Source organism: Medicago sativa, chromosome 8 (assembly GCF_051527215.1).
Source record: "Medicago sativa cultivar Bolivia chromosome 8, Bolivia_mono, whole genome shotgun sequence".
Taxonomy (NCBI): domain Eukaryota; kingdom Viridiplantae; phylum Streptophyta; class Magnoliopsida; order Fabales; family Fabaceae; genus Medicago; species Medicago sativa.
In genome coordinates this window covers 56,114,240-56,396,345 of record NC_140756.1, presented here as the reverse complement: position 1 = coordinate 56,396,345, position 282,106 = coordinate 56,114,240, and the positions used below count along the sequence as shown (strand labels likewise).

General features: G+C 34.6%; 13 protein-coding genes, 6 long non-coding RNA genes and 6 pseudogenes across 44 annotated transcripts; 15 read left to right on the top strand and 10 right to left on the bottom strand.

Annotated features, from left to right (window-relative positions):
* Nucleotides 1-7,421: 7,421 nt before the first annotated feature.
* On the top strand, nucleotides 7,422-10,402 carry LOC146899746 (WAT1-related protein At4g08290-like; annotated as a pseudogene). The gene is made up of 7 exons (XR_015021968.1): nucleotides 7,422-7,615; nucleotides 7,731-7,793; nucleotides 7,916-8,032; nucleotides 8,335-8,581; nucleotides 8,993-9,154; nucleotides 9,421-9,572; nucleotides 10,013-10,402. The product of XR_015021968.1 is annotated as a WAT1-related protein At4g08290-like (transcript).
* A 5,076-nt stretch (nucleotides 10,403-15,478) lies between these two features.
* LOC146899745 (uncharacterized) lies at nucleotides 15,479-17,482 on the bottom strand. The gene is made up of 2 exons (XR_015022172.1): nucleotides 17,296-17,482; nucleotides 15,479-15,933 (listed from the first exon to the last, which is right to left on the bottom strand). It is a non-coding gene; the product is annotated as an uncharacterized LOC146899745 (long non-coding RNA).
* Nucleotides 17,483-34,707: 17,225 nt separating this feature from the next.
* Nucleotides 34,708-47,139, top strand: LOC146899744 (GPN-loop GTPase QQT1). Of its 6 annotated transcripts, XM_085733037.1 has the most exons (15): nucleotides 37,779-37,920; nucleotides 38,121-38,190; nucleotides 40,474-40,567; nucleotides 41,810-41,857; nucleotides 42,049-42,166; nucleotides 42,286-42,330; nucleotides 42,442-42,521; nucleotides 43,615-43,689; nucleotides 43,819-43,922; nucleotides 43,998-44,154; nucleotides 44,257-44,344; nucleotides 45,076-45,148; nucleotides 45,230-45,361; nucleotides 46,747-46,853; nucleotides 46,929-47,139. In XM_085733037.1, the coding sequence occupies exons 5-14, from the start codon at nucleotides 42,075-42,077 to the stop codon at nucleotides 46,801-46,803; spliced, it is 903 nt and encodes a 300-aa protein (XP_085589163.1). In that variant the 5' UTR covers nucleotides 37,779-37,920; nucleotides 38,121-38,190; nucleotides 40,474-40,567; nucleotides 41,810-41,857; nucleotides 42,049-42,074; the 3' UTR covers nucleotides 46,804-46,853; nucleotides 46,929-47,139. The 6 variants fall into 6 exon arrangements, with proteins under 6 accessions (XP_085589166.1, XP_085589163.1, XP_085589165.1 ...); XM_085733039.1 differs by lacking the exon at nucleotides 40,474-40,567 and having other exon boundaries at nucleotides 42,055-42,166; XM_085733036.1 differs by lacking the exon at nucleotides 40,474-40,567.
* A 44,918-nt stretch (nucleotides 47,140-92,057) lies between these two features.
* LOC146899743 (uncharacterized) lies at nucleotides 92,058-93,549 on the top strand. Its single transcript, XR_015023611.1, has 2 exons — nucleotides 92,058-92,469; nucleotides 93,340-93,549. It is a non-coding gene; the product is annotated as an uncharacterized LOC146899743 (long non-coding RNA).
* A 4,538-nt stretch (nucleotides 93,550-98,087) lies between these two features.
* LOC146899742 (F-box/kelch-repeat protein At3g23880-like) lies at nucleotides 98,088-98,835 on the top strand. The gene is made up of 2 exons (XM_085736846.1): nucleotides 98,088-98,237; nucleotides 98,347-98,835. The coding sequence occupies exons 1-2, from the start codon at nucleotides 98,088-98,090 to the stop codon at nucleotides 98,833-98,835; spliced, it is 639 nt and encodes a 212-aa protein (XP_085592972.1).
* A 1,328-nt stretch (nucleotides 98,836-100,163) lies between these two features.
* On the top strand, nucleotides 100,164-102,262 carry LOC146899741 (uncharacterized). The gene is made up of 3 exons (XR_015023469.1): nucleotides 100,164-100,229; nucleotides 100,495-100,652; nucleotides 101,940-102,262. It is a non-coding gene; the product is annotated as an uncharacterized LOC146899741 (long non-coding RNA).
* A 5,751-nt stretch (nucleotides 102,263-108,013) lies between these two features.
* Nucleotides 108,014-110,108, top strand: LOC146899740 (uncharacterized). Its single transcript, XR_015022577.1, has 3 exons — nucleotides 108,014-108,078; nucleotides 108,344-108,499; nucleotides 109,786-110,108. It is a non-coding gene; the product is annotated as an uncharacterized LOC146899740 (long non-coding RNA).
* Nucleotides 110,109-114,759: 4,651 nt separating this feature from the next.
* LOC146899739 (cinnamoyl-CoA reductase CAD2-like) lies at nucleotides 114,760-123,292 on the bottom strand. 3 transcript variants are annotated; one of them, XM_085737497.1, is made up of 7 exons: nucleotides 123,035-123,292; nucleotides 121,606-121,806; nucleotides 121,334-121,503; nucleotides 119,284-119,475; nucleotides 117,450-117,612; nucleotides 115,722-115,905; nucleotides 114,760-115,069 (listed from the first exon to the last, which is right to left on the bottom strand). In XM_085737497.1, the coding sequence occupies exons 2-7, from the start codon at nucleotides 121,721-121,723 to the stop codon at nucleotides 114,925-114,927; spliced, it is 972 nt and encodes a 323-aa protein (XP_085593623.1). In that variant the 5' UTR covers nucleotides 121,724-121,806; nucleotides 123,035-123,292; the 3' UTR covers nucleotides 114,760-114,924. The 3 variants fall into 3 exon arrangements, with proteins under 3 accessions (XP_085593623.1, XP_085593625.1, XP_085593624.1); XM_085737499.1 differs by having other exon boundaries at nucleotides 121,606-121,799; XM_085737498.1 differs by lacking the exon at nucleotides 123,035-123,292 and adding an exon at nucleotides 122,193-122,590.
* Nucleotides 123,293-126,491: 3,199 nt separating this feature from the next.
* Nucleotides 126,492-127,034, top strand: LOC146899738 (uncharacterized). Its single transcript, XM_085736845.1, has one exon. It carries the CDS (start codon nucleotides 126,492-126,494, stop codon nucleotides 127,032-127,034), a length of 543 nt encoding a protein of 180 aa, XP_085592971.1.
* Nucleotides 127,035-132,307: 5,273 nt separating this feature from the next.
* On the bottom strand, nucleotides 132,308-137,939 carry LOC146899737 (leucine--tRNA ligase, cytoplasmic pseudogene; annotated as a pseudogene). The gene is made up of 5 exons (XR_015022508.1): nucleotides 137,495-137,939; nucleotides 135,829-137,293; nucleotides 134,322-134,922; nucleotides 133,550-133,876; nucleotides 132,308-133,206 (listed from the first exon to the last, which is right to left on the bottom strand). The product of XR_015022508.1 is annotated as a leucine--tRNA ligase, cytoplasmic pseudogene (transcript).
* Nucleotides 137,940-137,989: 50 nt separating this feature from the next.
* Nucleotides 137,990-140,442, bottom strand: LOC146899736 (coronatine-insensitive protein 1 pseudogene; annotated as a pseudogene).
* A 370-nt stretch (nucleotides 140,443-140,812) lies between these two features.
* LOC146899735 (small ribosomal subunit protein eS7z pseudogene) lies at nucleotides 140,813-141,224 on the top strand (annotated as a pseudogene).
* A 9,420-nt stretch (nucleotides 141,225-150,644) lies between these two features.
* On the top strand, nucleotides 150,645-154,063 carry LOC146899734 (uncharacterized). The gene is made up of 6 exons (XR_015023376.1): nucleotides 150,645-150,739; nucleotides 150,971-151,995; nucleotides 152,120-152,149; nucleotides 152,283-152,560; nucleotides 152,647-152,804; nucleotides 153,073-154,063. It is a non-coding gene; the product is annotated as an uncharacterized LOC146899734 (long non-coding RNA).
* LOC146899733 (26S proteasome regulatory subunit RPN13-like) lies at nucleotides 151,019-164,777 on the bottom strand. 13 transcript variants are annotated; one of them, XM_085737487.1, is made up of 9 exons: nucleotides 163,971-164,116; nucleotides 162,892-163,010; nucleotides 162,778-162,801; nucleotides 160,429-160,627; nucleotides 160,208-160,300; nucleotides 159,358-159,509; nucleotides 159,117-159,164; nucleotides 158,746-159,033; nucleotides 151,019-151,410 (listed from the first exon to the last, which is right to left on the bottom strand). In XM_085737487.1, the coding sequence occupies exons 6-8, from the start codon at nucleotides 159,440-159,442 to the stop codon at nucleotides 158,774-158,776; spliced, it is 393 nt and encodes a 130-aa protein (XP_085593613.1). In that variant the 5' UTR covers nucleotides 159,443-159,509; nucleotides 160,208-160,300; nucleotides 160,429-160,627; nucleotides 162,778-162,801; nucleotides 162,892-163,010; nucleotides 163,971-164,116; the 3' UTR covers nucleotides 151,019-151,410; nucleotides 158,746-158,773. The 13 variants fall into 13 exon arrangements, with proteins under 13 accessions (XP_085593613.1, XP_085593615.1, XP_085593609.1 ...); XM_085737489.1 differs by lacking the exons at nucleotides 151,019-151,410; nucleotides 159,117-159,164 and adding an exon at nucleotides 164,684-164,777 and having other exon boundaries at nucleotides 158,488-159,033; XM_085737483.1 differs by lacking the exon at nucleotides 151,019-151,410 and having other exon boundaries at nucleotides 158,488-159,033.
* Nucleotides 164,778-165,061: 284 nt separating this feature from the next.
* LOC146899732 (uncharacterized) lies at nucleotides 165,062-167,287 on the bottom strand. The gene is made up of 4 exons (XR_015023377.1): nucleotides 166,980-167,287; nucleotides 166,644-166,750; nucleotides 166,151-166,245; nucleotides 165,062-165,356 (listed from the first exon to the last, which is right to left on the bottom strand). It is a non-coding gene; the product is annotated as an uncharacterized LOC146899732 (long non-coding RNA).
* A 5,140-nt stretch (nucleotides 167,288-172,427) lies between these two features.
* On the bottom strand, nucleotides 172,428-177,485 carry LOC146899731 (serine/threonine-protein phosphatase PP2A catalytic subunit-like). The gene is made up of 6 exons (XM_085737482.1): nucleotides 177,028-177,485; nucleotides 175,399-175,513; nucleotides 174,373-174,481; nucleotides 174,220-174,297; nucleotides 173,070-173,261; nucleotides 172,428-172,970 (listed from the first exon to the last, which is right to left on the bottom strand). Exons 1-6 carry the CDS (start codon nucleotides 177,278-177,280, stop codon nucleotides 172,797-172,799), a joined length of 921 nt encoding a protein of 306 aa, XP_085593608.1. The 5' UTR covers nucleotides 177,281-177,485; the 3' UTR covers nucleotides 172,428-172,796.
* Nucleotides 177,486-179,331: 1,846 nt separating this feature from the next.
* Nucleotides 179,332-179,989, top strand: LOC146899730 (uncharacterized). The gene is made up of 2 exons (XM_085736844.1): nucleotides 179,332-179,666; nucleotides 179,797-179,989. Exons 1-2 carry the CDS (start codon nucleotides 179,332-179,334, stop codon nucleotides 179,987-179,989), a joined length of 528 nt encoding a protein of 175 aa, XP_085592970.1.
* A 1,477-nt stretch (nucleotides 179,990-181,466) lies between these two features.
* Nucleotides 181,467-182,881, top strand: LOC146899729 (uncharacterized). The gene is made up of 4 exons (XM_085736843.1): nucleotides 181,467-181,615; nucleotides 181,721-181,987; nucleotides 182,128-182,249; nucleotides 182,358-182,881. Exons 1-4 carry the CDS (start codon nucleotides 181,467-181,469, stop codon nucleotides 182,879-182,881), a joined length of 1,062 nt encoding a protein of 353 aa, XP_085592969.1.
* A 3,479-nt stretch (nucleotides 182,882-186,360) lies between these two features.
* Nucleotides 186,361-191,375, top strand: LOC146899728 (cinnamoyl-CoA reductase CAD2-like). 2 transcript variants are annotated; one of them, XM_085737478.1, is made up of 7 exons: nucleotides 186,361-186,497; nucleotides 187,483-187,619; nucleotides 187,722-187,891; nucleotides 188,667-188,858; nucleotides 189,176-189,338; nucleotides 189,766-189,949; nucleotides 191,106-191,375. In XM_085737478.1, the coding sequence occupies exons 2-7, from the start codon at nucleotides 187,502-187,504 to the stop codon at nucleotides 191,248-191,250; spliced, it is 972 nt and encodes a 323-aa protein (XP_085593604.1). In that variant the 5' UTR covers nucleotides 186,361-186,497; nucleotides 187,483-187,501; the 3' UTR covers nucleotides 191,251-191,375. The 2 variants fall into 2 exon arrangements, with proteins under 2 accessions (XP_085593604.1, XP_085593605.1); XM_085737479.1 differs by having other exon boundaries at nucleotides 186,407-186,497; nucleotides 187,355-187,619.
* A 2,954-nt stretch (nucleotides 191,376-194,329) lies between these two features.
* LOC146899727 (phenylacetaldehyde reductase-like) lies at nucleotides 194,330-196,601 on the top strand (annotated as a pseudogene). The gene is made up of 5 exons (XR_015023374.1): nucleotides 194,330-194,648; nucleotides 194,750-194,942; nucleotides 195,014-195,179; nucleotides 195,565-195,748; nucleotides 196,242-196,601. The product of XR_015023374.1 is annotated as a phenylacetaldehyde reductase-like (transcript).
* A 2,189-nt stretch (nucleotides 196,602-198,790) lies between these two features.
* On the bottom strand, nucleotides 198,791-203,264 carry LOC146899726 (uncharacterized). Of its 2 annotated transcripts, XM_085735187.1 has the most exons (7): nucleotides 202,527-202,864; nucleotides 200,862-201,364; nucleotides 200,654-200,771; nucleotides 200,262-200,540; nucleotides 200,073-200,174; nucleotides 199,454-199,580; nucleotides 198,791-199,343 (listed from the first exon to the last, which is right to left on the bottom strand). In XM_085735187.1, exons 2-7 carry the CDS (start codon nucleotides 201,359-201,361, stop codon nucleotides 199,321-199,323), a joined length of 1,149 nt encoding a protein of 382 aa, XP_085591313.1. In that variant the 5' UTR covers nucleotides 201,362-201,364; nucleotides 202,527-202,864; the 3' UTR covers nucleotides 198,791-199,320. The 2 variants fall into 2 exon arrangements, with proteins under 2 accessions (XP_085591313.1, XP_085591312.1); XM_085735186.1 differs by having other exon boundaries at nucleotides 198,791-199,580; nucleotides 202,527-203,264.
* Nucleotides 203,265-208,987: 5,723 nt separating this feature from the next.
* On the top strand, nucleotides 208,988-214,475 carry LOC146899725 (cytochrome P450 714C2-like; annotated as a pseudogene). Its single transcript, XR_015023375.1, has 5 exons — nucleotides 208,988-209,332; nucleotides 211,259-211,516; nucleotides 211,606-211,840; nucleotides 211,929-212,346; nucleotides 213,919-214,475. The product of XR_015023375.1 is annotated as a cytochrome P450 714C2-like (transcript).
* A 7,894-nt stretch (nucleotides 214,476-222,369) lies between these two features.
* On the top strand, nucleotides 222,370-224,399 carry LOC146899724 (cinnamoyl-CoA reductase CAD2-like). The gene is made up of 6 exons (XM_085737480.1): nucleotides 222,370-222,555; nucleotides 222,658-222,827; nucleotides 222,906-223,097; nucleotides 223,183-223,348; nucleotides 223,449-223,632; nucleotides 224,154-224,399. Exons 1-6 carry the CDS (start codon nucleotides 222,438-222,440, stop codon nucleotides 224,290-224,292), a joined length of 969 nt encoding a protein of 322 aa, XP_085593606.1. The 5' UTR covers nucleotides 222,370-222,437; the 3' UTR covers nucleotides 224,293-224,399.
* A 33,442-nt stretch (nucleotides 224,400-257,841) lies between these two features.
* Nucleotides 257,842-260,749, bottom strand: LOC146899723 (coronatine-insensitive protein 1-like). The gene is made up of 4 exons (XM_085737477.1): nucleotides 260,683-260,749; nucleotides 260,098-260,566; nucleotides 259,113-259,605; nucleotides 257,842-258,872 (listed from the first exon to the last, which is right to left on the bottom strand). Exons 2-4 carry the CDS (start codon nucleotides 260,562-260,564, stop codon nucleotides 257,919-257,921), a joined length of 1,914 nt encoding a protein of 637 aa, XP_085593603.1. The 5' UTR covers nucleotides 260,565-260,566; nucleotides 260,683-260,749; the 3' UTR covers nucleotides 257,842-257,918.
* Nucleotides 260,750-265,731: 4,982 nt separating this feature from the next.
* Nucleotides 265,732-268,374, bottom strand: LOC146899722 (uncharacterized). The gene is made up of 2 exons (XM_085736842.1): nucleotides 267,577-268,374; nucleotides 265,732-267,513 (listed from the first exon to the last, which is right to left on the bottom strand). Exons 1-2 carry the CDS (start codon nucleotides 268,372-268,374, stop codon nucleotides 265,732-265,734), a joined length of 2,580 nt encoding a protein of 859 aa, XP_085592968.1.
* Between the last annotated feature and the right edge of the window lie 13,732 nt (nucleotides 268,375-282,106).

The following is a 282,106-nucleotide window of genomic DNA, read 5'->3' as shown; positions in this document are numbered from 1 at the left end:
CACATGACAATAAGCTTTAGTGGGATGATTAGTGATAAATAAAACAACCATTAAAAGTCCAATTTTCTTCATTTTAATATGTAATTTACGTTTTTATTTTTGGGTGGATATTTAGATGATCTTTTGTATTCTCAAGCTTCTCTAAATGCTTCAAAGTATTGCTCTAAGTAGAAAACATGCACTTATCAATGTAGTTGATAAATGCATGGTAGTGAGAATTTATTTCTAGTTTTTCAAGCCTGGGCTATAAATAAGAAACTCATGTACTTCTCAAATCACAATTTAATGAATTAATCAATTTGAGAGTTTTCTATTTTGTGAGAACTTTTTCTTTGTTCTTGAGTCAAGAACTTTTATAGTGTTGGTTCTATCGGCAGGTCGCGGTTTGGGTCGCACTTTTTGATAACTTTGGCTCTACCGGCATGTCAAGAAAAAAAAACACGTACACACACAATTTTAGGTTAATTATATTTCTTGTCCTCGTAAATATTTCAACTTTTTATTTTAGTTCTCTTAAAATTATTCGACAAATTTCAGTCCTTCAGACGTTTTCCGTTCACATTTTTGGTCCCCATGTTCAAATGGGTGTAATAGCGAATGATGTAGTAGTGCCACATTGTAAGTTTTTAATGATCATGCACTGACTAGACTTTTTTTCTCTGCAACATCCTAAATATATTCAAATTAAAATAAAAGAAAATACAAGATACTTGGGGCATATACCTAACCCAGTCAAACCACGTAATTAGCCCAAATGGGTGTACAAACAATCCAAATACAACAAAGTGGTTCAAAAAACTCGTTCAAGCACGAACAATACGGAATCGAAGACTAATACAAATATTGAGATGATCAACGCGTTGGAGGCGAACCTGAATTCTTGAAACCTGGAAATCTCAACAAATCTAAATAAATCAGAAAATCTAAGAAAGAGAACACCCACCATCCAAAGCAATAATTGTTTAAAACGAACCAATCCATCCACCCGCAAGGAGGGTGACATATCTGAAACACCCAATCTCGACTCCACCTCACGAATGAAACCAACTAAGCTGACAACGGCGCTCTACTATAATCTTAAGCTTTCAAAAAGAAACAACTTCAAACAGAGGAGGGAGGAGGATCCCATATCCAACAAAAAAATGTGCCGCCAAAAACCGTTGACATCGACAACTTAAAAGGGTTCAATCCTCTCCCTAAAAAAAGGATAAAAACTTCGAGACAAACAACATGGATTTACACTCACCATGATAACTAATCGTGATAGAGCAGACCATTTAAGGAGAAGAGGTGATGGCGCCGAGGGAGAGTGCACGACCCACTTGCTGTTACATCGAATCGGAATGATTTGGATATGTTAGAGAAGATAAAAGATGGTGTTAGTGGACAGTGGTGGTGAGGTGAATGAAGTTTGGATACTGAAAGGGAGGAAGATATGGTACTTTTGTTGAAGTCGGGTGGTGGTGGTGAGAAGAGAACTTTTCTTCTCTTAGGAGATTACACAAGTGAAGTCAAGACCAAAATCCAGTGCACTGACTAGACATGCCACGTAGGATATTGTGCTATATTTTTACTAAAATAACTGAAAATAATTAATTTGGTGAATTTCCAGGATCATCCTTATCCCTAATTTTCCATATTTCTACATCTCACCATGGTGTTCACCATCTCATCTCCATATTCAATGCATCTCTTACAATTCTGCAATATAATTTTGTTTAAACTCGATATCTGGTCTAAGGACCGACTAATTTGAGGGGCTCAATCCCCCTGTCTACTTGCAATGGTCTCCAAAATTTGAATTAAGAGCTAAAAACACACAGACAACATATCCATTTACAATTGGGGTGAGTGGAAGTTGCAAGTCCGACAATGGAAGGTGGAGACATGGATTCACTATTTGGATGAATGTATTGTTCAACCCTTCTACCCAAATTGACCAGTAGCGGAGGAGAATCAACCGGACAACAATCATGGTGATGATTCTGAATTTGATACAATAACAACCACATGAAAACAACATTTTACCCTTCAATTGTAGTGTTGGCTCCCGATAGGGACACTATCAACGTCCTTTTAGAATCAGCTTAATCCACACTACATTAATTTATAATCTTTCTTTCGAAAAATACTAGATTCGGCCTAACCATGGCTACTCGTTAGTAGGACCCATAAATTTTATAGTCGTGTCTATAGTTTTTTTTTTAAATAAACTTTTTTAAGAAGTCATTATTACCTCTTTTTACTTAAGTCAACAAAAATTACTCACTTCATCTCTTTCATTCCCTGAGAAAACAAAAACATCCACACTCTCTAGAAACCTTTTTGCCCTCTCTCATCTGTTCCATTCGAAAACTCAGAATTATTCGTTCGCTTTAACACCCAGAAACCCTCCTTCATTGTCAATCTCCCCGTTTCAGGTAACAAACGACTCAATGATTCTCCTTTCAATTTCCTTTCGATTATCCCCCTTTACCATTTTCTTATTTATTTAATTCATCTATGTTTGTTAATCCTAAAATCTAGTGTTGAACTTGAATGAGCTTGTGGGTTGTGACTAATTTTTCTTAAAGATAAATAAAAACTTCAACTTTGATTTAACCTTTTTTGTGACTAAGCTATGCATTTGATTGAATTTGGTGTTTAATTTCATGTTAGAGAAGTGAAAGTGCTTATTATTTGGTTTGGATTTTTGAATTGTTGATTGGTTCATTTTAGCACCGACATCTATAACATGTTTTTATAACCATTTGCAATTTTTAAAATGAACCTTGTATGAAGAAAGTGTTTTTGAGACATGAAGTAACATTTACACTTTCATTATCATAAATTGTCACTCGTGTTTATCGTGTTGGTGATTCTGATTATGGTTATGATGCATCTAAATTGTTTCTAGAGTTTTTGTTTTTTATTCAATTATTAGTGATTAGTGAATGCATAGCACACACCTACGAGGAATGCAAATTTTACCATTTTGAAATACCTTCATTATTTGTATAGTGATAAACACCTCCCTTCATGTTATACAAATTCTGAATTCCACGGCATTCAACTTTACTATTATTTACTTAAAGGATTCCTTTTATGCAATAAGACCCCTTTTGCTTCCAACCTGCCAAAACAAATGATTTTAAATGATTTACAAATAAATCAAACTTTTTTTGATTAAACCAAACTAGCTATCAAAATTGACACAGGGAGAATCGAACTTGAGACTTTGAGAGAATCACACTCCAAGATCCCAAGCCAACACCACCAGACCAACCTAAGTTAATTATTTAAAGATTTGGCACATTGAGACATGTTTTTTCTCATAAAAAGTAGCCAGCAATAATGGTATATATATAATAATCGACTGTGACATCAATTCTGTAACCCACCACTTTGTTAAGAGAAATAAAATAAAATACAATAAAATAAAAAGGAATACGATAAAACCGAACGATACTACCTATATTCTCACACCTTACCATATCACTCCCCTCATTCTAGAAAATACCAAGACCCACCCAACATTCTTTCTCTGTCTCTCCCGTAAACTGATGGTTCGGTTCAGTTTGGTTAATAGGCAAGTAAACGGTTAACCGAACCATAACTTTGGTTCAGATCGGTTAGTTTCAAACCTTAAACGGTTCGGTTCGGTTCGGTTAATATGGTTAACCGAACCATGCCCACCCCTAAGAGTGTAGGGAAAAAGCTTATATATGTCTATAAGTTGTCTTGTGTAAAAGATAGTTTGACATTATTATATTTTGCTATAAAAATTGCTTATACTTAAAAGCTTATGGACTTGTTTGAGCTTATATAATAACACAAGTTTTGTGAGACTTTTTGGAAAAACTTATGGAAACAGCTTATGACATAGTTCATAAGGTGTTTTCCAAGATAGCTTATAAAAATAGATTATAACTTAAGCAAAAATAATTTAATTTCTTTTATTTGTCTATAGAAATAGCTTATACATAAGCAGTCATCGTGATAAACGTTGGTGCTATAAGTAAGCTGCAAAGTAAGCTGTTTATCCAAACAGGGGCTATGTCATAAACGATTAAGTTGTTTGTCCATACATGACGGGGAGATATAAAACCTGATAATGTGTTTATAAGTGAAAGATATTTCACATCTAACAATCAGTTTTGTTGGATTGAGTGCGGTCCAAACCAATTTTCTAGAGTCTATTCATCTGGAGTTTTTTTTTTTTCTTCATTGAATTCTGAATTACTATTATCTCTAGAAAGTTTCAATGCCATACTTGCCATTGTTAGTTTTATATTAAAAGAAAGCATTGTAATTTTATGAATTGCTGATCTTTTGGCAGAAATACAAGCTTTGAGTGAATGCTCTGAAAACAGAAAGAAAAATAAACAGGAAGACAGAGTTCAAAAGCAATGAAGTTTTAAGTTAGTTATGAGGTTCTCTACTTTCTTCCTAGCCATTGTTCATGGTGGCACATTTTTGTACACATACACTACCATTTCCACCCATTAGCATGAATATTTTTTGGTATAATTCAATTGAAAGTGATTGAAATTGAACTTGGTTGGAATGAGAAGTCTGTACAGAGATCTATAAATAAATAGTGTTTCCAATAGGATATAGATATACCAATGATTAGTTTTGAGGTTAGAGCAGTAAACCTCTATTGTCTTGATTTTGCTTTAAATAATTTGAATTGCATAATTCTAACTATTTGATGATAATGTGTTCTGAGAATAATTTACCAAGCTCTCAGCATGTTCTTCTCTTGACTTGAGTACAATGTACCATGGGTATTGGGTACTTGTTAAATGGTGACATACATACATACCCATACCAGGTACTATATCCCGTATCAATGAGCATACGGAATTCGTCAGTAATCCCTTTTTTCTCATTATTTCATTTTGTAGTCTTCTCGCATATTAATATAATATTAATTATGTATTTACGTTTTGTTTATATATTTGATTAAACAAAAATCTAATACAATTTTGACTTTTTAAATTTTTACTGTTGTTTTGTTGTGAATTGAGCAATTTAATTTATGTTATTTAAAACTCGAGCTTTTATTGATGTATCCGCACCTTTTTATTTTATTTTATTTTTAAACTAGGTATATAACCCGTGCAATTTGAACATATTATTTTTAATTTATTGAAAATAAAATATTTGGTGGATCACTATTAAATTATTCTTTGATTAAAAAAATGACTATTAAAATATTTTTAAACTTATTATTCTCTCGTAAAGTGAATATAGAAATAGAGTAGATAAACATTACTTTTGATATAAATAATATGTCATTCAACTCTATTTAGAAATCAATAGAATTGCATATAGTAATCTACTTAGGAAAAATTTATACAATAAAAGTTTGAATTCATTGCAAATAAGGTTAACACAATTCATTAAAAAAATGATTCAACTAAAATAAATTTAAACCATTGCAGTTGACTTGAATGAATCGAAAAATTTATAAATGTAGGTGGTTAAAGGCAAAATATGGTCTCATCTACACTAATCATAGTCCCGAATAATGTAGAGATTGTGCTCATATTAGATTTCATATGTTTATAAAATTTAACATTTTTATTTTAATAAAAAAGTTGTTGTGTATTTAGCACCAAACATGTAAGATTGTCTTAAAAAACTGATAAGATTTATCAACATAGCTTGTGTCCTCGTAAGCTTAGTATGGACAATGCATGATATATGCAAGGTCTGGGGTTCAAATCTCGGTCACCACAAAAAAAAACATAGCTTGTGAGATTAATAAGTGTTAAAAAAATGTAAAAGATAAGCTTATAACCCACTTATTTCTAAAATCGGCTAAAACTAATATAACAAAGTTTGAGATTAATTCCATGCAACAGATAACATGCTAAGATCGTTTTTGTGAGACAATTGATCACTTCTTTATAACAAAGTTTGAGATTAAATTTCATGCACCAGATAACATGCTAAGATCGTTTTTGTGAGACAATTGATGACTTCTTTATTTTCTTCCTCTACATAGTGTAAATAAATATATAGACCAAAACAAAGTAGTAATTGAACGACATAGGAAAAAAAAACAATTGTGGAAAATGATTTGAAGCATATAATCACCGAACGACACATGAAGTATGATTACTAAATGTCAAATTTAGAAAAATTAGTCACTGAACTCGGTCTGTGTATCATACCGAAAAACAAAATTATATTATGAGTTATATCTTGTAATTGAAGTTATTGGTAGAACAAAGGTGCATACTACTTGAATTAGAAATAAATAAATTATGCTCTAAACAATCTGAATAAGCACTATCAGCAACATATTCTACAATAAGTGGGTCTTAAAATAAACAGGAGTCTCATGCTGTTCTTATTTTGAAAAGCAACAAAAAACTTGTACCAAACTTACTCAATCCTTTGAAATGCTTTTCTTACAACATCAAGTTGCAAAGCAAATTAGACTTATTTTTGGAAGGGATTAATGCACCATATTTTCGGCTACCAAGAAAAAACGGAAGCAAATACATTTATGATACAGAAGTAATGTAAATATCAATATTTGGTATGAACAGATTTTATTTGAGCAAATGTGAAGCAAGTGTTACATGATAATGTTGACATTTATTATTTTCTCACAAATGTATGGATGCTGAAAAATGAAACAATTGAACGGAGAAGGTTGGAAAGTTTTTGTAACTTAAACTTGCCTACAACTTTATTAAATTAGATATAAACTAAGAAGGTATGGATTAAGCCTCTTTAGAGATACCACAACATCACAATTATAACTTAAGAACGATTCAAGCGTGCTAAAGAAATCAAGTTTTTTTAGAGGTAGCACATTATCACAATGCCTGCTCAAGAATAACCCAAGCTTACTTTAGAATATAGTAAATAACCCAAGCTTACTTTAGAATATAGTAAAGAAAGATTACAATCTAGTATATATAGATAGAAGGTAGATAGATGGTAGAATACAGTGAGAGTGATAGAATTATAGTTGTAGAAATTTAGAACGATAATTAAAATAGTGGAGCTGTTACGAAGTTGAGCAAGAACAGCATGGATATCAACCATTAATTAATTTGGAAGAATAATTATAAATATAACCTAGAGAAAACCAAAGAGTCACATATCATCATACGAAACTTTCCTCCAAATGTTAAAAAAAAAAAAAATCCTTCAAAACACATCATTAAGCCTAAAAAAAAAAAAATTTAACCTAAGTGACAATTTTATAATGCGCATTTTGTGGCGCATCTTGTGGCATGCACATCTTTTGTGATTACTGGATAGTTTCTCTTATACAACTAGTTAACTACAAAATAGGAAAGAGAATAGGAACAAACACAAGTAATCAAAAACATATATAAATAATGCCAGCGAGTCATTCAACAACACATAGAAATTTACCTCACGACACATAAATAGAAATTTATATAGATAAGATGGCTGACTTAACATTTATTGAGAAAATCAATGCTTGGTTCAGAAGTTCTACATCATACAAGTTGGTTCCGCAGTAATGTTTGTGGTTACTATGGCGGCCCTTAATAAGGGCATCAGTCAGTATGTTCTTGTCCTTTTATCGTAATGCAATTGCAACAGTTGTTCTTGCTCCCTTCGCCTTTTTCCTTGAAAGGTATTATTCCATATTCTCTTCTTCATGAATTCATGTTACAAATCAAATAGGTTACCTATGGACTCTGTTTATTAACCATATTTGCGTATTAATTAATTTCTTCATCTTTGATCAGGGAAATTAGGCCCAAGATGACCGTTCAGATATTTTCACTAATAATGGCAGGCGCTTTTGTTGAGTACGTAATATTAAATTAATGTTTACTTACTCAAAATAAAAAAAAAAAACTAAATTAATGTTTAATTAAATTTGATTTTTCACTCATTTAAACTTTTGTAATCTAAGTCTACTTATTTATAGGGTAATACTTGGTCTGTGCTTCTCGTTCTGGGGGATGAAGCTGACAACAGCGTCATTTGCATCTGCTGTGACGAATTCCATTCCTTCTATCACCTTTGTGTTATCAATACTTTTTCGGTAAATTAATTCTTTTATATACATTTGATTGTTTTCAAGAAAAATTTAGAGAATTTTCAATATTGTCAAAGCTGTAATGTAAGAAATTTCGAATACCACCTAATTATGAATTTGAAAATTCTTTGTCACACTGTACAATGTAAATCTCAAATTGGCACTTATAATTTTTCAAAAATTTTAAAATTGGTCCCTATGTATTTTAAAAAAAAAAAATTCGTAAATTGGTCACTGTAATTTTATATTTGGCAAATCGGTCCCTATTTTGATAAATATAAGACATATTTTTTATTATGCTTGTGCAGATTGGAAGGAATGAAAATTAAGGAGATAGGATGTCAAGCCAAAGTGATTGGCACAGTGGTGAGTCTTGGTGGTGCATTACTAATGGCACTATACAAAGGTCCTGTTGTTCAAATTTCTGGGTCATCAGCAGCTACTCAGATGCACCAACCTGAAAATGTGAACGATCCAACTGGTGCACACTGGCTCCTTGGTGCAGTTTTTGTCCTCATCAGCTGTATTGGCGTCTCTGCATTTTATATTTTACAAGTAAGTTCATTCTCTAAATCTAATATGCTACGGTTTGACAATACCATAAAATCGGCCCTGCCGTAGATGATCCAATTTGAGTAGTTGCACCTCATATTTTAATTTTACATTATTTCACTTTTTTAAATAAATTGTACTCTAGCAGACAATCAATACTACTAACATAGTGATATAATTGATGTCGATTTGACAAAAACAGGATAAATATATGTGATGACTTTTGAGGCATACACATTTGTTTTTTTTTCTAGTTTTTGTTAAGTTGAGACCAATAAAATCATGTATTGGATCAGAAGACGAGGAGAACCACTAACTTCTAGTTTTAACAAATGATGTCTATAGTCGTTAAAGTTTCAAACTATTTTCAAATAAAGTTTCGACCCCGACTAAACAATCAGTTATCAATTGCAGGTCATAATATTGAGAAAGTATCCCGCAGAGATGTCACTAGCCACATGGGTTTGCTTTATTGGTGCACTTCAATGCGGTGTTTTAACTTTTATCATGGAGCGTAAACACCCTGAAGCTTGGTCTTTGGGCCTGGACTCAAGACTTTTTGCTTCAGTATATTCGGTTAGTAAACATTGCTCATTAGGCACCTATCAAGGGCCGAACGGTAGTTAGCTATCGTTCGACAACGAATTTGAGGTGTTTGTGAACAATTGTTATCTGCCTAAAGAGCAATGACCTATAAATAATGGGTCAATGAGCCAATCTAAACTCAAAGACCCAACTCAATTTATTTTTTATTTGTTTTAAGAAGTTAGGTCCAGGTTACAACATTAAACAAGTATTCTAGTTTTGTTTCTGACATTTTTTTCTTCTAACATTTTACACAGGGAATAGTACCATCGGCTATTCAATATTATGTGCAAGGCTATGTAATTAAAACTACAGGGCCTGTTTTTGTTACTGCTTTTACTCCTTTGCGTATGATTATAGTCACAACCTTGGCTTGTATTTTCCTCTCGGAGAAACTCCACCTTGGAAGGTATATTATATCAACCCAGAGTGTATTTCTAACACTCTTCTAAATTTATTGCAAACTAAATAATCAATTTATTCTCTAAAATCAAACACGTTAAACTCTATGATATATGACATTGACCGAACTTTCAACATAATATATAAAACTGAAAATCTTTGATCGCATCAACATTAGTCTTTTTGGATCGGTAAATTTCTACTTTAAATATATTTTTCCGAAAAGATTAATGAGATCAATGCTTTTCAATTTGAAGAATTATTCTGAAGTTTCTTTAATCTATGAGAAACAATGACTACTTTTTTAAAGACTAAATTGATAATTATGCACACTTCTCATTCTCACAACTTGTTTCTTTTCTAAAGTTTCATTCATTAAAATCAAACATTTTTGGTTAAAAATGTCAAACTCATATTTACCACTTTGATTTGTTTTATGTACATCAGTATTGTTGGAGCAGTGGTAGTGGTTACAGGACTATACATTGTTGTATGGGGCAAATCAACAGAACAAAAAGCAATGATGTCAGATGAGTCCCCACAAGAAATCTCCCAACAAGGACAACAACTATCGATTACTGTCTCCCAACAACATCAACAACCTCAGTCGGTCATAATTGAAGATCAAACAAGCACAGAGAAGCAGTGAGCACAGAAAGGGAAGCATTTGTAACACGATCGACTCTTCTATATATATGTGATGTATTAAACTATTTATTATGTATGAAAACTAGAAACATGTATTTTTGCAAACAACTAGAGTTGATAGAGAAAATATCACATGGATGTAACTGTAATCAGAATTTAAAGGTCAATAAAATCTGTCACTATTCTAGTGCTAAATTATATTATGTTGAGTGACTAAATTATATTATGTTGAGTGACTATTCTTTAGGTATTTCGTCGCATAAATCTGTCACTAAAATGTATACTTGTAGTACTGGAAAAAAAATATATTTAGTCAGATATATTTAGTCTTGATATTTTTTTTTTGTTTACATGAAAGAAGAAAAAAAGAAACAAGAGAAAAGCAACGAAAAGGCTAAAAACTAAGTCTTAATAAAAGACATTCCTATAACATCCACTAAGATTGAGGAAATACATGATGATGGATGATGCTTCATCACAAAATACTCAGACTGATTAGCAACCACTTTAACAAGTATATCCGCGCAAAAGTTTCTTTTTTGAAAAATATGATGATGAAAATATCCCACTCCTTAACCAAATACACACGAATGAGCTCCAAGAGGTTCATATAGTGGTGAAACCTTGGCACTTCCTTTAACACTAAATGCACTAGATCAAGAGTGACAAACAAACAAATCAGTTTCTTATAACCAATCTCCCAGCAAAGCTTAATCTCAATCACAAGGGCGTGTATTTCTGCATGCAAAATATTGGACAAACCTACACTACCATAAAAGAAAATTGAATGATTCCCTCAAAATTCCTAACCAATCCACCATAGTCTGCTTTACCTAGGTTTGTTAAATTAGTGTCATCCACATTTAAAACTATTGTATCATTATCACCATTCTACCAACATACTTCATGAATGGGTCTAACTAAAGCCTTGAAACAATATTGCCGAATGCTCCAATAAAACTATTGTATCATTATCACCAGTCTACCAACATACTTCAACAATAGTTGGGACTATCAATTCAATACCATATATCAAACACCAACTTGTTGCTATTTGGTCTTAATCTAATCAACAAAATAAACTATATATATTTAATAAATTATATATATTTAAATTATTTAATTTAGAACAAGTAACATGCATTTAAACGATTTTTTGTTGTATTTATTTCATTTATGTCAATTTTCTGAAATTTTAATAAATTCCCAATTTCCTACAAAAAGACAACATATTTTGTCAAAAAAAGATAGAACAAAATGGGATAAGCCCAACCTTAAAGCATTAACGCATAAACAAACAAAAAAGAGAATTGTTGTTCCCACTTAAGAGAATGCTAAGAAACACTACAAAATGACCAAAATACCCCCATCAGTAGTTAACTACTGTAACGCCCTAAGCCCCTCAAGCAATAAAACATGCAAATAAATAATTATCCCGAAAGAGTTTAGATGTTACGTCTACATTTTTCAAGAATCAAGCATAAACGGTTTTCATAAAAATTTCGCAACGGAAGACAAACATACAAAATTATCTCAACAGCATAAACCAACTTCAAATAACCATGTCATAGGTCTCATAACTCATCACCAAATATCTATCTCAATTTCTAATAATAATGAGTAACAAGTCTCAACAAGATACAAAAACAACATAAGTCCCCTAAACTAGACCCCGAATAAAAAGAAAGGAGGTAGCTCCACGCTATCCTCAAGCAACTCAAAATCAAAGAAAAGAAAAGCAACTCAATCCTGCAAGCCGTCTACCCATTCACTCAAATAGGCAGGCGGTCAACCAAACGGCCACTGACGATTAGATTATATTACACAAATAATATATAATCAAACGAAGGCATTCAAGTATTTCAAGCATAACATATGTACATACCTATCACTCCTAGAATATTAACTCCACATGAATATTATCTTCAATTCAATACAAATCATGTTATCATACTTATATCATAGCATATCAAGGATATTCATTCTTTAATCAAATCATCGTCAAAAGCTCATCACTTAACAACATCAATCAATACATGAATTTCTCACCTCATTCTTTATTTAGCTTAATTATCAAACTACACCAAACTCATCATTTAGGAAATGTAATCATACGTGCAACTTCACTCATTTTACATAAAGTACATATTTCACATAATGCATATAATACATCTAATTCACATCAATCATATAGATCGCATAAAATTTTGCCTAATCAACTCAACAAATACAATTCATCATTTCAAAAGCATAGGCAAGGAAATTATCATCAACAGAGAAATCACCAAGTAAAATACATATGATTCACACTTCATTACTATCACCAAAATAACCATCATCAATGAAAACCGCCACGTGTACAAGCATGACCAAAAATAATAAACATCATCATGTACACATCTCCACACAAATTGACATTATTAACCAATCACATAAATCACCATGTGACATAACTCACCAATCACAATTTCATATAATTCACCAAATTTAACGAATGCACATAATCACCAAATCACATAGTCAAGTATGACATATTGATAAATGCCAAGAAGTGTTAAATTCATGATATATTTTAAGCACTTTTTGTTGCTTGCTTTGCAAGTAATTAAAGGAAAAGCCGAGAAATAAGCGTTAAATGCCTTATTACGCTTTACTTATCATTACTCTATCCTTTTGTGCAGAAATTAGCCTCAAGACAGAGCTTAAAGACCAAAACCATGAAAAAACACTATTTGGGCAGAAGCTGATCCAGGAGAGATGCAGCTCGCACTCAAACTCGCAACTGCGAGTAGCAGATGCGAGCAACTCGCAACTGCGAGCTCCCTTACTCGCAACTGCGAGTTAGGGCGGTTTGACCTCCTCATTTATGACGTGGCAGCTTATCATTGGTCCAGAGAAGCAACTCGCATCTGCGAGTGATGTAACTCGCATCTTCGAGTTCAGGCAGGGCAGAGGCTATAAAACACCCACTTGCTATTCCTTGAATTTATTATGTTGGGATTTTCTTAGATATTTTTAGGATCCTTTTCTCTTAGTTTTTCATAGCTTTTAGCTTGTAATTTTATAAAGAGAAATAGGGTAGATCATATAGAGTGAGAGTGGTTTTGGAAGTTGGATCTTTATTCCTTTGTTGAGACATCACAAGTGTAATGGTTCCTTCCTTTTCAATCCATCCTTGCAAGGCTTCCATGATGATGTGTAGCTAAATACCCTTTGTTGGGATGAGAGGTACTTGATCCTTGCTAAACATGTAATCTTTTGATCTTGCAATATATGGTTCTAGCAATTTATATTCAATATTGTTGTTATTCTTGTGTTAATGCTTTCAATGAGATTCAAGATGCTTTGGACACAAACTCTTGAATCTAGAGCTAGAGTAGCAATATATCTTAGGTTAACTTACTTGACATCTTTGTTAATTGATAGAAGTTTGGCAAGTGCACCAAATACTATCGAAGTAGTAAAAATATCGATCCCACGAGGACTGTTTTTAACTTCAATAATTCAATTGCGTTATATAATTAGGATGTGTAAAGTTTATTTTTAGTTTGCCGCTAGGCAGAAGATTTGGTTTGATTTTACGAAATCAAATAAAAGAAATTAGATTTGATTAAGAAAATATGAGAGAAAGATGAGATCAGATCCGTCGAATCCTCTAAGTTCCCCTAATTTGTCTACTGCACCTATTTGTTATGAATCCTTTTCTAATTTACGATGATTAACAAAATAGCCCTAATCAATCCCTTGAGTTAGGACCCTCTTCTTAAACTACAGCCCCTAATTCCTTAGGTGGTCTAATAATTCTTGAAGGTTTTACCGAACGTTAACCTACTATCACTAACAAACGATTATCTATTCCTAGACTAACCCTGTTTATTAGAACAATTCAATTAGGTCTAAGTTGAAAGCCATGGTCAGTGGTCATTCATTCTCACGAAATCAAGTTATATGTGATCAAGATATAAAAAGCATTAAGAACAATTGAATTGAATAAACTAGAATTGAATTCATAAACAAAATAGAGTTTCACAGCAACATGTGTCAATTAGGGTTACAAAGATTCATCTCGGATCTAATCTCTAAGAGATTTAGCTACTCATAATCGAGTTTACAAATAGCATAATCAATGAAATAATTAAAACATACATGAATTGGTAAAAGGATGAAGAAATCGCCCTTCTAACCGTCTTCGATGTCTCAAATCGCACTTTGCTCTTCAAAATCGTAACCCTTGTTCTTCAGATTGAGTGCAGTATTTATAAAAGTCATGGGCCTGACCCATCAAAATCGCGCCGCGCCATGTATATAGGCGTGCCGCGATTTCCCTCAAACAGGGAGGATGTAATTTTGCTTCAAAAATCGCAGCACGGTTTGAAATTGGCGTGGCGCGATTTCCTTCGAACAGACTTCAATATTTAAGCTTTTTGCACTCCAGAACAGTATAAATTGCATGAGAACTCTATCAAAATGTCACAATAAGTCCTAAAAATTACGTAATGACAGCATGTCATCACAACCCCAAACTTAAACCATTCCTTGTCCTCAAGGAATTTGCTTGCAACAGTGACAAACGACAGTAAAATAACAGTTACCTGACAAAACGATAGTACCCAAAAGTTCATTCTCCTTCTAGCTAAAGATGAGCTAGTTTGACTTGTTCGCATCCACCAATTCACAACTCCACGCATTCAAATTGAAATAGGGTTCTACCAGTCGACATGCAGGTCTACATATTACCATACGCTTGAAAAGTTTCTAAACATCAATCAAAGTCAATATCATTACACACTTTTGAGGTCTTTAGGGTTATAACGGGGCTTAGGTGAAAGGTGGGATATATTTGGATAAGTAGGCTACACAAAATTTGAGTTAGGCATTCCTACGGAAGTTAAAGCACAAAATTCACACTACACCATTTATCCTTTATAACAACAATCGAAAAATGTTGCTAGAACTATGAAAAACGTTGCCTAAAGGTATAAGGGACGTTTTCCAGGTGTCTCCTATACGAGCGTCGCCTATAGTCTATGGGGACGTTTTTTCATGATCTTTGGGCACCCTATTTCAAAACGTCGCCTAAGCCCTAGGAAAAGGGGACGATTTTCAATGTCACCTAAGGCAACGATTCTCGGCTGTTGCCATACTTGACAACAGTTCATAAACGTTGCCTTAACTAATATAAATAAAATAAAAATTACACTGTAGGTCATACGTTAAAATTGATAAAATTTGATAAAAAAAATTGGATCATTCTCATTTCTATAATTTATACCATACAAATACCAATTTATAGACTTTTTTTTGTCGGCAAATAAATTTGATTGATATTAATCCAAGCTCAAGACGGACAAAAATTAGTACAAAAGTTACAAACCCAACACATGCTAAGTACAACTGAGAAACCATTATACCATATACAAATTAAACTTCTAAAAAAAAGACTAAAACTCCAAAAGCAAAAACCTAACACTTCTATATACTAAAACTTTCAGGCTTGGATAAAATAGATCAAAGAACAATAACACATCAGTAGGACTTGGAGGCACCAGAGCAAGTTAAACGGACACGCCAGCCACGCATCAGCATCATAACAATTAAGCTACCAACTGAAACCAACAACTTAGTACAAGGAAAACCATAGCTGCCATCAACAAGCAACACACCAACTGCACTGAAGTTTGCAACACAAACACGTCAACAAATCTTGCCTTACTTACTTCCTGCACAACAAAGGAATCGGATAAGAAAAATTCGCGTACATATGTTTAGTGGAATCAAATGAATCAAAATTTGACATATACTTATGTCACCCTGTCGGTATGTACCTGTCATGGAGCCTAGTTATTCAATATGCCAAAACTATTAAATTATAGAATTAGAGTCAAGTCATTTCATGATAAAAGTAACTAATTCTTAAGAAACTTTATTTCAATGCCTTGTTAAGAAATTGAGCTACCGTTTTATGCAAAATCATGTCATCCAACATCTCAGTAGACTAAGCACACTTATATTCTTCTCCTTGGATTTTTTATCCTTAAAAAGTACATATATAAACGGAGGTAGAAAACAAAACACTGTCAAATAATTTCATTAAGACATAATTAATAAAAAAATCCTGCACTTTCAACAATTTAATGCCTAGATAATCTTATTGAAATGGACATGAATTTAGTAGGAACCAAAATCTCTATTAAAAGAATTAGTGAAAAAGCAATACCTGAACTCAACAATGCAGAGAAGCAAGAAAGCATCAACTCTCGATACGTCGAAAGAACATACCAACTCAAAGAAGCAAAAATGCAAAAACGATGCAAATACCGCAAACATAGAGCATGTTGAAAACAGAGTTGCTACTGTTTGTTGAAAGAAGCTAATTAACTTGAAGCTAAATGCTTTGTGGAAAGCAGTGTTGCTACTCGAAAGTACTTTGTTTAAGAGCATGTGTGGACAAATAAATTACATCAACCAATGGACAAATAAATTACATTATCCATTTAGAAAACAAGTTCAAGGGTGTTTAAGATGAGTGTCTCTATATAACATGAATTAGATAAAATAAGGGCAGCATCAAATTAGTAAATGAAATCCATTCAACATATAACAACAACATCCAATAATTGATTTCAAGGAAACATAAAAGCTACAAAATGCTGCTTTAGTTAGAATCGATTTCAAGATTCAGAATCAATTCCATAGCTGAGATCCAAACAACCTCAATCTCAGTCAAATCACGGTAGATGGCTGCAAACGTGTGTTTGCTGTTGGTGGCCGTGAAACCAAACATGGACTACATTACACCAAAGCAGAAAATCCACTTAAAAGCTAAAAGAGGTTTCAAGAAATCATCATAACCCTTATGAATAGAATGTTAATTAAGGTCTGAAACTCTAAATACACCTTTTTACAGATCTAAGAGGCTAAGATTACTTCACCAATTACTATTAAAAACATAACATCAGCTTGCTAATCTAAGAGGCTAAGAGTGAAAAAACGATTCAAACGTACAACCCATTTAAAACATAACACCAATTTATAAATCTAAGACACTAAGAATCAAAAAGATTGTGAGATGTTGAGCATACCCTGATATTCGAAGGAATTGGGAAATCAGAATGGATTTAAGGCGGACGTGAAATTGAAGGGATATGAGGCGCAAAGAGAGAAATTGAAGGCAGTTGGGCGTGAACCTGAAGGGGATTGAGCCTCGCTTCATAGAAAGACATGGAACTGAGTTTCTTGTGTTCTGTACGTGATTTTCATTTTGATAGATCTGAAGTGATTTTCTTATCTTTTAATAATTGTACCAATATGTATTATAATATTATAATATTATATTATAGATAACTATCAAAAAACTATATAATGTTCCTTCAAAAAAAACTATATAATGTTTATGTTTTGCGTCAAAAATATAATGATAATGTCTAAGGTTTTTTTTACAATAGTCTAATGTCTATGTTTATTAATAATATTTTTTTTTGAAGGAATGTTTATTAATAATATTAATTATTGTTATACTATTCGTCTACGTTTGTCCGCTCTTTTTATCGAGTTATTAGTTTTTAGGAAAATAGGAGACGGAAAAATTAATTTAGGAAAATGGGGTATCAAAAGTTGGAAAATATGGGATGATATCATGGAGTTCAGATCCGCTCCAGTGCAAATTTGCTCCAGTTTTGCGGGTCCCTTCACAGTTGCGTGACACGTGGCGACTTAAAAATCAACAGTTGAGATTTTAAAAAATAAAATCAACATTCCACTGTTTCTTGATATTCTGATTTTTCTTCTCCTACTCTTTTAATTCACCGCCGCTACGTCTCTCACGACTACCTGGTTCAGACGTGCCCCGGTTCACTCCTGCTCATCATCACCACTGGTTCAACTGGTTCAAATTTAATCAACACCTTCACCGGTTCAAACACCAACCGTGTCTCTACCAAAACACTTTCCTTCTCCGTCACCGGCACTGACACCAACGTCAATTTCTGTCCGCCATGCACCATCGAGATTTGTTCAACAACAATCACACAGCATGACACTCGATTTCACGAAGCCAAACAATGTCGTTTTGAGCTCAAACACGAAAAAATCCATGGTTAAGCTTGAATTCTCGAAGGATACGGCAACGTTTAGCGTTTTGTTAGGTTCATCGTTTATGTCATCTGTTATTACCGGTGATGGAAGCGTTAACGGGAAACAAGGATCTTTGATTTTTATCAATCCGACGGTGAACACTCCGATGACGTTTCAGGGTCGAATAAGTGCCACTGTGTTAAGAGAAGAACAACATAGGAAGAGGATTCGTGCGACATGTGGATGGGTATCGTTGAGAAGATGAAGGAACAATAGAATGTTAATTTTATTATTTTTGATATCAACTGTTGATTTTTGTAATTGCCACGTGTCAGCAATCTAAAAGAAAACTGGAAAACTGGAGCATATATGGACTGGAGGAGATCTGAACTCAATATCATGATTAGGTTTACGTGAAGTGAATGAAATTGGGAAAGTTGTGTACCTGTGTTTCTATAATATTAACCATAAAATATACTCATATATTATATTATCATTATGTGTAAGATATATTTTATTTTTATTTTTATTTTATTAATTTTTTTTATCAAATTTTATTAATTCTACCGATAAAATATACCTCTATATTATATATATTTTTGAAAGAATACTCTTATATAATATAATATTATATTATATTATATTATTATTATTATTATGATTATTATTATTATTATTATTATTATTATTATTATTATTATTATTATTATTATTATTATTATTATTATTATTATTATGTGTTAGATACATAATTTTAAAAATTGGACCGGATGTCGACTTGGTAAGGACACTAGGTCACGGAGTCAATGATTCAACCATTGGGTCATTGGTTAAAACGCGGTCAAAGGTGTGTTGACCAGGCCAGATTGAAGGGAAATTTTTATTTTTTTTAATGCAATTTGATGTTGGTGAAATTTTTATGCAACAATCTAAAATTGTCCCCAAAAGTATCTAAGGGGACAATTATTGGTTGTCACCAAATAAATAATAGTGTGACGCTCCAAAATCGTCCCCAAAAGTATCTAAGGGGACAATTAATGGTTGCCAGCAAAGAAATAATAGTGTAACGCTCCAAAATCGTCCCCAAAAGTATTTTAGGGGACGTTTATCAGGGGTTGCAAAAATATTTTTGACAACAGTCATAAATCGTTCCCTTAGAGACTTTTAGGGGACAATTTTTACATGTCCCCTAAAAAAGTGTTGCCAAAGACAACAAATGGTGTAGTGTCAATCCTTCAATCATTCACCTTGTGGAAATACAATCAATGCAAAGGTACTAGAGAACATTTTTAACATTTAGGGACAATCGAGTTTGAAGTTACTCGGATTTTCAATGTTTTGTCCCTTTTTCGTCATTCAATTTTTTTTTTTTTTTGATACACCATTTTTGTGTGTATTTTGCATGACAATTTCATATTTTATTCATTTTTGTTCTCTTATTCTCTAGTACCCCCCACCCCAAACTTAGTTGGTTGCAAATTCCAATAGCAACCCCAAACTTAATCTTTAGCAACATTCTACCATGCCTTAACTCAGAAAATACATTAAGGGACAAGTCCTAAAAGTCTCTAGGCTTGTAATGTAGTTTGTCACCGAACAAAAAGTTCTAATCCTACCGGCTCACAATTGGTTAAGAAAGGATAAATTCAACAAATTAAAACAGGGTAGGCTCCAAAAAGGCTCACAGGACCAAGCACTTTTGCCTCAGTGTGTAATTGACAAAGACCAATCAATAATAGAGAAACAATGCAAGTTCTAGAAATGTAGTTGCATGGAAAACTAATCTAAATATAAGTAAATTGAAAAACAAATTTGGCAATGAACCTTATGGCTGAGATTTCTGGGAGTATGTGACTACCTAGCAACGCCGTACACTTCGCCTTTGAATCAAGTCACCCCTCCTTAAGAACTTTTGGAATACCGTTTCATCAAACAACTGTTACTAAACTGGAATAGGTCACATGAAACAAAACAAATTCATTAATTAAACAAGTGCAGGAGCAATTACAATAGGGAAATAAGTTCAATGGACTTCGACATAAAAAAGAAATAAAGAAAATACATCAAAAGAAAAATGACTGAAAATAAAATACAAAGCAGAAAATGCTAATCCATCAGTAGATCAGCCCATGTTCACATCATCATCCGAGTGTCCAGCCCCCGGTGTCCTCAATCCTTCAAAGATGCCATCCCCTTGATCTTGCTCGGTGGTATTGAAATCATCAGTGATTTCCCTCCTCATGCGCAGACCATACTCTTCTTGATGTGTAAAATATTGCTCCATGCGCTCACGGGAGCCTCCAAACCTCTCATAAGACCCACTAATCGGACCCATATGCAATTGAGCCTCCGCAGCAAACGCAGCTGAGAACCTAGGACGGTTCACCCACAGCTGGTCCGAAGTCTCCGTCATACCAAATCTCTCCCTCCTCAGTTTCTCAACCCAACACTCCTCCGGCGGTTGAACATTCAGCCATTCATTAAGGGCTTCAGGGCTGAAATCAATTATCTTTCCCCGAACAAAAGATTGAAAGGGTGTATTGGAAACCCGTGCATTTGCAAAGAATTCGACGATCACGGTTTTGTTGTTCGCTTCACCGATCATCTCATTCAACTTCGTCCACCCTTTCCTTCGTAATTCAGCCTCAAAGAACGGATACTTAACAAGCGTTGTGAAGTCAAACTTTCTCTCCCCCACAACTTCAAAACTTTTCATGGATTGGTGGAACTCTTGGGCTTGGTCATTGATGAAATGAATGGCATTTTTGGGTGGTTCGGATGCGGCACGAGGGCGTTTGGCTTTTCTTGTGGATGGCTTGGGGTTGGTGGTTTTCTTTGAGCGGGAGTTTTGTGGGTTGGAGGCCATTTGTGGTTAAGGAAGATGGTGAAAGGAAAGTTTTGTGAAGTTTGGGAAAATTGTGAAGGACTGTGAATGATAATGGTTTGGATTGATGAATTTGTGGTTGGATTGTGGTTTGATGATGTTTAGGAAGTGATAAAGTAGATGAAGATGGAAGAAATTCGTGAATGGGAAGTCTAGGGAAAGCTTGGTAAAGAAAAGTAGGAAGAATGGAATGAAAATGATGATGAATAGTGAGGTTTTTATAGGCTGAGGAAAAAAATCGCGCTGCGGCCATATACAGGCGCGGCGCGATTTTGTAGAAACGGGGAGTTCTCTCATGCCAAAACTTGTTTTCTTGAAAAATGCCTGAGTCTTATTGAATTTTTGAAAAACTTTTGAAGAGAGATTCATGCAAGACATCAGTACCTTGCATGATTTTCTTGATAGGAGGTACTAGAACAATTTTTCGAAAACTTTCCTGCCTCATATTAAAAAGAAAAGAAAAATATTTTTGTGTTTTTATTTTTGAAAGCAATAAAATCATACCTGAAAATTAAACAGTGGGTTGCCTCCCACCCAGCGCTTTCTTTTACGTCATTGAGCTTGACGCTTCAACCACTGTTAGGGTGGCAAATATGTCAGAAAGAATATATCATCCTTCTTCTTCCTCTTGTTTGGTAGGAATTCCATGAATTTGTAGCAAAGAAGTAGATGCTCCCATGCTCTCACTGTTAAACCTTTAGAGTTTAAGCTCTCCCACCATAGAGAAGGACGTGCATCCATCTGCACACGAGTGATTTCCTCAACCTCCGTTGGTTCAGACTTTGGGAATATATCAACACTCCTCACTTTGGGTTTTTCTTCCACCTCAACCTTGTGACACTCACTCTTCATCTGAACCAGCTTTCTCTGAGACTCATGTGCTTTCTCAACAAGATCACCACACTGAACATCAAACTTCTCAAATGAAACTTGATTTGACACCAAGAAATCATCTAAAATATTCTGAAGTTGAGTATTGTAATCGATGTTGATCATCTCTTTCTTCCCTTCACCATCACTACCTGGTTGATTTGCCTCATGATGATCACAACTCGAGATTTTGTTGTCCAAAATTTTGATCTTAAAAGATAGCATATATTTTTCATACTGCAACTTAGCAATCTCTTCTGTGTCATAGAGGAGTACCCTGTCTATCATAGCTGCAAAACTTGGATAAACTTTTCAGTAGCACAGTACAATGAGAAGAAAACAAAGAGCATAATATTTTTTTTTAAAATATATATATACAAAAATATAAAAGACAGAAATCCTAAATAATAACGTAATTGCCTTGTTGAAATAATTCAACAGTCCCCGGCAACGGCGCCAAAAACTTGATAGAAGTTTGGCAAGTGCACCAAATACTATCGAAGTAGTAAAAATATCGATCCCACGAGGACTGTTTTTAACTTCAATAATTCAATTGCGTTATATAATTAGGATGTGTAAAGTTTATTTTTAGTTTGCCACTAGGCAGAAGATTTGGTTTGATTTTACGAAATTAAATAAAAGAAATTAGATTTGATTAAGAAAATATGAGAGAAAGATGAGATCAGATTCGTCGAATCCTCTAAGTTTCCCTAATTGGTCTACTGCACCTATTTGTTATGAATCCTTTTCTAATTTACGATGATTAACAAAATAGCCCTAATCAATCCCTTGAGTTAGGACCCTCTTCTTAAACTACAGCCCCTAATTCCTTAGGTGGTCTAATAATTCTTGAAGGTTTTACCGAACGTTAACCTATTATCACTAACAAGCGATTATCTATTCCTAGACTAACCCTGTTTATTAGAACAATTCAATTAGGTCTAAGTCGAAAGTCATGGTCAGTGGTCATTCATTCTCACGAAATCAAGTTATATGTGATCAAGATATAAAAAGCATTAAGAACAATTGAATTGAATAAACTAGAATTGAATTCATAAACAAAATAGAGTTTCACAGCAACATGTGTCAATTAGGGTTACAAAGATTCATCTCGGATCTAATCTCTAAGAGATTTAGCTACTCATAATCGAGTTTACAAATAGCATAATCAATGAAATAATTAAAACATACATGAATTGGTAAAAGGATGAAGAAATCGCCCTTCTAACCGTCTCCGATGTCTCAAAATCGCACTTTGCTCTCCAAAATCGTAACCCTTGTTCTTCAGATTGAGTGCAGTATTTATAGAAGTCATGGGCCTGACCCATCAAAATCGCGCCGCGCCATGTATATAGGCGTGCCGCGATTTCCCTCAAACAGGGAGGATGTAATTTTGCTTCAAAAATCGCAGCACAGCTTGAAATTGGCGTGGCGCGATTTCCTTCGAACAGACTTCAATATTTAAGCTTTTTGCACTCCACAACAGTATAAATTGCATGAGAACTCTATCAAAATGTCACAATAAGTCCTAAAAATTACGTAATGACAGCATGTCATCATTAATCTTGTGATAATCACCATAATCAAGAGTTAAATGCTTTCGGATACTTAATCAGGCTGGACACGGTCGATTAGGTTATTTGATCGACTTTGTTATCGTTTAAGGGATTTGGACACGAATGTTTAAACGATACCTTAGAGTTAATTATATCACTTTGGACACGAAGGATAGTTTAGAATTGATTGTGATAATGTTGTTTACAAAGCTAGAATTCGTATGGATCATTAGGTTACGTGTGACGCTTGGTTAAGGAACTCTACTCCTAACAAGTTTCAATCCTTATTTATCTCAACTTTTACTTTTTGCAATTAGTTTAGCTAGTTACATTTCAATTCAAACAAACAAGTACTCTTAATACTTGGAATGATAATTGATGTTAAACTGTCCTTGATAATGCACTATTCCCTGTGGAGACGATACACAAATACTTATCTTGTTTGATGCTAAAAACGACTTTCATCAAAATGGCGCCGTTGCCGGGGAATGGTGTTTAGTTATCATAGATAGAACGATTGATTTATCATTTTAAGCATTCGTACATAATCCGTAAATAGTTTTCATTTCATGATAGTTGTTTGTACTAACCCCTTGTTGATAAACAAAGAAAAGTTTCTTGTTAGTTGTTTCCGTTTTAGGATCATCACCTAGCCACAATCATGGCTGATCATGGTTATAGCAACTTCTATACTCCACCCGAGTATGAATCCTATCAACAATATCCTCAACATTCTTATGAAGATGAAAGATATTCGGTGATAGAAAATACTTTGAATATCTTCATGCAACAATCCATGATAAACATGCAAGATACCAACCAAAGATTGAAGACTTTATCACTTCAAATTGGGTTGATTCAAGCACAAATCATGGATAACCAAGCCAACAATCAATCCACTCTTAGAGAACAAGAAAAAATCCAAACATGTTTGAGAGAGTCGGAGAGATTGTTGTTGAAGTTGTTGTTCAAAATGAGGAAGTTACAACTGTTGATATTGAAGAAGTTATGGTGGTTGAGAAAAAGGAACGGTTACTAATCAAGGAAGATTTAATGGAAGCAAGAGGGAAGAAAGTGAACAAGGTAGAAATCGATCGGGTAATTGATGAAATTTGCACCTTGTTCAATAAACCAAAGCTAGGGAGGTCATGGACTCCAAATCATTTGTTCCTAAAGTTCATGGAATTCCTACCAAAACGTAGGGTTTCGAAAGATGATGTGCTATCCATTTTATTTTGGCCACCCTAACGGAAAAGGCGTCGAGCTAACGACGTTAAACAAGCGCTTGTTGGGAGGCAACCCAATTTTGTAAGTCCATTTAGTGTTTTAATGCATAATTAGATATTAAAGTCATGTGCATGCATTACACCATCCAAAAACAGAATCCAAACAGAGAGCAAAAGTTTGAACCATAAGTACTCGCAACTGCGAGTAAAATAGCTCGCAACTGCGAGCTAATGGCCTTTGACCATGTTGACTGCCAATTCACTCGCATCTGCGAGTAAATCTTCTCGCATCTGCGAGTAGTAGCAGTTTTTGGGCAGTTACGAAAATCAATGCCACTAACTCTCCTCACTCCTTCATTATCTCCTTCATTTTTCGGTTTTGTTTCTCTCACCACAAAAATTCCAAAACTTTCTTCTCTCAACACACACCTTTGGTAACATAAACCCCAAGCTTCAAAGATTCAATCCAAGTCAATTCCATTGCATTTTTCATCTCTGCATTTAGATTGCTACACTAACAGGTTTGTGTGTGATTCCTTGCTTCTGTCTTTCTTTTAATTTCATGTTTCAAACCCTAGGATAGAAGAGTTCTGTTGATTCTTAATCTGCGAAAATGATACCCATTTGTTTGAGATGAGCATAAATCATGCAAAGATTCATTTTCATTGCACTTGCATCCACATTTTTTTTTATTACCCTTTTGTAAAAAGAAATTTTCAAATAAAATTAGGGTTCATGTGGACAAATTCGAAATTCAAGCTTAATGCATGATTGTTCTCATCTCTTTATCAATACTAGGGTAAAAAATGCTTAACTTAGGGTTAGAGAACCAGGCCACTGAGAAAAATTTGAAAAAGATGCGTTTTGGCCAAATTCTGGGCAACTCGCAACTGCGAGTGAATCAACTCGCATCTGCGAGTGTCTTCATAAACTCGCAACTGCGAGTGCATCTGCTCGCAACTGCGAGTTGCAGCAGAACTGGCTGCATGTTTCTGTGATTTTCAACTTTTTGATCCTGCAACTGTTTTATTATGTTCCATACTGGTATTAATTGTATATTCTATGTTGTATGGTATTTTTCTGGTTGTTTTGCAGGCATGGCACCTAAAAGAGTTAATACGGGTAAGAGAAAGCAAGGCGAAACATCCGCAACCCAACCCCCACCCCAAAACCAGTCTTATGATAGGGAGAAATTCCTGTCTAGGTACCACCAAAATAGGTACAATACACTGCTAAAACAGACCTTGTGGACTGAGAGAGTTGTTCAAATCAAACCCGATGGACCATATGGCAATTATCACCAGCTTTTCCTTGAACAAGGATGGACCAGGCTCCTAAACCCCATAACCAAAATCAACGAAGAGTTGGTGCGTGAGTTCTATGCCAATGCCCTTTCTCAAAACCCCCCAAACCGATCCATTCACCTTTGAAACTTTTGTGAGGGGTAGGACAATCAAGTTTGATCGTAATGCCATAAACAAATTCCTAGGAGATCCTTTCGACCTAGATGTTGAGGCTGAGGATGGGATTGATGATTTCCATAAGAAACAAAACCTAGGTCACTTTCTCCTTGATAATATCCACGATGAGATAAAAAAATTCATAATGCTAGAGGGGGAAACCTATGACAAAAGTGATGCGGGTAGAGAAAACATTGCCCAATATAAACTGATGAAACCACCAGCCAAACTGATGTTTCGATTCATCCTCCATAATGTCAAGCCTAATAGTCATATGCTCGATTGTACCATTGATGTCTGCCCATTAATTTTTTTCATTCTCAAAGGCATCAAGGTAGATATCGCCCGAACTATTGCTTGGCAACTTAGAAAGGTTGTGCTTCAAGGCTATGGTGAGCCAAAAACTCGCCTATCTTTTCCTGGTTTGATCATGGGTTTGATCAAAGACACCCACATGAGGATGCCCTCTGATTATCATGAAATAATCAAAAACCCCATTGATGATGCCTTCATTACCCGTTACATCATGGGTCAATCTAAAAAGGGTAAGGGTAAGCAAGCTTCATCTTCTAGGGCACCTCCCTCACAATCCGAGCCTCAAGATGCACCTTTTCCATTCCCACCAGCAGCTGGTTTTGATTTTGCTAGCTATGTTCAATGGCAACATGAGAATAATGTGCTTAATTATAATATGATGTCAGCCATTCATCGGGAAAACATGTACTTTCAGCAATCTCAATACATTATGCAGCAGCAGCATGGATACCCTCCAGAGATCATGGACCAGTTCATGGCACCTCCAGCTTTTCAAGAGTATGTGAATTGGCCTGAGGACACGCCAAAACCCTATGGAGGGGGTAATTTCTTTGCAGGTCAGGAGGATGCAAACATGGAGGAGGATATTGGTGGTGTAGGTGATGGTGATGACCGTGATGATCCGGATAGAGTTCCGAGTGCTACTTCAACTCATGATGGCTCGGATGATGATATGCAGTCTTGAGGAGGAAGAAAAGATTTGAAAGCTCATCCTTTTTGAATGATATTTTATCAAGCTTTCAATCAATTCTTGTTGTCTTCCTTATTTTTATTCTGTTTTCTCTTTTGTTAGCTTTGAACAATATTTTGTTGGTTATTTTTATTTTAGCACATGTACTCGTACTTTGTTACTTATTCAGTACTTTGTTTAAGTATTTTGGATATTGATGTATGGTAACTTTTATTTCGTTTTAATTAGTATTATGATGTTCGTATTTATATTAGTATTGTTTAATTTTATTTTGTAGTAAAATAATGTGTTAGCATTTTTCAAGTACTTCATTTGGTTGTAATTTAAAAATTGTGGAAGTTTCTTGCGTATCACTCTTGCTTAATTTCAAATCTCAGATGATTGATAACAATTCATAGTTGTGATTAAAGCGCAAAGCCAAGGTACAAGTTTCCAGTTTTTCTAGGTTTTTACTTGAATATGGAACGAGTACTTTGTGCAAATTTCATTTCATTTAGTTTTTTGCAATAATTTATTTATTTTTGAACCACTTAGTTCTAGCCTAAAAGTGAGGAAACCTCAAGTGTTTGTACATATGCAAGGAGACCGGAATTCATTGTTTAACTCGATTTTGTTATTTTAAATCCAATAATTGTTTTAAATTGTGTGAAGGCATGGAAGTGATCAAGGCACATTTTTGTTTATGAGCGAAACTTACTTGACCACAAATAGCCTACCTTGTGAGAAGAGCGAGTACTTGCTAACCCAATTGAGCCAAATAAATTGGAGTCATCAATTATGAACTGTCAATTCATAAGCACAATGCTTGATGAAGTTGCCTTTAATTTTTTCAAAATTCAGTTCATCTTTGACGCACTTTAGGACTCTGATATGTTTTTAATTGTTGAACCCTAAAATTTCATTGTTATTTGTCCCTTTTGCCTTAGAGTAGAGGAACATTCAATTAGGGTATTTGTTGATTCAAGTTGGGGAGAGAAGGTAGATGTAAATCTTATGTCAAGTATAATGGTGTAATTTTATCTTTGATCAAGACAACATGTTGTTGTAAATACAAAAAGAAAAGAAAAACAATGTGTACATGAAAAGAAAAAGAAAAAGAGAAAAAGAAAGAAAAATCCAAAAAGAAAATAAGTTGTCAAGATCAAAGTTTTTCATGTTTAAGCACCAAGGGTTTGTAATGATTGGTAGATAAGATTGTGAATTTTAATGGTTGATACAAGGAATGTTCCTCTTTGATAGGTTTTTTGATTTCAATTGCCCCACATATGACATTTCTTTTGTAGCCAAGCCAAGTTATAACCCTCAAAGACCTTTTGATCCATGTTTTTGTGCCTTTTGAAACGATATTTGGATGGACACATAACTTGATTGGAATGTTAACTTGATTGCCGGATGTGTGTTCATAACCCTCATTCATTTGATTTCAATTGTTTATCTACTTTCATAGAAGTGTGTTAGGTGTGGTTCGTAAATAAATATATTATTGTTTTGAAATATTTGACATGAACTTTGTACTTAGGACTCATCTCATGTTAGTAGTAGAATTTTAGATTAGTTGGAAACTTAGACTTGCCCGCGCATTCACTTTTAAATCATTCATCTCAAGATGTTTTTTTAAGCCTGTTGTACTTGTGTCTTGTCATTTACTTGTTTAATTTTCAATCTTTTGTTTGAGGACAAACAAAGAGTTAAGTTGGGGAGAGTTTGATAAATGCCAAGAAGTGTTAAATTCATGATATATTTTAAGCACTTTTTGTTGCTTGCTTTGCAAGTAATTAAAGGAAAAGCCGAGAAATAAGCGTTAAATGCCTTATTACGCTTTACTTATCATTACTCTATCCTTTTGTGCAGAAATTAGCCTCAAGACAGAGCTTAAAGACCAAAACCATGAAAAAACACTATTTGGGCAGAAGCTGATCCAGGAGAGATGCAGCTCGCACTCAAACTCGCAACTGCGAGTAGCAGATGCGAGCAACTCGCAACTGCGAGCTCCCTTACTCGCAACTGCGAGTTAGGGCGGTTTGACCTCCTCATTTATGACGTGGCAGCTTATCGTTGGTCCAGAGAAGCAACTCGCATCTGCGAGTGATGTAACTCGCATCTGCGAGTTCAGGCAGGACAGAGGCTATAAAACACCCACTTGTTATTCCTTGAATTTATTATGTTGGGATTTTCTTAGATATTTTTAGGATCCTTTTCTCTTAGTTTTTCATAGCTTTTAGCTTGTAATTTTATAAAGAGAAATAGGGTAGATCATATAGAGTGAGAGTGGTTTTGGAAGTTGGATCTTTATTCCTTTGTTGAGACATCACAAGTGTAATGGTTCCTTCCTTTTCAATCCATCCTTGCAAGGCTTCCATGATGATGTGTAGCTAAATACCCTTTGTTGGGATGAGAGGTACTTGATCCTTGCTAAACATGTAATCTTTTGATCTTGCAATATATGGTTCTAGCAATTTATATTCAATATTGTTGTTATTCTTGTGTTAATGCTTTCAATGAGATTCAAGATGCTTTGGACACAAACTCTTGAATCTAGAGCTAGAGTAGCAATATATCTTAGGTTAACTTACTTGACATCTTTGTTAATCTTGTGATAATCACCATAATCAAGAGTTAAATGCTTTCGGATACTTAATCAGGCTGGACACGGTCGATTAGGTTATTTGATCGACTTTGTTATCGTTTAAGGGATTTGGACACGAATGTTTAAACGATACCTTAGAGTTAATTATATCACTTTGGACACGAAGGATAGTTTAGAATTGATTGTGATAATGTTGTTTACAAAGCTAGAATTCGTATGGATCATTAGGTTACGTGTGACGCTTGGTTAAGGAACTCTACTCCTAACAAGTTTCAATCCTTATTTATCTCAACTTTTACTTTTTGCAATTAGTTTAGCTAGTTACATTTCAATTCAAACAAACAAGTACTCTTAATACTTGGAATGATAATTGATGTTAAACTGTCCTTGATAACGCACTATTCCCTGTGGAGACGATACACAAATACTTATCTTGTTTGATGCTAAAAACGACTTTCATCACATATTTCAACGATCTCAAATGCATGCAATGTTCTAGACTCTTCTAGATGCATGTAACACACATACTAAACGTATCTAGAAAGTTTAGCATGTGCATTATCTTTAGTACTGGATACATTAAAATTTACAACATAAATTCATCGAATGAATATATTATACAACAATACACGTTCGTACAATATCAATACAACACATCTCGTCTAAAACATAGTTAATACATCCTTAAAATCCATAACATCATGCAGCGGGTACGACTCATGTCTTAACATAACATATTCATGACACGATCCTAAACCAGACGATTAGGGAAACCTAAGATCGTCATCGGCATAACATTTTTTCCTTGTTCTATTTCATATCTTGTACTTGACTAATAGCATCTCGTGCTCTTGATCATTAACATAGTCGTACATGAGTTCATTCATACATAATCATAATCATAGTCATCTTGGTTAGCGCTGAACAAACATTATTATCTGAGTTCATTTTACGGAAAGCCCCGGGGTGGAGTAGTCCCAAGTACAATCTCATACCTCCCTCAGTGTCGTGCGGGTCTACCTTGCGGAGCGTGCCTCGTTCCCATCATGAGAACCCCTTGTATCCCCCTGGTGTGGATAACAAGAGCCACGAACACCTACATCTTGATTACTCAGTGACATGCGGGCCTACCTTGCGCAGCGTGTCCCGTTCCCATCATGAGAACGCCTTGTATCCCCCTGACGTGGATAGCAAGAGACATGACACCTACATTATTCATTTTAGTCTTGGTCTTTATCATTCATGAAAGGTTAAACCTATTCATGCTTTCTTATTTACCTCGGATCCTTAATCGATCCGATTAGCGGTAAACTTCATACTTATGCCTTGGAGAGTTTAACTTATCAATCTACGACTTATCATGCCACTGAAATGGGAATAAAGCTGCCCATGAAATTGATCGTTGGGCTGCTCTTGAACCCGATAGACTCTGGACTAATAACTTCCCTAGGCCCATATTCACTCATATCCAAAATGATATGATATTGTAACCCTTTCTCGTCTTTTAATGATATTTCCTATTTCAAATATATATATATATATATATATATATATATATATATATATATATATATATATATAGAGGATGTATATTATGAGAATGATTATCTTATATGAGAATGGTGAGAATGATTATCAACCATTAGATTAAAAATAAATGGTTGAGATTAAAAAGTTATATATGTACCTCATCTTATTACATCAATTCTCATAAACTCATTTCCCTTCTCATCTTCTTCTCCCCACAATCATAGCTAAACGAAATTAAATTAATATTTCAATCTAATTAAATCATCTTCTTCTCCTGCACTCCATCGTTTCTATCTCCCTAGCTAGCCTTGGGTTAAATCCAGTTTGATGAATTTGGAATTTTTAATATTTTACAGATCTCAATTTGAACAAGTAAATTAATAAAAAAATCAAATAGACTCTTCCTTTGTGTTTCAAGTGAATTTTCAATTTTCTTCATTACAGCAAAAAGAAATCTTCATCGACATCAATTCATCCTCTTACTTGTTCAATTAATTTCTTTTTTTATTTAATTTGTGGGAATGGTTAGGAATTTGATTTTGATGGCAAAAACATGGGTATGGAGGACAAAGAACGAGAATGGAATCAACCGTTGGTGGAATGACCGTGAACAATGGTGGAAGGTGGAAACAACGAGCTTCACGTCGGGGATTGAAATGAGTGAAATTAGATTAGGAAATGACATGGTAATATTTCTCAAAAATTTCAATTTTATGGTAGTGGAATAGACATGCTCGAGATTGAAATGGAGATCCAAACATTCATACCCAAAGTAGATAAAAGGGAAAACTAACTTCAGTTTTGTAATTCTAATTATATTCAATGATGTAGAGAATTTGAAGTGCAATTGTAGAACACACAGAGAACAATTGATGATGGTGGGTTGGAGAAGATGGAGAGTGGAATTGGTTCATGATGATAGAATGTGATGAGACACATGTGAGACTTTTTAATCTCAACCATTTATTTTTGATCTAATGATTGATAATCATTCTCACCATTCTCATATAAGATAGTCATTCTCATAATAAACATCCTCTATATATATATATATATATATATAAAGCTTAGGTAGCAGCTAACTCCCTATTTTCTAGTAATAATAACCGATATAAAGCGTGGGTTAGTGCTTTAAGACTAACTTTTGGTGAGATGTACATGGTAGTAGTAGCTTGCAGCAAAATTTTAGGGATAAGCATGACTAAATCTACACTTCAAGAAGTGTTACTATTGTTTTTAGTCTTTTTCTTTTACCAAAAGATACTAATATCTGGCCCTATAAATTAGCACAGTAAAGTGTTGCATATATGTTGAAGGTTTCCTTATTTCTCTAACAAACTCCCACGTTTTCCATGGCTCACTTAAAATTGGATCAATATGGTCATACATTCTTATTTATCTAAAAGGATCAGAACTAGTAATATTTTAAATAAAACGAAAATAAATTTATATAATAATATCATATCATATATTATAATAATAGGCAATATAAGGAAAATAAATATACATAAACCCATGAAAATAGAGTTTATGAAAATTAGGGATGTTACAGAAGTCAAGATCAAAATCCTGACTGGACATGTCAAGTAGGATATTGTGCTATATTTTTACTAAATTAACTGAAAAATAATTAATTTAGTGAATTTCCAGGATCATCCTTATCCCTAATTTTCCATATTTCTACATCTCACCATGGTGTTTCACCATCTCATATCCATATTCAATGCATCTCTTACAATTCTGTAATATAATTTTGTTTAAACTCGATATCTGGTCTAAGGACCGACTAATTTGAGGGGGGTTCAATCCCCCTGTCCACTTGCAATGGTCTCCAAAATTGGAATTAAGAGCTAAAAACACACATGCAACATATTCATTTACAATTGGGGTGAGTGGAAGTTGCAAGTCCGACAATGGAAGGTGGAGACATGGATTCACTATTTGGATGAATGTATTGTTCAACCCTTCTACCCAAATTCAGTGGCGTAGCCAGGACCCTAGGCCAGGGGGTGCAAGCTATTTAATAGCTACAAGATATAATCAATTGAAGTTGTCAATCACCTTCAGTAAAAAAACAAGAAAAAAAAACTTCGCGAGTTTAACTCAATTAGTAAGAATATTGCATTATATATGTAGAGGTTGAAGTCTGAATTCCGAACATCTCACTTATTCACCTTACAAAAGTGAATTTCTATACACTTGACTACTTGAGAAAACAACAAACAAACTAATACACGAAATAAAATACTCTTAAGATTATAATTATAAACCTCTTGCACTTTTTTTTCTCTCCCTTTTAAAAGGGACATGCTAACTAATACTCTTAGGCACTAGTTAAGAAAACAAATAAAAGGAAATTTTGCATTGAAAAATTATACTTTTTACACTTTTATGAGTTTGGCTACACAAATTCTAAGATATTTTTACTATATGTGCTACCTTAATTAGTGTTCTAAGAACATTGGTTCACATTTTCCCTTTTTATAGAGAACTCAGGAGAAAGAAAAAAAAAATGAAGAAAAAGAACTAAAAATTTCAACTGAAAAATACAAAGAGCTAAAAAATTACACGACCTACAAGCTTGTGTCCACTCCACGTGAACCAAAAGTGAATGAATGAATATGACAAACAGTAACTATAGCAGCGTATGGCAGGCAGGCAAGGTGCAAGATCATTGCCAAGAGGATTTCAATATATTTTAAGGGGTTCAATTAGTACATTTTACTAGTATATTATAGTAAAAGTAAGAAAATCGAATAGCATCATGTGCAATTTTTCTAGTTTTAGGGGGTTCACCTGCACCCCCTCACTACAATGTAGGTTCGCCCCTGCCCAAATTGACCCAGTAGTAGAGGAGAATCAACCGGACAACAATCATGGTGATGATTCTGAATTTGATACAATAACAACCACATGAAAACAACATTTAACCTTCAATTGTAATGTTGGCTCCCGATAGGGACACTATCAACGTCCATTTAGAATCAGCTTAATCTACACTACGTTAATTTATAAACTTTCTTTTGAAAAATTCTAGATTCGGCCTAACCGAAACTACTCGTTAGTAGGACCCATAAATTATAGAGTCGTCTATAGTCTTTTTTAAATCATTTTTTAAGAAGTCATTATTACCTCTTTTTACTTAAGTCAACAAAAAATTACTCACTTTTTTTGTTCATCTCTTTCATTCGGTAAGAAAAAAACCTCCACACTCTCTAGAAACCTTTTTGCCCTCTCTCATCTGTTCCATTCGAAAACTCAGAATTATTCGTTCGCTTTAACACCCAGAAACCCTCCTTCATTGTCAATCTCTCCTTTTCAGGTAACGAACGACTCAATGATTCTCATATCAATTTCCTTTCGATTACCCCTTTACCATTTTCTTATTTATTTAATTCATCAATGTTTGTTAATCCTAAAATCTAGTTTTGAACTTGAATGAGCTTGTGGGTTGTGACTAATTTTTCTTAAAGATAAATAAAAACTTCAACTTTGATTTAACCTTTTTTGTGACTAAGCTATGCATTTGATTGAATTTGGTGTTTAATTTCATGTTAGAGAAGTGAAAGTGCTTATTATTTGGTTTGGATTTATTAATTGTTGATTGGTTCATTTTAGCACCGACATCTATAACATTTATAACCATTTGCAATTTTTAAAAGGGATAATAGTCACTTTAGTCCCTGAAATTGTAATGAGTGGTCAAAATAGTCCTTTAATGTATCAAAAGTTCAAAGTAGTCCCTAATTGTGCATTTTGTTAGTCAAATTAGTCCTTAACGTTAAAATATTTCATTAATATTGTCATATTAGTCCTCCAATATACTTACTTATTGTCATATTAGTCCTTATAAGTACATGTTTATTGTCATTTTAGTCCCTATATGAAAAGAGTTATTGTGAACATTGAGAGGTTATTTTAGTGTCAAGGACTATTTTGACTAACATAATGCACAATCAGGGACTATTTTGAAATTTTGATACAATGAAGGATTAAAATGACTAATCATTACATATTCAGGGACTAAAGTAACTATTATCCCATTTTTAAAATGAACCTTGTATGAAGAAAGTGTTTTTGAGACATGAAGTTACATTTACACTTTCATTCTCATAAATTGTCACTCGTGTTTATCGTGTTGGTGATTCTGATTATGGTTATGATGCATCTAAATTGTTGTTTCTAGAGTTTTTTGTTTTTATTCAATTATTAGTGATTAGTGAATGCATAGCACACACCTACGAGGAATGCAAATTGTACCATTTTGAAATACCTTCATTATTTGTATAGTGATAAACACCTCCCTTCATGTTATACAAATTCTGAATTCCACGGCATTCAACTTTACTATTATTTACTTAAAGATTCCTTTTAGGCTTAATGATGTGTTTCGTCCTTGTAATTAGGCGTCATTTAAAAATTGGTCCCTGTAATCGCTAATCCTGGCAAATTAGCCTTGCAATGTTTAATCATTTAAAATTTCGTCTCTTGCCCCACTTAATGACTGTCACGTCATCAAATTAGCAAAATGGCATGGAAATGGACAAAAATACCCTCATCATCTTTCTCCTTCGTTTGAACAAATGCATATGGTGCACTGTTCATCTTCATCAATTTTTTAGAAACAAACCATGAATCCAGAAATTGAGGAAGTTCAAGCTTCCCTTTCATAGCTGATTCATTCTTTTTCTTCTCTGAGAAATCACAAAAAAACCGATTGAACGACTACCAAAACAAACACCAAAGGCTACAAAGAAACAAAACCAAAATTAACAGAAGCCACCCCACAAAAACGCAGCACCAAAACCTCTACAATAGTTATTTTGGTATATGCAAAAAGAGAAGACCACACCTACGTGCTTGATCAACACAAAACCAGTTGGTCCCTAACACCCGAAAATGCATACACTCGAAAATGCATACACCTTCTCTGAGCACACCAGAAGCCACTGATTCTGCAGCGCTAACCACATTCAATCACCAACCGACTTCAACATGTTCTAGAAATCGTGATGCCCACACTTTTGAAAGAATGGATTCCTTGTCAAAAACTTTCAATAAATTCATATTTTACGTAAATGCCCGGATTCAATTTCTTTACTTTGTTTTGGTTTCACTAACGGCAACACCAGTAGACAAAATTTTTGAGATTACAACGCTAGCCCTATTGAAGATTGCGATTGTGATTGGGATGATTGAGGAATTGGATCGGGTGGATTAGGGATTGGGTTGGGAGGTGAAGGTTCTAAATTGGTTTGAGGATTGGGTTGTAGGGTTGCGAGAGAAGATGAATCCGCCATTGTTGAAGATGAATGAGTTTGGGGAAAGTGGAAATTTCTTGAAGAGGGTTAAGAAATTTGAAGAAGGAACAAGAAGAAAATAAGTGATGTGAAAGGGGTATGAGAAGAAGATGAAGATCCAGTAAGAAGAAGAGGGAATGAGAAGAAGATGAAGACAGGGGTAAAACTGTCATTTCACATGTGGGTTAGCCAATCAACAGCGCCACGTCATCAAATTAATGATGTGGCAGTCATTGAGTGGGGAGAGGGACGAAATTTTAAATGATTAAACTTTGAAAGGTAATTTGCCAGAATTAGCAATTACAGGGACCAATTTTTAAATGATGCCTAATTGCAAGGATGAAACACATCATTAAGCCTTCCTTTTATGCAATAAGACCTCTTTTGCATCCAACCTGCCAAAACAAATGATTTTAAATGATTTACAAATCAAACTTTTTTTGAAGAAACTAAACTAGCCCTACCAAAATTGACACGGGGAGAATCAAACTTGAGACTTTGAGAGAATCACACTCCAAGATCCCAAGACAACACCACCAGACCAACCTAAGTTAATTATTTAAAGATTTGGCACGTTGAGACATGTTTTTTCTCATAAAAAGTAGCCAGCAATAGAGTGGTATATAATAATCGACTGTGACATCAATTCTGTAGCACACCACTTTGTTAATAGAAATAAAAAAATAAAAAAATGGAATACGATAAAACCGAACGATACTACCTATATTCTCACACCTTACCATATCACTCCCCTCATTCTAGAAAAATACCAAGACCCACCCAACATTCTTTCTCTGTCTCTCCCGTAAACTAACTACTACTCCATTTGGGTGAAGATCCTCTCCATTTATTATCCTCTCCATTTCTACCATTTGGAAAGATAAAGACACATAAAAAAGTCAAAAGTAATTAATCATGGTGGGACCCACTTTATGGTAGGACCCACTACCTATTTTATGTGTCTATCTCTCTCCAAATTGCATACTTCCATTTATTTTCTAAATGGAGAGGATCTTCACCCACTCCATTTTCCCTCAAACCCACCTTTCCTCCATTCTTTATTTCTTCATCATATTATCACTCTCATCTTTCTTTTAGCCATTCCTCTAATTTTCTTCATCGATTGTGATGTGACTTCAAGTTTTAGAAAAATATTTGAGTGAGAAGTAAAAGTACCCACTCATGGAAAGTGTTCTCTTTGGTTGTGTTCTTGAGGTAACAAATTTATGATTCATGAAATATCTAGCTTAGATGAGTAGTGACACTAGTATAGAAAGTAAAAAATTATTGATTTTCATGAATCCCTTTCAACCCTAAGTCTAGCAAATTGGGGGTTTTGCCAAATTCTTTTATATATGGGTAGTGTGATCGTAAATAGGTATTAATAAGAGTTGAATGCATTGTATGATGGTCAGATGTGGTGAAAATTGCTCCAGTGATCGTTTCGGAAGGCATTGCTAAGAACGGAGTTGACTCGTCATAGTTGTATTATCTTTTTATGCTTAAGTGTTTGTTAAAATGGGAACACACCCTTTGAACACTTTTCTTGTCATTGATACTTATGTTTAAAGTCATCAATACTATTATGGTCTCTATTTGGAATTATCTATGACTTATTGAGCAAATGATTTGTAATTGAGATTTGATGGCATATACTATGGCATGAGTTTTGAGATGTTGAGAAATATGATTTTGATATATATGTTTTTAAAAGATTTTGATATTAATATGTAATTCATTTGGATTGGAATTGGATTTGGATTTACTAATGAATTATAAAGTAGTGGATTTAAGAATTGAAATTTGATTTCATGTATCTTGGCACTAGTTTTTCATACGTTGTAAAGCATGGTTTGAAATATGCGTTTTTGGAAAGATTTGATATAAATATATACGCGATTTGTATTTGAGTTTGGATTTACTTATGATTATAAGTAGTGGATTTTCGATTGAGTTTGATGATACATATTTTGACATAAGTTTCGTTATGTTGCGAAATATGGTTTTAGACATGTGTTTTAAAGGAATCGAAGTAGGATCAGTGGTGTCACTTTTTTGGTAGGCTTCCTTGATGAATGTCTCTATTGTTTATGTATACGTTGAGTCCAAGTATCTGCAGCTATTTGGAGTTTAGAAATGTCTCATTTTGAGTTGTACAAATATGTTAAAATGTCACTTTGAAATTCTGGTTGATGAGAATGATTTATGAACAGGATTTACATCTTGGTAATGTTGAAAATATAGGGGTTACTGTGTCGAAATTTCAGTAAACATGATTTTGAATCGTAAGTTAGCTTGAAAATTGTTTATTAATTCTTTGGTCATCAGGCTTGCCGAACTATGAGGTATTAGTTTGTGCGCCGGTCACGATTAGTGTCCTTGGGTCGTGACAAATTCAACGGGTTGTGGTGTTGCTAGGATAGTCTTTAGTTTATACTGAAATCATAACTTGAATCGAAATTTTTCATACACAAAATATTAAAAAATATTTTCATTTCATGTTAGAGAAGTGAAAGTGCTTATTATTTTGATTTGGATTTACAAATTGTTGATTGGTTCATTTTAGCACCGACATGTATAACATCATGTTTTGATAATCATTTGCAATTTCAAAATGAACCTTGTATGAAGAAAGTGTTTTTGAGACATATAGTTACATTTACACTTTCATTCTCATAAATTGTTAGTGTCGTGTTCATGATTCTGATTATGGTTATGATGAGTGCAGCTTCCCTCCTTTTAAAATGTCACCATTTACCCCTGTTCACTTCATGGATCGATGACATGTGGCAAAAATAAAACCCGAGATTAAAAGACTAACAAAATACATCTGTTCATTGAAAATGAAAACCTACGCGCTTCCTCTTCTTTTTCCGCAACAACATACCACGGTCCTTCCTCTTCTTCCTCTCATCGCTGCCCATCCCTCTCCCACTCACTGGCACCTCCACCTCGGCCACTCTCCGTCCATCCAGTGGCGGCGCTCTCCACCTTTGCACAACTCACCGTCAATCTTGTCATCACAAACTTCACCGTCAACGCTCCTTCGACCTACAAACCACCTATTTACTGCTCATCTGAATTAAAGTATAAGAAACTACAAATTAAGGATCGTTCTGAATCAAAGTCTGAAAAATTTCAAAAAGGGCCATTTAGGATCGTTCTGTTATTAACATTGAAATTACAAAATTAAAAACCAAGATACCAAGAAAGGAAGGTTCTGTTCTAAGAAGGTGGTGAGTGTCGCTGCTGCATGGACGGAAAAGGGCGGACCTGGCGGTGCCAGCTGGAGGAAGAGTGAGAGGCAGTGGCAACGATGATGGTGAGAGGAAGAAGAGGGAGCGCATACTGTTGTGTAAACGGGAGGAGAGGAAACGTGCGTGGGGTTTTCTTCATTAAACAAATTGTTTTTTTTAACCATTTAATCTCAGCCTTTGATTTTATTTTTGCCATGTGTCAACCATCTATGAAGTGAACAGGTGTAAATGGAGGGAAGCTGCACTCGGTTATGATGCATCTAAATTGTTTATAAAGTTTTCGTTTTTATTCAATTATTAGTGATTCATTCCACTGTATATTAGTGAATGCATAGCACACACATAGGAGGAATGCAAATTCTACCATTTTGAAATACCTTAATTATTTGTATAGTGTAAGCCAAGATACTAATAAATTATTTTATGAACTGTGTATAGACCATAATTTTGCTTGGGTGCTGATATATGTGTTCATTATTAATTTTGATGGTATTGATTATTCATTGTTCAGCTATTAACTCGCTGGTGTAATCTGGTATGCAATGATAAATGTGTATTCTTTCAAATATTGATCATATTTTCCGGGTTGTGGAATCAAACACATGGTAATCCATCTTTATGTTCTAATATCTTAATGAGCTGATATTGTTTAATAAGATTGAGTTTTGAATGAAAACACTTTATTTTTTAATCTAGTGTATACTTCTACTATTAGTAAGTAGAAAAAAAATCAGAATTATTTCATGTAGACTCGATTGTTTACCAATTCACATTCAGCTGATGTGAATGTGTTCATTAAACAGGATGTACATTGTATGCTTTAGCCATCTGTTTCTGCTGCATAATCTGTTTTTATGTTTCCTCTTATGCAGTGTTAAGAATTCAAGATCCTAACTTATTTTTAATTATTTCTGAACAAGTTTCTGATTTATTTTGTACTTCAGCGAATTGTTTGAGTTTGTATACTGATTGTATATACACTTAAACCATACTGCCTGTAAAGTACTTCAGCAAATCCTTTTGTGATTAAGCGTTGCATTTGATTTATTTTGGTGTTTCATTTCATGTTAGAGAAGTGAAAGTGCTTATTATTTGGTTTGGACTTTAAATTGTTGATTGGTTCATTTTAGCACAGATATGGATATCATGTTTTGATGTTTTGATAATCATTTGCAATTTTAAAAATGAAGTTTGACTGAAGAAGTGGTTATGTGTAAAATAAATAAAGTTTGTATGTTTGAAAACATCCAACCAAACACGGATGTAGTTTGTTTTAGCAGTGACAAGATGGTATATGCTTTGTTTTTAGTGTAATTGAGAACCAAGCAATGGATTTGTAACATCCTTCTTATTCAATAATCCTCCATACCACCATATACCAACAACAACGGTTCACACCCCTCATCATTGGAATTTTATGGGTTTTGTTTTCTGGGAATTTGAAGGTGGTGAATACTGATAAATATGTTTTTTTTTTTAATAAAACACAAATTACATTAAATACATTTTTCAGGTTTTTTTAATAATTTTTTATTAAAAATAGCTCAGTATCCTATGTGGCATGTCCAATCAATGTAGTCATTAAAAATAGCCAGTGTGGCATTGCCACATCATCTGCCATTTGCCCCATTTAACAGTTTGGACCAAAAGTGTGGATGGAATATTTTGTGGTGACCAAAAGTCGACGAAAAATTTTAGAGGTCGAAATGAAAAGTTGGGATATTTGTAGAGATAAAAAACATATTTAACCCGAAAGTTTCTCTAAATCATATTTTGCCCCCTTTTGTCTGTATCACCATGTTAATGCTGATTAATAACTCATTCTCTTTTATCTCTTCATCTCCAAGGTCACTTCGCTTGCTTTGTTTCGTTTCTGCTGAGTCCACCAACCGAAGGTTAGTGCCTCACTTTTCCTCTTCGTCTCAAAAACCCTAAAACGCCAAATTTTTGTCTTTCCTCAACATGAATTTCAATAAGTTTTTAGCAAGTTTTTGTGACGAAACCCTTTGTTTCCATTCGATTGATTCAATTTTCTGATACTTCACAATATAAAAGCAAGGTTTAATTTTTAATTTATTATTATTAGTACTAGATTTTAAGGAAGGAAGAAAAATGGTGTTTGGGCAAGTAGTAATTGGTCCTCCTGGCTCTGGCAAAACAACTTACTGTAATGGCATGTCTCAGTTTCTCAGTCTTATTGGAAGGTAAAGCTTCACAGTTCACACTTTACAATATATTATCTTTTTAATTAAATTTAGTGTTTTTCCAATTTCTACTAATTTAGGTATTTAATTTGCTAATGTTTTCTACTTTTCAAATGCAGGAAGGTTGCTGTTGTCAATTTGGATCCTGCTAATGATTCGTTACCGTATCCTTCCATTAACCTCTTTGAAATATTGTTGTTATTCTTAAAGGTCTCTCTCTCTTTTAGATGTATAGTTAAGTTAATTGATATGGTTAACCTTAATAATAAATATAGATATGAATGTGCTGTTAACATTGAGGATCTTGTGAAACTTAGCGATGTCATGATAGAACATTCTCTTGGTCCTAACGGAGGTAAGTCTATTCCTTTTTGGTTGTTTTAAGTATTTATTCATTTTAAAATATGTGCTTGTTTAATGTCATAACCAAGAGGAGGTCGGATTGAGAGTACATCAAATCAATAGAGGTAGAGGAAGAACTAGAAAAACTATTGGGTGGGGGGGATGGGGTGGGGTGGGGGGGTTGGGTTGGGTAGTTCATAGGGGATAAAGAGTTGGAGGTCCTGAGTTTAAACCCGGACGAAAGAGTAAATATTAATCTAACAACTAATTACTACCATTTACCATTAAAAAAAAACTATTTGAGAAATTATTAAGAAGGATCTAGAGATTAATGAGATGGACAGGGGTATGATATATGATAGAACATTATGATGCCGTTTGATCCATGTAGCCGATCCCACTTAGTGGGATAAGGCTTGGTTGTTGAATGTCATAACCAATAGTTCTGTGTGATTACACATTTGAAGTGTAGGCATGGGTGATGGTATATAGCATCGGCCTTTCAGATTGTAAGCGTGTTCAATGTCTCATTTGACACTTACAATGTAGTTATATTCAATCATATTTAATTTCTTAAATTATTACTTTTGTTGCGTCTATGTTTCAGTGTTAATGGTGTGGCTAGTGTCTGTATCTGTGTTAGTGTTTCAGAGGTGATGGACATCAGTTTCATAATTTAGAGCGTATCTGAGAAATATATGAAGTTACTCAATATGCAAATTAACTGTTATATTGAATGGGACAACACTACCTTAATACCTTTTATTAGAGCCCTGTTTTGATTAACAACTTAACTACGCGCTTATAGCATAAGCTTTTTTATTATAAATGTTTATGTATATGCTAATTCTATAACAATCGATAAAATATAGTCAAACTGTTCTCAAATAAGCTATAAACTATTTTTATAAGCTGTCATGGAGAACTTATGGGAATAAGCTAAAAACAGCTTATGAAACATGTCGTTAACTGCTTCCATAAGTTCTTCCAAAAATCTCACAAGTACTTATGCCAGATAAGCTCAAATAAACTAATCTAAACAGACCCTAGGTATTTGTGTCTTACTGTATTCGTATTCTGAAATTTCACTTGTGTTGTACAAGCAGGTCTTGTATACTGTATGGATTATCTAGAGAAAAATATTGACTGGTTGGAAGCAAAATTGAAACCTCTTCTGAAAGGTTATTACATAATTATACTTTATTTTGTTGATTTACAGCCTAAATTATCCTTAAATGCACTCACAAACTACTATTATTCCTATTCAGCTAAACTACTCTAGCGTTCTGACAATATTATTCACATTTCAGATCATTATCTACTCTTTGATTTTCCTGGCCAAGTGGAACTATTTTTTCTTCATTCAAATGCCAAGAATGTCATCATGAAACTCATAAAGAAATTAACTTTAAGGGTATAGTTCTGTCTTCAACTCTTCCTAGTGTCGAACCATTATTTCAAGAACTAATTTGTATTTTCATTTATGCAGTTAACGGCAGTGCATTTGGTTGATGCTCACCTTTGTAGTGACCCTGGGAAGTACATCAGTGCATTGCTTCTAACCTTATCCACAATGCTACATATGGAACTACCCCACATAAATGTCTTGTCAAAAATTGATTTAATTGAGAGCTACGGAAAGCTAGGTGCTGTAATTACTTTTGCAAGCTAGGGTTAAATGCATTTTTTTAAGCTGGTTATTATAGTTGACAAATTTGTATATTCATTTTACCATTTCATTGTTGCAGCCTTCAACCTTGATTTTTATACAGATGTGCAAGACTTGTCATATTTGCAACACAGTCTTGATAAAGATCCTCACTCTGCTAAGTACAGGTGTGCTTTGTTGTGTGGAAATTCTTTACTTACTGACGCTTCTAAGTGTAACAGTTTTTCTGAGTGTGACAGTAATGTAGTGTTTTGTACTCGTTAGAACTTTTTAACTGTTTCCTTTATTAAAATGTAGTTTCCTAAGTTTTATTTTCTTATTTGTCTTGTCTATGCTGAGGGGTAACCTTGGCGCAACTGGTAAAGTTGTTGTCATGTGACTGAAAGGTCACGGGTTCAAGTCCTGGAAACAGTCTCTTGTGTAAGACAGGGTAAGGCTGCGTACAATACACCAAATGGTGGGACCCCTTCCCAGACCCTGCATATGCGGGAGCTCTAGTGCACCGGGTTGCCCTTTGCCCTTTTATTTGTCTTGTCTATGCTGGCCATTTCATGCCATATTAAATTGTTGCTGTGAACAGCGTCATACTTGATGAGAGATACTAATGTAAAATATGGAATAGATATTAGATGACAATACTCCACGATTTGGTTAATATTTTATTCTCTCTTTCTCTCTATGCGGTGCTCCTTTTATATTAGCAGCTTATAATGAAATCAAATATATGCTGGAATCGAGTCATGTTTTAATTTTCCTCGTTTGCAAATGGTGGTTAAGTTTGGTTTAAATGGGTCAGATGAAAGTTATTTTTCTGTCATGTTATCTATATCATCCTTAAGATACACAGTTTTTTTTATTGAGCAAGTTGTTTTAGAAGAATTATGTTTTATATTTGCAGAAAGCTCACAAAGGAATTGTGTGATGTTGTTGAACACTACAGTCTTGTGAATTTTACAACATTAGATATTCAGGTACGCCAGATATGCCTAATTTTTTCTTTTGTTCGTATAAAATGTTCAGTAGAAATTCTAAGTTGGATTATCCTTTTACAGGACAAAGAGAGTGTAGGGAATTTAGTGAAGCTGATAGACAAAACCAATGGGTACATATTTGCCGGCATAGATGCAAGTGCAGTTGAGTTTAGCAAGATTGCTATGGGAGCTCCTGATTGGGATTATTATAGATATCCTTTTTTTCTTCTCATGCAACTATTCTGACAGTAAATAACATCATTTACTCAGCAATTGCATAATAGAATTACCATTCTGCACTTGTAATCTGAATAGGTTCTTTCTTTGAATGCTTATACTGTTTTTGAACTGTTTTTTTACCCCTCTAGTATCAAAAGTGATGATGGTATTGTATTATAAGCACAATAGTATCAAAAGTGATGATGGTATTGTATTATAAGCACAATAGTTGCCTCCTACACTGCTATGGACTCCAAACTCATCCTATTAGTTGGCGGAAATGACTGATTGTAACTCGAAGGGTTTATGTAAAAGCTCTTTAGAAAATATTCTTGTTGGCGGAACAATGATAAGTTGAGACCCTTAATTAGAGGAGAGTTAGGGGAAATGTATTGGCCAATAATAGTCTTCTAAGGGGTTAGTATGTGACTGTTCTAAACATGCTAACTACTTAACAGGCAGTAAGTTAGTAACTAATGTTATAGTTAGTTTACTGTAAGAATAAAAAGGGTCAAGGCTAAGGAGGAAAGGGTATAAGAAATATAATGAGAAAATTGTGAGACATGAACCTCTTAAACCATCCAGGAAGGCTTTTCATTCTTTGTATACCATAGGCCCAAAATGCAAGTTTATAGGAGGAGAGAAGGGGCGTGACTCGTGGTGAGAATAGTAGAAGGAATAAATGGGCCCAAGAAACAAAAGGACCAAGAGGGGCATGTCAGATCCTATAAAAGTGAAGCTTTGTATTGTATGTGGTTATGGCCTACACCTACATATACAAAAGGACCAAGAGGGTTCTTAGGCTTGACGAGCTACCATAGGTACTTCGCTCATGGTAATGATGATTACCAGACTCGTGAATCAGTTGTTAAAAGATGGCTTTGTATGGAATAAGGACATGCAAGTATCATTTGTGGATGGTGCATTTCTGCACTAAACGTATATTTTTCCTTGTAAACATGTCACAAGTATGTTTTTTTCCTAACTATTGTTTGAATGTCACTGAAGTCATTATTAGTCCTATTTGAAAGAAGTCATGGCTATGTGCAATTATTTAGTACTATTTACTGCCTAAGCATCTTTTCAATTTAACAAGGAGCTGTGACTAGTTCCGGTAGGCAGGTACATTTAGTCCTTATTTTTCTACTGAATGTTATAAGGCCACCCTTTGAGGATATATAGATATATAATAGTCCTTTGTGAATAACAATAAGATTTAAATTGCATTTTGGAGCTGTTTAGCTGATAATGCTATAGGTTTTAGTTAGTGTTCTGACTATCACAAGTTTCTCCACTGTGTTGCTTATTTTTTTTTTGGCCACTCTCCTGGACACTAAGTTTTTAGAAATGATGAGTTTCCCTTAACTCAGCAATCTACAGTTGCAGCAGTGCAAGAGAAATACATGAAGGATGATGAAAATATTGATGATGATTGATGTGGAATTGCTTATTATTTTTGGCAGCAGTATAAGGGAACGACCACTTGGTAATTTACTTCATTTCTTATCAAGTTGCTTTTGTGTTTTGTAACATTACTAATAGCATGTGATTCGCATTTCAGACATGGACTATCGTCGTGACAGCATCTGGTTTTCTCATCCTTACGGAACCAAAGAGTTTGAGAACATGGTGGAAGCAGCAGAGCTTTCAGTTGTTTCATGATATTATTAGTACCTAATTCTAGGCTCGTACAACAAAATGCGTACGAGGCTTGACTAACTTTGTATAGAATCCCTACCTCTTTTTAGTATTGAACGATATTTTTGTTGTTATTTGAAGTTTTGAATTTTTGCATATGGTGTAGTTTTCCATAAAAAATATGAAGTCGAAAAAAAAAAAAAAACCTCAACGTCAGGTATAAACTGAGAACAATCGTTTTTAATCAAATTATGAATTTGATTATCATGAATAGCAAAGGAATCCTTATCAGTAAAAATTATCCCTACATTTCAAATTTAATGGTAAACATGCATGTGAAGGAATCCTTATAGGAAGGACGATATCAACCTATATGAGACATTCTACATAAATATAGATGGGTATATATAACAATTAAGTAAACATTCCATCCAAAAAGTATTCTTGTTATGATGAAATTCCAGTCATATAACCAACCATATCTACAGTGAACTAGATTGAGTTAGAACACGAGCCATGCAGAAATTTACCCTCTTAGATCAAATAAAACAAACCAATTAAAAAGCCATTATCACTATAGTGAGCGTAGAACTCCTTGGATATTGTCAGAGTTTTGCTATATAAAGGAATTATATCACTTTTGGACAGTTTGGTGTCAGCATTCAGAGCAATGCTAAAGGAATGAAGGGTGGTCGGTCCTATAAGGTTTGGAAACAACAAAGAAAGAATAAATCTCATATTCATTTTTTTTCAACTAATTTCCCAATAAAAAAAAATCAACATCTTGCTTCAAAACTGATGTATGTATCTTCTCTCCCTATATAAAAAAATAAAAACATAAAGAAACCTTAGATTAGTACCAAATATAGCAAAAAAGTACTAAGCCGTTAAAAAAAATATAAGGCTAATTTAATATAATGTAAAAATTATCTTACCTTTTCGTCAACCAAGACAAACTCTATTGTTTTTAGATGGAAAAACATGCCACAAACATATAATTCTACATTTGATATTGAAGGCCAAGTTGAATATCACGCACACTAAAATGAGAGAAAGCCATTTCAATATGCTGTCATAGTTCTGATTCTATATAAATCTACCACGAGTAATTTAAATGTATATTGCATAGTTAGCTTCAATGATAGAAAGACAATACAAAAGAAGATACATGATAACTACACAGATAGCCACAACTATATTCAGTAGACGTCCATCTCCTACGTAGTAGTCATACTGATAGCATCTATCCTAGATTGGATCAATGTGAAATAATAATAGATTATTTATAATTGTTATATTATGAAGTAAATAAAATAATATGACTTGACATTAATAAAATTCCGAAGTATTTGTAAAAAGTAATTGTCATTTTGCAAAAAGTAATAGTCATTTTGGTCTTTAAAAGTACGACGCGTAATCACAATATTTAAAATAATTCTTGGTGATTGAGTGTGCTCCTTCTCAAGGTCTCATGTTCGATTATCTCTAGCGTCAATTTAAGTGGACTAATTAAATTTCTTAAAAAAAAAAAAACTTGGTTAGTTTAAGTAGTCTCTCAATTTAAACATTAACTATTTTTATATGAGGATAAATATGATATTAGAGAAGTCCTCAGTTATGGACTATTTTGAAATTTTTATGCTTTAAAGGACTATTAGGATTATTCATTACACATTAAAAACAAAAATGACTAATACCCCTATTTGTATATTGTATTACTATTATGTATGTGTTTGGAGGGATTAGATTATAGACAAAATAAAATAAAAAATTCATAATTTTTTTTTGAAGTGTTTTTGTAGTAAATAATAAGAAATGTATATATATGAGTAATGTAAATTATTAGTTTCACATACCCCCTAGAAATCCTCATTAAATTCATAATCAAAGATATAGAGTGTTGCAGCTCTCATTCTGAAGAAATGAAATTCGATGCATTCAAGAAGGATAGTGAAGAACTGTGGGGAAGCATTGCAACATCCGGTTTTTGACTAGGAAATCTACCATAAGAAAAAATTTCATGTGTTCCGAGATCCTAATATGGAACTTGTTGGTCTTATAGCAGCTTCATCACCAAAATTGCATAAAGATGCAATGTCCCACTCTGGAGGCTGTAGATTCAAACAAATGAGCTGTTGATTGCAAGAATAAGAGTATACTGACTGCGTCTATTAAGGACGAAGAAAAAGAAGAATGAATTGATCTTAAAAAGGAGCCTTATCTGAATAGTCCACTAAGCGAGGAAAGAAAGAGGAAGTTATAACATCAAAAAGAAGATGTCACAATCCAAAGCTGCAACATCCAAAGAAAAAGAAAAAGAAGTGGTTGTAACTTAAGAAATCAAGGTTGCATCTTTACAAATACAAGTTATAATCTCCAACTTCAAACCCGACGGAGGAAGACACCCCAACCCCTGTGACATTGAAAGAGAACATCAAATCCTACACATATTTCAAATATGCAAAGACCTAAAAGATGTAGAGAGTTGCAGCGCTGATATGGAAGTTTTGCTTACTACCTTTGTCTTTTTAATTTATGTGTTTAGTGTTTTAGTTTGTTTTTGCAATTTCTTTTTCTATTTTTAGTTTTAGTCTTTGAATTAATATTCTAGTTATAGCCACAACTCTCAAATCTAAACCTTGAATTTGAAGGTGTTTACACCATTCAATTTTAAGACTTTGTGCGCCACCTGTTTCTATTTTTAATTTGATTCCCTAGGTATGTCACATTCCCTAAGGCTTTGTCAGGCCTTAAGACTTTGTCATAGAAAAATTAAATAGTTATCATAAAATAACCAAGTAAAAGACTTGAATTAAATTGATCCAACAAACAAATAGAGGTTCATCTTAGATTCCTATTCAATTAGGATTTAGTTACTAATGGTAACTGGTGTCTCCCAAAACACTATGAGTATTTTAAGATGGAAAGACTTAATGCAAGTATACATTGTCCAAGTTATAGTATCAAAAAATATCGATCCCACAAGAACTGGGGAGCTATAGTTCTCTATAGCTTTCCAGCAGAAAACTTGTTTGCAAGAAAATAAAATAAATCATTTGTCACAACAATAAAAATAAAATTTAAAGATTGGAAAAACAATTAAAAAGATTTAGAAATTTTCAAGGTAAAAAGTGTGGTTTAAACTAAGCTCAGTTATGACAAAGCTTTACTACAATTTATAGAGCTATAACTTTCCACGGCTTCCTAGCCACCTGGTGGCCACTGGGAGTGTTATGCACTCAGCCTTCGTATTAAGCCCGTCAAGATTACCTCACGGTGTACAATAACACAAAAATTAATATGCAACATTGGTAGGTTAAAACCTCAACATTTCCTACCGAAGTGTTATTATGTCGAGCCTTTGGCTTATGACAAGAGTCCTAGTTAGTTCTTAGCGCATGAAGCCTCCTCCAAGATCTAGTATTCGTGCAAAGTAGTCTCTCTTAATCCCTTCACCTCACAATTCTTAGGGGAAAATTCATGTCAAACAAACATGTTCCATTTCTATACCCTGTCGGGATCAAGGAACTATAACATTAGAAGTAAAAGTGATCAATTCTCACTTCTAAAGATTTTGAGTTAAATCAGTTTATTTGAAAAAAGCATGAAGCTATAGCTTATGTATCGTAACTAAAGAATAACATAACCTCACCATATATAAACCACAAGAAGGGGTTTAGCTCATGGTGAGCTAAACCTCGGTGATAAAGATTAAATAAAAACTAGACCTTGCACCCGTGCTGCCGCACGGGTCATACAAATAGCATATGTGTAAATCATAAAAGCAAAACTTAATAGTAGGTATCAAACATTGAACATAAAGTTTAAAAGTCGGTTAATACAATTGGGGCATCAAGATAAATCTCATGATAAATTACGGAAAACTTCTTTGTAAACAACGTTTGAGGTACAGTTGAAGCTGTATTTTGGCTTGCACATCTCCACCGTCAAGTCTGGTCAGCAACCAAGTGCAGTGGTCAGATAAAAGTTAGTACACTAAAATCAGGAAATTAGTTATAAAACAGAATAATCACAAAATTAGACACGTTTTTATTACTTAGATTTGAATTCAATGGCCTCTGGCAAGTCACCATCCATCATCAGTTTAGTCCAGAAAAAGGCATTGGAAACGCCCATGATTCCACAATATTTTTTTAGTTTGCATTGTTGGATCAAAACAACGACATGTGATGATGGATCATGAGCAGCCATGAATGAATTCATCCTCTCAGCATAGTTAGCCCACAGTGTGCAATGAACCCTCCTACTCCTATAACCATAAAATTTTGGGTTACTACTTAACAAAATTTACTTAAGGAATATGACTACCATAAAATTGGGATCTTTTTAGTTACCAAAACATTCTCAATTTCGTATGTAGATCCCCCTTCTACATTCGACCTAATCTTTGGCACCAGATGTTTTTTAGAAGACGCTTGTATCTTCCCAAGCTATTGATTTAAAAACAAATAAAAGTAATACGTAAGACTATAAAATTGGTATGTATAAGACTACAAAGAAGGCCATATCGTTTACCAACCTTGTCATCAGGCAATTAACTAAAAAGACTACAAAGAAGGCCATATCTGTTCTCATTCAAATCCCACTAATAAACTAAAAAGTTAGAAGTTATTTAATACTTGAAACCGCAAATCCAATGAATGAGAAAGACTCTTCACATTGAGAGTGAACATTCCCAATAATTGGAATTAAAAGAAAAACGTGCAATTTATATTCCCCAACAATAATTGCCACTAAAACATGTATCTTTTCAATGGATCATGGGAAACTGATCTTTAGCAATTCCAACATTCACACACGTGCTGCATGCATCTGTGTTAGTAAGGGACCAGTCACAAACTCCTTCAATTGCTCAAATTTTTTTTTTCTTTCAAAAATCTGTATTTTTTTTTAAGCTACCACTGTTAAATAATTATATACTATATAGAAATAATGTTTCATTGTTAACCGATTATTATCATTATATATACTTAATTTCTGTAGAAATTCCTCATGGCAAAATGAATTCCTACAAACCTTCATAAAAAAAAAAAAAAAATCATGGGGGGCTGTCAAGCAAACAAATAATTTCCACTCCATATATTACTTTATATATAGTTCAATTTTCGTATGAATCCATAAGGATCATAAGACAATTTTTTATTAATTTATCTTTGATATGATCATTTTTCTCTACAACAATGGCCTTTGGAACTATATATTTTAATAATGAAGATTGGGATATCCATAAAACTTTTAATTACCGTGAACAACATTAAAATGATTGATGCACAACAGTGTTTATGTTACAAAAGTAATTTAGCAGCACGTGCTTAATTTGGCTTAATAACTTGGGATAATGTAAACATCTGACTATATAAAATTTGTTTGTCCAGCTGCAACCTACTAACATTCATGCATGAACAGTTAAATGAGACTAAATTTACGAAGTTGCACTACGTAAAGTTGCAATGTCTCAGTTGATTATTTTTTCCTGAAACTTGTATTGTATGCTTACAATTCATGTTCATATACAGTTATGGTTTTATCATTAAGGAAAGAAACTCATAAGAATTGATAACAAAGATTATAATTTTATTTATAAAGAGCATCATAGTACAAAGAAAACGGAAAAGAGCTGAATAAAACAGCTTGCTGTACTGGAATAAACTTATCCATATAAGGATATACTTAATTGTTCATCAAAACAGAAAACAGAAAGAACATAATTAACAACCATTGAAAATTACATCAGAACTGATTACTAAATCTCTTAGATCGAACATAAAACTTAATTTCAACGACGAATCACACAGAAGTAGAGTGTCGAATTCATTCCAACTGAAGGTGCACCAACCACCACACGTGCTCCCTCCAAGATTGTTATGAAACATGGCATCCATGGATGAAGGAGAGAAAAGCTTAACAAACTCTTTGTATTGATGGAAATGAAATATTACAATATGAGAAAGTTACAATAAAAGAGTACATCAAGGCCTATTTATAGGCATCCACTAACTAGTAACTAATACTTCTTATCACTAGCTCTAACTAACTATCTTTATTCTTAATAGTCTCCCTCAAACTCAAGGTAAGAGAACTCTTAGCTTGAGTTTGGATTACAAAGTTAACACCAAACAGAGGAAATTAAAATGCAGAAGTATTTGACAACCAAAAAGATAGTAGTTGATGTGCATAATAAGATGACTGATACAAAGCTGCATACCATAAGAGAAGACTTCCAATCAAACCACTTGTTTCCTCCAACAGAAACATCTTGCAAAATCTGCACTCCAACTACTAACCAAAACAACTTTCCAGCAGATGTATAACCTCAATAATACTTCAAATGTATAGAAGCAAAACAAACTTCCAGCAAGTATGAATAACCAGTCCAGAACAGGGAGGTACCAAAGGTGTAGGCAAGGAAAAAATAGCGCTCACAAACTACAAAAAACCAACATCACTAGCCAAACCAACAAAGTAGATATGTAAGCAATGCTTCACCAAACCAAACCAAACCCAACCAATATTTGATCTCAAGCAGTAACTAACCAAAGCCATAAGGCAAAACGCTTAACCATTGAGCAACAGCCATAACTCTAGGCTTAACCACTTAACAGAAGCTACCATCAACAAAGCCAACAAAGGGCAACATGCTTAACCACCATAGGGCAGAAGCTATTATCATCAATCCATAAGGCAAAAGCTTAACCACCAAGCAGAAACTATACTCAAAGTTTAACCACTTGACAGAAGCACAACAACAAGCTTAACCACCTATCAAAGGCAGAAGCAATTATCAAAAAAAAAATATCAACGCTTAACCATCAATGGAAGAAGTGTCACGCTTAACAACCATTGACAGAAGCTACAAGAAGAAGAAAACGACGCTTAACCATCCTTGGACAGAAGCACAACGCTTAACCATTAATGACAGAAGCATATCAACATGTCTTAACCATCATGAACAGAAGTACAAGACAAGAAATGCAAGGAAAGGCCATAGTCTACAATGGAAGGAGGTCATATACAAGACCAAGGTTCCAAAGATAAAAAGTGATGCCCTTCAATGCCGAGCTGAGACAAGAAAGAACCAAAAAAAAAAAAAAAAGCCAATAGAGATGCATAGCCATGTGATGTGTCTTCAAACAATAGAAAACAAATCCATGTTGATATATTCAAACCATAGGCCAAAATCAATGCTTCCAATAATGAAGTACTCCAAACAACGATCCAGGACAAAGAAACCAAGGAAAAGTAATCAATCCAAGAATCTTCCGACAATCCAAAACTGGACCTGAATCATAAACCTCATCAAATACCAAACCAAGGGCATGAAAGTGCCATGTAGAGCTCATAAAGAAAGGGAATCAAGTATGGAATTCAATCTGCCAAAAAGTAGCACAAATGTGTATCCACAAAACTACTGATGTAAAAACCAGAAGCAAACAATAACCCAATCCCATGCTTCAAACACTAAACCATTCACAAACTGAAAAGAAATGATTAAGTGATGACTTAACTTCCGTAAAATCTCTGAAAAAGAGGACGGTGAAAATAAATCTCTGAAGATTCCATCTACCCCAAAGCCAGGAAGAAATGAACACAATCCAAATACGAATCTCAGGAAAAGCCATGACAATCCACAACTTGGCACATACAGAGTTTTCTGATCAGAACATCCTTGCTTCAGTGCCATTCCATTAACAAGTTATCTTCACACTATATGTCCCCCTCAAACTCAAAGTGGGAAAACTTACCAATTTGAGTTTGAAATACAATGAAAATTACCATTTGTTCTTACTGAAGTAACGAAATAAAGTGGGAGGAACACAAAAAACAGCCTCTGAACACAAAAACAGCATATGCTTCTGAACCACAAAGAAGGCTTCTGAACAGCGTATGCGTCTGAACAACTTCTGAACAACTTCTAAACAGCTTCTGAACAACAAAGAATGCTGCTGAAGAATACAACTTCTGAACCACAAAAAAGAAGCTTCTGAAGAATACAGCTTCTGAAGAATACAACTTCTAAACAAAAAGGCCTCTGAACAAAAAACAACTTCTGAACAGAGAAACCAGCTTCTAAACAAAACAGGTTCTGAACAAAAACAGGTTCTGAACCACAAAAAAAATGCTTCTGAACCAAAAATGCTTCTGAACAACAAAAAACCATTGCGTAACACAAAAAAAAACTTGGCACAAAAAAAAACCGAAACACGAGAAAGAAGAATCACAAACAAATCCTAATGAGAGAATGGAGAAAATTAGAATAGTGATCGGAATAGCGAGCTAGAACAGACGAACTGGCGATGAAAGAAACTGATTGAAGTAAAACATTAGAGAACGAATGAAATTGAACCAGGAAATGGAATCCAATCACGAAATCGAATTGTTCTCTCGAATGAAGAAACAAAACGGAAACTGCAAAATCGAATTGGAATCGCAAAACCCTAAGATTTGGGGAAAATTATGAGAACAAAATCGAACCAAATTACGAACAGAATCACGAAGGAAAAGATACACAAAACACGCAATTGAACGAGGAAAATGGAAATTGAATAAGGAAATAGAAGAAGAAAGGATCGATTCAACAGAAAAGAGAAGAACAAAGAATAACTCACGACGGATCGCAAATCGATAGTGAAAACTGACGAGAAAGGAAACAATAAAATAATAGTGAAAAAGATGTGAGAAAACTAAGGATTTTCTCGAGAAAACACAGCGGAAAATCCTTCAAGGAGGATACCAGATTTGCTCTGATACCATGTTATGAAACATGGCATCCATGGATGAAGCAGAGAGAAGCTTAACAAACTCTTTGTATTGATGGAAATGAAATATTACAATATGAGAAAGTTACAATAAAAGAGTACATCAAGGCCTATTTATAGGCATCCACTAACTAGTAACTAATACTTCTTATCACTAGCTCTAACTAACTATCTTTATTCTTAACTAGTAACTAAAACTTAATTTCAACGACGAATCACACAGAAGTAGAGTGTCAAATTCATTCCAACTGAAGGTGCACCAACCACCACACGTGCTCCCTCCAAGATCCTTCGAGCCTTGACCATTTGCTCCCAACCTCCACCAATCTTGAAGTTTGGATTAGGATTCAATGAAAATTGGAGAGTGCAGTTCCAAATGTTGCCATTTTCGTCCACCAAACTTGCTGTCCAAAGCCATCTGAGCAAAACCAACCTGAGCAAGTTCCTGAAAAAACAAACTACAGTTTCAGCCTTACCATGACAAATAAGGGTAATTAGTTTAACGTGATGATGGAAAACAGGGCCGTTCCTGCGAATATGGAGGCTCGGTTCTAGAAGTGAAATGAGGCCCGTAATAAAATAAAGATGTATTTTTTTTTAAAAGAACAATGTTCTATTTGAATTTTTTAAAAGATAAATACAAGGAGTCGTATATATGCGGTACACCCAAAGGTGAAAATCACTGCCGTATACATGAGGAACATCAATTCTAATATCCTATCTGATTTTTAATGAGGGGTACTGGGCTATAATTTTTTTTTTGAGGCCCATACCCTAGGGAGGCCCGGTTCTATAGAACTTCTTGCACCCCCTAGGGTCCGGCCCTGATGGAAAACATGTACCAAAAATCCAGTTTCTATATCAGCAGCAGCAAATTTCTTCTCATAAGTGAGTTGAAAGTTCAACTCGTCATGCATGAATGGCCTTGGAACAAACCAGTCAGGAGTGACTGGAACAACATTGTGTTCAACCCTAAAAATCATTGGTGGAGTACAGGTTGGGTATCGAATTCTCTTACCAAACTTGTTCCTGATTCTGATATCAAACCTTCCGTTTCCCATGAACACGATTGTAACCCACGAACCAAACTGCACTTTGTAGAAATCACGAAGAGAGCATCGCCTGGATGTTATGGTGGAAAGACATGCTTGTGCAGGAGTGATTGGAGATGGTGCTGGTCACGTAAAGAAAGAGGTTGTTTAAATAGAAGATGAAAACTCTTCATCTGATACATCCTAGTTATGGGGAACGGCAAGCAATTGATTGCAGATTGGAAGTCCAAAATATTGTGGCTGTCTGCATTACAATCATAACTATCCACTCAAATTTAGCATTAAATGGATTAGAGAAACAGAATTCCGGCAATATTATTAGAAAAGGGAGTTTAATGTTGGATATCATGTAGTGGAAGCCAAATGATATCACAAAAACGGTAAGTGGCTTGGTGGTCAAAATGCTTTGAAGTAACCAACATGTCAGGGGTTCGAATCTTTGTGTAGAATTTTTTTCATAAATATTTTTCAAAACCCTCAAAAAAGGCAGGAGGACACAAAGGTAATTGTGAGACCTAAATTAGGTTTAGGGTTTTCACATGGAGCATGCATTGTGAACCTTCGTATTATATATTAAGATTAAATGAACATGAAAAACTAAATTAATAGATTAAACATAGCTAGTGCAAGATTACAATCCTTGAAGGAGAGTGGTGAGATAAAAGAATCACCAATTAATCTAACTCTAATACTCAAATAACTAGCATTCATGCTCATCTATGGAGAAGATGATATGTAGTGAGAACTCCAAATCTGCTAACCCTAGCTGGAACTTGACCTCTCTAATTCACCAACAGATTTTAGGACCCTTGACATCAACACATGGTTGTCCTTTTATAGTACAAGACCAACCATGACAAGTTTTATCTTTTGGTCATTTCCATATGAGTTGTCCTTATCTTATCCTACCTACTCATAACATATTCTTATATTATTCCTCGTACTCCAATCATTGGCGCCAACTCATAATTCTTACTCCATAAGCAATGGCCAAAAGTGGTCCCAGGGGTTCATACTAGTTGTACTACCTTGCTAGCGATCTAGGGAGCTGTATCTTTCCAAATCATTAGCGAAGAAATCCTAATCCACGTTGCACCTTCCCATATCTCTAGAACCATTCCTCATCATGTATCATCAAACATCCACAACAAGCATTGCTAGTTCAAAATGATTAATTAACACTAAATACAACTTAAAACAATAAAATCCTAAATAGGCACTAATTAGAAGCTTTAGGCAATGCAATCACCCAATTTCTTGTTCACTATTGGGGATAAGTGCAACATGATAACCAATTGTTTTGCCCGTTATCAGTAACTAAAGACAAAATACAAAAGAAATAAAACATACTCTAGATACAAAGGTTGCGGAGAGACTCATCCCTTGAACCTCCTAGCACTTGCCTTCCTCTTGAACCTCTTCGTTATAAATCATAATTTTTAAATAAGAAGAGTTGTATTTACAGGCTGATTTCAAAGTGGGTTAGGGCTGAAAAACCGGGCTTTTTCCTCAAACCCACATGCAATAACAACAAAAAGCTATTTTTACACAGAGATCCATAAGCCCCACGCATGGACCTACATATGTGTAAAAACAGTGCGCGTGGCAGCACACTAGGGGCACAACACCTGTTTCCAGTGCGTTTCCTACCTTTTCTTCTACTTTTTACGTGCTTTCTTCCTCTAAACTTGTCTTGAGACTTGAGATAGAATTTTCTCAACTTTTAATTTATTTAGAGGCCTCTTGAATCTTCATTCAATATCTTCTTAATTCTTCATGAGGTGCTTTGCTTTAGGGAAAACTAGAATTACAGCTAAGAATTACTTGACTCGATATAAAATCATAACAAAATGTCCCTTAAACCATATGCAATTGCATATCGAATAAATTTAGCTTTTCATGTTTCTTCTCAAATACAACTCTTTTTAATTCTTGATTTTGATTTTGATTCTTTTTTTCAGTAATTTTTTATTAATTTTATTTTTGGTTTTGATCAATTTTATTGATTAATTCTGCAATTTCTGTTTAATATTTGCACAGTTTATAATATTCAAAAACAGTTTAAACTAGTTTTTTTTTTTTTTTTTTGTTTTAGTTCGGTTACCTGGTCTTTTTTGAATATGTGGTTCAGTTCATGAACCATGTAAGTGGTTACAATTCTTTTTGGTTCAATGTAGTTCAGTTCATCAATATGGTTCAATTATACATATATTTGCACACCCCTACTACCATATAAACTTTATGAAAAGATAACTTCAACAACTATATAAAATCTAATATAACATAAAATATCACAAAATACTATTGTATTAATCTGAAATCTCAATGTCTCAGCAATTTCCCTATTTTCTATTGTAGTGATGCTTCATTTGTACAAGAGAGACAAGACTTTGTCTAATATTTCCTAATCTAGCCTTAAACTTCTACCTTGCATTCGTTATAACAAATACAAATACAATGGTATTTTTAAAGACATTAAGAATATCCACAAGGAAATTGAATATTTTAGAAGGAAACATTTACAAAGAAACGGAAATTATTTAAGCAAACATCGTATGTTGGTATTGTAAAATCTCAAGACTGCTTGTAGGATTAAAAAATTTGTTCCCATTAACCAACACAATTTTTTAAATTTGTATTGTCCTCACTTTCACACTCTTAAGGAGACTTCTCAATAGTTCACATATCCTACTAGTTCTCCAACTTAAGAATGCTTAACTATGGAATTCCTACATTATACGTTACTCAAGAAAAAAAATGCAATTTTTTTATATGACTAGTAAAATTTGATTACTTTAAGTCATTCTAAAAAAACGAAGCCTTTTACTTCTAGTCTATAGGTATGTGTCATTCTAGTATATATTTGGTTCATTCGCGTATCAATTCTTTGAAAGACTATCAAGAGCCACTCTTTGATCGCGTCTCTTCCACATGTGACATTCATCTCCCTAAATCACCACCACGAAGTGCCATATACATGCACATGTTGCAATGATTTTGATTATTCAAAATTCTTCATGCATAAGGGATTATACATAGGTATAAATGTGTCATTAAACTATCATAAAAAAGGCAAAATTATAATTTAAAACCTCCAAAATGCAGTAGTTTTAATGCAAACATAGTTTTATGTTGATTCAGAAGTCATACAAAGTTTCAATAATTATTAAAATTAGCACACCAACTAGTTTCTTGTTTTGGTTATCCACCCCAAAATCCTTTGATCTATGCCAATTTTTATTTATTTTTTCTTTCTTCCGCCAAGTTTGATCACTTAGCTAGCTAGTTTTCATACAAATGTGAACATCTTTAGGATGTGATAAAAGACTTTGACAAAGGGCTATCATATGTTTTAAGTAGAGGCCTCCACTCCTTAAACACCAGGAAAAAACATAATTAACTCATCTTGAAGATCTGTGTGACCCTCCAAAAGTGCAGCAGCCTAAACAAGTTCAACAATATATGGTTAGAATGAATGTATGAACCACATGATTAAAAGAATATATTATTGTCTAAATATTCTTACAAGAGAGGGAAGAGTCATAGAAAGGACTTTTACTAGTAAAAAAAAAGAAGTTGAATATACCTCATAGTAAGTCTCGATATAAGTCTTTTTCCTATCTATTAGCATGTTCATGATGTAAAGAAATGACTTGAAAACATGACGATCACCTTCATACCGAGTCTGCGGAAAGAAAATATTCAATGATTATACTCAAGAGAAAAATTAATTTAGCATGTCTTGATGATGGTATAACATCAGTGCTTTAATATAATTTTATCATGAATTCTTCCTCCGGATTAAAAAACAAGAAATAAAAATAACAAGTCATAGTTCGTGGACTCAAATATAAATAAGTTTTACCTAAGTTCACAATAATTAATATATATTATCATTGACATATCATTTCAAAATTGTCATATCATTGACATGTTCTTATCAAAGAATTTTATAAGCAAGATTAAATGAAGAGACAAGTAGTTTGTGGAATATAATTATGTTTTTTTTTTGGAACCAAGATCTTAGCCCTAAGAAAAGAAAGCTGCACAACAATTTTTCAATAAGTTGAAACTCAATAACAACAAGCAACAACACAATGTTGAATACAATCAAGCATATGGTCAAACCAAATTTATGGATCACTAGAGTCTAGATTCAAAACCAACAATAACTAAGGATTAAAAAAACATTTAATTCATTGTCGTAATGAAAAACATTTGCATCTCAATTAATTAAAGTAGCCTTCAAGTTATGGAGCTCTATGGAATCCACATGGAGCTCCTCTGAATGACCCTCATGTTATCTTCATCCACCTCACCCTTAAAACTACCTAGCATATGGTAAGCATATGATAAAAAATTATCCTTCATTGTTAACCCCAAATGATTAAAGATTATTCTACAATTCTTAGCATCACATATAAAATGCACAATAACCACAATATATGACTTATAATTATATAACTATTGTTTACAATTGCTATAAATGTTGTGAAAGTCACACATCTGCAATTTCAAAGCTACTTTCTAAATTAATCATAAGAAAATTTGATTTTGAAAACTTTAAAAACCCGAAAGATTCCCAAGGAATGAGATCAGATATCTCCTCCATCACTTCTATATTGGATATTCTTTTACACCGGAAATCTTGTTTCCATCCACAACCTTATTTGTATGAATCCCAATTTGTAAAAAATTTCCACCTACAACAGTATTTATCAGAACATCAATGCTTTCATAGGTTTCTCTACATACCAGCTAAAGCATTCATCCTCTCTTTAGGGCTACAATTATCTCCTACTTCAGGGTGATCAATTCGTGTTGGAACGAAGTTGGTCTATATACCATTCTCATTTATAGTATTTTGACGAAGTTGGTCTCTCTTCAGGGTTATCCTCTAATGATTTCTTAAATATACAATAGAAAGGTCAAAGAAGGTTTAGCTAAGCTTGAAAGGTACTTATTGTATGTTGACATTAAGTATGGCACAAAGTGTGTCTATCACATAGCATAAATCGTTTGGTGCTTACTATCCATTACAATCAAGCATAGAACATAATGTACCCTCTACAAGGAGAAATAAATGTTTTCTTAATGGAATATATATATACACACACACACAAAGGAAAAGGTGAACGAAATTAATGTATAAAGATAGATGGAACACTAAAGGTGACGAAAAGATCCCCCATGATAAGCAAAAGAAGAACACCCATAACACCACCAAAAAGCACAAAAACACCTAGACCAAAAAACAACAGAGCAAAAAACAAAGGAAGAGTGGACCAAGCCACCTCCACCTGAGAGATAAGACACATGAAATCAAAATGCAGACCCAAAAATCCTACTCAAAGGTACCTATGTAGGCCCCACAGATAGACGACTACCAACTCCAATAGACAATTGACTATACCACTTACTCATAGTGAGAACAAGGTGAATCAAAGTGACTCCCAAAAAACCAATACCACGAAAAAAATAGATCTTATGAATCAATTCCTCTATATCTAATGTCCTATAAGAAAATACAAGATCATTATGGGCTATGTAGATGGAATATACAACATTTTGCCAGATCAACAAAAAACAATGATGAATCTTATCATTCCTAACTAACCTCAATAACATATCAAAAAGATAAACTAAATCCCTAGTCAAGACCAACCACCAGCCTAACCTCATCAAAATCCTATACCACATCACATAAACAACCCCATATGTAAAGAAGTGATGATTCACCGACTTAGTAAAACCCCTATAAAGAGCACAAACCAAACCCGTTGTATCTTATCATGTCATAATGTCTTTGTTTCTTATTGGAAGGATAACCTGAGTAAAGGCTGCACAGCTAGACATGAATTTTGCATGTCCCTGGTCTTGTGTGGCGGATACCACCATGACAACATCAGCAGCAACAACTTTCTTTTATGCATGCATTGACAACATCTAATAACAGCATGACACCAACTCATTTACCAAATCCTATCATTAGAGGTGATGTGGTTTGTATTTAGATTACACACGTTGTTTATCTCAAATGTATTGGGGCTTTCAAGCGGAATTTGCATGGAAGAATTGTACACTGAATAAGAGAGATAAGCCCTACATTACAAAGGAAGTTATGGTGAAGCTTCAAAAGCAACGGAAAACAGTAGGTAAATGGACTATGCTTTCTTTGAGAAGGAGATTCTACGAATTCTCAATTGCTTTGTAATAAGATTTAAGAACAACTTGGGCTATGAAAACCGTAAATTTGGATTTAGGTGTACTATGTCTTTTTGAGTGGACCAAAGACTTTAATGCACACACACAAAGGCAGACACACACGCAGGTAGAATACAGTTGTTGTAACTGCCCCAAGAATACTAGATGGATATGAATCTGCGAGATAGAAAATGTTATCGGGATGCCATTGATTATTGACAGCGCAACTATAAATCTTGTTTTTCGGCATTATGCTTGATTACTGGTTGATATAGATATCTCTCGATTTTTTTTTTGCATGAAATTATGGTTGAGAGGGAGGGTTTTGCTTTTAATATGGAGGTTGCATATGAATGGCTTCTTGATTCTTGTTCTCATTGAAACAACATTGGTAGTAGTGTAACTAATTGTCGTTGGCTGCATCCTCATAAGAGCGACAATTTTTTCAAATAAAGTACTACAAACGTTGACAAAGGCAAGAAAATTGGTAAACATTAAAAGCCGGAAACGAAGGTTTGGAAAGCTAAGGATAATCCTTCATGTATTGGCTCCATCAGAGTTTGAGACCCAGATGAAGTGGCTATTCTTACAGCTGTTGAAAATGAAATTGTGAATTTTGTATCTCATTTGAAAGAACTAGTGGATAATATTGTTACGGTGTAGGAAAATGTTGAAATGGTTGAGCAATCTATCCAAGGGGCTTCTCCTCAACCATCAATTAATTCTAGTACCTCTTTTCACATGCCATTACTTAATGTAACTGATGAAATTGTAAGGCCATAAGTTAATGAGCAGCGTCCAATTTTGGAAGAAGTCACAAGTAGCGATGTTTATAATAATAGTAATACATGTGACACTACTATTGGAAGAAGTCACAAAAACTATGCCTTCGGAATCAGATATGACTGATATTCTTTCGCATCTAGAAGATCCAGTTGATCTGAACCTTCAGAAAGAACTGGATCTTGGTCAGCACATGTTGATTCAAGGTAAAGATGGTGACGTCCCTTTTACGCTTTATCTGATGAAGAAACAGAAAAAATAACTCATCAAACTCAATTCCTATAACACTCGATCCAAGGGCAGATGAGCAACACCTTTTCTTTTAGGACCATTTATTTTTTTTTTTTTTACTTTTGTCCTTGTTTTTTTAGGGTTTTGGTTTGACCCCCTTCTTGTATATATTGATTTCCCCATTTTTAATAATATTTATTGAGTATCCCTTCAAAAAAAAAAATTATTGATTAGGCGACATAGGATGGGGATATCTGACTCACCTTGATGTCTCATCTATCTCTTGACTTAAAAAAAACAAAGAAATTCCTATCTTCTCTTGGAGAGTTATTTTTTTGTGATGTAATTTGAAATTAATTATTTTATCCTCTCTTATTGAGTGTTATCATTTGAGAAAATCTTCGTGTTAGTCAAATACACACTTAATTTGTAAAACCGCTGGTAGTGGAATATTTTTCGTCTAGGTTGGTTCCGACTCTTTGAGACATCTAATGGTTTACTACGTATTTGTGGCGATCACTTGATTCAAGAAAGGTTGTTTGTAATCGGGTTATTTGTAGTAGACTAAATTCTTTGTGAGCAAAGAAGAAATCTTTTAAGGGTGAAGGGACAAGTGGTAGTAACCAGGCTGGTTTACGAACTAGTATAAATAAAGATTTTTTTCCTTCCTTTTTACCTTTATTGTGCTTAATTTTTATTTTTTTTAATGAAAGAAAATGTTTGGAAAATAACTTTGAAAATGAGTGGTTTTCCCCTCCCCCCTCCAATTTGTTGTGTTTTCTTGTATGTTAAGTTGTTCACCATTATACTTCTTCGCACTCTCTTTCACTAAATAACCCTCCATGTTGTGACCAAACTTCCCATACATGAAGCACATCACATGAAGAGTGTAGCACTATAGTATATAGTTAGTTCCTATCCTTGATCGTAAACATGTCTATAGCGGTTTAATAAGATCAACATCCACAAAATGAGGGCATACTTGCCTCACTCCTTAAGCAAGGTTTCTTTTCAACTTTCATTCTCCTTCCAGCCCTATTACCAATAAAACAACGCATTTTACTATTGTAGTACTCTATTGGTAAACCTGGGAATGGTATATCACCTTCTTAATGAAGGTACCGACTAGATGAATGTTTGAGTTCTACTCCCAATAAATAAGATTTTGATCTTACATTACTAAGATCAATAATATTAATAACACCTTTTCAAGCCTATATATATCTACTTTAAGCGAGTCTTTAGAGCCTTATAACAAATCTTGCTACCCACTAGCTTCTTCTTTATTAGAAAGAACAAAGGTTGGATAATAAGTGACGTCAATTTCCTTAACTTAGGTCCCTAAGGTGTACCCCCAGTGGGTGACTTAGGAAAATGTAACCAAACAAGTTTAAGAATGAGACTAAAAGTATAAACTCTAACTAAGGTGTACCTCATTTGTTTATAAAAAATTACCTTAACTTTCCTAACAAACTCATTAGCATGTTCAGGTCCACCAAATGGTTCATTCCTTGATGGAGTTGTGATATGCTCTTCACCAAGCATCATCTGAGGAGATTGTGCATTGAGAGGTTTTAATTCTTCCAATGGAATTGTCATTTCACATTCATCAAGAATCTTAGGGGGTTGTTCCTCTTCTTGTGAAATTGGGATTTGATAACCACTTGGTGCAAAGATGTTGAATCCCGTAATCAGATCATTATGTCCTTTAAACAACTCCTTCACCTCCGTTACAACATCATGGTAATTAATTCTAGAAATCAACAAAATAAATATATTGAAGTCAATTTTCGCAAATAAAATTAAGATCCGGCCTCTCGTGGTAAACTATAAATAATATAGGAAATTGCACAAATAGAAAAATGTAAATTACCGGCATTAATTAGAGACAAAAAAAATTGGTTTAAATTTACATTTATTTTACTTATTTTTTTCGTCCGAAATATTGGTCAGTGATTTAAAATTTTGAAGTTATGCTAAGACAATCAAGAGTGATGGAAAGAATGTGGAACAAGTGAACAAATGACCTAACCTGTTATCTTTGTAATCCTTCATTATTTTCAAAAAGTAAGAATAGTTTTCCATTTGTTCTTTGAAGACATCCTTGACTGCCTTAAGATATGCAAAGGCATCATCTTCGGTTAGTTTCTTACCACCTTGACTCGTACTCATCTTTGTTTTGAGCTTTACAAATTCCCGAAAGTGTGACCAAATATAGTTAGAATGTTAGAATAATTTGATCAATGATAAAGAATTCCGCATATTATCATATGATTTAAACACAATTTACCATAAATTCAATTGGTTGCAACCATCAATGATTTAAATCACAAATAAAACCTGTAGTTTAGAGAGCAGATATAAATAAACATTACGGAAAAAACACACAAAAGACGTGCCAAAAAACAACACCAAACCGGAATTACGCAATTTTCAATAGCTGAAAAACTCCAAATTAACAATCAATTGGTCGCACCCATCATCAATGATTTAAATCGTAAATAAATTTCGTAGTTTAAAGAGCATATATAAATAAACATAATGAAAAAAAATAGAAAAAAAGACGCACCAAAACCAACACCAAACCAAATTACGCAATTCTCAATAGCTGAAAAACTCCAACTTAATACTCAATTGGTTGCACCCTGCAATGATTTAAATCATAAATAAAACTTGTAGCTTAGAGAGCATATATTCTTAAAGACACGCCAAAAAGCAATACCACGCCAAATTACGCAATTCTCAATAGTTGAAAAACCCCAAATTAATATGCAATTGGTTGCACCCATCAATGAGTTAAATCATTAATAAAACTTGTAGTTTTGAGAGCAAATATAAATAAACATTACGGAGAAAAAAAAACACAAAAAAGACGAGCCAAAAACCAACATCAACCCAAATTACGCAATTCTCAATAGTTAAGAAACTCTAAATTAATACTCAATTGGTTGCACCCATCAATGATTTAAATCATAAATAAATCTTGTAGTTTAGAGAAGAGAAATAAATAAACATTATGAAAAAAACTCAAATAAGGCGCGCCAAAAACCAACACCAAACCAAATCACGGAATTCTCAATAGTTGAAAAACCAAAAATTTATAATTAATTGGTTGCACCCATCAATGATTTAAACCGTAAATAAATTTCGTAGCTTAAGGAGCATATATAAATAAAAATAAAAATACAAAAAAGACGAGCCAAAAACTAACACCAAACCAAATTACGCTATTAATACTCAATTGCTGAAAAACACCAAATTAATATTGAAATGGTTGCACCCATCATTGATTTAAATCGTAAATAAAACTTATAGTTTTGAGAACAGATATAAATAAACAGTATGAAAAAAATTCAAAAAAGACGCGCCAAAAACCAACACCAAACCAAATTACGCAATTCTCAATAGTTAAAAAACCCTCAATCAATACTCAATTGGTTTCATCCATCAATGATTTAAATCATAAATAAAACTTGTAGTTTTTAGAGTAGATATATAAAAACAAATGATAGAGCAATTTTAAATAAACGAAGAAAAACCAAAAAGACTATTTACAATTTTAAATAAACTTGTAGATGGATTTTTCTTGGAGCTTCAACCTCTTTGTAATAAAAAAAAAAATATAGATCGATTTGAAAAATTTAAACTAAAGCACAATAAAGCGATCATAAAATTTTAACGATAACCAAAATTCTGAAACTCTAAAGATTCAATTGTTTCATTGGAAATGAAAACATGTTCCACGACAGAGATTCAATTGTTAGAAATAACTAATCTATGTTTTTATGGTTCTTTTATTTCATTGGAAACTTACAACTTAACAATCGAATCTCTGTTGGGCCGGAAATCTAGTTCAATAAACTTTAGTATAAGTGCAGATATTGAACTATAAGTGACATAAAAACAAAGACAAAAAGTTGAAGACTACAACAAAAAATGGAGGATAAGAATTTTAACACCATCATCTAATTGCAATTAAACAGCTTACCCAGAACGAGCCTAATCCTTACGGCGGACTCAAATTTGCATTAGATCAACGTAAAGCAAGGTAAGGAAAATTTACAACATTTAAGAGAGGTTTGAAACAAAAGCCTTTGTTAAGTGCACGTGTAATATATTTTTATATATGTTAGTAATAAAAATATACCCATTCCGTTTCAAAATGAGTGTCGTTTTAGGTGTTTACACACATATTAAGAAATGCAATGATTAAGGGAAAGAGAATGGTTATTTTACCAAATTATCCTTATTAACTATTGGTCAGTTTTAAAAGTAATATTTTGGATGTAGTGTGCAGAGTATTAATTGGAGGGTACAATTGAAAAGAAAAAGTTATTATTGCATTAGAAACTGAAAGCGACACTCATTTTGAAACAATTTTTTTAGCTAAAGCGACACTCATTTTAAAACGGAGGGAGTAATATTTAGATCCGTAATCAGCAAGTGGCGAAGGGTTCGATCCCTAATTCTTATGTTTGGAATAAATTTTATTGGGAAGCAAGAACGCACTTTATGTGTCAAACAAATTCTCAACATATATTAGTTATTGAAACTAGATTCTCTTCGAATGGTAACAAACAAAAAATTGAGAACATACATAAGATTTTCTTCGAAAAAAGGTAGTCGATGCCAGATAAACTATAGCTAATTGTGGATGATCTATATCGGATAACCGATAAATTTTCATCTAGCAAGTTCATAATCGATAAGAATTAAGTCAACACAAATCGAATTTGAGTATTTGATAAAATTAGCAATTAAACGGCTAATATATGTGTTATAAACTAAAACTCTATTTGAAATAGTTTCTCGAAAAGCGTTATACATGCAAAAATGCTTTAAGCATGTGACAAAAGATTATACGTATTTGTGCGTAATATTTTTTGCTAACGGACTATACTTATGGTCTTTTACACCCTAGTGTGTGTCCCGAAGTATCACCACAACTTAGACATTTCAACCGTCAGAACTAATTACAGTAGAAACTCTATAAATTAATAATGTTAGGACCAGAGAAATTTATTAATTTAGAGAGTTATTAATTTATCGATAAATTAATAATTATTAATTTAAAGAGTTTTTAAGTAATTATACTATACATACCAAACAAAAAGGCAAATTAGTCTATGCCTCTTAGAATTATGTTGCAGCGAACCTTGTGACTCAATGTAAATTAGTAACTACTGTGTTCATATGCATTGGAAATCAATAATGACTTTTGAACTTTAAAGGAAAACAGACAACTATTGAATCATATTTCAATAGAGTGTAATATATTTTTTTCAGTTTCTATGAATTATTAATTTATGATTTTCTTGGGACCGAAAATTATAAAGGGATCTCCTGAAAATTTATTATCTTATTATTTTATCGAGTTTTTCAATTTTTTACATTGGCCCAAGTCGGGACCGGACAAATTTATTATTTTAGAGAGTTTATTAATTTACCGAGTATTAATTTAAAGAGTTTCTACTGTAATTCTCAAATCGGCGGTTAGACATCAATTATTTTGCATGGGTTATGCAAGCTTCCAAATGCACGAGGAATAGAATTCATGATATTCATTCGTAGAAAAGAGTCATCTTATCGACTCTTCCAACACCACGTTGATATAATTACTTTTTTATGAGTTGAAAATAAAGTTAAAAGATTTACTCTTTCGTTTTTTTTTTTTTCAATTAGTTTAGTGACTAGAAATTCGCTTTTTAAAGTGAATAAGTAGAATGTTGGCTCTTTAAAAAAAAAAGTTGAGTGTCTGGGGTTTGAACCCAGACCTTGCATATATTATATAATGTTCTTATCAATTGAGTTAAACTCATGGAAACTCATTCCATATTTTCTTTACTAATGATGAATGCATACATTTTTTTTAAAGTAAATTGATACATTTTTATGAATGGATACATTCATTTGTCAAAAAAAATGAATGGATACATTTCATACGACAAACGAAAATACTATATGGGTTGATTTGACCGTAACATATTACTTAAATTGATATTAGACTATCATCAGTATATATGTTTAGAAGAAACATTTTAAAAACGTTAATTTAAATAAGTCCTTTATTAGTAAAAAAGGTTGATTTAATAACTTTAATAATCTTATCTATTTGTGATTTAATTTACTGTAAATAATTTTAGGCTATCATCTGTGTCGTTTTTATTTGTCATAAAATTCATTGTTTTACTAAAATTTGGTAAAGGTTCACACTGTATAATCATTTTTAGAGGTCCATAAGATAATGGATATTATATAGTTACAAATATAAATCAATCAAATATTTTCTTAATATGCGCGTCAAATTCTTAAATTAATAAATATATTTTTTCCTAGAAAAAAATTATATTATTTTTGACTTATAGATTACTAGATATAGATAGAGAGTACGGTTTCTTGACCAAAAAAGAGAGAGAGTAAGGTTTTACAGTAAAAAGAATTTAATGGACCTAATTATTGAATAATTTTGATAGCTAAATACTAAACTAACACAAGTTTTTAATTACTTTTTTGTTTTTTTACCAAAACAAAAAAATTGACAAACGTAAAATTTTAAGTATAGGGGGTCAAATTTATTTAGCCAAAAAAACCATTAACTATAATTTGACTAAATACTCTCTAAAAAAATTAACTATATATTTTTATTAGCAAAAAGAAAAAAAGATGCTTGGAGGTGGATTTTAGATCCAATTCATGGATATTCGGTGCGGGGAGCCTATCGCTTTCTTACTACCTCAGGTGAGTTGGTGGATAGGTCCCAAGTCGACGACATTTGGCTTAATCATATCCCTTCAAAGATGTATGTGTTCGTGTGGCGCCTACATCGCAACAGATTTCCAACCAAGGACAATTTGGTGCGGCGGAGCGTCCTTCCTCAAGACGACGCAGTGTGTGTGTCAGGATGTGAGAATTATGAAACAGCAGCGCATCTGTTCTTGGGATGTGACATTTTCTGGTCTCTTTGGTCTCATGTTTGACATTGGTTGGGTATTTCTTCGGTTACTTCTGGTGATTTACGTCAACATTTCATCCAATTCACTACTATGGCGGGTTTACATAGATTCATGCATACATTCTTCAAGATCATTTGGTTTGCCTCTGTTTGGGTTCTTTGGAAGGAGAGGAATGGCCGTGTATTCCAAAACATGGCGTCTACATCTTCCGTTCTCATTGAAAAGGTTAAACTAGCATCTTTTTTATGGCTGAAATCAAAACAGGTGACATTTAGTTACAACTATCATGACTGGTGGAAACAACCGCTCCTTTGTATGAGGGTCCACTTGTAATTTCTTTTATCTGTTTTGTTGTTTTGATGGTGCTTCCCTTTGATTAGCACCTTGTTCTTCTAAATACTCTTGGGTGGTTTGCCTTTTGCACGCCTTGTGCGGAGTAAATCACACACACACACACACACACACACACACACACACACACACACACACACACACACATATATATATCGGGGTTGTTAACTTTCACCCACCTAAAAACACTAAGGTGCAAGTTAACAAGCTACGCCTACTAGTTCTTTACAAAAAAAACCACTACTATCCTTTTAAAATATGTTTTAAGTAAAGGACAAACTTGTAAATTTGCTTTTATTTTATTTCTTAAACAAACAAAATATTGCTACCTCACTGTACATTTTTTTTTAAGGATGTTTTGTACATGTTCTAAACCCATGACTATTAACAAAAACAAAAAAAATCATGTAATTAACTAAATTACAATACTATCCTTCCATTTAAAGTCATTTAGAATAGTGATATTTAGGTTATTTGGTAAAGAACTAGTAGGTGTAGCTTGTTAACTTGCACCTTAGTGTTTTTAGGTGGGTGCAAGTTAACAAGCTACACACACACACACACACACACACACACATATATATATATATATATATATATATATATATATATATATAACATTTTAGTTTGTCAAAAAAAAAAAGCAAAAAGAAAAAAAGATAATGTGACTATATATATTTTGTTTGGTTCCTGAATTTAATATGACTCGAGTCGGGAGGAGCTGTATAAAAGAGGGTGATAAAATTCTCCTTGCATTTTCTAAAAAATAAAAAATAAAAAAAACTCCTTGCATGTTTTGTTTTTCATCCATAAATTGAACCCCCAACCCATGATTAAGAAATATTTGAATAATTTGAATGATTTATTAAATGTAAAAGAAAAAGCTAATTGTTTCTACAAATTATATAATTTTTTGGTTGAAAACAAAGTAGTTAATTTTTCATACACATAATAGATGCTTTTATAAAATAAATTTTGTACTACGATATTTATTTATAAGTTATAACAAACAATAAATAAAAATTGTACCTCTTTTCAAAAATAAATAAATAAAAATTGTACCTTTTGTATGCAAAAACTGTTTATGCCTAATACGATAATAAATGCAATTTTAGCAATTTTATTAGATGAATATTTTGAGAGGCTATGAGTGTGTTTAATCATTAAGGAGAGACGTAGACATCTCAACTTAGTTCAGGTCCCCAAGAACCCCTTCTCCTGGGGGGTGACCAAACCAAACGTCAAGAAAAACCAAAAGAAAACAAAAAAGAAAAGCAAAGTAAAGAAACAACCTTGAGGATAAAAAGGTCATTTCAACCACCATTGGGTTCACCATTGGGTTGAGTGTTGTATGTATTAATTCTAGCGGTCTGTTGTAGTAGTCTCCAAAAATATTTCTCTTGAGATGAGTTAGAGTTATTCACCTGCTCTAGAATGTTTTGCTCTGTAAGCTCAACGTTTTCAGTGTGCTCTGGGAGAGGAGCATGTTGTGTAACAAGTTTCAAAATGGTCCCTACAAATTTCTTAAAACTTTTATCAATAGCCTCATATGTGACATTATGCAAAACTAAACCAAAAGAAGAGATGGGCGAAGAAGGTTCACCAATATAACTAGGTGATGTGTTGCATGTGCTGCCAACAAGGTCTTTATGGATTTCTAGATAGCAATATCATGTGATCTCTCTGTAATGATAAGTTTTTCTTCAATGGCAGGTGCATCTTCAAATATAGGCTCATCCTCCGTGGGCTTGGTAGTACCGGCCTCAACCTCTTTTTCACGAGGTTGCCATTTTTGGGCTATTATTTTTTTGGGACAACTTTCTCAATTAGTAAAGGTTTCTTACCATGGTCAATCTTTTCTTTTTCAGTCTGCAGTCCAGCCACTTCCAAATGGAGATACTATGACCAATGATGTGACAAGAAGTACAAAATGGAGGAAGATATTCATATTGAACTTCAACGTTAAAAGTGTAGCATTCCCTATCAACCAATATCTCATCAGAATGCACTTCGACAAATCCATATCTACCAAGACGCATGCGCAGTGACCAAATACTCTATTTTGTGTTGATGCGTCAATAATTAGAGGGGTACCCTTGGAACTTTAAGTTTCAAAAAGAGTATGATCTTCTCAATACTTTTGAGGCAACTTCATGAGTTTAATCCAAATTTGAGCATGTGCCTAACGTTGAGTGTGTAGTTGAAATTTGGTGGAAGCTGAGATAAATCTGCTACGCAAGAGTCAAATTGAATCTTGAAAACAGCAACTCATGAAATACATGTATACCTACATGAGAGTCAATTTATGGAAGAAGAATCAGTCGATGAAATACACCAATTGAATAATTCACCAAAAGCCACTCAATCAGAAAGTCGCGTTTCAATATGGTTGTCTTATGTGCATGGATAAGAAGCACAACGCCTACACTTACCAAGAATGGTAAATGATTAATCGAATTTTGTGTAGCGACGGCGCTCGTGCTAGGGGAAACCCTAGCATAGAGTTTTTTATATTCATTTGATGAATAAACTCATACTTTAGAAATTAAAATAATTAAATAAAAAATTCATTTTTTGTACACTATAAAATTCAATTTTTGTTAAATGCAAAGTAGAAATTATTATTAAGAATAGTGATACTAATGAGCATTTTACAGTTGTATCATGAGGGTCCTTAAAAAAAATGTTGAATCATGTCGTCGAGCTTACAAAGTTAAGCTTAATGAGCTGACACCTCTTGAACAATATATCATTTAAAATCTTGAGGGTCCCGAGGATCCTTAGAAGGACACCTTAGTTGTGAAAATCTTGCTAAAATCGTTAGGTTTTCACACTACGAGGGATCGATTATGGAAGCTTATAGGAGGGTTCGATATCATGGATATTGACAATGAATTTTTCATGGTTAAGTTCGACACTGAGGCTGATCGCACCTATGTTATGGAGGGAGGTGATGATACTTTATTATTACTTAACAGTTAACAGTGCAATGTTGGACACCGGAGTTCGTTTCTCCCACGACGAAGATTGTCAAAACCATGGTATGGATACGCTTTCCTGGATACAATGTTTTCTACTATGATGAGAGCATTTTACTAGTCCTTGCTGTAGGAAGATTTGCAAGTGTTTGTGTTCAGATTGATTTAAACAATCATGTTGTAGGCAAGGTTTGGATGAGAAAGTATTGGTGTAAAGTAGAATATTTTCATAGTATATGTTCTACATGTGGTTGTTACGGTCATCTCACACGACAGTGTAAGCATCAGATTGTAATTGAAGCTCTAACATCTCTGATCACCTCGACAGAACTACACAAAAAGAGGTCTTAATAGCAATTACACCACCAGTTCAGGACATCATCATGGATATTGCAGTTATTGATATAATGGATAATATTAATGATGATATCACTAATCATGGTGATTGGCTGGTTAGGTTATGAGGAGGAAAAATAAGAAACATAATCAACCACAATCAGTTACCAAACATGATAATAAAGAGATATATACCAAGAAGAAGAACATCACGAGTGATTCCTCCAGAACTACCAAAGTTGAACCAATGAAAACTAATTTGGTGGGGCCATCCAATGCTATTACCATTTACCTCTTAAGAGAAAGAAAAAAAAAAAAAAAACAAAAGAGGCATCAAGGCGATAATGGGCCAAATTCGTGAAGCGATCTGACAACTTGAAAATAAGGATCAAGCTAGGAAAAACAAGGATCACAAGACGAGCCAATCAAATATTGATATGGTGAAAAACAACTTTAATATGATACATCATCGGAGAATGGATCTAGAGACTCGTATGGATGCCATGACAACATAATTTTGGGGTCTTCGGTCCCTCGCTCAAGACTAGTTTTGATGGATTGGTTTCAAAAAATTTCAATCTTGTCTTCCAACATTGTGGTGCGATTAGTAGTAATACTAAACATCGTGATATGGACCTCGTCAAGACGTATCATCCTTAGGTGGTGTATGTCTATGAAACTCATGTTCAATTTGCTAAGATGAAACAATTTTGGAATTCTCTAAATTATAGTTCTGTTGCGATTCAAGATGCATGTGGTCATGCACATGGCATTTGGGTTCTTTCGTGTGTTGATAACTGTAACATCCCGAAATTTTCATACAAGATTTATGTTCTTCATATTATTTTTCTAGATTTATTTTATTAATATTTTGCGTAAGGAGCATGAGAAAATTCTTACGACTTCAAAGCATATTTATTTTATGGGGGGAATATAACCTATGATCCTTAATTAAGTAGAAACCTTAGTATAATTTATTTTAAAGAAGTATTAGTAGTTTATTTATTTTAATTGCCTACTTGCCGTGACTTTAATAACTATTAGAGATTTTAGTTGCCAAAATATGTATATGCACTAGCAGCCATTTGTTTTATGTTTTGGGATGTCCTTGCTATATGCTTTTACGTGGGGAAGTAAAATGACACGAGGGAAAAAAATGAAGGGGAATGAGTCAAGTGCAGTTGCTAACTTTTAGGTGGTTATCAATACATGAAAACATGATGATAGTGCCTGTGCTAACATTGTTGGACAATGGCAAAATTGATTATACACGTGTGTCCCACATTGGTAAAACGTTTGAGAATTACCTTCCCTTATTTCTCTTTAATTGCTTTTGATAGTCAGATCCCTCTTTTTATTATTTGAAATATCTTTCATTTAAACACTTTTATTCAGTTATCAAAAAGCTTTGACTATTCTTCCTTATTGCCTAATAACGTATAATTATTGGGCTATTATTAAGGATTTGACTTGGCTGTTACAGTAAATCAAGGGAACCGTTTTTTACACTCAAATGTTATATTAAAGGTCTGAAACAAGTGGAAGGGAGAAGATAATTTTCTTTATGCGATCATTTTTCATCAAAATTTCCTTTTTCACTCCTAATTGATCTGGGCATTTGTTCTGTGTTTTCCATAGCCTAAGGCCACGAGTGCACGTGTTCATAGGCTCGTTGTGTTAACCTTGGGGAGCGGTCGGTACTCAGATTGCATCGAGGTCTTGTCGAATTCGCTTTCAGGGCAGTGGTTATTCCACGACACAACAAGTTCTTTTTTCTTTGTTTAGTACTGTACTCTTTTCTATTTTCAAACAATCTGAAAGCGAATTTTTTTTTTATTTTATAAATTAATTACGGTACTGAACAAAGATGACTATGAATGCCTCAAAGATCATTCCAGATATGTCAAAATTGGAACCTCTAGATGGCACAAATTACAAGAGGTGGTCACAAAGACTACTGATTCTATTTGAAGCCTTAGAGGTTGATTATGTGTTATTTGAAGAGCCTCCTGCTGATGTTGTTGACTCTACTGAGTCATCTACTCCTGCTACTCCCGCTACACCTGCAGTCACTCCACCGTCTGCAGAAACCAAGAAAGCTAATGATGAGGCTAAGAAGAAATATGAAAAGGACAACAAAATTGTTAGGGGTCATTTGCTGAATCATATGACAAATAATCTCTTCGATTTGTTCATTAATCAGAAGTCTGCAAAGGTGATATGGGAAATTCTGGTTAAACGTTATGGTGATGATGATGCTGGAAAGAAGAAATATGTGGTAGGAAATTGGCTGCGTTTTCAAATGGTGGATAACAAGCCTATTATGGAGCAGATTCATGAATATGAGAATCTGGTTGGTGAAGTTCTGAATGAAGAAATGAAGATGTGTGAGATACTTCAAGCTAACGTGCTTCTCGAGAAATTTCCACCATCATGGAGTGACTACCGCAACCAACTCAAACACAAGAAGAGAGATTTGTCACTTCAAGAACTAATCAATCATATGAAGACTGAAGAGGCCAATAGACTTAAAGATAAGCATGTTTCATTTTCTACAAATTCAGTTAATGCTAATGTTGTTGAGTTTGTTGATAAAAACAGGTCCAAAGGCAAAGGAAAGAAGTTCCAGAAAAATGAACAACGGAATAAACATATTGGTCCTAAGAAAGGCGATAACAATATTCAAAAGAGAACAATTTCTTGCTATGTCTGCGGCAGATTAGGTCACAAAGCATACCAGTGTCACATGAAACAAGGACAACAAAGCAATAACCAGAAGAATGCGGCACCATCAGCACCTCAAGCAAATCTAGCAGAAAATGAAGAAGTGATAGCTGCGGTGGTAGTGGAAGCAAATCTGGTTGACAACAAAGTAGACTGGATTCTAGATACCGGCGCGTCTAAACATTTATGCGCCAACAAAGAGCTTTTCCACCAGATTGAGGATGCTGCCGATGGAGAGTGTGTCTTTATGGGAAATTCTGCTACAGCTGGAGTGCTTGGTAAAGGAAAGATTCTCCTTAAACTTACTTCTGGAAAAACTTTATCTTTGAGTGATGTTTTATATGTTCCCTCCCTGCGTAGGAACCTAATTTCTGGTAGCTTGCTTAATAGAGCTGGATTAAAATTGGTTTTTGAAGGTGATAAAGCTGTTATAACAAAGAATGGGGAATTTGTGGGGAAGGGATATCTTGCTAATGGTTTATTTGTACTGAACACCATTTCTGTTGCATCTAATAATATGTCTGCTGTTGGTTCTGTTTATATCGCTGAATATGTTAACTTGTGGCATGGTAGGCTAGGACATGTGAATGTGAATTCCATTAAGAAACTTAGAAATATGAATTTAATTAATGTGCTGGATATTAATCTATTTTCTAAGTGTCCTATATGTGTTGAAGCAAAGTATGCAAAGAAGCCTTTTAAGCATGTCACAAATAGATCTACTGAATTACTTGAATTAATTCACTCAGATTTGGCTGATTTTAAAAACACGGTCAGCAGAGGAGGTAAACAATATTATGTTACATTTATAGATGATTTTTCTAGATATACCAAAGTTTATCTTCTAAATTCGAAAGATGAGGCTGAAGCGATGTTTTTAAAATATAAGGCAGAAGTTGAAAACCAGTTGGACCATAAAATTAATAGGATTAGGTCTGATAGGGGTGGTGAATATGGAACTAATTTTCTTAGGGAATTTTGTGAAAAAAAAATGGGATTGTCCATGAAACTAGTGCCCCTTATACTCCTCAACAAAACGGTATAGCTGAAAGGAAAAATAGAACACTTAAAGAAATGATGAATGCTATGTTATTGAGTTCTGGTATGTCCAACCAAATGTGGGGGGAAGCTGTTCTGTCAGCTTGTTATATACTAAATAGAGTCCCTCATAAACGGCTAGATAAAACCCCTTATGAATTGTGGAAAGGATTTGCACCTAATTTAAACTTTTTAAAAGTATGGGGATGTCTAGCTAAGGTGGGACTGCCGGATTTCAAGAGGAATAATGTAGGCACCAAAACGTTTGATTGTGTGTTTATTGGATATGCTCAAAATAGTGCTGCTTATAGATTCTTGTGTTTGAATGATAATTCTATTTGTGAATCTAGGAATGCAGAATTTTTTGAACAAGAATTTCCTTTTAAGAAACATGTTGATGATGTTAGTGGTTCTCATACTACTACTTTAACGCCTTTATCCTTGCCTGTTTCTTCCTCTGGTACAAATGTACAAGCTAATGAACCTAGGAGAAGTAAAAGGCAAAGAATAGAAAGTAGTTTTGGACCAGATTTTATTACTACTTTTTTGGTAGAAAATAATGATGTTGATAAAATAAATCATGCATTTGTGTCAACTTTTCTTATTGAGGATGACCCTAAATCTTATAATGAGGCAGTAACTTCTATTGATGCTAACTTTTGGAAAGAGGCAATCAATAGTGAATTAGATTCTATCATGTCCAATCATACTTGGGAACTAGTTGATTTGCCTAAGGGAAGTAAACCAATTAGATGTAAATGGATTTTTAGAAAGAAACTAAGAACTGATGGAACCATTGATAAATTTAAGGCCATATTGGTAGTTGTAGGGTACACACAAAAGAAAGAAATTGACTATTTTGATACATACTCTCCCGTTACTAAGATTGCTACAATTCGTTCTCTAGTTGCCTTGGCCGCTATTCATGGACTTGTAGTACATCAAATGGATGTAAAAACGGCTTTTCTTAACGGTGACCTGAGAGAGGAAATTTATGTGGAGCAACCCGAGGGCTATGTGATTCAAGGTCAAGAGAACAAAGTGTGTAAGTTGAGAAAATCTTTATATGGCCTTAAGCAGGCTCCTAAACAATGGTATGAAAAATTTAACCATACTCTTGTAAGTGACGGTTATGTTGTGAATTCATCTGACACTTGTGTTTACTCTAAATTATTTGGACAAGAATGTGTGATAATATGTCTATATGTTGATGACATGCTAATTTTTGGTACTAATGTGACTGTAGTGAAAGAGACCAAATCATTTTTATCTTCTCATTTTGATATGAAAGATCTAGGAGAAGCTGATGTGATTCTAGGAATTAAAATGAGAAAAATTGACAATGGTTTTTCGTTAAGTCAGTCGCATTATATCGAAAAGATATTGAAAAAATTTAATTGTTATGATGAATTACCTGTGAAAACTCCCTATGATTCTATCATACATCTTAAGAAAAACAATGGTTCTAGTGTTTCACAAGTTGAATATGCTAAAATCATAGGCAGTGTTATGTTTCTCATGAATTGTACTAGACCTGACATAGCATATGCCGTGAGTAGACTCAGCAGATATACTCACAATCCAGGTAATGAACATTGGATTGCACTTCATCGTTTACTCAGGTATCTTAAAGGTACTATGGATTTGTGTTTGCATTTTTCTAAATTTCCTGCTGTGTTAGAAGGATTTTGTGATGCAAATTGGGTTACTGATAATGATGAAGTGAGTTCCACCAGTGGATATATTTTTACTTTAGGTGGAGGTTCCATATCATGGAAGTCTTCCAAACAAACTTGTATAGCACGTTCCACTATGGAGTCAGAGTTCATCTCTCTTGATCTAGCAGGTCAAGAAGCAGAATGGTTGAGAAACTTGTTGACTGATGTGCCATTGTGGGGGAAACGGTCTATACCGATTTCTCTTCATTGTGATTCACAAGCAGCTATTGGTGTAGCAATGAATAATGTGTATAATGGAAAGAGGAGACACACACGTGTAAGACACAGTTCAGTTAGAGAATTGTTGAAAAATGGTGTGATCTCTTTAGAGTTTGTTAGATCTGAAAGGAACTTGGCGGATCCTCTCACCAAAGGTCTAACAAGGAAATTAGTGCTTGAATCGTCGAGGGAGATGGGGCTTAAGCCTATGTGTTAAGAAAATATGGTGGATCCCATTCTTGGTCAAACGAAACCATATGAATACTCTATTGCATTACACCTCCCATCTCTATGACATGTGGTAATGCATTGTGAATAGGTTGAGCTTATAGCTCTTAAATGAGTTCATAGCCCTAATTTTGGGTGGTCCTTATGAGACGGACTTGATGAACTCGCCGTTGTTAAATTTGAGGTTGAACATTTTTATGTTCTTAATGAATTCATAGCCTTTTATGGTGGTGCTTTTGAGACGCACTTGATGAATTTACCTACTTGAGTGTGAAGGTGGGCCGCCTTCTATGAAAAATCTTGGCTATTTTTCTAGAGCACTCATGAGAATCCAAGGTGTACGCATGGCCTTTAAACGCGTGTGTTTTAACTATCGCGGAAATCACAGATTCTAAGGTTATACATGTGTTGTAGGGGTCTCAATTGAAGCCGATAGTTCAAGAGTAATTCACTATCTAGACACAATTGTTGCCTTACTTTACTACGTATCAATTCAATCATTATGATATTGGTACTTAAGTGTTAATCCTTCTTTTGCCCAGATTTTCTATGTTCTTTCTGTCTTTCTTTTGTTTTTCCATTTTACCATTGGTGGGGGATTGTTGGACAATGGCAAAATTGATTATACACGTGTGTCCCACATTGGTAAAACGTTTGAGAATTACCTTCCCTTATTTCTCTTTAATTGCTTTTGATAGTCAGATCCCTCTTTTTATTATTTGAAATATCTTTCATTTAAACACTTTTATTCAGTTATCAAAAAGCTTTGACTATTCTTCCTTATTGCCTAATAACGTATAATTATTGGGCTATTATTAAGGATTTGACTTGGCTGTTACAGTAAATCAAGGGAACCGTTTTTACACTCAAATGGTATATTAAAGGTCTGAAACAAGTGGAAGGGAGAAGATAATTTTCTTTATGCGATCATTTTTCATCAAAATTTCCTTTTTCACTCCTAATTGATCTGGGCATTTGTTCTGTGTTTTCCATAGCCTAAGGCCACGAGTGCACGTGTTCATAGGCTCGTTGTGTTAACCTTGGGGAGCGGTCGGTACTCAGATTGCATCGAGGTCTTGCCGAATTCGCTTTCAGGGCAGTGGTTATTCCACGACACAACAAGTTCTTTTTTATTTGTTTAGTACTGTACTCTTTTCTATTTTCAAACAATCTGAAAGCGAATTTTTTTTTTTATTTTATAAATTAATTACGGTACTGAACAAAGATGACTATGAATGCCTCAAAGATCATTCCAGATATGTCAAAATTGGAACCTCTAGATGGCACAAATTACAAGAGGTGGTCACAGAGACTACTGATTCTATTTGAAGCCTTAGAGGTTGATTATGTGTTATTTGAAGAGCCTCCTGCTGATGTTGTTGACTCTACTGAGTCATCTACTCCTGCTACTCCTGCTACACCTGCAGTCACTCCACCGTCTGCAGAAACCAAGAAAGCTAATGATGAGGCTAAGAAGAAATATGAAAAGGACAACAAAATTGTTAGGGGTCATTTGCTGAATCATATGGCAAATAATCTCTTCGATTTGTTCATTAATCAGAAGTCTGCAAAGGTGATATGGGAAATTCTGGTTAAACGTTATGGTGATGATGATGCTGGAAAGAAGAAATATGTGGTAGGAAATTGGCTGCGTTTTCAAATGGTGGATAACAAGCCTATTATGGAGCAGATTCATGAATATGAGAATCTGGTTGGTGAAGTTCTGAATGAAGAAATGAAGATGTGTGAGATACTTCAAGCTAACGTGCTTCTCGAGAAATTTCCACCATCATGGAGTGACTACCGCAACCAACTCAAACACAAGAAGAGAGATTTGTCACTTCAAGAACTAATCAATCATATGAAGACTGAAGAGGCCAATAGACTTAAAGATAAGCATGTTTCATTTTCTACAAATTCAGTTAATGCTAATGTTGTTGAGTTTGTTGATAAAAACAGGTCCAAAGGCAAAGGAAAGAAGTTCCAGAAAAATGAACAACGGAATAAACATATTGGTCCTAAGAAAGGCGATAACAATATTCAAAAGAGAACAATTTCTTGCTATGTCTGCGGCAGATTAGGTCACAAAGCATACCAGTGTCACATGAAACAAGGACAACAAAGCAATAACCAGAAGAATGCGGCACCATCAGCACCTCAAGCAAATCTAGCAGAAAATGAAGAAGTGATAGCTGCGGTGGTAGTGGAAGCAAATCTGGTTGACAACAAAGTAGACTGGATTCTAGATACCGGCGCGTCTAAACATTTATGCGCCAACAAAGAGCTTTTCCACCAGATTGAGGATGCTGCCGATGGAGAGTGTGTCTTTATGGGAAATTCTGCTACAGCTGGAGTGCTTGGTAAAGGAAAGATTCTCCTTAAACTTACTTCTGGAAAAACTTTATCTTTGAGTGATGTTTTATATGTTCCCTCCCTGCGTAGGAACCTAATTTCTGGTAGCTTGCTTAATAGAGCTGGATTAAAATTGGTTTTTGAAGGTGATAAAGCTGTTATAACAAAGAATGGGGAATTTGTGGGGAAGGGATATCTTGCTAATGGTTTATTTGTACTGAACACCATTTCTGTTGCATCTAATAATATGTCTGCTGTTGGTTCTGTTTATATCGCTGAATATGTTAACTTGTGGCATGGTAGGCTAGGACATGTGAATGTGAATTCCATTAAGAAACTTAGAAATATGAATTTAATTAATGTGCTGGATATTAATCTATTTTCTAAGTGTCCTATATGTGTTGAAGCAAAGTATGCAAAGAAGCCTTTTAAGCATGTCACAAATAGATCTACTGAATTACTTGAATTAATTCACTCAGATTTGGCTGATTTTAAAAACACGGTCAGCAGAGGAGGTAAACAATATTATGTTACATTTATAGATGATTTTTCTAGATATACCAAAGTTTATCTTCTAAATTCGAAAGATGAGGCTGAAGCGATGTTTTTAAAATATAAGGCAGAAGTTGAAAACCAGTTGGACCATAAAATTAATAGGATTAGGTCTGATAGGGGTGGTGAATATGGAACTAATTTTCTTAGGGAATTTTGTGAAAAAAAAATGGGATTGTCCATGAAACTAGTGCCCCTTATACTCCTCAACAAAACGGTATAGCTGAAAGGAAAAATAGAACACTTAAAGAAATGATGAATGCTATGTTATTGAGTTCTGGTATGTCCAACCAAATGTGGGGGGAAGCTGTTCTGTCAGCTTGTTATATACTAAATAGAGTCCCTCATAAACGGCTAGATAAAACCCCTTATGAATTGTGGAAAGGATTTGCACCTAATTTAAACTTTTTAAAAGTATGGGGATGTCTAGCTAAGGTGGGACTGCCGGATTTCAAGAGGAATAATGTAGGCACCAAAACGTTTGATTGTGTGTTTATTGGATATGCTCAAAATAGTGCTGCTTATAGATTCTTGTGTTTGAATGATAATTCTATTTGTGAATCTAGGAATGCAGAATTTTTTGAACAAGAATTTCCTTTTAAGAAACATGTTGATGATGTTAGTGGTTCTCATACTACTACTTTAACGCCTTTATCCTTGCCTGTTTCTTCCTCTGGTACAAATGTACAAGCTAATGAACCTAGGAGAAGTAAAAGGCAAAGAATAGAAAGTAGTTTTGGACCAGATTTTATTACTACTTTTTTGGTAGAAAATAATGATGTTGATAAAATAAATCATGCATTTGTGTCAACTTTTCTTATTGAGGATGACCCTAAATCTTATAATGAGGCAGTAACTTCTATTGATGCTAACTTTTGGAAAGAGGCAATCAATAGTGAATTAGATTCTATCATGTCCAATCATACTTGGGAACTAGTTGATTTGCCTAATGGAAGTAAACCAATTAGATGTAAATGGATTTTTAGAAAGAAACTAAGAACTGATGGAACCATTGATAAATTTAAGGCCAGATTGGTAGTTGTAGGGTACACACAAAAGAAAGAAATTGACTATTTTGATACATACTTTCCCGTTACTAAGATTGCTACAATTCGTTCTCTAGTTGCCTTGGCCGCTATTCATGGACTTGTAGTACATCAAATGGATGTAAAAACGGCTTTTCTTAACTGTGACCTGAGAGAGGAAATTTATGTGGAGCAACCCGAGGGCTATGTGATTCAAGGTCAAGAGAACAAAGTGTGTAAGTTGAGAAAATCTTTATATGGCCTTAAGCAGGCTCCTAAACAATGGTATGAAAAATTTAACCATACTCTTGTAAGTGACGGTTATGTTGTGAATTCATCTGACACTTGTGTTTACTCTAAATTATTTGGACAAGAATGTGTGATAATATGTCTATATGTTGATGACATGCTAATTTTTAGTACTAATGTGACTGTAGTGAAAGAGACCAAATCATTTTTATCTTCTCATTTTGATATGAAAGATCTAGGAGAAGCTGATGTGATTCTAGGAATTAAAATAAGAAAAATTGACAATGGTTTTTCGTTAAGTCAGTCGCATTATATCGAAAAGATATTGAAAAAATTTAATTGTTATGATGAATTACCTGTGAAAACTCCCTATGATTCTAGCATACATCTTAAGAAAAACAATGGTTCTAGTGTTTCACAAGTTGAATATGCTAAAATCATAGGCAGTGTTATGTTTCTCATGAATTGTACTAGACCTGACATAGCATATGCCGTGAGTAGACTCAACAGATATACTCACAATCCAGGTAATGAACATTGGATTGCACTTCATCGTTTACTCAGGTATCTTAAAGGTACTATGGATTTGTGTTTGCATTTTTCTAAATTTCCTGCTGTGTTAGAAGGATTTTGTGATGCAAATTGGGTTACTGATAATGATGAAGTGAGTTCCACCAGTGGATATATTTTTACTTTAGGTGGAGGTGCCATATCATGGAAGTCTTCCAAACAAACTTGTATAGCACGTTCCACTATGGAGTCAGAGTTCATCTCTCTTGATCTAGCAGGTCAAGAAGCAAAATGGTTGAGAAACTTGTTGACTGATGTGCCATTGTGGGGGGAAACGGTCTATACCGATTTCTCTTCATGGTGATTCACAAGCAGCTATTGGTGTAGCAATAAATAATGTGTATAATGGAAAGAGGAGACACATACGTGTAAGACGCAGTTCAGTTAGAGAATTGTTGAAAAATGGTGTGATCTCTTTAGAGTTTGTTAGATCTGAAAGGAACTTGGCGGATCCTCTCACCAAAGGTCTAACAAGGAAATTAGTGCTTGAATCGTCGAGGGAGATGGGGCTTAAGCCTATGTGTTGAGGAAAATATGGTGGATCCCATTCTTGGTCAAACGAAACCATATGAATACTCTATTGCATTACACCTCCCATCTCTATGACATGTGGTAATGCATTGTGAATAGGTTAAGCTTATAGCTCTTAAATGAGTTCATAGCCCTAATTTTGGGTGGTCCTTATGAGACGGACTTGATGAACTCGCCGCTTGTTAAATTTGAGGTTGAACATTTTTATGTTCTTAATGAATTCATAGCCTTTTATGGTGGTGCTTTTGAGACGCACTTGATGAATTTACCTACTTGAGTGTGAAGGTGGGCCGCCTTCTATGAAAAATCTTGGCTATTTTTCTAGAGCACTCATGAGAATCCAAGGTGTACGCATGGCCTTTAAAAGCGTGTGTTTTAACTATCGCGGAAATCACAGATTCTAAGGTAATACATGTGTTGTAGGGGTCTCAATTGAAGCCGATAGTTCAAGAGTAATTCACTATCTAGACACAATTGTTGCCTTACTTCACTACGTATCAATTCAATCATTATGATATTGGTACTTAAGTGTTAATCCTTCTTTTGCCCAGATTTTCTATGTTCTTTCTGTCTTTCTTTTGTTTTTCCATTTTACCATTGGTGGGGGATTGTTGGACAATGGCAAAATTGATTATACACGTGTGTCCCACATTGGTAAAACGTTTGAGAATTACCTTCCCTTATTTCTCTTTAATTGCTTTTGATAGTCAGATCCCTCTTTTTATTATTTGAAATATCTTTCATTTAAACACTTTTATTCAGTTATCAAAAAGCTTTGACTATTCTTCCTTATTGCCTAATAACGTATAATTATTGGGCTATTATTAAGGATTTGACTTGGCTGTTACAGTAAATCAAGGGAACCGTTTTTTACACTCAAATGTTATATTAAAGGTCTGAAACAAGTGGAAGGGAGAAGATAATTTTCTTTATGCGATCATTTTTCATCAAAATTTCCTTTTTCACTCCTAATTGATCTGGGCATTTGTTCTGTGTTTTCCATAGCCTAAGGCCACGAGTGCACGTGTTCATAGGCTCGTTGTGTTAACCTTGGGGAGCGGTCGGTACTCAGATTGCATCGAGGTCTTGCCGAATTCGCTTTCAGGGCAGTGGTTATTCCACGACACAACAAGTTCTTTTTTCTTTGTTTAGTACTGTACTCTTTTCTATTTTCAAACACTAACGTGTTACAGACTTTAGGAATAAACCAACCATGCATCCATATTTATAGTAGCACTAGTAACTCTTGTTTGTATGGATTAGCACACATATAATTCCATGTTCTCTCAACTTTCTTCTTCTTTTTAAATTATCCGAATTTCTTTATGAGACTTTACACGGTCTCTTTCTTTCCTCTTAAAGCTCTCACAATTAGTTTCCTTCCTACAAAGTTAAATCATACGATATGATGCATCTCCTCATAAAATCCCCTTCCAGTTAGCCATATCACCCAATGACTATGATTTCACTCATTTCTATCATCTGTTGATTTTTTTCACCAAGAGAAATAAATTACTCTGTTACCTATCATTGCACCCCTTCACGAAACTCATACCATAATTCCCTCATCTTAATTTCATACCCTTCGGAAGAAAACAATAGGGAGGAAAGGAGAGAAAGCGGTTAGAGGAATCAAGCCTGCATTGAAGCTACGATTTGGAGCTTTTAGTTGTCTGCTAGGAAGATATTGTCTAAGGTAAGGGCTTTTTCCCCATACGTCCATACTAAGTGCTTGGGCTGTGTTATTAAATAGTGGTAGCAATTCTTGTCTTTTAAAAAGAAAAATAATTAAAATGTATTTTCATGGTAAAATTTAATCCTTTCTAAAAGTGATTATTCTTAATTATGAGTGATTATTCTTAATTATGTTTTATATGAAAGTTGTGTATGATAATGTGGTGTGAATTGATATATTTATATTATTATGCTTTATATGTTTTTGTGGTGTTGGAAAAGACGTGTTACATTTTTTTTTGATGAATTAAAGAAAAGAGAAAGATGAAAATGTGAGATTGTGAAATGATTGACTTTTGGCTATGTGTTTGATGATGCATTAATACTTGCCTTAGTGGCGGGTTAATATTATATATCTGTGTGGTGCCTTAGTGGCGGGTAATAATTATATTCTGTGTGGTGCCTTAGTGGCGGGTTTTAGTCTGCATTTTCATGATCATGCATGGCATATGCATCTGTGTGGTGCCTTAGTGGCAGGAATTGCAATTATATTCTGTGTGGATGCCTTAGTGGCGGGTTATATCCGGATCATATAGTTATAAGAGCATGCATCTTACGCATAATTGCATAGAGTCTGTTGTATACATGTGATTGATGATTGACTTAAAACTATTATATTTCAAAGAAGATGTGTGTGAACCTTACTTTGAAGCATATGACTTGAATGTATTTTTCTTAATTCTTTTTGATTGAGAAGTTTTGATATTATCTATTTTATGACATTGTTTCTGGTGCTTTGAGTATGAACCAATTTGGATAAGGAAATTGACCCTTACATTAATATAATGTTGTAGGTACCAAAGATGATATATGAAGTTTGATGTCTGATGAAAGCGTACGCGGGGATAAAAATTGGGTTTTTGATTGAATTGTAACTTTAGAAGATATTTTTGAAAGATATTTATTTTAAGAATTTTGTATAGGTTTTTATTAAGAATTTATTATGGATGATTGGAAAAAAAAATAGTAGTGTTTTTCGAAAAATAAAAATGAATTAGGCGTAATGTCTTGGATCAAAATTTGGGGCGTTATATTATGGTATCAGAGCAATAGTCTTCGGACAAATATTTTTGGGGTGGGACGATCTTGTATGACGCATGCTTTTGCTTTATACGTGTGAATGCTTTGTTCTCTGAGTTTGGTTTTGACATTTTTCTATTCCTTTTTAAATTGATGAGCGAACTTTACTTGTGTTTATATGCTTGTATAATGCTTATTTAAATTGTTGATGTTGGGCGTGAATCTGCAACAATTGATTAGTTGGTATCATATAATATTTTAATTTCTAGTTTGATGATTGTGGGTAGTAAATGTAGTAGTATTTAGTGCAGAATCCTTTTTGCAAGTAGGCTATTTTTGGTGAGGAGACTCTTAAAGGTGTTTGTACAATTTCGTGGCCAATTTGAGTAGATGTAGAAGTGTGGCCATAATGTCTTTTATATGTGTGTTTGTATTATTAAGGGGATTGGTGGTGTGATTTAGTTTGGTGTAGGATGACTAATTTTTCTTTCTTTCTGATCTTGTTTATATAAGTGTGTAGAAGTTTGATGTAAAAGCTAGGTGTTAGTAAGCTAGTGTGTCTGACTTGAGTGTTGAGAACTTGTATTAGTATTCTCGTATGGATAAAGTAATTTATTAATTTTAGTTTGGTGTTGAGTTTCTAAAGAAAATGAATGAGCTTTTGGTTATATGGTGGATAGTTTACTTGTAGTTGATAAGCTTGTTATGTGATCAAGGTATTCAATTTATTTAAAAGTGTGCTATTTTTTTTAGTCTTTGGTCACTGATTGTCAAATTTGGTTTTTGTTTTTGGTGCTTGTTAGCAAGACTTTAGAGATTATGGATGCTGCAATTGATTTAAGTTATATGTTATGTGTGTAGAGTTGTATTGATATTTTGCAATTAATTAGTCATATCTTGTGATTGTTTTTTTTGTTTTAATATTATTTCACCTTGCTTCATAAAAAAAAATGTTTATTTTGAATAATGCTTATAGAATTTAAAATCTTGGTTTATTAGTTATTTTCTTACGGTGATTGTTTGATTTCTCCATTGCTGGAAAAAAATAATATTATCTACCATCCTTTTGAATTTTGAAGTTATTGTTTCCACAGTGGCATTTGGTGTCTATGTATGTTATTACTAGTATGGAAATAATTTTTATGAAACTAACTAGGTAAGTGATAAATTTAGTTTAATTAAAGAAATTTCTTTTATAAACTATGGCAATCATAATTTGCGAATTAGAGATGACTTAGATGGTGCTATATGTGATTTTTGTAGGATTAGTGCATTAATATTGTTTTTATGTTGATGTTCTTATTATTATAATTTGTTTTCTTCTATCTGCCACTAAAAGTTACTCTATATGTATTCTGTTTTTGTTGTTTGTCACTAAGACTCTTTTAGTGTGTATTTCTGCATAAATGTCGCCCTTTGCTAGAAAAAAAAAAATAAACTGTTGCTATTGTTGTTTTTATTTACCGTTATTAAATGTGTCGTATTTTCTATTTTGTTATCTATGTATCTATCATTTTAATGTTGGTGTTTCTAGATTGAAGTTTGGATGTAGAATAAGATGATAAAATAATCTTTAAGAAGTTCAAATACTTCAAAAAAAAAAAAAACTTCTCTTTACTAAATTAAATTTCGTATGAATTGATGTGTAGGAAATGAATGAATTTATAACATGGTGGAAACGGGTATTTTGGACTTTGTTTAAAATAATTACTCAAATAAAGCTTGCTATTTTCTATATTTTCTTCAACTTAAGGGTCTGCATGTTTTTTTTCCCTTCTTCTTCTTGCTATTTAATTTGTTATCTATTTTGCTGTTTTTTTTTAAATTGTTGCTCTTGGCTGTAGAAGTGTGTTGTTGCTGGAAAAAAAAGAGGTAAGGTGATATGACTTTGTAACTTGTGGGTTCTATTAAAAAAATATGTGAATCTTGTGTGTTGCATGCATCCAACGTGTTGCTATAAGTTGTTTGATCCTTTTATATTTTGAGAGGTGTTGATTCTTGTATATTAGTGGCTTTGTGGCTTAAATTTTTGGTATGACATTATTAATTGCAAGTTAGATGTTACTTTTGGAAGATCCTAGAGCTACGAGTGTATCAGAAATGTCTTTTCTGACTCGAATAAATTGTAGGACTTAGATGACTCATCTCCCATCTTCAAGAGATGGTGAGTGCTTGTTCCACCACCACTCAAACTTTGTCTTAAAGTCATCCCTTGTCGAGAAGTGTCTGCTTTAGGTATCAATTCGTAAAAATCTTGACCATAGTGGTGATAAGTCGTGTTATTTTTTTTTTTTTTGTGGAGGAGAGTAAACCAAGAGTGAGGAAGAAAAATATAAACTCAGAGAACACCAAGTGGAAGTTGTAGAGGATAGTATTTTTGTTGGGGTAGGATAGTATGTACCACAACTAGGATTGTTGACTAACCGATTGATATCAGAGTGCGCAGCGAAAACATGGTGTTTTATTTTAGTTGACGTCATATGTTTTATTCCATTCGTAAATTTTTTGATTTGTGGTTATTTTCCTGAATGACTACTTTACATTAGTTTTACATCTTTCAAAAATTATTTTAAAATATTTTGGCTGAATTTTTCTTAAAGGGTTGACCGTTTTTTTTCTTTTTCTTTTTCATAATGTTTATCCTAATAGTTTATTTACTATTATCTAGTTTCGAGATAATGCTAATTTCTGGTGGAGTATAATGTAATACCACAAAAATTATTTCGATATGTAGATAAATGTTTCACTCTATTCTTTTGTTAGAACATTTGACTTCGTCTTTTAAAATGACTATCATATGATTTTATATATATAAGGGAGATCAACCCTAATAGTTTTGTGACTTTCTAGTTTCGAGGACGAAACTATTTTAAGGGGGTAATAATGTAACATCCCGAAATTTTCATACAAGATTTATGTTCTTCATATTATTTTTCTAGATTTATTTTATTAATATTTTGCGTAAGGAGCATGAGAAAATTCTTACGACTTCAAAGCATATTTATTTTATGGGGGGAATATAACCTATGATCCTTAATTAAGTAGAAACCTTAGTATAATTTATTTTAAAGAAGTATTAGTAGTTTATTTATTTTAATTGCCTACTTGCCGTGACTTTAATAACTATTAGAGATTTTAGTTGCCAAAATATGTATATGCACTAGCAGCCATTTGTTTTATGTTTTGGGATGTCCTTGCTATATGCTTTTACGTGGGGAAGTAAAATGACACGAGGGAAAAAAATGAAGGGGAATGAGTCAAGTGCAGTTGCTAATTTTTGGTGGTTATCAATACATGAAAACATGATGATAGTGCCTGTGCTAACGTGTTACAGACTTTAGGAATAAACCAACCATATGCATCCATATTTATAGTAGCACTAGTAACTCTTGTTTGTATGGATTAGCACACATATAATTCCATGTTCTCTCAACTTTCTTCTTCTTTTTAAATTATCCGAATTTCTTTATGAGACTTTACACGGTCTCTTTCTTTCCTCTTAAAGCTCTCACAATTAATTTCCTTCCAACAAAGTTAAATCATACGATATGATGCATCTCCTCATAAAATCCCCTTCCAGTTAGCCATATCACCCAATGACTATGATTTCACTCATTTCTATCATCTCTTGATTTTTTTCACCAAGAGAAATAAATTACTCTGTTACCTATCATTGCACCCCTTCACGAAACTCATACCATAATTCCCTCATCTTAATTTCATACCCTTCGGAAGAAAACAATAGGGAGGAAAGGAGAGAAAGCGGTTAGAGGAATCAAGCCTGCATTGAAGCTACGATTTGGAGCTTTTAGTTGTCTGCTAGGAAGATATTGTCTAAGGTAAGGGCTTTTTTCCCATACGTCCATACTAAGTGCTAGGGTTGTGTTATTAAATAGTGGTAGCAATTCTTGTCTTTTAAAAAGAAAAATAATTAAAATGTATTTTCATGGTAAAATTTAATCCTTTCTAAGAGTGATTATTCTTAATTATGAGTGATTATTCTTAACTATGTTTTATATGAAAGTTGTGTATGATAATGTGGTGTGAATTGATATATTTATATTATTATGCTTTATATGTTTTTGTGGTGTTGGAAAAGAAGTGTTACATTTTTTTTGATGAATTAAAGAAAAGAGAAAGATGAAAATGTGAGATTGTGAAATGATTGACTTTTGGCTGTGTGTTTGATGATGCGTTAATACTTGCCTTAGTGGCGGGTTAATATTATATATCTGTGTGGTGCCTTAGTGGCGGGTTATAATTATATTATGTGTGGTGCCTTAGTGGCAGGTATTAGTCTGCATTTTCATGATCATGCATGGCATATGCATCTGTGTGGTGCCTTAGTGGCGGGAATTGCAATTATATTCTGTGTGGATGCCTTAGTGGCGGGAATTGCAATTATATTTCTGTGCGGTGCCTGTGTGGCGGATTATATCCGGATCATATAGTTATAAGAGCATGCATCTTACGCATAATTGCATAGAGTCTGTTGTATACATGTGATTGATGATTGACTTAAAACTATTATATTTCAAATAAGATGTGTGTGAACCTTACTTTGAAGCATATGACTTGAATGTATTTTTCTTAATTCTTTTTGATTGAGAAGTTTTGATATTATCTATTTTATGACATTGTTTCTGGTGCTTTGAGTATGAACCAATTTGGATAAGGAAATTGACCCTTACATTAATATAATGTTGTAGGTACCAAAGATGATATATGAAGTTTGATGTGTGATGAAAGCGTACGCGGGGATAAAAATTGGGTTTTTGATTGAATTGTAACTTTAGAAGATATTTTTGTAAGATATTTATTTTAAGAATTTTGTATCGGTTTTTATTAAGAATTTATTATGGATGATTGAAAAAAAAAATAGTAGTGTTTTTTGAAAAATGAAAATGAATTAGGCGTAATGTCTTGGATCAAAATTTGGGGCGTTACAATAACCTATTCTAATATCGTTGCAACTTATTACAATAGCCTTGTAATGGAGTTGACAAATCATGAAATCGGAACTTCAAAATCTTTTTTCCCACTTAAAGGGGTGCCCCCGCTTAAGCATAAAACCCCATCATGTGTCTTGGCATAATTCCAAATCATTTTGTTCTTTTTTTTTTTTTTTTTGAAATATGGTTGTTCTCTACCTCGACCATCTACGGAGTTGAACATACAGAAGAGTGAAGAGGCATCGTCGTGGGAATTTAAGTGTTTGGATCAACAAGTTAGGTTATGAGACCTCATGAACATTGAAAAAGAAGAAAAATCGACCCCATCAAAAAAGGAGACAAACCAAGGCAATTCAATTTTGTGTGACAATCCTGAAAAAGAAAGTGAAGGCATATTTTTTACTGTCGATATTGTAACACCAATTTTTTGTGGCCAATATATGACTAACATTATATAAATTATATAAATAAATATAAATATATGACTTCTTTTTTTTTTTTTTTAGGAAATAAATATATGACTTCTATGTGGTGGAACATGCACCTACATTTTTATATGTTATTAATGTTTCCGCATATAATATAAATATATGTCTATGTTTTATCAATAATCTACTTTACGTTTCATTTCATTTTATTCTGATATGATATTTCATAAACTTTTGTGAAGTTAAACATGTCTGAAGATGCATAGATTGAAGCTCATGTCCGATACTCTGCTTTCAAAAAGACAATTAAGATTTTTCTTACTCCGACCGACACTATGGATGAGTTGAAGACACAACTTAACAAATATTTTGTCTATCTTGGTGAAAGTCATTATACATGTCATGTATTTGTTCAGATGCCATGTGTAAACCTAGGGGAAAATTAAGATGAAGACATGTGGAAAACGGTTTGTTTTCCTCGGGTTGTTCGTGACGATAGCGACATGGAATTTATGTTTAGGAATATGGTTTAAAATAATATATTATATCTTTGCGTTCGTTCCAACTGCATGTACGAAGAATATCAGTAGAGATTTCATATAATGTTGTGTAATGTGTTCTTGAATTTCAAACACTCTTTATGTTTTGTTGAATTTCAAACATTCGTGTAATTTTAACGAAATGTCGAATTGATTTCATTTTGGTCAATTGTGAAAGATTATGTATTGTTCTTGCTTATTACTGATTATAATTGGTGTATGAGTTGTACTGCCTCTGAAATTGTCGTTTTGAATATGTCTTTAGATTGTATTATAAAAAAACCATTTGACACATACACCAAAATACATATAATTTAATTATTTTAAAAATATTCATTATTTAATTATTTTATTTTTCAAAATTTTTCCTCAAATACTTCATCTAGAATTTATTATAAGAAAATTCTCAAAAAGAAAAGGTAGTCATATCTATAAAAAAATGTTACAACTTTTAAGGTGTAATTATTGTTTAAAAGATTTTTTTAGCCCTCAATTGATGTTTGTCTTTTTAATATTAGATGTATTTAATGTTTCTCAATATTCCATAAGGGAATATTTGTAAATTATACATTTATAAAGTTACAATAAATAATAATTATATTTCTTCTCCTATTAAAGATCGGAGAGTGGCTTAAAAAAAATCATTTTCTAAAATATGTGACATGTCCAAATGTGATCCAATATTTATGATTACCTATGACGTCTGGATACTCTAAAATGAAGACGTATCCGTATCGAATACGTATCATATACTGATACTCCAGAGATAAGTACCCACGAAGTATCAGAATTAATCATTTTAATTTCAAAAAATAGTTAATCAAATATTTGTAGGATACTCCACATATACACATGAATATTTATAAAATACTTCAAAGATATGTATCTCATAAAAGATGATGAGTACAAAAGTGAGACAATGTAGTGAAAATTCAGTGGAAATGTATATGATTCAATTTTATAAGAAAACTTTACATTTTTTTTATTTTGGTCAGATGTATTATTTTTAAAAAATTGTAACTTTTATCCTTATTTATTAATTTTGTTACGTCGGCAGCAACTTAACCTAATTTTTTTCCCGCTCATTTGCTTTATTAGGTTTGCAATTATTTAACCTAGCAAATTCCATCTAAAAAAATGCATTGCACACCAATTTCATTCCTATCCTCTTGCCTTTTTTTTTATTATTAATTTTGTTACGTCTGAAGCAACTTAACCTAATTTTTTCCCGCTCATTTGCTTTATTAGGTTTGCAATTATTTAACCTAACAAATTCCATCCAAAAAAATGCATTGCACACCAATTTCATTCCTATACTCTTGCATTTTGTTTTTGAAGAAAATATTTTCCACCATATCAATGATCTTACGGGTTAAAGATTATTTATTGTTCTCTATTATAATCAAGAAAACCCGTGCGACGCCAGGGGCGGATCTGAGATTAAATTATTAGTGGGGCTAACTTTTTTTTAAGGAAGTAAGACTAAATTTTTTGGAGAAATAAATATTAAAAGAAAATGCACAACTTAAGTTACAAAATCTTATCTTAGAACTCGTGCACGCGCACACGCACACATTCACGCACACACACGCACGCACGCGCGCCACACACACACACACACACAGATATATATATATATATATATATATATATATATATATATATATATATATATATATATCAAAGTTGCAAAAAAAAAAAAACATTGCAAGCATTATAACTTATTGAAAGATAACCAAGTCAATGTGTTTGGAGTTCACAAGTTCGACTCTCACTGGATTTATTTTTACAAGTAAATTTATTTTTGTATGTTGTTTATATTATCAGGAAAAAAAATTATCAAAAAAACGCAAAAGTTAAAAGTTGAACTGACAACAACCAAACACAAACAGAAACACAAATGTCGCCCCACTAGACCAAAGAATAATTTCACATTATGTTTCAAAATAGAACATATATATTATATAATTATGCTCTGTATATTTCAAAAAGAAATTATGCTCTGTTTAAAAAAAAAACGGGGGGGGGGGGGGGGGGGGGGGGGTTGGGCTAGTGTGGCAATAGCCACACTCAGCCTCACACAGATCCGCCCCTGTGCGACGCACTCTTATCAGACCCAATTTGAGGGTATTTTTGGCATTTGACCCTCATCAGCCTCAACCCTAGTTTCTGTCAGTATAAATAGTGCATTTATGACACCAATTACTGTAGCCGCACAGAATTTCTCAGAAACCCTAATTTCACTTTCTCTTTCCCATCTTTTCAAATCAAATCATCAAAAAAAACTCAAAAACACGATGAACAATGTATGAACACTCAAGAACATTAGTTCTTTTCCAGCAACATCAACACTAATTTCCGATTCAATACAGTCATCTATACCAACAACAACTTCGTTTTCATTCTTCTTTTCACACAAACTTATTTCGGAACTCATTCAAAATCATAACATGACTTGAATCCGAACTCATGATATGAAAGAAGATTAAAATCGAAATCAAGCTCTCTGACGTTCAAACAGGTTCGAACACTCAAAGATCTCAGATTCATACAAGGAATAACCGCGAGCAAGAAGAAGAAGGAAACGGAACCGGATCTCACATCTTCATCAAAGAACAGATCGAAATCGAGCAAGGTAGTATTTCATCTCTTCTTCTTCGTTGATTTATTTGTAGATCTAGAAGTTTTGGGACTTGTTTTTAAAAATCTATGTTCATTTTCGAAAAGAGAGGAGTCGGATGATGTAAAAAAAAAAATTTAAAAAAATAATAAAAAGTTCCGACGCGGCGGCTCTCCGGCCTACCACCGCGTCGGAACAACTCCAGAGTACAGAAAAAGAAAAAAGAAAAAGAAAAAGAAAAAGAAAAAAAAAACCTTGCTTGTGACTTGTGAGCACTTTTAAAAGCAATCACACTCATTCGTTCTTCCATTGCCATATCCACTCTCAAAAAATGAAAAACCACGCAAACGACGCCGCTTTGGAGGAAACAACCTCCACCGGAACCCTAATGCGATTATCTTCCTCCTCCATAGATTCCCTTCCCATTCTTCCATACAAGATCGTGGTAGATATTCTCTCGAGGCTTCCCGTGAAATCCCTAATGCGATTCCAATGTGTTTGCAAATCCTTTAAATCTCTAATCACCGATCCATCATTTGCCAAGAAGCACCTTCACGCACCAGCCACGCGCCACCAACGCTTCCTCTTAAGCATCACCCAACCTTCACCGGAGGAGTTTGCCTTCACATCTTACCCTCTCTCCTCCTCCGTCGTCTTCACCCCCACGCAGCTAGAGTGTCCTCCTTTGGGCAATAACTTCTATTCCACCTGGGGCGGATCTGAGATTAAATTATTAGTGGGGCTAATTTTTTTTTAAGGAAGTAAGACTAAATTTTTTGGAGAAAAAAATATTAAAAGAAAATGCACAACTTAAGTTACAAAATCTTATCTTAGAACTCGTGCGCACGCACACATTCACACACACACACGCACGCACGCGCGCCACACACACACACACTCACATAGATGCCTACTGCAATGGCATCTTCTGTATCCTCCAATGGGCACACCGTGATCCCAGGGTCTGTGGTTCGAATTCGAGAGTCATCATTCTTTGGAACCCTTCGATTAGGAAATATACAAGATTGCTCTGTTTGGAGAATAATCATAACCGATCCTTTAGCTTTGGTTATGATCGGTCTACTGATACTTACAAGGTGGTTGTCATTTCTATGTCAAAATGTGGTTATAATGCTCTTACTTGTGTGCATACTATGGGTACCTATTTTTGGAGAAGGATTCAGGTTCTCCTCATTTTCATTGGGATTCAGGAAAATTCGATAGTGGGAGTGGAACTCTTAATTGGTTGACAACTCATCAATCCATTATTTCTCTTGATTTGGAGAAGGAGTCTTATAGAGAGCTATTGGTCCCTAGTTCTCATGTGACGCCCTCCACGATGAACAGCACGTTATGTGTGTTGAGGGATTGTCTCTGCGTAGTTCGTCATCATTCCACTTTTTCAGATGTTTGGCTTATGAATGAGCATGGAAATGATGAATCATGGACTAAAATTATCCGCCTTCAAGCTAACGACATTAGCAGGGTACTTTATCTTTACGAGGATGATCAAGTGCTGCTAGAGTTTAGCTCGTCAAAAAAGTTGGGTGTTTATGATTCTAGAGATGGTGCTGTTAAGACTCTAGAAATTCAAAACAATTATGGTGTCAAGGCTCCAAAAGTCTACCAAGAGACTTTGATATCACCTGTTCTTAATAGTAATTGAGCCTAACTCTAGTTATTTTGTTATGTATTTTTTGCTTATTAGTTACTTTATGGATTGTTGTTAATATTGTTCAAGGAAATTCACAGCATGGGAAAGTGGTGTGTTAGTTTGATCTATTTGATGGTTATAGTTTTTTCTTTGTTCTTTCAATATATATGTACTGGTTTGGTTTTCCAGATTGGAATTAGATGTTATGCCCAATCACTTGTGTGTTTCTTAAAATGTATGTCAATTTCTCCAAAATTTCATTATTGTGCTGCGAAACCGCATTGTTGCTGGGATGCCTGAAGCAATGCGAAGTTTCTTTGATCTGTAGTTAGAGTGATATATCTCTGCCAAAAGCAAAGAGTTGCAATTCTAAGCAATGTTTCAGACTGATATGGATTCACTTTTATATTATGTAATCATAGAAAATAGGATTAGGTCTATGGCTTCTGCAAATTGTGTCGACTACTTCAATTAGTGTTAGTGTAGGTATTGAAGCTGATGATCATACTTGGGCTTCAAGGTACAACCTTGAGGTAATTTAATTTAACCTACTTTTGACACACACATTGAACTATTTGAATTGATACATAAAGGTGAAGCTTCGGAAACAATCAGTTCTCAAAAACTATCACATAGAAGGAGGACCCCCACCGAAATCCTCCAATCTCTTTTCCCTTGGGTATGTATTCTCATTCTATTTTTAATATGTAAAGTAACATATATAGAACGTTATTTCACCTGTATTTTTGAAGACACACACTGCAGTCTTGTTGGCTCAATCCATGTGAAGATTCAACATTTTCAGTTCATTTTCCGTCACTCAAGATGTTGAAAATCAACCCAGACTTTGTGGAACTCCTCGACATAGACAATTTCCGTCAGTTCATCTGTATCACAATTTTTGATATTGCGGAGAGTTGTGATCAGTTGTAGCCTTAACTGTAGTCGCCTTATGCTATAAGGCACAAACCGGGCCTGCCAACAGTGGTTTTAAATTGTTGTATCCACTGTTGTTGCATCACAGTCCTTTATATTGCGGTCAAATACAGCCTCAGTTGTGGTCACATTGTGATCGTGGAGACATCTGAAACCTTGGCAGTCACAGACTTTACTTAAAACATTGGCTTCGACAACCAAGTTAACTCATCATTTATATGTAATTATAATGTTTTCTTAGTAGGTTCTTCTTGTGTCTGATATTAAGAAGGATCTTGGTTATATATAAAGGGCGTGTAGACAAGTGTGTTTTCAAACTTTAAACTTCCCAAAACTGTAGTTATATATATTCTGTTATATGCAGCTATTGATAGTTTGCCTGGTTGCACTTTTCATTGTGTGATCAGATTGTTGCCAGGTTGAAAGCGCATAATATTGTGGAGCAGTTTGATGCTAAGGTGAATGGTAAGGTGAGTTAGTTATTACTATTTACCACTTTATAATAACCGTCTTCTCTCCATTGCTTTTTATGGTTCAAATTCTGTTTTTTGAATGGTGGGTTTATTTTCTGTTGAGCAGCACTGTCTCAACTCAACAATGTCTCTCTTGGAAATTGCTGGAAATATTCTCTTTATGTGAAGCAAGTTCATAGTATTCTATAAAACTAACTAAAGAATAAAACATCTTGTTTTTGTTTGTTATTGTCCTTGGCTATAAGTCTTAACTTGTTTGCAGATTGAGGCTTACCTGAGGCTTCTTGAGCCAATAACTTCTGGATCTGGAAATGAAGATAAAAAAAAAAAAAATCAGACTCTGGAAAGGAGCTTCATATTGAGCATCAAATTTTCGATATTGTTGATACTGCAGGATCAGATGGCATTACTATAAAGGAGGTACACACTTGATTCTTATATTATCTTCTTTGTTCGGACATATGAAAACATGTCAATGTGGGAAAAGAGAAGGATTTAAAAATATTAGAATTGATAATTTATTTTGTGCAGGATATTTATGAATAGCAAGACATATTTACGATTTAAAAAAAAAAATACTTGAGTTTTTTAAAATGATATATAAAGCTTCATTACTTAATATATCATGAAAAATGTTATGTATTATTACCAGTCTAACCACAGTTAGACGATTAAACCTTGAATCAGCACTTTTTCTAGTTCAATGACTGGTTGTTTTAAAAACATCGATTCAAACATAACCCGACCATGATTTTTTCGAACATCATTTATCGATGAAATACAGTATGGTACAAACATTCACTCAGTAGTCTAAAGTATTTGTATGTTTTCAAACTGCTTCTGTTTGTGCTACTATTTTCATTGATTGGTTAACTTGTATCTAGATTTCTCTTGGTGGAAGCTCTAATACTGCAATCCTTATTCTTAAGTAATTATTTTTTGATTATTTTTTTTTCTATATTTCCTCTATTTTTCTTGAATTCCTGTTAAGAGTGTAAATATATACTCCTTTTACCAGTTTGGAGCTATGTGCAGTGCTGGAACTGTCTTATTTAGATTTTGCTGTAGTTTGTGACAGCAGTAATAGTTTGAGCCGTTTACCTCAGAAGAAGTTGAAAGTTTTTGCTGAAAATTACAGTAATTTATTCTTAAGTTTCATAGAACTTTCGATTTCTAAAAGGAGTTGCTAGTGAGTGTTGTTGCATACTAGATTTTTGTACTAGTCCAAATCAGATGAAAACAACAAATTGGAAAACTATAAATTTTTAAATATAAAAGTGAGAAAATATTGAATGAGATGCAGAGGCCGCAGCTGTACTTGGTTTGAAAACAAGAGTCTGGTGGTTTGCAACCCAAGTTATACCTTCTTCGGTATTTCAATATGAAAGGGAAACGCCTACTGACAGTTTCATTTTGTATGTGCTAGGATGATATTCTATGTCAGATTTATGTGTTGAATCCAAGGCATCCTTTCTATGATTTATATTTTGAAATTTCTGGTAATGGGTTTCACAATACATTTTTTGAGAAATACTTGTATCTCTGTTCTCTTCTAGTGTATGAGGCTCTACTATATTAGTTGTTTCATCATGCTAACTGTAAACCTTGACTTTGATGTGATATCTTTTTTTGTTATTGTTGCCTATTTTCCCCCCTTGTTTTTGTGTACTCCTCTTGCGGGTAAATGCTGATTCAATTTTCTGACAGAGCTGTTAAACTCTTCTGGAATTGATGGTTCTGGATAAACACCTAACTGTGAGGAAAATGTATCAAAGTAGATTTGGTGGATGCCTCTCTATGCTACGGAATCTTATTGGAAGTAAATCATGTCAACCGAAGTGGATTTGCACAGAGCATTTCTTTGACAATCTTATGAGTGCTTCGTTGTTGTAGGGAATATGCGGTATTGGATATGTAGAATAGATAGTTATTATGTATATATATGAACGAACACATGTATAAGCAATTTCGGATACGGGTGTTGAAGTTCATATTTGGGAAAATCACAACCTAGGCAACTTATAAGCTTATGTATTTTCTGAAAACCATTTTCTGACTTGTAAATATATTCAATGTTGAAATTGAAGATTCATATTGGTGGTTCATACTGGTTTATTGTAAATATATTATGACCCTACTAGTCTTCTTGGAGGGAGGTAAATATGAACTCTTTTGTGACTGTTTTTAAGTCCAAAGGTATTCCCTGCCTTGAATGAGGTTACCATCTCCTCACTCCAGTTATATTTTATTAATACAAAAATGAAGTACCAATGTTGCACGTTAATACCTGAGGTGCTAAAAGCAGGAAAAATGAAGGGAAAACAATAAAACCCCCTTACTGTAAAATGGGAAATAGATTGACTAAAACCCTTTTAAAAAAAATTGCATACCAGAGTCGTACAATGCAATATTTGGGGGGATTAACGGTGAAAGTAAATTTGTTGTTCAATATCTTGAATATTGCAGCAGACACTAGTTGTACGTACCATCATTTTAAAAGCTATTGTAAATCTTTCAATGTTTTTTTTTTTTAAAGCTTCCACTTCAATCAATTAGAAGATACTGCAAATTGCAAAATTTTAATGATAATTTTTTATTTTATTTTTTAATAAAATTTTCTTGTTTTCACTCAATAGTCATCCATAAACATGTATTTCTGTTTACCACTTCTATTTGCTCACGCTACAGGCTTCACGTACATTAACACTTGGTATTTAATTATTAACTAGCAATTATCCAACTGCAAACCTCTATTTGAAACTCAAGGAAGTTGCATGTGTTTATCATGATGTATCTGTAAATCAAGATCAAATATGTTGCATGGCCAAAAGCATGAAGACCAAATTTGACAAATACTGGAGTTGTTACAGTGTTATTCTTTCTTTTGCGGTCATCTTAGATCCTAGATATAAGTTACATTTTGTTAAATACTGATATGTGAAGTTGTTTGGTAATGATGGAGGAGTGAAAATTGCTAATGAGGTTCTTGATAAGATGAGACTTTTTTTTTCAAGAATATCTCGTGTCCTCTAATGAGCGAAGTGTTTCATCTTCACAAAGGTCTGTTAGAGGTAGTCCAATCATTCTTTCAAGTGAATTAGAAGATTTTAGTAATTATCAAAGTAAATTGTGTGGACCTTCAAGAAAAGAGACTGATTTGCAAACTTATTTGGATGAAGAGAGACTTGATCATAATCAATATGCTAACTTAGATGTTCTTGAATATTGAAAAGCGAATGAAGGTAAATACCCTGAAGTTTCTAAGATGGCACGTGATATCTTGAGCATTCCGATTACAACAGTGGCATCAGAGTCCTCATTCAGTATATGTAGACGGATTCTTGATAAATATAGAAGTGTTCTTTTGCCAGATAATGTTGAAGCATTATTGTGCTCACATGATTGGCTTTGTGGTACTCCTGGTTAGTATCTACCAACTTGCTATTTATAATCTTTTCATTTAACATGTGCCTTTTTTAATTCAGTGAATTCTTTTTTGTAGCTGGAATATCTCATGATGGTCCTCAATTTGTTGAGGAACTATCAAGCTTCTCTTGTATGAATTTAACATGAAGCATTATTGCGCACACATGATTGGCTTTGTGGAACTCCTGGTTAGTATCTACCAACTTTTATATATGACATTTGTAGATTTACCATGACCAGTTGTGTTTAGTATACTTTCTGTCTGTGATAGCATAATGTCAGCAGGTCAATTTAGTTGTAGTCCTTTGACCAGTTAAGTGATATAGATCGCGCAATTTAGTATACTATTTCTTTGTCTGGTAGCAGTATATGCATGCAGCGAATCTGTAGTGACAATGTAGAAATCTGTAGTGATAATGAGAAATCTGTGTTAATGGTTTGATTACAATGTCCTGCTACTCTGTTTCTTCTCTTTAAGTACGTTGTAATTCTTTATTTGATATTCTAATATTTTCCCTAACAATGCAGGGACTGAAGCTCCCAAAATCTTCATTTTTTATTTTGTTTGTGGCTGGCTTGAATAATATTTGGTAACAATGGCCATTTGTGTGTTCCAGGTGCTTATAGAAACAATGTATTGTGATCTCTACCAAGTTTTATTGAACCATACAAAAGGCCACTATCTTTCATGGCTCCAATTATCATCACAAAGTTATTTCTTACAACATGCTGATGGTGAATTTTGCCACTAGTAGCTGCAGTTTTGATAGACAATAGAATTTTTGGTTACAAAAAAGTTTTTCCATGCAAAATACATTTTATGTAAGCCACTAGAGATGGGAAATGTGTTTGAAAATGTTGATGTTTAGTGTAATTTTGGCCACACATTGTAACTTGGAGCAATTTATCCTCTAAAGTGAATCAACTTCCTTCGTTTCCTACTGTTTTTTTTTTTTTTTTTGAACAAGCCTTTGTTTCCTACTGTTGCAAACTTGGTTGTGCCAAAAGCTGCTTATTGTAGTGAGAAGTATAATTAAGTTGTTTAGTTTTATTTAGTTTCTGGTGTGATAGGGTTTCTACCCTTTTTTAATCATTATAGTTTTATTTTAAATGAATTATTGGCACTGTTTAAAATTTGATTATATGTACAGTTGTAGAAAACCATGGAGGGTTTGATTAATTGTTGATTGAAACTATTCATCCAGTGGTTGAAGGCAATATAATTACTTTACACTTTTTCAAACATTGGTTGAAGGCAATTACACGTAATAATAAACCATCCATACAGTATAATAAGTTGTTTTGCATAAATAAGTTGTTTCAAATAAGCGGTTTTAAAAAAAGAGATCCTAATAAGTTGTTCTGCATAAATAAGTTGTTTTGAATAAGTTGTTTTACATAAATAAGCTGTTTTGAATAAGTTGTTTTTTAAAATGAGATCGTAATAAGCTGTTTTGCATAAATAAGTTGTTTCGAATAAGTTGTTTTTTAAAAAAGAGATCCTAATAAGTTGTTTTGTATAAATAAGTTGTTTCGAATAAGCTGTTTTTTTAAAGAGATCATAATAAGTTGTTTTGCATAAATAAGTTGTTTTTTCAAAAGATATCGTAATAAGTTGTTTTGCATTAATAAGTTGTTTTTCAAAACAAGATCATAATAAGTTGTTTTACATAAATAAGTTGTTTTTTAAAAAAAGATCGTAATAAGTTATTTTAGATTGAATTCACTAATAAAACACTTCAATTAATAAATACACCTATCAAAAAAAATAATACACTTTAAAAAAAAATAATACACTTTGATTTATGGATCGGATGAATTATCCATCCATTAAAATCTAATAAGGGTATAGTAATTATCATCCATTCTTTGACAATTTTCTTTTATTCATGGTTTTTTCCATCCTTTAAACCATTTATGAAAAAAAAATTAGATAATCATGCGTTTAAGGACCCGTAGATTTTTTATTTTTTTTTATGAATATAAAGTTTGCATTTTCACTCTTACCCTACTTTTTCCCTTAATTTGGTAGAATGTGAAAAATGCAACAAAATATTTCAAAAATGCGATATTCAACCTATGCTTCGCACGGGTTTTTAATTAGTTTAGGATTTAAAATAGAATATTAGATGACACATCAAAGAGGTATACTTTTTTGTTAAAAGAAATTTTGTATGAAAATTGGATCTCTTAATTTCGTAAACTTACCAAGATCATAGATAACTTTAAAGTTCATAGAGTACTTAGTATTATTTTTTTCTTTATGGTGGTCGGGTTTGAACCTACATTCTGCATATGCACACTGCTCTATATATATGATTACGAAAAATGAATTGATTATACACGAATCACTATATATACTTCCATGCATATATGCTTATGCACTGCATTCTTCATTATTATTTCTCTATCAAATATTAGTGTCTTCCATTCATTTGGATTACATCCACGCTCCTATTTGCCGTGCAAGTTAATTAATTGTTCTTCTTTTTCATTTTGGGTAGCTTTTTTGTTGTTGTAGTACTAATTGCAATTCTTCAAAGCCAGTTTATGCATAATATTGCATATGAAGTATGATATCATGCCCAAAATCTTGAAGGAGAGATGAAGTTTTGTCATGTAGAAGAAGGAGAAAGTTGTTTATAAGAGGGAAGGTTACTTTGTATACATATATGATGATACTAATTCACCATTTAATGTTGTACTAAAATTTCTCAATGTGTTCCTTCTTTTGAAATACAAGAGTTGTATTTTTTTTCCTTACAAGAGTTGTACTTCCAAGCCAAATGCATGAAACCAAGCATCGTGTTCTGATTTTCTACTAGATGGTTAGGATGTAGGATACATTGACACAGTATTACTCACTTCGAGGGTTTCAATTTCAAAGACTTGATGGCAGTACAAAATCCGAGGTTCAAAACAACGAGTTTGCTGTTAAGACTCTAGAAATTCAAAACAATTATGGTGTCAAGGCTCCAAAAGTCTACCAAGAGACTTTGATATCACCTGTTCTTAATAGTAATTGAGCCTAACTCTAGTTATTTTGTTATGTATTTTTTGCTTATTAGTTACTTTATGGATTGTTGTTAATATTGTTCAAGGAAATTCACAGCATGGGAAAGTGGTGTGTTAGTTTGATCTATTTGATGGTTATAGTTTTTTCTTTGTTCTTTCAATATATATGTACTGGTTTGGTTTTCCAGATTGGAATTAGATGTTATGCCCAATCACTTGTGTGTTTCTTAAAATGTATGTCAATTTCTCCAAAATTTCATTATTGTGCTGCGAAACCGCATTGTTGCTGGGATGCCTGAAGCAATGCGAAGTTTCTTTGATCTGTAGTTAGAGTGATATATCTCTGCCAAAAGCAAAGAGTTGCAATTCTAAGCAATGTTTCAGACTGATATGGATTCACTTTTATATTATGTAATCATAGAAAATAGGATTAGGTCTATGGCTTCTGCAAATTGTGTCGACTACTTCAATTAGTGTTAGTGTAGGTATTGAAGCTGATGATCATACTTGGGCTTCAAGGTACAACCTTGAGGTAATTTAATTTAACCTACTTTTGACACACACATTGAACTATTTGAATTGATACATAAAGGTGAAGCTTCGGAAACAATCAGTTCTCAAAAACTATCACATAGAAGGAGGACCCCCACCGAAATCCTCCAATCTCTTTTCCCTTGGGTATGTATTCTCATTCTATTTTTAATATGTAAAGTAACATATATAGAACGTTATTTCACCTGTATTTTTGAAGACACACACTGCAGTCTTGTTGGCTCAATCCATGTGAAGATTCAACATTTTCAGTTCATTTTCCGTCACTCAAGATGTTGAAAATCAACCCAGACTTTGTGGAACTCCTCGACATAGACAATTTCCGTCAGTTCATCTGTATCACAATTTTTGATATTGCGGAGAGTTGTGATCAGTTGTAGCCTTAACTGTAGTCGCCTTATGCTATAAGGCACAAACCGGGCCTGCCAACAGTGGTTTTAAATTGTTGTATCCACTGTTGTTGCATCACAGTCCTTTATATTGCGGTCAAATACAGCCTCAGTTGTGGTCACATTGTGATCGTGGAGACATCTGAAACCTTGGCAGTCACAGACTTTACTTAAAACATTGGCTTCGACAACCAAGTTAACTCATCATTTATATGTAATTATAATGTTTTCTTAGTAGGTTCTTCTTGTGTCTGATATTAAGAAGGATCTTGGTTATATATAAAGGGCGTGTAGACAAGTGTGTTTTCAAACTTTAAACTTCCCAAAACTGTAGTTATATATATTCTGTTATATGCAGCTATTGATAGTTTGCCTGGTTGCACTTTTCATTGTGTGATCAGATTGTTGCCAGGTTGAAAGCGCATAATATTGTGGAGCAGTTTGATGCTAAGGTGAATGGTAAGGTGAGTTAGTTATTACTATTTACCACTTTATAATAACCGTCTTCTCTCCATTGCTTTTTATGGTTCAAATTCTGTTTTTTGAATGGTGGGTTTATTTTCTGTTGAGCAGCACTGTCTCAACTCAACAATGTCTCTCTTGGAAATTGCTGGAAATATTCTCTTTATGTGAAGCAAGTTCATAGTATTCTATAAAACTAACTAAAGAATAAAACATCTTGTTTTTGTTTGTTATTGTCCTTGGCTATAAGTCTTAACTTGTTTGCAGATTGAGGCTTACCTGAGGCTTCTTGAGCCAATAACTTCTGGATCTGGAAATGAAGATAAAAAAAAAAAATCAGACTCTGGAAAGGAGCTTCATATTGAGCATCAAATTTTCGATATTGTTGATACTGCAGGATCAGATGGCATTACTATAAAGGAGGTACACACTTGATTCTTATATTATCTTCTTTGTTCGGACATATGAAAACATGTCAATGTGGGAAAAGAGAAGGATTTAAAAATATTAGAATTGATAATTTATTTTGTGCAGGATATTTATGAATAGCAAGACATATTTACGATTTAAAAAAAAAATACTTGAGTTTTTTAAAATGATATATAAAGCTTCATTACTTAATATATCATGAAAAATGTTATGTATTATTACCAGTCTAACCACAGTTAGACGATTAAACCTTGAATCAGCACTTTTTCTAGTTCAATGACTGGTTGTTTTAAAAACATCGATTCAAACATAACCCGACCATGATTTTTTCGAACATCATTTATCGATGAAATACAGTATGGTACAAACATTCACTCAGTAGTCTAAAGTATTTGTATGTTTTCAAACTGCTTCTGTTTGTGCTACTATTTTCATTGATTGGTTAACTTGTATCTAGATTTCTCTTGGTGGAAGCTCTAATACTGCAATCCTTATTCTTAAGTAATTATTTTTTGATTATTTTTTTTTCTATATTTCCTCTATTTTTCTTGAATTCCTGTTAAGAGTGTAAATATATACTCCTTTTACCAGTTTGGAGCTATGTGCAGTGCTGGAACTGTCTTATTTAGATTTTGCTGTAGTTTGTGACAGCAGTAATAGTTTGAGCCGTTTACCTCAGAAGAAGTTGAAAGTTTTTGCTGAAAATTACAGTAATTTATTCTTAAGTTTCATAGAACTTTCGATTTCTAAAAGGAGTTGCTAGTGAGTGTTGTTGCATACTAGATTTTTGTACTAGTCCAAATCAGATGAAAACAACAAATTGGAAAACTATAAATTTTTAAATATAAAAGTGAGAAAATATTGAATGAGATGCAGAGGCCGCAGCTGTACTTGGTTTGAAAACAAGAGTCTGGTGGTTTGCAACCCAAGTTATACCTTCTTCGGTATTTCAATATGAAAGGGAAACGCCTACTGACAGTTTCATTTTGTATGTGCTAGGATGATATTCTATGTCAGATTTATGTGTTGAATCCAAGGCATCCTTTCTATGATTTATATTTTGAAATTTCTGGTAATGGGTTTCACAATACATTTTTTGAGAAATACTTGTATCTCTGTTCTCTTCTAGTGTATGAGGCTCTACTATATTAGTTGTTTCATCATGCTAACTGTAAACCTTGACTTTGATGTGATATCTTTTTTTGTTATTGTTGCCTATTTTCCCCCCTTGTTTTTGTGTACTCCTCTTGCGGGTAAATGCTGATTCAATTTTCTGACAGAGCTGTTAAACTCTTCTGGAATTGATGGTTCTGGATAAACACCTAACTGTGAGGAAAATGTATCAAAGTAGATTTGGTGGATGCCTCTCTATGCTACGGAATCTTATTGGAAGTAAATCATGTCAACCGAAGTGGATTTGCACAGAGCATTTCTTTGACAATCTTATGAGTGCTTCGTTGTTGTAGGGAATATGCGGTATTGGATATGTAGAATAGATAGTTATTATGTATATATATGAACGAACACATGTATAAGCAATTTCGGATACGGGTGTTGAAGTTCATATTTGGGAAAATCACAACCTAGGCAACTTATAAGCTTATGTATTTTCTGAAAACCATTTTCTGACTTGTAAATATATTCAATGTTGAAATTGAAGATTCATATTGGTGGTTCATACTGGTTTATTGTAAATATATTATGACCCTACTAGTCTTCTTGGAGGGAGGTAAATATGAACTCTTTTGTGACTGTTTTTAAGTCCAAAGGTATTCCCTGCCTTGAATGAGGTTACCATCTCCTCACTCCAGTTATATTTTATTAATACAAAAATGAAGTACCAATGTTGCACGTTAATACCTGAGGTGCTAAAAGCAGGAAAAATGAAGGGAAAACAATAAAACCCCCTTACTGTAAAATGGGAAATAGATTGACTAAAACCCTTTTAAAAAAAATTGCATACCAGAGTCGTACAATGCAATATTTGGGGGGATTAACGGTGAAAGTAAATTTGTTGTTCAATATCTTGAATATTGCAGCAGACACTAGTTGTACGTACCATCATTTTAAAAGCTATTGTAAATCTTTCAATGTTTTTTTTTTTTAAAGCTTCCACTTCAATCAATTAGAAGATACTGCAAATTGCAAAATTTTAATGATAATTTTTTATTTTATTTTTTAATAAAATTTTCTTGTTTTCACTCAATAGTCATCCATAAACATGTATTTCTGTTTACCACTTCTATTTGCTCACGCTACAGGCTTCACGTACATTAACACTTGGTATTTAATTATTAACTAGCAATTATCCAACTGCAAACCTCTATTTGAAACTCAAGGAAGTTGCATGTGTTTATCATGATGTATCTGTAAATCAAGATCAAATATGTTGCATGGCCAAAAGCATGAAGACCAAATTTGACAAATACTGGAGTTGTTACAGTGTTATTCTTTCTTTTGCGGTCATCTTAGATCCTAGATATAAGTTACATTTTGTTAAATACTGATATGTGAAGTTGTTTGGTAATGATGGAGGAGTGAAAATTGCTAATGAGGTTCTTGATAAGATGAGACTTTTTTTTTCAAGAATATCTCGTGTCCTCTAATGAGCGAAGTGTTTCATCTTCACAAAGGTCTGTTAGAGGTAGTCCAATCATTCTTTCAAGTGAATTAGAAGATTTTAGTAATTATCAAAGTAAATTGTGTGGACCTTCAAGAAAAGAGACTGATTTGCAAACTTATTTGGATGAAGAGAGACTTGATCATAATCAATATGCTAACTTAGATGTTCTTGAATATTGAAAAGCGAATGAAGGTAAATACCCTGAAGTTTCTAAGATGGCACGTGATATCTTGAGCATTCCGATTACAACAGTGGCATCAGAGTCCTCATTCAGTATATGTAGACGGATTCTTGATAAATATAGAAGTGTTCTTTTGCCAGATAATGTTGAAGCATTATTGTGCTCACATGATTGGCTTTGTGGTACTCCTGGTTAGTATCTACCAACTTGCTATTTATAATCTTTTCATTTAACATGTGCCTTTTTTAATTCAGTGAATTCTTTTTTGTAGCTGGAATATCTCATGATGGTCCTCAATTTGTTGAGGAACTATCAAGCTTCTCTTGTATGAATTTAACATGAAGCATTATTGCGCACACATGATTGGCTTTGTGGAACTCCTGGTTAGTATCTACCAACTTTTATATATGACATTTGTAGATTTACCATGACCAGTTGTGTTTAGTATACTTTCTGTCTGTGATAGCATAATGTCAGCAGGTCAATTTAGTTGTAGTCCTTTGACCAGTTAAGTGATATAGATCGCGCAATTTAGTATACTATTTCTTTGTCTGGTAGCAGTATATGCATGCAGCGAATCTGTAGTGACAATGTAGAAATCTGTAGTGATAATGAGAAATCTGTGTTAATGGTTTGATTACAATGTCCTGCTACTCTGTTTCTTCTCTTTAAGTACGTTGTAATTCTTTATTTGATATTCTAATATTTTCCCTAACAATGCAGGGACTGAAGCTCCCAAAATCTTCATTTTTTATTTTGTTTGTGGCTGGCTTGAATAATATTTGGTAACAATGGCCATTTGTGTGTTCCAGGTGCTTATAGAAACAATGTATTGTGATCTCTACCAAGTTTTATTGAACCATACAAAAGGCCACTATCTTTCATGGCTCCAATTATCATCACAAAGTTATTTCTTACAACATGCTGATGGTGAATTTTGCCACTAGTAGCTGCAGTTTTGATAGACAATAGAATTTTTGGTTACAAAAAAGTTTTTCCATGCAAAATACATTTTATGTAAGCCACTAGAGATGGGAAATGTGTTTGAAAATGTTGATGTTTAGTGTAATTTTGGCCACACATTGTAACTTGGAGCAATTTATCCTCTAAAGTGAATCAACTTCCTTCGTTTCCTACTGTTTTTTTTTTTTTTTTTGAACAAGCCTTTGTTTCCTACTGTTGCAAACTTGGTTGTGCCAAAAGCTGCTTATTGTAGTGAGAAGTATAATTAAGTTGTTTAGTTTTATTTAGTTTCTGGTGTGATAGGGTTTCTACCCTTTTTTAATCATTATAGTTTTATTTTAAATGAATTATTGGCACTGTTTAAAATTTGATTATATGTACAGTTGTAGAAAACCATGGAGGGTTTGATTAATTGTTGATTGAAACTATTCATCCAGTGGTTGAAGGCAATATAATTACTTTACACTTTTTCAAACATTGGTTGAAGGCAATTACACGTAATAATAAACCATCCATACAGTATAATAAGTTGTTTTGCATAAATAAGTTGTTTCAAATAAGCGGTTTTAAAAAAAGAGATCCTAATAAGTTGTTCTGCATAAATAAGTTGTTTTGAATAAGTTGTTTTACATAAATAAGCTGTTTTGAATAAGTTGTTTTTTAAAATGAGATCGTAATAAGCTGTTTTGCATAAATAAGTTGTTTCGAATAAGTTGTTTTTTAAAAAAGAGATCCTAATAAGTTGTTTTGTATAAATAAGTTGTTTCGAATAAGCTGTTTTTTTAAAGAGATCATAATAAGTTGTTTTGCATAAATAAGTTGTTTTTTCAAAAGATATCGTAATAAGTTGTTTTGCATTAATAAGTTGTTTTTCAAAACAAGATCATAATAAGTTGTTTTACATAAATAAGTTGTTTTTTAAAAAAAGATCGTAATAAGTTATTTTAGATTGAATTCACTAATAAAACACTTCAATTAATAAATACACCTATCAAAAAAAATAATACACTTTAAAAAAAAAATAATACACTTTGATTTATGGATCGGATGAATTATCCATCCATTAAAATCTAATAAGGGTATAGTAATTATCATCCATTCTTTGACAATTTTCTTTTATTCATGGTTTTTTCCATCCTTTAAACCATTTATGAAAAAAAAATTAGATAATCATGCGTTTAAGGACCCGTAGATTTTTTATTTTTTTTTATGAATATAAAGTTTGCATTTTCACTCTTACCCTACTTTTTCCCTTAATTTGGTAGAATGTGAAAAATGCAACAAAATATTTCAAAAATGCGATATTCAACCTATGCTTCGCACGGGTTTTTAATTAGTTTAGGATTTAAAATAGAATATTAGATGACACATCAAAGAGGTATACTTTTTTGTTAAAAGAAATTTTGTATGAAAATTGGATCTCTTAATTTCGTAAACTTACCAAGATCATAGATAACTTTAAAGTTCATAGAGTACTTAGTATTATTTTTTTCTTTATGGTGGTCGGGTTTGAACCTACATTCTGCATATGCACACTGCTCTATATATATGATTACGAAAAATGAATTGATTATACACGAATCACTATATATACTTCCATGCATATATGCTTATGCACTGCATTCTTCATTATTATTTCTCTATCAAATATTAGTGTCTTCCATTCATTTGGATTACATCCACGCTCCTATTTGCCGTGCAAGTTAATTAATTGTTCTTCTTTTTCATTTTGGGTAGCTTTTTTGTTGTTGTAGTACTAATTGCAATTCTTCAAAGCCAGTTTATGCATAATATTGCATATGAAGTATGATATCATGCCCAAAATCTTGAAGGAGAGATGAAGTTTTGTCATGTAGAAGAAGGAGAAAGTTGTTTATAAGAGGGAAGGTTACTTTGTATACATATATGATGATACTAATTCACCATTTAATGTTGTACTAAAATTTCTCAATGTGTTCCTTCTTTTGAAATACAAGAGTTGTATTTTTTTTCCTTACAAGAGTTGTACTTCCAAGCCAAATGCATGAAACCAAGCATCGTGTTCTGATTTTCTACTAGATGGTTAGGATGTAGGATACATTGACACAGTATTACTCACTTCGAGGGTTTCAATTTCAAAGACTTGATGGCAGTACAAAATCCGAGGTTCATTGTTGGAACATGAGGGTTTGGTTGCTGGTTTTTTGCAGTTCATAAGATCATGAATTCATCAATTGATAGTCTGATACCTTAGAGGAATTGAATCATTTGGTTCATTAGCTAGAAATGTAAAATGTTTTCTATTTTTTCTCCTATAGTGGTTCATATATAACTTTGATCTCTTCACAAATTTTCTAACTCAAATTTATTATTGTCTAAAATGAAGACAAAGACCCAAAATCCTTCAAGATGCAATAATAACTTGTTCCTAGATTTTTGGACTCAAAAGTAATTCCATTTTCAAACAATACTAACCATTTTGACTAAATATAAACTTTACAAACCTTATTCAAAAAGTTTATAATAATCACAAATTGAACATGATTGAGATTGTCAACATTTTTTCAACAAGCGAAAATGTTATTGTACTAAGTGGGGGATTCACTTTCACTTCATGGATCAAATGACACTAACATCTTGTCATGAATTTATTAAGTGGAATATCGCAACAAATTAAAAGTTGACGATCTTTTTCTCTCTGAAGCTTTCCACAGTCTCCTTGAGGCTGACTTCCAAAGGAGTAAACTCGATTCCCAAACTCTTGGCCTTTTCCTTAGAAATCTGATATGTTGGCATATACGGCCCGTCATCTTCACACCTTATAAAATTGTAGAGATTGCATATGTTAGTAAAAAGAGAAGAAAAAATTAACTTCTTTGCACGGGAAATGAATTTTGTTTAATATAACAAAATTCTCAGAGATGAACAACTTCCCATGAGGACAGAAGCCTTTATAACCCTTGTGAGATAGAGTAAACTGAAGAGAAACATCACCGAGCAAAAATCTAATTTGTGTTTTTTGTATGGTCCAAGTAAAGGGAAGCACAAACAACCAAAGAAAACTAAATCTTGTTCCAACAAGTTTCATTCATCTCTTAATTTGTTCTTTGGGCCTACAATCCCAGCAAACCAGTTTGTAGGGAGAGAATTGTCTAAGCTCTATTTAGGCCATATTTCTAGCTTATGTGGAATTTGGATTTTTATCAATTGACATATTTGAGAAAATTGAAATTTTCAACCGTGCTGAATTTCTATAATATAAACCAACTGCTAGGCCCAACTAAAATAAACTAAAATTAATTGTTGAATCTTTACTGTCCATGTTATTTAACAAACATAAGGTCCCTTTGTGAAAATATTTACTATTTTTATGCCGAGTGTTTCAAACAAGAAGCAAGCAAAGAACTAAAAACAGCTGTTTTCAAAAAATGCAGATCCCAATTCATATTTTATATAGCAATTGAACTTACTTGTCTGAAATTTGTAAAGTTGGGCACAGATCACGTAAAATCATAGCAAGTTCTGAATAGTGTACCACTCTCTCAGCCAAACAATATCTTCCACTAGCTGAAGCAGTCTCGTATGCCAGAATATGGGAGTTAGCAACATCTTTCACATTGCACCATCCATATGCTTTATTTGGAAAAGGTATACCTGCATCCAACAATTCAAAAAGTTGTTATATTATGCAAGAGGACAATTCTTGTCCGGAATAAATATGACATTATTTAATATGTCTCACATTGCAAATCCACTATTATTGATTAATCAAAGAAACATAAATTAATCAATCAGTAACCATTCAATGACATATTAAAGACAAATATTGGCAGATTATGACTGATAAGAGGGAAAAAATAACTCCAACAATCACTATAAATGTTATTCACCTTCAATAGTTGTAACAATGAATCAGAGATTCTTTAGTTATTAAACACCTAAATCTTATCTAATATCAATACAAAATAGATAAAAATATTTGGTAATACTCTTGTAGTCTCAGTCAGGCATGACAAGAAGTGTAATTATTATAAAATTGTACACATGTTGAGGTATAAATAACTAAAAACGTTAGTAATTATGCCCTCATTCTCTTGTGAGGAATGCTAAGGACAAACTCTCGAACACACTCCTTTGAACACTCCCTCAACCATTGGCAGTGGCGGAGCCAGACCAAAAAATTTGGGGTGGCCGCTATCTTAAAAAAATATGAAATTTCATGACTTATAAATAACTAAACTAATATTTTACGCGCTCCGAGTAATTTGAAACCATATTTCACGTTTTTATCAAGCTATTGAACAAAAGTAATTCAAGCACAAATAGAATAGTAAAGAACAACAACCACATCGTGATTGAAATTAAGCAAATAAGATTACTTTTTAAAAATCAAGCAAACAAAAGCCAGCACAGTATACAAAATTAATTTTTACTTTTTTTAATGGGGTGGCCATGGCATACCCATGTCCTTGAGTGGCTCCGCCACTGACCATTGGTCCAAGACACCACGTTTTAAAAATCACTTAACTGGAAACCGGCTTAGCAGTTTATTAAACTTTTAACTCTGAAAAGTGAAAACTGTTCTGATAAACTTCCTTTCCACCCATCCCCCCACAGTCAATGAACTTCTTCGTACCCAACCCACAATCAACACCTCTTTGAGTTTCTTTTAAATTTTGATGATCAATTTTGTTTCATTTCCCTGGAGAGATTGTGTTTGAATACGAAGGGCACCATTAATTTTTCGAGTGATGCCAAACGGTTCAAACTAATTGCAACCTTCAATTGCTCGAGGATGATTGTCAAGTACAGTGAATTCATAAGAATGGCATCAACTATGATATTTATCTATGCAAAACATTTGTTCACTAATTCTATTGCAAAATCAAAAATTGAATATTATGCCATTCTTTATCAAATCTATCATTAACAAAATCACAAAGGGGTCTCAGATCCAGAAGTGTAGCATAAAGAAAAACCTAAGTTATCATCTTGTTGAGACAGACAATGCAGATAATAGAATTCTTTTCCAACATAACTATGCTAAAGGGCATGTTAAGGTAAACAACTTAATTAAATTAAGCGTTTAACGAGTTTGACTATATTAGTTATTTTGTATCCACAAACTAATATAAGCTTTTTATGTCATGAAATAAGTCAAAATAAGCTCTTCGAAATGCCTCCTAAAGAAAAATTACCATTTATTAGGTTTAAAATTGGTTCAACACTTCCGTTAAGCTCTGGTTGTAAGAGAGGTCCTGCCACCATTGTTGGGTTAATAGCAACCATGTCAATGCTGTTTTCATTTACAAATTTCCAGGCAGCAGCCTCAGCCAAAGTCTTCGAAAGTGTGTACCATAACTAATAACACAAATAGAAGTAGTCAAGAATGTTGGTGTTAATTTATAAAAAATTATCTTATGAAACCACGCTGGAGGAGAAACTTAACAATCCATGAAGCAATAAAACCAGCAGCACCTGTCACACACACCACTTTTCCTTCCCCACTCATAATCCTTTTTCTCTTATCCCTTCAAAGTTTTGGACTGCCCTTGAGCTTCTACGACTACTTGTAATTGAAATTATCCCTATAAACTATGTCATTAAAAAATGCAGGTGATTCAACTATCATTAGTTGCCTTAATCTAATCTAATACCAAAAAAATGAAACTTTTACTGATTCTGGTAGCATACTATACTTCACAGGACAATTTATTATAAAATTGTACACATGTTGAGGTATAAATAACTAAAAACGTTAGTAATTATGCCCTCATTCTCTTATGAGGAATGCTAAGGACAAACTCTCGAACACACTCCTTTGAACACTCCCTCAACCATTGGTCCAAGACACCACGTTTTAAAAATCACTTAACTGGAAACCAGCTTAGCAGTTTATTAAACTTTTAACTCTGAAAAGTGAAAACTGTTCTGATAAACTTCCTTTCCACCCACCCCCCCACCGTCAATGAACTTCTTCGTACCCAACCCACCATCAACATCTCTTTGAGTTTCTTTTAAATTTTGATGATCAATTTTGTTTCATTTCCCTGGAGAGATTGTGTTTGAATACGAAAGGGCACCATTAATATTTTGAGTGATGCCAAACGGTTTAAACTAATTGCAATCTTCAATTGCTCGAGGATGATTGTCAAGTACAGTGAATTCATAAGAATGACATCAACTATGATATTTATCTATGCAAAACATTTGTTCACTAATTCTATTGCAAAATCAGAAATTGAATATTATGCCATTCTTTATCAAATCTATCATTAACAAAATCACAAAGGGGTCTCAGATCCAGAAGTGTAGCATAAAGAAAAACCTAAGTTATTATCTTGTTGAGACAGACAATGCAGATAATAGAATTCTTTTCCAACATAACTTTGCTAAAGGACATGTTAAGGTAAACAACTTAATTAAATTAAGCGTTTAACGAGTTTGATTATATTAGTTATTTTGTATCCACAAACTAATATAAGCTTTTTATGTCATGAAATAAGTCAAAATAAGCTCTTCCAAATGCCTCCTAAAGAAAAATTACCATTTATTAGGTTTAAAATTGGTTCAACACTTCCGTTAAGCTCTGGTTGTAAGAGAGGTCCTGCCACCATTGTTGGGTTAATAGCAACCATGTCAATGCTGTTTTCATTTACAAATTTCCAGGCAGCAGCCTCAGCCATCGTCTTCGAAAGTGTGTACCATAACTGATAACACAAATAGAAGGTAGTCAAGAAAGTTGGTGTTAATTTATAAAAAATTATCTTATGATATTAATTATATCTTAGAGTGATTTTGGGTAACATAAGTTGTTCCTTTGGATTAGTTCCATATTTCATTATATATTAGGACTTGTTTCCTTATTTAATTAGGAATCTTTTGTAATATCATTCAAGGTTTTATCTCATATAAACAAAAAGCACATTATTCGATTCCTAACTTCAGATAAACTACATTAAAATAACATGTCCCAACTTCAAGAGCTTCAAGTTTTCATTTTGAATAAGTTTTAGGAAAAACAGTACTAACCTTTGATTCCCTACATAAATCTGGATCTGAAAACCATGTCTCATCAACTATGACTCCAGGATTTTTCGGCCTTGTATCATATACAACTGCAGAAACCGACGAAGTTAAGATAACTCGTTTCACAGATGGTGATTTTGCACATGATTGAAGAACATTAAGAGTTCCCTTCAGTGCCGGATCAATCAACTCAGCCTGAAATAAAGAAATCTAAAGTTACTAGCGCATAGAGTGGAACTTAAATTTGAAAGTGTGGTTGTTATTAAGCTCTACAAATTTTCCTGGCAGAAAAAGACGATTTCTCACAAAGAAATAGCTGGTTGCAATTTTAACCATATATTCATCTTGTTACATTAAGCAGACACAGATGAACTGGAAAGTCATACATCCCCAATTTTCTTAGTTCTTAATTTGAAGCCATTTCATGTGTTTTTGTGTATGAAAGGATCTCTTAGAGCCCCACATTAATGCCACCCAACTTGGTAGTATAAATGGACCTATCAAAATATATTATATTACTTCACATTTCTCAATTATTTAAGCAACTCAACTATATTTTCTAAATATCCATAAAACCCATTCAAAACTCTAAAATTGGTCGCACTAATCTCACAATATACTCCAAAACTGTATTATTATTTTACTTCAAAAAGTTTTTGAAAGGATGAAAGACATGGTTGCTGAAGTTGGAACCGTGGTCAAGAAAAGCTACCAATTATTAAGCAAATATCCATCCCTCTCTGACAGCAGTTGCCACACATGGACTAAAATTTGCAATGCCACCCACCGATAATTATGCTCTTGAGTCTTGTGATCATAGTAGTTAATAGCGGATAGCGGCGCGTAGCGGCCGACCCCAAAAATGCTATAGCGGGATAGCGCCTAGCGCTATGACCGCTATTTCATAACTTTTAGGACAAATTATATAAATAATACTATAAATTATAAACAAACATATATCTAATATAAAATTAAATATAACATTCAAATCTCATGACACATTCATAAATCACACAAAGTTACAAACCACCTAAATCTTATGAAATGTTTTACTCAAAATCATTCAAAGTTACAAACCACCAAAATTCAAAACATTACGAAAGCTTTCAAGTCTCCAACATAATATCAAAATTCAAAAGTCTTGACAAAAATTCAAAACATTAAATCCTAAAGAAAAGAACTGATAATTCCAACATAACATAGCATTGGAAATCAATGATGATTATCTAATATAAAGCAACGACGGCGTTTTACGGTGAGAAGATGTACAGATCGTCCGTTTTTTGCGAGAAATGCGTTTTGGGGTGAGAAGATGAAAGGCGCCGTAAAGAATGAAAGAAGGAAGAGAGAAACTGAAGTTATTAGGGTTTGACGAAAATGACAAAAATACCCTTGTTTTTTTTTTAAAACCAAGGAGAATCTTGTATTTTCACGTAAAATGAAATAGCGGTGCTAGACTGCAAAACCGCTATGCAGTGTTGCGGCCGCTATTGCGCCGCTATCTCATAACGCTACGACATGGCTTATTGCATAGCGGTCCGGTACCGCACCGCACCGCGCGGCCGCTATTGGCCGCTATAGCGCCGCTATTAACTACTCTGCTTGTGATCTCCGCTAACCTGGTAACCTATGAAAATCACTTTACCAAAATTTCATTTACATTTTACAGCATGTGTTTTTGTGTATGAAAGGATCTCTTATGATCTTCGCTAAACTAGTAACCTATGAAAATCAATTAATGTTGAAGGAAAAAAAACTTTCTTCTTTCATCATAAATAAATAAAAAAAACACGTATGATTGCATTAAGAAACAAACTACTTTTTGAGACAGTAAAACTCAAGTTACACATTGAAAGGAGATAAGACCCAAAATATTTTTATAAAGAGTGACATCCCTCACCATCACCTTACAAATTGGTTTTGTAAAGGATGAATTAGACTCAACATTAAACTTAATATAGTATCAGAGTCTAAGAATAAGCTAGGCCGGATATAAAACCTAATAACAAGCACACCAAATTGAACGATTTATACACAATAGCATGGAATGAACCTGTGGGTCATCTACGACAAAACGGACAGGTGAAGCAGTATGGAAGACACCGTCACAACCCTCAACAACAGAGTCAAAGGAACCTTCTTCCAAGAGATCCGCCTTAAAGAGTTGCAACCTCTCCGTTGCACCATCAAGTTTAAGCAAGTGGTCAACCTTTTTAGGATTACCTGCTTGCACACCAATCATTCATAAGGGAAACCAAATAGCTGAAACATAAAGGACAAGAATGTTGTGCTGATGAATTTATATAAAGAGAAAGAAGCACTAACTTGGGTCACGAACAGTGGCTCTGACAGTGTAACCACGTTGGAGGAGAAACTTAACAATCCATGAAGCAATAAAACCAGCAGCACCTGTCACACACACCACTTTTCCTTCCCCACTCATAATCCTTTTTCTCTTATCCCTTCAAAGTTTTGGACTGCCCTTGAGCTTCTACGACTACTTGTAATTGAAATTATCCCTATAAACTATGTCATTAAAAAATGCAGGTGATTCAACCATCATTAGTTGCCTTAATCCAATCTAATACCAAAAAAATGAAACTTTTACTGATTCTGGTAGCATACTATACTTCACAGGACAATCTATTACATTTGGCTCGTTGTGTATCAATCATTCAGTTTTCTTCTATTATTTGTTCTACTAGTTTATGTCCACCAATGCATGGGCTTCATAGGTTACAATACAACACAATACAATTCTATCAGTTTTTTTATTTTATTTTTTATGAAACAAAATGGCATGCAAAAGCGAAACTATTATATCAGACTATCAGCTAGCACCAAATGAAAAGAACTACCATGAAACAGAAATAGAAAAAGAGTATAGGTGGAAGATCAACAGATTCATTTACCTTTCTAATGGAACACTTAGGTTGTGTTTGGAGAGCTAAGTCTATATAGTTGAAAGAACAAAATGATAAACATCAATAGTATATATTCAAATATAAACTTAACCCTCCAAAGCCTTCTAAAAAACAATTCACAAACACACCATTAAACCTACTTAATATATGAATAATAATAAAAAGGCTTAATTGCAGTTTTAGTCCCCCTATTTTCACTTTTTTGCAGAATTGGTCCCCCTATTTTAAAATTCGACAGTTTTGGTCCATCCATCATATTTTTGAACTATAAAAATGTGATGTGATAAATTTTAAATGTCATGGAATATGATTCGAAGATAGAAAAAGATCAACATCGATGAAATTGTAACAAAATTCCCTTAAAAACTTCATTTAAAACATATCATATCATAGTATTTTTGAAAAAATATGTGATAGAAGGACCAAAACCGTCGAATTTTAAAATAGGGGACCAAAACTGCAGTTAAACCTAATAAAAATAGCAATTATGAAGCTCAATATTTAATCAAACATTCTGATCAAATATGAAACTTGTTTTTATTTTTTAATTTTTTTTTTAATAAGTGGCAACAGTAAAAACATTAATTAAGCAAAGCAAACAAAGGTAAAAAAGCAGAATTCATACACAAAATAAATGCTAGAAAATCGAAAATTGGTAATAAATAAAATGAAATACTAGAAGATAAGGTTATTTCTTCCAAAAATAAAAAATACAAAATACAAAATGAATGAGAGTAACAAGAAAATATGATACAAGTAACTAACAAACTATATGGCAAATTAGATAAAAATGAAACAGCTGAGAAAACTGAAACAAGAAGTTGCTGTACCTTAGATTAGTTGTCGGTGTTTCTCTCAGTTGAATGACACTTGTCAAAGCTTTGACTTACCACCCATCCTCCTGTCGTGACGTCAACCTTGTGTGTGAACCGGTTTTGAGTTCGAGAAGGTACTCACTCCATCGACAACAAAGTGACACAATTTGGTGCATTCAAGGCATCATTGTACGCCCCAGATTTGTTCAATGAGTTTTCCTCCCTCCGTTTCACAACAAGGTGCTTTAAGATTTTTGCACACGCATTATGAAATGGAATGAAATAATTTTTAAACATAGCATTTTTATTAACCTGTCTTTACTTTGTCTTTACTTTATAAGAAAAAATCAAATTTAAACTTGCATTGAAAATTGTGTGAGAGAAAAGTTAAAGTATTTATTGAAGATAAAGTCTGAAGAAATAAATTAAAATTGTATTGGAAATATGAAGTGATATTCATTTTAAAATAATTTGTTTTTTTGATTAAATTGTGAAACTGAGGGAGTATTAAGCAGTACTAAAGTACTAATAACAACATTTAAACATGGTCCCAGATTGAAGTGTGGAGTTCCTTCAGTTTCAACCATGTTCTGGCTATCAAGGGTAAGGTTATTCTTACAGGTGAAGAATTTATTATCTTCAATGTGTACGCTCCATGCGACTTGGAGGCAAAAAAAAAATTTGTGGGAGTGTCTGTCTGCGCGAGTTGTTAATAATGGTGACCTGTGCATTTGTGTCTGTGGAGACTTTAACTCGGTTAGAGGTTGTGAAGAAAGGAAAGGCAGGGCTGTGGTCTTTCGACAAGCGGATGTGGATGTGTTTAATAAATTCATTCATGATAGTTTCTTAATTGACTTGCCTATCTGTGGTCGATTGTTTACTTGGTATCGGGGGGATGGAATATCTATGAGTAGACTGGATCGCTTTCTACTGTCAAACAAGTGGTGTCAAAAATGGCCAAATAGTATTCAAGTTGCTCACCAAAGAGGTCTATCTGATCACGTGCCGGTAATGTTACATGTTGATGCGTCCAATTGGGGGCCTCGACCGTTGAGAATGTTAAAGTGTTGGTCTGAATTGCTTGGTTATGCAGATTTTGTCCGCGAAAAATGGTCTACTTTTCGTTGTCAAGGGTATGGCGGCTTTGTGTTACAACAGAAGTTGAAATGGATTAAGGCAAGTTTGAAGGAGTGGCACTCGCAACATGTTCAGAATTTGGAAGGACGAATTTTAGACATAAAAGATAAAATGTCCGATCTTGATGTTAAAGCTGAAAATGAAGTGCTCCAGGCTGATGAGGTTTCTGAACTTCGTGAATTATCATTATCTTTACACTCCTTGGCTCGTTTGCAAACTAGTATGAATTGGCAGAAATCTCGTTTGAATTGGTTGAAGGAGGGGGATGCTAATTCGAAGTTTTTCCACAATTATATGTCTAATCGACGACGTCAGAATGCTATTAATATGGTGTCTGTCGATGGTGGTATCGTTGAAGGAGTGCATAATATTAGAGCGACTGTGTTCCATCATTTTTCAAGTCACTTTAAAAAAAAAGGGTGCAGATCGGCCTAGTATTGGGGGGCTAAATTTTCGAAAGCTTTCTTGTGCTGAGAATGGAATTTTAACTAAACCGTTTTCTTTGGAGGAAGTGAAACAAGCAATATGGGATTGTGACAGTTATAAGAGTCCGGGTCCTGATGGTGTCACTTTTGGTTTTATAAAGGAATTTTGGAATCTATTAAAGGATGATTTGCTTCGGTTTATGGTGGAGTTTCATCGTAATGGCAAGCTGACTAAAGGTTTAAACTCAACCTTTATAGCTTTAATTCCAAAGGTGAGCAGTCCGCAACGGTTGAACGATTTTCGACCCATTTCTCTGGTTGGAAGTTTGTACAAGGTCCTTGCTAAGGTTCTGGCTAATAGACTTCGGGTAGTGATTGGAAGTGTCGTATCTGAGTCTCAGTCAGCATTCGTCAAAGGGAAACAGATATTGGACGGTATTCTAATTGCTAATGAAGCGGTGGATGAAGCTAGACGTTTAAACAAAGAGTTGCTTCTGTTTAAAGTTGACTTCGAAAAAGCGTATGACTCTGTTGATCTCAATTACCTGGATTCTGTTATGGCCAATATGAATTTCCCAACAATTTGGAGAAAGTGGATTTTTGAATGTGTTGGAACAGCAAAAGCGTCTGTTTTAGTAAATGGATGTCCGACGGATGAGTTTCCTTTGGAACGGGGTCTTCGTCAAGGTGACCCCTTGTCGCCTTTTTTGTTTTTGTTGGCTGCCGAGGGCTTTAATTTGTTAATGAATGCGGTGGTAGGTGCGCAACTTTTCTCAGGGTATGGAGTTGGTAATGGTGATGAGGTTCGGTTGACACATCTTCAATTCGCGGACGACACTTTAATTATAGGAGAAAAGAGTTGGTTGAATGTGCGCACTATGAGGTCGGTGTTACTTTTATTTGAGGAGCTTTCGGGGCTTAAAGTAAACTTCCATAAAAGTATGTTGACGGGAGTTAATATTCCTGCTTCTTGGTTGTCAGAGGCGGCGGTGTTGATGAATTGTCGAAGGGGTAACATTCCTTTTGTTTATTTGGGGCTGCCTATTGGAGGGGATTCTCGGAAACATTCTTTTTGGAAACCTGTGATTGATCGTATTGTCTCTCGCCTGTCGTCGTGGAACCATCAGTTTCTATCTTTCGGCGGTCGCCTGGTCCTTCTGAAATCAGTCCTGTCGTCTCTTCCGGTTTACTTTCTTTCCTTTTTCAAGGCCCCTACAGGTATAATTTCTTCTATCGAATCTATTTTTAAAAAATTTTTTTGGGGGGGCGGTGAGGATTTTAGGAAAATTGCTTGGACTAAATGGGAGTCGGTTTGTACTCCAAAGGAGGAAGGAGGGTTGGGGGTTAAAAGGGTTGGAGCTTTTAATGTATCTTTATCGGGTAAATGGTGTTGGAGGATGCTGGTTGATAAGGAAGGATTATGGTACCGTGTTTTGAAAGCCCGATACGGTGAGGAGGGTGGTCGGTTGAAAGAGGGAGGTAGAGTGTGCTCGGTTTGGTGGCGGTCTTTGTGTAGGCTGCGTGAAGGGTTAGGTGAGGGGATAGGCAATTGGTTTGATAATAACATTAGGAGGGTTATTGGTGACGGAAGGAAAACTTTTTTCTGGCATGATATTTGGGTGGGGGACATTCCTTTAAAATTAAAATTTCCCCGCATTTTTGACTTGTCAGTGTATAAAGATTGTTCTGTGGAGATGATGAGGAGGTTAATTGGGGCGGTTGATGGGAGGGAGAGGTTGTGGCGTCGTCGTTTACTGGCGTGGGAGGAGGAGTGTGTGAGGGAGTGTTCCATGTTACTTTTGAACACTGTTTTGCAGGTCACCGGTTAGGATACTTGGAGGTGGCTGTTAGATCCCATTCATGGATATTCGGTGCGTGGGGCTTACCGCTTTCTCACATCTTCAGGAGAAATGGCGGGTAGTCATCAGGTTGCTGACATTTGGCTTAAACATATTCCATCCAAGGTGTCTGTGTTCGTTTGGCGACTTCTTCGCAACAGACTTCCTACCAAGGATAATTTGGTGCGGCGGAACGTTCTTTCTCACAATAATGCGTTGTGCGTGTCCGATTGCGAGAGTAGTGAAACAGCAACACATTTATTTTTGGATTGCAATGTTTTTGGGTCTTTATGGTCTCATGTTTGGCTTTGGTTGGGTATCTCCTCGGTTCCACCTGCTGATCTTCCTCAACACTTCTTTCAATTCACTAATATGCCGGGTTTGCCTCGATCCACACATTTGTATTTTAAAGTCATTTGGTTTACCTCTGTTTGGATTATTTGGAAGGAAAGGAATGATCGTGTGTTCAACAATAAGGTATCTGTTCTTTCCATTCTCATTGAAAAGGTTAAACTGACATCTTTCATGTGGCTGCGATCGAATCAGGCATCATTTATTTACAGCCATCATGACTGGTGGAATACACCACTCCTTTGTATGGGTGTCCACTTATAATTGTAATTTATTCATCTGTTTTGTCCTTTTGGTTTGTGCTTTGATCTATTCAGCACCATTTTTGTACATACTCTTTCGTGATTCCCCCTTGCACGCCTTGTGCGGGGTAAATCACCGTTGTTAATATATATCATTTTTGTTTGTTCAAAAAAAAAAAAAACAACATTTAAATTTAAAAAGAGTTCTTAAAAAAAATAAAAGCCTAGAAAACAAAAACTAACTTGCAAACATTTCAAGAGATAAAGGATTTGAATGAGGCAAAAAAATAAAATAAAGGATTCAATTGTAACAAACAAACAAAATAAATAAGATAAAGTATCTCTGGAGTAATTTTATCTAATTATTTTTTCTTTTCAAAGTATGAAATTGATCAATTGATTTATTATTATCTCTATTTTTACGAGACAAATTGACATATTTAACAAAATAGCTAGACTCACACATCAAGATGTGGAAAATCTCGTGTTCAAAATCAAATCATGCATATCAACTCTCTAGCCATTACCGGATAAGTTGTACTTACAAACATTGATATGTAGTTAATCTTTTAATAACAATTCTAAAAAATTCTCATATTTGATGTCATTTTAAGCACTCTCATTATAGGCTCCAATTTTATTTGTTTTTGGCAAAGGATTAAAGACACCAAATTTAACTAAAACTGATTAGTCATGGAATTTATTCAAAGTTTTAAGTCCTTTTATGAAGATAGGAAAAATTAGTAGTTTTTTATTCACTGTGCCTTATGTGGAGGATTTACATTTTCAAGTTTGATAAAAAGATGGTGTGTAGTAGGTTTTTCTCAACTCAATCCATTTAAGTTTCTTTTTGGACAAGTTTAAATCTTATTCATTCTCAAGCAAGTCTTTAGAAACTATTTATTGAATCATGTAGTACTTTAATGAATTAAATTATAATTTTACAATCTAATATAGCGATAAAAAAAAGTTTCTTTCATTCAATAATATTGATTCACGTGCCAAGAGATTATTGTTCATAGACATAAACAAACAGCTAGAATATTTTTCCATTACATTGAAGATATCAACACTTGTGTGTATTTTAGATCAGCCACAATATGCATGACATATGAGGCATTACTGGGTTTGGACTAAATAAAGGAAAAAAATAATATACAGAAACAGACTAAATCAATTAATACAACTATGCTACAAATCTACAGCTATGCACGACCAATATTATTTCCATTATGTAACAAAATTGCTGGATATACAATTCTTTCCCTTCACCAGGTAGCACAACGTTAACACTTTTAACAAGTGTTCAAGCACAAATTGTTCGGCTTTCCGCCATCATCAAAACAAGACAGGCTTCACACCTAAGAGAGATGCACAGTTCGATTCGGGAGATGCACAGTTCGATTCATGCATAAACACTATTACTAATTAGATATAAATATCCTCCAAAATAAAAACAAGACAAGCAATACTACAGAATACAATTCCAAACTACGCGATTATATAGGTAATTAGCAATACAAAAGAAACTAGCATGTAATGTTCTGGGCTATATTGAAAGAAATGAAAAACAACTCAAGGGATATAATCTAACTTCAGTTACTAGACCAACAGTTTCAGAAACTCACTAGCACTTTCATCAGAAGCATCAATAGATATTTACTTGAATCAAATTAGTATCGTCATTTGGAGTAAAATTGTTCATAGTAATGATCTACAATCCAACACAAGGTTAAGAACTCAGACAAAAGTACTGATGATGGCTGGCTTTCACATTTCACAACATGTTGAACAATGGTTCAAATCCCTACAAGGAGAGGCGGAATTTAGGCCGTGTTTGGATAAAGAACTTATTTTGAAGCTTATTGCACAAGCGCTTATCATGATAAGCGCTTATCATGATAAGCGCTTAAGTATAAGCTTACATAAGCTATTTCTATAGGAAAGGATGAAATAAAGTTAAATTTTTTTGTATATGCTTTAAGTCGTTTTCATAAGCTATCTTGGAGAACTTATGATAGTAAGCTGAAAAAAACTTACGAAAAGTGTCATAAGATTTTTTTCATAAATTCTCTCAGATAGATAAGCTTAAATAAGTCAATCCAAATAGGCCGTTAGTTGGATTTGTCTCCTCTAAAGTGAGTAGTTAGTGTAGTTAGAAAGTCACAGGTTTAAACATTAGTTTGATGGTTTATATACTCACACTCAAATGAATAGTTCACCGTAAAAGAGTCAGATCAATGGTTGATGGCATGGTGTTACAATTTGGGTTGGATCTAACTCGACCTTACAAAACAGGCTTGTAAGGTGAGGGTAAACACTACACAGATAGTATCTGTAGGCAATGTAAGACTAAATCCGCCCCTTCATACCTAACACAATGAAGGGAACCCAAATGCTGCAATTAGGCATCTAGAGGCGGACGGAATTTCCAGATTGACTCTGTTGTTTTTATATTTTTCTTCTGGGTCTAGCTATTAGCAGACAAGCATTAGTAGCACTTGCTTATATTTAGTGCTCAACTAAACAACACAGTGAAATGATTGAGAAAGGAGAGAAAATGAAGAATATTATAAGTCTGAATGCAACAGTGATCCTCGGCTATTACACCAGAATTTTAGAACTAAAAGTTTTACAGAAAATATTCTCTCTGTCAATAAGAACAAACAAATCATGAGATGAAGTCATGCACCCTCCATCCTCTCTAATTAGTCTCACCGTACCTGTAAATAACTGCCACATCACAGTGCTCTTCCTTTGAGAATACAGTATCAAATCACAAGTCTAATAAAGGAGAATCCTGAGCTTCTGACTAAGAACTAATTTTGATTTTCAATGATTCGAGATATTTGTATAGTTCTATCATTTTGTCTGACAATCTGAGATTGAAACAAGGTAAATGATACATCTAACCATATTTTCAATGCATTCTGAAATAACTTTGGAATCTAACAATCAAATTGTGGCCTAAAAAATATCCATGAAGTCTTACAATCTTAACCACCATATAGGCTGAGCATGCTGAGTGATATTGTAAGTGACTTTTATAAGAATTAAATATGCAAAGTATATGGTTGTCATCCTACAAAACCCCAGTGTGTTTCCAATGTCAGATTGTTACAATCTTAACCACAATTGGAACTACTTCTATGGTTGTCATCCTACAAAAGCCCAGTACGTTTCCAAAGCTGTTTGATTGATGCTCCGTCTCAAGCACATTGTATAGTGCAGAAGGGGGGATTGAGAAATATCGTTAGAGTTGGTTAGGAGAGTTTCTCTCTAGTTAGGAGCATTGTGCTCTGGTAGGAGTATCCAGACTCTGGTTTATCATTTCCTTTTTCTGTTTTGTCACCATTGTAGAGCTCTTAAGCCCACCATTTTATTATATAATAATATACAATTCACTTCTTGATTTTACGGGTTCTATCAAATTGCATCATAGGAAATGAAAGGTATTGCAAAAAGAATTTAAGGTTTGGTATTTTGATAAAAACAGAAACAAAAATTTATCAACTAACATTGCAGGTTGGGGTCACAATCATACTAGAGCTAGTGAGCTAATCACGCTATACACAAGAGTTAGTACACAAACCAATATAAAGCTTGAAACTGGGCTATTTCTCTCCCGAGTTTTTGTAACCCTAAAAAAGAATAGATTGCCATACTCCATTACTGCAGGTAAATCCTTCTAGCTGGTTTATTATGGTTTTTTGACTCACGTTAATAATTGACTTTTCCCTGTAATAGTGTTATGGTGATCTTGCATTAGCCTTGGAAGGTTAGCCAAAGAGCATTTTAACAAAAATGCAGCGCATGGAAAGAAAGTATAAAGCACTTTGAAACCAAGTCACAAAACTTAAGTACAATTCTCGATTACAGTTGCAAGATCAAGATGTGTGAGTTAAAACAATGTTGTCAAGTACAGCTAACTATAGGCTATAATCAGGTGCGGATCTGGACTCAATTATTGGTGAGGCACAATTTTTTCGCGGTTAAATAATTAAATAAAATGTACACATAAGTAGCGAACGTGAGTTAATTTCCGTTTGTAGCGAGTGAATTTTGGGTGTAAATGAGCAATTTTAAATATTTGATACTCATAGTCACATTGTCACAGCCGCTGCAATACTTTTCTTTTCTGCTTCTTTCTTCTTACGGTTCCATGGTTTCTTCATCTTTTTCCTTTCTTACCATGGTTTCTACATATGATTTCTTCTTCTTTTCTACTGGTACTCTGCTTGTGATTGATGGGTTTACATTAAGTTTATTATCTCAGTTCAATGTTTCATATATGGAGGAAAAAAAATGAAAAAAATCAGCCTGGGCTGGTGTGGCACTTGCCACACCAGGACCTGTTCAGGTCCGCCCCTGGCTATAATGTATTTGAATCATAGTAGTCAATCCTGGATAGTGGTGCGCTGAGGCCGACCCCAAAAGTGGGATAGCGGGATAGCGTATATCGGCATGACAAAGAGCGGTCACCGATATTTGACTATTTTTTGTTTAAATTACATGAATAATACTTAATACTATAAAGTATAAACAAACTTTTCAAATCTCATGAAACATTCATAAATCAAAACACCAAAAAACAAAAGACAGAGGAACAAATAAAAAAAATCATAAAACAAGAGAAACCATAAAACAAAAGAAAAGAGAGGAAGAAAAAAGGAACAAAGAAAGAGAGAAGAGATCCCCATATCGTGTGCCAGTTGGAAGATAGAAGAGCGTGTTTCGCGGCGTAGGTGAGAAGAGAGAAAGAGTTGAAAAATATTAGTGTTTACTAAATCCCCAAAATGCCCTCAAAAAGGTTTTAAATATAGGATCAATTTGGAATATTCCTACTAAAATCAAATAGCTGCTGAAGCGGCTGCTATCCGCTATAGCAGATGAAGCGTCCGCTATTTGATTCCGCACCGCTACGACGATTACGGTAGCGGTTCGTTGCCGATACGCCACACGCGGCCGCTATTGACTACTATGATTTGAATAAATTGCTATTTTCTGTGATACACTATTTAGTACATAGTGTTGTCAAATAATGGCTACTGCAGCACAGTTCTGTGAGTTTAAACAAACCACTGTTTTCCGCAATCCGTGATTGACAACACAGGTCTTACAAATATAATGATAATATGAGCACAAGTTCATTGTAATAATTACAAATTTCCATCTCTCAAGAGAACACATATGAAGAAATAAATATCCGGCCAGAAGTCATGGCAAGAAAAATGAAGTTGATTGAAAAGACTGGTACGAAACTTCATGAAGAAACATGAGCAAGACACTTGAATGCGAGATTTGCTAAATGAATGCCTAATCACATTCCTTAGAAGTTTACAGCAGAATAGATCCTTGAAAATTATCATAAAACAAAAGGATATTAGAAATTGACAGACATCTGAATTAAAGAATTTTTTATGATATTCTACATAACTACATTCAACAAGATCTCACAATGCATGATGTATTAGAAGTCTAACAAAACTCTAAAACTAATATTCTTTCAACAATTAACAAAATAATAGAGAAATTTACTAGAAATACCAGTATTGTCAAAACCGCTGATCCTGCTTTGTTATCCTTATGCTGACGAATATGTTCTCTAGTTTTCTGACTTTTTTAAAATGCCACTTGCAAGAACACATTTTTCATTGCAATTTTGATTCACTGTCAATTTCCTGGTAGCATTCTCTTCCCCCATGTCAAGAGTCTCCTTAACACCGACAATTTGAGTTTTTTTTTTGTTGATTTTTCCCGGTAATAATACTATTCCGAAAAATAATACTATTCACCGATGAATTTCCAGTTTTCTGATCGCATGGTTTACTAGACACCTCCAAATATTTATGTTGGTCCTGAACTCTTGAGGCTTCTACTGTGACTGAACTTTTCCCTAAACTCACGCTCCTAACCGAACGAACTTTTGCTGTTCACATCATATGATACCTTCGTATGCCCCTTATAATCCTTCTTTTGCAACATGTTCTCGGCAGTAATCATACTTCTTGTTGACCTTTGATAATTCTTTTTATCCATAGAATTTGAACTTCCCACTAGATTGCTGCTGCAATTGGCCTTCAACGTAGTTTTTCCCCTGGCATTGTTTTGAAAAGTCTAACACCAATTCTTCATTCCCCTGGCATTGTTTTTCCCCTGGCTTGTCTGAAATCAAATGCAGTTCTAGGCTGAATCTGATGCACAATTTGTGAAAGCAAATGAGTTTCACAGCGTAGTATGTAGAGACCGAGCTTGTGTTCATAGCAAGTTATGAATATTTCGTTTTTTTCCCATCTAGGGCTGGTGTTCGTAGCAAGTTAGCCATCTAAATTAATGTTTCATACAATGTTGGAAGGAAACGTATGAGCCATCTCGATTCCTTTTAGGTTTTAACTCAATAAGAAAAGTGAAGTGCAGTTAAGAAAAGTCAAGTCAAGGCATCAATGTGTCTCTATTGCCTAACTAGGTACAGGTTATAAATTTATTTTACATGATGCAGGGGAGAAATAAAATGAAAATAGAAAGTAAAATCCATACCTAAGAAGAAAACTTTGACATATACCTGCCCCGCTCAAAGATACAGTTTTGTGTAGCCAACTTGGTACATTTCAGAAGGGATACTAAACTTTGCGAAACAGCGATGAAGGTGCTTGATGGATCCTGACATGCATCAGTCTCAGAAAGCAGAATCTGGAAATTCCATCCCTTGAAATCCTAACAACTTCTAGAACTCCATAATATCTGAGCAGTTGTAGAACAAGTTTGTTGTCATAAATTTAAGGAAGCTTCATAGTATTTGGCTATGCAGCGAATAAAGTGAGGAGTGGTGCTCTCTAACTGATGCATCAACTTGAACAACTGATCCTAAAAGTAAGAAGCCAACCAAGTAGATTAATGTTACGTCAATAAAAAAATTATATCAATCACAAAAGGAGGTTTAGACTCCATTTTCCATGTCAAAGTACCAGCAACACCATTTTATTAAGAAACCATTTCCAATAATACAATACACAATAAAGAAATTTAGTCTCTTACATTCTATCAATTTGGCCATGATGTATCATTGCAATCAAATGAAAACTGAAAAGCCATACACAACAAATGAAATCACAAACAGGTAGAAGCCTAATTATCTATCGGTTGTGGTCTTTGAATCCAACTCGAAATCAATATTGTCAAATTGCATATCATTTGAAGAGCCTGAAAAAGACCCAAAGATTCGTTCACTGCTACTGGATAAAAGAATTAAAATACAGCATCCTTGCCAAAACAAAAGTGCCGGAATCATCCCGTAAGCAAATACCTATACCTGTCCGTTGGAATTGATCGGAGAAAGCAGCGTCTGTATTGCACTTGAAGCAACCTTGAGCAGGTGGCTGCCACTGCTGTACAGCAGGGACCGAAGGCAGAAGCTGCTGTTGCTGGACCTGTTGTTGAACCGAGGAAGATTGCAGCTGCTCTGGGCCCCCCTGCACAGGTGTTTGCGGTGACGGAATGTTTGCTGCATGCCAATCATCAATAAGAGATCGGCCCCTGCCAACAACATTAACACTTAGCTCATGTACATCTTCCCAAACTTCAAGATTTCGGTGTTTCCACAAGCTCCAACACAAAGCGGCAAATCTTTGTTTAATATTTAGAGGACAGTGTTCAAGGAGGTAGAAAAGACACCCTTGTCTTGCAGTTGAATCCTAGTTGGCAAACAACCTCGACACATATGCCAAATAAGATGCTTAACTTTCAGTGGAACCTTTAACTGCCAATTCCCCGGTTGACGAAGATGAGAGACATCGGCTAATTCTTCCACACATAATCTATATGCACTGCGCACCAATTAATAACCGTTCTTCTCCGCTTTCCATATCAGCCTGTCATTCTGGACTTGTAACTATTGAACACAGAATTGTTGACTGGACATAAAGAAAGCATAAAAGAATTGATTTTGTCAGTCTAATGCAAATGTACTATGATCTTAAAACTTGAATTAAAACTTGTAAATGCACTATCTTCTCTAATAAAATGCCAATTGCAGAGATTTCTTTAATAAGTTAAGTTGTATTCAATTCCATGAAATCCGAAAGAATCCAACACTTGATTTCACTCAATCAAACAGATAAGATATAGATGTCTCCTAGTTAACATATGCTTTTGAAAATAGAAAAACAAATCAAATTTCACTAAATTACATTGACGACAAGAGAGATATTAACAAACAATGCCAAACTCATTTTGCGACTTGAATATGCAATGTATGTGTAGACTTTGCAACTGCGTTTCAGTTTATAGATATATTTGTATAACGAGTAAGAGTTTCTACCATCATTTCCTTACCTCATCCCTCAGTTTTGTCTCTATGGGATTTTACTTCTCGTTCTAACCCAATATTTTTCATGAAAACCACTACTTTAAAAAAACACAAAAAAGGAGGACCTTAAAAGCAACTAAATCAAATCCATCCATAAAACTAGACTTTATGTGCATCGTCTCATAAACACCAATCCAAATTTCAACCAATTCATTACTGTGAAAGGGGATGAATGAATGATAAATTTTTGGAATCGGGGCTTAAATAATGAATAATTCATAGGTTGGGGGAGGATGCACCATGGAAACAAGGAACACATGACATAATAGGATAGAAAACAAAATTAAATAAGCATGACAACACAAAAGGTTCGTTCCTAAACTTCACAAAAACTTAACTCACCCCATGTTCTGATATATATAATGAGAGGAAGTTAAATTATGCCTGTGTCTAAATGAAAAAAGGAGGAAGTGTAACCTATTTAAGAAAGGGAACATTTCCAGAAACTTACCTAGTAGCTACATAGGTAAGAAGATAGCACTAGGACTTCCAGGAGATGGAGGATTGTCTCTTAGTAGCGATGCAAGAGATCCAGCTTTAGCCACAGAATCAACATCTGCTGCAGATAAAATTTCCACATCTTTTGAACCTATCTGTCTCTTGATCAAGTCCAAGTTTTCCCGAAGAACCTCAATTTCACCAAATGGCAGACTCAAATTCAGGGCTTGAGCCCCGAGTGCAATTGCTTCATCTTTCTTAAGCCTCAAGAAAGGCATACGTAACTTTTGAGTTCGTTTAAATTCAGAAGATTGACCTACAGAACTCTCTTGTAAAGCCGCCATTATTTTTGAATCCGGACAACCTGCCTTCACCACATAACTATCCTTCTTCAAAATCTCTCTCCAAATAAATTTTGCATAATGCAGACAGATAGGTGCCAGAAGACGTGTCTGGACATCAATAAAACGCCACACCAAGTCATGATTGTAATTTTCACATTATCCTGATTATTCTCCTTAAATGCCAGTCTATACTCATCCCTTGCAGCCTGAAGATCAGAAAAGCCAGTCTTGAGGGCTTCTCGAAACATGTAGCTGGAGTAATTTTTCTCAGTTGTTTTGATGGCACTGTTAATTTCATTTGCAAAACAATCAGCATAAATAGACGGTGGACCAGTTCTCCTAGAAGATTCTGCATCTAAACATCTCTTCATACCATACCAGCTCTTTGGTGAGCCTGAGAGTTTCCGCATTTGCTGTCTCAAACACAAAATTGGCATTATCAACACCATCACCAGCATCAGCCAAAGAGAACCGTGTAGCATCAGCAGAAAACTCCTCGATTTCCTGACGGATAGTTCTGAAATTTCCAGTAGACTTGGACTTTTTCTCAGAATTGACGCTTAGGGAAATTTGCAGTGTGGTGGTAAATGCATGATGTAAGATGATTTTGGATAAGATCTTGACCAGAAACACAAAGATCAAATGGATACCGGTACTCAAACTCAAGCTTCATTTTTTCTGAAAGGGATGATGAAATATCAGTGGACTTAGGGAAAGGTCCACCACAAAAAATATAATCCCAGACATCATCAGTCAGTTGTTGAGGTTTGATAGATGATACACCGGATTCATAAATGTTACTCTCCTGCAAATAGTGCACAATAGTGTAATAAGCCATGTAAATGGTGGAATCTGATGAAGAATCGACTAGGAACTGTTCATCCCATGGTATACGTGTGCCAAGACCAAATGATCTTGAGCAAGCCCACTGAATCAACCAGCCAAAAGTATGTTCGAAACCATGCCGTGTCTCATCAGAATACTGGCTCATGTTAGACAGGCATTCATCAGTCAACTGCTTCCATTCCGACTCCCCATATGTAATGTACCACTGATCTGTCAGAGCTACAACACATTCATGACCAGATCTTGACATCACCTGCTTCTCTGGCTCAATGTACACAATTGCTTCACCTGAAAATGCAAAATTAAAAGTTCAAGTAATGAGCCGAAGTTGACTCACGATAGTAAAATTCTGTAGGGTTGGTCTTGTTACAAACTTGCTATTGAATGGCAAATGATAATTTCACTCTCTTATTGAGTTGGGCCAAGTTGGTAAAAAAATTGAAATTACACTAGAAAAGTAAAAGAAAGCTTGTGAGGTAGAATACTAACCTGTCTCCATAAGCTTGATCCTAATCAAGGGCATAGCTTTCCTGAACTTTCAAGTATGTTTGCTTCTTGGCTTCTGCAAGCTTATCTTTCTCATTCTGACTTTTGATTTATATCAGCAAGCAAAGCAAACGGTCTCCGCCCACTTGTTTCCAAACGGTGGAACTTCAATGATAGGCAAAACGTCAAACGGCAACACCCATTCATCCTTAACACCATACTTGGCCCTAAACGCCGGTTTTGACTTCAAATCATTCAACGCCATGTAGTCATCAGGAGAGTCGCTTGGCACACTGGTCACCACCCCAGTACCTTTATCCATCAAAATAGACAGCATAGGAAGCACATATATAATCTCAATTAACGAAAGAGGAGATTTCACAGGTATCCCGATCAAATCCTGACCTGTAAGCTCAAGCAAACAAGTCGGTTTCTGAGGTACCCTGGAGTGATTTTATTAAGCAAACAAGGCAAAAAACAGGGATGGGAGAAACTTCTCTATCTTCCAACACCCACCCTCATCACCTGAAAAGTTGGTGTTTGCACAAAATTCGGAATATCTGTTCGCTCTACAGCAAGGGAGCGATATGCAAGAACATGAGTCAGATGAACTTTACCATTAACAATTCTATAAGGGGTGATTTCGATACTGGAATGGGGTAGGTTCATGGCTAAAAGATCGCTCCCTCCAGGAGCTGATTCTCTATACCCTTGTACCCATAGATGCCTGAAAGTTTCTTTTTCAAATAAGTTGGTTGCAGCCTCAGCTAGTGCACTCTCACTGAAATGAAGACACTTTCTCATATCAAGTTTTCGAAGACTAGGACAACCTTTGGAGAATTCCAAGAGCCCTTCATCTGTTTCACCTACATTCCCAAAGAGCATCCATCTCACGTTTGGACTGTTTTGTGCTATGTACCGTAGGCCATTATCAGTTAAGCCGCCATCAATATTGAGATATAGAGCAAACTTTCTAAGCTTGTCACAACCACTCAGCAAAGCTCTCACTCCATTGTCAAGCGGAAAATCATCTATGTTCTCCTTGATGTCTAATAAGGTGAGGCGAAAGTCACACAAGTTTTTCAGGCGATCACCGATTGCTGCCAGAGATTCATTTGTGATATCGGATACATAAAGAGACAGGTATTCAAGCTTTGAACATCCTTCTGATAAGTCATTTAGTCCTGTGTAGGAAACAGTGCCTCTATCATCATCATGTTGTTGGATTCGTAGCCTTTTCAGGTTCTTACAGTAGTGGCCAAGTGCTGCTAATCCTTCATTTCCAATTGCATTCGTTGACTGTCCACGAGGAAAAGAATAATGGTTCATTATAAATATTCAAAATGTACTAATGGTTATTCAAAATAAATAATTTTTACCCTTCTAAATTATCCCTATCATTGTAGTTTATTATTTTTTACGGTTTCATGTTTTTTTGTCCATCCAAAGATTCAAATCAATATATATGTACGATTAATTTGATAAAATTAACTTGATAAAATTCTAAAATCTTACCTCGAGGATTTCCAGGTTGGGGCATCTTTGGATTAGTGTACAATGATCCCCCGTATTCAGCTCAACATCGTAAAGTTCCAACATTTTCAGTGTGGAAGGGAGCACAATATTCGGCAATTGATCGCTTCTAATGAATCCTAAACCCAGTCGACTTAACTGCTGAGGTAATGATACATCAGCATAGTCAGTTGGATCTACTCTATCATATATACCTCCAGCAAATTCTTGAAGAGAAGATGCATGCCGAAAGAAGTTCTTAAGCTCCCAGACTTCAATTTCAGTGATTTTCACAGAGCTCAAGTTGGGGCAGTGTTGTGCTATAAGTTCAAGCTTCTCAATCTTGATTTCTTCAAAATCAGTTGAGGCAAAATTCAGTGTCTCGAGCACCGTGTTATTTACCACAAGATCATTCAGCCATTCACCACCATCATTATTCTCAACAATTGAGCTCCCCTCCATAAACAAGACTCTTAGATTCCTGCCAGACAGAAAAATTCATTAACAATTTAATAACCACTGATTTAAAAGAGAAAGCATAGGTTCCTACTTCAAAGTTCCAATAATATGCAATTACATGTGCAAGGATTAGAAGTTAAGTAAATTTGAATCATGTGTAATAAAAATCCAACAAAAAACAATCCGGTAAGAAATAGAGATGACCAACTCAAATTATACAAGAGAGACTTCAAAATCTAGAGATGAAAAGAAACGACAAAAGGATCAAAGTATAGGGTATATTTTTAATCAATATACTATAGTATATATAGGATTGTATACATCATCCAGATCAAATTTGAATTTTCGCACAAGACAAAAGGTTACAAAGACTTCCATGATTATGTTCTTAACAGACTGCAACCTAACCAAAACTAACAGGCCTACATTTTCTTATCAATAAATCTTAAAATCTTTATTCAATTATTATTTATTATCCAAAAAATAAGAAAAATGACTACTTACTTGCAATTCTGACAAATATAGCGAAGTCCTTTGGTCGAAAAGCCAGAACACCTGTCAAGCTTAAGAGACATAAGATTTCCTTTCAGTTTGGAAAGTGTTAAAAGGTCTTCATCGCTGACGACCATCCTCCGGAAGTGGACTGCCTTCAAACATTTAAATTTATGAAAGTTGTCAACCCATTGAGTAGCAGACCCTCCCCAATTAGCGGGTATCAGGCTAAACTTGTCAACCCTAGGTTTCCCTTTGAGTTGCAACGATTGCAAATTAGGAAATTTCTGGAGTAGTTGTTGCGGAGTGGTGGAGTAGCACATTGAAATTGTCACATGCTTCCGTGTTTCTCTATCAGCCTTGCAGCATTCCTTACAGACCCTAGAAAATGCGTCTCTGTCTTCCGCTCTGTCTATATAGTGGATCACAAAGTTGATGAGAACATAGAAATGATCCACATTCATTCTTTTGGCGTCGGGATTCTCCATACCTGAAAATGGTTTTTATGAAAAGAGCTGAAACTTATTAGGCAGAGATTATGAGCATGAAGCAAAGCAAAACATATATTGAATAAACGGAAGAAATGAATTTCAAACCTGAAACTTGACAAATGGAGGAAGTGAAAATCGAAACGTGAAAGAAAAATGAGACTTGCGTTTTAAAGATCTAAAGATCTAACCTGCGTTTTCTCGCTCTGCGAATACAGTCACAACAGCAAGCACTCAGCAGCCAGAGCTAAGTTGTGACTTGTGAAGATGTTTACTTCAAGGAAGAAAACCAGCAAAGACAAGGGTGCCGAGCCTACTGAATTCGAGGAGTTAGTTGGACAGGCTCTGTTTGATCTTGAAAACACCAACAATGAGCTCAATGAAAGATTTATACATCAATTCTGCAGTCCAAGTTGATGTTTCTGGCAACCGCAAGGCTGTGGTTATCCATGTCCCTTACAGATTGAGGAAGGGTTTCCGCAAAATTCTGAAAGATCATGAAAGTGTTTTTGGACCCAAAGGAGAGAAACAATACTGAATAGACATTTTCTGCAGTTTACAGGAAGCTTTCAGGCAAAATTCATGTCAGGCTCGTTAGGGAGCTTGAGAAGAAATTCAGTGGCAAGGATGTAATCCTCATTGCCACCAGGAGAATCGTCAGGCCCCCAAAGAAAGGCTCTGCTGCTCAGCGTCCACGCAGCCGTACCCTCACTGCTGTCCACGAGGCAATGCTTGAGGATGTCGTGTTACCTGCTGAGATTGTTGGAATTAAATATTTATAAGAATTAAATATGCAAAGTATATGGTTGTCATCCTACAAAACTCCAGTGTGTTTCCAATGTCAGATTGTTACAATCTTAACCACAATTGGAAGCCCAGTACGTTTACAAAGCTGTTTGATTGATGCTCAGTCTCAAGCACATTGTATAGTGCAGAAGGGGGGATTGAGAAATATCGTTAGATTTTACGGGTTCTATCAAATTGCATCATAGGAAATGAAAGGTATTGCAAAAAGAATTTAAGGTTTGGTATTTTGATAAAAACAGAAACAAAAATTTATCAACTAACATTGCAGGTTGGGGTCACAACCATACTAGAGCTAGTGAGCTTTCTAGACCATAAAAAAGGTTCAAATGAATAAATTTTACCTTGAAAAGTGAAGTATGAGAGCTGAAGAACTGCGAACGACGTCGAAACCCAATTGCACAGAACAGAGATGGCAAAGCTGAAATAAGAAATTACAAAGAATTTAAAAAATCAAGAAATTAACAAACTATTGATGTGAAGTTACAAACTATTAACAAACACAATGAAATCAAGAAGCAATAAGTAATAAGTACATTCAATTTGAAACCGGTATATTATTACCACTATTTGTAACTCAAAAGGAATATATTCTAAACAGTATTGGATGCAAAAATGTGTTAAGACAAATTGGTAAGAATGCTGATAGACACTTGAGAGAAGCATACCATCTACATAACATGTGTGATTCTGCATGTTCAAAATCCTAAGTGTGGATTTTCATACCACACTTTTGTTGCAGTTTCTACATCTTATTTTGGTAGTCAATTGACAATATGGTGGATGCCCTGAACCTAAAATATCTGATAGACAAGACTTCCATTGCCGATGCTAAGTTAAAATATCTTATTTCTACATTCTTTCATATACATTTTATTTCACTAGAATTTTGCATCAAACACGAATCCATTGTGTTAGACATGCACTCAGAGTGGACCAGGTGATTAGCTGTCTGTTTGTATAAGATTTCACTAAATGCAAACCTATGTTGTATTGAATTTCATTGAGAGTGCATAGGAATGTGACAAAGTAGTAATCTGCATTGCCTGAAATCTTAACCAAGCATAGTCTTGACTCGAGCATAATGAGCTACGACGAAATACTAAGTAAAAATAGATACAGTTCGGTACTAAGTTACCAGAACCATACGCGTACCCGGTACGGGTGCGTACCCCGTACCGGTACTTCTCCATGTTTGGAGTACCCATATGCTTCAGAGTAAAGATCTAACCTGCGTTTTCTTGCTCTGCGAATACAGTCACAACAGCAAGCACTCAGCAGCCGGAGCTAAGTTGTGACTTGTGAAGATGTTTACTTCAAGGAAGAAAATCCGCAAAGACAAGTGTGCCGAGCCTACTGAATTCGAGGATGTGGTGTTACCTGCTGAGATTGTTGGAAAACGTACTAGATAGAGAATTGATAGTTCCAACTTCCAAGATCATGAAAGTGTTTTTGGACCCAAAGGAGAGAAACAATACTGAATACAAGCTGGAGACATTTTCTGCAGTTTTACAGGAAGCTTTCAGGCAAAGATGTTGTGTTTGAGTACCCTGTTACTGAGGCTTAGATTCTATTTTTCTTAGTTTTGGAATGTGTTATGGTTAAATTTTGTTGAAGTTCTCTATGATTCTCGATTCTGACTGTCAATGTAGCCTATGATACATTATTTATTATAGGATCCAAATGATTTTTTTTTCTTTCCATTCTTAGAAATGAAATGAAACGATGCTGCATGCACTTTGATCACTTTACTCTAACTATTTATAGTTATTCAGTGGACTGTGGTGGAGTGGACCCAATAACATTTCCTATTTTCATTTCCATATTCAAAATTTTGTCTAACTTTTTTTCTTAAATATAAACGAAATGATTCAAAACTATAATAATTTTAATATTAAAAAAATATATCAATTTTAGGGTTAATTAAGTAAAGGGTTAATAGAGTTTTATCCCATGTAATATAGGGCACTTTTTGTTTTGCCCCTGTAATTTTTTTTATTTTTAGATTCGCTCCTTGTAAAAAAAAAAAAATTGGAATACCCCTAGACCAGCTGACTGTACATTTTCGCTGATGCGGCATGCTGAGTCACCTTTTTCTAATAACGTGGCATTCTGACATATAATTAATTTTGAAAATATAATATTATCTAATTATTTTGAAATTGAAAATTAATTTCTAGATTTTTATTTTATTCGAAAATATAATCTGCATGAATAACATAATACAATGGATGTTGATATTGGCTGACACCGGTATATAAGTCATGTTATACAGTTGAATAACAAGCCTTTAATTCTTTTCTTCATGTTTTTTGTTTCTAATTTTTTAATTTTGAAAAAGATTTTTTAAATATTCTGGAATAATATTTTCGAAAAAAATCTAAACTTTTTCTATTGAAATTCTGGAAAAAGATTATATTTTTTTGTAAGTTTTCAAAAAATATTGTCTAATGTTTTTTTTTTGAGGGAATCTAATGTTTTGTTTTTTTAATTATGAAAAATATTTTCCAATATTTTTATTTTTTGTATAAAAATAAAAAAACGACCTTTATAATTTCGAAAGAAAAATCTGAACTTTTTTAAAAAAATTTCGAAATATTTCAATTCCTGAATTTTTAGTGTTTCTAGAATTGTTTTCATTTTTTTATTTGTTAACAACTTTTAATTTAAAAAAAAATCATAAATGCCACGTGTACCGGTAAGAAAATTAATTATACAGTCAGCATGCCACCTCATAAAAAAAAGGTGACTTAGCGTGCCACATCGACGAAGATCCACAGTCAGCTGGTATAGGTGGTATTCCAAAACCAAAAAAATTTACAAGGACCGAATTTAAAAAAATATATATTTACAGCGGACAAAACCAAAAGTGTCCTATAGTATAGGAGTAAAACTCTATTAACCCTTAAGTATTTTATCCTATAAATATTAAGAATTTCATTTTTTGTACCTACAAAAAAAATCACACTTTTTAGTTTTTATAACATTTTTAGGGATTAAAAAAATGCTGACAAAATTTTTTACAAGGACTAAAAAGTGTGATTTACTTTTCTATGGATTAAAAACTAAATTCTGAATATTTATATGGATCTTTTACTTTTTTTTGAATAATTATATGGATCTTTTACTTAATTAACACTAAATTTTAATGGGCTTAATTTATAGAGAAATGCTAGGGTCACATTCTCTAACACATCATCTAACACACTCCAATAATAATTCTCCACATCGTCCATTTATTTTACTCCCATGACTTGCTACCGTTTCAACCTTTTATTATATTTATTTTTAGGCTAAAATATGTTTTTGGTCCCTGCAAATATGATTTGTTTGGGTTTTGGTCCCTGAAAAAAAAAAAACTTTTGAAAAATGTCTTGCAAAAATTTTTGTTTTTTAAAATAGTCCCTGGACCCACTTTCGTTATGATTTACAGGTTTGTGCAAATTTAACTATGTGGCATCCATGTGTCAATTATGTCATTTAATATATTTAAAAAATATTTTTAAGAATCAAGTAATTAATTTAAAAAAAAAAAAAAAACAATTAAGGAGAGAGAGTATGTGACTAATTTCTTGGATCCATCCTAGCACATTTGTTTTCCTTTCTTCCTCAAAACTTGATTTTACTCCCTTTCTTCTTCAACTCATCCTATAAACTCTCTTCATCTTTGTAACATATCAATAACAGCAAATTCTCTTCTCCCAAAATAAACACCCAAATTCTCAGTAATTCCACAGTATTTCTTTTTCACCATTGAAGTTTTTTTCCGACAAAAGTGTGGCACTGTAATCACACTTTTTTCTTCATTCATTCTCCTTTATCACACTATAAATGCACATACTCTTCAATTTTTAACCCGTTTCTTTTCAACAAAACCCAACCCTCATGAAAGTCCCCAATTTCTCAAAACCCAAACCCTAATTGAATCAAAACCCAAACCCTTCTCTTTTCATGTTTCCGATCTGGGTGTTTGAAGGTTATTTTTATTGTTGTCAATGGTGTTGAGGTTAGACCTAAGTTTTTTTAAATTTTTCTAGTGTTTTGCTGATTGTGTTTGTTGTTGGGTTCTCCGTTCTGACGTTAGATGATGTTAAGTGCTGCATGATTTTTATTCAATGGTGTGTCCTGGGTATTCATGGAAGAATGGTATGTTGTTGTGGTGGTGGTGGTGTGACGGTGGGTGTTGGTGGTGAATTCGTGTTGGTGGTAGAGCTGGATATTGTTTGGGATGAAGTTATTAATGAACTTCTGGCTTTGTTGTGCTAGTTAGTTTTGCTATGTTGATTTGGTTTTGGTTTGAAGAAGAAATGCTGAAGGTTGGATTGGTGTGGTGGAAGCAGAAGATAAAGGATTGAAAAATTCTGGGTTTGGATTGAAAAAAGGTTGAAGAGATAATTTCATTTGGTTGAAAAATAAATAAAAACAATTTAATTATTATTAATTAATTTATAAATGTTTAAAAAATAATGAAATGCCACATGTATAAGATTATACAGTCAACATCTGCCACATAGGCAAAAATGAGACAAATCAGCAAGAAAATGGGTCCAGGGACCATTTTAAAAAACTAAAAAATTTGCAGGGACGTTTTTCAAAAAAAAAAATTTTGCAGGGACCAAAACCCAAATGAGCCATATTTGCAGGACTAAAAACACATTTTAGTCTTATTTTTAATTTTGGAATTTAACTAACAAAAAAAAACTGTTCAGTGTTCATCTTCTTGGGCACTTCAACCTCCCACCATCTCTTCAATTTCAAGGGTTCAACAATGAAACCTGTTAAAAATTGCCATCGAAGACATGATTCAGGAAAAACATTCTTTTTACTTTGAATAAAATTAATTAACCCATTTTTACAGTTCAATCTTCACACTTTTCATTCAATCAAACATCAAAGTTTAAATCTTTATTTTCACTCATTTGCTTACCACTGCCATGTTTTAGTTGAAGGTTAGGGATGAATGAAAAATATGATAAATTAAACCTAGTAAAAGGTTCCCATTAATAAGTTTCGATATGGGTCAACTTGTTTGCGTATGAGTTTGGATAAGTTTGAATCTTCTCTTTCAACTTGAAATGGACCGTAAATGGGTTCTGTGTTTGAAAGATTGGAAAGAACCATGGAGTTTGTAGAGTGAGATGAGCGTTGCAGTTGTTTTCTCTGTGTGTGAATAGTGCAGAAAATTTTCAAAAGAAAGATGTTTCTCAAAACCTGCCGAACCGGTTAATAGGTAAATTAATGAAATAAATGGATTATGTGGCTAATTATCATTGGAGTGTGTTATAGAAGTGTGTTAGAGGGTGTGTTATATATATATTGTCAATGTAATGAAGTATGATAAGTCATGTGTTTATAATTTTATTAAATGAGATGACAACATGTTGTGAATTCAGATTCAAAATCACACAGATAAACTTAGTTGTGTAGAGAAAAGAAAAGTAGTAATCAATATCAAAGTAATCTCCAGCAACAATAACAATATGCAACCTAGATCTAATCTAGGAATCAAGTGTAAAACATAAAACCACAAGCAAAAGATAAAGAGAGAAGAGAAACAGACACACCAAGAAATGTTTACCCAGTTTGGTCCAACAATGACCTACTATTAGGGGAGAGATTGATCTCTCCAATCCATTATCAATAAGTTCGTTACAAAGATACAAAAGGGTTACAAGAAATTAGCTTTAACAAACTCTCCAAGAATAAAACCTAATTTTTACCATTTTCCCACTCTCTTCCCAAGTACAAGAGACTAAATGATTTAACTCACCCAAGGTGTTTGCAAATGTTTACCAACCCAAGAGAACCCTTGTCAAAGACTCTCAACCCTAACGTTACCTCCTTTGACTTCCCAAGTTTTCTCTCTCTTGAAGCCTACTCAAAACATGAAGAACGAAGCCTTAAATAGTGCATAGGTCATGTCAAAATCGTGCCCCGATTTTCCAGTTCGTCCACAATACAACGAACATTATCCACTAAATTGTGGCCCAATTCTTGTTGAACCAAAACTCGCCCAAAGTCTAAAGTCTCGCCCAAATCCACATCAAGGAGCGAAGACATCCATTCAGTCTTGGCCAAAACATAACGACCTTCATCATCTCTAATGCACACACCAATGCCAACCCGATTCCGAGCTTGAGAAAAGGACGCATCAACGTTACATTTAAATATGTCGGGACTTGGTTTAATCCACTAGAACATTGAAATATTCACACTTATAATTGACACATTAACTACACCACCAACTTTTTTTAATATATGTGAAATTGATACGAGGGGTTATAATAAGAAACAAAGGAGTATATATCTAACATGGATTAGGACTTGGCATTCTCTAGCTTTTCTCCCCAATAAAATATCTTGATTTTCTCTAACTAGCCCAAAAATTTTCTTATTTGATGATTGAGTGTCATTCCTTATAAATCCATCGAGTAATGTTAGATGGTCTTGGCATTCTTGGTTCCTCTAATCAAATAGAATTCTGCTCTTCTCCCATCAAGTTTTGCTCGCGTCCAACTGAACTTTTCTGAATACCCATGCGTTAGTTAACTCACGCAGCGTGAGTTATCTCACGAAAGTGTTAATTCCAGTATGAGTTAACTCACGCAAGTGTTAATTTCCAGCGTGAGTTAACTCACCCAAGTGTTAATTCCAGCATGACTTAAGATGCGCAGATTTTAACACTTGCATTACTTAACTAACACAGGGGTATGTTCGGTATTTCAGTTGGAAGCGAGCAAAATGTGCGAAGAAGAGCAGTAATGTAACATCCCAGACTGCTTACAGGACTGCCGACTAACCCCACAAACCAACACGAGTCTTTTCAGCATGCTTTGTCCTCACTCACATGCTTACCGGGAAACTTCCCGGTAGGTCACCCATCCTAGTACTACTCCAAGCCAAGCACGCTTAACTGTGGAGTTCCTATGGATTGAGCTCCCGAAAAGAAGATGCATCTTGTTGATATGGGTAGTACCTAACAATTCTTATAAGCCTTCCTTCAACCATGTAGTCCCATACCTACACGGCCTCCGGATCCCTCTCATTCCGATGTGTTTCGGTTCCTACTATTGTCGTGGGGGTCCCTTGCGGCTTAAACCGTTCCCCTTAGGTCGGGAACCTTTCGTATCCACCTAGCGGGATATCGAAAGCCACGACGTGGGTGTTACAAGTAATCAATCAAATATGGGTCTTTCTTGATCTTGCTTAAGCCTACAAGCTATACAATAAGTATAACAAATATAATATAATCTAAGAGATACTTCTCATAGCTTCCATCTCCCCTGTTAATTTGTAATGTCCTCAAATTTTGAACATTATTTGCAGTTTTTTATTTCTTGAGTCAATTAGGTGCTTATGTTATCAATTTATCTACTAACCAAATATTTCTTGTTGTAGTTTTTGTTTTATTGTATTGATTCAACTAGACATGTAAATGTTTGAGTGAAACGCTACCACTGAAGTTGTGAAATTATCGATGCATTGCTTAGTGGTTAAAACACCACTTTTGATTCATATCTTTAGATCAATTTATATAAAACATTTGTATTATTTTACGAAATTGTGTAAAATTTTGCAAAAAATTCTTAAAAAAATAGAATTTTTCAACAAAACATGAATTAAATATAAATTTTTAACCGCAAAAAATATAAAAATGCATATTTAATTCACGTTTTGTTAAAATATTCTAATTATTTTTGGGAAAGATTCTTATAATATTATAAATTTTTCAACAAAATGTTATTCAAAAATATGAATTTTACATATGAGTTTACTTGAAAAGATGAACCAAACATGAAGATGAAAATTTTTGAGGACTAACAACAGAAATTTTTTAGAGAGAATAAAACACAAAGTTGATATATTTAATGAGATAAAAAATTTCATTAAGTCAGCAAAATATATGATACTCCCTCCGTCCCATATTACTTGACACAGTTGACTCTGACACATATATCAATGCACATTTTTTTATCTTTAATATCTTTAATTCTCTATTAGAAAAAATTATGAAAATTTAATATTTTAAAAATACTCATCGAGACGAATCCAACAACATCTTACATGATTATGTTTATCTTTGTATATTAGTAGAAAAATACGGTCAAAGTATGTTAAGTCAATATTATACATTGTCAACTAGGTCATCTATTGTGGGACGGAGGGAGTAATTATTTAGAGAGCCTTAAAATGATTAAGTGCTTAATTTGAAAGTACCACTTAAGAAAGAGCCAAAATGACTAATTTAGGATTCTGTTGGAGCACTTGGACACAAACAAAAGGTGACGTTGATGATGACGAATAAGGAATGAATGACAGTAGATATTAATTCAACTGCTAGTTAGCTTTATTTTTCACTACGTAAGAAAGCACGTAGTACATCATGATCCAATTGTCAAGGCAACAATTGCAATCATTTGCTTGCTACAGTAGTTTGGTGTAGACGTCAGATAGAAAATAGAAAGATGTAATGTAATGGAGAAATGATATTTTGACAACCACTTTTTGACAACTTTTGAACAACTTTCTCTCTCCTACTCACATGATGTTGTTATCCTCTCTCTTCCTTTTTCTCTCTTCATTGTTTTTGACCAATAAGAAGTGAGAAAAACAAGGTTATCAACAAAGTTGTCATCAAATGGATGTCAAAATATCATTACTCAATGTAATAACATAGCTTTAAAATATTAAATTAAATATATGCATGGTCCGTTTCTTTCTTGGTTCCACACGATATGGAATTCACCATCTCTAGTGTCTAGCAATATGCTTTTACTCGAAGCCACTAGTTAAATGCATATATAAACAACTTCACTTATCTTCAATGCTAATTTATGAAAATTTAAATGCATGCATCACACGATGCTTTCCTTTTCTTCGATAAACATATATTGATACTAAATCCTAATGTGAAAGTTGATTGTCAAAAAAGATTCCTAATGTGAAAGTTTCGTACCATAACAATTAACCTTTTTTTTTTTAAAGAATAACAATTAACTTAGTGGATATAAATATACTTCCGACCAGGTGGATAAACTAATTGACTTTAGGAAGAAATGTAATATCTATGTAAAACAATAGACAATAAGCTTTATTTTCATCAATTAAAATCACAAATTCGAACTTCATGAATAGAAAATATGTTCTTCCAATTCAACTTGGATTATTCGAGATTCAATGTAATTGATATGTGGTGATAAAAATTAATTTTAAATGAGTTGATTATTTAAAATTTATTTTGGCTAGAAGTTGGTTGAATTTAATTAAAGTGATTTATGTTTAAAATATATTTATATAAAGTTGGTTGATGATTAACTTTTGTTGGGTATTATTTTTCCATTTAAAAAGCTCAAATTTGCAGATCTTACTTAAATGGATTATACTGTAAATGGGATAATTAAAAGGTATATTTAAATAAACTTAATTTTATTCGTGACTTTTTCTTTCCTAGAAACTTACCAAACAATGATACAAAAAGGTAATAATTTCGTATGTAGTACTACCTCCGTCCCGGTATAATTGACCTATTTTGGTTTTTCACATAGATTAAGAAAAATGTATAAATAAAGGGGAAAGTGGAATATATTGTATTGGAAATGATAAAAGTAGTATTATTTAGTGTTATATTGTATTGGGAATGATGAAAGTTGTATTGAAAATTGAAATGAGTCAGTTATTTTGGGACACTTCTTTTAGAAAATGGGTCAATTATTCCGGGACGGAGGAAGTATTAATAGGACTTCGTAGATAGAGACAAAGTAAACAACTGGGGTATGTCAATCACAAGCAGTTAATTCCTATCATTAAGACAGCCAAATATATGATAATTATTTAGAGAACCTTAAAATGATTAAGTGCAATTAATTTCGAAGTACTACTTAAGAAAAAGCCAAAAGGACTAATTTAGGCTTCTGTGGGTGGAAGCTCTTTGTCCAATGCTTCAGCTGAGAAATCTTCAGGCTGTGGAACTTGTTGGTGAGGCAGGCCTTTTGTCTTTTGATTTTGATCCTCTTTGCCTTTACACTTGCATTCCTCCTTTGACTTACTATTGGTGGCCACAACTGTTTCTGGGTCATCATCATCAATTACACCTTTAACCTCTTTATGTTCAGATGTTTGCGAGTTTGAGGTGTTATCCATGTTCTTGCTTCTTTAACGTATAAGCTGATGTTAATTGAAGTAGATAGAGTAAGATTTGATGTTTTATTTCGATCTCTATCTATATATACTATCACTTATTCTGGGTACTTCCTTCAATCCATAATCTTATCAAGAGGGGAAAAAATCGACCACTGTGGAAACCCAACTTTTAGTGGTTTGACTTTTTGAATAAATTTTATTGGTTTTATATTGTGAGTTATTAAAGAAAATTGAATTGTTTGTTGGAAAGTCTGATTGGACGCCCATTTACTTTGCTATAGTATTTCTTTTGGAAAGCCAAAAAATGTGGGGGTTAATGTATTGAGGGAAGAAGTTGATATTTTATTACAAAAATTATAATCACATGTCCTTTCAAATCAATGAAGAATTTGATTTTTTTCCCCTTTCAAATTCTGTTCAGTTGCATTGCTCTTCAACTTCTATAAATTGCCTATGTTGTATTGGCTTCTTCTCCATTTGCTGCGTGGATTCTTAACTCGATTCCATTCCAAAAATCAAAGTCACTTTTTCTCAATCCTTAACTCTCTTTAAAGCATTATTTTTCTCTCTTCTCATCCATGTCTCAATTTTTTCTTCGCTGATCCAAAGGTAAGCATAAATGCAAGATCATACTTCCCCTTTCTTTTTCTTTCTCTTTCTCTTTCTCTTTACATATAAGAATCTAAGATTAATCTATCACTCATCAGTGAATTCTTGCTCTTCTTTTGTCCAGATGTGCAATCCTACACAAATCAAAATGAAGGTTAGCAAGTTTTGCAGTAAAAGAAGTTATGATTTTTAAGAAATTTATAAATTATAATCAACATGTTGTATTGATGATCCATGCATCTTAATTTCAAGATTTATACCCACTAAAACATTACTCAAATTTGTAGTCATACACAAGACGATTCTTACTTGATTTTGGTCCCTTGGTGATGCCAAATAAATGCATGAAGAAGAAGCTTTGCTTTGAGCATTGACAACTGCATCTGTGGTGAGTTTCTCCTTTCCATTTCAAGTACCAACTTTTCATCTCTTCTCCTTCCTTTTCTCTTTCTTCAAAGAGATATTTTTTATGCAATCTGTCCAATATAGAAAGAAGAAAATTTAGATTAATCAAGAATGTTTTTTTGTTTAAGCACCAAGTAGTCAGTCACTACAACAATTACAGGTGCATATTTGTGTAATTAAGTTGTTGTGTTGACGATCCATTTTTATTTATATTACAATATTCAAGCTGTTGTGTTTATGATCCAGGCATTAAGTTCTAGCTCTGTAGAAACATAATGAGCCAATGACATCTCCATTGGAGGGTTAGCTTAGCCTTGAGTGGAATATACTTTAAACATAGACTTGGAATATGTCCACAATTTTGGTTTACAAAGTAAGGAAAAGGTTGCAGATGTCTATTCAAAGTAAGGAAAACTTACATACTTTTGTTTCATCATTTCTATTCTAAAATCCATGAAAGATTAGAGGAGCTTTTACCATGAAATCAATTGCTCTTCCCACTGTTTTGGTTGGATTTGGAATCTGAGAAAGGAAGTGGCGTAAAAGGAAACTTCATACATGAAATTACTTGCTCTAATCATATATGAAAATTAGGGCGTAAAAGGAAGCTACGAAGGCAATATGATAATTTACATTATAATTTTATAACAATGCAAATATTTATTTATGCAGGCACAAACTATGCAATCAGATTAGACATATGCAAAATACAGCAGACCATGTATATGCACAGAAAGTATAAAGAAAGACATCTTGCCATTTTAAGAAAGGGATGCGAATGTGAAAGTCATATCAATGAAGTAATTTCTGAACAATTTGATTTGGCTCTAGGTCACCAGGAAGAAAGTGCTTGAGAAATTTTCTCTAATTGTCGGAAAGTTATGTGTTTCGAACCTGTCAAAAGTTTCACAGAAGACAATTTAGAAATACTTTTGAACAAAAACTATATATATTTTTAGCTGCAAATAATTGAAAATAACACATGATTGTTACCTCAAATGAAAATACTTGACTTAAAATATCTAGGCTGCCATCTCCATCTTCATCTTCTAGATCCTTCATACCATCTACCATAAAATAAGAAGTAAATGTAGTACATTATGTGAGTTCAATTTTCAGCTTAATTGCATTTCAAACATTAAATATGCCTCATTTAGATAAGTAGAATGAGCAACACTCACCACCCCAATAAAATCCAGCACCCCCAATAGATGAAATATCTTTACTTTATATGGTTTCAATTATGAGTTTTACATCTTCAAAACCTTTGTCTTATATTAATACAACAGTAGTTATGCATCAGAGGATGACACCATTTGTACATTTAATTTGAGGCAATTTATAAAGGTGGGAGGGCAATGGCTGAAGTGATAAAAAAAAAAAATTACACAAACAAGACATCTGGATCATGCACATTCCAAAATCAAAATTCAAATAAGCATCCAAAAATGATTTCAATTTATTAGATAAAAAAATTGTTTATTTTTCACTTAACAAAGAAAAAAAAATCAAAAACCATCACGTAGGGATAAATACGAACCAACTGTTTCATGATCTTCAATCCAAATAGGCAAAGGCTTTTATTAGGGTGCTCAGGATTGTAGGGTTCACCATCAAAGAAATCAGGAACAACCACAAAATAACCAACAATTGCAATAAATCCTGCAAAACGCAAGTTAAAATCAGAAATGAGATTTAACCAAATATCACATAGATGTATCAATGATAGATTTGGAGTTTAAAAATTGAGAACAAAGAGCAAACATAAACAAAACAGAGCATAAAATGAAACAAAAATCATCATGAAAATCTCCAAATCTCAAAAACTGAATAAACTGACATAGAAAGGGAAATGAAGTTCTACAAAATTATCATGAAAATCTTAGTTTCATTTACCAATAAAAAATAATTATGAATATGTTGATGATGAGAAGATGGAAAAAAAATGTCACAAAATGTAACAACAGAAACAAAAAAAAAATCATATCTACCAATAAAAGAGGAAGAGGCGGCAATTAAAATTTCCAGTACAGCTGTTTGAACTCCGGACAGTGGACGCCGGAGAGTGTGTAAGAAATCAAAACAAAACCTCTTAGCGGAGTGAGTTTGTGTCAGAGAGCAAGATTATGGTACTCATTTTTCGTGGTTGGTCTTGTGGTGACCACGAGGTGGTGGTTCAAAAATTCAATTTGACAAATCGGAGAAATAAAAGGGTAGGTTTTGTAGAGGAAGAGAGGAAGTTAGTGGTGGTGATGGAGGTGTGGCAAAAGGAGTGCTACAGTGGCCGGAAAGTTTCATAAAAAATGACCTATTTTTAAGATTTTTTTTTTTTTAAAATAATTCTGATAGACTGGTAGAGCAGAAAGAGAGGATTAAAAATATGTCGTTTGTTTGGCGGTGGCGGTGGCGGTGGACGGCTAGATTGTGACGGTGGCTGGGACTTGGGTATGGGAATTTCACACTCTCCCTTACAGGAAGAAGTGTTACTAATATTTTAACACGAAAAAAAAGGATAAAGTTAAACTCTCTTGCATTGTCCGTTTATTATAGTATTTTCTTTTAATATTTCTATTTCTTCTTTTTTTCCTATTGAAAAAAAAACTTAGGGCCTGTTTGTTTCCATGGAATGAGCCAGGATGGAAAGCATAAAGACGGAAAGTTTCTAAAATTATGTTCCTTCCATCGTTTGGTTTCTCTGACAAGCACCAAGGAAAGATTGTTTTAGGCGGGTCCCACGTAAAAAAGCTTTCCGCCCAAAAATGAGAAGAAAGTATGGAATGGAGTTGTAATCCGATAAAATGACAAAAGTGCCCTTCGTTTTGTAAAATTTCACGTGACCTATTTCATTTCCTGCAAAATAACACTACTCACGCAATACTGTTGAAATTTTTAACTTTTTGTCTTTATGCTAGACACTTATTGCATTGATATAATTAATAATCAATATATTTACATGTATATTACATTTAAAATATTAAAATCCATTTATATGTATAAATAATATATAACATTTTAATATAGGGGTGTTAATGACAATTTCTAAATATACAACTTTTCTTTCCTTTCACTTTCTTTTCACTTTCACTACAATCAAACAACCTAACAAATCATCTCACTTTCCATTCACTTTCCTCATACTTTCTTTCCTTTAACAATCTTTCCTCTTACAATCTTTCCTCTCACTTTCTTTGATGATCCAAACATACCCTTAGAGCAACTTTGGTGCAACTTATTTGAGACCGTCCTCCAACATGTAACAAAAGAAATTCAACTTTTTCAATATTTTTAGGCTTAAATGCATTTTTAATTCTTTCTACTCTTTTATTTTACAAAATGTTGCAAAACTACATAGAAGACACCAAGTGTCTTAAATCAGAGGGTCAAAATAACACCATTTTGTAAAGATAAGGGGGAAAAAGTGTATTTCCCTAAAGATAAAGGGCTAAAATAACATATTTTCATATAGATAAAGGTTCAAAATAGCATATTTCTCTAAAAATAAAGGGCAACATTGTTATTTTTTTTAGGGTACCAAAATCGCAATTTTTTAAAAATTAAAGTGTCAAAAATATTTTTATGGTTAGAGTCCACCAACTAGATAACAATGTTGCTTTGGAAGGTGCATCACTTTATGACACAAGTAAATATATAAAAAATGATAGTTGACATAGATTTCTTTTGAAAAGTAAAATTGAATGTATAAATAAATATCAATATATGTATTGAAATTGTGGGATCCAATGTGAATTTTTAAGAGTTTACTATTGGAGTAAAAAATGAGTGAGTTGCTTTAAAATGATGCGCCACATTATGATTCACAAAATAACCAATATTAGAGTTCATCATTGGGGGTGCTCCTTTTTTTCTTTTTTAAAAGACCATTGGAGGTGCTCTTAATGAGTGAAATCATTTTTTTAAACTCATTCAATATTATTTTATAAAACTGGTTCATTTCCATTTTCACTTCATTATTTTTTCTAACCGAACAAACACATTAATAAGACAAGAAAGCAAAACAACGCCACATAAAGACAGAAAAACAAAACAATGTTCCACTAAGACAACAAAATATATATGTAGAGAGAGGCCTAGTGTATGTGAAAATCACTTATTTAATTAAAAGAGAATGAGAAAAAATGATTTAGAGGAATTGAATTTGAGTCGGAAAAAATGACTCTAAATCACTCTTTTTGGTATGACAAAGGACAAGAAATTAGGTTGTAAATGACGCCTCAAAAGAGAGAGATAGTCATGAAAATTAGGTGTTGGAGATGTTATAATCAAACTTAACCTTGAGAGTCGGTGAAAAGTTGATTATATGGTTTAAAAAAAGAGGTGTGGAATTGTTATATTCGTAGTTGACAACTTAAAAAACAAGAATTTATAATCATAAAAAGGAATGACATACAATGTCTTATGGACTAAAGACGAATTACAAGTTACTCAAATGTTATGTGAACAATACATATGTAATGACAAAATAAGTCGCAAAATATGTATACATGTAGCATACAGATAGGTCAAATGTTATTAGACACGCTCTATAACTAAAACAAATTTCTATTTGATTTGTTGTATCAAATCATACCCATTCAATTTCACAATTCTGCCTGATGGAGCACAACTTTTATAGTTAACTTTTTTTTATAGGGATAAGGAATTAGAGTCATTTGGCTAAAATTCAAACAAAATGGAAAAATTAATCCAACATCTAATTATGGACATTAGTAAATTAAAAATTAATTCTTGTGATGTAAATTGAACAATTTTGTTTAATTACGATAAGATAAATGTAACCGTGCATCCGCACGGGATACATACTAGTACTAGTTAAATACAAAGCTACTCAAGGTTTGTTTCCACGTGGGTAGATACACTTAAATTAAACTACAGTATGCTTGCACGTGGACAGTGATAATGCATCTGTGTCCATATATATCTATATGTATGAACGAGTCTTATTTGGGCACAACACCATATGTATTTTTTTTTTAAAAATCAAAATGGAATATATTACTCAAAAGCAAAGTGATTCACCCCGCACAAGGTGTGCTAAAAAGATGAATCACCTAACAACAGTTACAACAACACGACACCTATAAAAGATGTCACCACCTAAAAAAAAATGTGCCGTATATAAGCGGAACACCTGAACACAAAACAAAAACCATCTCCTAACCAAGCGACACCAACCACACCCTGATAAAGCTCCCATCAGCAGAGCGTTTTGACACCAGATACATGACCACCCATCCAAACCACACCAAGACAACCCCTACCTACACCCACGCAAAACCGAACCACCGCCACCACCACCATCTCAACCCAAACCACCACTTTAATCTCAACTGAACCACCACCACCACCACCATAAAAACTACCCCGCCAAACCGTCTCACCTAGAAACCTGCATCAATTAAAACATCTATCCAGATCGAATATAGTCGGCCGCCGGTGACATATGGGAAGGCGTCCATCGGAATAAACAACCATCAAACCACCATCCACCTCCAATCGGAAAAAGTCTAAATGAATCCAATACATGTATCTAATCAAAAACACGCACAGAGAGACAGGACCAGAGAATACCACCAGCTAACCACAACTTCCCAACATAAACAGCAACAGAACAAAAAACAAATAACAAAAAACCAAACGCCAGCACCACCTTACAACCACCAAACAGCCATGAATAGCACCACCGAAAACGGCAGGTCTCGCGCCACCAAACCAACAGGAATAGCCTCCAACATCACAAAACATACAGACACCAACACAAATCCGGACCACCTCCCACCACCACATGTCTCCACCACCACCTCACAAGAGACCTCCAAACGGAACCTTTGACAGATCCACGACCACAGCCGGCCTCACACAACCTGGACACCAATCCTCACCATCAAAACCGCCACCACCTTACCTCAACCAAGTAGATCTGAAGCAGATCAGAACTCACCCAAACTGGACAGGAACCGGTAACAAAAAGGATGTGAACACCATATGTATATAATCTAACCCGGACAAATCCTGGTATATACGCTCGTGTGAATAATAAATGAAAATTAAGTGAATATAAAAACAATATTTAACATTTTAACCTGATTTTTATATACGACGAGATTGGAGGGAGTAATATCCTAGTTTTCTTTACACAGTAATATCCTGTTAGGAACCCAGAATATCCTATCATATCCACACACTTTGAAGAAGAAGAAGAACAAAATGAAGGTGATTTTTGTGAATACCCATTACTCGTTCAAGTCAACAAACTACGCGATGCTAAACAATGTCAGCTAAATACCGGAAAAGGAAAAACATTTTTCTGCACGAATTTATGAATACCCAGATGGCTTCACCGGTAAGACCACCTTCAATGTTCATTACCCACATCTTCATCCTCATCATTGTCAAAGCCTACACCTTGACCTTCATAATCATCAAAATCCTCATCATACAATGGATCAGAAGTGAGACCTTTAGCAAAACGACGAAGTTCATCATCCACATCCTCATCATTATCTGACAATTCATTACTAGATCCGCTATGCTTGCTTTCTTCTGATTCACACTCAGAACCTTCTTCATCTTCCGAAATCTCGTCCGGATAATCATTCATTGGATTTTCTTCAGCTACAATTGACAAGTGTAAACGAGTTTCCAGTCAATAGTGATCTACATTAAGAGTAAAGATGAGAATAGGCACAGGAAAATACCATTTGAGTCGTCAGTTTCATAATCTGAATTGCATGGGCGTGTGTGAGCTTGAAGGATCGATGAAAAGAGGGTTATTTATTTAAAATTTGAATTAATGAAAATATCTTCAATAATTAACAAAAAAGATCTCATGACTTTGTTTTGTTATTATTATTTACTATATAAATACTTACTCTAGTTGCTAATAATCATGGTGTTGTCCATGTAAAAAGACAAACAAACTTTGATGAAAATACTTACTCCTGTTGCACCTCCTTGATGTTCTCTTCAGAATCAACACGAACAATGTCATAAAACTGGCATATTTCTTGTAACACATTTTCATCAGCTGTCACCTTCTTTACTTTCCCGCTCTTCCATATTTGTTCAAAACGAGCATCTTTAGCAGAAGACTGCGAGAAAGAATGAGACTTAAAACTTTGCTGCAAGAGAACTTATTATATAAATTTACTTCCTATGCCTCATTAAGAGTATCGTACTAGCTTATATCACAAAATACGATTTTAGAATTATAGAGTAACTGAGTTCATAGAAAGAATCTAAAGAGAATTGCAGAGTTTCTATACTGAATTCCCTTGATTATGAATTGTGATTACACTTTACAATGTGGAATCATTTGATTTATAGAGATGTATCCTATGACTGGCTACTGCCAATTACACCTTGGCAGTTCGCAGTGACTGACTGGTGTGAGTTAGTCGGTTGAATCAGTTACATAGGTGGTGTGCTAACCTATTGCTAGACCATAGTTAAATAGACTAGGTTCTTTCCTCTATTAAGAAGTTAAAAATTAAAGAAAGAAAACAATTTGATCAAATTAATCTTTTTAAAGCAATGGTGTATTCATCATTATCATAAATGCAAAATGGAGGATAATGACTTGTGAACGAGGCACCGAGTATTAATTAGAGGATTCAATTGATAAAAAGGTAATTAATATTACATTGACAACTGAAAATGAAACTCATTTTGGGATAAATATATTTTGCAAATGTGACATTTATAATGAAATGGAGGGAGTGCTATTGTGATGTATTCCAAAATCTACAGCTACCAAAATCTCAGAAAACACAAATAATGAACAGAATACCGTTTTGAGAAGATTGAGATTGAGATTGAGAGATGGATAGGTTTCCGAAATCCAAGAGAGGACGCTTGAATGGCCTTTCGTTGATTTCCAACCCTAAAAACAAGAATGAATGAGAATGAGAAATGACAAATGAAAAAGAAGAAGAAGAAGAAGAAGAAGAAGAAGAAGAAGAAGAAGAAGAAGAAGAAGAAGAAAGGAGAGTTATTTATTATGTAACTTACAGGAAGCATCGAGTGGAGAATGAAAGGGTTTTCGTTTCACCCTAACCACAACAGCCTTCGCCGGAGCGGAACAACTTTCGGCCATGCCACAACTCCGGATTTGCTGACTTTAGAGCACCAACGTTACATAACTTTGGCTCAATCTCGTCCCTTAGATGAATCCTGCGCCCCCAGATCAAGCCACGTGTCCACTATATTTCTTTTATAAAAAAATATATTTAAAATACATAATAACCCGCATCTCGGCTCATGTAAGAAGAACAATATCAACATTTAATTAACAATTATTGTTTCGAAACATGTCTCCAGCCAATATCGTTTGACCAACTATGTTGCAATCCACACTTCTATTAATAAAATCAACACTAACTAGATGAAGAAAAAAATCTATATTGATTGGAGAAGAGAAACAAAGAGATTACAACTCAAATCATTTCTATTATCATGGATCAATGGTTAGAGTGAGATGTTTTGATTGACAGGTTTAGACGGTTGTATGATTTAGCAGAGAACCAATTTGTTATAATGTGACGTTGGCTGAGATGCGTACATTAGATTTGGGTGAGGGGAAGATGGGTGGATGTCGCAGCGGAGGTCGTTGGCATAGGAGGAGGAGCACATTAGGGAGTCAGGAGTGCAATATTTTGTTGTGTAACATTTTTTTGCATGATGGTGTGAAAGACAAATAAGATTGGAGCCACAATCCACGCAGAGGGTACTCCATCTGGGAAGCCTGTCATTTACATTCCTCTATGGCGCAGGCTGATAGTATATTATGACACTGTTTGGAACAAAACAATGTCATTGAAGGCCGCATTTCTTATGTGACGGCTATTACTAAACCGACTATCGATGAAAGATAAGCTGATTCATCATGGTATTATTCCACATACTTCAGGCCTTTGTTCGAGTGGTTTTGTCATAGGACGAAAGCGCATATCACATGTTTGTGGGTTGTGCGTTTTATGACAGCATTTGAGCTCATATTCGTCTTTAGCTTAATGTTTATAAGACGGACAAGTTACCTATTTCTAACCATTTTAAACAATTTGCAAATTTAGCTGGTGATTCGAGAAAAATTTGGTGTTCTCTACATGTGGTTTAGATTACGGTTGTTTGGGTTATTTGGAAGGAAATAAATAATTGTATTTTCTGGCAAAAGCAACTGTCTTTGCAGTAGCTTGTTAACACACGTGAAGCTCTTACAATTTAGGTGGTTACTAGCAAATAAAATTCTAATTTAGTTTTCGATTTTGATCACTAATGGACTAATAATCGCATTCAGTGTTTTACTTTTGTCACTAGCTTGAACGTTTTATTGATTTCTAGCTAGCAATGGTGACAAATTTATTTTGTATTTTAATTGTATTTGAGTACTAACCTAACACTATTTGTGTGGGTGTGAAAGGTCGTTAGTTTAATATATATTTCATTTTATCTTAAAAAAACACTTGTATCTACAATATAAACAATTCAAACCCTTTTCATTCACAAGTACACGTGGCAGTTTCTAGGATCATTTTAAATTAATGCTAACTAATTAATGATATGCTAATTAAACTATTCAAATCTCTATTCCTCAAGAAAAGATCCCATTACAAAAAACGGCCAACTAATCACGGTTTAACGTTGTATTTGACAATTTGCCTGTTCCTCTTTTGAGGAGTAAATATGGAATGAATAATCTAAAACATAAATAGGAGTAAAACAAATTTTGAATAGAATATTTTCAAAAATTAAATTGCACTAATTGTATACCCTTATTCTAGCAATTTTTTGTTAATTGATACTGCTAGAATAAAAAAATGAATTAATACAATTTTACCACAAAAAAAAAAAGAAATAATAGAATAGTTAATGTCTTTAATTTGTCACATATCAGTTACTATAAGTTGGAAAACTCTCAAGTCAACGAAAAATGAAGTTTTTTTTTTTTTAAATGAAGGGTTTTAACTCTCCAATTTTTATTTATATTGCTCTTCTTCAAAACTGCTTCTGTCATAAATATATAAAAAAAAAAATGCTTCTCATATTATTGTTATTCCTAATTCCTAATATTATTGTTATAAAATGATGTAAAATCTGTAGAGTGAACAGCCTTTTGCTAATATTTTTTATAAAATGATGTTAAAAACCTAAATCTGTCAAACTGCACACTAATGCCCCTCATCATGGGATACTGTTTTAAATATTAAGTTGACAGCTTTAATTTTTAGAGTACAGAGAAAGTTGTAAAAGTAGATTGAAATTCGAATATAATCGGATGCAATTGCAATATTATCTGTGACACATATCTATCACACAGTCTTAATAGATAGCAAGGAAATGAATACAATGCCAAGTGATTACCTTCGTCAGGACCAAGAATGCTATCTGCAAACATATCATCAGAAAAGTAATAGGTCAGATCTCAACACAGTTAAAAGGGAATAAGAGAACATCTCTCTAAATGTAACTTATTACCTGCAGCAGGTCCAATGTTGCTCAATATACTCTGGAGATCTGCCAATTTAACTGGACCAGAAGACGTTACATCGCTAGTTGCATCCACACCAAAGTTCGGGACAACCAAGTTTGCAGCTCTTTCCAACAAAGAATCAAACTTTTAGTGTCCAGTCGGGTAAATAAATAGATATGATGATAATAAAGAAATATATAGTTTGATAAAATATATTTCTCAAACTTTTAGTGTCCAGTCGGGTAATGCCAAGTGATTTCCAAAATATGAAGAAATCTAGCAAGAACAAATTCATGTTACCATAAAATATTTAGGTCGAAATTCAACACACATAAGTACTTTGTAACACCTGGGAAGGTACGTGATAAGATCTAACACACTGCAGGGGATAAAACAAACAATATAGATAACCCAGAAACAATGATTGAAAACGAACAGGACATAAATTTGGGTATAGTTGCTTCATGCAAAACTAAAAACCTATAATGTACAAATCACTCTCAAACACCGAAATGCAGCGAAGAAAAACTTGATCAAACACACCTATAGTTCGGTCAATTCAGCAATTTCCAAAAAAGATAACACATAAACATCACAAGTTTCAACTTCTTCATGTCAACTCCGGAAAATCAGTCTTCCTCAAATCACTAAGATATATAAAATTCTAGGCTGCAGGTATTTTCTACCATTAAGGCAAGCAAGTGGTCAAATTTCTGGAAAATATTAGACATTTAAGAACCTCAATTCTGCTATCAATTGCTAATTCTTCAAAAACCATTTTAAAAAAATGGGACATCATGATAACTTCGAATCCTGCTTATTTCAAATCACCGCATCCAACATTTTCTGAACCATAAACATCAAAACCTTATATATCATGAAATCACTAACATTTTACTCAAAAGAAAAAACACTAACATTATCACATAACTAACAACTTCCTAGTTTCTTTCTCATCTCCTTTGAATTTATTTCAAGGGTCCTTGTCATAATTTGTCCTTCCTTTTTTTTTTTTTCCATGTTAAGTTATAATATATATGAGGTAGAAAATATATATAGTAACATATGATAAGTAGTAACTCACAATGATTGTGAAGGATTGCCTTTGGAATCAAGAAACAAAATCCAATAGCGGCCAATGCTTTGTCCATTTACCCAAGCCTCACCTTTTGCCATTGAGCTAAGGTCTAAGGCAATAGGGTTATCTCCATTGGGTGTGTCAAATGTAGTCTGCCAATTAAAAATTCTCATTAACACACACACTTCCATATAATAAGTATTATTATGTAACAAAAATATAAATTAGAGCTTCTTTGCAATCTTCCTTTAATTGCTAAAACCCTTTTCATTAGAGCTTCTACAATATAAACAATTCAAACCCTTTTCATTCACAAGTACACGTGGCAGTAATCCAACCTATAGTGCACAAGATTGATGAAAAAGTTGACACAAATATAAGGGTGGCAATGTAAAGTTTATATAAACAAAATTTGACTATTGAATGTATATAACATGATCAATAATAGGTAACCTTATATCCCCATGATTCTATAAGACTAATGGAAACTTATTTTCGCATTGCGGCATGACTACACCTTCAATTTAAAACTTGTCATAAACTATTTGTTTTTTGGTACCTTTTGCTGCAACAAACATAGTAATGTATGATATTAGCAAATAGGTAGAAAGCACCATGATGCTCTAGAAACAGGAAATCACACCGTTATAAAACTTGGTTCATAATTCAAAACTAAAAAATAAAGGCTGCAATAAACTACTAAGGAAATAATAGCTTACAAATTATTGAGGAGTTTCTTAATGGCCACAAGGTTCCCGTTGATACGTTGACCTCGATAGACAACTCCATAACCACCTTCTCCAATAATAATGTCTTTTGCAAACCTATAGGTTGCAAGTTCAAGGTCCCTTAACGTAAACCAGTGGCCCCAACCAAGGTGAGAGAATTCAGGCAGACCAGAACACGGCGATGACGCGGATATAGGATGTGACGAAGACCTATAAGCCGATATGCTCCTAAAACCACCGCTATCTTCACCTGACTGAGAGCCATTCAGATCTTTCTCTAAACGATTAAATGAGCCTGATTGACTACTATTATCTCCATTCTTTGTTTGAATCAAAACCTTTCGAGAATTGCCGTCACCAAACTTATCATTCAAGCTCATAAAGGAACCATTCTGCGGATGATTATTCGATGAAACTTGATTGACACTAATTTCTTTGATCTCTTCTGAAATAGATAGAATATGGCCAAGAGGAAGCATGCCGCCCTTGCCTCTTCTAGACTTATTTCTTAAAGCAAGACATAATGATAGCACCACAAGGATGATTATAATGAACAAACCAACCACTATTCCCATTAATACCCATGCTTTCAATCCAAAAACATTTGTTTTCTTTGACAACCTTGAATTTAGATCAGATGCCATTTTGTTGTTGTCAAATAAATCTGCAAATATCGGAGTTGAAAAATTAGAAGGCACTTTGATACATACAACAAAAAGTTATGACACCAAACTTCTCAACCAAGCAAATTTACACAAACAATCAGATCAAAACACAATTTCTAAGTATACATTAAGATTTTTGCGATTTTGCACACGCGGAGGTTTGAGAAACTTAATCATACATCTGGCCATTCAAAAATTTCAGTAACAAAATATATTATCAATGCTGCTATATAAAAAGTAAGTAAAACATGATAGTCACAAACAAACAGAAGTTCATTTCCAGATAACAAAAGAGGGAGATAAATGGTTTGAACAAAAAACTGCATTATGGTCAGAAATTCACATTCCAACTAATCGAGCATAAATGAATCATATAAAATTACAATTACACAAATGAAAGGAAATGTCCAACAACCAAAGACATTGAAAAATACAAAATTTAAATAAGCAATAGAGTTAGCGGCATAACTACCCTTGTAATTGTAACCAACTATTGTGAGTCAACGCAGTTGCAACAGACTCTGCAACTAACTCTGTTAATTGCAGCGTCCTATAAATAGCTTTATGGAAGCTGTTGTAATGTAACAGTTTCATTTTATTCTGTACACAAAATTCAATTCATTTTCTATGCATCTAAATGAATTAATCATCTTCTTTGAGTTTCTAATTAATAGCAGCCACTGCTTAGTTAGATAAAGACTATACACACTGCAACTCATACATGAGGAGTTCAGTTCCCAAACTTGCTATGAATCATAGTGACACAGGTTAAACAATTATTAAACAAACTTACATCTTTTAATCGTGAGAATGTTGATTCAATGTAGTTTCTCTAGATTTTGTAGCTCTTTCATGTTCAATGGTCCAAGATCTTCCCCTAACAATTGTCTGTAATAAACATCACAATATCCATCATTTCATAATCAGGTCGCTTTTATGTAAATGTATCCAAACATAAATCACTTCGTATGCAACTCACTTTTAACTAAAATCGGTTAAACAAAATCAATTTTTGTCAACAGTCAGAACCAAACACACAAATGTAAAACTATTCATACACTATAATTCTTATAAATCAAAAGGTCACCAAAACTATTCCTTAATATCTTTGCAGTAAAATCACAAACAATTTCAATCAAAAAACAACATTTCTGAGGTAAAACAATTAGAAACATCAGATCATAAACATTGAAAAATCAATAATTAATTAACATTAATTAACTAAAAAATATAAAGACCCATAATTGCAAATCAGATTCAAAACAACATGAACACAAAATATATACCTCTTTATTCTTATTCTCAATCATGAGCTTAAGCCTGAAAATCTCCTCCTCTTGCTCCTTATTCACACTCAGAAGCTCCCTCTCACTCCTCTTGCTCCTTATTCACACTAAATTAAATGATATGGGTTAAATTTGTCGATTTTATAGAAATTTTCCAGAAATTAAAGAGTTACTGACCAAACAATTACAAATCCAGTGAGTGACATTTTAGATTCAACTACTCTTTTCAATCCATATTCTACATTCAACTTAATCAAAAGCAAGAAACTTTAATTTTGGAGAAAAAGGGTATTTGTGGTTCAGCCAAATCAAAAACGAAAATTGAATAATCCTAACCTATCTTGATTCTCTGTAACTTCTGTTGATAGATTTGAGAAGGAACAATGGAGGTTTTGTGAGTTATGGGTGAGAAGGAGCATGGCATCGGTTGAGAAAGAAGAAAGAGAAGAAATGCTGCTAAAACACCAAATATATAGGTAAGACCAACATGAGCTGTCAACAATGGAGGTTTTCTGGTTTGTTTTCAATAGCCGTAATTTTGTGATCATATTGTGACATAGCAGGAGTTATTAGTGACATTCTTTCAGTTCCAACATGTCATAAGCTTGTTTTAGCTGCTTTTAGTTTCCCGTAGCGATATGCAAAAGGACTAAGAGCCGAAAATTATTAAATAACACTACAAACAAACAATAACAAAGAGAGGTGTGTGATCCACAAATATTGGAATGTATCGTTAAACTTAATCACTAGTTTGGATTTATTTGCTTTTTAAAATAATAACGGATAGCACAGTATTATTTTCATGATTTGTGCATCAGATATTTTGAAGTTTGAATTAGTGAATTCAATTGCTACGCATAATCCGCGTGAGCTTACCTCAGTTGGTAAGGACAATGCATAATATATGCAAGGTCTCAGGTTCAAACCCCGGACACCACCAAAAAAATTGCTACGCATAATCTTAGACTTTAAAATTAAATTGAAAAATTAAATTGCAATTGATTCCCAAATTCTCGGTATCCATGAACTAAGAGATAGTTGTCCAAAGTAAGTATTAAACATGTTAGTAGAGTTATTTATTATTAGATCTTTGGTATACGGTTATGATCTTATATTTTGGTTTCATTATTATTATTATTATTATCATCATCATTATCAACATTATTTTTTTTAAATTGAATATGATCTACGTGTCATGTCAATTTATGATATATTTAAAAATGTGTAATTAATGAGTTATTTAACGAAGTGTAATTAATGAATTATTTGACTAAGTGTAATTTGTGAATTATTTATTGATGTGTATAAAAAGATGTGAATGTTTATTTAGGGGGCATATCACATGAGAATGATATTTATATGTGAGAATCATAGGAATAAATTGTAGCCATCAGATTAAAAAGGAAGGGCTGAGATTAAAAGATGGGTTAAGTAAGTTGTTGTACCCAATCTCCAAATTGTTGTTCTCATTCACGCGTTCTCACTCTTTCATTCACGCGTCTGTCTCCTTCCATTCTCTTTTACGCTTTCAGCCAGATTCATCACCCTCCACCATCTGTTCTGGCGAACCACCCTCTTCTTCCCACCAAAGGGTTCGATTAAATTCTAGGTCGTTCACTTTTGCTCACAACCCAGATTGATTTGATTTTTGATTGTCTTCTTCCCCTCACCTTCAACCATCTTTCTGGCGACCTCAACTCTTCCCGGCGTGAAACCCATCTTCGCCGGTACACACCACCACCAGTTCGAAACATGTGACCCGTCGTCGCTACCTTCCTGCACTAGTTTACTAATGGCCGCCATTTCAGTAGAGAGATCTAATAATTGCATTGGTTTTTTTTCTCCTTCAATCTCTTTTCAAAAAAAATATATATATGTGCAATTGAAAAAATTATAACAACAAACTTGAAAAACCTGTTTTCCATCTACGATTAATTTTCCAACATTAATCAGTTCTATGTCATTATTTTTAGTTAATTTACTTATTGAATTCAAAATTTGCAAAAAACAAAGAAAACCCCCAATTCATGTAATCGATTTTAACCAACACAGTGAAAGAAAGGGACAGAGTAAATTCAATCGGACATAGAGAGAAAAGGGGTATAGAAGGAGCTGGAATCTGAAAGGAAGAAACATGAGAGAGAGAGAGAGAGAGAGAGAGAGAGAGAGAGAGAGAGAGAGAGAGAGAGAGAGAGCAAAGGGATTTGGAATTGGGCAGGAAGAAAAAGATATAAATGGACACGTGACCTTTTTAATTTAGTGTTATAATCTAAGCCATACATGTTAATCTAATGGTTGGTATTCATTCTTATCATTCTCACATAAGTTAGTCATTCTCATGTGATATGTCCCCTGTTTATTTATGTGTATATAAAGATGCAGATATTTATTGCTGTGTATATAAAGATGTGTGATTTAAGGATGTGATATTTGACGATTGTGCTATTTAAAGATGTGTATTTGTTGAGTCATATAAAGATGTGCATTGTCGAATCATTACTGGTGTTCATGCATTCATGGTCAGCCCGATTTAAAGATGTGATTTAAAGATGGGGGATAAATCAGTAACATACCTCTGATATCCAAAACCGGTACCATATGCATATATAGTCGAGTTAGAGACATTGCATACATAACTACAAGTCTATTTGAATATGTGTGATTAAAAGATGTGCAGTCTATTTGAAGATGTGTGATTAAAAGATGTGTAAATATTTAAATATGTGATATTCAATAATGTGCTTCTATATGATTATGTGTGAATGATCTGTATTTTTTTAAATGTGTACTTGATATACTTAAATGATATTGATAATTGTATGTTATTATAAGATGTTGATTGATGCCTGGCGATTTTATTAAATGAAGGTACATGTTTAAATGTGAATATGACTGTGATGTATACATGTCTAAATGTAATTGAAGGGTTATTTTATCTGGATCTATACATGTGTTTATGCATTTCTTATCTTGAATATATTCTCACCCTCTAGTGGCGGGTTTGGCGCCTGCACCCTTGTGATGTAGATTTGCAGGAAGAAGAAGTTTAGTAGCAGTTAATCTCTGAGGATGGCTTTGGAGCCTACTCGTTTACTTATCGCTTTTGAGAGTCTTTATCGAGTCAATGCTCTGATCCATGACACTAGGGACTAGGAGTTCTTTTTTATTTTAGACTCTATTTTAGAATTCTTTTGAATTAGTTTTGGTGTTGAAATTGTGATGAGACATGTACTTTAAAGTTTTTGAAAACTATTCCACTGCAATGTTTTTAATTTGAATGAAGTACTTTTGAATATTTTTTAGAAGATGTGTGACACCCTTATGTGTTTCTTTATTTTAAATGCGTTTTTATTATAAAAAAATAAAATTTAAATCAATTTGTGACAAGAATCAGGGACAAATGTCTAAGTTTAAATATGTCGCCAAAAGAATGATCAATCAGTGAACTTTGAATCTTTATGCTAAGACAATATGAATTAAAGAATATATTATATTAGAATATTTATAATGCCAAAATTATTTAAAATCATAAAATTTAAATCAATATATTTGGCATTAGAATTAGTAAAATTGAGCCTTTTACGGTAACAATTTAATTTTGGTAAAATAGATAGTGTTACTAATATAAGAATAAAAAAAGAATTTTCAAATTGTTTAGGCTAAAATATTTGAGAATATATGATTTTAAAAGAAATTATTCTCAATTTAATTATGCAAACCTTTTAAGATTTGACAAAATTTTGAAACCCACAAATCAAGTATATATACACTACATTAGTCAAATTATTTTTGACACAATAAATAATTTTGAGGGTATTTACAAATCTCAAAATATATATTAATTTATATAGAATATTTGATGCAAGAATACATAATATTGGATCTAAGAAATTTACAATTATAATACTTTAAAAGAATAATTCACATGTGTTTTCACTATAAAAGAATATTTTAGGCTCAAATCTAAAGAATATATGATTTTAAAAAATAAAATAAACCTATGAGTTTAAAAAAAAAAATTGGGGTTTTGCGAATCCAAAATAAACCTATGAGTTCTCATATATAATAGATAAGGATATTGGTTTCAGCAAAAGATTGTATCAGGTTTCGCAATTAACTTCTATTCAACATATAATAAAACCTCTAGATCAAATTTGAAACGGGCCTTTTGATTTCACTATAAAATTGATCTAACAAGCATAGAGTTCATTCGATTTATGATTGAAAACTAATTTAAAATTTTTTTTAAGGAAAAAAAATATCAAGACATATACAAACATACGAATAAAATAATAAAACCATATACGACATATACAAACCCCTAATTTAATATCAAGAATAATTGAATCGATTTATACACAAATTCTGATCTAACCAAAATAGGGTTCATACGTGATAGTCATAATTGTATCTATTTGGCTCGGATACCAATTGATAAATGTTTGAGACTTGACCATGGATAACTAGATACAAATTGTGTATTTAGGTTGATGAAGGATAACAGCCGACTAGAGGGATAACTGCCCTCATTCCGTCTATCTTTAGGTTTTCACAATGCTGTTCAGAAGAATATTTAACCGTCCGATGGGATCACGTTTAAATAGCTAAACGGCTGAGGGCAGGACCTCTCATCGGACTTAGTTAAATTTTCCAACCCATCAACTAATTAATTAATGCTTAATTATATTATAATATTATTATTAACTCATAATAATTGATTATTGTCAATCATAATTGATTAATTAATTAATCTAACATAAACTACAAAGAACATAACTTTGACTTTTATGCTTTCAATTTCTTCCTTTTTGCATGACGTAGGTACGTGAATGAAGCATAATGAACGAAACTTATGATTTCCTTTCTTTCTTTTTGCATGAGGCACATGAATGAAATATAATGAACGAAACACCTTCAAATGCTTCACCCTCGGTGTTCTTCTTCTTCGCCTGGTACCTTTTCTTGCCAAACGAAAACTGCAAGAAAAATAAAATAGAAGAGGACAAAAATAGGAATAGAAGATAACCATAGTAATAGAAAAATGGGAGGTTGTGGGTCCAAAATGAAAGGAAACATTGCAAGAGATGATACCAAAAGTAAAATCATAAGAAATGTGGCCAAAGCTCGGTTATCGTTGAATCGACTATATTTCTTCCTCATTGCTTTGAACTACTTAAGGCTTTTGTATTGGTTTTCCTCTTGTTTTGTGGCATCAGTAGTATCTCCAGGGCTGGTGGTTATTTATTATCACTGTATCTTCTCTTTTGCCTCTCTGTTGTGTTTCACTCCTATATATGACGTCAATAGATGATGTCATGTGGTGCTTCTATGACGTCATAAATAGTACACTTAGTGATACTATCTTTTTATTTTTTCTGACAAGCACTTAGTGATACTATCTGATTATTATTGTATCTTCTCTTTTGCCTCTTTGTTGCGTTATGACGTCATAAAGTGATACTCTCTGATTATTATTGTATCATGTGGTGCTTCTATGACGTCATAAAGTGATACTCTCTGATTCTTTCTTTCTTTTCCAATTGGACCTTGGGATTAATCCAACGGTTAGGTATCAGATGTAAAATAAATAAATAAATCGTTGGCCACTCTATCCTACCTTAAGCACTTGGCACATTACCAAACGAATTAGAACTGAACATAGTGGAAAGTCAATGACAAAATGGGCACCAGTTCAACCTAAGGGCAATTGATTCACAAATTTAAAACGATTTTCGTTCCTAAATATCAATGCACTATCCCTACTCAACCAACCATCTACCATGATTTAAATGAACACCTGCACTTTCATTTGACACCATCAAAAGTTTCAAATGAACATCATTGTCGCGACCAAAAAATTCTGCTCTCTAACTTGTGAAATAGTTAAAAAAAAAACAAATTGCAAAACAAAATATACCAATCATGTTATTGCTGCTTCCCCCTCTAAAAATATACAACACCAATTGGTGGCTTGGATCAGTTCTATTAGTTTCTGGCAGATAAGGCATGAGCAGCAGCAGGAGAACAACCCCAAAAGAAAGAATCATGTTCTGAGACCAGTCTTCAATTAAACGGTGAAATTCCTTTCCTTAAAAACACATCTACGGTGATTGCAGAAAGCAGTAACTACAAATGGGAAGATATATGAAGTTATTATAAAAAATAATCTGGAGTTTTGCGTGTAGTGTCGGGCTCAATTTGCCTGGGGGCTGGATCAAATTGAAGAAAATTCTGATCCATATTTTCTCCAATTTCCAGTATGGCAGCCATATTCCCACATCGGTAACAGTAATTTGGAGCACTAAATACAGTGACCACGTTCTTCTCCTAAAATAGTTATCAACATAAAGTCATTAGATATAACAACAGAAGGTATTACTCAAGATGGAAAATATAATTAACTGATTTAAAATATTTGTCAGTCACCTGAGCCCAATTGTATCCTTCCATAACAAGCTGGTGAGCTCTAGATATGAGGGAGAGGCCATTGGTATGATTGAACTGAGAAGCTATATCCTGCCCAAATGTGTATCCAGCACCACGTGGGGATATTCCCCACCCACAGCGATCATCAGGATCTGACCACAAGAGATCACACATTGGTCCTTCGTGTGGAACCTATAATGTGCAATTACAGTTGTTAGCATACCTGGGTGCCGCGATCACCAAGCAATTCAATTAACATCGTCAATACATGTCAAGACAATATCAGTATTAACAAACAGCATTCCACCAAGGACTAAAAGATGAGCCATCTTAAAAGCCTAAGAAAATTGCAGCAAGGCTGATAACATTTGATGAAACAAAATTGTAAGAGAAATATGTTCCTACCTCTGTTGTCAATAGCGGTCTAACGCGGCGCGATCGCGGCGCGGCTGAAAACAGCCTAGCGCGTCAGAACGCGACCGAGTCGCGCGTTAGGCAAAAGCGGAACAAAAGCGGGTTAACACGGGCAAAAAGCGGGTCAATGCGGGCAAAAAGCGGGTCAACGCGGGCAAAAAGCGGGTCAACAAAAAAATCTCATCAGAAACCACAAAATCTCATCTCTGTTCTCTGTTAATCATCCTTTTTTTTACAGTCAAAATGAAGAAGAAAGGGAAGAAGTGAAAGATTGATTAGAGATCTAGAGATCTAGGAATTAATATGATCAAGATGAAGACGATCTAGAGATCTAGGAATTAATATGATCAAGATGAAGTCTAAATGTGAATGCAAAATAAAATTTTCTCATCTATATTAATACTAAATATATTTTTTTCATACTTTTTTAGTCCTTAATTAATAATATAATATTTAGTTTTAGTGTCCGCGTCATGTAAAAGCGCCCGCGTCGCGCCCGCTTACCGCGCCGCGTCAATTTTTGGGGTGGCCGCGCCGCGCCGCGTTTCCGCTTTGACAACTATGGTTCCTACTGAAGGTCCTCAATTAAACCAACAAATTGCAACTTCAAATCTAGTATTTCACAACTTAAACATAAGACAGATGGTTAGGTCAAGATGTCATTCTTCAGCTAAAAAATTGCTCTCATTATCAAATGAATCATAAGACAATGAATAGCATTAAGTTACACACAAACCTCTTGTATACGATCCAATGCTCTGATGTTATCCAGTGTATCCAATGAAGGTGAGAGACCTCCATGCAAGCAGAAAACCTGAAATGTATCAGGGAGTTAGAGGCCGGCATACAATTTGTCAAAACAATGTTCTGCCACATATATAACTCGAACCTGACTCTCAATGAGGGCAGTAAGAGGTAAATAATCAAACAAGTCGGTAAAGAATTTCCAGACATTGGCATTTCCGTATTTTCTCAAGCATTCATCGTAGAAGCCATACCTGAAAGCAGAAGATGGAGAAGGCTTTCGATGAAATGGCAAAGCAACAGATTCAAACATTTTTTTATTTTCATATTAAAATAAACATTTTGTTTCTAGTGGTTTATAGAGATTTTTTTCTTTTTCTGTTTCAAATCTTTGATTAATTGGTGTTAACATTAACAAGTGTCACAAAGATGCACCTTGCCGATAGAAACTGCATCAGAATAAAGAAAAAGAATGAAAAACAGAGACCACTGTTATTGACAGAGGAATTAACTCCCCCATACCAAGAATGATACGATTGCAAAGATACTTCCTGATATGCTCTCACTCTCCTTATAACCACCTCAAAGTCTTCTAACTAACCAACAGCTGTTAGGTATCGGTCATTATCACTCGGAAGGCTATGATCCTCTGTGATTCTCTTATTTTTCCTAACACAGACCCGACTAATCAGGGGCTGTTGCCTATCAGTTACATGCTTCCTATATATTGTTTAACAGGTTAGTGTGTCCTTTTAATAAATATTGTTTAACAGTTTAGTGTGCCCTTTTAAACATGCACTCCAAGTGATCCATGTTGCATGTTAATATCAACAAAGGAATTTTACTACTCATTCCTCACACCCTACAATATTTCTATCTGCATCCTCAGGATCTCTTAGACAGCTCAAAACAACAACGAACATATATCATATTATTTGAATTTATTCCCTAAAACTAAATATCACATCCACATAATCATGAGAATGAAAAATAATGGAAGAATTCCAGTCCCACAAAACCGAATTGTTTCACCTAAACCCTTCATTACTAACCTATGGATAGACGGTTCACTGACAATTGAACTCTATTGGGTAAGGAAAATAATTGGGGCTTAACACAAATGCCAGCACATCGTGTTGGTGAGAAAAAAATAATGAGAAGTAGTGCATACACTTGAGTAATTTGACGGCTCTCATGGTTTCCTCTGAGAATTGTAATTCTATCTCTGTAACGGACTTTCAAGGCCACCAGAAGTGAAACAGTCTCCACGGAATAGTATCCACGATCTGCATGAATTAATGAAGCATTGTCATAAGGAAATGGCAGCAGGTATCAGCAGAGGTGTATATTATAATTATAGTTTGAAAACAATTAAAAGCAGTAAGATGATAGAAGAGCTGAAATTGAGTGAAGGCAATATGATGCACAAATATGATATTGGTATCATACTCTTTAAAAATGTGGGGCAATAAATGATGTCAACTGAAATATAGATATGCATCAAAGTAATCATAAAACATAGTAAATATATGTTGAATTAATAAATATATGTTTGCAATTCTATAAGTCCAAACTAATAACACATTAATCTTTTATTATCTAAAATAACATACTAATAAAAAATTACTAAATAGAGAGTAAAATACAGATATTATATATCACTTCCATAAAAAATATTTGCCTATTAGGTACAAATAGAAATAGTATCAAATATTAATGACACTCTCCTCTTTGAGCATCTTCCGTAAAGATGAGACAAAATATGAGATTTGTGGCACATATTTAAGAAATGATATTGACAGAGAACATAAGATAAAAATTTCATACCAGTGACAGTTAAATATTCAAACCATAGCGGAAAAGACAACTAAAAAAAATCTAGAATACCCCACGTGTATGTATTGATTAAGTAACCAAACACATTGGTATTACATACTTGCCCAATACTAACATCCCAACAAAAGTCAAGTTTTGCACTTTTGGTGCTTCAGAAGGTAGCACTTGCTAAAGCTGAACTTTTAACTTCTTCATAACACATAGTTAAGCATGTCCTTCCCTCAGATTTTAAAGAAAAACACAATAAAGCTCTAGAGATATAGTTTTGTTGAAATAAGAAATTGAAATCTTAACAAAAAAATAAGAAATTGAAAGCTGAAGAATCAAACTACCTCTTATAAGCACTGTCAGTTCAAACTTCAAACAGAATAATATGTTCCTTGACAAATTTGGAATTTTTTTTTTTATCAAGTACTGATACGTGACATCACAGAGCTTCACTCCTAAAGTCCTATTGATATATACTTACATTCTATAAAAATCCCGTCATAACTATCCAATTTCATGCACCCATCAACACTTGGACAAATAAAGCTTTGCTTGTTCTAATATACATAAAAATCACAACCATAAGGTATCTCTATAGTTTACTACATATTATTAAATATCAACATTTCTTCATTTCTGTGTCACTCTGACTTATAGCATAAACTTCTACCCGAAGGCGTGTCCGGTGTCGGACATATGTTAGTATCCCACACAACACACATGATTACATTCAATTTTCTCATTTCTTAAATTATCACAGGTGTCGATGTGTCTGTGTCAGTGTCAAGTGTCTATGTCAATGGTTCATAATCTACAGCGTATTAAAACAACACCACTTGCAGACAACAAGATCTAATAACCAAAATTCCAAATTCAACTTCAATACCAAATGTTCCAAATATCAAATTCAAATTGGAAATCTGAGTCATAACCACAGAAAATTCATACCAAAAATAAATCACACAAAAAAACGCACCTACATAATCACCCATAAAGAGGTAATTAGTATGAGGAGCATTCCCACCAATACGAAACAACTCAATAAGATCATAAAACTGGCCGTGAATATCGCCGCAAACGGTGACAGGACACTTGACAGGCTGGACGTTCCACTCTTCAACCAGAATCGCCCTAGCTTGATCGCAAAGAGCCTTCACCTCCGCTTCCGTCAGAGGCTTGCACTCCATCAGGTGCTCGATTTGCCGGTCTAGATCCGCTTGAGACGGCATCGATTTAATCCAAAAAAAACCTTCAGATCGATGGATGCAATTTTGGTTTCACCGGAGAAGGGTTAAGGTGTGAATTGGAACGAGAAGAAACGCAGCGTTGAATCGGAACGAGAAGAATGAAACGCAGCGTTTTGGGAAGTTGCTGTTTGATTCAGTCTCTCTCAATCTCAATCTCTCAGAGAGACATAAAATAAAAAAATTGAGTGAAACCCAACTGTCCAAATTTGTCCTAAAATGTCTGCAGTAATTTGGGGATTATTTTATTGTCCAAAACTAATTTCGAGATTCAATTAGTTTTTACTTAAAAATTCATTTTTCAACTCAAAACTTGGGCGTATACTGTACGTACCAATTAATAATAATAATAAATAATTTTTATTATGATTCTTTTTTTTTGAAAGATATTATGATACTTTTAAAGTTTGTTTCTATTTCTGTCATTCTTTGCATTTTTTATTTATTTAAGAAACCACCATTTGGTTCAATAAATTGTGGTGTCAAATCAATAACCAAATAAATTGTGCTGGAAGTTTAATTCAGTTGATAGGAACAATGAATAATATATATGCAAGATGTGGTTTAAACCCCGACCACCACAAAAAAAAAAACTAAATGAATTTGAAAACTATTACTACATTTTCTTCTTCGTTTGAGTTAACCAATCAAACTTTGTTTTTTATTGGTTTAACCAATGTATTTACTTGATGTTGGTTAGACAAATAATTTAGGATGACCAAAATTATGTAAGTATGGTATGTGTAAATAAAATTCATCATGGATCGGTACATGACGAATATCTTAATGGATATATGTGAATAGGATAAATTATGTCATATTTTAAGTATCCGTAAATTAATAGATGCACAAGCGGACGGATGAAATGAACTGAATTTCATAAAATTATTAACACATATAGAATAAAATAAACAATTTTTAAGTCCTTGGACTCGCAAAAATCCATTTTCATTATTAAATTAGTAAAATTATACAATTGTCGTGTTACTTAAATAAAAATCATATTTTTTTCATATAGATTAATCATGGAAAGATATTGCGATTTGCGATTCATGAGCGGTGAACTGCGATTCCAACAATAAGTCTCACAGTTTTCTACGTTTTCTACTAATTAAGAAAAAAGTTAGGGTCAATCTCCAAAACGCGATAACAACCCAGAGTTAGATCACCGCACTTTATTCACCAATCCATGCGATTGCGTTGAATCTTTCTTTTTTCCCTTTTTCTGAATTAATTCTTGTTCATAATCCATGTCTCTTGTCTTTGAATCTACTTCTGTTATTGATTAAAACCTTTCAATTTCTGCATCGGTCATGGTCAACAGCAAAAGCGATAACGACAAACACCACCGAGTATCGCTCTTGATGCGTGGCTTTTAGCTTTGTTTTGCCAATTTCAATTCAAATTTCCATATTACACATCAATAACTCCACCAATTTCAATGAAAAGCACTCTGGCTTACCATGCGATTGTGATACGGTGACTTGCGATTGTTTTGCGATTGACTACAAAATTGCGATTGAAAATAATGCAGACATGGAATATTAGTTTCAGAGAAAGCGTATGCGAGATGACAAACAACTTCTCGAGGATTCCACAAATCAGACACTTCAGCATTTTTTATCGGCACGTCTTGGCAGCCAGGACTGCCGGGACCAATGATTATTTTGAGTTGGAACTGCCGGGGATTGGGCAGCCCGAGTGCCGTTCCAAATCTTCGAAACCTAGCCCGGGGACACAAACCAGACATTCTTTTCCTATCTGAAACGTTGGCTAATACACGAAGCATGGAAAATATCTGTGTCATGTTGGGATATGATTCATGCTTAGCAATTGATGTGGAAGGCAGGAGCGGTGGGCTGGCAGTGTTTTGGAAAGATGTTTCTAATTGACGTGTGTTAAATTACTCTCGAAATTTTATTAATCTGATTGTGGAGGATAGAGAAGCTAGTGATTGGAGATTAACTTGTTATTATGGCTTTCCTGAACGTGCGCGTCATCGTGATGCTTGGGATTTACTTCGGGAGTTGCGGGATATGTCATCTCTTCCGTGGTGTATCATTGAGGACTTTAATGATTTGTTGTCTCAACAAGACAAATCTGGTATTCATCCTCATCCTAATTGGTTGTGTACGGGTTTCCGTGAAGCGGTTCAAGATTGTGCCTTATCCGATATTAAATTGCATGGTCACCCATTTACGTGGATCAAGAATCTGGGTACCGATCGAGTGCTGGAAGAAAGATTGGATATGGCTATGGGAAACTCTGAATGGCTGCAACGTTTTCCAAAAATCAAACTTACAAACTTGCTTACTTCTCACTCAGATCACACTCCAATACTGCTTGATACTATACCTACGGTTCGTCAGAGGTATAATTATTCTTTTAAATTTGAAAACAGTTGGCTCCTAGAGGATGATATTGAGGAGGTGGTGGTGGATGGTTAGGGTGGTACTAGGGGGTTGGAGCTCGGTGATAGAGTTGTGAATTGTTCTACAAAGTTGCAAAGTTGGGGGTAGGAGGAAGAGAGTTCGGTTTAAGGAAGAAATTAACCAATGTGTTCGTATATTAGAGGAGCTTCGTGCCCAGCCGAATGGCATGATGCGTACGCTTTATGTCAAAACTCGAGCGAAGCATGCTCGACTACTTGTACAGGAGGAGGCCTTTTGGAAGCAAAGAGCGAAAATGCACTAGTTGAAGGAAGAGGACATGAATACTAAGTTCTTTCATACATCTGCGGTAGCCCGTGGCAAAGTGAAGAAGGTTAGTAAGCTCCGAACGAATGATGGAAGGATTGCTACGTCTCACGAGGATATGTGTATCGTGGCACAAGGTTATTTTGAGCAACTATTTGCTGCGAGTGCAGGTGTCCATGAACCGGTGTTGGATTTGATAAGTCAGTGTGTGTCGATGGATGACAATATAATGCTTATAACACCTATTACAATAGAAGAATTGCGTCAAGCCCTTTTACAGATGCAACCGGACAAGTCCCCAGGTACAAATGCTTTTAATCCGGCATTTTATCAGAAATTTTGGCATGTGTGTGGTGATGATATTTTTCAGGCAGCGGTTTCATGGTTGGACCGCAATTACTTCCCTTCGAACCTTTCAGAAACAAATATATGTTTGATCCCGAAGTGCGAAGACCCGGATAATATGAAAGATTTTAGGCATATATCTCTTTGTAATGTGTTGTATAAGATGGTGTCAAAGTTGTTCGCTAATCGACTGAAACGATGCTTGGATAAATGTGTGTCAGAGGAGCAGTCAGCGTTTGTTGAGGGCCACACTATACTGGACAACACGTTAATTGCTACCGAGATAATCCACTCAATGAAGAGGAAGACGAAGGGATGGATAAGGGAATTGGCTCTCAAGATTGATATTAGCAAGGCTTATGATAGAGTGGATTGGGGGTTTCTTCGTGGTGTACTTGTGCGAATGGGGTTCAGTGGGAAATGGATCCAGTGGATGATGATGTGTGTTAGTTCTGTTACTTACTCGGTGCTTATGAACTTTGACAGGGTGGGGCCTATTGTACCCGGTCTAGGGTTGCGCCATGGTGACCCGTTATCACCATATTTATTCATATTGGTGGCTGAGAGCCTCTCGACTCCAATACATAAGGCAATTAATAGAGGTGATATCCATGGGTACAAGTATTTCGCGGCGCACCAGTGGTGTCCCATCTGTTGTTTGCAGACGATTGTTTCTTGTTTTGCAGGGCCAATCTGGTGGAAGCACAACATTTCCTAACTATTCTTAAAACTTATAAGGTAGCATCTGGACAAGAAATTAACTTATCAAAGTCTGAAGTGTTTTTCAGGCGCAATAAGAGTGAGACGACGCAGAAGGATTTGTCCCACATTATTGGCGTCCGACATGTGATGGGTACCGGAAAGTATTTAGGGTTACCTTCGATGATTGGTAGAGATAAGAGGTCTGTTCTTTCTTTTATCAAGGATCGTATTTGGAAACGCATAAATGCATGGAGGGGACGAGCATTATCGAAGGCGGGAAAGGAAGTTATGATCAAATCTGTGTTACAATCTATTCCTTCAACATAATGAGTATTAATCTTTTGTCGAACTCAATTATAGATGATATTGAAAAGATGATCAATGCGTTTTGGTGGGGAGGAAGGAGTAACAATCGAGGGATTAAATGGATGGCATGGGAACATGTGGCATGCCCCAAAGAATTTGGTGGGATGGGGTTTCGTAATTTCAAAGCTTTTAATCTCGCAATGGTAGCTAAGCAAGGATGGAGCCTTCTGTCTAAACCTGAATCTCTGGTTGCTAGAGTCTTTAAATCAAGGTATTTTCCACATTCGTCGTTTTTGGGTGTTAAACTCGGACATAATCCGAGCTTTGCTTGGCGGAGTATTCGGAATTCGCGTCAGTTACTTTTATATTGATGTAGGTGGACAATTGGAAATGGGCAGCAGGTCAGCGTGATGAATGATCCATGGGTTCGAGGTGTACATGGTAGCTGGATTCAATCCCCACAAAGTCAGGTTGTGCATAGTTTGTGTGTGTCTGATTTGATAGTTGACGAGGAACGAGTTTGGGATATTGATAAGCTTGAATCTCTGTTTCTAGATGATATGGTGCAAGCTATTCTCGACACACCACTCTTTGCAGAAGTTCAGAATGATAAAATAGTGTGGATGATAGAACATAACGGGAGGTATATTGTTAAGATAGGTTATAAACTTATTATGATAAGTTGTTACAGACTGATCGGTTCCATGTTGAAGGAGAGTGACATAGAATTTGGAAGGTGAATTCCCCTCATAAAGCACGCGATTTGTTATGGAGGATTTGCAGAGGCTGTGTTCCGACGCGTCTCCAACTAAAATCACGACATGTACAATGGGAGGTGATATGTCCCTGGTGTGATACGGCTGTTGAGGATGATTGGCTTGCTTTTGTTAGTTGTACGGTGGCGCGTAAGAGTTGGTATTAGGCAGGGTTTTCGACTGCGCTGCAACCGCGAGTTGGAACTGTGAGCAGTTTGGCAGATTTTGTTTTTGATATATGTTGTTCCGAAAGCTGAGACAATGCTGGTCGGGTGGCTTCACTTCTATGGCAAATTTGGGCTGCACGTAATGATGTCATTTGGAATGCCGATCATCATACTTCAACAAGCATTGGGAGGACGGCACTAGATGCATGGCAACAATGGCAAGAGGTTCATAAACATCACCCACAACCGGTTGTGCAACACGGGCAGAATAACGTGCAAGGTAACAACTCAGTTTGGGAGAAACCACGTGAGACTTGGTTGAAGTGCAATGTGGATGCAACGTTCCATGACCGTAACCATATTACATCTTTTGCGTGTTGTGTTAGAGACTCCCGCGGGAAATATATTCGGGCTCAAATGAAATGGCAGCGCACAAATATTACAGTTTTGGAGGGGGACGCAGTAGCCTTACTCGACGCTCTTCACTTTGCTGATGCGAACAGATGGGACCGGGTTGTCTTCGAGACCGACTCATCTACTCTAGTGCAAGCTCTATCGTCTCCGGGCCATGGTGATTCAGAATTCTATGTTATTGCTTCTAGTATTATTTATTAGTTATCTTTACATTCCAACTTTGAGGTGAAGTTCGTTAAGAGACAAGCGACTGCTCATAGTTTAGCTAGAGCGGCCTATTCTTAGGTTGTCACCGTATTTTTGATTCTTATCCTTCTTGTATTGAACATTGGTTGATTAATGATAATAGTTAACTTTGTTTCGATAAAAAAAATCTTATCGTCATGAAATTAAATATAATTGAATTTTCTAATTAATGATTTTTGTTTGATTAGTAATTTATTTTTTTATTTTGACAAGGAGAAACTTATTGCATTTCATTCATAATAATAGTAGAGATACAAGATGAAATCCTAATATGAATATGGAAACTAACATGACGCAAATCCACTATAGTAAAGCTATGAGCGACTTCGTTGGCTTGTCTTCGAATAAATCTAACATCAGAGGTTGCTAAATCAGAAGCTAACATGCGTCCACAATCATTGATCACTGCGCTAAAATTAGAGATGCCACATTTACCACCATAAAGACTATATACCACAGTTTTGGAATCAATCTCAAAGTTCACAATACTCTACTGCCACAATTTTGATTAGTAATTTGTTGTCAAAGTAAAATTGTGTGGTATAATATTTTTGTCTTCTCAAAATATAAGGATTAAGTCTAACAAGTGTTAGCTCAGTGGTAAGATTTTGACTTTGTCGCTTCAAGAGACATTGTTCAAACCTCACATGGAACAATTGTAAAATAATCATTAGTGACACAATTATTAATAATAAAATTTAAGGAATAAATTATGTATAATTTCAATTATTTTATAATAATGCATTTTGTGTATAAAAGAAATCATTTTACTCGTTGATATTTGCAAATATTTGAAAATACCTTAATATCCACTAATACTCGTGCATCGGATATTCACACAAATGTGAGAACGACGTAAATATCAATATTTATCAAATAGAGAGAGTTAACTATTATGTATACTCGTGAACATCCATTATCATCCCTAGTAATACCATAGTAACGATAACAACAACAATAAAATAATTTTTTTAGAGAAATAAAATAATAATTATTATTATAGTAGTAGTAGTAGTAGTAGTAGTAGTAATAATAATAATAATAATAATAATATAATAATAATAATAATAATAATAATAATAATAATAATAATAATAATAATAATAATAATAATAATAATAAAAATAAAGTAGAATTTTCCTTAACAATAAATAATCTCAAAGTAAGAAGAGAGAAAAAAGTATTGATAAAGTCCAAAGAATAATACAAACTCTACAATAACCGATTCAAAATTCAAAATAGCTGCCACAATTTTTTATTAATATATAAGAAAATAAACATTTTAAGAATAACAAACTGAAAGAAACCATGATAAATTGAGTTTTTTTTTTCTTCTGTTAAATCGAACTCATTCAATCATATCCTCAATAAGGTAATTACTTTTTTACCTATAAAATATTGATAATTTTGCTAGTCAAACTAGAGAGGTAAAAAAACAATCTAAAGAGTAAAAACTGTTTCCCTCCCTCTGGTCATTATTATAAGCAAAACTCCATTTTTCAGGTATATTGAATAATCAATGTATCTAGTCTTTATTATAGATTGGATACATTAATTATTCAATGTATCTAAAAAATAAAATTTTGTTTATAATACTGACTGAATAAAAAATGTACTATGCAGCAATATTTTTATCAAAAGAAAAAAAGTACCCTCTCTGTCCTACAATAGATGACCTATTTGAAAATGTGCATTATTGACCTAACATACTTTGACTGTAGTTTTCTATTAAGGGTTAATTATGTTTCTAGTCCCTATAAAATAGCGACCTTGTAAGTTTAGTCGCTACTTAATTTTAATAGCATTTTTAGTCCTTAATTTTGTTTTTCTGCACTGAGTATTAGTCCCTACTCAATTCAAATTTGTTTAATTTATGCTTAAACTCTTAAATTTTTGAACAATTTTTTGCAGACATGTTTAGAACATTACTAAAAGTTCGTCCGCAAAAAATTATTGCAAAATTTGATTTCTACATCCAGATTTTATTACTTTTTATCTTTAACTTTTGTCGTTTTAAAAAATTCATATTTAATTCATTTCATGTCAGAAAATTCTAAATTTTAGTAAACAAACCTTTCATAGTGTTCTAATCTTGTCTCAAAAAAATCGTTCAAAAATTTAAGAGTTTAAGGATAATTAATCAAACTTTGTTTTAGCAGGGACTAAAATTATAAGTAAATTTTTTTTTATAAGGACTAAAAATGCTATTAAAATTAAGTAGGGACTAAACTTACAAGATCGCTATTTTATAGGGACTAGAAACATAATTATCCCTTCTATTAATATACAAAAATAAATAATATCATATAAGATGTTGGATTCGTCTCGATGAATATTTTCAAAATATCAAAATTTATAATTTTTTCTAATAGATTAGTAAAGTTATTTAAGATCAAAATTATGCATTAATATGTGTGACAATGTCAACTGTATCGTTTAATATTAGGACGGAGAGAGTAAAACCGTAAGCCACAATATTAATTAAGAATTATTACACTGTGTTTGGTAGGGTAGAAATAGAGAAGAGAGAGTGAAGGAAGAGAGAAATTGAAGAGAAATAATGAAGTTACCCTGCTTGGTAGTGAAGAGAAATAGAGAAGAGAGATTAAAAACATGTGGGTCCCACACAAAATTCTTTCTCCCCAAAACTGAGAAGAAATGGAAGAGAGCAGCAATCTTTTTGTGTGTTTCCCAATATACCCTTCTGCCAATTTCATTTTGTTTATCTCGAGACATTAGAGTTTTTTTTTTACGGTCAGCTTTTTATTTAATCTGAAAGTTTTTCAAAAAAATCTGGAATTGAATTTTAAAAAAAATACAGTATTAGTCTTTTTCTTATACGTATTCATATTTTATAGAATTTTACGTTACATACCCATATTTTGTTATTTTGAAAATGTATGCTCCTTTTTTTTTTACAAAAGAAATGTACGCTCCTACTAATTTAAAAAAAAAGTTCATATATTTCATTGTTTCTTTTATATTAAAAAGATATAAATTCTATTTAATTAAAATAAGTAGTAGAATTAATTAATTAAATGTATTTAAATAAAATACTAAAATAATTTGGTTGAGAATGTTAATCAATATAGGGGCATTACAGTACTTTTCAAAACTAGTAATACTTCTCTCTTCTCTCTTTCTCTTATATCAAACAACCCCTCAAATCTACTCAATTTCTCACATAATTTTCTCTTCTCATACTCTCTCACCTATTTCTCTTTTCAAACTTCTCTTCCAAACCAAACACAATTAAGGACTGTCTTGAAATACTCTCCAATAATCCGAAATCGCTGACTCAACAGTCAACACACATAGTACTCCTTCCGGTCCTCTTTATAAGAGAAACTCGAGTCAAGAAAAAGTAATGTATTTAGTTAAAAATTCAGTCTAGATACATTGATTTTTGTTGACCAAACTTTCTATATGATCAGATATAATATAATATAATATAATATAATATAACATTTCTTTCTTATTTTTTCTGTTTCTTTCTTCTTCTCGTTCTGCGATACTTGGATTAAAGTCTCAGATACACACACAAACAGCGTCTTCCTCAACCACACCTAAGGTAAACCAACTTGTCATCTTAATTCTCTCAAAAACAAACGAAAAAAAACTGTTTATGTTCTTTTCATTTAGGTTCTTTTTTTATTTATTTTCATTATGATATAACAGTATTGCTTTTGAATACTTCTTTTCTTTTATATGAAAAAGCTGATTGAATTGTATTGTATTGTAACCTATGTAGTCCATACATTGATGGATATACATATACTCATTTTAACACTCTCTTTCCAACACTAACTTGGTGTATGTTTGGTTCTACGGTAACGTGAATTGATTTTGGGTTAAAATTGATTGTGACTAAAAATGAGTTGAAGGTAAAAGTGCTTTGTGTTGGGATACATTCATGTAAAAGTGAGTTGAATTACAAATTTGTGTGTAAATTTTAGAAACAAAAATTACAAATCATAGCTTCTAGTAGAATCAATTCTACTTGAACGCAACCAAACATGTCATAATCAAATTTACACTTCCAGAGTCAATTATGACATCTCTAGTGGTGGAACCAAACATATTGGATGAAATTTACGTCGGACCCATCATTTTTGAAATGATTTCAGATAAAATGGTGGGACTAATATGATTTTCCCAATAAAAGAGTGAGCGTTGAAAATAGAGTGTTAAAATGAGTGCTCCTAGCACTAAACATGTGAAAAACAAAAAATTACCGTTGAAGCCAACCAAATTAACAAAGTATAGAAGAAAACTAAATTATTGATACACAATGTTCCCAATTGCAATAAATGTCCTGGGAAGTATGTTACAAGAATCAGCATTATTTCATTTCTTTTAGTACTAACATTAAGACAACTAATAGTAATAATAGTTATATCACCTACTTCATCACTGCTATATTTATAGGGCTAATTCCAAGTATAGGTAGTTGTAGAAGCTCAAGGAAGTTAGAAAAACGTGACCATACTATTTACTATAAAGTATGAGTATTAATTTCTTAGTATAAGAGTTGAGGGTAGTAAACATTTTTGAAGGAAAAGAAGGAAAAGGCTGATGAGTGGGGAAGGAAAGGTGGTGTGTGTGACAGGTGCTTCTGGTTTTATTGCTTCATGGATTGTCAAGTTCCTACTCCAACGCGGTTACACTGTCCGAGCCACCGTCCGTGACCCAAGTATGTGCTTCTTTCTCCTTATATAAATTCATCAACACAACTCTCTTGTCCTTTATGTTTCAGCTATTTGGTTTCCCTTATGAATGATTGGTGTGCAAGCAGGTAATCCTAAAAAGGTTGACCACTTGCTTAAACTTGATGGTGCAACGGAGAGGTTGCAACTCTTTAAGGCAGATCTCTTGGAAGAAGGTTCCTTTGACTATGTTGTTGAGGGTTGTGACGGTGTCTTCCATACTGCTTCACCTGTTCGTTTTGTCGTAAATGACCCACAGGTTCGTATTCTATTGTTTATAAGCTCAGTTTCATATTAGATTTTATATTAGGCCTAATTCATCCTACAAAACTTGTACGTAAAGTGAGAGACGCTATTCATTATAAATTCGTTACAGGTATTATATATCTTTTTAAGGTGTGATTTAAGTTTTTTCCTCGGTCGAAATGATTCTTTTTTCATTGCTATATTCCCCTGACTCTTAATATAATGGACTTCACCTGATGACCTATTTGGAACCTTTCAATCATACCCACTTATTATTTCTTTATGATTAAAGAAGAATGGTTTTTGTCTATTGAAATGTAAAAGTGAAATTTTGATTAAGCGACTTTCATAGGTTACCAGTTTAGCGAAGATCACAAGAGATCCTTTGAAATTAACCTTTGAAATTAATAAAAAAGGACATTGGTGATGTAAGGATTTCCAATTCCTCTATGTCTGTATCATGTAACAAGATGAGTATATTGTTAAAGTTGCAATTTTGCTATTTCATTAAGAAAATTCTTCATTATCTGTTAAGATAATTTGGGGAGCTTAATGGCAACTACACTTTCAAACTGAAGTTCCATGTCTTGGGTGCCTGTTATTGATGATATATTTAGTTGACAAATCATGTGATTAAGGATAAGCATAACTTCACTTTTTTTTGAGATGGTTTGACCTTTTTTTGAAAAATTTACAAGTCTAAAGTAAATATTACGTTTTTCTTGTGGTAGAGAAACAAATCAGTTGCTAGCGTATGCACTGTTAATATTTGATATCTGTATTTTCAGGTTGAGTTGATTGATCCGGCACTGAAGGGAACTCTTAATGTTCTTAAATCATGTGCAAAATCAACATCTGTGAAACGAGTTGTCTTAACTTCTTCTAATGCTGCAGTTTCATTTAATACAAGGCCGAAAAATCCTGAAGTTGTAGTTGATGAGACATGGTTTTCAAATCCAGATTTCTGCAGGGAATCAAAGGTTAGTACCGTTTTTCCTAAAAATATTTCAGAATAAAATCTTAAAGCTTGTGAAGCTGGGACATGTGATTTTGATGTGGTTTATCTAAAGTTCGGAATTGAATGATGTGTTTTTCGTTGATATGAGATAAAGCCTTGGATGATATTACAAAAGATAAAATACCAACCACTACTTATGCTAATACTAGACTCTTCATCCTAATATATAGAGAACTATGGAACTGAATTGAAAGGAACCTTCTTCCTTATTACTCCAAGATACATTATTTTTTATAAGTTAACCCTAACTTTCTTGCCAACTTCTGTTTGTGTTTTCAGTTATGGTACCAACTTTCAAAGACTTTGGCCGAGGCTGCTGCCTGGAAATTTGTTAATGAAAACAACATTGACATGGTTGCTCTTAACCCAACAATGGTGGCAGGACCTCTCTTACAACCAGAGGTTAATGAAAGTGTTGAACCAATTTTAAACCTTATAAATGGTAATTTTTCTTTTGGGAGGCATTTTGAAGAGTTTATTTAGACTTATTTCATGACATAAAAAGCGTAAATTAGTTTGAAAGTCAAACTCTTACCACTAAGCTGACACCTCATGAACAATAAGTTTTTATTGATGTTAGATAAAATTAAGATGGTTAATGTCTAATGAATCTTTTGTTGCATTGTTACTGCTATTGAAGGTAATAGCATTCCTAGTGTTTGTTGGAGTTTTTTTCCTCATCATATCTGTCTCAATCTGTCATTATTTGTCTTTCACATACCATCAAATGGTTACTCATTGATCAATTTATTTCTTGCTTTGATAACTTAATAGTCGTGGATTTGCAATGTGTGACATAAGTAATGGCATATTTATTCCAGAAAAGTATTGTCCTGTTGCATAATAACTCTTTGAATTTTTGAATGCAGGTATCCCTTTTCCAAATAAATCTGTTGGATGGGTCAATGTGAAAGATGTTGCCGACGCCCACATTCACGCATATGAGATTGCTTCAGCTAGTGGAAGATGTTTGTTGGCGGAGAGAGTGGTACACTATTCAGAACTTGCTACGATTTTACGTGATATGTACCCAACATTACAAATTTCAGACAAGTAAGTTCATTTCTATACCTCCTAGAAGGCATATATATATGAATTGTTGAATGTGTGCTAGAACTGAAACTAGGAAGATACTCAGGACATGATATCCCAATGCATGGATGCAAAAACAGTCTTTTGTTTATTTAAATCATCTAAACAAAAAATATTACTTTAGTGTAAGCTTTATTGATTACTTTTAATCCTAATAGTTTCCATTGATACCATATATTTTCCTAAAACAACAAAATTTGGTACTGAATTTTCATTGAAATTTTCCATTTCTCAAATATGGCTATTGATAATGATTTAAGTCCTATATTGGCTAGATGTATATATGAGTTAAATAGAGCTTGTAAAGTCTAAACTATTATTTCCTTTGAAACTGATTTTCTGTATCACTTTATCAGGCCATCTACCTCTTCATCTAAGTTTGCGATTCTACTTCATATACCACTTTGTTTTATCAACCACCGCATAATACTTCCTTCGAGTCTTGAGTTGTTCATGCTCCCCTTTACTTAGACCATACAACAAACACAAGTTAGATTTTTTGGGTTACTCAACCTCTCACAAGGGTTATAATTGCCGATGTACTTACGGAAAACTTTTCATCTCTAAGAATTGTCCTATTCAACAAAACTCACTTCCCAAGTGTTTATTAGTGCTTCACCACCTACTGTTTCCCATCTAGTCTTCATGGCTCTATACTTCTTTCTCCTCTGCATTCACATAAATTCCACCTACCTCCACAAAGGATCATATTGTTTTGAAATCACTTCAGTTAATCAGCTAATTATGTTAGTTTCATCAACTAGAATCGTTTATGCTTAGTTATAGTCAGTTATGGTTAGCTGCACTTAGTTACTCTATTATAGTATATATATTCTCACACCCTTTTGTAATCGAGCTCTGTATAAGCTTTCTTGTACATTGTTATTTAGTTATAGAAATAATTTCTTTCCAATTCTTTCAATTCTAATAATGTATCGGAGACTTGTTCTGGTATCAGCAACCGTGATACCTCTAGACTCTAGTATACCACATTTGATTCTACGTTTTACTTCAATCCTATAGACACAATTTTATGAACAATCTTGTCTCATTTTCATGTGCTCTGGATTTAAATGTAATTTTTTGTTATTAACATTGTACTCTACAATTTTATAAGGTGTGAGGATGATGGACCGTATATGCCAACATATCAGTTTTCCAAGGAAAAGGCTAAGAGCTTGGGAATCGAGTTTACTCCTTTGGAAGTCAGCCTTAAGGAGACTGTGGAAAGCTTCAGAGAGAAAAAGATTATCGACTTTTAATCCGCTCCGATGTCCCACTTGATTAATAAATTCGTGACAATATGTTAGTGTCATTTGACTCATGAAGTGTGAACCCCATTTTGATTGTTGTTGTTGTTGAATAAAAATGTTGACAACTTCGATCATTTTCACTTTTTGATTGTTTTAAACTTCCTAGTATGAAGATGATGATAAAGAAGATGCTGAATGCTCATTTGATTTCTGGGTTTTTTAATTTTTAATATAAAACCAATTAACAAAAATACAACTATCCTATATGGCTTGCCACCTCATCAGTTTTTTAATAAAAAATGAAAAAAAGGATAGACTTGTATAGGTTTATAAAGATAAAGGACCTAAGTGGGAAAAAAAAAAAGATAAATGACCTAAGTGTTACAAATAAATAAGATAAATGATTTTTAGTGCATTTTTGCCTAAAACCTAATTATGTGACAATTTAACAAAAAAATAAAACCAACAAATCAACCACAAAACAACAATGTAATAGGATGAACTTACTTGATTTTGTGAGCATAATTGACGTTGGAACCGCAACAATTGGGAAATTTGGCACCTCTTGATCTTCAATCCGCAACAATGGAGTTTTGGAAACTCCTAGCTTCTGTTCTTATAACAGACCCTCGACACTTAACTGCCGATGGAATCCTCGGCACTTACTGCCGCCGGTCTATCGGTGGTTAACTTCCGACGGTTTCGCAATTCATCGACAGTTAACTGCCGTTGGGGCTTTTCCGTCATTTACATGTGTTTTTTAGCCATTGATGACGTGTCAACTGTCAACAACAAATTTCATAAACTTTGTATTTAATCAAAACGGGTTAATATTTTTTGACGAATGACAAGGGAAATGTGATTTTTTGTGACCCAAGCAAACTCAAGGCATTTCATAAGTAATAATAGTAGCAATTCAACTTGGAATTACATCAAAGACCTTGCAAAAAGCGTAAGATAAAATTTCCGATGCAATAACATGGGCGCTACCATTTGCTTAACACCTAATGAACACAACTTTGTAATTGTTGTGGCTCATGAGAAGTGTTTTGCCATCTTGCAATATCACACGCACTCTAAGCAATTTAGCTAGTATGTGTTTACATCGTCAATAACCACTTTACATCACCATCTGACCTGAGTTGTTGATTTTGCGAAAGCTGAATTATGGGTTATTTTTATGTGATTTTAGAATGGTTGTGCTTCATCTCATATATTTATCCTCCTATTGTTATGAGAATTTAAGATCTTATCAGGCAATCAGGTCATTTATGTTCGACTCGTGTGTAAAAAGAGGCTGATCAAGAAGATTGCTTAGATTCCTTAAAAAAAAGTTTGCTTAGATAAGTTTCATTTATCCTTGTTATGTAGCTGTAGAGTATATATATATATATGGGTTATGATAGAAGACACCTTTTGTGAAGGTGTCTTTTATCAAGTTACTCTATGAACATTTGCGAAAAGACACCAACTTACTTTTATGAAGGTGTCTTTTAGCAAAGTTATAACTAAAAAGTGAAAATCACACCTTAAGGTGTGACTTGATAATAAAAGACACCACCAAAGGGTGGCTTGTAACAAAACCCTATATATATATATTTTGATTATTTTTTGTTAGGAGGAAATCGTCTTAACTAATTTTCATTGTGATTTTTAGTTTGTTTTTTAGATAAATGAAATGTAGGGTGGCGTCTAGGGTGAACCATCAAATAAGTGGTTCACCAGTGAACCACTTTCAGATATCGTCGGATTAATTTCAAAGGTTTGGATGAGTTAGAGACAAAAAATGAGAACACATATGTATTTCCTCACGCAATCCCTACCCCACCCTCTCTCTCCCCCACTCATCTCTCTGCATTTCGTTCAATGGCTTTCCTTTGGTAGATATTCATCCACCCACCGCCCCCATTGTCTAATCTACAATGACCAAGAAACCTTAAGACTCTTCATTTTAGCACTCAAAACCCTTAATTCAGTATCTAAGCATTTCATGAAACATAAATTTTGCACAATAAAAAACCTTGCTTTCAATTTAAAATGATTCGGTTGCTCTTACATCTCAAGAGAAAATAAAATTTTTGAAAAAGATTTTTTTAAAACTAACATATTAAACCTTGTTCCTTCACTTCCTATAGTTATCATATTCACATCTTAATAAAAGAAACAGATTTTCGATTTAAAGAAATCATGAATTTCCTACAGTCTTGTTTGAAATAACTCCCATAGCCATAAAATACATCTCAAATGGTGGTAGTGAAATTGATCGGAGATGTTGAGACGGATAATTTGTTGAAGGGATTTGTGACAGTGGACATTGGGAGCAAAAAAGGTAGGAGGAAAAAGAAGAGAGATGTGATCTGGTATGTACGGTGCATAATAGAATCTTTGGGCTCGATTAATCTAATGGCTCTTGTTTGTTGTTCAAAGTGGTTCACCGGTGAGGGACTTAATAGAACCCTCACCCTAGAATCCACCGAAATGTAGATAGTCATTAAAAACTCACACACATAAAATGATATCTTTATTTTCAAAAAGTGGAAATGGTCGTTTTTTTTTTTGAAAGAATGTCGTGCTTTTTTTTTTTGGTCGAAAGAGATGAGATTTTACAAAACGTATAACCAATAAAACGGTTAAAACCACAAAGAATGTCGTGCTTAAATAACAAAGAATGTCTTTGTTACAAGTATGACTCTTTATTTTGAATCTTTTTTTGGTTATATCTTTATTTTGAATCTATACTTTAGGTAAAAAAATATTTTATTAACCAAATAAATTTAATTTATATATTTTTTAATATTTCTAAAATCACAATTTTTCTATTATTTTATTAAATTATTTTATTAAAGAAATAAATTTAATTTATATATCTTTATTTTGAATCTATACTTTAGGTAAAAAAATATTTTATTAACCAAATAATCAAAATTTAACCATATATGTACTTGAGACATATCCATAGTAGCCTTTATTTTTTGAGAGGCTGCATATACTAGTTATTATTTAATATAAATTGTGAGTATTAATCTCTTAATACAAGAGATTAAAGGGCAATCTAAAACTTATGAAGGAATATAGGAGAAAAAAGATGATGAGTGGAGAAGGAAAGGTGGTGTGTGTGACAGGTGCTAATGGTTTTATTGCTTCATTGTTAAGTTTCTCCTTCAACGTGGTTACACTGTCAGAGCCACTGTTCGTCACCCAAGTCAGTGCTTCTTTCTCCTTATATATATATATATATATATATATATATATATATATAGCTATTTGGTTTCTCTTATGAATGATTGGTTAAACTTGATGGTGCAAAGGAGAGGTTGAAACTTTATAAGGCAGATCTTTTGGAAGAAGGTTCCTTTGACTCCGCCGTTGAGGGTTGTGATGGTGTCTTTCATACTGCTTCACCTGTTCTTTTTGTCATAAACGATCCACAGGTTCATTCCATTTTATTAATTATAAATAGTTGAATGTGTGTATATATGCACTAATAACTTATGATTTCTTGATTTTAGGCTGAGATGATTGATCCAGCAGTTAAGGGAACTCTTAACGTTCTTAAATCATGTGCAAAATCACCATCTATCAAAAGGGTTGTATTTACTTCTTCAATTTCTGCAATTGCATTTGATACAACGCCGAAAGCTCCCGGAACAATAATTGATGAGACATGGTTCTCAAATCCAGATTTCTGTAGGAAATCAAAGGTTAGATTTTTTTGCTATTTCTTTTAAATTAACACCAACTTTCTTACCAACTTTTATTTGTTTTCAGCTATATATGGTACGCACTTTCAAAGACTTTGGTTGAGGCTGCTGCCTGGGAATTTGTAAGAGAAAATAGCATTGACATGGTTGCTATTAACTCAACATTGGTGGAAGGACCTCTCTTACATCCAGATCAGGTTAATGGAAGTGCTCAACTAGTTTTGAATATAATAAATTGCAAGTTTTCTTATTTGATAATAATTACACTTGTTGTCATGCCTAACTAGTACTGTTTGTATGCTTGATCGATTAGTGTTTTCTAGTTATTAGTTTTTTTAGTCAAGCAACCTGGTTGCTAGAAATTTACATGCAATGTCCTTAAGAGCTAAGCTCACGGGGACTAGTTTTTATTGTTATCATATAAGATTAAGGTGGTCAATGACTAATGAATATTAATCTTTTGATGCACGGTTAATGATTACTGAATGATTAATATATTTGTTGATTTGGTAAATTAATAAAGTTAGTTTGCAATGTGTGACAACCAATGTCATAATATTTATTCCGAGACAGTAATTCTCATGTTGTATAATAGAACAAGTCTTTGAATTGTTGGATGCAGGTCTACCTTTTCCAAATAAAATTTGTGGATGGTGCAATGTGAAAGATGTTGCTGAAGCTCATATAAATGCATATGAGATTGCTTCAGCCAATGGGAGATATTTGTTGGCGGAGAGAGTGACACACTATTCACAACTCGCTAGTATTTTGCGTGATATGTACCCAACTTTACAAATCCCAGACAAGTAAGTTCAATTTCTCCATGAATGCAATTTAACACTACTCTCAAAGCCTTTGAAACAAACTAGGTAGCAGATTTTTAAAAATAAGTTTTATTCTGATGCAATGTCAACAAATCACAACCAATTAAATTCGTGACTTTAAAAGTAGCTAATTCATCTTTTAAATCACAACCAATGGGCCTAAACAATTAAGGATTAATTAATCTTTTATTCGCTGCCTTGCCCTTAAAGTTATTGACTCTTGGGATTATGCATTTTTTATTTGTTTTTTGGTGAAGTATCACAGTGGATAAAATTCACCTCTTAAGATGAATAAATGGGGTGTCCCGGGTTCGAACCCTCTTTCTGCATATATTATACAATGTTTCTACTAAATGATCTAACTTCACGGGAATACTTATTTATCTCCTTGAGAAGTGGCCTACATTATCCTCTAAATTACTAGTTTTTTCTTTTTATCTTTTACTAACACAGACAGTCTCTACAATCTTATCAGGTGTGAGGGTGATGGGCCATGATTTCGAAGGAAAGGGCTAAGAGCTTAGGAATCGAGTTTACTCCTTTGGAAGTCAGCCTCAAGGAGACTGTGGAAAGCTTCAAGGAGAAAAAGATTGTTAACTTTTAATCTGCTGTGATACATCCTTAAGTAATACAGATGATGAAATAAATATAAGTAATTTTTAGAACAAATTAAAAAGATAAAATAGAAGAAATTTTGATCCGATAATTATTTATTAGACCTAAGGATCAGAAGGAGATATTGCCCTCAATGAATTAGCAATGAGTAGTTTTGAGTTTTTTCCTAGTAGTGACTATTTTTAGATTGATAGTAGATAAATTTGATTACTATGCATTGTGTCACACAAAATTAGTTGAAACACAACTCATTAATTTCAAAATCCAACCTTGGCACCATTGTTACATCTGATTAAGAAACTAAATCATGTATGTAGCTTAATCTTTTCAATAATGATCAACTAATAACATTTGATATAAAAAGTACAAAACATTGTGTGCTTTTACCTAATAGCAATGGTTAGATTTCTGATAAATACCAAATTTCTGTGTCGACTATAATTATGAAGTAGTAGTAGTGTAGTTACCACTTCCAGAAATTTGTGAACTTGGGTGAATTGATAAATCCATATTTGTATGTCGCAACATCGCCTTTCTAGTGAAGTCGGAAAGTGCACTCCAAGCATAAAGTGAAAAGAGCTATTCAAAGTACATCAAATTTATTCTTTACTGTGAAAACTAAAAAAATAACTAACCAGAATATGCATGTTCCAAATGTCACAAGATTTGCAGAGAACGAGTATGAAATTCATGATAACTAAGAAACTTTTGAATTGTTTGGCCATGTCTTCATGGTCGGTAAGCTTGTAGTATCCGTGGTAGAAGTCTAAGACTTGGAGAAGCTCCCAAAGGTGATGACACCGATGAGAGACAAAGCTCATTGTAGCCTACACATGTTTTGATCAGGAGTAAAGATAAAATGTCGCAAGGCACAATGTCCTATAGAGTGTTTTGTAGCATCCTATCTTTCATCCCGACCAAAACATGTGAACTATTTCTTACGCCTTCGTCTTTTGAACAACATCATTTATGTGATTCCAACAATATATTTTCTACTCCAAATCTTTCTTCTAAAAATATATAAAATCTTTTTACTAGGATGACTGGATGAGGGAACTTAGCGCTACCCTGTGGAAAACTGGCAATAAATAAGGTGGAGGAAGGGGCTCCCTTGCATATGCATCAAACCTAGTTACCCCCACTGCTTGGTAACAAAAAAATGGGAACAAAAAAGAGCCAACACTGAACAAGTTTTGGATATTTGTTAAATTTTTCCCACTTCTAGATATCTCACATCGATTTTGTGTTTTGGATAGTTGTGTGACGGCAGCAAGGATTTTAATTGAGGGCGAAGATGCGTCCGGAAGGTGACGAGACGAGTAATTTGAAGACAATGATTAATGAGTAATGAATTTGGAATATACTTATGTTTCAGTTTTGAGAGGAAACGCCAAAAGGTTACAAACCTTTCTATTCTAATGCTAAAAGGTCTCTTGAATCTTTAGGAGTAAATTAGGCAATTTGGATAGAACACTGCTGGGAGTGACATTGCTTGAAGTTGATATTGCTCTGACATTGCTTATATTTAATTTAGGCCTCTTGTTCAACAAGTGACTTGAAAGACCGATACTCAAAGGTGATAAATAAGATAGTATTTCAACATGTTTATTCACAATGGTCCAAACAAATGTCACACATTTGTGTGGAAAAATCTATATCATTACCTTAGTGATGCAAAATCTCAGACACAAAAGGAAATGAAGAAACCTACCATGATTACAAATTAACCATTGATCTCTTACTACCATTGACATCATTTCTATCAATAAAAAAATGTTTTTTTGTTTTTGTTTTTTGAGTAGAAAAATCTTTGTTTTTTGCAATAGGATAGGATCAATTGTAGCCATAAGCTTATGAATCGTGAGATTAATTAATCTCAATGATGAAACTGTTTGATGCACACTCTCATCTACAAGACCCAAGAATCATAAACAAGACACCACACACTACAAGAAAAATGGGTTTTAGCATCAGCAGAAAAATAGGCATAAAGTGGACACTAATTGCTTTTAGCATCAGAATAGCATCCACAAAAGTGACGACAGTAAAAGCCTTCAAGCTAAACACTAGCATCCAACTGACGCTAAAATAGCATCTACAAACGTGGATGCTAAATTTGAGGCTAAATGGGTATGAAAATTGTATCTAAATGCAAACGCTACTTTAACATCTACAAACGTTGATGCTAAAATTAAATATGATAAACTAAATTTAGCATCAACACGGTGCCAAATAAATGCAGATGCTAATTTGATGATTTTCTAAATAATAGCATCCACAATAGCATCTTGTTCACTGATGTTAGTCCACCTGAGTGTATGTTCAGGCTTACATAATAATTTTTAAGATTTAATAATAATATGACTTTTATAGAAATTAAATTAACAATTAGAAGTTGAGGCACCAACGAAATAACAATCTAATTAAATATTGATACTCAAGTTTAATGATAAAGAACTACACATATATTGAAGTCTTAAACGTCAAATTAGTAGAAACTAAACGTAATCCTAAAGCGCCAAAACATAACCTGTGTCACTAGTTTTGGTTAACCAAAAAAATTTGGCATATGCTGAAGTCTTAACCATACAATTAGTAGAAATTAAACATAACCTACAACCCAAAACATAACACATCACCAATTGAAAGAGAACATGGTGAGGTCATCCATAAGAACTTCACAATTGTGTTATATCCAAAAAAACTAAAACATCAACAAACATTAGGTGAGGTCATCCTCTGATTGATCATCAAGAGCAGGATCATAATGTGGATGTTGACTGTGACGAGATCGAATAGTACTACAAGAACCATCGCCCGATTGATTCTCTAAAGCTTCCATGCGCTTCCTGAATTCTTCCATAGCAGTAGAGAATTGATTCTCTAGCTGTTGAGAACGCTGATCAGCTTCAGCAGCTCTTTGGTTCGCTGCAGCAGCCTCAGCACGTGCTGCTGCAGCCTCCTGACGAAACATTTCAATCACCTCATTTTCAGGAGGAAAACATTCTTGAGTCAGATGACTTACACCTGGTCTAATGTTGAAAGATAAAGCCCCAGTACCATAACAATTACCTCGAGACAAACCCCCAGCAACATCTACCCATAATTGAAGTCGTTTCTCTCCGCCCACCTCTTGCATATCACCATTAGAATTCTCATCAATCTTCGTTAGTTGAGTCAGGCGCTGCTGATAGTTATCCTGTAAAAAAACACAACTTATTGCTATATGTAGTTTGATAATTAGACATAAGTTATCGATATTTTAAAAAATTCAGCTACTTACTAAAATTCTGCAGAAGCACATAATGAATTATGGCCATTCAGTACAAGATTCCAAATTATATATGTTCACATATCTTATAACACATATCTCAAGATTGTGGACATATTCGGTATAAAATACATATCTCAAATTGCTAGTATTCCAGGTTTACATAACTTATCCATATATGTATTTTGATCATTAGACGTAAGTTATTGATTTTTTTAAAAATTCTGCTACTTACTGAAAATTCTGCACAAGCACATAATGAATTATGGTTGTTTAGTACAAGATTCCAGAATATATATGTTCACATATCTCAAAATTGCAGACATATTATGTATAAAGTACATATCTCAGATTGCTGACATAAGTTTTTTGAGCTTCTTGAGTGATTATCAATTCTATTATTATACGATAAAAACTTACATAAGTTTTTCCAGCACGACTGTCAACCCAATCGCCAGACTTCCTCTTACGAGTAGCCAAGAAGAGTTCATCAGGATGGATAGGTCGCCCAAGTATTTTACACTGTCAGTCAAGCCATAAAACAAATAGTAATGTCTGTCAAATTCTAGCAATGAACTAGATATTAAAGAAATTGGAATGGATGCATACCATGTCTAGTGCCACGTCGTGGTGAGCCTTACGACCTGTGGTATGGACAGCTCCTCCTTTGCCCGAACCCCGATTAGTCTTGTTTTGTGAAGAAAGCTTGTTGAATTTGTCACTCTTCCAATATTCGAGAAGACCAGCATATGCATCCTCTCCCATCCATTTAGGTCTTTCCCCCTTATATCTTACTTTTGTAAGCATGTCAGTAAGGCGCTTTGGGCACTTTTTATCAAATATGCTCCTGATTTCCGCATCATATTGAGTCTCCCATGAAACATATTCCTGTCAGACAATATAAAAATAGTAAAGTTTGTATCATATTTCTGCAGCAGCCAAAGGAACAAGGCACCACAGTTTTCAACCAATGAAGCAACATTATTCTTTCATATCCTTACCGAAAATGTTTCAAACCATAGATCTTGAGGAACCTTTTCCCAGCACGAAAAAACATCCCGAAATTGACGCCTAATAGCCATCCTCATTGCATTAGCACCATCTTTGCTAGGTGTAAATCTACAACAACAAAAAAAGTAATTGTAAAATAAATATATTTTTATAAAAATTAATACATGATAAGTTGTAAAAGAAACAAAAATAAAATACCCTTGACCAATTGGGCGTATGATGGTCTTTATAATAGCATCTTTCTTAGGGGCCTCTTGCTCGGTATGTGTGTTTTCTCCCTGCACACCTTGCAGATGATCATCCTCCTCAAGGGAAGGTGGTGATGCCGGTGCAGTCACTTGAGAAGGTAGGACCACTGGTGCTGGTGGGTCAGGTTGGACATCTAGAACAGTAGGTTGGACGGCTGGTCGGGGAGGTTGGATGGCTGGTCGGGCAGGTTGGACATCTAGTTCTTTAGGTTGGACGGCTGGTCGGGGAAGTGGGATGGCTGGTCGGGCAGGTTGGACCACAGTTGATGTCTTTTGGATTGTTGGTGAGGTGGGCTCAACTGGCCGTGGCAACCCTAGTTTTTTTCGGCGCGTCTCGTTGGCTACAACAAGTTTCCTGGTTGCTTTAGCAAGATATCCAGGTTGTAATACCTTTGAACGAGCATTGGTGGAAGACTCTTTTCGCTTAGTTCCATGACATTGTCTAGTCATTTTCTGCACAATAGAAAATTAAGATATAACATAAGAATACTTGAAGCAAAAGCAAACAACCGAAAGCATGAAGTAATGGTTGGAAACACGTTCAGAAATACATACATCCAGTGCACTGTTAATACAAATACATAGTGCTTCATTTTGATTATGCATACATGTCGTGCACTGGTACCATACTGAAAACACCGACTTTGATGAAGATTTATTGTTTAATTATAATTTCAAACACGGTTGATTTCAGCAAATTAAATGACTACAAAATACTCAAGACAAATTAAAATACTGAAAACCATTACAGTACCAAAATTCACACCCATAGCTTAGCCCCCACCTCCCACAACCAAACACAAACAAAAATATCAATAAAACATCAGCTGCCCCTGCCAAAACAGTCCCAGAAAACACTGCACAGCAGGCAGAAACAGCACTAACAGCAGCTGTTCTGTCCTGACAGCAGTCATAACCGAGCCAGCAGACCCCCCAAACCGACAGACTCGCGAAACACCAAAGGGCTGGCACTGCCTTACCTCAAGAGGCAATCTCTAGGTGCCCAACTCCACTCGTAAAATAAGCACGCCGGAGTACTCGAACTACCTAGCATCCATCTCCATATGCATCTAATGTTTGAAATACTCATTGTTTTCTTAGATTCTCAGAGCACCTCATTAATAAGCATGCTCATAAGCACTTCAACATCTAATTTTATTATATAATAATCACAAACCACCAAACCCATTCACAAACAAAATAGCCTAAAATATCAAACAAAATGCCTTAAAATAGATAATAAAAAAAAGTAACTATTTTATACATCAACAAAAAAAAAATAGCTCAAAATCTTGAATACCCTTTTAATTAAATGAACGAGAAACAATCAAAATCACAGTATTATATAAACAGATCCGTATAAGCTCATAACTTTTCAAACAAAATTAAATTATTTATTAAAAAAAATTCAACAGATCTATAATTTTAGAAAAACAATCGGTTCATTTAGCTAGAATTAATCAAATAATATTACAAAATAATTAAACATGCAAATTAACCAAACAATAAACAAAATATAATAGCAAACATCTTTAGAAATCACAAACCATTAAAACATCTTCACAAATCTAAACCATAAGAGAAAAAGGACAGTTGAAAGAGAAATGAAACATACCAGTTTGAGAAGAAATTGAACGGAGCAAAGCTTCACAGCAGATTTGAGGAATCGAACTTGAAGGCAGCAATCAGCGAGAATGCGATTTGGAGAGATTAAGGGTTTAAGAACAATTTTGGGATTGATTTTGTTAGGTTTAGGAACAACACAAATTGGGAATTTTAGGTTTGAAAAACATTTTGAGAAGTGATTATGAGTGGTGGGTGAAGAAATCGTGATTTTGAGAAGTGATTTTGAGGGTGAGAATTGATTCAGAGTTTCATGGTTTGAGAGGAAAGGAGAAATCACGTTTGTGTGTTTTGGGAAAGTGTTTTGTTTTTTTTTTTTTTTTTTGAGAAGGTGTTATGAGATATTTAGGGAAAGTGTGGGAAGTGTGAAAAAATTTGTGGGAAAAATGAAAAAAAATGTGGGAAACCAAAATTGACCAATAAAATAAAAAAGAAAAGATAAAAACAAATGAGTAAAATTTTTAGCATCAGACATCGTAGATGCTATTTGTAAATTAAAAAATTTAGCATCAGATTTTGTGGATGCTATTAGTCAAATTTGGATAAAAAATTTAGCATCAGACATCGTAGATGCTATTTGTGATGCTAAATTTCATATAAAAAAGGAATTGAAAAAAATGCATTTGCATCAGAATTTGTGGATGCTAAATGGACACTAACAGACAATATTAGCATCAGAAATGCTCTGAAGCTAAAAAAATGGAAGCTAAATAGCAACTTTCTTGTAGTGACAACTGATAAATTGTATAGGTCAACGTTGAACATTTATTCTATTGTTTAGGTTAGAGCTTAGTGTCTGGGCGACCATCCAGGTTAGGGTTTGAAAACCATAAATTGTCTAGGTCAAAGTTGAACACTCGATTAACCGGTTAGATTCATGCACTGGTCCCGAAGACTTCTCCCATCCTGTATGCGATGGATACACATATTTTAAGAGTGACATATATTATTCCAACATTTTTTTATTTAAAATAAATAAATATATGTGCATTCAGCATGTATGATGTATCATCTACACAAAAATTATTCCATAGTTAATAATTCTATCTACCTTAAAGTTTGAGAAAAAAAATTTAATTATTAAATAAAAAACTTCACGATAAAATAAAAAATAGGCACAAATTAATTTAACAAATTATTGCTTATTTGCCACTTTTGATGAAGACAATTTCTCTAAATACCTTGGTGAATATAAACTGTATCATACTACTTGTTTCCGTCGATGTGGGATTATTCTAGTTCATATCTTATTTTAAAGTTGTTAAAGGGAATTTTCTTATTCTCATGTAATAAACCAAAATTATTAGTTGCAAACAGGATATTTTCAATATATAGAACCAAAATAATAAACACACTTCCACCGACCTTCAGATGTATACTGATCACAAACAAAAAATTATCAGAAGGATTAAATAGTCTTATGATGAGAAAGATTAAAATCAAGTATTAAACCAATATTATCAGAAGGATTAAAGAGTCTTATGATGAGAAAGATTAAAACCAAGTATCGAACTTTTTCCTTGCGCACAATAGAGGAGGAAGTGGATAAACATGTGTCAATGTCACCAGTACCAATATCATATTGACACAGATACAGGCACAACACTAACATGTAAATAATATCAAGTATTAAACCAATAACTTACCTCCTATTTTATTTATGTACTTACATTTCTTTTTATTCTGTTAAGGTAGATTCTTTTACAAGTATCTCACCTATATGGCAGAAGCTTCTGTTTGAAGGAAGCAATATCGGAGGCAACAAAGGTAACAACCTCAACTGCATCGACGTACCTTAATTGTTCATATTGGTAATCCTCAATTACTAATCAAACCTAGTCAACATTTTCATTTTTTTTCTTTCTTCTGGATTTCTCGAGAATTTAATGCTTCCCTTGTGTCAGGATGAGAGGTTCTCGAAGGAGGAGAAATATGACTAGAAAATCTACTATTCTCATTTTCGTCACCTCATCTCACACCTCATTCCTCTGTAATATCAACTATTCTTACTTTTTTTTTCCTTATATTTATGGTTTGAATATTGCTTTGCTTACATGAATGAATTGCAATTTGAAGGTGTTCTGGACCACTCATATGGGTACACGTGTACAATAATACGCCGCCTTAATTAGGCTACGCACTCAAAGGAGCACTCCAACCTGCCTGCGTTGTGGCACACTCGGATCACGCAACATGTGTCCTTTCCCGCTCCTAATCATACGCCTCATAACCCGGAGACGGTTATGCCACACTATTCTTACTCTTTTTGCAATATTCATTTTGTAAATTATTACAGGTCAAAATATTTAACAACTTCATATGGTCATGGATGTTAGAAGTTTAGTACCATTATTTGCTTTTTTTTTTTTTTTTTTTTACTTTACTCCTCACTTTCACTACTTTCAAGAATAATACCATAGAACCAAGAGAAATTTTAATATGGTCTCATGATCAAATAAAAAGTGTTTGGTCACACCCACATAAAGAAATATTTTTTTAATAGTAAAGAGGAAATTGATAAAAAATGATTGAATATTTTAAGGACCATCTTTTTATGTGTGTGTCCAAACACTATTGATTTGGTCCTGTGACCATGGAAGAATACCTCTAGAACCAATATCCCTCCCACACAAACAAAGTAAAGTAAAGCAAAACAGGAATTGAAGGATCGAGTTTCCTCTTTTTTTTTTTTTGGTACAACGAGTTTCCTCTTTTTCCTTTTGTCATCTTTATTCCTTACTTTCCCTAGTTAGAAGAATGATTTCAATAGTTATAGAAACCTTCTTCCACCATCATCTTCATCGGACCAAACCAAACACACTTTTTTTTTGGTCCGATAAAGATGATAGAGGAACAAGGTTTTTGTAACTAGCGAAAAGATTCATGTAACTAATGAAAGTAGGGAATAAAGATGATAAACGGCAAAAGAAGAAACTTAAATTTGGTATATTCAAACACAACTTTACATGTTAACACCAGATTCTGGAGGAGGATCCAAAGGTTTAACAGTATCAGAAGGAAAATCTGCTCTTGGTCCAGCAAGAGAGTAATAAGCAACAAGAGCAGATTTTGCTTAATCTCCTCCTTCCTGCTTGAATTACCTTTCCTACAATCAAATTTAGGCTATTAAGAATCAGAAAAAATTCTAAAATTTACAAGACAATTACATCATTAGGTATTTCCTTAAAGAATCTGACCTTTATTAAGAAACTAATGAACCTGACTTAATACAAAGAAATCCAAGTTAACGTATTGCCTCCATAAATTGTAAATTCAATTTCTATGGCAAAACTAATTAAATTCTAAACAAAGGTGCAAGGGTGACAACAACATTTCAATCTTTTTATCATATAAGGGATGTGTATTCCTAAAATCCTCAAATTTTATTACAATAACATGTCATAATATATCATCTCATACACGCATACCATATATTATAGCTGATAAGATCAATTTACTATTTATCAACAAGGAAGTAGCAATCATAGATGAACACATCAGAGCAACAATTTCAAATCTAGAGAAGAAAAATATACTTATACATAAGCAATATACAATGTTACCAGATCAAAGACAAAAAAACACAATGAACAACGATATTGATCGGAGACGAGCAAATAATATTGATCACCGGAGACGAACAAATAATATTGATTGGAAACGGGGAAATGACAATTGACAATTATATTGATCGGAGAAGTTCTCGATTGCGTGATACGCTACATCAACAACCCGAAAGACAGAGACGTAATCGAGTGTGTTTCTTGATTGCATCTCTGTCTCTGGGTCGTGGATGTAAGGCATCATGTAGTCGAGAATTTCATCGGAAAGTCTTGCATTCATTCCTCTAACGTGGCATTCTCCATAAGTGAAAACAGTTTTATGACCAAAGAAAAATTCCAAAATTGATCCTACTATGCGCCTCCCTGAATTGAACAAAAACTGAAATCAAAGATCCCAAGTCCCAACCAACCAGCACCCAACTAGAAACAATGAAAACAAGTAAAAAGAATTTTGGTACGATGAAGATAATAGTGGAAGAAGGTTTTTATAAGTAGTGAAATTTTTTTAAGTAGTGAGTTACAAGAAATAAAGAAAAGAAAAAAAAAAAGCAAGAGTAATTCCACTTTATTCAACGGCATGGGGGAGCATAAATTCAACACGACAGAGGGAGCATAAATTGTCATAGATGTCTGCTGCTTTTGCTTTTGCTTTTGCTTTTTGCTTTTCCTTTTTTTTTTCTTCTTCCGATCTTATTTTCTAGGGTTAAATATGTTTTTGTTCCCTATAAATATACCAATTTTTCGTTTTAGTCCCTCTAAAATTTTCCTTCAACTTTTAGTCCTTATAAAATTTTCAATCTTTACTTTTAGTCCCTATTTTTAAGTAAATTTTTGTATTTTTTAATGAAATTGTGCAGAAATTTATGGAATATTGTAAAAATCACTCCAAAAAAAAGAATTTTTTGGAAAAAACATGAATTAAATATGAATTTTTTAACGCCAAAAATATAAAAATTCATATTTAATTCATGTTTTGGTAAAAAATTCTAATTTTTTTTGGGAAAGATCCTTATAATATTATACATTTTTCTGCAAAATTTTATTTAAAAATATGAATTCTACATATGAGTTTACTTTAAACGAGTGACCAAAAGTAAAGATTGAAAATTTTATAGGGACTAAAAGTTGAAGGAAAATTTTAGAGGGACTAAAACGAAAAGTTGGTATATTTATAGGGACCAAAAACATATTTAAACCTATTTTCTATTCCATCTTTTTATTTTATATTCCATCTCTTTTGAACTTTTGCCTTAATGCCAAACTCTTTACTTTTATATATACATACATGTATAAGATTGAACTTGGAGTTAGGATATATAATCCATGAAATCAATGACATGTATTGTATTTTTGGTATCATCGCGGTGGGTATATATCATAATCACAATAATCCACCATGATTTTACAGATGTTACGAAGTGTAGTTTTTGAAAAATCACGATGGATCACCGTGATTATGACATACCCATTATCATACCAAATAGAGACATAGGAAAAAAAATTTACTGTGTTAAAGTAGCAATAGTCACCGAAGCAATTTTCCAATTTTGCGGCATTCTTATTTTACAATATAGTTTTGCACTTGAGATCTGATCCATTTAAATTTAAGAAACTGTCAACTAGTGTCTCAGGAAACAATTATAGTTAGAATTCCTTAAAATTTATATAATCATGTATTTAAAATTGTAAAAAATATTATTTTTAATGTAAAACTTACATACTTTGTTTCGTTAACTAATGATCTTTAAAGGGGAATTAGTCACTTTAGTCCTTGAATGCAGAGAAATTGCAAAACAATCCTTAAATGTATACTCTGTTGGTCAATTTCAGGGATTAAAGTGACTAACGAAGTCTACATTCAGGGACTAAATTGACTAACGGAGTCTGCATTCAGGGACTAAATTAACTAACAGAGTCTACATTCAGGGACTATTTTGCAATTTATCTGCTTTCAGGGACTAAAGTGACGACTCCTTTTCTATTCAGGGACTAAAGTGACTAATCTCCCGATCTTTAAATATAGGGAAATGTTAACTTGTACCCTTATGACACAAACTAAGGATCTTTTTTTTTTTTAACGTTCACACAAAATAAGGATCTTAAAATAGAATTAAACAATAAATATTGTATTGAAAAGATAAATTTTTTAGTTTTTAAGGTTATGAATGCACAAATTTCTAGGTTAATTTTTGTTTATTTAGCTTTTTATCTTGTGCCCTTAGGGCACAAGTTTACAAGACCCTTAAATTTAAAGGGCTCAATTCAAAATGAGAATTCTTGACTTTTGGTGCTGAATATTTCAATTTACTTGTCACCATTTATTATAGATAACTCTTCATTTAAACCACATTTTCCAACTGCACATGCAGGAAGAAGAAAAAAAAGGACCCATATTTTTTTTTTGAACAAAAATGAGGGGACCATATGATTCAAGATTTTTGTCTATTTTACTACTCATTTCAGACACATTTATAAACAAAAAAACAACTTTTTAAGTATATTGAATAACTAATGTACCAGACATATAAATGCGACCACATACATTAGTTATTCAATGTACTTAAAAAATTATTTTTTACTTATAAATGTGACCGGAAGGAGTATCTTTTTCTACAAAATCAACTCCTAAAGAATTTAATTGGAATAATATCTTTCTGTTTATTGATATCCTAAATTTGTCCTTCAAATAATGTTTTTGTTAAACAAGGAAAGTAAATATAATATTCTAAATGTTCAAATAATCTACCAACTGTTGTACATGTACACATGCATTTATTGTTTTTTTAAGTCAATTTAAAAATAATTTTGACTAAATTAAATGTAGTCAAAGAAACTTTTCTAACAAATCAAATATTTAAAAGGTTCCTATAAAATACCAAATTGAAAAAGTGTATAAACTTTGAGACTCAAAATCTATAGTTTCAATGTGATATCATGGAATTTGAATATCAGTGGTTGTCTTCAGAGAATATGATGAAAAAGTTATGGTGGACAATTTTGTTGGTTGTTATAAGCAGTGTTATAATATTGTTAGAGAAAGTGTTGTTAACACCGCGAAGGATTCGATTGATACTGGAAAAACAAGGTATCAATGGACCAAAGCCTTCTTTTCTCTTTGGCAATATTTCTGAGTTGCGACAAATTCATCTTCAATCTCCTGCTTCTGCTGATTCGTTTAATGAAGAATGGATATATTCCTTGTTCCCACATTTTCACACCTGGAAGCAACATTATGGTATGCAGGGGTGTTCGCGGTGCGGTTTGGATCGGTTTTGAGGCAAAATGTCAACCGATCCAAAATAAAAATCACATGCGGTTCGGTTCGGATGAGTATTCTAAAAAAATCCGAACCGAACCGATCCAAATATATGCGGTTTAATTTGGATCGGTTTTTGGATGTCCAAAATACAAAATATATTTTTTTTATTTACTCTTTTTTGAAGAATATAATTTTTTTATTAATATTAACATTACACAAACACGGTAAAATAATAGGTTTGATGCAAAATATATTAAAAAAATAAAATTATAGTATGAAAATTATCGATTATTTTTGAAACATATGAAGTAATAATAATATAGATTAAATTAGTGCAATGTATAAGATTAAAATTTAACAAACAACATAATAATGCAATCTATAATACTAATAAAAGAATAAATAAGTATTAATATTTATTTTTGCGGTTCGGTTCGGTTTGGTTCGGTTTTGAAAAAGTGATCCGAAATCCGATCCGATCTTAGCGGTTTTTACAAAACAACATCCAAACGCATCCAAATATATTCGGTTTTTTGCGGTTTTCGGTTTTTTTGGATCGGTTTGCGGTTTTATTTTGGATCGGTTTGGATTTGAACACCCCTAATGGTATGTCAACTCTTATTTTATTTTCCTTTGTACTGTTTTTTAGGAGGTTAAGTAATATACACACAACATATTAGTTTAACCATTAATTTTTCCTCTCCTTGTGAGATTAGTTCAGTTGACAGTGAACATCGTTTAATATATACAGGGGTCTGAGTTTGAATATTAGACATCCTATTTATTTATTTTAAAGGTGAATTTCTAGCAACTAGACTACTTGACAAAAAAAATTATTTGTTAAAACACTTTTATTAATTTTACTTAGTATAATAGTTAGGTGAATTGTTTAGCTGGTAGTATTAAAGGTATATTATTGAAAAAATGTAATTTTTTTTAATGAAGGGAATTTTTTTTAATTAAGACCACCTCATTTTAATATGAAACGACAAATAATATGAAACTAAAGTGACATATAATTTAGGATGGATGGAGTAATATAAAAAGACAAATAATATGAAACATTTAATATGAGATGGAATGATTAATATTTTATTGTCCTTTTAATGTTTTCTAGGAACATGCACATTGTATTCATCAGCCATATTGATTTTTTTTGAATTAGTAGTATTGAAATTGTTCTAAAAGGACTGCTATGTTAAAAGAAAATTAAATTTCATAAATCATTTTAAATTTTTGCGTATTCCATTAACCAATTATTATTGTATTTGGGAATAAAAACATGGGAATTGAGAAGTTATTTTATTCCTAGGAATGCTTTATACCTGAAAATTAATTTCCTAACTTTGTAACAAACATAGGAACCCTTCTTTCTAAGTAAAAAAATATATTTGTTTTACGATATCATCATAAATTAGATAGGTGTAGTGGCGGTTTCACCGCCCGGGCTCTGGCCCAATTTTTTTTTGCAATTTCTTATGTAAATTTCTCTTAATTTCTTATATAAACTCCCATAAATTGGGCAATTTCTTTATATATTTTTTATTATTTGCTTGTAATTTCTTATGTAAACCCCTATAAATGTGTTGCAATATTTTTTGTCCAGGTTTTATAATAATTCTGGCTCCGCCACTGGATAGGCGATTCACGGATTAGGATTAACTAATTTTATGGAGGGAAATGTATGATAACTTTAGTGTATTATAAGGTGTTTTATGACCAAAATATATATGAATGAGGAATGACAATTAAGATGAGAAAGAGTAAAATAAAAGAGATAGAGAGAACATCATGATCACTTTCCCACCCAATCTGAACTCGAGATTTACTCTATTTTTTTCTTCTTTTCCTGAAACTATATTTCTTCCTCTTAGTAAGACTTGTTGTTTTGGTACTCATTAGGCGAAATGTATCTATACTCTACCGGACTCAAGCAACATTTATACGTGGAGAAGCCAGAATTAATAAAAGAGATAAGCCTGCATAGGTCCCTAGATCTTGGTAGGCCTACATATATAAAGAAGCAATTACTGCCCATGTTTGGAGATGGCGTCTTCATAACCAATGGACAGCTATGGAACTTCCAAAGGAATCTTGTTGTTCCTGAGTTCTTCATTACAAAAATTAAGGTTAGTATAGACTCCCTCGTTCTTTTTAATTGTCGCATTTGTAGGAAAATTTTGTTCGTCATTTTTAAAGTTTAATACAACATTAACTATATAATGTATGTTTTTGTTTATTTTATGTAGAACATGATAGATATACCCTGGCAATTATCAAACAATGGGAGAGTTGCATAACAAAAAATAAAGGGATTGCAGAGATAGTGATTGAAACAGATTTAAAGATTCTTTTTGAGGATATCATTTCGAGAGCTTGTTTTGGCAGCGACTATGCACAAGGAAAGCAAATTTTTGCAAAATTGGCTGCTATGCAAGCTGCTTTTGCAAAGCCTAGTCTTATGTTTGGATTTATAAACCTGAGGTTACATACATTTGTCACAAACTTATTCTATAAGTTAATCGTAAATCACATTCCTAGTTAATAAATGTTTTATATGATGTTCTTGTAGCTTTCTTCCCACTAAGGAAAACAAAGAGATAAGGAGGTTGAAGAAAGAGGTGGACATGTTGATAATGAATATCATCCATGATCGTAAAATGCAAAACCAAAAGAATGATACAAACGAGAAACAAAGTGATCTATTACAAAAAATACTAGAAGGTGTTGCAAGTGACACAACTTTAAAGGCTAGTGAAAATGGTATGTTCGGGAATAAAATAAAGTCGAACCAATTGATAATAGACCTCTGCAAAAATATATACTTTGCTGGCTCTGAGTCAACCGCTCTTGCCGTTACTTGGGCACTGCTGCTCCTTGCAATACATCCTGAATGGCAGCAACGCGTCCGGGCTGAGATTTTTGATACTTTCGATAACAATTCACCTCATTTGTTTCATGACATGAACAAACTTCAAAAATTGAAAATGGTTAGTACATCCCTTCATCAAAACCAACATATTTACTATAATTTTACATTGATTGCCACCAAGCAGTTATTGCATTGTGTTGACGTTTTCTTAATGCTATTTTTTGATTGGTCGTGTCGCATATATTCTCTTATTATTAAGTTTCTCCTATTGGATATTGCAAGATGTTCTTGCTAGAACTATAAGTGATCTATTTGTAGAGGTTTTCTGAATAGGTTACTCGATACTAGGGGAGTTAAGAAAATCATGGGATCATGGAAGTTGATGGTGCTCAGATTATTAGCCATCATGCCCGGTTACTGGATCTAGAGGTCTTAATCTATATGACAGTCCGTATACGATATGACTTGAATAATTATATGTGGGGTGCATGTGATTGCCTTACAAACTGGTTTTGTGTTCGTCAACTTTGATATATTATTAGAGCATATCTCAAATATGTTCTCATTGGTTATGATATCACGTGAATATTAATATGTTAGATGCTCCCTTCGACGATTAAAATGATTTTGTGAAAAATTAGTTTGACCTTCTGCAAATTATAATGCTCATGTAAGAACATGTCTAAATCCCCATTATAGGACTCCATTTCCTTTTACTACATGTATAATAAATCTTCTCAATAGTCTTTATTATTTATTCACTAGTTTCATCATAAGACAAAAGTTATCCATTGTGATTCAAGCATTGTACTCAGGGGCGAATGGTAGTATAAGGGAGGGGTAGCCCTTGCTACCCCAAAAAAAAATATTTTTCTGAGCGAGTAGGTATATTTTTATATTTAGCCACCCCTAATAATATATATTTAGCTACCCCAAGTTTAATTTTAAGTGAAATAATTTTTTCTATCTTTATTTAGCTTTCGGTCGAACTTCAAATTATTTGATAATGTCGTATAGGAACCAAAAAATTAACACCCAAAAGAGATAAATAATAACAATATTTGGTTTATTTTTCTGTCGAAAAAACAATATTTTGTTTATTTAACAAATAAAGTAATACAATTGTAGGCCCACACACTCTCAGCCCACGAGCACCACACAATTAATAAAACAAGGATGGTTTTTTAACTTTTCACTTTTCACAATCACATTACAATTACACAGTAAGATGGAATAGAAGAGAAGAGTCACAAACGACATGGTGACCTAAACAGCAACAACTAACATCAAGCAACATAATTAGCAACAACTAACATCAATTTTCATAAATAGCTACTATTAATTTTTATTTCTTTTGTTGTAGTTTTTTTGGTACAATCCGCTATTCTACTGTGGCTTTTTTGGTACAAAATAGTTTATTGCCGCATTTTTTGGTATAATCTGTTCTTGTTGAATCAAGTGTATCTTTTATGAAGAACATTTTATTGTTGAATCAAGTGTATCTTTTATGAAGAACATTTTATATAAGTAATAGTTATTGTGAATTTTTGTTGCCTACTTGGTTAGTTTAGTTTAAAAAAAAATCTTTATATGTGGCCACCTCATAGAATTATTGCTAGCTTCGCCGCTGATTGTACTACTTTGTTATCCTAAAAATATCAAAAATTGAATTTAGGGTTTCCTTTTGCAGCTAACAATGGTGATTCAAGAGAGCCTACGTCTTTACGGGCCTGCAATCATGGTCTCCAGGGAAGTTTTAGCTGAGATGAAGTTGGAAGAATTTGTGCTACCTAAAGGCATCTACATGTGGTTATTCCTGCCATCATTGCATCGTGACGCTAATAATTGGGGACCAGATGCTACAAAGTTCAATCCAGAGAGATTTGCTAATGGTGTTTCTGCATCATGTAAGTATCCTCAGACATATCTACCATTCGGACTTGGGAGTCGACATTGTTTAGGTCAAAACTTTGCCATTACAGAAATGAAGGTAGTACTCAGTCTTCTTCTTTATGATTTCTCCTTTGATGTTTCACCAAACTATCGCCATTGTCCTGTGTATAAAATGGTGTTAATGCCAAAATATGGTGTACGACTTCTTGTAAGCAAGGTTCAGAACACAGAAAAATGATTATGGTTCTGTTATGCTCTTTCTATTTTCTCAAAGTACAATCACATAACACTAGTATTTATGGTGACTTTGTTGGTTTTAACTATTATTAATAATACATCATGTTGTATCAATAATGCATCTTATTGTATGTATTCTCTGGTGCCTTCTATCTTGTGCATATGTTGAAATATATAGGAATTTTTAAGAAACAAAAAACTTTTTAAATCCTCATTGAATTTTATGTATCTTGGTTTCTAGGGTGCGTTTGTTTCAAGTTATATTCCTGAATTCCCGGGAATAAAAAGATAGAAATATGCATGCCTATGTTTGTTACACGTTTACTAAATTTTATTCCTGGGTATAAAACGTTCCTGGAATAGAAAAATTTTCCCAAAGAAAAGGGTGGGAATAAAGTTCCCATGAAGATGGGAATAATTTCATATGTAATTGCCTATTATAATTCCTATTTTTATGGTTCCCGAGAATATTATAATGTTAAACAAACATCTTTTTTTCTATAAACCTTGGATATAATTCCCATCTTAAAGTTCCAAGGAATATTATTCCTAGGAATAAATTTGGTAAACTTGAAACAAACACATTTCATTACATTGTTGATGATGATACCATTTAATTGGAAGGTAATGAGGATTAGGATCTCGATTACTGTCCTGATATGAGATTGGATAACTTTATATGGATTATGGCTCTATTTGATAATGTCCATGGCGTCTTAAACAATTTTGAGACTCTGTTATGATTTAAAATATTGGCCACCTAAAAGAAAAAAAAAATAGATGATGAGCTAAAAAAGGTAATTTAGAGACGCTGCGTGACTTAACTCACGCACCTTATAACTCTGTGTGACTTAAGTCATGCTCCTTTGGCCGGTGCGCGTGTTAATTCACGCAGGTTGGCCGGTTGGTCAGAGCTCAAGAACACACGTTTTTTGGACTTTGGTCAATGCATTTTAATGGTTTTTACTCGTTATTTTTTTTAAAGTTTTTTTCACTTTTTTTGACCTCATTAAGTGCCATGTTACCTGAAACCACCTATAAATACCTCTCCAAACTTCCTCATTTCCTCACACCATCTCACATTCAAGCTCTCCTCACTCTCTCCCCCTATTTCTCTTTTTTTTTTCTTCAATAGTCTCTAGTCTCTTTTTACCCCTTTGAGGTATAAAGTGGTCGGGATTGAGGTAAAAAGTGGATAGCCGGCTTGAGGAAAAAGAGATCAACCCTTGAGATAAAATTAAATTTTCTTCTTTTTACCCCAAATTTTTACCCCAAAAACTTTTTACCGTGGGTAAAAAGAATCTTCTTAGGGTATAAAAAGAACAAAATTTAAATTTAACCCAAGGGTTGATGATGTCTTTTCCCCTAAGAAGGGTAGTCACTATTTACCCCATAACCGATCACTTTTTAGAGGGTAAAAAGAAAATAAGTAGATTTAGTGAATTCGAATAAATGTATCAGTTATTGTATGAATTCTATTAATAAAATGAGATGTTGTTATATGTATTAATTTTGTTCATTTCATTTTATTTATATTTTCTTTTATTTTCTGATTTTGTATTTAATGAATAAATTCGAATAAATATTAATTTAGTTCATTTCTTTTTATTTATTTTGTATTTGCATTTATTTAATGAATAAATTTGAATAAATATTTATTTTATGTAAATAAGTAAATTAGAATAACGTAAATAAATAAATTAGAATAAAGTAAATAAATTAAATTGAATAAAGTAAATATATTATTCAAATTTGAATAAATATTTATTTTATGTAAATAAGTAAATTAGAATAACGTAAATAAATAAATTAGAATAAAGTAAATAAATAATAAAGTAAATAAATTAAATTGAATAAAGTAAATATATTATTCAAATTTGAATAAATATTTATTTTATGTAAATAAGTAAATTAGAATAACGTAAATAAATAAATTAGAATAAAGTAAATAAATTAAATTGAATAAAGTAAATATATTAGAATAAATTAGAATTAGAATAAATTAGAATAAATATTTATTTTACTGTGTGGAATCGAACCAGCCCCCCCAGACAATAATCAAGAGTGAACAACCACCAGATTGTTGGTTACTCATTGTTTCTTTGTGAAACTGTTTAATTTATATTGCATACAATTTTGGTACCCCCAACAAATTTACTCAAGATCCGCCATTGGTGGTAGCTCAGCCTGGAACAACCATAACAGGAACAACATCGGTCACTATATCATAACATTCTGGCTTTAGACCAAGGAGTCCGTGTCGTAGAAGGAGTTGGGGCTGCTTGTTCAGATGTTTGTGACATCTTGGCTTCTTAATCCTTCACAAAAATCATCTTGATTAACAATAAGAATTCTGAAATATGATGGAGTGGAAAAGTTTGGTAGATGGGAGTGATGTAGGTCAGAATTCTAGACAGAGAGCGAAAAGTTTAGAAGGAAGTGAATTGATGGCGTGTTAATTGGTAGGGTGTTAGAGTTAATTTCTAATGATTTCCCTAATGAATTGATGATGTATGTCAGAATTCTAGACGGAGAGCGAAAAGAGTTTTACAATCTTGCAAGATCACACTTTACTCCATAGTAACAGAATTCGTTCAACACCCCAGAGAACCGTGAACCAGATTCGTATGAACCGGTTCGCGGTACCCATTCTCTCAAATTCGCTGGGAATTGGTAGGCTATAGGGAACCCGACTTACCAGTAATAAACAATTAAAATAAAAAAATTGAACTAATTTGAACCAATTCATGAGAATTGGGAACTGCTAACCACCTTGGAATAAGCATACCACACTGGCCCACCGCTCCCAAGCATTATGGTTGGCTTTATCTTTAGGCTAAATTACAGTTTTGGCTCCCTAATAAAAACAATAACAACCCAGCCCTCCATGTTAAACCTTTTTTTGCAGTTTTGACCCCTCAGACCAATTTTGAATCATTCAAAGCCGATGCGGCACTCACATCACTTAAGTGAGGTGCCATGTGTTATTTTTTTAAAACATTTTATTGTCATGCTGGAATTGATAAATGAAAATATTAAAATAAAAAAAGGAAAATGGAAAAGGCACAGAACCAAAACCAATCACCATTTTTCCCAAACTACACTCTTTCACCCCCACTACCACCTTCGCTACCTTTCCTTCATTTCCTGGTACACACTCTTAGACTCCATTTGAATTGATGGAATCTAATGGAGCGGAATGGAATAAATATTCCATTATGGAATAAATATTCCATTATGGAATAAATATTCCATTTTATTGTTTAGGTATTATTCCACGGAGTGGAACAAATTACTTGTTCCATTGTTTGGAAAATAAACAGAATGGAATGAGTTATAACTTTTTTATTCCATTTTTACCCTAATTAAAAAAAATCATATTATCTTTTATTTAAATATTTTTTTTAGCTTGTATTAAGTTTCTTCTCCTTTCAATTATTAGCATGGAAATTGAGTGAATATAGTGGATTATACCTGTTTATTCTTTATTTTACCCTTATTTTAAATACATTAATATGATATCAAATTAAAGCGAAATATTAATTTATAAAATATAGTTCATCAATCGAAAAAGAATTTAACTTGCTTAATAATAAACGTAAATAAATTTAAATTGTTTCCAACCCACATAAATGGTGTCATCAGTAGACTTGGCTTAATTATAATTATAATTATAATACTAGCCATAATGTCATATAGTGAACGTCATGATGTTACCAACAAAATACAATGAACTTCATAACGATGGACGCAGAAAGGATAAAACATCCAGACTTATGTCCAGCATCCAGACTTATGAGGATAAAACAACCAACCGAAATGAAAATGACCAGAAGAATAACAAAAAAAGAGGGATTAAAGAGTAATTTTATAATTTATAAGAAATGAATGATTAATGATTCCATCCTATTCCCCCAAGTTGGAAGGGAAGTAATATTGAAGTAAGTGATGGAATGGGATGGAATAAATTCCATTGAATACCATTCCATGCCATAATTCTTTTACAATCTAAACAATGGAACATAACTTTATTCCATTCCATTCCATCTCATTCCACCTCATCCCATCAATCCAAACATAGCCTTAGCATCCCTAACCCTCTTAGCTCTCCCCAAGAACTTTATATCATTATAAACACTCAAACACCCATAATAATTCCCCAATATCCCATACATCTTAATCAAAGCCGAAAACTCAATTGACCTAATAACCCATTACTCATTTTTCGCACCATCATACAATTTCAAAGCCATAGCAACATTACCTTTTCTTGCATAAACATGACATCATCCGTCGACGCCTCCATAACCTTCTTATTTCCACCGACGACAAGACTCTAAGATTCGACAACAGCGTCAAGCTTTTCTCGCGCAATGCCGAACCCGTCGTTGATGTTGGAGGAAACACCTACTCCGACGAGGAAGATGAGGAGTCTTAATTGTCGAGAGGCTCTTCTCTTGGTGGACGAGAAAGCTCCGGTGGTACCAAATCATCTTACTGGTAAGCATTCTCCGTCGTTGTCGTTAACAGAAGCAACAAATCAACCTCAATTTCTTGTTCTTTCTTTTGGTTTGCCGGAGCAGTGTCATTCGATGAGTCTCTCACCGCCAGCGATTTCTAGTCCCCGGAAAACACAACAAAAGTCACCAGAAACCTCACCAAGTCACATGTGGTGTATCAGATTAGTTTTGGAGTATGTGCCCTTTCCATTTTTTTTTAAATTAATAATTACACATGTGGCATCTCAATAAGTGCCACATATGCATTGATCTTGTCAGGATTTGGATTTGTAAAGGTTACACACAGATTCACGCTGTAACAAATCTCGTCCGTTGATTCAAGATTGGACGGTTCAGATTTAAACTCGGTTTTACACAGTTAAACAATCCAGACCATTGATTTTAATCGAACGGCTCACAGCTGTAACTGCGTGACGCAGTTACAGCAGGAAATCCCATTCTAGTAAAAATTGGCTTGCGGGGTTAAAAGTGCAAAAGGGGCTAGACTTAGGTAGCTGTGTTGTTATTGTTTTTGTTAGGAGGCTAAAATCGCAATTTTCTAATACTTAGGGGACCAAAACTATAATTAAACCTTATCTTTATAAAATGTCATAGGCTTATTTATAATGTAACCTACCTATGTATCTATGCCAATAAAACCTTCGACGTTGGACTATTTTGCTCTTTAGCTTTGTTTCAACAACTAAAGAACATGCAGTTTGCATTGAAAGAAAAAGAACATGCATATTTTTTTTTTTTTTTTACATATAAAGAATGAATTAATAATATACTTTTTACGAAGAAGTGAATAATTCAATATTAATAACAATAGCATAATACTAGCAAATTTTTTACGATTAGACAATTCTTTTTTGGACTCATTGGAATGTAGTTGTTAAAACTATAAATACTTCTATAAATTTCACATTTTTTTTTACAAAATTTTAAGTATTATTTAAAAATCCTACTAAAAATCTCTTTTTATTAAAAAATTATTGATAGGTTATTATATTCAATTAACTAGTACTACAAACCGAGGCGTACCGAAGCTCTATACCTCCAGACGTACCGAATTCTTCTCATGTCGAGTACCGCATACCCGAACCCGTACCACGTACCGAAGCAAATTATGAATTATGTATCTATCATGTACTCTAAGCGATTTAACTTGTATATGTGTTTACATCATCAATAACCGCTTTACATCATCATCTAACCCGAGTTATTGTTATTGCGAAAGATGAATTATGATTTTTGTTTTTTGTGATTTTAGAATGGTTGTGCTTCATCTCATATTTATCCTCCTGTTGTCATGAGAATTTAAGATCTTATCAGACAATCTGGTCATTTATGTTTGACTCATGTGTAAAGAGAGGCTAATCAAGAAGATTGCTTAGATATGTTTTATTTATTCCTTGTTAATTAGCTGTAGGGTTTTGTCAAAAAAAAATAATATTAGCTGTAGGGTTTTTTATACCTTTTTTTTTTTTTTTTATATACCGACAGACAATCACATTTCTGATAATTATTTATAATTTAAAATGAAATAATTAAATATATTAATTGAAAGTAAGTAAGCAAATTTATTTGATTGTGTTATTCTATAATACTAGTTTAGAGACCCGGCGTTGCCCGGGTTAGATATTAAATAAGTTTTATAAGTTTGTGTGCACGAATACACGTGTCAGTATATTAGATTGAATTTATTTAAATTTACAATTATAATAATATCATAAAAATAAATATAAATAAAAATAAATATAAATAAAAAGTGTAACAAAATCAATAATGAATTAGTCCAAGTGGTAATAGTTTTGGGTCCTTTAAACATGGACTATTACTTTCCCACCCTATTGCCTTCTCCCGCGCCCTGTAAAATTTTTAAAAATGCCCTTGTGCATTCCGGATTTTAAAATTAGGATTCATGTTTACTATTTTGGATTTTATAATCCGGACAATTCTTATGTATAATCAGTCATCAGACTCTCTCACATTTCAACAGTTTTGAGTTTTCCTTTTAAAAACAACAAAAAAACTGAGTAAAAAATGCTAAAAACCTGTCAAATAAAATCATAAAAATATAAAAATAGTACCGAAAAATTCTAAAAATCAAATAAAACTAATCGAAATTTTTTGGGATTTTTATGAGAATATGAAAAATTAATAAAAATGAAAAATGGGTCTAAACGATGGAATTTTGGATTTTGAGGGGCGGAGTCCCGTAAGTAGTCCCTTCTATGGGAGTCATGGTCCTTGAATTTTTTCTGATTTTCTGGGGATGTTTCGGAGCAATCCGATCAAGTAGCCCGAAAACCCGATTTTTGTTAAATAAAATATTGGTTTTTAAAAATAGAAAAAATAATAAAAATATTGAGAATGAATGTGGAAGTGACATGTGGCATAAAAAACCTTACTTTATATATATACTATTGATACTATTGATTGATTGATTGATTGATTGATGTGTAGTTTGTTGAGATATAAAATACTGAGTGCATAAGATCAAAAGTTTGTTGAGATATTTATGTTAAATAAAATAGAAAAAATAATAAAAATATTGAGAATGAATGTGGAAGTGACATGTGGCATAAAAAACCTTACTTTATATATATATATACTATTGATTGATTGATTGATTGATTGATTGATTGATGTGTAGTTTGTTGAGATAAAAAATACTGAGTGCATAAGATCAAAAGTTTGTTGAGATATTTATGTTAAATAAAATAGAAAAAATAATAAAAATATTGAGAATGAATGTGGAAGTGACATGTGGCATAAAAAACCTTACTTTATATATATACTATTGATTGATTGATTGATTGATGTGTAGTTTGTTGAGATAAAAAATATTGAGTGCATAAGATCAAAAGTTTGTTGAGATATTTATGTTAAATAAAATAGAAAAAATAATAAAAATATTGAGAATGAATGTGGAAGTGACATGTGGCATAAAAAACCTTTACTTTATATATATACTATTGATGAATATCAATACAACTCTATTGCAAAACTATTCTATTAAATGAATAAATTGAGTGTAATATTTTAATGACACACAATTTTCTTATTGAATAATTAATATTAATTTGACCAAATTAAATTATTCTTACTATATTGAATAAATTATATAACGAAATATATCAATATATTAATTATCAATTAACCAAATTAATTTTTACTATATTGACCAAATTATACCAAATTAATTATACCAAATTAATTTTTACTATATTGAATCTATACTTTAGGTAAAAAAATATTTTATTAACCAAATAAATTTAATTTATATATTTTGCAATATTTCTAAAATCACAATTTTTCTATTATTTTATTAACCAAATAAATTTAATTTATATATCTTTATTTTGAATCTATACTTTAGGTAAAAAATTATTTTATTAACCAAATAATCAAAATTTAACCATATATGTACTTGAGACATATCCATAGACTATCCTTTTTTTTAAGAGGCAGCATATACTAGTTATTATTTAATATAAATTGTGAGTATTAATTTCTTAATACAAGAGAGTCAAGGACAATCCAAAACTTGTGAAGGAATAGGAGAAAGAAGATAATGAGTGGAGAAGGAAAGGTGGTGTGTGTGACAGGTGCTAATGGTTTTATTGCTTCATGGATTGTTAAGTTTCTCCTTCAACGTGGTTACACTGTCCGAGCCACGGTCCGTGACCCAAGTATGTGCTTCTTTCTCCTTATATAAATTCATCAGCACAACACTCTTGTCCTTTATGTTTCAGCTATTTGGTTTCACTTATGAATGATTGGTGTGCAAGCAGGTAATCCTAAAAAGGTTGACCACTTGCTTAAACTTGATGGTGCAAAGGAGAGGTTGAAACTCTTTAAGGCAGATCTTTTGGAAGAAGGTTCCTTTGACTCTATTGTTGAGGGTTGTGACGGTGTTTTCCACACTGCCTCACCTGTTCGTTTTGTCATAAACGATCCACAGGTTCATTCCATTTTACTATTTATAAATAGTTGAATGTGTGTATATATGCACTAATAACTAATGATTTCTTGATTTTAGGCTGAGATGATTGATCCAGCAGTGAAGGGAACTCTTAACGTTCTTAAATCATGTGCAAAATCACCTTCTGTCAAAAGAGTTGTATTTACTTCTTCTATTGTTGCACTTGCATTTGATACAACACCAAAAGCTCCCGGAACAATACTTGATGAGACATGGTTCTCAAATCCTGATTTCTGTAAGGAATCAAAGGTTAGTAATTTTTTCCTACGTGAGACATTTCTTATAAATTAACACTAACAGCAACATTCTTAACTATTTTTATTTGTGTTTTCAGCTATGGTACGCACTTTCAAAGACTTTGGCTGAGGCTGCTGCCTGGGAATTTGTAAGAGAAAATAACATTGACATGGTTGCTATTCACCCAGGTACGGTGTTAGGACCTCTCTTACATCCAGACCAAGTTAATGGAAGTGTTCAGCTAGTTTTGAATATTATAAATGGTAAGTTTTCTTACTTGAAAATAATTACACTTGTTGTCATGCCTAACTGAGTGCCAATACTGTTGCATAATAGAATAAGTCTTGGAATTGTTTGATACAGGTCAACCATTTCCAAATAAAGCTGTTGGATGGTGCAATGTGAAAGATGTTGCTGAAGCTCATATAAATGCATATGAGATTGCTTCAGCCAGTGGAAGATATTTGTTGGCAGAGAGAGTGGCGCACTATTCAGAACTCGCTAGTATTTTGCATGATATGTACCCATCTTTAAAAATATCAGACAAGTAAGTTCAATTTCTATACCTCCAAGAATGCAATTTAACACACCTAGCCCTTGAAACAAACTAGGTAGAGCATAGTTAAGACTTAAACAAACTTTCTAAACGCTTAGTTTAATTTTGATGCGATGTCAACAAATCACAACCAATTATATTTGTGACTTTAAAGGTAGTTATTAAAAAGTAGTTCTAACTTGTTTATCTCCTTGAGAAGTGACTTACATCATCCTCTATGTTTTGATTTTTGCTCTCAGTGATGATTCTATTTGGGTTACACTAACCCTAAGAAGATTTATAAATGCTTTTGTGCTCTCAATTTAATTGGTTAATTTTTTTTGGGTTAATTATGTTTCTAGTCCCTATAAAATAGACACTCTCTACAAGGTCGCTAAAAATGCTATTAAAATTAAGTAGGGACTAAACTTACAAGGTCGCTATTTTATAGGGACTAGAAACATAATTAACCCATTTTTTTTTAATCTTTTTTTATCTTTTACTAACATAGACACTCTCTACAACTTTATCAGGTGTGATGGCGATGGGCCATATTTGTCAGAGATTTCCAAGGAAAAGGCTAAGAGCTTAGGAACCGAGTTTACTCCTTTGGAAGTCAGCCTCAAGGAGACTGTGGAAAGCTTCAAGGAGAAAGGGATTGTCAACTTTTAATCTGCCGTGATACATCCTCAAATATAAGTAATTTTTAGAACAAAAAAAATAAAATAGAAGAAATTTTGATCCGATAATTATTTTTTAGACCTAAGGATAAGGAGTGTCCTCGTGAGTTTAGCTCAGTTGGTAGGGACAATGCATAATATATATATATGTATATATATATATATATATATATATATATATATATATATATATATATATATATATATATATATATATATATATATGGGTTATGTTACAAGCCACCCTTTGGTGGTGTCTTTTATCAAGTCACACCTTAAGGTGTGATTTTCACTTTTTAGTTATAACTTTGCTAAAAGACACCTTCATAAAAGTAAATTGGTGTCTTTTCGCAAATACTCATAGAGTAACTTGATAAAAGACACCTTCATAAAAGGTGTCTTCTATCATAACCCATATATATATATATATATACAAAAAAATATGATACAATCTATTAGCTAAAGGAAAGACCTATATTAGCTCGACTGTATGCACCTTCAAGTCTATTTTAGTAATGTTCAACCCGAAGACTATGTCTGCAATAATGCATCTGCATCATTTCCTGCTTTATCTGTCAATGTTAAATATCCAATTTCAGATTCCTTATCATATACTAATGTGTCTCCATCTCATTGTGCTTCTTCTTTATCGCTTGATTCACACATTGAGCCAACAACCTATGATGAAGCAAGCAAGCACACTTGTTGGCAACAGGCAATGCAAGATGAGCTTACAACTCTTGAAAATACTAGCACTTGCAAACTGGTGGATTTACCACCCAACATCAAACACATATGTAACACCCTAATTCCCACATTTTATATTTATAATCAAAACGCATTGAAAATAAAGAAACACACAAGGGTGTCACACATCTTCTAAAAATTCAAAAAAAAAAACACTTCATTTAAATTAAAAATGTAGCAGCGGAATAAATTTTTCAAAACATCAAAGTAATTGTCATATCATTTGTATCAACATCAAAACTGAATTCAAAGACGAATTCTAAAACCTAATCTAAAATGAAATAAATCCCGAATCCCTAGTGTCACAGATCATGGCATCGACTCGATAAAGACTCCCAAAAGCGATAAGTAAACGAGTAGGCTCCACAGCCATCCTCAGAGACTCACTGCTACTAAACTTCTTCTTCATGCAAATCTACACCACAAGGGTGTAGGCGCCCAACTCGCCACTAGAGAGTGAGAATATATTCAACATAAGAAATGCATAAATAGATGACTCGTCTAGATGAGTCCATCTTTGCTCCATTTGTCTTTGCTCCATTTACCCCATTTACCATCTTGGATGTGTGACACGTGGCAAAATAATATCCAACGGTTGAAATATAAAAAAACAACAATAAATAAACACACATGTGATTGTTTTTAGAAACACAATCTTTGTATCTTTTATTCACAAAAAAAAACTATGTATCTTTTTCTCGGAATTGCAATTATACATCAAATTAATCATCCACTGTAACGTCCTATTTCTATTAAAGCGATAAAACACGCGAATATAACAAATATTCAAAAAATATACGCTACGTCTAACACAAAATCCAAAATCCAAACATACATGTGTGTGTATATATATACATATATATATATATATATATATATAAATATCTCAACAGTCGCAGCGGATACAAATCAAATAACTCCAACATATACATGCCATGGTCAAATACAACCTCAACTAAAAATCCTCCAAGTCCGATAAGTGGACAACATCAACAAGATAAACAGAATCAACAAGACATAAAAGACTCTATGACCTAATCAGAGCCTAAAACTATGACTCCAGACGATAACGGAGAAAGCTCCCGCTATCAAGCACTCACCACAAAACAACTACTCCTGCACAGCGTCTACCCATCCATACAGACAGGTAGGCGGCAAAAACCACTGGGGGTAAGCTTTACATTAATCATAATCAACAAAACAAACATAAGCATTTAAGGATTCATGCATATCACATATATACAACCACCCCTCCTAGAATACTAGCATCACATGATTATTATCCCCCATCCCATACATCTCAAGCTATCACGATATTAACATAGCATAACAAGCATATTCAATCTCTAAACGAGTCTTTTACATAAGCTCATCATTTATCAACAGCAATCAATGAAGAATTACTCACCTTATTTCTCATTTAGCATACTTAACTTAACAAGTAAAATTCATCATTTCAAGTTATAAGTAAGCAATCATCATTATCAAAGAAATCACCACATCATATGTATATACATATACAATTCTCACCTCATCATTATTATCAAATAATTATCATCAAATTGATTCACCAAGTGTATAAGCACAAACAAGTAAGGCATGCAATTAGAGCATAGCTCAATTATTTACAACCATCAACAAAGTCCACCAATGTACATATACACCAATCCACATAGATCACGACTTTCAACAAATTGCACAAATTCATCAAGTCACATATTCACTTATGACATAATTCATCAAATAGTTTGCATGAACAATTAACTTCCATATATCCAGTCATACAACCAATCCAAGTATAACAAGCAAGCACTCATCAAACACACTTACCACCAACAAACATCATTTACATATCACAACAAGATAACATTCCAATATGCAATGCGCCTATACTCGACACATATATGCATGTGGTACCAAATCTCCTCAAGGTCGTCACCCATGATGCAACAAAAACATCATATGTAAGAGAACACATCCTCTCTTACAAATCACCTATGTAAAAGTACACCTCCTCTTTTACATTTCACATATGACTCAATATGATTAGAGAAATGATATTTTAACAACCTCTTTTTGACAACTTTTGGACAACTTTCTCTCTCATACTCACATGATATTGCTATCCTCTTTCTTCCTTTTTCTCTCTCCATTGTTTTTGACCAATAAGAAGTGAGAAAAACAAGGTTGTCAACAAAGTTGTCATCAAATGGATGTCAAAATATCATTATTCATATGATTATGATGCATGGACATACAACAACGACCCGATAATGCACAACTTCACCACCACAACGACAATGTAAAAGTACACCTCCAATTACATTGACTATCTCAACAACATTTGCATTATCAAGTATATATGTCCACACATTCAAAAATCACAATTCACATAAGAGTCATCATCACACACATCAACATCAACTTACCAAATATCATAACAATTCCATATACTCTTCATAAACCAAGTAAAATGGATCAACACATCATTTCATGATAACATCAAATTCAATCGTCCACAATCATCCATATCATCAACTAATCATATAAAACCATTCCTGAAAGATTTATAAGGTAATTGGTTTAAAAGAACCATTTTCAACCAAGTTCGTCTATCGGTATCTCATTTTCAAAATAATTGAAGTATTGAACCAAAACCAAACAAACAAGATCCAATGCCTCAACTAAGTATTCCCCTAGGCTACATATAAGTACATTAGGGTATACCATGGCGTTTCACCGGCTAAATACGATGAAAGCATGAAAATCACAAAGTTTGTGTCATTTATCACTTTTGCAAAATAATTCCATTTTCAAAGCAAAACAAGTTAAGACTTGATGAAACCAATCCCAACCATTTTAGAAATCATATAAGTACAAACATAGGCCTCTTATAAGCTATCAAGCATTAGTTCAAAGTCCCACTAAGGTTCTTTTGAGAAAATCCTAAGTTCGTCTCATAATTACTCAATTCAATGTAAAGCAACACAAGAACTCATTAGACCCCTTAAACAAAGTTATTTCTTTCATAAAAACAACCCTAGATGATTAGGATAAAGTTCCTACACTTAGGAATAGGTTTGGACACAATTTGATTGAAGAAAAATGCATTTTAAAAGTTTCTGGTCAGGCAAAATCGTAGTATGATTTTTCTCCATCGTAGTACGATTTTTCTAGTGCGAAAACACTCCAAAAACTGGTCAAAATCGTAGTACGATGCCAAAAATCGTAGTACGATGGCTGCCTGACAGACATCATCAGATTTTCCAATTTTCACGTTTTCGCGCGTAAAATCCAAACCGTTAACCCGTTTTCGATGCCGTTTTCGCCTACGCGCTCCTGCACTTAGCTCTATCATAATATACAGAAAAATTCAAGTTTCAACCACCCCAAAAACGATTTCCAGAACCTCACATAATCACTTATTTGCAAAACGCTTAAACACCGTCATTTCACACGAAAAACTCGTTTTCTCCCAAACGACTCGACTAACACAATCACAACATGAAAACAGAAATTCTACCAAGTCCAATTCATCCAACAACATCAAAAACTCAGTCAACAACCTCATATTTCAAAGTTCATTTTGGTCCTTCACATGAACAACTTAGCACAAACTTCACCAATTCAAACAACAACTTCACAAAATGGGATACCAATGGTATAAATCAACAACAACAAATCTCATCACCAATTCATCAATTCATGATACTCAATGCATCAATTCATCAACAACACATGTTAAAACAACAACAACAACATTTGAACATGAATTCATCATCAATCTAACAACCACAACATTATTCATCATCAATTTCATACAAAAACTCATCATGTTCATATATACCCATTTTGACATACAAATTCAACAACAACACAATTATCATTCAATTCATGCATATAATCATATCATCAAAATTAAGCACGAATTTCTACATCTAAAATCAAATTAACCACTTAACCACAATTATGCAAAGAATTAGGGTAGAAATTAAACTACTAGATTATGATTAAAGACTAACCCCCTTACCTTAATTCTTCACAATCACCAACTAAGGCTTCACTTTAGCTCCCAAAGCTTGAATCTCTAGCCTCCTCTAGCCCTCTCTAGATCTTCCTCTTCAAACCCTTATCTTCTCTCTATCTCTATCTCTTCTCAATTGTGAAAATGTTGGTAAAAACCCTATTTCTCTACAAACTAGAGTTTATATAGGTTCCACCTAATTGGGCTCAACTCACAATGCTTTAATGGGCCTAACCCATTTCTATTCTAACCCAAAATGTTACTACTCACTTAACGGTAAAATGTAATACTAACGGTCACCTACTGGTAATAAAATAATTTACTACAACTCCCTAGCACTTAGTAAAATAACAACTCTCACTAGGCACTAAAAATAATCCTCAACGAAATTACTAAATTACCCTTACTCACAAAATGACCAAAATACCCCTGAGTCCAAAATGACTAAAATACCCTTCTAACACCGAATTCTACAATTCCCGACCAAAAATACACACAGAGGCAAATAATCACATAAGAGCACATATAACACACATAAATAAATAACAAAATAAATCTAGCGAAAAATCGGGTTGTTACATCCACCATTTTCCAAAAACCATAATCATCAACCCATCTTTTTCTCGGAATTGCATTTTCCTCTGTTCTTTTTTCTTGTTATTTTCGTAATCAAAGTTTCAGTCATCAACCTACAAAGCCACCGATAGAGAAATAAAAAAACGGCTGGTGGAAGATTGTGATCTTTTTTGAACCAATTGAAATACAAAACCTATTAAAAAAAACATTGTAAATCAAAAGTCAAAAACAGAAATAGGAGTTAACAGGTAAGAAATAAAAAATAAGAAGTATAACAGGTATAGGGTTAAAATAATTCGAAGACGTTGTCGTTGTGATAGCGGCCACGATGGGCTAATTTGGAACGACGACTACGATTGGTTGATTCGTGACGGTGGTGGTGAAGGGCTGATTCATGACGATAATAACGACAGTGGTACGAAGAGATGGCGGTGATGAAGTGATTACCGGTGAGCGGCGGCAAGATGGTGGTGAAGGGAAGGGAAGGTGAAGGAAAAGTGAACAGTAGGCTAGGGATTTTGTTTTATTACCTATCTTTCCCTTTTTAATTTTAACCATTGGATATTATTTTAACACGTGTCACACATTCATGGAGGTAAATGGGATAAATGGAGCAAAGGCAAATGGAGCAAAGATGGACTCTGTATAGATTCAGATAAAAGAACTTTTCAATTACATTTAGGCATGTATACATCAGAGTCAAATAATAGTCACATTTAAACATATACATTCATTTAACAAAACCAATAGGAATCAATCAACATCTTATAATGACATGTAAGCATAAACAATATTTAAGAGTATTGAATAGACATTTAGCAAAATATAGACTATTCACACATAATCATATAGAAGCATATAATTGAATATCACGTCTTTAAATATTTACACATCTTTAAATAACACATCTTTTAATCACACATCGTCAAATAGACTTCACGTCTTTTAATCACACATATTCAAATAAACTTGCAGTTATGTATGCAATGTCCCTAACTCGACTCTATATGTATGTGGTACCGGTTTTGGATATCAGAGGTATGTTACTGATTGATCCCCCATCATTAAATCACATCTTTAAATACCATGAATGCATGAACACCAAGTAATAACTCAACATATGAACATTTTTATATGGCGCGACAATTACACATCTTTAAATCACACATCTTCGGATAGCATATCTTTATATAACACATATTTAAATCAAACATCTTTAAATCACACATTTTCAAATAAACTTGCAGTTATGTATGCAATATCCCTAACTCGACTCTATATGCATGTGGTACCGATTTTGGATATCAGAGGTATGTTACTGATTGATCACCCATCTTTAAATCAAACTGACCATGAATGCATGAAAACCAACTAATAACTCAACATATGCACATTTTTATATGACTTGACTTAGATAACACAACTTTAAATCACACATCTTCAGATAGCACATCTTTATATAACACATCTTTAAATCAAACATCTTCAAATATCACATCTTTAAATCACACATTTTCAAATATCACATCTTTATACAACACATCTTTAAATCACACATCTTCAAATAACACATCATTTGCACATCATCAAATAATTCACAAATTACACTTAGTCAAATAATTCACACTTCGTCAAATAATTCATCAATTAAACTTCGTTAAATAACTAATCAACTATACATCGTTAAAAGACACATCATTAAATAATTCTTCCAAAAATAATATACATAAAATGTTCAATATTTAAATTTAAGTTATTGAACCAAAACAATTATAACTGATTTATCTCACCAACACTAGGCCAAATATCACTTTTGCCACTCAGCAGCTCAGTCAGTTTCTCTTTTCACCTACAAAAAAACACTATGTTGTAGGTACTAGAATCTTAAGATACTGATGGGATAAATCCGCAAGTGCACGGTTTACCGATGTAGTAATAAAAAGAGTATCGTTCTGACAGTGAGTTATGAATTCAATTAACTTTCAACACGTAAGCAATTCAGTCAAATCGTATCACATCACAAACATAATATTCAAAACCTTGTAGAATACAATATATCAACTCAATCTACATTAGTAAAACAAATATCTTTACAATACACAAGAACCAAAATCTTCACAAACGCAATGTCACAATTCAATTCCAAAATAGTCACAACACATATAGTCACCAATAACCATTTCCATAAGAATATCATCATCTCACACAACTATACTTATTCACCAAATACAAATCATCATCAATTTTTATGCATATGGACTCTGTCCTAAGACCTATATGAATGTGGTACCACACCTATCATCACCAAGTTGCCAGAGATATGTTACTGAACTTTTCATCACCAAATTGCCAGATATATGTTACTGGACTTTTCATCACCAATTCATCACCATTTTTCCTAGACTCAATTCTAGTATGCATGCATGGGGACCAATTCGTCAAGTAAATACACATCATTCACATCATCAATAAATCACATATTAATGCAAGACTCTCCCTAATTATGCACAACATCACGACAAAAACAAGAACATCACCATAGATAAATGTCGCCACTTTCATCACCAAATATAAATATACATCATTATATCATCACCATAATTTAAATAATCATCACATTTACCATCATCGTAATTAAACGTCACAATTTTCATCACCAAATAAAAATATACGTCACCATTATCATCATCATAATTTAAATAAACATCACCATCCTCATCATCCTTATAAAATGGATATCGTCATTTCTCATCGTATTTATTTATATACATTTATATAAAATCAATTGTCATCACTCTTCGTCACAGCCATAGGATTCCTCATCACTACTCTCTATCAACCTAATTATATCACCACATTATCTCCTCATTAAGCACGACTGTTCCTACGTCAACATCCCTCTATTCTATTTTTATTACTCATTTTACGGACATGCTCTATTCTCTCGTCTATCATAAGCTCTCTAGATACTTTATTATGATAGCATACCCTATTCATCATTCTTAGTGTTTAAGATGTTTACTTCCCCGTCAACATTCCTTATAATGTCTCCCATCTATACAACTAGGTTTTACCTCACCCTCGTCATAAACTCTTTCATACTTACTCTCATTGTTAACACGACTTTATATCTTATTACTTTGTCTCACATTCATTGTCATCTATAACATCGACCAGTCTCCTAAACTTAACGTCACTCTGATTTTAAGTTATCATCTCACCTGATCATTACTTTCGACTTCAGCAATTTCCCTCACTAATTTATGGATTTATTCTCTCAAAACTGGTAGTTATTATTATCGTCAAACATTATAACTTTTACCTCTTATCTTCTTTCCTATTCATCTTGCTCTCTCCTAATTGATCCTAGTATTGTTCACCACTATTATCATTCTTATTATCCTTCGTTACTTAATTCACAATTCCCTGCCTTTTTTTACATATCATCTTAAAGACTCACTCATCGTCTACGATCATCTAATTCAACTACACTATATTCTTTATTCATTTTTACACCTTATACGTTCATATCTCACATTCGTCTTAAGTACTTTAATTACCTTGACCCTCTCACTCTCCAACTTGGCAATATTCCTAATTACATCATCATTCATTATCATACTCTGGTCATCATGGTCATCATAATATCACTTACAATGAAACTACTACACAACCCCACAGTTAAGATAATAATACACTAAAGATGAAGAGGTTCTCCCCCTGACCTCTTATCTCTCCCCTCGTTGTCCTAAGATACTCCTTAAGAGCGCCATCTATAACACAAGCTGGAATCATCAGTACTTAGTCATCTAAAGAATATTATCAATGCTTATTCTTCTCAAATTATCATCTCATACATCACATAACATCATATTCATATCAATCATTAAATAAGTCATCAATCTAAATAGTTGCGGGAAATCAAAACATGAACACACACAAAATTTATCATTGACATCAAATACCACATATTTACATAATTTAAATCAAGCAATACCTTAATAATGTTTCTAAATCCTCTTTTAACCTCACACTTCTAAATTTGCACATTAATTTAATTATTCTCTCAAGGGGCTGCAACCATCGCGGCAAGCCCCAAATCAACTTTGGCAAATACGACTTCCCGTTCGTCTCAGTTAATTTACACTCATGATCTCGAACTCTTCTCCCTCACCCCATACCTGGATTGAAGCTTTCGCACAAAACCCATCATCAGCAACGAATCCATCAAGTTCCGCGTGACTGTCTCTCCTTCTCACCAGCGTAGTGACTTATGAAACAAGTGAATCAGTGTTGTAATCGGGCATCAGTCTCGCTCTCTTATATCTATTTTGACACGGTAGCAATTAGATCTCCCTATACTTGATATACATTCATCAGGTGTCTCACGATCACAATTCTTCTCAATTAATACAGCATTGTTTCTCTAATGTGAATTAGGCTTCTGGTGCTAAATTGATTCTTCATTGAATGTACATATACCAGCGGTTTGGGTCTAGTAGGTTATTGGATAAATAGGGTTTATCGTTCTGTGAGCGGCCGTATTTTCCACTTTTTTTTGTGCTTCCTAACCTTGTTTCTAGAGTAAATAGGCAATTACCCCCCTGAAATTGTAAGTTTCGTCAATTACCCCCCTGACGTTAACAAAATTTTAATTACCCCCTGAAATTGTACAACGTTATTCAATTTACCCCCTCCGTCAAATTTTTCTGTTAATCAACATGACGTTTTGCAAATACCCCCCTAAAGTTTTGAACTTATGTGCAAAATATCCCCAAACTTGAAAATTTATATTTTTCTTCATTCAAAAGATAGTAAAGGCAAATAATTAACGATTAACTTTAATACTTTAAACTCTGTAAACCCCCTAAATACTAATTCATGATCACATGCCTCATCATTCTCCTCATTGTTAACATCTTGATCACCAATAGCTTCTTCATTCAAATCAAAGGATATTGAGCACTTATGTGAAGGTGCCATTCAAATGTCCTCAACATGTACTTCACTGTTCCCAATTCTCTCATTCTCTTGTTTCTCAAATCCATCTGACATATTCATTAACAACTACTTGTTCTATATTTGTTGTTTGCAAATTATGTTTTCAAGTTTGAAACAGATAGTAAAATGAACAAAAAGTTGTTAAAATGAACAAGAATTAAAACTGATGAGAACAGGCTGTAAGATGTCTACAACATGTACAATTATTTAGCTTTAAAACTTTTAAAATATAGGTACTGAAATGCTAGAATGGCATGGTAATAAAGGAACATTGTGTGATTATGAATTTAGTATTCAGGGGGTTTATAGAGTTTAAAGTATTAAAGTTAATTGTTAATTGTTTGCCTTTAATATCTTCTGAATCAAGGATAGAAAAAAAATATAAATTTTCAAGTTCGGGGGGTATTTTGCATATAAGTGCAAAACTTCAGGGGGGTATTTGCAAAACTTCATGTTGATTAACAGAAAAATTTGACGGAGGGGGTAAATTGATTAACGTTGTGTAATTTCAGGGGGGTAATTGAAGTTTTGTTAACGTCAGGGGGGTAATTGACGAAACTTACAATTTCAGGGGGGTAATTGACTATTTTCTCCTTGTTTCTATCATAACCATGTCTCCTATTTATTTGAGAACTTATGTTCTTAACCCCATAAAATGACCTACTAACAAATTGTGTTGCGTCCACTTATTTTCGTTTTTTTTTTATTTCTTCCATTTAAAACATATTTTTGATGTATGCCATTATATTATTTTATAATATATTTCATGACCAAAGTTATAATAATATATTCCAAACAATTATATTCTAAGACTAATATATTTTTTTTAAAAATAAAATAAATATATTTAATATCAATAATTAATAAGTTAGATAATTTAGTAAGACAAACACGTAAAAGCTAACACACAAAAAATTATCACCCCACAAAAGAAAGCACATATACTAATAGTTTACCGCCGTATCACTAACATATAATAATGATAAATTTGGGGCGTTACAAGATACCTGACAAATAAACAGCGCTGACGTTGTCACAGTAGACTAGAGTAGCTTTTGTGATCGGACACTGAAGTTCTAATAGTAAGTTTCAAAGCCAATATGATTCAGCAACAACATTAGCAACACCACGATACTCTGCTTCAGCACTAGAACGGGATAAGATTGGTTGTCTTTTTGTTGACCGAGACACCAAGTTATCCCCAAGATAGACACAATACTCAGAAGTGGATCTCCTAGTATCTGGACACCCTCCCAGTCCGCATTAGTATAAGTGGTGAGTAAATTAACTAGGGAAGGAGAGATATGTAGGTCGTGGGTGGATGTACCCTTAATGTACCTAATAATCCGCTTCAAGGAAGTCATGTGTTGTGTTCGTGGATCATGCATAAAAAGACACGCTTGTTGGATAGCATAAGTAATATCAGGCCTAGTGAAAGTTAAATATTGCAATGCACCTGCAAGACTTCGATACTCAATGGGAGCATGATATGGATTTCATGATACTCCACTTAGCTTTGCTTTAATGTCCACCGGTGTGGAAATTGGTTTGCAAGATGACATGACAACTCTCTCAATGATTTCTTCGGCATATTTATGTTGTGATGGAAATATGCCACCTGAATGTCTAGTAACAGAAATACCCAAAAAATAGCTAAAAGGACCCAAGTCATTCATGGCAAATTCAGAATTGAGTTTAGACATGATGGAGTCACGAAGAGTATCAGATGAAGCAGTGAGAATGATGTCATCTAAATATAGAAGAATGTATGTTGTGTCGTTGCAATGGTGATAGATGAATAAGGAATGATCACATAGACTATGTGTAAAACCAATGTAGCAACAAATTTTGTGAAGCGTTGGTACCAGGCACGAGGAGATTGTTTAAGATCGTACAAGGACTTCTTCAGCAAGCATACAAAACCAGGGTGTTGAGGATTACGAAAATCGGGAGGTTGATGCATTAGGTAGTTTCACTGATATTACCATGTAAAAAAGCATTTTTGACATCTAATTGATGTAGACACCATGATTTTGAGATAGCAATACTAAGAACCGTTCGTATGGTTCCTGGTTTTACCACCGGGCTAAAAGTTTCACCACAGTTCACGCCAGTTTGTTGGTTTGAACCATTTTCCACCAAGCGAGCTTTGTATCTTTCAAAAGAACCGTCTGATTTTTTCTTGTGCCTGAAAATCCACAAACTTCGAATCACATTAGCATTAGCGGGACGTGTTACTAAATCCCACGTCTTATTTTCAATAAGATCATCATATTCATCTTTCATAGCCATTTTCCAGTTATGATCTTGTAATGCATTAATAGGATTGGTAAATAATGAAGAAATGATGGGTGATGTAGGGTGTGGAGGTTAAAAAGTTGTCGTGGTTTAAATATGCCATGTTGAGCTCGGGTAGGTCATTTGAGGAGATAATGGAGGGTGCTATAGAATTAATAGATTTAGGTGTAGTAAACGGAAAAGACGTGATAGAAGAGGGGGTCGGTTGAATGTTTTTGGGATTTGTGGCATTATTTGGAGTTTGATGAGATGTTGGTGGGGTATTTAAGGATGAGACGGAGTTGTTAGTCTGAGGTGCAATTATGCTTGGTGGTGAGTGATATGTAGTAGTGAGAGGTAGCTGGTTATTTGTTGTTAATGCAGGTGATAAAGAAAGATGAAGAATAATGTGGAAGTCTCTAAAAGACTAAAGAATAATATAGAAGTCTCTAGGGAATAATAAGGAAGCTACTAGACACTACTAAATAAGCACTAGGGAAGTCTTAACTTTTCTAAATCCTTCTAGTCTTATCTATTAGAGTATCCATATCTCTAGACTTTTCTTTGTTTCTAGATATTTCTAGTTTGTAATGTAGAGCTTTTCTAGAGTAGTATAAATAAGGCTCACCACCAAGTGTTTAGGCACATTCAGATACTCAAACATTGAAGCATTCGAATAATATAAACTTTTCTTTGAGAATATTAGAGAGTTTTTCTATTTTCTCTACTTTTCCTTTTAACCCTGAGCCAGATTTGGTGTCAGAGTTGGTTACGATACCTCAGAGTTGAGTTTATGCAAAAAAATCAACGAAAAGTGAGTTTTCAAGTGAGCAAGGAGTTGCCTTTGAAAAACTTCACTTGGCGGCCATTTTGTTCGCGAAACTAACACCTTCATTTAGTTTGAGCGAAGAAATCAACGGAAAGTGAGTTTTCAAGTGAGAGCAAGGAGTTGCTTTCTCAAAACTTCACTTTGCGGCCATTTGTTCGCGAAGCTAACAACACCAACAAAACAACCACACACCGCCACAATCTTCACCCCAAAAAAAAATCATCTACCACCATTGTCAAAATGCCACCTAGAAGACAAAACGAAATATCTTTTCATGAAATTGAAATGGAAGAAATGAGGCGACAGATTCAACTACTCTAGGAAACTGTCAACGCCCAACAAGCATTATTGGAAGCACAACGAAGAAGAAATGATGATGATGCCTTTGGTAGTGACTCTTCATCTTCCAGAAGTTTTCGCTCACATCAACGTCAAACTCGGATGAGTTATATAAAAGTAGACATTCCAAATTTTGAAGGGAATCTACAATCGGATGATTTTCTGGATTGGCTACACATTATTGAACGTTTATTTAAATATAAGGAGGTTCCGGAGGAGCAAAAGGTAAAGATCGTTGCTGCCAAGCTGAAGAAACAGGCTTCAATTTGGTGGGAAAATGTTAAAAAAGGGAAAAGCAAGATCAAGACATGGGAGAAAATGTGTCAGAAATTAACCCGTAAGTATTTACCTTCTCATTATTATCAAGACAATTTTACTCAACATCAATTACCCAAAAAATCTTCATACCGACATTTTTCCTCCACAAAAAATCAAATTGACTATCATAAACCACTAACACATCAACCTATTTTCTCATTTAAACCCCATCATAACACAATCATAGAAAGAAATACCAAAATACCTAAATGTTTCATGTGTCAAGGGTATGGACACATAACCTTAGATTGTCCAAATCGTACATCCATCACCATGATTAATAGGGAGATACATGAAATTTTTGAAGAAGAAAAACAAGTTACTCATGAATTGTTTGAAAACGAGACGATGGGTGAACCAGTATACGATGAGGAATATGTTGATGTTGACTTTCGTGACGTGTTTAAAGAAGAAGGAAACAACAATCAAATATATGATGTTGAACATGATCCTAATGATATCCATGAAGTTTTTGAAAAGGATGATGAGGATGAACCAATATATGACGAAGAATATGTTCTTGCTGAATATGGTGAATCTTTGGAGGTTAAAAAAAGCTTTCAAACAGCAACAACCAAAGAAGAACTATGGCTAGGACATGACATCTTCTACACTCATTGCACCTCGCAAGACATGGCTAGTAATGACATCATCAATATCAGAAGATGTGAAAATGTTCCATCAAACTACATAGTAGAAAAATTAAAGTCCCATCCGATTGAGCACCAAGGTCCATACAATCTACATTGGCTCGAGAAGGATAATGAGGTAAGAGTATCTCAACACTACATTGTCTCATTTTCCATTGACAAATATTATAAAGAAAATTTATGTGGTGATGTTATTCCTATGGATACTTTCCACATTCATCTTCGAAGGCCTTGGAAATTTGATCGTCGTGCAATATGCGATGGTTATGCCAACACCTACACTTTCGTGAAGGATGTGATTAAAATCAAGTTGGCACATCTACCACTCAATGAATTCAATGAAGGAAAAGAGGAATTTAAGCTACTTGAACTTTTAGTTACAAAGGAACTATTCATGGATAAAACAAAGCTATACATGCCTCGTCCAATTCCTAAGCCACCCTGGAAGATGTTACTATTGATTTTTCGCTTGGAGTACTTTGGACTCGAAAACTGAAGGATTCTAAAATGGTAGTCGAAGAAAGAAATATTGCCTTGAGGACGAAGAAGAAATTCCTGACTCAAGGACGAGTCTCTTCCTACCTGGAGAGAATGATAGAGAATGATGAAGAATATTGTGGAAGTCTCTAGAACACTAAAGAATAATATAGAAGTCTCTAAAATAATAGGGAATAATAAGGAAGCTACTAGACACTACTAAATAAGCACTAGGGAAGTCTTAAATTTTCTAGATCTTCTAGTCTTATGTACTAGAGTATCCATATCTCTAAACTTTTCTTTGTTTCTAGATATTTCTAGTTTTTAATGTAGAGCCTTCCTAGAGTAGTATAAATAAGGCTCACTACCAAGTGTTTAGGCATATTCAGATACTCAAGCATACTCAAGCATTGAAGCATTCGAATAATATAAACTTTTCTTTGAGAATATTAGAGAGTTTCTCTATTTTCTCTACTTTTCCTTTTAACCCTGAGCCAGTAGGGATTGTGTCATATGGAAAAGGTTCGTCGCTTTTATTCGAAAAATCATAGCACGAGACACCAGAGCTTGAGATGTAGAGAAAGGAAACACATTTTCATCGAAAATGACATGTCTAGAAATAAATATTTTGTGACTAGTCATATCAAGACACTTATATCCGCGATGATTAGAAGGATATCCTCAAAAAACACAAGGGGTTTACCATGGTTGAAGTTTGTTTCTAGTGGAGGAGGGGATTAATGGAAAACACAGACACCCAAAAACTTTAAGATGAGAATATGAGGGAAATTTCTGATAAAGAATTGTAGTCAATGTTTGGAGTGCTAACTTTTTGTTTGGAAGAATATGTAACAAATAAGTAGCCATTTGAAGTGCGTGATGCCCAAAAGAGGGGGGTAGAGTGGCAGGTGCGAGAAGGGTACGTATGATATTGTTGATAGTGCGAATTTTTCTTTCAGCTTTTCCATTATGAGGTGAAGTGTGTTGACAAGAAAACCTGAAACTCATACCATTTTGCTCGCAAAATTTATGAAAATAAGAGTTGTCGAACTCTTTACCGTTATCACATTGAAAACATTTGATATCTCTTTCAAATTGTGTTTTAATGTGATTACGAAATTTGAGAAAAATGGAGTAAGCTTGAGATTTGTTTGTACTTGGAAAAGTCCATAGAAAATTCGTAAATCATCAAGAAACAAAATATAGTAATGATTTCCACTGGAACTTAGAGTTGCAGATGTCCAAAGATCACTATGCACAATATTAAAGGGCAATAAAGTTTAAGATAAAGACTCATAAAATGGAAGTTTTACTTGTTTTCCAAGTTGACATGACCGACAAATAAAATTGTTCTGAGACTTATCAAAGACAATAAAATTATTTCGATGAAGAGAATTCAAAATAGATGCTCTCGTATGTCCTAAACGATTGTGCCACAAATTATTGGATAAAGCGACGAAAGTGGCAGGGGAAATGCTTTGATTGGGTGGTCTTGAAGTATGAGGATAAAGTTCATCCGAGCTATTACATCTCATTAACAGTATCCCTGTTTGAAAATCCTTCACAAAAAAACCAAAGGGATCAAATTCAACAGTAAATTCATTATCAATGGTAAATTTGCGCACATAGATAAAGTGTTTGATTAATTTAGGTGCATGTAGGACATTTTTCAAGGCTAGAGGAGTATGGGAATTAGTTAGTAATGTATTGCCACGACCAATAACTGAAATATTATGACCACTACCGACAATAATATGATTACTAATATTGGAATAAGACGTGAGATTACCTCTGTTTGCTGTCATGTGAGATGTAGGTCTTGTGTCCATGTACCACTTCTCATCAGGAGGAGTAATAGACAGAGTGTGCATTGCAGCCTAAATACCTGTTGGTGTGTGTGATGGTTGTGCTGAAGCGACATGTGCTTGTTGTGGTCTATGCCCAAGAATGCCTGGTTAACAGTTCAGAGCAGCTGCTTGCTGCCAATTTCCAGCTGTAGGGTATTGACATGAAGGAGTGACACATGGAGGATATGCCTAAGGTGGATATGGACATTGTTGTAGTGAGGGTTGATTCCACGTCCCGTGTTCCTGATGGTGTGATCGGCCACCTCGACCACCACCTTGACCTCGATTCCTTCCACCACAGTTGATGTTATTGGAACTGCCACGGCTGCCGCGACCACCTGAGTTGTTGTTTCTGTTAGGGCGGTTCACGCGCATGTGAGGAGCAGAGGGAGTGACATGATTATTGTTTTCCTGAAAAGCCATGAAAGCAGAGTTATCAGTCACATGTCGTGTGTGTTTAGCCAGTGTCGTCTCTTCTAGGACAGCCATAAAATTAGCCTTGTAAAAAGAAGGTAAGGTATCAGAATGACGAAGTTAAGAGCCAACAGTAGCATAAGCATCAGAGAGGCCGGAAACAAGTTGAAGTTCCATGGGTTACATTGAAACAGGTGCACCAACATTAAATAACTGGTCAGAGAGGGATTTGATGTGTTGGCAATAAGAGGATGCGACTGGGAATTGTTCCATGGTTACCCTGGAAAATTCTTGTTCAAGATAGAGGGCACGAGAGTTTTTGTTATCAAAGAAAATGTCAAAAAGGCGGTCCCAGGCTAGTTTTGCGGTAGAGTTACATTCAATTATGGTATGGAGAAGGTCAACATAGATGGTTCCATAGATCCATTGCAAAACAATAGCATCAAGGAATTTCCGTAGGGATGGGTCAGTTTCTTTGAGAGGTGGGAGGAAGAATGGTCATCGGTAATGGAAGGGGGGAGGATGTGGTCAAGGACCTCATAGGCTTGAGCATGAATTTTGAACAACGCAGACCAAGTATTGTATTGACTCTTTTCAATATCAAGGGTTATTTTGATAAAATTGGTGATATTGGTGACAGTAAGAGCAAGATGAATGGAGGGAGTGTTGGTTTTGACAACCGGAGGTTCGGTTGTGGTTGTTTTTGGTGTTTTTGTTGGAGAAGTGGGAGCAGACTCGGACATAATTGTGTTTTGGTTAGATGCTCGAAAGAAAACAAGAGGAAGGGAGGGAGACTGGCAGCGCGCCTAGGTTTTAGAAGAGGGAGGAGAAATTAGGGTTGCCAAGGGAGAGAGACTCGTGATACCATAATAGAATTCTGTCTCATATGTTTCATTATGCTGTAATGTGTATTTATTCAATGATATTAACTTGAGGCATAAAGTATCTTGGACATCAAGTATCTTTAACTTGGTCCTCAATTATCTCTAAATAATATCTAATAATTTATACGATGAATATTTTATATTCTAATAATATCTAATAATTTATACAATGAATATTTTATATTCTAATAGTGATTGTTACCAGATCTTCCTTTTGCTATGTTGTTTCTAACTTTCTCTGTTTCACAGTTCTTGTGAGGTTGAGTGTTTTCTGGCAAATGCTTCAAGTTTGGCGTGGGTTTATAGTTTATGACCTAAATAACACTCCTTAAGGATTGCTTCGACTATTCTGCATATGCATAACAATATAATAATGAAAACAATTTACTTTTGATTATGTATTTATGATATGATGATTGTATTGTTTTGAACTGAAGATGTTATCTTAAGTTGCATGATTTTCCCCCATAATCTACAGCAGAGGAAGACGAGCACATGTCAAACTTAGTAAATCATGTATTGCTGCTCATCCTTTTGTTCTATTATGTTTTCAGGAGGCCGAAGAAAAGAACGAAGAGTTAAATTCTAGTGTGGTATCAAAGTCTGGGAAACAGCATGTATAGCCTGTTGATCCTGATCCACATGAGGAGAAGTTATTGCAGGTAAATTTGAATGTCTTTAATGACCATTGGTATTCCAATAAAATTGTGTGTTTTTATTATGCACAAAATTTAAAAATTTCTCCTAGGATTCTTGCAGAAGATAATTAACTATATGCAGTGACCATTGTTGCGGTTGTCACTTAAGAACTTATGTTTAAATTGTAGATCCAACAGTATAACATAAGTAAGGGTAGATATATACAGTATACTCCTTACTCTTATTAGTTTATATGTTAGGTTTTCTCTCAAAGTTTTCACATCTCACTCAGAGATAATTAGTGTTACCTTTCCACACCTCCTTCAAAGAAAAATTCTTCTACATTAAGCTTTTTTCTAGCTAGTTGCATTCTAATTGGTTGTATCTATTCCTTGTCCCCACACTAGAACAAAATTAGGGCATCAATTATTTAATTTTAGCCGAATGTTTCAAATCAGGTTTAATAGTATTCCTTGTTCCACGTTGTGAATCAACTATGGCTTTTTTCTTGTGTTTGTGAATGGAGTGAGAGGAAGAAGAGCAAGATTTTTGGGCTTGACAGTAGCGGAGACGACATACATGTGGGTCATCTAACTATAATTTTGAGAACTCTGCTCTTACCCCAACAAAAAACGCTAGCTCCCAACTGAAATGACCAAAATACCCCTGCGTGAGTACTAAAAGACGGTTCATCTGGTTTCTCAGCTGAAGCAACTGATTTTGATGGTCCTCAAAGTTGTTATTGGGAGTGTTATGAAGCTGCCTGTGACATTATTCGATATCCTTTTCCAATTTGTTACAATGCTCATTGCTCCACATCGAGATATCATATGCACACAACTCAATTAGGTCAAATAGAATGATCATTGTACATGTACCAGCAATCAGTTATCATGTCTCTAAAGTCAATTTTATGGCTCCAAAAGTTTTCATAATGAAAGCTTCGACGAGAAAAATGGGAACACACCACTTGAGTTATATCCAACAAGATGGGGGGTAATTATCTGATGGGGAGCTACAAGATTTTTGAGCCTCACACCAGGAAAACTATTAAACCATGTATTATTTGTCAGAGCTCTGGCTAATATTTCATCAACCGCAAGTGGTGTGCCTAGACTTCTAAACTAGATGAAAGGATAACCATCAGCCGATATATCAAATAATCTAGAATCAAGGTCAACTTGTCTAAAACCATTAATTAACCAATTCGAACGAGTACTACGACCTCTTTTCTCACTTGCATCCAAAATATAATTGAAATCACCATAAATACACCAAAGGGCATTCATTTGACAAGACAATTGACAACGAAAATCATACGTAACTTGTCTATGTCCCCCATTAGGGTACATGTAACATCCCAGACTATAATTGAAATCACCATAAATACACCAAAGGGCATTCATTTGACAAGACAATTGACAACGAAAATCCCACGTAGCTTGTCTATGTCCCCCATTAGGGTACATGTAACATCCCAGACTGCTTTCAGGATTGCCGAAAGACCCCAAAAATCACGTCTATGTCCCCCATTAGGGTACATGTAACATCCCAGACTATAATTGAAATCACCATAAATACACCAAAGGGCATTCATTTGACAAGACAATTGACAACGAAAATCCCACGTAGCTTGTCTATGTCCCCCATTAGGGTACATGTAACATCCCAGACTGCTTTCAGGATTGCCGAAAGACCCCAAAAATCACGTCTATGTCCCCCATTAGGGTACATGTAACATCCCAGACTATAATTGAAATCACCATAAATACACCAAAGGGCATTCATTTGACAAGACAATTGACAACGAAAATCCCACGTAGCTTGTCTATGTCCCCCATTAGGGTACATGTAACATCCCAGACTGCTTTCAGGATTGCCGAAAGACCCCAAAAATCACCACAAGTCTTTTCAGCGTGTTTTGTCCTCACTCGCACGTTTACGGGAAACTTCCCGGTAGGTCACCCATCCCAAAATTGCTCCAAGTCAAGCACGCTTAACTGTGGAGTTCTTATGGAATGAGCTACCTAAAAGAAGATGCATCTTGTTGATTTAAATAGTACCAAACAATTCTTATAAGTCTTCCTTCAACCATGCAGTCTCATACCTGCATGGCCTCAGGATCCCTCTCATTCTGATGTGATTCAGTTTTGCCTAAGAGCATGTCAGGAGCCGGACCACTCCCTGCCCTCATCAGCCTCGGGCGTTACATGCCCAACAAGCGAAGGCGTTACATGCCCACCAGCTTCTGCTTGGTTCGTCCTCGAACCACATCGTACTGGGAGAGCATTTTAATCCAAGACATTACTTCAAAAATATTCTTTAATCCAAGACATTACTTAAAAAAATATTCTTTATAAAATATCAGTATATTTTTATTTCATTCTAAAAAGATTAAAATCTTTAATTACACTGAAAATAATAAACTTCAAGAATTATTTTAAATTATAATTTAAGAAAACCCAAATTTATTCACCGCGCGAGTGCAAACTAAACATCATTCTTTCTTCAAATCTTCAAACTCATCAATACCTAAAATGTTGGTTGTAAGGGGTCAGTATTCCTAAACCACAAAAAATACAATCATAAAGGCATAAAGGCACAAGATAAGAAGAATAATAAAACACTCACCACATAAAAGTCAAAAGCTCAATACAAATACAAGTAATTAAAATATGAACTTTATGCAAATGATGCATGAGATGCAACTAGACCATGATCCGGATATCGCCCCAATTGGCACAAGAATAAATCGCCCTTTCGACACCAGAGTAAATCGTCCCATTTGACACAAGAGTAAATCACCCTTATTGGCAACCTATGACAAAACTACATGTCATGCCATGCATGTTATGCATTCTTTAAAAATCATCACCATTTTTACAACATCAACTAAAATATTCAAACTTTCTTTCAAACTATTCATCACATTCATCAACACATCTATTCTCGAGAAAACAAGTTATTAAAAACAATAATGCCATGATATGCCACAAAAGATGAGACTTTTTCACATCACATATGAAATGCCACAAAATTATTTTCCATCTCTTTATTTATATTAAAGTTTTCTCCTTTTATTAGGACAAGGGTTCTACTACCAACTTAGCCTATGAGATTATGACTAGATGATTGTACGGAATACCGCCCTTACCTTTGAGTGATTTTCCTTCGACAAAAGACGTCCCTAAGGTTGATTCTGAACCGAACGCACGAACAAGTCTCTAGGTTCTTATGAATTTGCAGCAAGATGAAGTAGTTGAATAAGAAGATAGGTGCTCATAACGGTATGGTTGGACGTGAATGATCTTTGGTGGAGAATAGGTTTAATAATATATATATATATATATATATATATATATATATATATATGTGTGTGTGTGTGTGTGTGTGTGTGTGTGTGTGTGTTTTTTTTTTCTCTCTTTTGCTGATTGGTTTGGAGGCGTAGAATTTTCTAAAGGTGGGAGCAGGCTCGGCCTTGGGGTTCGCAAGCAGCTCAACCAAGCCGGGCCTCCAAAAGCTACGGGCCTCAAAAAAATAATTAAGTCTAATATTCATACCCCACTTGAATAAAAAAAAAATTATGTTACTTCTTTTTCTTTCTTCGTTACACGTTTGCGTTTTTTCTAGACTCTAATTCTTCTTTTTGGACATAAATCTGATGCTATCAAACCACCCCTAATTTGTATAATCACCTAATCAGTCGATTTGGAAAACTATTTCATTACAAGAATCACAACAATCATATTTTTTCCGCTCCAACCACTCGTTTTTCCCTTTCCCACAACGGAGGAGTGACAAATCCAAACGGCAACGTTAGGTAAATTTCACATTTCTTTCACTTAATTTTTTTTATTACGTTTCAGGTTTATAAGTTTTTCTGATTCTGATTTTTTAACGAAGCTTAGCTATAAAAAATTGCGTTTTTATTTTATTAGGGGCCTATTTTAAAAAGAGAGTCGAGCCTCCTATTTTATAGGAACGGCCCTAGGTGGGAGTGATTCTAAATAAGATGTTGATAAAGGAGAGGATTTGCGAGAGTCGTCTTACGTTAGCAAAGCGTTTAAAAAGGTTTTTTTTTTTTTTTTTTGACGTTTAAAAAGGAATTGGGATGCACTGATGAGGTATTATTAATGGTAGTTTCGTGACTTGTCTCGACCAATAAGGACCAATAAGGTTGGAAATAAAAATAGTAAAGGAGCGGTTTCAATAGGCAATAAAATGGGAATTAAAGTGAAATAGATGAAATGAGACCAGGAAAGCATCTGACTATTAAGACAATTAAGATCTTGTCTCTACTATTTAATTTAAGCAAAAACATGGAAGACTGTCAATACATTGATTGAGAAAGTTGACTCAGCTCAAAGACCCATCAAGAGAAATAGCATTAACGCGGTAATTCATTTATTGTGATCAATTGCAGCAATGGTATTACCTTCACTTAGTCTTGGTCACAAACTTGGCTAGATACATCCTTAAAACTATCTTTAAGACTCTAGTCCCCTCTCACTATTTTATTAACAGTAAATTATATAGGTGTGTTCGAAATATGGAAAAGATGCCCATTTAATAAAATAAAATAGTAACTAGGTATAATATAGATCATCAAATAATTAATATTTGGTCAAAAAAATCAAATAATTAATATGAAAATAAATTTTCAAATGATTAACTATGCAAAGAAAGACTACTTTATACTTGACACGCCAAATTGATTAGATAAAATAGAAATAATCTAATTAAATAAAATAACTTATTTGATAAGTAATGAATCAAGAAAATAATATATAAAATATTGGGGCGTTACAGTACACATATCAACCTATAAGTTTCCATAAATTGCGAGTAGGATCAATAATATCGGCAGTAATATGGTTATTAGAGAAATTGACAATTTTACAATCATAAGTAGTACGTCAAAACAAAGCAAGACCGCCCCCTCTACCGGTATGATCAGCATAAAAACAAGAATCAAAATCGAACACATGACGTAAATCTTCAATTTTATTTCTGTGAACCAATGTCTTTTTGGTGGTGGCCGGGGTTTGAACTTCGGACCTTGCATATATTATGCATTGTCTTTACCAACTGAACTAAGCTTACGAGGACTGTGAACCAATGTCTCGCTTAAGAAGAGAAAATCCGGATTAAAGTGTCGAATGAGGTATTGTTATTATTAGTATTAGTATTTGATGGGTATTATTATTATTATTATTATTATTATTATTATTATTATTATTATTATTATTATTATTATTATTATTATTATTATTATTATTATTATTATTATTATTATTATTATTTAATTTTACGTGTTGATCTTAAAAACATTTAAATAATTGTAACTATCAAATTTTTTTTTTGTCGGTAGCAAGAATTATATGTATTTCTTCCTAAAGGGACACTGTTTGAATCCTCACAGAAACAGTTGTAAAATGATTATTAATGCCACGTATTAATAAAAAAAAGTTCCTTTCTGCATTTTTTCTATAAAAAAATTAATTGAAAACAAGTGGTACATGTATTTTCCTTTGAACCAAAAAAAAAAAGTGTTACCTGTATTGTCAATAATATTTTATAAAGAAGTGAACGCGATTGAAGAAATAATCTCATACTATATTATAATTTAATTCTTTTGTTGCAGTGTTAATTTTTTTCTCAAAAAAAAGAATTATATTTTGAAAACTGTTCAAATAATTTTTATATATAAAAGAAAAAAATGTCAGAGAAGAGAGAGCAGGAGTGCAGCGGCCTTCCTAGGGCAACCTTAGGGCGTCCGCGCCGGAGTAATTCGCCGGCAGAGAGGATCATTGGGGGGATAGGGGGCCAGCCAGGGAGGCAGAAATTAGGGAGGGGGGATGAGGGAAATTGGACTGTGGCTAGGTCAAGGAAGAGGAAAGCGACGCAACCGGAAGTGGGAAGACGGGACAGGTCAAGGGTTTCAGAGCGGCACGACGACGCGGGAAGTGGGCTACAGGTTCGGCAATCTAGGGACTGTTCTAGGGTTCAACATCGGTCTTCATATAGGCAGGCAGTAGCGACTCATCCTTCTGGCAACATAGGGAAACACAATTCAACGGATGCGCGTTTAGACATGGATGGTAAGGTTTCTGACTATGTAATTTCTGATCAGCAGGGCAACGTTACTTCAGGGATTGGACGTAAGGATTCCTATTACTTTACCAACATACCAGAATGTCTTCCTATTTTTCTTCTGCGACAACAGTTCGAGGTTTGCGGTATTCTGACAGACGTCTTCATCGCTCGTAACAGAAACGCACGGGGGCAGATTCACGGCTTCGTACGTTTCTCAAACGTCAAGAATGCAAGTAAGTTATGCAATGCTTTAAACAATGCCTGGTTTGGCCATCTTAAGGTTTGGGCACGAGAAGCACGGTTTGATAGATTTGTTGGTAACGACAACAAACCTCTAATTGTTTCAAATAACGTTAAGCGTAAGATTAAGGAAGAGGGAGGGAAGAAGGAAGTGGAGAGGGTTAAAGGGGAGGGAGAAAATATTGTGAGGAAGGGTGAGGGAGAGGAGGAAACAGGAAGGGCTCAAAAGAGGTAAGGGAGAAAAAATGTTGAGGATTGGGCAAAAGGAGGTGAGGGTTTTAGAAGAGGATGAGGTGTCTAACGAGGCTCGTAAGGAGGGGTTACACGTATTATCACCGGTGTCGAAGGGGAGGAGAGGAAGGTCGAAGGTTACACATAGGGAGAAGGTGGTTGTTTTGGATGTTGATGAGGAAGGGAAGGTGTCTAGCACGGTAGAGGAAGAGAGCGAAGGAGACCAACCGGTTCCAAGAGTGCAGCCGGTTCAGATTGGTTCAGGAAAGATTTCACTTGTGTATCACTCTAAACAACAAGATAGGGACTGGGCAGGCTCCGGTGTTATGGCAACGGTAGGGTTGGGAGAATCAATATTATCAACTCAACAACGTGTCGAGGAAGTGGGTTATTCAAATGTCGAAGTAATCTCCATGGGTGGTGACAAAGTTTTCCTTCGTAGCCGTAATAATGAGGATGTATTACATCTTTTCAACGAAGCTATTCACTTCTTTGGCTTTTTGTTTATTGCTGTGCATAAATGGACGTCAACGGATACCAGGTATGAACGTAGTGCATGGGTGCGACTATATGGCATACCCATTCATGCTTGGAACACGAATTCTTCAAAATATGTGCTTCGGATTATGGTAGGTTTGTCCGGGCTGATGAGTGCACCGTTGACAGAGGTAGAATAGATTTTGCCCATATTTTAATCACAACGAGTTCATTGGAGGTATTGAACAAGACTTTGGAAGTTCTGGTTGATGGGTGCAATTATTCTATCAAGGTTTTGGAAGAATGGGGTTGTAATATGCTTTTTTAACGGAGGAAGTCACCAATATCCGAGATAATGACGTTGGTTCAGATCATGTTAATGGTTACGGCTTAGATGAGGTTGGTGGAGAGGTGGATGCATTGATAGAGGACATACATTGAGATTGGCAGGAACATGAAGCACTTGCTAAGGAGGAGAATACACAAAAGGTTGGGAACTTGACAGCTGATCACAACGTGGCTGAAAAGCTTGAGCCTATTCATGATTCAGTTTTGCATTCATCAAGAGTCACACCATCTAAAGTACCGATTCTTGTTCCTGTTTTGTTTTCAACGCAAACAGCTCCACTGTTACATACAATTTCTTCTTCACATGCGGATGGCTCAAATAATAATTCTTCAAATGCTGACCGTAATAAAAAGAAAAATTATGTTGGTGGATTCCATCATTCATCATGTAATTTAAAGAGGGTAGCACGAATGCCCGTGAAGGATAGGAAGGAAATTTTGAAAATTCTTGTAAAACAGGCAAAGCAACGGAAAGCAAGATTTTTAGCAAAAAAAACCAATTCAAAGGGAGCAGGTCGGACTAATTCATCAAAAGAATTATCTAACACTTCTCTTTCCTCCGTTAATAAGGATATGGAACTTTTGGTGAATTTACAGGGTGGAACGAAGGTGGCAATCGCTGACGTGTATGGGATAGATAGCATGATTGGTGTGAAGTACAAGGGAGATGTCAAAAATAATTTTAATGTTTTGTCGAAGGAGGGTAGGCGTGATTTGAGAGCGGCGGTGCGGAGGATCTTGTCGAAAGGGGAGTCCTGAGGTAGTGGGGCTGTTTGTTAAGAGTCGTTGGTGGGGGTGTGGTTTTTGGGGTGATTTTGGTTCCAATGAAGATTATATCATATAATGTCAGGGGGTTAGGAGGATATGAGAAAAGAAGTGAGGTTCGACGATTGGTTGTTAATAAGAAACCAGTAGTTCTATGTTTACAAGAATCAAAGTTGATTGTGGTAGATGACTTGTTGATTAAGAATATTTGGGGGAGCTCGCCATCGGGGTTTTCTTTTCAATCTTCGATAGGTGCATCAAGCGGTTTATTAACAGTGTGGGACAACAATGTTGTGGAAGTGTGGTCTACTATGAGTTTCCCTCATGTTTTGGCAATCAAAGGTCGGGTTATTGAGACTTGTCAGGAGTTCGTCATTGCTAATGTGTACGCTCCCTGTGAGACAGCGTCAAAACAGGTTAAATTGTATTCAGCTAGCTAATCACAGGGGCCTTTCTGATCATGTTCCTTTGGAATTGTATGTGGATGTCGACAATTGGGGACCCCGTCCGTTCCGCATGTTAAAATGTTGGGCCGATTTCTCAGGTTATGAGGAGTTTGTTAGTGAAAAGTGGGGCTATTTTAATATTGAAGGGTGGGGCGCTTATGCTCTGAAAGAAAAATTAAAATTGATAAAAGGAAGCTTACGGGAATGGCACCAGCGTCATTCGCAAAATCTGGTTGGTAAATGCAAAACAGTACAAGAAAGTATGTCTATACTAGATGTTAAGGGAGAAACAACCGTTCTAGACAACGAGGAGGTGATTGAGTTACATGACTTATCAGTGAATTTGCATTCTCTTTCGTGAGTTCAAACGAGCATAAGTTGGCAGCAAGCGAGATTGAAGTGGCTACAGGAAGGGGACGCTAACACTAAATTTTTTAATGGTATTATGTCTTCAAGACGGCGCTGCAATTCTATTCATATGCTACAGATGAATGGGGTTCAAGTAAGTGGTGTGCAAAATATCCATTCAACTATTTTTAATCATTATTCATCTCACTTCAGACGAACAGATGGGGAGAGGCCAGGGGTGGAGAACTTAAATTTTCCCAGACTTTCTGTGCTAGAGGCGGGGTCTCTAACTCGCCTTTTTACACTGGAAGAAGTGAAACAAGCGATATGGGACTATAACAGTTTCAAGAGTCTGGGGCCGGACGGCATTAGTTTCGATTTTATAAAACAATTTTGGAATAATCTGAAGGATGATTTTATGCGCTTTGTTTCAGAATTTTATCGTAACGGGCGATTGACCAAGGGGATTAATGCAACATTTATAACTTTAATTCCTAAGGTTAGTAGCCCTCAAAGGTTAAATTATTTTCGTCCTATATCCTTGGTGGGTTGTATGTATAAGGTGCTGGCAAAGATTCTTACAAATAGACTTCGAGCCGTTATAGGTAGTGTGGTATCAGATTCACAGTCTGCTTTTGTTAAAGGTAAACAGATTTTAGACGGTATTTTGGTAGCGAATGAGGCAGTTGACGAGGCCCGTCGTCTCCAGAAGGAAATGCTATTGTTTAAGGTGGACTTTGAAAAGGCTTACGACTCGGTGGACCTATCTTATCTGGAAATTGTTATGCAAAAAATGAACTTTCCAACTCTTTGGAGAAAGTGGATGTCTGAATGTGTTGGAACGGCCACGGCTTCGGTGTTGGTTAACGGGTGCCCTACGGAGGAATTTTCTATGGAAAGAGGCCTGCGACAGGGCGATTCTCTTTCTCCGTTCCGTTTTTTGCTGGCCGCCGAAGGTTTTAATGTTATTATGTTGTCTGTGATAGCAGCTGGGATGTTCACTGGTTATAGGGTGGGGCGTGACAAACCTTTGTGTCTGTCTCACCTACAGTTCGCGGATGATACTCTGATTTTGGGAGAGAAGAGTTGGTTAAATGTACGATCTATGCGGGCTGTTTTGATGCTTTTTGAACAAGTTTTGGGGCTTAAGGTAAACTTCCACAAGAGCTTGCTTACGGGAATAAATGTTTCTAATTCTTGGTTGTACGAGGCTGCCATGGTTTTGAACTGCCGAGTTGGAACTTTGCCATTTGTGTACTTGGGGTTGCCTATTGGTGGGGATTCGCGGAAGCTTGAATTTTGGAGACCGATTTTGAACAGTATTACCTCTAGATTGTCGAACTGGAAGAGCAAATTTCTCTCGTTTGGTGGTCGCCTGATTCTTCTCGAATCTGTCTTGTCATCTCTGCCGGTTTACTTTCTTTCCTTCTTCAAGGTCCTCCACAGGTATAACTTCTTCCATCGAATCTTTATTTAAAAAAAAATTGGGGGGGGGGGGGGGGGGGGTGTGGTGAGGATGTTAGAAAAATTGCTTGGGTTGACTGGGATATTGTGTGTTTATCAAAGGAAGAGGGAGGGTTAGGTGTCAGGAGGTTGAGGGAGTTTAATGTGGCATTGTTAGGAAAATGGTGTTGGCGGATGCTGGTGGATAAGGACGGGTTATGGTATCGAGTCTTAAAGGCAAGATACGGTGAGGAGGGAGGGGGGGTTGTTGGAAGGGGGGAGGGGGGAACATCTCGGTTTGGTGGAGGATGATGTGTGGAATTCGTAGTGGAGTGGGGTCGGGGGTGGAGAGTTGGTTTGAGGATAATGTTCGTCGGGTGGTTGGTGGAGGTGTTGACACTTATTTTTGGCTAGATAATTGGGTCGGGGTAGTGCCTATACGCGTGCAATTTCCTCGTCTTTTTGACCTTGATGAAAATAAAGGGGAGACGGTTTGGGAGACGGCTACGAGAGGGTGGGGGGGTTGGAGGTGGAGCATGGGTGTGGAGGAGGCGTCTTTTGGCGTGGGAAGAGGATTCCGTCATGGAGTGCTCGTCCTTGTTATCTAATGTTGTCTTGCAGGATTCTATTTTTGACAGGTGGCGGTGGATTCTGGATCCTATTAATGGTTATTCCGTTAAGGGGACTTACCAGTATCTTACGAAGTCTGACATAGCACTGGAGACTGGCCTTTTTGATGCAGCTTGGTTGAAACAGGTTCCGCTAAATTTATCCGTGTTTGTCTGGAGACTTCTTCGTAGCAGACTCCTCACTAAAGATAATCTTTTCCGCCGACGAGTTATCCATCATGAAGACACTCTTTGTGTAGGTGGTTGTGGCTACCTAGAGACCATAGATCACCTTTTTTCCCATTGCAATATTTTTGGCAGCTTGTGGTATCTTCTGTATCAGTGGATCGGTATCAATTTCACTCCTCCAGAATCCGCCCGCGATCATCTTCATCAGTTTGGCCATTTAGCGGGATTACCGCGGTATACTCATTCTTTTCTTCAAGTGATTTGGCACGCCGGCTGCTGGGTTGTTTGGAAGGAAAGAAACAGAAGAATTTTTACATACACGACACAGGATATGGTGAATTTATTGGATAGTGTTAAGTTTTTGTCTTTTTCTTGGTTGAAAGCTAAAATGCTCACTGTAATATCCCGCTTGTCAGCATCTGTATATTACCCGTGATCGTGCCAGAGGAATTAATTCATGGGAGGTAAGTTTATGGTTAATAATTTATGACATGTCAGCATAATACGGGAAAAGTATCAGAGTCGTTTTAAACACGTTCAAGGCAAGGGCAAAATGGTAAATTCACGTGGAAAGGATATTTATTTGGATTTGGACCAAAATATCTCATTATCCTCATCTCTTTCTCTCTCTAAGATTGAAGAACTTTTCACTCTTCCTTCTCTCTACTCTCACGCCCTCCTTCTCTCTTTCTCTTCCTCTACCCTTTTCTAAACTTATTCCTCTTAAAGATTAAGCTTAGGCTTTGGTATTTTCAAGATCAAGGATCAAGTAGAAGCTTCTTTTGAGCTTGTTCTTCAACTCAATCTTCTCAAGGAAAGAATCATGAGATTAGGGTTTTGTTGAAGGGAGCTTTGGTTTGGGTTAAAGATGATCAAGCAAGGATCATGAAGTCTTAGATTGCAAGAAAACAACAAGTTTGGAAGGTATGAGCTAAGAAAGAAAGATGAATAAGAGTTAGGGTTTGTTTGGGGTGAAGAGAAGATGAGGCTTGGAAGTTGGTGAATCAAGCATGGGGGTTAGTGACTTAACAAGCAAGAGGCAACCATGGGTGTGAAAGGAAGATTGAGAACTATTTTGGAATCAAGAGCATGAGCTTGGGTTTTGGTTGTTGAGCTTGGGACTTGGAGATGCTACAAGAACTTGTTAGGTGAGTTCCATAGTTAGTTTTCCCACCCTTTGGGATTATGATTATGCCATGCTAGAATGTTATGAAAAACTATGGAAAAATTCTAGAGTTATGCATGTGATTGTTGCCCTTTCTATTGTTATGCTTTCTATACGTGTATTTGCTTGCTTCAAGAATGTTTTTCAGGTTTCCTATGATCACTAGGGATGCCATATGCCTTGGGACACTTAGTGATGATGATTTTTGGTTTAAAACATCAATTATGCAGGGGCTGAACTGCATCAACTCGCCACGGCGAGCAAGGAGCTCGCCACTGCTAGCAAGACCATGCAGGTTTCCTATGAGTTGGTGGTGAGCAAACACCATGCCCTGCTGCTCTTGCTAGCAGTGGCGAGCTCCTTGCTCGCCGTGGCGAGTTGATGCAGTTCAGCCCCTACATAATTGATGTTTTAAACCAAAAATCATCATCACTAAGTGTCCCAAGGCATATGGCATCCCTAGTGATCATAGGAAACCTGAAAAACATTCTTGAAGCAAGCAAATACACGTATAGAAAGCATAACAATAGAAAGGGCAACAATCACATGCATAACTCTAGAATTTTTCCATAGTTTTTCATAACATTCTAGCATGGCATAATCATAATCCCAAAGGGTGGGAAAACTAACTATGGAACTCACCTAACAAGTTCTTGTAGCATCTCCAAGTCCCAAGCTCAACAACCAAAACCCAAGCTCATGCTCTTGATTCCAAAATAGTTCTCAATCTTCCTTTCACACCCATGGTTGCCTCTTGCTTGTTAAGTCACTAACCCCCATGCTTGATTCACCAACTTCCAAGCCTCATCTTCTCTTCACCCCAAACAAACCCTAACTCTTATTCATCTTTCTTTCTTAGCTCATACCTTCCAAACTTGTTGTTTTCTTGCAATCTAAGACTTCATGATCCTTGCTTGATCATCTTTAACCCAAACCAAAGCTCCCTTCAACAAAACCCTAATCTCATGATTCTTTCCTTGAGAAGATTGAGTTGAAGAACAAGCTCAAAAGAAGCTTCTACTTGATCCTTGATCTTGAAAATACCAAAGCCTAAGCTTAATCTTTAAGAGGAATAAGTTTAGAAAAGGGTAGAGGAAGAGAAAGAGAGAAGGAGGGCGTGAGAGTAGAGAGAAGGAAGAGTGAAAAGTTCTTCAATCTTAGAGAGAGAAAGAGATGAGGATAATGAGATATTTTGGTCCAAATCCAAATAAATATCCTTTCCACGTGAATTTACCATTTTGCCCTTGCCTTGAACGTGTTTAAAACGACTCAGATACTTTTCCCGTATTATGCTGACATGTCATAAAATATTAACCATAAACTTACTTCCCATGAATTAATTCCTTTTGGACGATCACGGGTAATATACAGATGCTGACAAGCGGGATATTACATTCTAAACTACCGCCTTTAGTTACACTGACTGGTGGCGGCACCCTTTGTTATGTATGGGTGTTAGGAACTAGCTTTCTTCTATTTGTTATGGCGTTGTGTTTTTCTTTTGGCAACAGACATTAGCCTTGTATTTTGTTGGGTGATTCTCTTTTGCACACCTTGTGCGAGATGAATCACTATTGGTGATTTAATTCCATTTTGATTTCTTCAAAAAAAAAATTATATATATGTGTGTGTGTGTGTGTCAAAATAATAATATTTTAATGACGAGAGAAAACGTATTTGAAAATAAGATTTAAACAAAATGTCTAAATCCCCTTCAAAAAATAAATGTCTAAGTCAAAATGAGATTATAACCTTTTTGTTATTTTGTTGCAACTATCATTTTTTTCATTTAATTTTTTAAATTTTTGAAAATTTCTATTTAGTTTCAATTTTGATGCTGTTTTTTTTATTTATTTATAAAATATGCTATTTCAATCAACAATTAAGCAAAGTAATTTACCAAAAAATAATAAATCCATTAATTTGATATTCACTTCAATCAATACATAACAAAATATTTGCTTATTAAAAAAATAAAACCATAACGAATATTTTTAACTATCAACCAACATTTTAAGTAAAATCAACAAAGCAGAAATACCACTTCAGAGAAACATTTGAATTGTCAATTTGACAAACAGATAAACACCACTTCAGAAAGAAAATTCAAAATCGGGCCATATGGAATGGTGTTGGTTTATTTACTCACAAAGCAAACATGGATTTTGTAGAAAGAAATGCGTGAATGTTGTTGTACTTTATTCCTTTGCACAAAGCTAGTTTAAATAGATATGATACAGTTAATTCTCTCCTTGAATTAAGGAGAAAATAGTTACAAGGAAAAATAAAATAAAATAAAAATATGTAGAACCGCCTAGAATATGATTAAAAAAACTTCTGTATCTTCCCACCCTCATTACCCGAAGAGCTGGTGTAAGCACGTCATCCGGAAGATCCATTCGTGGTCTAGCAATGGAGCGATACATGAGAAGTTGAGTCATGTAATCAATATCACCAACTGTTTCTAATGGTATAACCTCAATATTTAAATTGGGTTCAACTATTGCAAAAAGATGATGTCCAGTTGGTGATGACTCCTGATATCCTTGAACCCAAAAATACTTGAAATATTGTTGTCTTGTTTCAGCATTTACATTGAACAAGCTAACTGCAGCATCAGCTAGCGCATTTTCACTAAAAAAGGAACAATGTCTTATTTCAAGTTTCTTAAGTCTTGGACATCCTTGAGAAAGTTTCAAGAGCCCTGCATTACTGCTACCGACTCTGCAAAGAAGTAACCATCTCAAGTTTAGACTGTTTTTTCCAATATAATCTAGGCCTTCATCTGTTAACCCGCCGTCTACTTCAAGGTACAGAGCAAATTTCCTAAGCTTTGTACAACCTCTCAGTAAATCTCTCACTCCTTCGTCAAGTGGAAATTCGGCTTTGTCTTCCTGGCTGGTCAAGTTGAGGCGAAAATCACATAGTTTTTTCAAGCCATTACCTATTTCTGTTAGCAAATCCTTTGTGATGTTAGATGCATAAACAGCCAGGTATTCGAGCTCTTGACAGCAACTTGATAACTGGAATAGTCCTTCGTAGGTAACAGTGTATTCTTTTTTTGGTTCATCATCATCATCGTCGTCGTCGTCGTCATCATCATCATCACCACCTCTTTCGATTCTAAGCTTTTTTAGCTTCGTACAATATTGAGCAAGTGTTCCTAATCCAGCATTTCCAATTGTATTGCTTGACTGTCCACGAGGGAAAGATTATTAGTTCATTATAAATATTCAAAATGTATTCATGCTCATTCAAAATAAATGTTTTACTCTTCCAAATTATCCATATCATTGTAGTTTATTATTTTTATGGCTTCATGTTTTCTTTTCCAACCAAAGATTCAAATCAATATATGTAAACACCAAATTATCCATATCAATATATGTACACACCAAATTATCCATATCATTGATAAAATTATAGAATCTTACCTCAAGGATTTCCAAGTTGGGGCATCTTTGAATTAATGTACAATACCCCGCCGTATCCAACTTTGCAAAGCGAAGATCCAACTTGGTCAGGTTGGCTGCATTAGGGAACAGAAATGCTTCATTAAAAATACCTGTCAAACTCAATCGACTTAAGTTTGCTGGCAATGATACATGAAGATAACTCTGAGGATCATCAATGGGAGTTCCACCAAATTCTTCTAGAGAAGATGCATATCCAAAAAAGTTCTCAAGTCTCAAGAATTTGCAATCAGTAATTTTCACAGAGACCAAGTTTGGGCAGTTTCTTGCTAAAACTTCAAGGTCGTGAATGTTGATTTCCAACTCTTCATTATCATCTTTGTTCTCGTAAAGGTTAGTTTGATAAAAATCTAGTGTCTCAAGAACTCTATTATGTAGAGCAAGGTCATGCAGCCATTGATTTCTATCATTCTCATCAACTGTGCTGTTCTCCAAAGACAAGACTCTTAAATTCCTGTCAGAATGAAAAATTCAGTCACAATTTAGTAACATCAAGGTAGGTTGCAACATCAAAGATTACTATGTCCGCTGCATGAACATCAATTTAGTAACCAGGTTGTAACTTCTCAGTTCCCACTTCCCACTAACTTGACATATACCATAAATTTGAATCATGTGTAATAAAAATCCAATGCGGTAAGAAATAGAGACACATCAAAATTTAGAGATGAAAAGAAAAGATAAAAGGATCAAAGTATAAGGTATATTTTTAATCAATATACTATAGTATATATAGGATTGTATACGCATCTAGATCAAATTTGAATTTTCAGATCAAATTTGAATTTTCACACAAGACAAAAATTACAAAGACTTCCATGATGATGTTCGTAACAGACTACAACCTAACCAAAATTAATAGGCCTGCATTTTCTTGTTAATAAATCTTAAAATCTTTATTCAATTCTTATTTATTATCCACAAAATAAGAAAAATGACTACTTACCTGCAATTCTGACAAATATAGCGAAGTCCTTTGGTCGAAAAGCCAGAACACGTGTCAAGCTTAAGAGACGTAAGATCTCGTTTGGAAAGTGTTAAAAGGTCTTTATCGCTGACGACCATCCTCCGGAAGTGGACTGCCTTCAAACGATTAAATTCATGAAATTTGTCAACCCATGGGGTAGCAGACCCTCCCCAATTAGCGGGTATCAGGCTAAACTTGTCAGCCCTGGGTTTCCCTTTGACTTGCAACGATTGCAAATTAGGAAATTTCTGGAGTAGTTGTTGCGAAGTGGTGGCGTAGCAAATTGAAATTGTCACATGCTTCCGTGTTTCTCTATCAGTCTTGCGGCTTCCCTTACAGACCCTAGAAACCGCGTCTCTATCTTCAGCTCTGTCTATATAGGGGATCACTAAGTCGAGAACATTGAAATGATCCACATTCATTCTTCTGGCAGCAGGATTCTCCATACCTGAAAATGGTTTTTATGAAAAGAGCTGAAACTTATTAGGCAGAGATTATGAGCATGAAGCAAAGCAAAGCAAAGCAAAACATATATTGAATAAACGGAAGAAATGAATTTCAAACCTGAAACTTGACAAATGGAGAAAGTGAAAATGGGAACGTGAAAGAAAAATGAGAATGAAGAAAGAATGATAATGAATGAAAGTGAATGACTAGAAGATTATTTTTATAACTATTGAAAAAGATTCATGTAACTAGTTACAAGTAAGTAAGGAATAAAGGTTGTTTTATAAGCAAGTAATGAATTATCATATTATGACGAAACGTAAGGAATAAAACATAAGGGAGAGATGAAAGAAAAGAATAAAACATGATAAAGAAGAAGGGAGAGATGTGACATTTCCATTCCAGGTTGGTGAATGAAGAGTGAAGACAAAAGCTCCTGTTCAAACAAAATGAATGACACTGCAAAGAGAATCAATTTATCAATTTTCAGGTTGTTCTTTTCCTTCACAATTTTTAGGGACAGGGAAAATGGACCAGATGTATTCATTCAAATAAGGAACAATAATGAAAGTAAGGGAAAATAATGATAGATAACAATAAGGAAAAATGTTAACAAGTGCCTCCATGGTAAGAACACGGCTTTATATGGTACATGACTCAACTTGAATATGAAATAGTTGTAAAGGGACCCTTAAACAATGGTTAGGGGTTCAATTACTAACTCTTTCATATGGAAAAAATTCGGTTAAAATGAAAAGATATACGGAGGGAATTCAATTGGAAAAGACGAATCCATCTTATGTGTCCAATAGATTTCGGACGGAGATTATTTAGAAACTAGGTTCGTATTACATAATAATCCAAAAAAGAGTAAGAATTACACATGAAATAATATGCACAGGGCAACTAATGGAGATGAAAATGGTAAAATGAAAAGAGCAATGCTATATATTTTCAACAATTAACTTATTTTTGTTCTCGTATAACAACTTCACCAAAAGGAGTAAGGTTTGGGATGCAAAGAATAATTTAATTAAAACGTATTTCTCAAACATTCTCTAAATAGGAGTATAATAATTAGAGTTGTTTTTTGTTTTTTTTTACAAATTGTTTAACTACGTTTTTGTCCACTATTTTTTTAGTAGCTTTCTGTCCATAATTATAATTCGTATCATTCAATTGTGATTCCTTCATCAAATTTTCTTACTTAAACAATGGATAAAATTGAAGTTGAAACTAAAGTTTTTAACGATATTTATTTCAATTTCATAAATATTTTCAACAATGTTTTTTTTTTTTTTTTTGAACAAGCCAAAATGATATTATATAACACAACAATCCCAAAAGCACAAGGAGTGCCTAAGCGATTGCAAAAGGAACCAAGAGTTTACAACAAAACAAACCAACCACAAGGGGCACCATTAGCCAATACCCAAACAAACAAGAGGGCATGACCACCATTGTTGGGTGCCATAAACAAAGGTAGCTTTTTTAGCTTTCAACCACCCTAGAGACAACATTTTCACCTTGTCTAATAAACGGGGTATGGGGGTTACAACATTATTAAACAGACGATTATTTCGTTCATTCCACACAACCCAGGCACAAAGTAGCCATACAAGTTGCATAAAAGAACGCCTAGACTTAGCAGCACCTGTCAAATAAGTAAACTGTAAAAAATGATCGGAAATATTATCAACATCAACCCCACTGCACCCAATCCAATCACGAACCAAATGTCAAAGGGAACCAAAAGTGTCACACAATAAGAAAAGATGTTGAGCCGTTTCCTGTTGACCACACACCAGCCACACACAAGGACATGTCAGCCGCCAGCGCCCGACGATAAATCAGGTTAGTCTTCGTTGGTAACCTGTCCCTCAGAAGTCTCAAGGCAAACACTGAAACCTTCAAGGGAACCTGCTTATGCCAAACCAAATCTGAAACTGTAGCCTCACTAATCTGATTCTGAGATGTTAGTAAATCATAAGCGCCACGAACTGTGTAACCAACTGCCGGATCAGGAATCCAGACCCACCTATCTGGAACATTAGGAGACAAGAAAACATCAAGCAATAAAGTCCTACACTCTCCTAACAACTCCTCCTCCCACTGCCACAATCTACGCCTCCACCTCAACACCTCCCCCCACTGCTCCGAGTCAACAGATAACAAATTAGCCACAGTCACAAATTTGTTCTCTGTTAACTCAAATAACCTCCTGAAACGAACACAAAAAGGAACGTCTCCTAACCACCTATCCAACCAAAACAACGTATCAGCCCCATCACCAACCCTCCTCACCACCTGTCTCTCAAACCAACCACTATCCCCGACACCAGCCCTACCAGAAAGACGGCTCACCTCCCTCCACCAACAAGAAACACTCCGGCCCCCTACCTCCAACCTGCCACCTAATTCGCCATACCTGGCGGCTAAAACCCTATACCACAAACCTCCTCTATCAACCAGCATCCTCCAACACCACTTACCCAACAAAGCACAATTAAACTCCCTCAGCTTTCTAACACCCAGACCTCCACACTCCTTTTTGGTACAAATAGACTGCCAGGTTATCCAAGAAATTTTCCTATGATCCTCACTCCCCCCCCCCCCCCCCCCCCAAAAAAAAAATATTAAACAAAGAATCAAGGGTAGAGATGATACCTGATGGAGCTTTGAAGAAAGAAAGAGCATAGACAGGCAGAGAAGTCAAGACAGATTTTAAAAGTACCAAGCGACCGCCACAAGATAGAAAACGGCTATTCCAACTAGAAAGTCTATTTTTAATACTATTCACAATAGGTTCCCAAAAACACAAACGACGCGGATTACCCCCAATAGGCAAACCCAAGTAAACGAAAGGAATCTTACCAACTTTACAACTCAACACCGTCGCAGCCTCAAGAAGCCAAGAATCGGAGATATTAATCCCAACCAACAAACTTTTATTAAAATTCACTCTCAACCCAGACATAGCTTCAAAAATAAGCAAAGTAGCGCGCAGAGTACGAACATTCCCCCAACTTTTAGTACCTAGTAACAAAGTATCATCCGCAAATTGAAGGTGAGACAGCACCACCGAGTTTGCCGCCCCCACCCTATACCCTTGAAACAACTGAGAATCAACCATAGCTTTCATCAGAATGTTAAGACCTTCAGCCGCCAACAAGAACAAGAAAGGGGGAGAGGGGATCCCCTTGACGGAGGCCCCTAAACATCTTAAACTCTTCGGTGGGACTACCATTCACCAAAACAGAAGCCGTAGCGGTACTAACACACTCTCTAATCCACTTCCTCCAAAGCACCGGGAACGCCATCCTCTCCATAACAGCATCCAAATAACCCCAATCGACTGAATCATAAGCTTTTTCAAAATCAACTTTGAACATCATAAGTTCCTTCTTACCTCTTCTCGCCTCATCCACTACCTCATTAGCAATCAAAATACCGTCCAAGATCTGTCTACTTTTCACAAAAGCTGACTGTGTCTCCGAAACAACACTACCCACCACTACCTTCAGACGATTTGCCAATAACTTGGCCAAGATTTTATACAAACTCCCCACCAAGGAAATGGGACGAAAATCATTAAGACGCCGCGGGTTATCTACTTTAGGGATTAGCGCAATGAATGTTGAGTTAATACCTTTGGTCAGCTTACCATTACGATGAAATTCAGAGACAAACCGCATAATATCATCTTTAAGAATCGACCAAAATTCCTTTATGAATCCGAAATTCACCCCATCCGGTCCTGGGCTTTTGAAACTTTCACAATCCCAAACAGCTTCCTTCACCTCATCCATCGAGAACGGTAAAATGAGCCCTCCTCCTTCCGAAACAGACAACCTCTTAAAACTAAGATTCGCCACGCTAGGCCGATCAACATACTGCGCCTGAAAATGACTAGAGAAATGAGAGAAAACAGCTTGCCTAACATTATGAACACCCTCAATCTCCACCCCATCCACCAAAACAGAGCTCAAAGCATTACGCCTTCTCCTGGATGACATAACAGCATGAAAAAACTTAGAGTTCGCATCTCCCTCCGCAAGCCAATGATTCCTAGACTGCTGCCAAGATATACTAGTATGCAACCTAGACAGAGAATGAATATCAGCCGTGACACCACGTAACTCAATACATTCCTCTTCTGTCAACACTTCCACTTCCCCTTTACCATCTAACTCAGCCAGCCGCTCTTTTAGGGAAACAATCTTCCCAGGCAAATTTTGAGAATGGGCTGCATGCCAGTCCTTCAAAGCCACTTTCACTAATTTAAATTTCTCTTTTAACACATAACCACCCCAACCCTCTAGTTGAAAAGACTCCCACTTGTTACGGACGAACTCAGCATACCCACTCGTATCCGCCCAATATTTCAAAAATCTAGACGGTTTCGGACCCCAATTCTCTTCATCCACAGTTAAGAACAGAGCACAATGATCAGAAAGACCTCTCAGTTGAGCAACCTGAAGACAGTTCGGCCATCTCAGACACCATTCCTCAGACAGAAGAAATCTATCAATACGACTCATCGACCTACCATCTCCTTTGAACCACGTAAAATTCCTACCACAGAGCGGTAAATCACACAAAAAATTGTTCTCAATAAATTGATTAAAAGAAGCACTATCATAAAAACCCCTTGAAGTCGACACTGACCGTCTTTCATCCCTGTTACGCACCACATTAAAGTCACCGCAAACACACACATGATGTCCTCGCAAAGGAACGAGACGCCCAGATAAAGAGTCCCATAATGCCTCCCTAGCCCGATTGTCACAGGGAGCATAAACATTAAACACATGGAACTCTTCATTAGTCTTTAAGAATCTGCCATGAATAGCCAAGACATGCTCAAAGGACACAGTGGACCACACCTCCACCTCCGCCAAGTCCCACGCAATCAATAAACCACCTGACGCCCCTTGGGAAGGGCGATAGGAGCACGCCATATTTTGCACATCCCACATAGCCGAACACACCAAGTTATCGCACACCTGTAACTTAGTTTCCTGCAAGCACACAATAAATGGCCTTTTCTCATTCAACAACGACCGCACCTCCCTTCTCTTCTCAGGGCCTCCTAACCCCCTAACATTCCAAGACACCAACTTCATTTGACACACCCACCCCCACACACCAAACCACCCACCCCACTCAAACTTCACCCACTGATTCCTCCTCCAAAATCTCACCCTCCACTCCTTTCTTCTTCCCTTTCCTCTTTCTTGCAAGCACACCAAACATATTTCTATCATTCAACTGCACCCCAATAACTGCACCAATGTTTTTAACATCATCTTCCATAACTTTATCATTTCCATGCAACGCCACCCAATGATTCCACTCCTTATTCACTGATCCAGAGGAAGCTTCCTTTTCTGAAAGATCTTGAGAAATCAAATTCACCGCCTTTTTTAGTCTATCCGCAGCTCGAACCCTTCGGGAGTTTTTCTTGAGAATTTGAAGAACTGCCGCTCTATCGCCCAGTGGAAGCCTAGCCACTTTTTTCAAACTATGAACCGGATGACGTAACGCCCCGTAAATTTTCTTGCGCTTCTGATGAACATTGTCAGCCTGACCCACCTTTTTACTCAACTGAGCCCTCTTTTTACCACCTTTCCGGGAAGACGACACGACTCCCGCCTCACTATGATGTTGATCACTTAGCCACTCCAAACTCCAAGGACCCGAAGCTATGGATCGAGTTACTTTTGGAGGGCACGAGGACGCCCTACACCTCTCCTGAGTACCCTTATGAAGCGAAGAAATTGATGTCTGAACTTCAACATGCTTTCCACCATCTTCACTAATATCCTTGTGACTATCCCCATTCACATTCGCCGACGGACACGCAGCACTAGCCGTAAAGGAAGCATCCTCTTCATCAACAGAAACATGTAACATCTCTACCGGAGCAGAGTGCACTTTATCAACATTAGCACTTCCAGTCCCCAACACATTTCCCTCCTGCTCTATGGGATCATCCCTATCCTCTTCACTTCTCAACTCTTCCAGAATTTGATCAACTAAAACGTTCGCTTCAATACCATGATCACCATCCTCCACCGCCTCCTCCTGATTCGACTGAGTAGATCGTAACCCTTCCCTTTCTTCAAACAGACAAGCATCTTCCCCAATGCTAAAACCCCACTCCTCTACAATCTTCACCTCCACTAACTCCCCATCAACCAAAAGGGATTCACACCTTTGTACAATCTCCAACGAAGAGGACGCAATCAAGATCCGCGCATAATCAAACCTATCTCTATCCAAAGAGCCACAATCAGCACGTAGATATCTACCACAGTCAAAAATACATAATTTAAAGAAACTCTCATTCCAAGCATGCAAAGGTACACCATATAGCCTCACCCACGCTCCCCTCTGAAACGGTTGCATAGTCTTAACCCACGGCGCAATATCGTAGAAGAAATTCTCAAAGAACTCCTTGGCTTCATGAAGAGTAGATAACACATCAATATCATTAAGGCTCCGAATAAACACTCTATCCGCTCCCAACGGAGTAATATCAATGTACGCGAACCCGGCGTCCTCAATTCTATCCTGAATATCTGGAATTGATTGACCGTTAATCACAGATGCCGTAAAACCTTGCGAAGCCCATAATAAGTCTTCCTCCGAGGACCTATACTTACGCACCAACTTTTGGATTGAAGGTTGCTGCCCTACTCGAACACTACCGGTCACACCCTTATTACAGATAACCTCCTTCCCTTTCTCGGTCTCCTTTCTTGACGTCTTCTCGACTGCCAGACTAACATCTATATCTCCCACACGAACCGCCTTTGGGTCTGACTTTCCCTGCTTCGCCACTCCTGGCATGTTCTGCACGATCACCTCACCTGCCGTCCCCATCTTTCCTACTTCCGGTCCGCTTTTCACCACCTCCTTCCTCCCTTCCAATCTACCAACAGTCTTATCAACGATCGGCATCCCGCTCCTTCCTTCCCTATTCCTATCTCCAAAAACCGCGCCAACAAGTCCTCTCCCCTGCTTCTCCTCCTTCTTAACAGCCTTATCGAACCTCGCCACTCTCGCTTGCACCCTCCAATTCCCAAACCAAACAGCATTAACCGCTTTCAACAGTTTATCAACGTCACGAACATTTGAGAATTTAACGAACCCATAAACCTCCCCCAACGCATTACGTTTCCTAGGGACGACAACCTCATCCAACATTCCACACACCTCAAACCCTTTCCGTAAGAAGAAATTAGACAATTGAGGCGGAAAATTCGTAAAATAGAAAGTCACAAACCTGCGAAACAGGGGTCTATCTGAATGTTCGATGGACTCTGAGCTAACCCTTCGACTGCTCCGATCACCCGCCCTTCCCAGCCGTGAGAACACATCCCTCCTTCTCGGCCTCCTACTACGGCCGCGTTCCATCTTGCCTCCCCTGCTGTAACGCCGGCGATCGCTGCCGTCGGAGAACCCTTCATACCCGTCACTCCCCCATTGATCATAATCCGCATCATACGATTGGAAACCATCACGCAAATTCGACCTAAACCTAGCCCTCCCAAATCGGACACCCGCCTCCTTCCTGCTGCTGAATCGCATCTCCCTCTGTTTCCTGTCCAGACCTTCTCCTTCCCGTCGCAACGCTTTCTTTCTTCTCAGTCTCGCAACAGACCATCCGCCCCCTTTCCCCCCCATTTCTGGCTCCCAGCTTGGACCCCTTCCCCCCCGAAAGGACCTGGCATCAGGCGACCACCGCCGTGAAAGAGATCGACGGCCGTCACCATCCTTTCCCTCACGTTCTCTCGCTCTCATTGTTTTTCAACAATGTTGATTACTCCATATCATTAAGTTGTAAGATACGTTATTTAAAAAATGTTAAATCATAATTTTTTGAGTACAAAAATCTAAATGAGAGGCCAAAATTTGGTGATTTTAAAATTTTGAGATCAATTTCGTGAATTAGAGAAAGTAGTAGACAAAAAATGTAATTAAGCCAAAATTTTGAGATCAATTTCGTGAATTAGAGAAAGTAAATAAAAGTGTTGTTAACTTGTGTCAAGTGGCAAGCCACATCGCATTCAGGGGATGCACTTGCCAACCAACATCTTGAGTGACGGAAAATGAATCGTAGAATGTAGAATCTTCACATGGGTTGAGCCAACAAGATTGTGGTGTTTTCAAAAAGACATGTTAAATAACATTCTATCTATAGATTTTCTATGAAATTACAGGCTAATAATGGTACATTCATAAATTAAAGTAATTTGATACAATTGCTTCTAAAATCAATAAATTCACTACCATTTTTATGAAATAAGAGTTATTTGTGACTTTCATATTTTATCATAAAAAATAATCAACATTCACTATTATGAGTAATTAAAATTTAGAAAAAAGAAATTTTATTTCACTAGCACTTTTGGTGTTCTGAACCAGCCAAAAGGACCCTTGGCCCATTTACTTAGGCCCAATACAATTCAAAGCCCAAACACCACGTTTGGTAAAGTTACTTGTGACACACCCCTTCCACGCAAGGGGGGGTGCACGGAACGAAAGAGACTGGTTCAAACGAACCACAACGTCTCTTTGCACGTTCCCTCAATAAACTCTCTGGCGGTCACACTTCCCACGATTTTGTAACCACCAGAGCCAGGTGTGCCATTACAACGGCTCTGCAACCCTCCATCTCTATAAATAGGGGGCTCACGACAGTCCCCAAGGTAGAATCTCTCTTCCTTCTAAACCCTCACTCTTTGATCTCTACTGACTTGAGCGTCAGAGTGCCTGCAGGTACACACCCCCCATCCGTTCCAAGAAGCATTCTGAAGTATTCCACCACCGTCACAACCACCGCATTCAAAGCACCGGCATTCACCTTCTGGTCAGGTACGGTCAGTGGCTCCGTCTGTGGGAATATATAAGCTCTCCCCGTTTTTATACTCCTAAAAACCAAAGCTTTCCAAAAAATATACCATGGCTGCCAACGGTGCCGGCTCCCAGATATGAAGTGAGATACACATCCCTCAACGAGATGGTTTGACATCCTCACCTTCACCGGTGGACACACCTAGAGAGGAACCAGCATATATAGTTCCTCTCCAGCAAAGACCTCTGCAGGGTCCCCTACGACCTACAGAGACACCTGAAGATGCAACACCAACTAGTGTACTCATCAGTAACCTGATCCGCACGGTTCAACGACAGACGTCGTTAATCGAGGAACAGAACCGACGCCTAATCGATTTGGAGCAAACGCGCCCACTAGTCCGAACCAAACGGACTCCTTTCCCAATACGTAGCAGAATAGGGAGGAGCCCTCGCCAGTCACGTTCCAGATCCCCGCGACACTCGATGAGCATCAGATCTCCAAGTTACACCAGGAGATTGACAAGAAGGAGATCACCCTGACGGTCTCCACCCAGACGATCTCCTCCAAGGTAAACTCCCCCTAGGAGATCCCCTCCTCGTCGGACTCCCCCTAGGTGATCTCCGCCCAAGCATAACGGGCACTCTTGGTCATCCTCCAGCTCCGAGGACACTCGTGATACCCGAACTGACTGTAATGCTTACGGTCCGTTCATACGGCATATCCGAGAAGCTCCTATTCCTCGCGGACTGGAAAAGCCTCCGCAGATGGACTCATAAGATGGGATAACCGACCCGGACGAGCACATCGAGAACATCGAGGCAGTTCTCACTTACCGATCGGTGCAAGGCGCCGTAAAATGTAAGCTTTTCATCACTACACTGCGGCGAGGAGCTGTCACATGGTTTAAGAACTTAAGGAGAAACTCCATCGACTCGTGGAGCGACCTCTGTCACGAGTTCACGACCCACTTCACTGCGTCAAGGACGCAACCAAAAACGGTGGCATCCCTTGAAGCCATCGTCCAAGGAAAAAGCGAACCTCTCCGAGACTACATAGAGAGGTTCAACAAGGAAGCTGTTCAGGTACGAGGTGCTGATGAAACAATGAAACGGTACCTCATAGCCAAAGGTCTGCGCGAAGCCACAGACGTGAAGAAAGTTGTCCGCCTAGATCGCCCAAGGACTCTCAACGAGTTCCTAGCGATCGCCAAGATCTATTTCGCGTACGAATAAGAGTTGTATGGGGACAGCCTCAACAAATCCAAGAAGGAGGAGCCTGCTGCTGAATCCTCCAAAAAGCCCTTCCATGAGAAAAAGAGGGAAGGCAAACTTGCTCGTGAAGGTAAAAGACCCAACAGTCACTTCATCGAGTACACTCCTTTGGCCATGTCAAGGGAGAAAATCCTCGCCGAGATTGCGGTAGCCGATCTAACAGAAGCTGGCGTCAAGCCACCAAAGGCTCCGTCCCAGGAGAGGAAAAGGGTCGACAAGACAGAGTACAATTGATTCCACAAATGTCACGGACACACCACTGACGATGGCATCCATCTAAAGGATGCCATTAAACTCCTCATTCAATGGGGTCGGCTCAAGTAATTCATCAAGAATCCGGAAGCCGAGAGAAAGACTGTCGAGCTCGTTGGCGACGGATCCGAACCTGTCAAAACGGTTGCCATGTCCGTGGAACATCTAGGTGATTTCCCTGACAACGTGGAAATCACCCCCTACTCATGCACCTGGGAGCAGTTCCCCTCTGCCAACGTCATTATGGGAGGGACGCTAAACATCTCCATGGGTAGCATGAAGACAAAATTCGAAGAGCTCATGAGCGTCAACCAGCTGGCCCCCTCCAACCACGGAGGAAGACCACCGTTGGGGTTCTACGACTCAGAACTTCCTGGTGGAGCTTCAAATTCTGCCATTTCTTTGCTCGTGCGAGCATCGATGGCCAACGCAGATGTCCGACGAGTCCTGATTGACACAGAGGCCTCGTGCGACATCATCTAAACTAGCCTGTTCAAAACTCTTCAACTGAAGGAGAAAAACCTTTCTCCATATGTTGGAAATGAACTTTACGGCTTCAACGGCTCCTCTACTTAGCCCTGGGGATACGTAGAACTACTGGTCACTTTCGACGAGAAGGAGGCTAAGAAAACGATAAAGATCATATTCCTGGTGATCGATTGCCCTTCTCTCTATAACTACATTATAGGGAGAACCGGACTCGCCCAGCTGGGCGCCGCGTGTTCGACCTCCCATCTGAAGTTGAAATACCACGCAAAAGAGGGCATAATCGTCTCTCTCAACGGGGACATCGAAGATGCGCGGAGATGTTTCCTCCAAGCCAACCAATCCCAAAACTCGGTTTCCTAACCCAACAATCTTGCGGAGGACAAAGGGAAAGCTGCTGCGAGCACTCTGGACGCCAACTTGGTCGAACTCGACCCCAGGTTCACCAAGGAAGACGTAAAGGAACAAAACAGGGAAAAGAAGGATCCGCTCAACGGGAAACTTCTCCGACCTATTCCTGACGGTGAATTCGAGTTAGTACCCTTCGGAGACAACCCCTCGAAGAACTTCAAGATCGGCAAGGATCTTCCTGAACTTGTCAAGGCACAGCTGGTCCCCTGCCTCAGGGAAAAAGCAGACCTGTTCGCCTGGAGTGCGGCCGATATGCCCGGGATCGACCCTAGCGTCGCGTGTCACCAGCTGGCAGTAGACCCAGGTGTAGGCGTTGTAGCTCAGCGACGTAGGAAACAGTCTCCTGAAAAATCAGAGGCTGCTGAAAAGGCTGTAAAAGACCTCCTAGAGGCAAATTTCATTTCCGAGGCCAAATATACTACCTGGCTCTCCAATTTTGTACTTATCAAAAAATCTAATGGAAAATGGTGTATGTGCGTTGACTATACCGATCTTAATAGGGCCTGCCCTAAAGATGCATATCCTCTTCCTAACATCGATAAACTCGTAGATTACTCCTCCGGCTATAAGCTTTTATCCTTCATGGACGCCTATTATGGGTACAACCAGATACCCATGGCTGAAGAAGATAAAGAGAAAACAGCCTTCATGACCGAATCCGGGAACTATTACTACAACGTAATGCCCTTCGGTCTACAAAAAGCGGGGCCACTTATCAACGAATGATGAACAAGGTTTACGACAAGGCACTTCTAGGCGACATCCTTGAGGTTTACATGGACGATATGTGTAACACCATACTAGATGTATCTAGAAAGTCTAGCATGTGTATTAGTTTAGTACTAGATACATTAAAATTTACAACAATAAATTTTCAAATGAATAATTTATACAACATCATGCGTTCGTACAATAATAATACAATTCATCTTTTCTAAAGTATAATAAAAACATCCTTGGATATTCATAACATCCGGCTGCGGGTATGAACGATCACTTGTTGAAACATCCATTCGGCTACTAGCTTGCCATCCAACCTGTTTATCTGAAACAAATAAGGATTGGGATGAGACATAATGTCTAAATGAGTTCCCCTGGATCCTAGGCTATAGGTAACCTCAGGGGAAACCAACGGTCACCACGTGTCTACAATACAACCTGACGGTTGATTATACGTGTGTGGTCATGCTTTCCTAGACGGTAGTGCATGCTAGACCCGTCATAGGTTTACCTTACTTGTCAAAGGTTTTTTACTAACATCGTACGTGTCATGGCGGTTTAGGGAACCTAAGACCACTATGCCAGGATACGATAAACGCATCGAGGTCTACTTGAAACATGTCCATGACACGATCCTAAACCGGACGATTAGGGAAACCTAAGATCGTCATCGGCATTACATTCTTTACTTGTCCTATTCATAACTTGTACTTGTCTATTAGCATCTCGTGCTCTTGATCATTAACATAGTCGTGCATGAAATCATTCTTCATAAACATAATCATAATCATAACATACATGATTGTACATAAGTTCATTCATTATCTTGATTCATTTTACGGAGAGCCCCGGGTGGAGTAACCCCGAGAACAATCCCATACATGACCGATGAAACCTACAAAGGGTACATCGGACTCCCTCGGTGTTGTGCGGGTCCCTTACGGCTTGAATCGTTCCCCTTGGTTCAAGAACCTCTCGTATCCCCCTGACGTGGATAACAAGAGACACGAGCACCGACATCTTGATTACTCAGTGACATGCGGGTCCCATACGGCTTGAACCGTTCCCATCATGAGAACCCCTTGTATCCCCCTGGCGTGGATAGCAAGAGACATGCCACCAACATTATAATAATCATGGTCTTGTCGTTCATGAAGGTTAAACCTATTCATGCTTGCTTGTTTACCTCAGAACCTTGATCGATCCGACTAGCGGTAAACTCATACTTGTTCATTCTTGTACATTCTTAATCTTAGTGGAGAGATTAACTAATCAATCCATGGCTTAACATGCTTGCTATATCATAATTGATCATATGCAAAGAGAATATACTTCGCGTCTTATCCTACATAGGATTCTTACTTAACTTTCTAGTTCTCGACAAGCTATGTCGAGGCTCTATATTCTTTTCCATGCTTAATGAATAACTTGCTACCCGATTCATGACATGATTCTCTCATTTACCATGCCTTACTAATATGCTTAATACTTGCCTCATTGTCAAAAGAATCTTGTTTTCAAAGAGTATCATTTAGGACCTTGGTTTGAGGGGTTTACTTTTACAAAAGACTGCACAAGAAAATCCGGTACGAAAAACACTGAATCTGCCTGAAACGAGCAAGCAGTGCCATAACACACCACTTGCTCGCCTAGGCGAGTAAATTCATGTGGGAGGCGAGCAGCTGCTCGCCATGGCGAGTTGGGGCGCGAGCAGGACCCCCTGTTCTGCTTTCTAGCTCGCCTAGCGAGCTATTTACTCGTTATGGCGAGTTATGACAGTCCAGCACTTGTAAAAATGGTGTTTTTAGCTCAAAAACCTCAAAACCAAGTGTCCCTAAGCATATTTGAACATATTTGATCATAGAATACTTGTAAAACACTCATATGGCAAGTATTAACATGATTAGTGAGCATAGCAAGAAAAGGGGCAACTAATCTCATACATAAAACCCTAAAATCATCATAATTTTCATACTTTCCATACAAGACATAAACATGATCCCAAAGGGTAGGAAAAACTATCTATGGAACTCACCTAAACAAGATTTGCACTTGATCCCTGATGAGTCATAATTTAGTCTATTTTAATGCATTATTTAGTTTAGTTTTATTAAGATTTGATTTTATTTTATTGCATATTTATTTCCTTTTTAAATCTTTTACTACAAATTGCTTTTTATTTTATTTTAGGAACGAATATATGGTGGAAGGTGTCTTGGAGCAAAAGAAAGAGGACTGGAGCAAATACAGTGCGAAAATACGAAAATATGGAGACAAAAATATATCTCCACAAGTCAGAAGCATGGCACGGCCCGTGCCAACATGTGGTACGGCCGTGCCACCCTCCAGGAGCTCTTTTGCTGCTTTTCTTCAAGCCCAAGTTACCCTGTTGCAGCTTTACTGCTTTGCCCTTATAGTTGCTTAGTTTTTAAGTCAATTGTAAAGATATAAATAGAGGAGCATTCCATCATAAACATTCACCTCTTTTTAGAATATTTCAGTACGATTATTTTAATAAAGATTCTTTTCCTTTCTTTACCTTCTCGCAATTTATTTTATTGTCTTCTCTCTTCCCCCCCCCCCCCCCCCCCATGTCTACGATGAACGTTTAGTGAGTAGACTTCTCTTGTCTTGGGATTGTTGGATAAGTCTAATGACATAATCCTAATCGAACCAAGCTTTAACCCTAATTTCATGTAGCCGTAATTTCTAATTTAGACTCACCGTTTTAACATGGATTAACCATTATCAAACTGTAGAAGTGAAAGTGGAGGGTTTGATAATTGTTAATCCATCATCCCAAATATCAATTCATAAAGAGAAAGCGGAGCTTTGATATTGGAACAAGTGAATCTAGACAATAATTGCAAAGGCAGCAAAATAGTCTTTGCAATTATTGAGACACAAGTAGTTTCAATCCTTATAAGCATCTTCTAGTAATCAAGTCAGTGAAATAGGCTTGGTTACTAGAAGTAAACTCTCACCGGACTTTCATCGGAAAGGTGAGGGGCTAAAGGGAAACCGGTCTTTAGAAATTAAGGTGTAAAACATGAGACTAAAAGTTAAGGTTTTGGCTAGTGAAGGATTTGTCATTAGGATGAACCAATAATCCCAAGGCACTTTTACTTTATTATTGTTATTTTCTTATAATTAAAAATCCAAACTTTATTCTCAAAACCTTCATCTAATCGTTATCTAAGGTTAATTGAATTCATAACTCCCTGTCGGAACGATACTCTCTTTTACTACTTTTACTTCGATAGACCGTGCACTTGCGTTTGGCTCTATCAATCCCCAAGCTTCCAAGCATCAACACTACTTCACATCATAAAACCCTAGCTTTGCTTCCAAAGCTCCAACAATCACAATCCATACTCATAACACTTCTTTGACCAAAGGGAACACCATAACATATGCAAGCTCTAGCTTCCTTTTTACCAAACAACAAACCCTAACCTTTGAATCTCTTCTAAAGAGGAGAAGAATTGGAAATAAGCTTACCCCAAGCTACCAATCTCTTGTAGGATGATAGAGGAACCAAACTTGATCATGATTCTTTGATGAAGAAGACTTGATGAATTGGTGAGGTAAGGAGAGAAAGAGAGGGCCGATGGTTAGAGAGAAGGGAGAGCACGACTCTTTTCTCTAACCTAGAGAGAGAAAGAAGATAAGAAAGTGAGATATTTTGGTCCATACCCAAATAAATATCTTTGGCACGTGCAATTACCAATTTGCCCTTGCCTTAAACGTGTCAAATCTGACTCTAATACTTAACCCGCATAAGTTGTTATCACATAATAAATATTCCATCAAACTTCCTTTCCGTAATTTAAATCCTCTGGCACGATCGACTGGTAATATTCCGATACTGACAGGCGGGATATTACATTCTACCCCCCTTAAAGAAATTTTGTCCTCGAAATTTAGACATCATCTACCAATCATCGCGACTAAAATCTGTCTCCTTTGGTTCCATTCATAAAGTCTGATTCATCCTCACTCCAAGGAGTTCTAACATACTTTCCTCCTCAAAACATGTATCTCAGTAACCTTTCATTATCTAAAACACATCAGGATTTGCCTTTAGATTGGGGTCCTACCGGAAACCAGGTTTGCCCTGCAGTGCTCACTTGCATTTAAAACATCTTATCATATAATCACATAGTTCATACATCATCTTACTTATTATACCTTGAGACACATGCCTCTTACTTACATTACTCATCTAGACGATTCCACGAATTTCTTATCTCTTTTTAGAGCTTTAGGAAATTTTCTGATCTCATTGCACCCGAATTAATGGGTAACTCATATAGCTTGACATGGAGAAGTGAAATCAAAATGCCGATTCATCTGACAATCTAATAACCAGTGTTGTGGTTCACATGCTCTTAAAACTTTCTACTAAGTCCATTTACACTTGCATTAAACACTCTTAATACAAATCCGTGCATCCCGTATGATATTGGTATTACACGAACATTGCTGTTTCCATAACGTTTGCATACTTTCAAGTGCCACTTCTTGTTAAATGATAACGATACGTGTTCCAACACCTTGCTTTAAGAAATTTTTTCTAAACTTTGGTATACGGGTTCTTGGAACGAATAGATATATATAACTTAAAAAGAATTATCATTTCAAAACTGAATCTGTAATGGTACTACAGAACCACAGGATGACCCTCTATATTTTGAAAAAGATTTTACGACTCGCCTCAAACTCGTTTATTACAAGTTGGTCCTGAAATTTGTACCTCTTAAGTGAGTTTACTCGACTACGACGTACCTCATCAGTTTCAACATTGTAAAATTTCATGTTTTTTTAAAAATAAACTTCGTTCTCAAGTTCCTGTATACCTATCTTAATCTTTAAAAGTTATAAAATCATGATTCATCATATCTTAATAAGTATCGTTTCACTCAACAAATATTGCATACGAGAGTATGAACCTCGGTGCACAAAACTCAAGAATTGCATCTCCTTTCATGATAACTTGCTTAACTTCGAAGGTGGATTATTCCCTTCTTAACTGCTATACATACTTCAGACACACATTAATGCATAACATAAACCATAGAAGATCCTTGACCCACTTGACGTTAACTTGTTCCTCTTCACCAGGAACACTAAACTTGAATCTTCAAAATATCTTACTCGGATATTGCTCGAGTGGTACTACCTTTTCCCCGAATACCGGTTATCATACTTGTCGCTTCGATCAATACTTTGAGTCACAAGAGGAAACCTTCTGAATCTTACATGTATTCATTATCACCAGTTTAAGTAACCTGATTAATTCATATGTAGCAACTCTAGTCTTTCACATCTTACCTAGGTGAAGATACATCCTTTATAATTTTACCTTAACCATCACTGACTGTATAAGCATCAATACTTATTTGTCACATCGAGAACTCCTCGCTCGCCTCATAATGCTTCTTGCTAAATTCGTGTTACCAACCGAAAATTCTTCACGAAGATTCATACATACCAAAATTCCATTCTAGATACCGGAACCTCTAAACTCTTGGTCTAAGCTCATTCTTAACTTTTGTCACATTAACTCCCTAGTTACCTTAAACCGAATCGATTTTCGTTGATGGTTGCCCATGCCTTTTTCCTTTGAAAACTTTAGGATGTGATATGCATTCGTCACTTGATGTTATAAAGGTTTTTATCGCATAAAAGATTGTGAAGACAACTCCCCAATAGTCACTGCGGATCCTAGGGACGAATTGACAGTTTTCGGAAAACCAAAAACTTCGCCCCAGGTTCGCTATTGGCGAGTTTCTTCAACTTAAGTTTCCGAAAAAACATTCTTTGCATGAAACTTCTTATTTCTCAAGTAACCTAATGCACATCATTCTTTCATAGCATCGTAAAATATTCTATAACATATGTGTGGCAAGCATCAACCTATTTCGATACAATTCTCGGCGCGTCGGAAATTAATGCCTCATTCCTAATAACATAAACTTTCACTTGAATCCTTAACTTCTTCTACTACGAGTAGCTCACCTCATTACGTTGCCGCTTAACGTAACTTCCCGAACACTAGAACCTTGTCTACTCTGAACATACAAGTCCATAACTTTAATAACATAACGCTACTCCTGAGAATCTTCTAGTTCTGTCAACATACGCCGTCTTTTTTCTATCTCGCAGCCTTGTACTTGCGTTCCGGAATACAATTCCTTTCTCTAAATCAAACCCGTTCCAATAACAACTCTTAATGAAGCTTCAGGTCCTACTAATATATTTCATATTCTCCACTTACGGGTATACGAAGTATCATTAACAACTTACCCAACGCTGTTAGAACGTCCCTTCTTAACATTGCCTTACATTCCCAGAGGATTCATACTTCTACATGCTTAGTTCACCAGCCACCTACTGGCAGGATCAACTTCTTACTAATACTCATTCCGAGTTCCTACATCTGAGTTCACATTTTGCAGTGTATCTCCATCACAAACTTCGTTCCTCCAGGGTCCTATTCAGCTCTTAGGCATCCGTTCTAAATTGAGTTGATCAGGCTCAACTAACAAATACAACTAGAACATTTACCTGGAACCCAATGGCCCCACTACCTTAGTTGTAACTTAATGACCCAAGGCACGATCTGATTTGACTTGCTCTGATACCAAATGTAACACCCATACTAGACGTACCTAGAAAGTCTAGCATGTGTATTAGTTTAGTACTGGATACATTAAAATTTACAACAATAAATTTTCGAATGAATAATTTATACAACATTATGCCAGGATACGGTAAACGCATCGAGGTCTACTTGAAACATGTTCATGACACAATCCTAAAACGGACGATTAGGGAAACCTAAGATCTTCATCGGCATTACATTCTTTACTTGTCCTATTCATAACTTGTACTTGTCTATTAGCATCTCGTGCTCTTGATCATTAACATAGTCGTGCATGAAATCATTCTTCACAAACATAATCATAATCATAACATACATGATCGTACATAAGTTCATTCATTATGTTAGCGTTGAACAAACATTCATTATCGAGATTCATTTTACGGAGAGCCCCGGGTGGAGTAACCCCGAGAACAATCCCATACATGACCGATGAAACCTAGCAAGGGTACATCGGACTCCCTCGGTGTCGTGCGGGTCCCTTACGGCTTGAATTGTTCCCCTTGGTTCGAGAACCTCTCGTATTCCCCTGACATGGATAACAAGAGACGCGAGCACCGACATCTTGATTACTCAGTGACATGCGGGTCCCTTGCGGCTTAAATCGTTCCCATCATGAGGACCCCTTGTATCCCCCTGACGTGGATAGCAAGATACATGCCACCTACATTATAATAATCACGGTCTTGTCGTTCATGAAGGCTAAACCTATTCATGCTTGCTTGTTTGCCTCGAAACTCTGATCGATCTGACTAGCGGTAAACTCATACTTGTTCATTCTTGTACATTCTTAATCTTAGTGGAGAGATTAACTAATCAATCCATGGCTTAACATGCTTGATATATCATAATTGATCATATGCGAAGAGAATATACTTCGCGTCTTATCCTACATAGGATTCTTACTTAACTTTCTAGTTCTCGACAAGCTATGTCGAGGCTCTATATTCTTTCCCATGCTTAATGAATAACTTGCTACCCGATTCATGACATGATTCTCTCATTTACCATGCCTTACTAATATGCTTAATACTTGCCTCATTGTCAAAAGAGTCTTGTTTTCAAAGAGTATCATTTAGGACCTTGGTTTGAGGGGTTTACTTTTATAAAAGACTGCACAAGAAAATCCGGTACGAAAAACACCAAATCTGCCTGAAACGAGCAAGCAGTGCCAGAACACACCACTTGCTCGCCTAGGCGAGTAAATTCATGTGGGAGGCGAGCAGCTGTTTGCCATGGCGAGTTGGGGGCGAGCAGGACCCCCTGTTCTGCTTTCTAGCTCGCCAAGCGAGCTATTTACTCGGTGTGGCAAGGTATGACAGTCCAGCACTTGTAAAAATGGTGTTTTTAGCTCAAAAACCTCAAAACCAAGTGTCCCTAAGCATATTTGAACATATTTGATCATAGAATACTTGTAAAACACTCATATGGCAAGTATTAACATGATTAGTGAGCATAGCAAGAAAAGGGGCAACTAATCTCATACATAAAACCCTAAAATCATCATAATTTTCATACTTTCCATACAAGACATAAACATGATCCCAAAGGGTAGGAAAAACTATCTATAGAACTCACCTAAACAAGATTTGCACTTGATCTCTAAGCTTCCAAGCATCAACACTACTTCACATCATAAAACCCTGGCTTGCTTCCAAAGCTCTAAGAATCACAATCCATACTCATAACACTTCTTTGACCAAGGGAAAACCATAACATATGCAAGCTCTAGCTTCCTTTTTACCAAACAACAAACCTTAACCTTTGAATCTCTTCTAAAGAGGAGAAGAATTGGAAATAAGCTTACCCCAAGCTACCAATCTCTTGTAGGATGATAGAGGAACCAAAATTGATTATGATTCTTTGATGAAGAAGACTTGATGAATTGGTGAGGTAAGGAGAGAAAGAGAGGGCCGGTGGTTAGAGAGAAGGGAGAGCACAACTCTTTTCTCTAACCTAGAGAGAGAGAGAAGGGAGAGCACAACTCTTTTCTCTAACCTAGATATTTTGGTCCATACCATAATAAATATCCTTGGCACGTGCAATTACCAACTTGCCCTTGCCTTAAACGTGTCAAATCCGACTCTCATACTTAACCCGCATAAGCTGTTATCACATAATAAATATTCCATCAAACTTTCTTTTCGTAATTTAAATCCTCTGGCATGATCGACTGGTAATATTCTGATACTGACAAGCGGGATATTACAATTATTGTGCCAATTTGAAATTTTATACCCGACCATACGGAGGATTTGAAATAATGAGCGATCGGTTTACCATTCTTGAAATAGCGCTTCTTGAAAAGACATGCCCATTGCGTCACATTTGCCATTAAATCCCAAGCCAACTTTAGAATTAAAGCTTCATTGATCAAACTTGTAGGTTTTAAATCCAGCCCCCATTCAGACCAAGGCCGGCTCATCACCTTCCATGAAACCGTGCAAACATTTCTACTCTGAACATCACCGCTCCATATAAATTTTTTTAACCAAGAGTCCAGTAACCGCAGCAGCCGTCGAGGCCAAACATAAACATGAAATGAGTAAACAAGCATCCCATGTATGATAGATTTCACCAGCTGCACCCGACCCATAATTGAAAGAATCGTGCCCTTCCACGTAGCTAGTTTATTACGAATCTTGTCTGTAATCATTCTGAAATGAGTTACCTTTGGTTTCCCTTGGAAAATAGGACATCCAAGATACATGAATGGAACTGATCCAACACTGAACCCCAACATATTTGCAATCATATTTGTGTTGTTTATAATCTGGCCAGATACCACAGAGTATTTAGTAAAAATACTAAGAAGCTCCCGAATGTTACTTTTAAAACCTGTGCAAAATATCATAATATCATCAGCAT

Bases quoted from the DNA above. Each gene is read 5' to 3' on its own strand.
- LOC146899744 (XM_085733040.1), top strand. From the start codon at position 42,075: ATGGTGTTTGGGCAAGTAGTAATTGGTCCTCCTGGCTCTGGCAAAACA. The intron at 43,690-43,818 runs GTTATTACATAA...TTCACATTTCAG, and splicing joins ATTGAAACCTCTTCTGAAAG to ATCATTATCTACTCTTTGAT. The intron at 44,345-45,075 runs GTGTGCTTTGTT...TTATATTTGCAG, and splicing joins CCTCACTCTGCTAAGTACAG to AAAGCTCACAAAGGAATTGT.
- LOC146899742 (XM_085736846.1), top strand. From the start codon at position 98,088: ATGGCATCTTCTGTATCCTCCAATGGGCACACCGTGATCCCAGGGTCT. The intron at 98,238-98,346 runs GTTATGATCGGT...TTTTTGGAGAAG, and splicing joins TAACCGATCCTTTAGCTTTG to GATTCAGGTTCTCCTCATTT.
- LOC146899739 (XM_085737497.1), bottom strand. From the start codon at position 121,723: ATGAGTGGGGAAGGAAAAGTGGTGTGTGTGACAGGTGCTGCTGGTTTT. The intron at 115,906-117,449 runs GTAATTTTTCTT...TGTTGGATGCAG, and splicing joins AATTTTAAACCTAATAAATG to GTATACCTTTTCCAAATAAA. The intron at 115,070-115,721 runs GTAAGTTCAATT...CAATTTTATAAG, and splicing joins ACTTTACAAATTTCAGACAA to GTGTGAAGATGACGGGCCGT.
- LOC146899738 (XM_085736845.1), top strand. From the start codon at position 126,492: ATGGCGGGTAGTCATCAGGTTGCTGACATTTGGCTTAAACATATTCCA.
- LOC146899733 (XM_085737487.1), bottom strand. From the start codon at position 159,442: ATGAAAATGTGTTACAAGAAATATGCCAGTTTTATGACATTGTTCGTG. The intron at 159,165-159,357 runs GTAAGTATTTTC...CGATCCTTCAAG, and splicing joins ATCAAGGAGGTGCAACAGGA to CTCACACACGCCCATGCAAT. The intron at 159,034-159,116 runs GTATTTTCCTGT...TGTCAATTGTAG, and splicing joins TGAAACTGACGACTCAAATG to CTGAAGAAAATCCAATGAAT.
- LOC146899731 (XM_085737482.1), bottom strand. From the start codon at position 177,280: ATGCCGTCTCAAGCGGATCTAGACCGGCAAATCGAGCACCTGATGGAG. The intron at 175,514-177,027 runs GTGCGTTTTTTT...TAATTCATGCAG, and splicing joins CTTTATGGGTGATTATGTAG to ATCGTGGATACTATTCCGTG. The intron at 174,482-175,398 runs GTATGCACTACT...TTCTGCTTTCAG, and splicing joins AGCCGTCAAATTACTCAAGT to GTATGGCTTCTACGATGAAT.
- LOC146899730 (XM_085736844.1), top strand. From the start codon at position 179,332: ATGTCATCTCTTCCGTGGTGTATCATTGAGGACTTTAATGATTTGTTG. The intron at 179,667-179,796 runs GTATAATTATTC...TGTTCTACAAAG, and splicing joins ATACCTACGGTTCGTCAGAG to TTGCAAAGTTGGGGGTAGGA.
- LOC146899729 (XM_085736843.1), top strand. From the start codon at position 181,467: ATGGCATGGGAACATGTGGCATGCCCCAAAGAATTTGGTGGGATGGGG. The intron at 181,616-181,720 runs GTATTTTCCACA...ATATTGATGTAG, and splicing joins GCTAGAGTCTTTAAATCAAG to GTGGACAATTGGAAATGGGC. The intron at 181,988-182,127 runs GTATATTGTTAA...GAGGATTTGCAG, and splicing joins ATGATAGAACATAACGGGAG to AGGCTGTGTTCCGACGCGTC.
- LOC146899728 (XM_085737478.1), top strand. From the start codon at position 187,502: ATGAGTGGGGAAGGAAAGGTGGTGTGTGTGACAGGTGCTTCTGGTTTT. The intron at 187,620-187,721 runs GTATGTGCTTCT...GTGTGCAAGCAG, and splicing joins AGCCACCGTCCGTGACCCAA to GTAATCCTAAAAAGGTTGAC. The intron at 188,859-189,175 runs GTTAGTACCGTT...TTGTGTTTTCAG, and splicing joins ATTTCTGCAGGGAATCAAAG to TTATGGTACCAACTTTCAAA.
- LOC146899726 (XM_085735186.1), bottom strand. From the start codon at position 201,361: ATGACTAGACAATGTCATGGAACTAAGCGAAAAGAGTCTTCCACCAAT. The intron at 200,541-200,653 runs GTAAGGATATGA...ATTGTCTGACAG, and splicing joins TATGGTTTGAAACATTTTCG to GAATATGTTTCATGGGAGAC. The intron at 200,175-200,261 runs GTATGCATCCAT...CTTGACTGACAG, and splicing joins ACGACGTGGCACTAGACATG to TGTAAAATACTTGGGCGACC.
- LOC146899724 (XM_085737480.1), top strand. From the start codon at position 222,438: ATGAGTGGAGAAGGAAAGGTGGTGTGTGTGACAGGTGCTAATGGTTTT. The intron at 222,556-222,657 runs GTATGTGCTTCT...GTGTGCAAGCAG, and splicing joins AGCCACGGTCCGTGACCCAA to GTAATCCTAAAAAGGTTGAC. The intron at 223,098-223,182 runs GTTAGTAATTTT...TTGTGTTTTCAG, and splicing joins ATTTCTGTAAGGAATCAAAG to CTATGGTACGCACTTTCAAA.
- LOC146899723 (XM_085737477.1), bottom strand. From the start codon at position 260,564: ATGGAGAATCCTGCTGCCAGAAGAATGAATGTGGATCATTTCAATGTT. The intron at 259,606-260,097 runs GTAAGTAGTCAT...TCATTCTGACAG, and splicing joins TATATTTGTCAGAATTGCAG to GAATTTAAGAGTCTTGTCTT. The intron at 258,873-259,112 runs GTAAGATTCTAT...CCTCGTGGACAG, and splicing joins CCAACTTGGAAATCCTTGAG to TCAAGCAATACAATTGGAAA.
- LOC146899722 (XM_085736842.1), bottom strand. From the start codon at position 268,374: ATGAGAGCGAGAGAACGTGAGGGAAAGGATGGTGACGGCCGTCGATCT. The intron at 267,514-267,576 runs GTTGGCGCGGTT...ATCGTTGATAAG, and splicing joins AGAAGCAGGGGAGAGGACTT to ACTGTTGGTAGATTGGAAGG.